This window comes from Sorex fumeus, unplaced genomic scaffold, assembly GCF_029834395.1.
Source record: "Sorex fumeus unplaced genomic scaffold, SorFum_2.1 ptg000008l, whole genome shotgun sequence".
Taxonomy (NCBI): Eukaryota; Metazoa; Chordata; class Mammalia; order Eulipotyphla; family Soricidae; genus Sorex; species Sorex fumeus.
In genome coordinates this window covers 8,876,661-9,165,018 of record NW_026606065.1, presented here as the reverse complement: position 1 = coordinate 9,165,018, position 288,358 = coordinate 8,876,661, and the positions used below count along the sequence as shown (strand labels likewise).

The following is a 288,358-nucleotide window of genomic DNA, read 5'->3' as shown; positions in this document are numbered from 1 at the left end:
TCTCGGCATGGGGTCGGAGAGATCTCTGGCGAGATGCTATCTTCCGGGATTCACTGCTACATCCTTACAATGCTTCTATAGGTCCTGACATATGGTTTAATTTTATTTCTTCTAAAATCATGAGAAAACGGAACATAACAATTATTATGCACTAATAATTCAGTCTGCAATATTTTCTATATCAAATCAATTATAAAATTAACTTATCAAAACTCTAACTCAATAAAAAGGATTTTGTCTGACTTTTAAAAATCTTTAAGCTGGGGAATAGTTCAGTGGGCTGATTTGCATGCAGTTTCCTTCATGCAAGTCCTGGTTTTGATTCCTCGTACTTCATAGTACCCAGCACTGCCAGAAATCAGCCCTGAGCACCAAGCCTGGAGTAGCCCCTGAACACTGCTAGATGTGGTAAAAAAAAAAAAAGAAAGAAATAATAAATAAGATGAACATCTCTGTTTATTACAGTGCGAATTACAATCTCCAAGATGTAATAGCCAAGTGCCTAACAATAGATGGAGACATGGTAAATATACAAAACTGAATTGTGGTAACACACAATTGGATACTACTCAGCTATAGGAAAAGATAAAATCTTGCCTTTTGCCAGGAGAGAGAGAACAAAAGGGAATGCCCTGCCACAGAGGCAGGGTGGGATGGGGGGGGATGGGGGGTGGGAGGGATACTGGGACCCATGGTGGTGGAAAATGGGCACTGGTGGAGGGATGGGTACTTGATCATTGTACAACTGAAACCCAAACATGAAAGTTTGTAAGTCTACAACTGTACCTCATGGTGTTTCACTAATAAAAATTTTTTAAAAAATCTTGCCTTTTGCCACAACATAGATACTCACAAAAGATGTCAGAGACAGAAAGACAAATAGCAGATTACTACTGATGTAGGATATAAAGAAACAAAGGAAGGGAATAGGCCAAGTCTGACACAAACAAACCTTTAATTTAAGTACAGAACTTAGGTTACCTAAGGGAGGAAGGTGCAAAGAGTGGAACAAGTCCCAATGGACTTGCGGAGGAGGGATCTAGACATTTTGGTGGTGAGCCCAGTGTGGTAATAATATACCCCTATGTGGGAAATCATCTCCCAGCTTGAGATAGCCCAAGGTTGAGATAGCCCCCAAGGGTAACGCAGCTTAGGTCTTACAAAATAAATGAGCAGCAAGAAAGAATGGAATAGGGGCTGGAGAGATAGCACAACAGGTAGGGCGTTTGCCTTGCAAGCGGCCGACCCGGGTTCGATTCCCAGCATCCCATATGGTCCCCTGAGCATGCCCAGGAGTAACTCCTGATGCAGAGCCAGGAGTAACCCCTGTGCATCGCCAGGTGTGACCCAAAAAGAAAAAAAAAAGAGAAAAGAAAGAAAGAATGGAATAAAAATAGTTTATGGTTTTCTAAAAGTAGATGGCAACATGTGCAAAAATAGAACTGGAAACTGTTATGACCTTTTCCTAAACTTTAAGGGTGTCTGCTGGTTGGCAATATGAACATCACAGTCTCTGCGCTTAAAGTACCCATTGCATTTTGATGTACTGACACATTGTACTTAATGTCTCTAGCAACTTAAACACCAAGTCTGGGGCTGGAAACCAGAGTGGGAGAGGAGCAACATTGTACCCATAAATAGCTCTCCTGTGTCCTCTGGGGCTGCCCAGGCATCCCAGATGCTTGAACACCCCGGGTGGTGTAGCAGATAGGGAGATTAACCTTTCATACTACAGACCTGGGTTCAACCCGGGAATTCCAAATGGTCCAGGCAGGCAGAGTCCACCAGGAGTGATTTCTTCAGCACAGAGCCAGTAGTTACCCTGAATACCATCGGGTATGGCCCCCAAACCAAACCAAACCAAACAAAAAGGGCAGTCCGTCTGTGTTTGTCTCATTCTCTATAACTGACAACCACTGGATAGAGGCAAAGATACCAGTTTGATTGGCACTGGACACCATAAAATATAAACACATTTAGGGCTAAAACATAAACAATACAGACCAGAGTGATAGTACAGCAGGTAGGGCGTTTGCCTGCACAAAGCCAAACCTGGGTTCGATCCCCAGCATCCCATATGGTCCTCCCAGCACCACCAGGAGTAATTCTTGAGTGTAGAGCTAGGAGTAATCCCTGAGCAGTGCCGGGTGTGACCCAAGGCGGAGAAAAAGCCAAAATCCAATAAACATATATTGTTCCAGAGTGATACACTATTGGGCAGGATGCTTACCTGGCTGGTGGCAGCCCCAGGTTCAATCCCTGGTACCCCATATGGTTCCTGGAGCCCTGGTGGGAGTAATCCTTGAGCATGGAGCCAGGAGTAAGCCCTGTGAAAAGCTGGGTGTGGCCCCCAAACAAAATAAAACCCCAAAAGCTGTAAACACATATAGGTTCTTATGAAGAATCAATTTTTAAAATATCTGAAATATGCAAATTTTTAAAAAGATGTTTATTATTCTGAAGATACATTAACTTATAAATTTAAAAATACTATGAGTTTCATTTAAATACTTTTTTTCTTGTTTGTTTATTTATTTATTTTTTGCTTTTTGGGTAACACCTGGCGATGCACAGGGGTTCCTCCTGGCTCTGCACTCAGGAGTTACTCCTGGCAGTGTTCAGGGGACCATATGGGATGCTGGGAATCGAACTCGGGTCAGCCGCGTGCAAGGCAAACGCCCTACCCGCTGTGCTATCTCTCCGGCCCCTCTTGTTTGCTTTTGGGTCACACCCGGCGATGCTCAGGGGTTGCATATGGCTCTGCACTCAGGACTCACTCCCGCGGTGCTCGAGGAACTAAACGGGATGCTGCACCTTGGATGGGCCGCATGCAAGGAAAAACACTGTACCTGCTGTACTGTTACTCTTGTCCCTCATTTAAATATTTAACATCTTAAGCGTTCATTACATTTTTGAGTCCTGGGTCAGAGTGATGGTCCAGTGGTTAGGGCACTTGCCCTGCCTGGGGCCAATTTAGGATTGATCCCTGGGATTGCAAAAGGTTCTCCCCCCACCACCCCCAACCCAATCAGGGGTAATAGTAATCCCTGAGTATCTCTGGATGTGGCCCAAGATCAAAACAAATAAACAAAAATTGCTTGCTGAATTCTTAGAAAAGAGAGTCTTTAAAAAAATAAATAAAACACTTAAAAGAAACAGAGAGACATTAGAAAGGGCCTACGATGAATGACTAAAAGAAGAGCTGCATGGAACTGGAGAGCTAGTACAGCAGATAGGACATTTGTTCTTGCACGTGGTCACCTGAGTTCAATCCCTGGTATCTTACTCAGTCCCTGAACACTGCCAGGACTGATTTCTGAGTGTAGAGCCAGGAGTAACCCCTGAGCACAGCGGATATGACCCAAAAGAAAAAAAAAAATAAGAGGAAGAAGAACTGGAAATAAAAAGGGAACATTAAAAGAGAGCAAAAATAAACAAGTTGAAAGTAAATAAGAATACAGACCTTGTGTAAAAATAAACATATAAGAGAACCTTTCTCATGTAACACTCATTATAAGTATTTTGACTCAAACGCCCCTCAAAAACTATTAGCAGAGATGAACTGACCTCAAATACCAATACTTTTCAAGCTGCGTTACATTTTGGTTAAAAAAAAATTTAGAAAGATAGCTAAAGGGGCTGAGTGCATGTTTTGCATGCAGGAAGCCTGGGTTAAATCCTGCCGGTCCCCCCCAAACACACACCATCATGCAAAAATCAGTCAGATATAATAATATACGCATGTTGTTTTTGTTTTCTAAAGCTTGTGTTTAATAGTGGATTGACCATATGCTACACTTCTAAGTGTAGTGTTAACAGTTCAAGATTGATAATTTTATCTAAATAAATATATAAACATCTATATGCATGCATATATAAAATATGTGTATGCATTATGTATATATAAAGTTTTAAATCTGCCAGCATAGCCTCCTCAAGTAGTTTATATTCAGCATTTTAAATCTGGCTACAATAGAGACAAATACCAGCTGTGAACAAAAGAAGTGTTTGTACTTATATACCAAGATGAAACTTTGATTTTTATGTATGTTATTAACTCATATCTTCCTTCTGGCCTCCTCACAACAGCTCAACTTATTTTAGCATATTTTTCAAAATCTACACCTAGATTTATACCTGGTTTGCAGATTACTTCCTGGCTATGTTTTTCAGTTTTCTATACAATGTTATTTAAAGTAGACATTTTCTTGACCTCCGTGAAGATTGTATTAGATGATCTTTATTTATTTATTTATCTATTTATTTATTTATGCTTTTTGGGTCACACCCGGAGATGCACAGGGGTTACCCCTGGTTCTGCGCTCAGGAATTACCCCTGGCGGTGCTTGGTGGACCATATGGGATGCTGGGAATCGAACCCCAGTCAATTGCTTGCAAGGCAAACACCCTACCTGCTGTGCTATCGCTCCAGCCCCTTAGATGGTCTTTAAGGAGTGTGGATTGTAAAATTGTTAGATTCTAAATTTTCCTTGGAAAAGATAAATTTAACTGTGTTATAGTATTCTTCAACAGATTAGGTATTAACCTATTGGTGAAAGCATCTATTGCTATTTATATATTTATGTCAGAGCTTCCCAAATTTATTTAATCTACTGACCCTTATTCAGAAAAAAATTATCTAGGGTTCCTGGAAATCTACCTTTTTAGAATGAACAATCAGTTTTGTACCCAAGGCTACTACTCAATATTCTAGTTTCCCCCCCACCACTGGTGTTGAGGTGGTATCACCAACTTTGGGAAAAATTGATCTGGATAAAAGGAACAATTTGTTCAGACTCTATAGTAGAAAAGATCTGAGGAAGAGAAAGAAATATGAACTAGTTAGAGCTTAATGAAGCAGGAGAAAATGCTCCACGAGGCTAGAGAAGTAAGTAGTTAGGCAGGGTCCATAGATCAATGAATAAATCAGGGTTTTATTCTAAGAGCAAGGGGAAATCTTTGAATAATCTTAAGGAAGGTGCTTTGACCAGATTTACACTTAAAAGTATTATTGTGGTTTTGTGTGCGTAAGGGGTTTTAAAGGAGGGATTCAATGAATAAGGAATAACTGTATGACAAATAATAGAGGCAATAGATTAAGGTCACAAGAATTGGGAAAAAATTGACAGATTGGAGAAATAGAGGTTTAATTTTTTAAATGTTATTATTTTTCTCATCTGTTTCTTTTTTTTTCAGAAATAAAAATCTTTATAGAAAGGGGAGACAAGATTGATTTTCAGATTTTTGGTTTGTGAAACTGAGTCGTAGCAATACTATTTACTCAGTGAAGAATTTCAGAAAGAAGACCTCATGCCCTTAATTCTTCCAGTGAACTTTGTAGATTTTCTCAGTCCTGTTTTCCTTTGAATTGTTTACATAGGTTGATTGTGCAGTCTTGGGAATGCTGGTTCTTTGATCGTTATCACTGATAATTATTTCATAGATAATTCTTTCATATAAGATTGGGGCTGCACAGAAAACTGATGGAATTCTTTTTTTCTTCTTTTTGAGTCATACCTGGTGATGCTCAGGGGTTACTACTGGCTCTGCACTCAGGAATCATTCCTGGTGGTGCTCAGGAGACCATATGGGATGCTGGGAATCGAAACTGGGTCAGCCGTGTGCAAAGTAAACGCCCTACACTCTGGGCTATCGCTTCAGCCCCCTAAGGGAATTCTTGATACGGGGATTCCTGAATAAGTATGCACCAAGACAGAGGTTGCAGCTACGTTGGTGAATTGCCTGCAAAACTTTCAAATGTATGATATGATCAACACATTCTAAAGGTTATAAAGTTAAGCTCTGGGTTCAGAGGTACAGAAGGTAGGGCATTTGTCTTGCATGTGACAGACCTGAGTTCCAGTCCCAGCACCTCAGATAATTCCCCATGCCTGCCTGATCCCTGAGCACAGAGCCAGGAGTAATGTCTGAGCACTGTCAGGTGTGGACCACTTTGCCCCCAAAAAATAAGAGGAAAGAGATTAAGCTCAGTACTTTCTGCTTCAATGAAGTTAGATTCTAGTGGATTGTTGGGAGTGGGGCTCTTGAGAAGGCTTAATAATGGCATGGGACTTTTAGGATATCTGCAGGGACGAAGTTAAAGAATAACTCTGCCTCTATTTTAAGAGTAGGAAACAAAAATTACAATGTAGGCAGTTAAAACCAAAAAGGAAACTGCCTCAAGATCTGTATTAATTCTGAACTTGAAAGCAAGGAATTTTGACTAAGGAAGGGTCAACGAAGTTTGATATTATGGTGATGAACATAGTAATTTGAAAATAGAGTAGTAAACCTTAGATGGTAAAATGAAAGTTCTCTGTGAGGTAATGATGTTATCAATCTTTTCTGTAGGTGACTTTCTTCAGTAATGTTCACCCTGTCATGTCCAATAAGGAAAGGAGGGTAACAAAACTTATTCCCAGGTGAGGGTTTTAGGAGGGGAGAACAAGGAAAAAGCAGAGAGGAAAGGGAATCAAGCAAATTATCAAGAAAAGATAAATGAAATAATGTGTCATAGTATTCGATATGCCAGAAACAGTAACAAGAAGTCTCTCAATGGAGACGTTACTGGTGCCCGCTCTAGCAAATCGATGAACAATGGGAGGACAGTACTATAGTGATACAGAATATAAACTAGATGAGATGAAAGTAGAGTGAAAACGGAGGCATCAAAGGATTTAGGAATCACAATGTGATGAAAAATTATCATAGTAGTTGTAGGAGATGAGATTTCTAAATTACTGAGTGTGAAAAAAAAGTAAGTCTAGGGTTTGACTTTGGAATTAGATAACCAGAGTGATTGAAAGAAAAAAAAATGACGAAGAAGACTTGGCATTGTATTTATTTATTTATTTATTTTTTGCTTTTTGGGTCACATCCAGCAATGCACAGGGTTTCCTCCTGGCTCTACGCTCAGAAATTACCCCTGGTGGTGCTCAGGGGACCATATAGGATGCTGGGAATCGAACCCGGTTGACCGCGTGCAAGGCAAATGCCCTACCCACTGTGCTATTGCTCCAGCCCTGGCATTGGATTTTGAGTTTTGGGTGCCAAGAACCTGTTTTTTTTTCTTTTTTTCAATTTTCTTTGACGGAATAATTAGGGGGGAAAAGAAAGCTTTTTATGTCCACTCAAGTACTCATTCATTAAGATCTAAATTTTTCTCCATTATAATTATTTTTTATATCAGAATTAATTTTTATTAACATGACAACTAGCATATTGCCTGACAGCTAAGTAAAATTTGCTAAGCTTAAATAATAAAGACAGGCTAGGTTCTTAATAAAAATTGAATGAATAAATCAGAAAACTTGTCTTATAATTAGCCCTATTACTAATATTCAAAAGCATTATCAGTAATATCCCTTAGGCACAAAAATGTACATAAAAAGGCTACTAATTATTTGCAAATTTACTGAATATATATTTGTATATATACTGAATACACGGGCTGGAGCAATAGCACAGCGGGTGAGGCATTTGCCTTGCATGCAGCCGACATGGCCAACCTGGGTTCAATTCCTCCGAGCCCTGCAAGCTACCGAGAGTATCTCGCCTGCACAGCAAAGCCTGGCATATTCACTATGTCAAAAACAGTAACAAGAAGTCTCACAATTTGTTGTGAGACGTGACTGGTGCCCGCTCGAGCAAATCGATGAACAATGGGAGGACAGTGCTACTACTGGATGCATTTACTTTTTAGGGGATAGGTCCTAAAATCTGATGTTTTGTGGACCCTGAATGTTGGATAAAGCAATGCATAAAATGATCAATTCTCATGATCATATTCATAGAGAAGAAATTAATTTCTAAAAATATCTTCAGTCAAACTTTAATATGGAAGTATCTTCATCTTATACTTGACCATTTCTCTAATAATTGTAGGTTCGCACAAAAAGAATTGAACAGAAAAGGACTTAGAAACTACTTAATCTAGTGATACTCATAGCGTAGTTCCTCCTGATTTGAGAAACATCAATATAACCTGGGACACTGTTTTTTTTTTTTTTTTGAGGGACCCAGTGGGGAAGAAAGGGGTGGAGTTTGACCCCAAACTGAGTGGTGCAGGTGAGTGAGTAGGTAGAGGGGACTAGCTTGCTGTGAGTATACCACAGGTGAACAAGCACCTTAACCTCTGTACTATGGCTCACGACCTGAGAATTTGTCAAAGCAAAGAAACTCTTAGAAATGTGGTAGGTGAATCCGTTTCAACTCTATTAGATGGTTTTGACGTAAAACTAGAGAGTGAGAACCTTTGGTTTAATCCATGAGATCTCTTTCAAAAGTTGGAATTCTGTAGAAGTTAGCTGAAATGAATAACACTTGAAAAATAAAACGTTGGAAAGCATTTGAATGATTGATGTTTTAACTTAGGAGTTGGTTTGGCTTTTTTTTTTTCCTTTTTTGCTCCTGGCAGGAGCAATGTGGGGATCCAGGTGGAGGTGGAACTGGAGTCCGCTGCACAAAGACCAAGGATTGACTTCTGTACTGTCTCTCTGTTCACAGGTTTTGAAAGACATCTTTGATAGAAGTCCATCTTGTTCGCCACCTATATGAATCAGTTTCCTATGGATGCTGCAATTAGGATTAGGATTAGGATTAGGATTAGGCCCTCCCGCTGATCGTCCATTTGCTCGAGCGGGCCCAGTAACGTCTCCATTGGAGACTTTGTTGTTACTGTGTCTGGCATATCGAATACTCTCGGTAGCTTGCCGGGCTCTCCGAGAGGGGCGGAGGAATTAATTATCAGAAACTCAGCAAGGAAACACAATTTTATTACTTTACAGCTCTGCAAGGTCCAGTGATCCCAAGGGCTGTCTGGGTGGGTTGAAGATGGTGTTGCAACCCTCCAGGCAGAAAGGCAGAATCAGATCCCTTAATCCTTCTTGCTTCTAGAGGCCTCTCAGATTTCTCGACTTCTGGCACTTCTGTCCATTTTCAAAGCTGCATGTTAGGTATGTTAAAAACATTCACATTTTCTAGAACGACGTTTTCAGTAGCACAAACAAGTCCAATCACTCCCCTCTACCTACTCACAGACCTCAGGACCACACTGTCTGGGGCACAGAAGCCACTAGTCAGAGGGCCAGAAGGCCACCCATTGCAACAGCCTCGAGTAAGAAAGGAGATTAGGTTTATTCCATCCTCCTGACTAAATCAAGACCAATCGAGGGAGAGTGTGAGGGCGCTCATTTGTGGGAAAGAATTTAAAGTTTTAAACGAAGATATTTCTACTTCTGCCTTGTTTAACAGGGCCATTTCAAGAAGCTAGAGACTCCCTAAAGAGAGGACTTAATCATGGGTTTTCTGCATCATTTGAATGGCCGCTAAACATTCATTGACACACAGCTCGTATCTTTATTTTCCAAAGAGGTCTGAAAAGGGATGTTTGATCAGAGCACAGTTTCTGATCTGCGCGCCAATCATTCACATCGTCTTCTCTATTTTCCACCTTTTCATTGACGAGAGTCCCCATTTTTTCTTTAAATTAAAAAAAAAAAGCGAGCAGAAAAGGGACGGAGACATCTCATGGGCTGAGGAATTAGAAGTCACTGACACAAATGGGCAGGGTTTCTTTTTCAAGTCCGGCCACCCAAAAAACCGCGACAGTTCACACTTCCCAAAGGAACTCATTTTTGCAAACTTGACGAATGAATGAATGAAAGAATGAATGAATGAAGCCGCCCCCTCCCGGCTGCACTAAGGTTCATTTTTTTTTTTTTTTTTTGCTTTTTGGGTCACACCCGGCAATGCACTGGGGCTACTTCTGCTCATGCACTCAGGAATTACACCTGGCGGTGCCCAGGGTACCCTATGAGAGGCTGGGAATCGATCCCGGGTAGGGCGTTTGCCTTGCACGTTTCCCCTGCACTAACATTCTATACCATGGGATCTGCCAGTCCCACGTGCGGGGGTGGGGGGGGGGCCTTTCCCCGTGGGGGGACTCCCTGTTTTCAACTCCCCGGCCTGGGGCTGGAGTGATAGCACAGCGGGGCAGGGCGTTTGCCTTGCACGTTGCCTACCCGGGATCGATTCCCAGCCTCCCATAGGGTCCCCCAGGCACCGCCAGGGATAATTCCTGAGTGCATGAGCCAGGAGTTAAACCCCTGTGCATTGCCGGGTGTGACCCAAAAAGCAAAATAAATAAATAAAAATAAAAATAAAGGTTAGGGGTTGGAGTGATAGCACAGCGGGTAGGACGTTTGCCTTGCACGTGTCCAACCCGGGTTCGACTCCCAGCATCCCACAGGGTCCCCCGGGCACTGCCAGGGGTATTTCCTGAGTGCGTGAGCCAGGCGTTAAACCCCTCTGCATTGCCGGGTGTGACCCAAAAAGCAACATAAATAAATAAAAATAAAAATAAAGGTTAGGGGTTGGAGTGGTAGCACAGCGGGTAGGACGTTTGCCTTGCACGCCTCCAACCCGGGTTCGATTTCCAGCTTCCCATATGGTCCCCTGAGCACCGCCAGGAGTAATTCCTGAGTGCAGAGCCAGGAGTAGCCGCTGTGCATTGCGGGGTGTTACCCAAAAAGCAATAAATAAATAAATAAATGAATAAAAATAAAAATAAAGGTTAGGGGTTGGCGTGATAGTACAGGGGGTAGGGCGTTTGCCTTGCACGCAGCTGACCCAGGATGGATTCCCAGACTCCCATAGGGTCTTCTGGGCACCGCCAGGGGTAATTCCTGAGTGCGTGAGCCAGGAGGAACCCCTGTGCATTGCGGGGTGTGACCCAAAAAGTAAATAAATAAATAAATTAAAAAAAAAAAAGGTTAGGAGTTGGAGTGATAATACAGCGGGTAAGGCGTTTGCCTTGCACGCGGCCAAGCCGGGATCGATTCCCAGCCTCCCATAGGGTCCCCTGAGCACCGCCAGGGGTAATTCCTGAGTGCATGAGCCAGGAGTAACCCCTGTGCATCGCTGGGCGTGACCCAAAAAGCAAAAAATAAATAAATAAATAAAAAATAAAAAAAAAAACCCTCTCTGGCCTCCTCCTCCGCCCAGCCAGGCCCTGGAGCATCAATTTCCCGGGTCGTCCGGTCGCCAACGCCCCCCCCCCCCCCCCCCCCAGTCCTCCCGGGGGTGGGGGGGGGGGATATTTTTCCACCCGACGGCGTCGAGGCCGAGAGCCAGCAACGCGGTCCGACTCGGCCGGCTGGGCCGAAGCGGCAGAGCCTGGTCTCCCCGGGTGGGCTGCGAGGGCGCCGCCCGCTCGGGCCGGGCTGCGGCTCGGGCGTCCGTGGGGGGAGGAGCAGCAGCTGCGGCTGGGGCTGGGGCTGGGGCTGGGGCGCTGCCGTGGCGACGGCCGCGAGGCGGGTGGCCGCGGAGTCGACCCAGCCCTGCCCACCCGGCCCAGCCGCGTCGGCCGGGGCTGCTGCAGCAGCGACTCCTGGGCTGGGGGTGGGGGCGCACGGCCGCAGCAGCGGCGACGGCGACGGGAGCGAGAGGGGGGCCTGAGGGGGGGCGCTGACGGCCGCGGCACGACCTCGCCGGCCCCTTCTGCGGCGGCCATTTTTGCCGAGCCGAGCCGAGCCGAGCCGAGGAGCCGAGCCGAGGAGCCGAGCCGAGCCGAGGAGCCGAGCCGAGCCGAGCCGAGCCGAGGAGCCGAGCCGAGCCGAGCCGAGGAGCCGAGCCGAGCCGAGCCGAGCCGAGCCGAGGGGGAGGCGTGTCCCTGCGCCCGCCCGCCCGCCCGGCTGCCGCCTCTTCCTGGGGGCCCGCGCTTGCAGGAAGCGTCTCTGGCGGCGGCCGCCGCGGGGTGGGGGCGGGGCGGGCGGTGAATGGGGCGTCCGGGGCCCGCTGGAGCCGCCGGGCCCGGGAAGCAGCAGCAGCCGCAGCCGCAGCCGCAGGAGCAGCAGCAGCCGCAGCAGCAGCAGCAGCGCCCGGGAGGCCCTTGAAGGCCGCCGCGGCCCGTCCCCGTCCCCGTCCCCGTCGCCTCAGCGCCCGGCCGGCCTTTGTGGTGTGGGCCCCGCTCGGCCGGCGCCCCCCCGCCCACGCGACCCCCACCCCCACCCCCCTCTCAGGCCCGCGTGCCGCGAGGCCCCTCAGCCCGGCGCGCGCGGGGGGCCATGGACTAAGGCGGCGGCGGCGGCGGCGGCGGCGGCGTGGGAGGACGAAGATGGCGGCCGGCAAGAGCGGCGGCAGCAGCAGCAGCAGCGGCGGCGGCGGCGGCGGCACCGGCAGCGGCAGCAGCACCAGCAGCAGCAGCAGCAGCAGCAGCGGCAGCAGCAGCGGGAGCAGCGGCAGCAGCGCCGGGGAGGTGACTTTTCTGGCAGGTAGCGCTTCGGTGGCCACTCGGGGTGGGGGGTGGGGGAAGGGCCGGGAAACGTCGACCCCCAGCACCCACCCCCACCAGCACCCACAACACCCGTGCTCCGGCCCCCTCCCCCCGCCCCCTCCAGGTCTCCCCCTCCCTCCCCCGCATCTTCATCTAGCCTTGGGACGTGGAGGGGGCCGAGGGGAGGGTTGCGGAGGTCCAGGGCAGCGGGGGTCGGTGGTGGGGGGGCGGGGAAGAAGACCTCGGGGCGTCCCCGGGTTCGAGCCCCGCCTGCCCGCCCGTCCCGGGTGCCCCGGGCGAGGGGCTTGGAGGGGCGGCCCGGCGCCGCTGGATCGGGCTGGACTGCAGGGGAACGGGGCTGGGGGTGGGGGAAAGGGTGGTCTTTGAGGGCACCCGTGCGAGTCCTTGGACGACGTGGTGTGGGTCTGGATCTGCCCCCCCCCCCCACACCACCAAAAAAAAAGAAAAAAAATTTGCTGGTCGGTGGAAAAAAAAAACCCCTTTGGAGCTGGAGCTGCAGCGGCGCTGGCGACGGGTTGCAAATCCTCCGGGTGACGCCAAGTCCGGGTGTTGGGGGCGGGGAAGGGGAGCAGCGAGAAGAGGGTCCTCCCTTGCCCCGGAGGGTGTGAACCCTCTCCGAGACCCCGGTTTCCACAAGGCGGTTTTTTTTTTTTTTTGCAAAGTCCGCAGTTGCAGGAGGAGGTTCTGGGCCTGGCCTGAAATTTTTTAAATTTTGTTTATTTATTAATTTTTTTTTTTTTTTTGCAAGAGTGTTGGGTGAAAGAGCATGAAAAAAATCAGTCCCGGGGGTGGGGGTGGGGGTGGGGGAAACGGAGCAAGAGGTTCCGGACGGCAGTTCTTGGTGCAGGGGTTTCTCAAAGGGGGCCCGGGGAAAAGTTTTCGGCCGGTCCCCGGGAGGGATCTTGGCAGCGGGGGGACGGAGCCGGCCCGAGGCAGGGCCCCTTAGGGCTGTCCGGGATGGCGCTGGCGCTTGGGCGGGCGACACTGGCCCCTCGCCCACACCAAGGAGGGCTCCAGCCCAATTTGCAGGCCAGGAACACACCATTTTCCACGTTGCTTCGTTCAGCTCCGGATTCCGCGTTTGCGCCCGTCCCTGATTGAGATTGTAGGGACGGTGGATTGTTCTAAGACACGGGGCTGTCGGCTGGTGCAGCTTTTTGGTTTTCCGAGGATTCGCTGCACTTGGATGACTAGAGAGGTTTGTTCTCGACGTTTTGTGCAAGCTCAGCGTGATGAAACACTCAGAAGCGGTCCTGAATTTAAGGAAGCCCAGTTGGAGTCGGGTCAGAATTCTGGAGGATGGATGGGCATGCCTCGTTTTCCTGTTGCTATCTGTGCCCCGAACCCATTAATCATCTTCTTATTTTTGGCTTTTTGGGCCACACCTGGCGATGCACAGGGGTGACTCCTTGCTCTGCACTCAGGAATTATTCCTGGCGGTGCTCAGGGGACCATATGGGATGCTGGGAATTGAACCCGGGTTGGCCTCGTGCAAGGCAAACGCCCTACCCGCTGTGCTATTGCTCCAGCCCCCCAATATTCTTCTAATGAGCTGTAATACCGGGGTGTCTTTTGGGGGAAAAATATCTTAATCTTCTTAGTTTTGCTTTCTTGCATATAGCAAGGTGAGGGGGCAAGAATCGTATTCTGCTATGCAAGCCAGTTCTTACTGAAAAATGGTGAGAGGTGTTATGATCGTCTGGTTTAAAAAGAAAGTGAAAAGCTTGTACATTTTTCTGTTTTTTTTTTTTCTTTTTCCATATTGCCGACCTCTATGCTAGTTTGAACAGAATAGATGCTTGTCATAGACTGAAGGTTTGGTATTTGCATTCTTTTTTGTTGTTGTTTTGAAAAGGAAATCTCAAAAGATGGCTTCTGAGGATGCTTATTCAGAATGCAGATGGTTAAACCTTTCTGCCTGTAAATTTGAGAGCTTTGAGTTTGGTTTTGACTAGATGAACATAAGGCTAGAACGTGTAAATCAAGCCAGTAGGCACAGGGCTGATACAGATCTCAAACTTGGTTTGAGTTTGAGGATCTCTTGAGTGTGCAGGTGTGATAAATGGAACTTTATGTCTTCAGCAGTTGTCCAAAAAGTGAGTAGTAACTTAATTAGAACATGATCTTGATAAGGTCAAGCAGATTTTAGTTCTCATATGGAATATGCTCGAAGTCTTGGGCCCAAGACATAGTACAAAGGTTAAGGTGATAGCTTTGCATACAGCTGACTAGGATTCAGTCCCTGGGCCGACATATGGTTTCTTGAGCACTGTGAAGAGTGGTCTCTGAGCTCAGCCAGTAGTAGGTCCTGAGCACTGCTGGGTATGACCCCCTTCACTTCCCTCGGGGGGGAAAAACCCCAGGCAACAAAAACTTCCTTAGTAAATGGAATGTAATTAGTACTACTTGTATTTTTGTGTTTTCTTTTTCCATGATTCTTTGGGTTCACGACACACTTTAAAGTACTCTACAACTTGAATTACATTTTTATTACCATATTTTCAAATTGTTTTCTAGTAGGGGCCTAAGAATTTAATATTTAAAACATCTGCATTGCCTATTTGCCGTACTCTACAGTAACACTGTGGCACTGCCCTGTTGGCACTGCCCTCACATTGTTTTGCTCCAGTGGGCACCAGTATTGGCTCCGTTGTGAGACTTCTTGTTACTGTTTTTGGCATATCGGATGGGCCATGGGGAGCTTGCCAGGCTCTGCCTTGCTGGAGGGATACAGAGGAATCTATATCCGGGTCAGCCGCCTGCAAGGCAAATGCCCTACCGCAAAATAAAACTTAGGCGGGTTTTCATTCATTCATCAATATTTTTAAGAACCTTACTCTGGTATACACTGTATCAAGATGACTATACAAGACTGAACCTATAGTTTAGTGGGAGCGACTTTTAAATTATAAAGTAAAAGTCCATTTAGAACAGTCTTATTTCGTGTTTTTTTTTTTTCTTTCACTTTTTCTTTATTCATTTTATTCAGGCCTGCTCAGCTATGACAACCTACTTTTTTTGTTTGGTTTTTGTCCACACTCACTCATACTCAGGGATCACTTCTGGTGCTTGGCAGACTGATTATGGTGCTGGGGATTGAACTAGGGTTGGCTGTGCGCAAGACAAACTGTGTTAAAAGTCCTGTTCTCTCTTTGGCCCCCTGACAACCTACTTGAAAAGTGAACACTGTCATCCTCTTCCTCATGTTTGTACATACAATATTCCCTATTACTGTTGTTGTTTTTTTTAAATAATACCAGTTAATGTTTGTCTTTATATATTTGAATATTAAAAAATAGAGTAAAGTATAATGAATGCCATAGAAGAAATACACAGTAATGAAACAAAGGGAAAGTCATTTTACATAATGTTGAAGCAGTAAAAGCCCCTCTTTACCCACTGGTGATAGTTCAGAGGTAGCACCAGACCTGTGGCCAGTCTGGCAGAGAATGAGACCTGTAAAGGTGGAGGCGAGAAGGAGATCCCGGTGACTGAGCAAGGAGAGGGTGATAGAAAGGCAGCAGTCCTTGCATGCAAGGTATTGAAGGCCATTGCAATTTACTTCTGCCTTAAATGTGTTACATCCTGGCTTCATTCAGTGGAATTAATATATTTCATTTATAAATCACTTGATTCATGTTCATGCATTGATCAGAATAAACGTTTTTCGTTACGTTAGAAATTCACTGAGAGTGTAAAGCCAGAAGCCACAATACCAGGGTTCAACATGTAGAGTCTACTGTTTTGTGATTTTTGGATCGATCACATAACCTCGTTGTGTTTGTATGTCTGTAAAACTAGAGTCACAATCGGCAGGATGGGAGATGTGTGCCACAGTAGAGAAGGAACCAAACATGATAACCTCTCAATATCTGTATTGCAAACCATAATGCCCGAAAGTAGAGAGAGAATATGGGGAATATTGTCTGCCATGGAGGCAGCGGGACGGTCGGAAAGGGGGGGGTATACCAGAGATATGGGTGGTGGGGAATGTGCACTGGCGGAGGGATGGGTGTTTGATCATTGTGTGTTTGTAACCCAAACATGAAAGCTTGTAATTATATCTCACAGTGAATCAATAAAATTTAAAAAAAAACTAGAGTCACAATTACAGTTTTATTTCTTGAGGTTAATATGTTTATATGTACATATGTATATACTTACATGTGGTATATATTACATGCACACATATGCACACACACATATATATATACACACATGTACTGGAAATGTTTTAAAATATGTAGTCAATTTTTAAAATAATTCCAGGCACATAAAAAAGCACTTATTGTGGGGCCTGATAGATTGTATAGAGGGTAAGGCACTTGCCTTGCACGTGGCTGACCTGGGTTTGATTTCCAGCATCCCAGATGGTCACCTGAGCAGTGCTAGAAGTAATTCCTGAGCACAGAGCTAGGAGTAACCCCTGAGCATCGCTGGACGTGGCCCCCTTCCCCTTCCAAAATAAGCACTGTTTGTTGCTGTTTTTTCCTTAGCAGGTGGAAGAGAACTTTTTCTGATTTCTGTCTTGTCCTCTTATTTGAATTCTAGTTACTTTTCTTTGATTTATTGCCTTTTTCTACGTACTAGCTGATTGTTCTTTATGTTTTAGGATGGCGTTCTGAGAGAAGAGAGTGGAGTTATGCATTTTGTGTCTAGATTTCTATAAGTTGATCATTCCTGTTGACTTTCCAAACTTACATGAAATATTTGAGGGAATCAAGAGTAGAACGAGTTTTTGTGACCAAGAGTTGGTGAGGAAATCAGAATTGCATTTTGAATTCTAATCTAGCTTTAAGTCGGTTTCAACATTGCCTTTCATCCTTTCCCTGTCTTTCCTTGCCCCTTTACTATTTTATTCTTTTCCTTACCCAGTTTTTCTATTAGTATAGGGGCTAGAAATAAATGGGGAGGGGGGAGGGAAATGCTGAAAGTAGCGAAGAATTAACCATTAATCGAAACATCCCTTTAACATATTGACAGGAGGCTTCATTAAGTCTCACTCTCTTAAAAAAAAAAATTATAGATTCTGTTTGTTTTTCTGGTTTTTTTTTTTGGGGGGGGGGGGGCGCTACACCTGGCAGTACTCAGGGCTTACTCCTGGTGGTGTTGGTGACCTTATATGGTGCTGGGGGTTGAGCCAGGTTTTCTGCATGCATAGCAAGCACCTGACCCACTCTACTGTCATGCCCTAGTTTTGAAATAAGTAAATAAAGTTTCAGCGCTATCACAGTTTTATTCTGTTTTTCCAGCCAATGAAACTGTTGTTCATGCTTGGTGGTATAGGCTGTCAGATGTGACATAAAGTGTCAACCATCTGTGGTATGTGGTGTCTGATAGGGAGAGATCCAACTGCAAGTCACTGGTGTTGCGGGCCACTGTCAAGATCTCTTACGGGCTAGTTTCAGAAATTGCAGTGTTACTTTGTCCACACTCTGTTGACTAGAACTAGAGCTAGCCCAGCCCAGAGGTAGAGCTCACTGGCTCAGAGGTCCTGCATATGGTTATTAGTTAAAATGTGACCCACACATGTGCTGAGCACAGTCCCGTCTACTCCACTGTCTGGGGTCACTGGTGCCACAGCGTTTTCTAGCTGCACCACAGCCAGGAATATGTATGTGAGCAGTTCAAGAAAGATGAGTGATTTCTACCCATGCCAGTGTCCACTCCATGCAGATCACCAGAGGTCACACTTCCACGGCTAGGAAGTTTGACCCCTGGCGAGCAACATGAGCACTACAATGTCTCAGTAAGTCATAAGTCAATCCTGACTGTATGCCTCAACTAGGAGTGCAAGTTCTGGTGAGAATAAGTGCAAGTATGTAACTCTACGAGAGAAACCTCAGTGAACAATGTGGCTACAAAGCACCGGAGCCTTGTGCGTGTAAACCTTCCCATCCATGCAACAACACAGTTAACAACAACTGAGCAGTGTGTGTAGTGGGATTAAAGTGACGATAAAAATAATTAGCCACCCCAGATTTAAGAGGAGGGGGTGACATGTCATCATTCAATAGGAACAGTGGCAAAGTCAGGGCCATCTTTGCACAGCCATCTTTTCCACCTGTTATATGTGGTTTTTTTTTTAACAGTTATAGTTTGGAAAAGCTAAAAAAAAGAAAGAGTAGGTCATAGACCAAGAAAGAAATGTTTATTGTTGATTATCAGAAATGCAAATCAAATAAAAGATGTGAGTCTACTTTATACCTGTAGAAATTCCTATGTCGAAATTTACATAAAGTAGTGTTGGTTGGGGTTATGGAGAAATGGGAACCCTCTTACACTATCGGTGGGAATGGAAATTGGTCTAGCATCTCTGGAGATGGATGAATCTACTGTTGAGTCAGCAGTTTCATGCCAAGGTATCCAAAGAACTAACAACGCTAACTTGAAAAGATGCATGCACACTTAATGTTCATTATAGTACTGTATACTAGAGCTCCTATGATATGAAAATAACAAATGCTCAATGACAGAAAAATGAAAATATATGCACACTGGGGTATAACTCAGTCATGAGGGCAAAAATGGGTTGTTCTGTTTCTTGACAATTATGCTAAATGAAATAGAAGGAAAAAGACACACCACGAGATCTCTCATGCAGGATGTACAGAAGAAACAAGGTAAAGAAACAGACAAATCTAATGAAAAAGCTGTGGTTATAGAAGGGAAGGAGCGAGGGAGTTGAACAGGGGAAAGGGGCTGCAGTGTCCTGTGGTGGGGAGATTTTGGTGGTTGTGTGTGATGGGGTAACGTTGAAAAGTCATGACATTTTACCCCTAAAGCCCATCTGTGTGAAGCAGTGTTTTGTTAGTTTCAATAAAGTAATTGCAGGGTAGAGGAGGTAGACAGGAGTTAAGGTGCTTAACTTTCATTTCACCCTGCTGACCCTGGTTTGATTTCCCAGCACCCAGATTGCCCCCTGAGAACCATGAGGAATTACTCCTGAGCACCTCTGGTGTGGCCCCACCCCCACACACCAGTAAAATGAGTAATCAGAGCAGCTTGTACTTTATTTCAAAGGTGTACGTAGCAACATGAACATTGATTTGACTTCTTTGGTAAGAAATGGAATCAAAAATTTCTGGGCAAGTAGAAAAATTTTATTTGGTGGTGTCTAATCTTTCTGAATTTGTTATTCTTCCTCATTTTTATTTCCTGAAGTCTTAGAAAACATGTTCACTATTTTCAATATTAAAAAGCAAACATAAGAAAACTAAGTCAGAGACAGACTTAATGATCCTAGTTGCAACCCATTTAACGTGTACACTCAAGTCACTCTATTTTGAGTGATGCAACACTAGGTGATTCATTATTGTGAACAGCAAGTTATAGTTGCCAACCGCAGCCAAAAATGACAGCGAGTAGGGCCGGTGAGATCACTTAGTAGGCTGGATTACAAATGTTGGTTCAAGGGATCTGAGTTTCTTACCCAGCTCTACATGGTCCCCTGTGTACCCCTGAGGTTTGGGGAGTAGTTCCCCAAATCAAACAACAACAACATCAACAAAAAGATCACTTGTAGAAGGTAGATTATCTAGGTGGGGTGCCCTGTGTACCCCTGAGGTTTGGCGAGTAGTTCCCCAAATCAAACAACAACAACATCAACAAAAAGATCACTTGTAGAAGGTAGATTATCTAGGTAGGGTGCCCTGTGTACCCCTGAGGTTTGGCGAGTAGCTCCCCAAATCAAACAACAGCATCAACGAAAAGATCACTTGTAGAGGTAGATTATTTAGGTGATACCCATCTGACACTAAAAGGTGTTGCTCATCAGCTACTTTTTGGACTACCTTATAGTTTTGTATGTTCCTATATTCATCTTCTTTAAAATGACCTTTGTGTCCTGAGGACACAGACTTGTAGTGCTAAAATTGGACTGCCCATGCGATCTGGGATGTTTGCACACTTGTCCCAGGTTACCAGTGGCTACCTTGGTCGTATGAAAAGAGACCATTTGGAAAGTTATAGTAAGTGGTAAGTGAATATTAAGGGAATTACAGTGAATAGTAAAAGATAAGTCAATATTCTGATTTTATCTATGGAGCTGTTTTTGCTATTTCAAATATGTCTAGTGCTTGATTTTCAATAGGGTTATTTGCCTACCCGCATTTATTCTTTAAAATAGAGCAGGGAGAAAAAACAAACTGCTTCTGTACAGTAAAAAAAAAATTTATCTAGGGCTGGAGAGGTAGCACAGCAGGTAGGGCGTTTGCCTTGCACGCGGCCGACCCGGGTTCGATTCCCAGCATCCCATATGGTCCCCTGAGCACCGCCAGGAGTAACTCCTGAGTGCAGAGCCAGGAGTAACCCCTGTGCATGGCCAGGTGTGACCCAAAAAGCAAAAAAAAATAAATTATCTAATCATGGAGGACATTTTTTTCCTGGACAGTGAAGAGCAATAGCAATAGATTCCCTTAGACCCACAGCAAATTGCTGTCTTTTTTTGTTTGTTTGTTTTTGGGCCACACCTGACTTACTCCTGGCTCTGAACTCAAGGGATCACGGCCTTTGAGGTGCCGGGGACCAAATCCGTGACAGCTGCATGCAAGGCAAGCAGTCTTCCCACAGTACTCTCACTCCAGTTCCTGTAACTTTTTCTTTATTACATTAAAACATTTGCAAACATTTTGTACCCTCACAGTCTGCTATATTTTAATCTGCCATAAATTCTGGAGACAGGTTATAGCTCATTGCTCTTCGACCTTTTTATACCTATCAGGGAAAATAGAATTTATCTGTAGACTAATCGCCTAGACAAAAAATAACGTAGGTAGTATTTCATGCACTAGTTCCAGTGTAATAAAATTGTAATTTCTAGCCAGTGCAATATCTGCTGCTGCTCTGCCACTTCTTGATGGGATGGGAAATACTTGGTGAACTGCCAGGAGATTTCCACAGGCTAATGCTGCTCCTTAAGTCTACAGGTTGAACAGGGGTGTAACTATTACCTCTTTATCACCATAACCTTTGTTAATTCTGCCTTCATGAAAGTCAGTGTCTTCTGTCTTCTTTCAAATACAGTGTGCATGAAATAGGATCCCAAATATTTTGGCATTTACTCTCCTTTAGTCCAAGTTAGTCTTTTTTCTCTGTTATCAAAGGAAAAATCAGTTTTGCCATTAAGTCAGAAGTCTGAGAATCTTTGTCAGCAGTAATTTACTAGCCTCTTAATTTCCCTTTCCTTAACGTACACGGGGTTTGCTTGTTTCTCATTTATCTTGTGTTTGATTTATAAAGCTTTGCTAGCTTTTGCCTTGTTGAATCGCTTGCACATTTGCTCTTTTATGATTGATTGGCCCATCCCACTGAGTTCTCCTGCTACATTGAAATCCTCTTGTTTGGGAAACATTTATATCAGAATCGTTTCTGAGTTGTTCCTTTCCTGACACTTTAGAACTTGGTGTGCATCAGTTTGAAATAATTGCTTTTGGAGATTATGTGCTTTAAAGTTACTACTTAGGGGATGCTTTTCAATTTCATTTTCACCGAATGTTGGGAATTTTCAGTAATTCTAACAAACACCATCATGCTATTTGCTGACTAACAGTGACAGACTATATTTAGACTGAGATGTTTATTTTTCTAATACCATAAATTTGCTAAAATGTGCACTAATCTAAATATTAATGTTCTGGTTGCTGTCTAGTAAACAGAAAAGTGACCTTTTCCTAATTAACTTTTTTTTTAATTGAATCATTGTGAGATACACAGTTACAAGGTTGATCATGATTGGGTTTCAGCCATACAGTGTTTCAATACCCATCTTCAACAGTGCACGTTTCCCACCAGCCTCTCAGTTCCCAGAGCCCCCAGCCTCCCCCGCTGCTCTGGCTGTCACTTCTCCTCTTTCTCTCTTGACCGAGGTATCTATTAACTGATTTCTCTTTTGTTTTCTGAAAGAGCTTGCCCTTCGACAAGAAAATGTGATAGATAACGTAGAAGTAAATGAGTGTGGCTATTCCAGTTGGATACTGATGTTTGAATTTCATGTAATCACCTTTCATAACTCCTTTTGCTCTCTCTCCTCCCACCCCCACCCATTCTTAACCTGTCAACCTTATAAAAAGAGAACACACTAGATTTATTTGGCTATACTTTGCTGACACCTAACCTGGTATAACCCTTAGCGATAAAATTGACAAATTGTAGGGCACATGCAGTTTCAGCTTCTCTTAAGTATTACTAAATTGATCTCTCAAATGACTTCACTTACTTTTTTTTTTTTTTTGCTTTTTTTGGGTCACACCTGGTGATGCACAGGTGTTACTCCTGGCTCTGCACTCAGGAGTTACTCCTGGAGGTGCTTGGGGGACCATATGGGATGCTGGGAATCGAACCTCGGTCGGCTGTGTGCGAGGCAAACGCCCTACCCTCTGTGCTATCTCTCCAGCCCCACACTCACAGTTTTAAAGTTCCTGTTTATGCACATCATTCTCTGTTTGGTGTCAGATTTTAGAGTTTCCAGTTCCAGGAGGTGTTAACCAGACAGTGATTTTAATTTATAATACCATTTTACAGTGAGGTTGAGTATTTTTATAACTCCATTAAGTTATTCAATGTTTATTAAGCATTAAAAAATACTGAGTGCCAACCTATTTAATTCCTATTTGGGATGCATGAGAAAACTAAATAAAAATACCCCATTAGTATGTGGTTATGTTACCATGTTGTTCAGTGCCAGGGACTGAATCCAGATCTTATACATGCAAGACATGCACTTTTACTATTGAATCACAAACTCATTGGGTACTTTTGTGTTTTTGTTTTGTGGCCACACCTGGCTGTCTCAGGACTTACTTTAGGGCCTTCTTAGGGATCACTCTTGGTGGGACTCCGGGGACCATATGTGGTCCCGGCTATCAAACCTGGGTGGGTTCCATACGAGGCAAGAGCCTTACCCACTTATATCTTCTGCCCCTTTGGTGAGTTAGTGTATATGTTTCTTGTTCACATTATCTACTCTGTTGTGTTTTTTTCTGTTGGAATGTTAGGGTTCTTTGTGAATGGTGGGGGACGGGTGTTGGGTTCTTGGGCCACAGTTGGTGGTAGTCTGGGAACTGAATGTGCTTTATTGCCTGTGAGCCCACCTTCTCCTTAAGGAAGAATATTTGTTGTAAATAGTATCTTAATTTTATTGCCGCTATTTTGTGATTCTGTTCTGAACTTTCTCTTCTGTTAATATTTGTTGATTCTTTTGACAATACTATAGTGATTGGATTATTACGGCTTTTCAGTTGATCTAAAGGCAGGTATCATCCTTCCAGATTTTTCTATTCTCAAGTATTATCTGGTGATTTTTTGTCTTTTTTTTTTTTCTTTTAAACTTTAGAGACTGTGTTTTGGCATCAATAAAATAACTTGCTGAGAACTTGGCTGCAGCTGTGTTGACTCTACAAGAACTGGTATCTTCACATTTTGACAATACTGAACCTTTTTAATCATGAGTATGGAATATCTCTCCATTTATTTAAGCTTTTGGTTTCATTTATCAGAGTTTTATGGTTTTTCCCACATAGATGTTGTGCATATGTTTGCTTTTTGACAATGTGTTTCATTTGGAGGGTTGTTACTTTAAGTGGTATTGTATTTTTAATTGAGAATAAATTCCACTTGTATATAGAAAATGGGAAAGCAATTGACTTGTATTCTGTATCTTACTCTCATTGCTTATTTGTACTTGGAATTTATTTCTAATTTTTTTGTGTAGATTTATATCATAGATGATAGGATAAAAGTTTGATTCTTCTTATTTGGGATAGCTTTCTTATTGTGTTACTGACATTTTAGTGCTGTGTTTAGAAGGAGCAATGAGGAGTCATTTTGGTTTTGTACCTGATCTCAGTGACAGAGCTTTGATTTTTCATAATTACAATGTTAGCTATGGTTTATAGGTACTCTTTATCATGTTAACGGAGTTCTTTGTATTTCTAGTTGACTTTTTTTCCCCCTTGGAGGGGGCTGTTCCTGGCTTTTTCATTGGGGTTTCCTCCCTGTCCTTCTGGTACTCAGATGATTCTAATGTTGTTCCTCTTGAAATCATCTCCTAGGTCTCTAATTCGCCCTAGACAATTTTGAGATCCTTTCCCATTGTATGTTATTGCCTGTAAGCTTCCTGAAGCCCATCTTCAAGCCCTCTGATTATGTCTTTGGCTGTAGCCATTCTACTGTTGAGGGCACCCACTGAGTTTTTTATTTCATCTACCGAATCCTTTAATTGTGACATTTCTGTGCGAAGCTTTCCAGTTTCTTCCAGTATGTTCTTGGCTGCCCATTCCATTATTTCTTTCATGTCCTCCTTTAATTTACTGAATGTCTGTTCCACTGTTTGAGTTCATTGAACATCTTCAACATTTCATTTCTGAGTTATATTTGTGGGTGACACCTGTTGAGGCTTCTGGACTCTTTTCATCATACTCTCCTCGTGGGTGGGAATTTTCGCTGTTTCTTCATTTTGTTGTGGTTGTATGGAGGTGTGGCCTTCTAGTTTACTGTCACTGTTCCCTCTTGTGGCAAGAGAGGAATCTGGATGAGCTCGATCATGGTCACGGTCACCTTTTTTTTTTGTCTGTGTTCCTCTGTGCCTTAGGATGTGATCTTTTATATTGGGCTTTGTTCAGCTTCTTATGTTCACTAGTATTTTGGTGCAACTGGAATAGACTAGTGAACTGTTGTGTTTGAGATAGCTAGGATGTTACTTACAGTTTTAAGTGATGAAGATTGAGAGGTGATTCCAGATTGCCGGGAGTGGGGGGGAAAATAACTTCGGCCGATTGGCCACAGACCCAGTCGAGGCCACGCCCCCTACTGTAGAAGACCCGCCCCTGCTGTGGAGGCCACGCCCCCTGCCCTGCTGTAAGGCGGGGTTGTGGGGGGGGGGGGGTCGCGCACATCCAGGTAAACTTGCGGCCGGGATGGTGATCCAGGGGCAGCAGGAGAAGCAGGGGTCCGGGTCCGAGGGCGCAGGCGCAGGGATAGCAGGTCCAAGACCTCGGGAGGGGGTCAAAGCAGCAGCGTTGGCGAACGGGTTGCGCCTGCGGGCAGGATGCTGGTCCGGGTGGTCCGGGCTGGTCCTGGCGGCCGCATGGCAGGTCCGAGATGTTCAGAGCCCTGGGGCCGGAGGGGAAGGCAGCGGCTTTGGTGAACCGCGTGCACCAGCGGGCAGGATGGTCTATAATCTTTTTTAATTTTTTTTAGTGTAGGACTACTGATGACTTATTTAGCCGTTGATTAAGCTGACTGAATTGGGCATGAACTCCACATTATTTTTTTTTCAAGTTTTTAATTGAATATCCGTGAGATAGACCATTACAAACTGTTCACAATTGGGTCTCAGTGATACAGTGATCCAGCACCCATCCCTCCACCAGTGTGCATTTCCTACCAACAGCGTCCACTGTTTCCCTTCCGCCATCCCCCAACGCCCCACTGTGGGAGGCACTTTCCTTCTTGCTGGCTCTCTCCTTTTCCTTTTGGGCACTATGGTTTGCAGTACAGGTGCTAAGAGGTCAGGGTGTTTGCTCAGGGCATTCGGTATTTTTATTATTTAAGTAATTAAGTATTTAAGGCTGGAGTAGCTTTTCAGTTGGGTGGAGGCTTTGGGGTGTGGATGTGACTGCTGAGGCTTTGGAAAGTACAGGGAGGTGTGGGAGGTAGCCTCTCCCAGCCACAGAAAGCCTGGAGGTTTCAGCCACAAAACCCCACCTACCCCCGAATTTTCAGCAGATTCTACTTGATGAGGCCCATTATGAAATATTGGAGTCAGGCTTTGGGGGTGTGGTGGCGATTTTGGATTGTGGAAGCAACCCACTGCTGGGGGGGCTGTGCTTGGGGCGGGCCTCTGGCCAACCTGGGACCCGCTACAGTTCTTAAATGTTTGGATTTAATTGACTTAATTTTGAGAATTGTGGAATACTTTTCATTTTTCTTTTTGTTATTATAATGCACCAGGAATCTCGTGTTTATTTGTGATTTGCCAGGGTGAGACGTTTTCACACACACTTGGATGTGATACATGCATCCTCTGGTTGTTATATTCTGGAGTTCAGCTTAGTTGGGATGCACTAGGCTGCGCATACTGGTAGTGTCAAGGATCACACTAGCAGAGTTGGGAGATAGGATTTGGTGGCAGTGCTTTTGACCTTGATTCATGCAAGGCAGACACTCTGCCACCTAGGCACGTCCTGTGTCTTGAAATTTATTTTTTTTGATAATAGGTTAATGCTGCTTTTATCTTCTGAAAGACATAAGTAATTGATTTGGTTTCTTCATGTTTGCCTGAAATCAACAGTGAACACCTCTGGGCCTATACTTTTTCTCTTTTGGAAGGCAGTTACTGATTGAATGTATTCGATATAGACATTATTTAGGTTGTTTCATCTTGTGTATTTTTAATGTACAAAGGAGCTGTAGTGATTACCCAGTTTTATTTTTAATTAATACTTTGTAAGATGATTTATATTTTAATAATTTGTGGTTTTTCCCCTGTCTCTTGCTAGAGACTTTTTGGGTCACACCTGGCAATGCACAGTGGTTACTCCTGACTCATGTACTCAGGAGTTACTCCTGGTGGTGCTCGGGGGACCATATGGAATGCTGGGAATCGAGCCTGGGTTGCCATGTGCAAGGCAAATGCCCTGCCTGCTGTGCTATCGCTCCAGCCCCAACTAGAGACTTATTTTTGTAGGCTTTATTAGCTTTTTTCTTTTCAGTCTTTTCAAAGAAATGACTTTAGGTTCTATTGCTCCCCATTTCTCAATTCTTTCGACTTTGCTATGCTTATTATGCTTTTTTTTTGTTTACTCTAGAATTAGCTATTAAAGGTTAACCTTAGGTTATTTACTTTAGATTTTTCTTTCCTAATACCTGCATTCAGTATTACGAATTTCCCTAGAACACTGCTGTGAAGGACTTCTCAAATTCAGAACTTGGTTTTCATTTCCCTTTTTCTCAAAGTGCTATCACATATCTCAAATTTCTTCCTTTATCCATATGTTGTAGAGAACGATCTTTAACCTCCTGTTAACTGGTGAATAACGCCTATTAACTGATTCCTAGTTTATGTTGTGATCAAGAATTGTGTATGATCTGTTTCTTTACCTTTGCTAAGGTGTGTTTTGTGACTAATGTGATGTGTCTGATGATTATATAATCATATGACCATGTGCACTTGAGAAAAAATGTATTGTGGCATAAAACAGTCCATGTTGTCAGTTATCTTGAGGGGATCATGTGTAATAAAGTTAATCTATGTGTATATTATTTATTGATAGAGGTGTGTTCAAGTCTACTATTAGAGTGGATTCACTTATTTCACCTTGCAGTTATCTTCTGCTTCCTTGTAGATTGGCACTCAGGTTCTCGTATGTTAAGGATTGTTATCTTCTTGGTACCCCTTTTATGTTGTTTTTAAATTAATCTTTATACATTTATTATTTGGGGGGAGGGTTGAGCCACACCCACTTAAGGGGTTATTCCTGTCTCTGCACCAGGAATTAGTGCTGGCAATGTTCGAGGATTCCATATGGAATGCTTGGGATTGAACCTGTGTCAGCTGCATGCAAGGCAAGCACTCTGGCCCCACCACTTTTATAATGTGCCCTGTTGATCCCTAACAACATTCCTTACCTTGACATCTACTTTTTGGCTATTGTTAACATGTGTATCTTTCTCTTTGAGTTTTTCAGTGGGACCTTACCCAGTAGGGCTGAGTATGGAGTTGGGACCACTCCCAGCAGTAGTGCTCTTGCCTGGCGATGTGTGGGACATCTTGCAGAACCAGGGATTAAACTCAGGGCCATGCATGTACTAGTCATGTACACTACCACTTGAGCCAGATTATCTGCCCTACCCTTTACTTTTAATCTGTCTCTTTTCAGGGTGAGTTGGGGTTGGGGAGCTACACCCATACACCTATGGATTTTGGGACTTACTCAGACTGTATGTTCAGAGGTCACTCTGAACATAGTTGGATTGGGACCATATAGGGTGCTGGGAATTGAGCCCAGGTCAGCTGCACGCAAGGCAGGTACTTTACCCTATGTACTGCCTCTCTGGCTCCAGTGTCTTTTAATTAAAAGTAGGCTTCTTAGAGATAGCACACAGTTGTATTTTCCTTTTTGATCACTAGTAAGCAATTAATAAATACCTTAATTTATGCATTTTGACTTGCTGTATATTGAGTGATTATTGATATAGGTAGAGTTAATAGACCATATGGGGGTGGGCCATACCCAGGTGTACTTAGGGCTGTTCTGTTCACAGGGATTACCCAGTGGTAATCCAGGACTTAATGTGATGCCAGGCAAGGCTCTGTTGTAAACCTTATCCTTGTATACCTGTTGGGCCCAGTGGATCATATTTGTTACTATTTTTTATTTCGCACATTTTTTTCTCCATTGATTTTGTTTCTTTTGGAGTACACATACTCTCCCGCTGGCTCTGTCCTCAAGGATCGCTTCTAGCAGTGCTCGGGGTACCATATATGTAGAGGATCAAACCCTGGTTGTCCAAGTGCAAGGCAAGCACTTTAACTCCAGTACTGTCTTTTCAAACCTGGTCCTCCTTTCTTTTTCCTGTCCCTACCCCCCTTTTGAAATTTTAAAATTGTGCATTTTATATGTTTACAGTTTTTTGTTTTGGAACCAGAGCCCTCTGGCTCTGCTCTGGAATCACTCCTGGAGGTACTAGAGGGGCCCCTATGTGATGCTTGGGATTAGCCCCCTATTGTATATTCCAAGAATTAAAATTATTTACTACCCTGTACCGCCGTGGCTACAGTTAAACTGCAGTTCACAGCCCACAGTAGGGTGCTTTGGACTAGGTTGGTGTTTACTATAGATTTTACTGTCATTCCACCTCGCCTACTTCTGAACCGATACACCTCCTTTCCCCTCCCTGGCAGTCAGACTGGTGGTGGGAGAGTTAAGGATAGCCTTCCTTATAGGGATTTTTGATACTGTGACATGATAAGGGGGAGCACAGTCATTTACATCTGATCCAGCCACATTACTTTCAGAGACGGTAATATTGGCTGTTACTCAACAGATTGGTGTGGCACCTGGCCTCAAAACAATTTGACTGCTTTTCTTATTCACTTGTTTTCTTCTAAGAAAAGTGGATTCCCCCTCCCCCTAAGTTTCTCTCTTCAATTTTGACTTCACTGAATTTCTCAGTCTCAGCAATGCCACGTTGCATTGTGCTGGAGATTGCATACTTTGTTGTAGTGCTGAGAATCCTAAATAGCACAATTTGTACTTCCTGGTCCACACTTGGGCATTTATGGTGGAGCCAGGGATCAAATTTATAGCTTTGTGGCTGCAACACAGATACTCCACCACTTATTCAGCCCTGAGCCTTATAATGTGTTTGTAGATTGGTTTTGTTGAGTGTTATCTAGGCTTGCTAAATCTATGGTTTGGTGTATGACTTTGATTTGGGGAAAAATGATCAATTAGGTATTTTCTGTTTCAAGTATTTCTTTTGTGACCCCCCCCTCCTTTCATTCTTCTAATATTTTTTACACCTTTTTAAGTTGCTCCAAGTTATTGGAATTTTTTTTTCCAGTCTTTGTTCTCTTTGCTGATCAAGTTTTGGAGGTTTCTGTAACTAAAGCTCAGATTCTTTCCTCAGGTATGTTCAGTCAAACAAGCTTATCAAAGGCATTCTTCATTTCTGCTCTGGCGTTTTTGATTTCTGGAATTTATCTTTGGCCCTTGGGACTTCTATGTTTGCTCGTCTTTTCTTGAATGCTGTCTGTTTTATCCACTACAGACCTCAGGAGTAATTACAGTTGTTTTAAATTCCCTTTCAAATGATTTCCAGCATCCGTGCCATGTCTGGTTCTTATGCTTGCACACTTCACAGATTGCACTGTAAAATCCTTATTACGAATTCAAATTTTTTTCCTTGTCGTTTGACATAATGTATATAAGGTTTTACTACTGTAATATTGCTGTGAATTAAAGGGAAGTGCTTCATAGTGCTATGATTTGGCACAGCCTCTTAGAGAATTCTTATGCCTCTGAACTTGTGTTTGTCCTTTCTGTGGGACATGAAAGCTAGAGTGGACCCGTGTCAGGTCTGTATTTTTTCTCACATAAGAAATGCTAGAAACATCTGGGGTTAGATGTTTTACTTACTCTTGATCGGTTAGGATTTGATAAAACATCCATAGGTTAGGCTAGGTAACTTATTTTCCTTGATAGCAGGTCTTGTTATGAAGAGAGTGCTCTGGTACATATCAGAATGGACCCAGTTCTGCTTCTGGATTGGTAAAAGTCACATAAGCGTGGGACCCCTTGTTATGACTTGGTGAGAGTTATGAGTCTGCGAGTTAAAACTCAATCACTTGTTTACACTGAACTTCAAGTGATTAGTTTCTTCTAAGTCAGCACTACTTCTTACAATAGTTTTTGGTTCATGAGGTTTTTCTCTAATAAACTGTGGATCTTTGACATTTAAATTTTTTTACTTTCAAATAGTTTTACATCTTACATGGTTATAAATAATATTAGCACAATAAATTCTCATTGTATTCATCAGTTATTTCTCTAGATGTTGACATATACCGTATGAAAAAATCATTCTCTCTTCCTCATTTTTCTGTATGCACTTAACACACACCCTTATTTTGTCCAGGCCAGATTTAAAAGCAAAATTTAGGCAAGCTCCCCATTTATTCCTAAATACTCCATTGTCTAACTTCTTTTTTTGAGAAACTGTACATACTATCTAAAATCGTATAGAAAAATCATCAAATTAAGAAAATCAACATTGATAGAATAGTGCTACCTAATTATCATTTTCAATTTTGCAAAAGGCCTTTATAAATAATCTCAAATTAGACCTTAAACTTAAAAAATTCTGGATCAAGATCTGATCGGAGCTTGTTTTTCCTAGTCATGATCTTTAGCTTTTTTCTGCTTTTACCTCCATATATTTTGAAGATTACTGGAAAGTTACTTTTTGATTTGGGTTTCTCTAATGACATTACCTTGTAATTAGGTTCAGACTATTGTTTTTTTTTTTTTTATAAGGAATGCCATGATCTCCTGTTGTCTTACTGGTAAATTAACTTTGATCACTTAAGATAGGATTTTCCAGGTTTCTCCTTCCCCCCCCCCCCATAATTTCATTTATTTATTTTTCTTCTTATATTTATTTATTGAATCACTGTGGGAAAAGTTACAAAACTTTCAGGTTTAAGTCTCGGTCATACAATGATCAAACCCCTTTCCCTTCACCAGTACTCATTCTTCACCACCAAGAACCCCAATACACCCCCTCCCACCCCTCCCAATGCCTGTGAGGCAGATGATTTCCACTTCACTCTTCTCTACATTGATTACATTCATTATTTCGACAAAAGATGCACCATTATTGTTCAGAATTTCCCCCCAACAGTCAGAATTGCTGAAAAGCCATTGTGAAATGCTTTGTTTTCTATAGCTGGTTATGAGAATCATACAATGTTGTGTGGCTGCTATTGTGGCCACGCAATTTTGGATTTCTGCAAAGATCCAGATAATTTAGAGATTGGTTTCTGTGCATCTGATGTTATGGTTGTGCCAGAGAGCTGCTTGTGGGGGCCAATTTGTGACCTCCGTAGGGCGTGAAGGATGAGCCGGTACCGCCCCCCCCCCCCCCCCCTTCCCATGAGACTGCAATTGCCCAGTCACCGCTGGCTTATACCTGGCTTTCCTATAAGCTCTGAGGTGGCAGCCACCTTGCTGCAGGAGGTGGGGGGGGGGGGGGGGCGGAAGGGAGCAACACCCTTTCCCTCCTGGGGAGGCTTTAATGCATGGCCCATTCACTTTTCTGCTGCAGGCTTTTGGGCTTTGGATTAAGTCCTTTTGCCTCTGGAGCCATGGCCATGTATGCAATCCAGATACATTTCTGCCAAGAGTCGCTGGGTTTCGATATTTGTTTCTGAGTCTCTGGGATCATGGCCATCAATCAGCTTGATCAGGAGCCAGAGAGGCCGTTGTAGGCGGCAAATTGGGCTCTCGCTGGGATGGAAAGGAAAGGGTTGGTTTCACCCCCATCTGGTGAGGACCTGCGTGTCTCTTCACTGCAGGCCCAAACCTGACTGTCCAGTGGCCTCCGGAGGATGGTGGTCACCGGGCCGCCAAGGGGAACAGGCCAAGGCACAAAACCTGTTCCCACCTGGAGTGGCCCAGCGCCAGTAACCTACTGCAGGAACAGGACGCATTTCTGCCAAAAGCCGAGATTCGTTTCTGAGTCTCTGGGATCGTTGCCATTAAGCAGTTCAATCAGGAACCAGAGAGGCCATGCCTCCAATTATATAGCTGAGCCGGAGGTGGTTTGTGGGTGTGTCTCCCACATGCCTGACTTTTGGCCGTTTACTTTCTTGGTAAACTTTGCCCCAAATTTTTGGGGTCTGGCCAAAGGCATAGCAGCAATTTTGGGGTATCTGGAAGCCTGAAGGCACCATGAGGCTGCTGATGCACTTGCCTCACAGGTATAGATTGACCTGCTGGGGACACCATACCCCCTCAATTGAGATTTTAATTTAATTCCCATTTGCTTCAAAGGAAGCAAGATGTTTTCTAATAGTCAAAAGGCAATCTAGAGCAAGCAGAGCCTGTGCAGTTTCGATTTTTGTTTTATCTTAAAGTTTATTAAAAATACTCATCTCAGTTTGTTTTTATTTCAGCTTTGTCTAGATCAGAGTCTAAGAGAGATGGAGGTTTTAAAAATAATTGGAGCTTTGATCATGGAGAAGAAAGTGAAGGAGATACAGAAAAAGAGTAAGATATTTTTTCCCTTCAATTATGAGAGTGAAGATTTTCTCAGGACAGTTTATAGTTAATGGAAATAGTTTTTTTAAAGTATATACTTAAGGTACTGCACTCAGAAAAGATTAGTATTGAGAACAGAAATAGCAATTCTTTATATTGCTAAATGATTTCACTGTTATTTCAACTTTGAAATGTGTAATGTGTACATGTAATACATGCAACTTTAGATTGAAAATCAGCCAAACTACAATTAAAGAAGTTCTACTATGAAACAAAAAATCCTGGGCTGGAGTGATAGTACAGGAGGTTGGGTGTTTGCCTTGCATGCTGCTGACCCAGGTTCGTTTCCTGGAATCCCATTTGGTCCCTCAAGCACTGCCAGGAGTGCAGAGCTAGAAGTAATCCCTGAGCATTGCCAGATGAGGATCTGCACCCCCCGCCCCTCCCCCAGTCTATCGAGACAGTGATTTTTGAAGAACCACTATTTATCCTGAATTAAGTGAGTCTAGATCAAGATTTCACTTGCGGTAGGGGGTGGGGGAAAGATGGTGGATGGCGGATGGAGGATAGGGGTGGGTGGGGGTTGTGGTTACCCCCAGTGGTGCTTAGGGTTTATTCCTGATTAGTTTAGAGATCATATGGGATGCCAGGGGTCGGATTTGGCTTGGCTGTGTGTGAGGCGAGCACCCTACCTGCTGTGCTATGTATTCTTGCTCCCAAATTCTGAGTTTTACATCATGAAAGTTTACAACATTCCATAGTATCTTTCTTCTCCTATTGCTAGTGTTTCAATTACCACCAGTAAATAGTAGGTTAGAGTCCCACCAAAGAGAGATAAACATAGTTGTCCACCCAGACAGAAGTTAAGCAAAGTGTTTATTACACTTTGTTAGTGTATTTGGAATGACTCTTGTGTAAAAAAATTTAATAATAGTTCTGACATATTTGCATATTGTGGTTTGTATTTCAAATTCAACCTGGCTTTTAATTTCTTAACTTATCTGGTTTTCCACTGGCCAGAGTAAATACAAGAAAACAGACAAACACACTGTGTTCTACCTAAACTATAAATACATTTAGAAATTTTATATGAGAAGTCATTCAGAATATATTGGCTGAATATTGTAGGTGCTTCACTTCTGTCTGGGCACTAGCTCCGCTGATCATTACCAGTTTATGTACCTTCACGTATCAGATGTTGAACTGAAGTTTATTTGAAGGAGAAATTTGAACTGGTAAGTTTCTCACAAAATCAGTGTATTACAGTCTTTTAAAAAAAATTCTGATTACTTTAAAATGAAGTATATTTTTGTTAGTCATTTAGTACCTGCATATACATATATGTATGTAATTTTTTTTTAAGTAAAATTGTCTCATGTAGAAAATCATTAAGGAGAGTCAGAGAAAGTATATCACAGGTGGACAGTAAAGAATTCAATCAATCTGTCATTTTTAAATTTTGAAATCTAAAGTTGACCAGAAAGTATGTCTCCTTTTGAGCATTTGCTATAGCAGTGTTGGTTTAACATTGATGTTGGGATAGTATAAATAATGAAATACGAATATTTTACTAATCAGTGTAGCAGTGTTATCTTCAGAGAGATGTACTTTTACTTTCATTGTTAGATTGGTGCTTCTGTTTAAGCACATGCTTGTGTGAAAGTTTTCTCTTTGGAGGTATTATGTGTCTTGTATCATTAATGAATTACACTCTTTGGAACATGAATGTGGATTCTTAGGGACTTTGACCTTTTTCAACATGTTGAGATTAACACACTTTTTTTATATTAGGTCTTTTAGAATATCAGAGCAACCGTTTTCAGTGAGTTTATTTTCACAGAGGTTTAGTGTGATTAAAACCATGAGAATTACTTATTTTTATTAGCTAATATTGTCATTTTTTTCTCTCCCCTCACCCCTTCCCCCATTTCTTTCTGATTTGGGGGCCACGCCTGGTGATGCTCAGGGTTTACTCCTGGCTCTGAGCTCAGGGGTCAGTCCTGGTAGCCTTGGAAGACTATCTAGGGTACCTGGAATTGAACCCAAATTTCCTGCGTGCAAGGCAAATACCCTGCCCACTGTATTATCACTCCAGCCCCCTAGAAATGCTTTCGTCTGTTTGTTTTGTGTTGTGTTGCATCAGTTCCTTGTTCTGTGCTCAGGAGTGACCTCTGGTAGTGGTTTGGGGGACTAAGCACATTACCTTATTATACTATGTCTATGGCCGAAAGATTAAGATTTGGGGGGACAGGGTTTGAACCACATCCAACAGTGCCAAGGATTTAATCCTGGCTCTGTCCTCTCAGGGGTCCCCTAGAAGGCCTCAGGGGACCATATGCAGTGCAGAGGTTCAGCTGTGTGCAAGGCAAGTGTCTTAACTACTACTGTACTATCTTGTCAGCCTTGCTGAGATTTCCTTACCAGTTTTCTTTTTCCTTTTGTGGTGAAGTCAGAGATCTCAGGCCTAAGTATCACTGAGCTACAATACCTGGTTCTTCTCTCTGTCTTGTTTCTCTTTTCTTATCATTTCAAATCCAAGACAGAGAAGCATATGTTCTTTTTTGTCAGTAATCAACAAACTTTAGCCCAGCGGTCTATTTCTATGAGTAGGGTATTCTTTTTTTTTTCTTAAAGTGACACTTAACAGTCTATGTCTGGTATCTTACTTGTGCAAAGTTAAGTTGCTGCCAAGCAGACCGTTGGGTCTGCAAGGCTGAAAAATAGTGCTGCAGAAAAAGTTTCCTAGGATTTTGATTTTGATGAGCAAAGATAACGTTTCTTAATTTGATGCATATGTAATGTAGTTGTTACTTAAGCTTTTCACCCTTATTTTTTATGTAGTGAGGCAAATCTACTCAGTGTAGATGAAGATGAAGATTCTGAAACTTCAAGGGGTAAAAAGGCAAGTATTGCTCTCTAAATTTTTAGGTGATAAAAACCAGTACTTGACAACAAGATATTTATGTTTTTGCTGTATATTGTATACTCTACCCTCCGACCTTTAATCACCTATCATATCCAGTGCTGTTCCCTCTGTCTTCTTTATTTTTTCACAGGCATCTTATGCTTTATATAATAAATACATATTGTGACCTTTTTAGTCAATTTGTATCTTTGTACATAGGTTTTTTTTTTTTTTTTTTTTTTTTTTTTTTTTTTGCTTTTTGAGTCACACCCAGCCACACTTAGGGGTTATTCCTGGCTCTGCACTCAGGAATTACTCCTGGCGGTGCTTGGGGGACCATATAGGATGCCAGGGATCGAACCCAGGTCAGCTGCGTGCAAGGCAAACACCCTACCCACTATGCTATCACTCCGGCCCCTGTACATAGTTTTTTTTAAAAATAAACTATTAACTAAAATGTATCCTTTTTAGTGCATAAATAGTATTCCTTTGTGTCTGATAAACTGATAACCACCTATTTAATGAAGGATATTTGTGGTGCTATGAACCTTTTCTCTTCCTAAAATAAATAGTGAATTAGCCTATTATGTAGTTTATTTTACATATATGTATAGGGTAAATTTTTAGAAGTAGAGCTGCTGTGTCAATTTTTTTTACATTTCTAATGTTAGTCTTGATTTACAATTGCGTCAGCAGTATCTTGAGAATGCCTATTATGCAGTATTTTGTCAATGTTAACCTTTTGATCTGTGCCAGTGAATGAAAAGTATCTCAGTATAGTCTCAATTTGCATTTCTTTCATTGTGAAACTGAACTTTTTTTTTTTTTTCACTGCAGCTGTGGTGGGGTTTGGGCCACATCGGGTGGTGCACAGTGGGTGTTCCTGGATCTGTGCTCAAAAGTGACCTGTGGTCAAAGAGATCTGAACTAGGGTTGTGGCAGCTGTAGCCAAATGCAAGCTGAATGCCTTACCTCCTATGCAGTCTCTCTGGCCTTAACTAGCTTCTCTTACTCGTATCCACTTCATTTTATTTTTTTTTTTAGAATATTACTGAACCACATGAATTCTATTTATATTGAGTCTGAAACTCCCGCCCCCCCCCCTCACGTTTTGATATTTCCAGAACTCTGGATGTATCTTACAGTGATGTCATGCATGGTTTAGTTCTTTTTTTTTAAATTGTGTGTTAAGTGTGTATATTAAAGCATCTTAAATATTTTCTTAGGTTTCTGAATTGTGGTGTTTTTGAGAAATGGGCCTATTGCTGTCATACTGATTTCCTCTCTTACCCCAAAGTAGCGGTTTTTTAATTGATAAGGTTTGGTAGGTAACTTTGGGAGTTCTGGGAAAGCCATTACCATTCACTTATATGGAAAAAAAAATTAAGCATTCCCAGACTTCAGAAGTAAACTACCACATGTCATCAAATAGGAAAATTCAAAAAATTTAATTGAATCGCTGTGAGATACAGTTACAAAGTTGTTCATGATTGAGTTTCAGTCATACAGTGTTCCAACACCTATCCTTTGACCAGGGCTGAATTCCTGCCACCAGTGTTCCCAGTTTCCCTACCCCTACCCCAAGCTGCCTCTATGGCAGAACCCCCCCCCCCCCCAAACTCTTATTTTCCTTTCAGGCACTATAGTTTGCAATACTGTCACCACTTTCCTTCCTTTCAGCACTCAGTTCTTGTCCAGAGTGACCATTTCCAACTCTCATTGTCATGTTGGTCCCCTCTCTGTCCTAACTGCACTTCCCTTCCCCCTAGTTGCCTACTGTGGATCATTCTTCCTGGTCCTGGGTTTGTACTGTCTCTGGCATCATTCTGTTTGACTCATTTCACACAGCATGCTACTCCATGTCCATCCATGTATAAGCAGATTTCGTGACTACGTTTTTCTGAACAGCTGTGTCGTGTTTTATTATATAGATGTACCATGGTGACGTCTTTATTCACTTATCTGTTCTCTTGAGTTGGGCACTTGGGTTGCTTCCGATTCTGGCTGTTGTGAACCCTGCTACAATAAAAAATTGGCGTACAGATGGCTTTTCTGCATTGTGCTTTGGGTTACTGGGGTATATTCTCAAGAGCTGTATTGCTGGCCTATGTTACGGAAGCTCCGTTTCCAGTGTTTTGAGGACTGTCCATATTGCTTTCCGTATTGGGCCAATGGGCAGACTCACCAGCAGTGAGAGAGTTCCTTTTTATCTGCATCCACACCAGCACTGGTTGTTCTTTTTGGATGTGCGTGAGTGTCCGTTACGTGGGATCATATTTCATTGTTGCTTTATGTCTCCCTGATAATGACATAAAGCACTTTTTCATGTGACCTTTTGGCCATTTGGATTTTCTTCTTTGAGGACTTTTTTGTTCATCTCTTCTCCCCATTTTTTGATGGAGATGCATATTTTTTTCCTGTAAAGTTCTATTAGTACATTATATATCTTGTATACTAACCCCTTATCACACGAATGTTGGGTAAACACTTTTTCCCATTCGTGGACTGTCTTTGTATTCTGGTCATTGTTCCCTTCGAAGTGCAGAAGGCTCTCAGTTTAATATAGTCCCATTTGTTTATCTTTCTTCCGTTTTCTTGGCCACTGGTTTTTCATCCTTGAAGATAAAATCCCTTAGCTTCAGTGTCATGGAAAGTTCTGCCTGTGTTTTCCTCTGTGTCCGTTATGGGTTCAGGTCTGCTATCAAGGTCCTTAATCTCTTTTGATTTTATTTTTGTGCATGGTATTAGAAAGAGGTCTGAGTTTACTTTTCTTGGATGCAGCTGACCAGTTTTCCCAGCACGCCTTATTAAAGAGACTTTTCTTGATCCACTTCATGTTTTTTGCTCCTTTATCGAAGATAAATTGATCCTATACCTCAGGGTTTCTCTCAGGATATTCAAGTCTATGCCACCAATCTGAGGGTCTGTATTTATTTCAGTACCATGCTGTTTTGTTTTTGTTTTGGCTCTTTGAATACCATGCTGTTTTAATCATTACTGCTTTATAGTACAGTTTGAAGTTGGGGAAAGTCATACTTCCCATCTTCTTTTTCCTTAGAACTGCTTTAGCTGTTCATGGTGGGTGGGTGGGGGTGGGGTTTCGTACGAATTTCAGGAATGTTTGATATATTTCTTTAAAAACTGTCATGGGTATCCTTTCAGGGGCTGCATTGAATCTGTACAGTGCTTGAGTAGTACTGCCATTTTGCTGGCATTAATCTTCCTGATCCATGAACAAGAAATGTGTGTGTTTCCATTTCTTTGGTGTCCTTTTTTATTTATTGAAGTAACGTTTTTTTAACATTCTACTTTGAGATAGTAGGGGAAACCTGGACTGTTTCTTACTTTCTCCCTTTCCTTAGTTGCCGTTGTTGTGGTAACAGGGCACTCGGGGTACCTTATATTGCTGGGGACTCAAACACAGGTTGACTGTAAACAAGGCAAACTTACTCCCTGGTCCCTGGTCCCTGATTCCTGAGCTAATTCTTAATTTTTGAATTTTCTGCCTGATAGCTGCCTTAGATTTTTCTAAAAAAAGTATACTTTGTTCAGCTTTCCTAGTTTTCAGAGAATAGAGGGAAGACTGATGTTACTTAACCTGCAGTTGTTAGAAATACAGGTGTCTAAAGTCTCTAAAAAGTTAGGAAGTTGAATTGGAGCAATAGCTAGGGCACTTGTCTTGCATACAGCCGATCCGGATTCAATCCCTAGGACCCCAGGTGATCTCCCAAGCCCTCCAGGAGTGATCTCTGAGTGCAGAGCCAGGAGTTAGCCCTGTGCTTGCTGGGCATGACCACAAAACAAAACCAACAAAAAGTGCAGAAGTAAAAAAAAAAAAGAATGGCTCAAGGTGAAGAAAATGATAAACTGCATGTCAAATTTTTTGCCATTTTCCGCCAGGGGTGGAAAAAGTGCTCAGGTGGTCATGAGGTGCTGGGGATTGCACTCAGGGCATTGTCTATGCTAGGTATGTGCTTTATCCTTGATTTATCTCCTTTTGTAAGGTAACTTCCTAAAAATAAGAATGTTGCTGGCACATTGAACTCTTCTCGGGGATTTATCTTGGGGAGTGGGTAAGGCGTTTTCCTTGCACGCAGCCAACATGGGCCACCAGAGTTCGATTCTTCCGCCCCTCTCGGAAAGCCTGGCAAGCTACCCGTGACATATTTGATACGCCAAACACAGAAATAAGGCCCACAATGTTACTGGGCCCGCTCGAGCAAATTGATGAATGTCGGGAGGACAGTGACATAGTTTTAAACCTTTCGCTTCCTTTATTGTTGTTGCAGTGCTCCATGTTTGCACCCTTGGTTGTCTGTATTCCAGAGATAGAAGTTGTTCTGGGAACCACGACAGCTGTTAGGGAGATTGGATTCTGGGCATTAATCCCTGCAAGGCAGGTGCTCTGCCACTGAGCCACACATCCTGGAGCTCCTAGGAGATGACTTTTTTTTTTTTTTTAGCCAATTGTTTGTTTCATATTCAGATAGTTGGGATAGGGTGGCGTCTTTTTTTTTTTTAAAAACAAATGGTTGTTTTAGACTGTTATTTCAAAAATAAGCTGATTTTTAACCGTTACTTTGAGGTAAATTATTTCTAAGAACAGAGAACCTTTTCTTTCTTGAGGTTCTAACTGAGGTGCACAGGCACATATGTGGTGCTGGGGTGTTAATAGGGGTTGTTGTGCAGTGCAGACTTGTGTTAACCCCTTCACTCTCTCTGACCTCAGGATCTTTACAAGTCTGGGAGTAGATTTTAAATTCCCTGTGGAATGAATATAACAATATAGATTCTTTTTTGTTTAAAATAACTACCCAAGAAGTAGTGTTGTCATACTATGTATGATCTCCTCAAAGTGACCTCCTGTTTATTCTGTTTGTTTTAGCATTTGCAATAATGCAGTATGAAGGCATTTCGTTCTCTGTGGGAACTTGCTGGGATTCTTATTTTTAGGTGCTGATGATCAAATTCATGGCCTTATACGTGGGAGGCAGTTGTTCTTCCTCTAATGTTCCATTTCAAACTTACATGGAAGTTTTGATGCTAAGGCTGAGTCGTTGTACAAGTTGAAATTATAATGTCATATTTGACTGAACTGTCCTATAAATAGCATAAGACATAATAAGCAGGGAAAGTGTTTCTATTTTTACTCTCATCAAAGAACTGCCCTGTGATTTTCTACCCTTATCATCTCTTTTTTTCCCCTCTTAAATTTTCACAAATATCTTTTGACATACTTTTATGAAAATATCATAAGCATCTGTGCTTTTATGTCCTTGTGTTATCCTTGGAGGAAAATTCTTACAGTAGAATTACTCTAAGATGCGTGGCCTTGTCACTCAGAACTGGTGTGTTGGGCAGTTTAAATATGTGGGCTTCCAAATAGTTGTTGATGGATGATTATATTATTGTGGTTTTTGACTAATGTTTCTGGATTCTCTTTATAGCCGATTCATCAATCTGAAATTGTTACTACTGGTTCTGATGATCCCTGGAAGACAAGACGAAACAAGGCTGACAGTACAAAATCTTTAAAAGGCAACTCAGTTGGACTTAACATGTTGAACAACAATAAGAAATTGAGGTATTGGTGCTTCAACTATACATTTCTACAGAAAAGTTAAAAGGATTTGATGCCAAAAACTTACTGCCAGAAGACTCAACCTGTACTTTTTTCTAGTTTTTCAGTAGGGCTAAGGGATAGGGAGAGCTTAGTGTATTCTTTGAATTGAATTTTGGGAATAGGGTTGATTTCAGTGATAAATTGGTTTTGGATAAAAATATCACAAGAAAAATTTAAGGAGATTTGGATTTCATAAAATGACTTTGCTTTCTTGTAATTAGTAAAGTTCTTTTTTTGTTTGTTTTGGGCCCATACTCAGATGTTCTCAGCTTGAGAGGTGTTTAAGGATTCTGGGGACTGAAACCTGCAAGGCCACTGTACTGTCTGTTACCTATGGCTGTTACCTATGGTACTATCTTGCAGCCTCTTACAGTTAGTAAAATCTTGAGAGTGGTCATGTCTTTGGGGAATGTTTATCAAGACTAGGGTCTTAAAATGTGTGTTTCTTTTGATTCCTCTTGATAGAGCTCATTTTCTTAGTGGTTGTTGTAGTGAAGTACTGTTTTCCTTAAGGGATTTTCTTTCCAGGACCTGTTAGTCTTGTGCTTTTGATCACTTGAACACTTGACATCCCGTTACTCATCAATTTGCTCGAGCAGGTGCCAGTAATGTCTCCATTCGTCCCTGTAGCGTGCTAGTGTAGCCCAACGGCGTTTGCTCGTTCTAGGAACATGAACAGCCTCAAACCGATCATTCAGGGTCTTGATGAAAAAATTCTGACCATCTCAGAGGTGAGCGGGCACACAATCTTCAGATGTCCCGTGGAATCCAGTCAGTAATGGCTCTAGTCCAGCGGTTGTCTCCAAATCTCATTACGTGTTCAGCCCATCAGCGTCCCTGATTCTTGATCATCGTTGGAGGTCAGAACTCCAGATTCTTTCTCTCACTTGAGAGAAGTGTGATACTTCAAGAATAGCTCTTTCGATTCCTCTTTGGGAGACCCGAATAGCGTTCTCATCCTGTTTAGGTAGGGCCCAGGTCTCTGAGGCGTATGTTAATGCAGGAAGAACAGTGGATTCGAAGAGATGTGCCCAGAGCGGCAGGTTCTTTGTCCTCTTAACTATTTCTTTGGCGCTCTTGAAGGCATTCCAAGCCGCTCTCTTCCTCCTGTGCAACTCAGGTGCCAGGTCATTCGTGATGTTGACTTCTCGACCTAGGTACATATAACTCTTGCATTTGGAGATAGTCGTTCTGTTGAGAGTGAATGGAACGTCAGGAGAAAGACTGTTTCTCATGAATATTGTCTTTGTGAGATTCAGCTGTAATCTGACCTTTCCACACTCACCATTGAAGTCAGTCAGCATTTGTGCCGCTTGGCTGATGTTTGGTGTTATTAGAACGATGTCATCAGCAAAGCGGAGGTGGTGTAGTTGCCGACCATCTATCTTCACTCCCATTCCTTCCCATTCCAGTCGTCGCATGATGTTCTCGAGGGTGGCACTGAAGAGTTTTGGTGAAATGGTATCACCCTGCCGCACCCCTCTCTTGACATCAACGATCACTTCTTTGTAGAATGGTGAGATCCTGGTAGTGAATCCGCAATACAGCTCACGGAGGATCCTGATGTATTGGGCTTGAATGCCCTGATTGGCTAGGGCTTCAATGACCGCTTCCGTCTCAACAGAATCAAAGACCTTTAAATCAATGAACATTAGACAGAGCGGCATCTTGAACTCCTGAGAAACCTCAATGAGATTGGTTATCTTGTGGATATGGTCGATGGTGCTGAATCCTTTGCGGAACCCGGCTTGCTCGCATGGTTGTTCTTCATCCAGTGTTCTGGCAATCCTATTCAGGATGACTCGAGTGAACAACTTGTAGATGACAGACAATAGGCAGATCGGGCGATAGTTGCCAATGGATGTCTCCCTTCTTGAACAGTAGTACGGTCCTGCTGGTTTTCCACTGGGACGGAACCTTGCATTCAGACAGGTAGCGTGTGAAGAGCCGAGCCAGTGTATTGATGAGTACTGACGACAGGTTGTTCAGGAGTTCAGGTCTGACCTTGTCTGGGCCGGGTGCTGTTCGTTTCTTTACTGACGAAATGGCATGTGGGATTTCGGAAGGGAGGACATCGGGAACGACATCCATCCTGCGGAATTTGGTATGTGGGCAGGTGAACATGGCTATCGAAGAGATCCGAGTAGAAGTCATGGATAATCTCCATTGCCCTTCTGAAAGATGTGAGAGATCCACCTGGACGACGGAGGACAGTCATCTTGGTCTTGTAGTTGGTGAAGGACAGGCGGGCGTTGTAAATGCTTTTCCCGGCTTCGGCCGCATCTGCCAGCACTGCTGCTCTTCTCTCTTTGAGGTCTTCTTTGATCGCTTCTCTGCACTGCTTTGGGAGCTCGGACGTTCGCTTGCGGTTGCCCAAGGCTTGCACCAAGCTAAGTTGGCGAATGAGCTCAAGAGTTTTCGAAGACAGGCGGTTTTTTGTGGCTATCTCTCTTTCGGTGTTTTTCACACAGTCATGGAGGTGCTGAACCAGTCAATCGTATTCCTTGTCAATGTTGTCAACGACGATGGCATCTTCCCATGTTGCCTCAATAGTGCCAAAGAGCTCCCAGTTGGTGGTCGTTCTGGGAGTTCTCTTCTTAAACTTTGCAGGCTTGTTCTTTTAGAGAGCTAATTCCCTGGCTTTTGAATTACTTACTGTTCCTGATGTGATTGGGTTGTTTTATCTCCAAGAAATAAAATTGGAAATAATTTGATTTTTACTTTGTCAATATATTAATATATCTTTTATGTTTTGGGAACTAAAGTTTCTAAAACTAACTATAGTCAGTGGCAAAGACTGAAGTAGAATTTAGGACACGTGACTTTTGGCTTAGAAGAGAGCCTTGTAATACTTATTTTTTTATTTATGTTTATTTTGGTTGGGGGGGCCTTGGTGCTCAGGGGCTTCTCATGGGTCTGTACTCAGGAGTCATTCTGGGCAGTGCTCAAAAGTGAATTCTGCTTGACCATCTCAAGGCAAGTTCATTAACCCCTATATTCCTTTATAGATAGCTCTGGTTTTGGCACTTGTAATTTTAAAACTAACCTCGAATTGGAAAATGGAAGGAAAAGTATATCAGGATTTATAGGAGAATGTATAATGCAGTACATTGATTTTTGGTTTTCTGTTTATTTGGTTTAGTGTTTGGGGCTACACCGGGTGGTGCTTTAGGTCTTCCAGGGACAGTACAGGTGATGTTCAGTGACTGTGCAGTAGTAGGAATCCTGTTCTCTTTCTCTGCCATAAATTTTGGATTCTTGATTTCTATTCTGTTCTTCTGTTCTTTTTCTTCTTTTACAAATTAGAAACTTTTGCAAAGATGAATTCAGGAAGTAGGAAACTCCCCCAAGAGGACAATTTAACTTAATTAATTGGTTTATCTGTAGATTGATTTACTTATCTCTTTTAAGTGTTTAAAATTTTGTATAAACACAGATTTTACATATGTATATGCAATTCTCCTAATCCTATTATTCTTTGTTTCTTGACTCTGCAGTGAAAACACACAAAATGCGTCATTATGTTCTGGAACTGTAGTTCATGGTAGACGTTTTCAACATGCTAATGCACAGACAGTAAAAACAGCAGCCCAAAGGTAAGGGTTCTTATTGTCTTGTTTTGTATAGTTATACTGTCTTTAATAGATTTTCAGTGTATTTTTTAAACCACTTTTTTCCTCTTGGGTCTGGGCTTTATTTCTGCTGACTCCAAGAAGGTATTATATCTGAAAGAATTAATGTCATAGAACTTTAGATTTTCAATAAATCACATTCTGTAACGACTTAATGTATTCTTTTATATCATTGCACTTAAATTAATATGATTTTGTAATATTGAGCTTTAAAAAACATTTGACATCATCAGCTGGCAGTTGAGTTACGATGAGTGAAACTATCTTTAATTTTTTTCTAAGGTTCACAGAATTTAAAAATTGAAATTTTGATGAATTTTATTTCTCAGTTTATTTCAATATTTAGATTTTAATTCAGTAATTTTGCGTATGAGTGTTTGCATAAAATTATGAAGTGTAGTACATATGTTAGATGGTATTCTGAAGTTTTTTTTCAAAAATTTATGCAGAGGTATCCAACCTTATTTGGCCTTACCCCCCATTTTAGTGGGGGGCAAAATCACTCAACTCTTCACCTGAAAAATCTACGTTCTTTGAGTGAACAGAGTTCCTCTCCTCTCTGGCCCCGTTGCACCCAAGGGTGCTGCCACCCTTCTGGATCCTGGAACACTCCAGGGACCCAAAGTAGAGAAACACTGATCTAGACTACTATTTCTTTGGAAAGTGTCCTGGCTTTTAGAAATCTTTGTTAAATTTGCTATTTACATAGATTTTTCTATAACATAGACCTTCTTAAAAACATAAAATCTTTCTTATGTTTTAGAATAATGAAATTGTTTTTGCCTAGATATATTTTGTTACTTTTTACTTAAGATACCTGAGCAATCCAATGAAAAGACAACTCTCTTTCCAAAATACTTGCTCTGCCCTACTCTAAAGTACACAAATCAAGCTCCCCGGCTTCCTCAATGGCACAAACACAAAAAATATATAAGAAAAGGGAAGCAGTTGGGAGAAGATAAAATTGTTTCTCACATACTGATTACATTAATAGACTTCATTTCTGATTCAGATGTCTTCATGTTTAAAAAATGTCATCTCTCTAAATACTGATTTAAAATTTATAATCAAAGTGATACGTCCTGCAATCCAGCTTGCTGTTGCTGTTGAAGTTGTTAATTGGAATTATTTGCATTCTAGTTGTTCTCTTCACTCCTCACTGGCAACATAAAAAAAAACTTTTTCCAGTCCAGAAATTGTTTTTTATTTTTAATTTAATGACCTGATACCTTGCAGGTGTATCATTGCTCATCTGTATAAAACATTAGACTCTGTTCATAGGAAATGCTATTTAATGGTAAAATACTGTATCTTACCAAAAAAGAACCTGGGTTAACTTGTCTTTAAAGAAACAAGGGATTTGACTCTTTGGTATAATACTTACACGTATACCTTGTGTGTATGAGACTTTGATTCAGTATCTGGCGGGGGCTGGGGGTGGGGGAAGAATTGAAGAAAAAGGGCAAGCAGAGGAAAAAGGACAATTCTGAGAGGTCAGGAATGTGGCAACTCATAAACAGAAATATGCCTTACATCGGTACGGCCCTTGATATGATCACAAGACTAAGAGGAAGGGAGGTAGGGAGGCAGAGAGAAGGAAGGAGAGAGACAGAAAGGAGGGAAGAAGAAAGGGAGGGAAGAAAGGAGAACGAGATAGAAAATACTCCATGCAGTACAAGAAACATACCTTCCACAATTTAAGGAAGGTTAAGATGCCTGCTACCACACTTGGTTTGATTAATACTAGTGTTGACAAATTGCTTGGTTGAATATATTGACTTTTACAGCTTTCCTCCAGGTTTTTTTTCCCCTCTCAACTCTGCTTTCTTCCCTTCCCGGCCCCTCCCTCCCTCCCTCCCTTCCTCCTTTCTTCCCTTCCTTTCGGTCACACCCGTCAGTGCACAGGGGTTACTTCTTACTCCTGGCTCTGCACGCAGGAGTTACTCCAGGCTGTGCTCAGGGGACCATATGGGATGCTGGGAATCAAACCCGGGGTGGTTGCATGCAAGCCAAATGCCCTACCCGTTGTGCGATCTCTCCAGCTCCCTCACTAGTCGGTAATTCACACATATAGTTTTGTTTTTTTTTTTGGTGGGGGGAGAGAGGACGTGGTTTTGAATAATTAGTAATTTTTGCTTAAGATGACAGCACATACTTCAGATTTTTAGAATTAAAGAACTAAAGAATGTTAAAAGATCATATTAGCTACAATTTGGGAAATAATTAAAATTCCATTCCATTTTTTTATTGTTATTCCAAATGTTAATTAATGTTAAAAAAAATAGAGGGTTCATTTACCAGACAGGGTAGTAATAGTATGGAAAAAATAATGAAAAAAATTTAAACTTTTTTTAAACAATTTAAAATTTCATAACACATTCATCCCTAATTTTAATTAGATTTGCTTTAAAAAACACACATTGATTTTTATTTTATTTATATTTGAACTTTGATTTTATTTTTTTATTAAAGATAGACTAAGAGACTAGTAAGGGCCATAAGGGAAATGAATGTTTGCAAAAGCTTATGTAATCCATAAATTCAAAAATGGGCTCCTGGAGTAACCAAGGTTTAATTATTAGTGAAAAGCACCACTTTGAAACAATTTTTCAAGGCCTAAGTCAGTTCATGGATACCAGAATCAATCTTTTTTACTTCCTTTAAATTTTTAAATTTTTAAAAAGAAGTTTAGTATAGCACTAGTTCAAGAATGAAATAGTTCAACAAGAATATAAGTTTACAGTTTTACAAAGTTCTACATTACTAATCTAATAATAGTTTACCTCCCAGTTTTTAAGCTTTAAAAGAAAAAATGCAAGCTTTTCTTGGGGAGAATTCAGTATAAATTAATATAGAAGAATCTAAAGAAAGTGCCATGACTTGTAAATTAGGTTTGTCATAATGAATCTTTTTATGATGGTAAGAAAAATAAGCATGAGTACAGACGTGTATTTGTGTATTCTTATGTGTAGATGTTTGTGTTTGTTTTGTTTTCTCTCTAATTCCCTTGGTTTGTTAGAGAACACCAAATCTGTTTCTTCTGTTAGTCTGTCTTCCACCATTTTCTTTACTCTGTACAGGTGAGTTTACAAAAACAAAACACAAACAAGAGTACTAAACTTCACTTTTGGGTTACAATGATACAGAGCTGGAAATTACTGTATTTATGTTCTGATGCATTGTTTTTAGTTTTCATTTTACATTTCCCAGAAATAAATATTTTGTAAAAGACTACATTTAATCTTTCATGTTACATTTTAATTTCAATGTAATACTAAATTTTACCATTTATTCAGCATCAATTCTTTAGATTCTATTTTTGTTTTCTTTTTTTCTTGAAAATCGCAATACGGTCCCTAGATTCTTATTTTTCTAATAGCAAAGGTAAAGTTTCAAATATAGTATTTGTTTAAGTCCGTCATGTTCATTACTTTTGAAAAATTTTTTAAAAGTTTCTAGTATTATTTGTATGAAACCAAGTGATCATTAAAAGCTTTGCTAGGATATTTTCTTGGGTATTGCATGTGAAAGGGCATGTTTCAGTATGAATCTTGGGATTTTATAAATTATGATCTGCTTATTGTTCTGAATATTTTTTTCATTAATAGTTTTAGAATATGAATTTTATTCTAAACTGATAGGTTTTTTTGGTAATTGTACTCTTAGGCAATCGGTATTAAAAACATTTTAGATTACGTGTGAACTTTGGAGAAGGCTTTTATACATTGGACTTTGTTAGAGCCAGGATTTTATATCCCAGGCCTTTCCATGTATCCCAGTCAATCAATATGCTGCCTAAGACTGGTGCAGATGTTTCAGTCTTACAAACTCTTCTTAGCTGGAGAAGAGTAATCTACGCAGAATTGGAGTCTATAAAAATACTATACACTTTTAGGAAATCGTGACTGTTTCTTGGAAGACTTTATATAACTACTACAAAATAGCTCTTTAAATGTTGGATGGTTAAGTAAAGTTTTTTTTAAAATGTCTTTTTCTTTGTACTTCTTTTTCTTTCTTAAGTATATTTGGTGGTAAATTTTGTTGACAGTTGGAAAAGCAATATACATCTTTGACCAGATTAAGAACATGTAACAAATACAATGTATTAAAAGCAGATATAATCGCATTAAGTATTTGCTTATTGACTAATTACTAGACTACAATTATATATTCAAAATGAGGTCTTGCCTCTTACATTTTTTTTCTTTTTTTATGTTTTAAGCACTGTGGACCAAAAGGAAAGGTAAGCTTAATATTAATGAAATTAGAGCATGGATATAGCACTACAATGACAGATTGTATGCTTTGACACACAACCATTGAATTAGTGTTTCTTATTAAGGCTTTTTATTTTAATTAAGGAAGACAATAGCATGGCATGACATAGTTGGCTTTGAGTTGTGTTTTAGGATAATTCTTAATGTAAACTTTTAAAATAATTATACATTAATACCTATATGTTTTCCTTATTTGTTTTCCTTTTAAAGATAGAATATTTCAGTCCTTACTAGTGAAGTTGATTTCAGTTACATAAAAATTTTTTTATTCTTATGTTTATTAGTGATAATTTATAAACGTCAGAAAGAAATGGAGTTAGAAAAATATAATTGTTGGGTAAAGTTAAAATTCTTAACTTTGACTATGTTCCTATTCTGTTTCTATTCTGATCCGGAAGTTTGTAACTTGTAACAGAATTTTATGATCACCATTTGTTTGTTCCCTTTGTAATGATACTGACTAAACACATAGTCCTCGAGTAGAAATGTGTAAATATGGAAACAAGTCTCAGGAACACGTGTTTATTTGTAATTGTTTTAAACCTAATATCCGCAAAAAAAGCTTATCCCCTTGATGTGTGTATGTAGAAATTTTGTGCGTGTGCTTTTCTTGATTTTTTTGAACTTCTCAAAAACCTCAAGTGAGCCCTCCTATTACAAATCATCTTACCAGTACTTTATGAGAACAGTGCTTTAATAAAATTGTAAGTAAAGGTAAAGGTCAAAATTTTGCTTAATTATAAAATTTTAAGTGCACAATTGTAATACATAGAAGAATCAAAGAAGACAACTTGTGATATTTTACAATATGTATCTATTCCATCTTTATGAACACCAATTTCTGAAGTCTACTTAAAGATAATTCCAGCAAAAAGTTTAGCCATATTTTGTAATTTGAAGTAAGTCACAAGTCTTTCCTGTATTAAATGAATCAAGCAAATAATCTGCTACCCGACTCTTAGGAAATAAAAAAATTTCATCATTGGTTTTTCTTTAAATAATTACTTGTCTGATTGAGATTATTTTGTACCAACTTTTTAGACATAAATGACCATTTTGGAGAAAGCCATTAATCTGATGTTTTTAGTAAAATTGAATTTAGACTATAGAATATATATTTGTACATCTGAAATACTTCTGCTTTATCCAAGTTATCCAGGTCTTTAGTATATGTGATAGTAGATAAAATACACGGTTCTATAACCATAATACTACTACTACTAATAATAATAGTAAGGATCTTAGTCTTTTTAGCTTTATCTTTTTAATGCATATTTCTGTAATAGAAAAATTTCCATTGATACATTCAGCAAAAATTTCAGTTATCTCTGTGTACCGAGCACTCTTTGAGGATAATACAGAACTCCTATCCTGGAAACATAGCATTCTCATTAGAATTATACTGGAATCAAGAGTCTGAAGATAAAAAAAATCAAGTACTTAGATTACTCCTCATTCCCTCCATGGCTCCCTTTTCTTCTTCCTCCTTTTTCTCCCTCCCTTTTTTGGGCCACAACCTGTGGTGCTTAGGGCTTACTCCTGGCTCAGCAGTCAGGGATCAGTCCTAGTAATGATGGGGACCCTGTGGCTTGCTGAGGATCAAACCCAGGTAGCTGCATGGAAGGGCAAGTGTCCTGTCCACTGTCTTACTCTGGCCCATGTAACTTAATTTAAAATGGGGTTAATCCTGGGTGAAATAAAACAATCCTCATACTCCTCTAAGGAAAGATCTTTGGAGCATTTTCAGTGGCTTATTTATAATAAATACTACAAAATAAATTATTTGGATTCTGCTTTGGGGCAGGGTTTGGGGTTCGGAATGGAAACATCCAAATGTGGTGGTGGGAAGGTATAACGGTGGTGGGATTGGTGTTTGAATATTAAATGTAGTCAAATATTGTGAACTACTTTATAAAATCATAAATTTTTTTTTTTCAGAAATTTTATTTTTATTTATTTATTTTGCTTTTTGGGTCACACCTGGCGATGCACAGGGGTTCCTCCTGGCTCTGCACTCAGGAGCTACTCCTGGCGGTGCTCAGGGGACCATATGGGATTCTGGGAATTGAACCCGGGTTGGCCGCCTGCAAGGCAAACGCCCTACCCGCTGTGCTATATCTCTCCAGCCCCATAATTTTTGAAAATTAAAAATAAAATGGGGTTAATGCCACCTTTTAAGAGATTTGAGGAACAAATATATATATTACACAAAACTCATTTTTTTATGGTAACACCTTTTTCATGACACATTTTATTCTTTTTAGTTTATTTTTGGGCTACGCCCTGAATTACTCAGGAGAGTCCTGGCTCTGTGCTCAGGGATTACTACTGGCTGTACTTGTTGGACCCTGTGTGGTTCGGGGACTCAAACCTGGGTTGGCCATATAAATGGCAATTGCCCTAGCCACTATACTCTCTCACCAGCCCTCTTGAGGTGCTTTTTATATTTAAAATTATTGAAATTAGAGACTAGGGCATGTGACTCATTGGTATAAAGTATATGTCTTGCACACATGACATCTGGGTTGAATCCCCCCAGCACCAGAAAATTAAATGTTGAAATAATAAATAACAGTGATTTAGTTTTGCCAGCTGAAATATATATATTCACATATATATATATATATATATATATATATATATTCCTATTCTCTTTGTTGTGGGTTACCTGGACAGTTTGAATGATTTCTTTCTGTCCCATGAACAGAGAGGTTGTGAATACATACATAAATGTAGCATACATTCACCTAGAATGCTTAAATTGTTACTAGAATTGACTCCCCTCCCATTTCTCAATCTGTTGACCTATTTTGAGTCATCGGACTTTTGAAAGAATGCTGTTCAAGTATGCATTTTATAGAGATCTATTAAAATAGCAAAAACGGTAAGGCACATAGGTGTAATGAAAGGGTATAAATGAATACTAGGTATAATCAATATTCGAGAAGAGCAACGGACTTAACTTTTTTACCGTAAAAAGGGGCTCAACCAGTGGAGCATACTTTTAGCGTGCGTGCCGTTTAAATCTGTCCCCCACTATCACGTTTCTCCGTTCTCCCCCTAGCACTGTTGTGTATAACAGCAGCTTTGGAGCAGAGCAGTGCTGAGCATCTCACGAGTTTGGCCCTGGCCCCTCAGCACGTCTAGCTGTAGAAAATAATGAATATAGAAACAACTTTAAAAGGACATAGATCAAAGATCTGGAACTGCTCTCATGGTGACTCAATAAGTTATTAAAAAAAAATAAAAAGGACACAGATCAGAGGAGTCACATGTATTCCACTTCCATACTGTCCAATCAGGTTTAAATTGCCTTTAAAATGCTGGTGATATTTGTAAATGAACAGAGAGTCCATATTTTAAATTATACAGTATCTTTACGTGGTAACCAAAGGTTTGGTCTTGACCACATTAATATTCTTGAACAAATTTCAGGTATAATTTTGCCTGATACATTCCTAATTTTGTGCTTGATTTTTATATATACATGTTTATTCATTTCGGTACTTATCAAGTGCCTATCTTCTATTACAGTGATTAGCCAAATACAAGATTCCAGCATTTCCTTTCTTACATTTTGTTGGGCGAAAACTAGAAATAAATATAGCATGGAATAATAAATTCTTCTGAGTGACAGCATAGTGTCCACTATGAAACTAATTATGAAACACATCATAAGACACTTCTTACCCATTTTCCATAGTTACCACACCATGTTTGATGGAGTTCATACAGAAGGCAACAAATCTTAGAGAGAAACATATATATATATATATGCCTCTTGGAGAGCCTGTCAAGCTACCGAGAGTATCCCACCCGCATGGGCAGAACCTGGCAAGCTCACCGTGCTGTCTTTAATATGCCAAAACCAGTAGCTATAATGGGTCTCATTCCCCTGACCCTGAAAGAGCCTCCAATTGTCGGGAGCGATGAGTAAGGAGAGGCTGCTGAAATCTCGGGGTGGGGACGAATAGAGACGTTACTGCTGCCTGCTCGAGTAAATCGATGAACAGCGGGATGACAGTGATACAGTGATGAAACTAATTTTAAACTAAGGACAAAATGAAGAGTAAGTAATGTTGTGATAGTATAGATGGCTTTTCGGCTAGAGGAGAGAAAAAATTCTAGATACATTCAGGCAAGAATGAGTTTGGCACGCTCAAAGAACAAGAGTAGAGGTTAGGGAGCAAAGCGGAAAATGTTACAAGGTGGATTTTGTGAGGCAGGTTTAGATGTAGATGTTTTAAAAGCTTTGTTTGGATCGTAGAGCTGTGTCCATGAACTGGCAGTTAGAAACGGCGCAGTCCATTTAAACTTTCTTGAACCTTTCTACACCTATGGATTGGTGCTAGTCCACTGACTGGTGGTTACAGACCACTGTCCTAAAGTGGGAATTTTATGAGTGCTCTAGTAAACTTAAGGACATTTTAGTTAAGCCTTTGGAATTTGTAAGATCTTTGTGTATTGTTCGTATCAGTGGCATTTGGTTAAGGCTAATAAACTTGTTCCATTATGCAAAATGAGATGTCTTGCCATGTCTTTGACTGTTAAAAACTGAGCAAGATCTCAGAATTGGAAGGATTAAAAGTGAGTGATAGGGCTGGGAGTTAGTACAGCAATTATGACACCTGCCTCGCATGTGCCTCCAATAAAGATTCAACCCCTGGCATCATGTGGTCCCCTGAGCATCACCAGGTACATCCCTGGAGGCCCCGAGTATTGCTGGTTGTGATCCTAGAGGATACTGGACATGGCTAGCGTGGCAGTGTAATTCATAGCACCGCAGAGCCTGAGTCCTTGCATCGAACCGCCATTCCCGTTGTTTGAGAACCTCCGGTGGAACTCCTGGGCCTTTTGATTACCGCTTGAGTGTTTCCGCCATCTCCTGTTTCTCTTTCCCAGCAGAAATAAAAAGACTAAAGTTTTACATTTATCCTTTGGGGGAGGGTGTATGAAAATGGACTTATTTCATCAGGGAAGCTACAGAACATCTTGAGGATATAGAACCTTGATAACATGATAATAAATAGAAATATTGCATTGGAATAAAAATTGTGAAAGGTAACTAATCGTGTTTTAAATTGACTAGGAAAAAAGTAAAGAAGGATGGAAGAAATCAGTAAAAAATAGGGAGAAAGGAAAGAAATAATGTAAATATAAAGCTAAAACACATTTTGACCAAATTGATTACATTTAATAGAAGTCTGGTTGGGTTAGATTCTACAGTTCTATTTACAAGAATAAGACCTAAACAGTTTATCAGTGAGGAGTGAGCATCAGTTTTCGACCTGTCTGCCAGTGCTGCTCTGCAGAGGAACAGAGGTTGAAAATCACTGCTTTATTTAAAGCCACAAAGAAGAGAAACAGGAAAGCATGAGTAGAATTTGAGTAAAAAGTGAAGTAGGAATTAGAAATCCAAATCTTTAGAGCACATTTTGTCAGGGCTCAGTATTTAATCGTTTGCTGACTGTATAAGCTCTGATACGAGGTCTTGGTTAGAGTACATTTGTATGACTTTGAAATTTTGACTGATTTGTGTGTTCAGAGTAATGAAATTTAAGCATGGACTGAACCAATTGTATTTTCTATTACATTGTAAAATTTAATGAAAACGTTAAATTGAAGGGAAATAAATGGTACCAAGAACCTAAATTTTCAGGACCACTTTAAGGAAATAGATGCAGAGAAAAGGCTGATTATAGGATTTGTTTAGGAAGAACACAAGATGGAACACCAAATTTTAAGAGTTTTAGAAGTCTTAGAAACTGAGCAACTATACAAAAAGGTACTTGTTTCAGTAACACATACAGTAAAATTGGAACAAGAGGAGATTTTCATGTTTCTCCTTCCCAAAAGTCAGAGTGACTTGGTAGTTAAGTGAAGCATTCTGAATTTTAAGTTTTGTGAATTTCATGGCAGTAAAAGGCAAAAAGTAAGAGTAGGATCACTTAAAAAGGAGCCAACTGAAAGATAGGGTTTTCTGTAGACATGGTATACATAGCCCTCGGGACATGGATAACTTGGTGATGGGGCACTGCTATGGTTCCTAGCACATATAATTTAATATTTTAATTTATTGAGATTCTGTGGCTTTTGATCCTGTTAGTGGAGTGATGTTGCATGCATATAATTCGAATACCACAACCTTTCACCAGTGTGCCCACATACCTCAAGAACTCCACCCAGTGTTCCTTTTTTTAAACTCTCCCCCTCCTTCCCTCCCCCCCCAACCAATCAATCAACTCAAGTGTGTGGATCAGTTTGTCCCAATACACACACATTTTTTTCCCTTCTTTTTTCTTTTGTTTTTGTTTTGGGGCCATGCCCAACGGTACTTAGGGCTAATTCCTGACTCTCCCTTAGATGAGTTATCTGGGAAGCTTCTCAATTTAATATTCAGGGTGAGAAAGAATTAGCCACACAGAAAGCTAGGTTTGCGTTTTAGGCCAAACTGGAACTTCAGACTTTAGCATTTGTAGAATAATGAAGTAGTCAGACATAAAAATTAGCATCAGGTTTGGTTATTGATCATTTACGCAAAATTCTTGACTGTGTATGTACCTCAGCTGTAGAGCTGCATGCTTTGCTCTCTGTGAGACCTTGGTGTCCTGGCTCTGACACTGAAAATAATAGCAAAAGTAGAAATTGTATTTATTTTAGAGACCTCTCGAATGGTACTCAGAGGTCTTGCGAGTTCACTTCTAGTGATACTCAGGCAACTAGTCCAGCAGTTCAGTGGTAAGGCTCAAGTATAGAGTGGTGCCAGAGACTGCCAAGGCTCTACCTTGTGAACCCATGGACTTTCCCTAGTCCCTAAATGACATTTTAATGAACATAAAACAGTTGATGATTGGAAGGTTCTTTTAATTTTCTTATGAAGTTAATACTGCTTTCATTCTGTGAAATTCTTTAATGTGTGCTTTTATTTTTGTAGTTTGTTGTAAAATTAATTTTGCAATAATTTTAGATAGAGAAACAACAAATACTGGATACAGATGGCCATAAGTTACAGAGGATTTGGCATATATATCATAGTCTGTTAAATGATAATGTTCAATAGGGACATGAATATTTCGTGATATCTTTGATGATGTTTGTTCTTCCTTGGCAGTGCGTGGGTCAGTGTGTGCTATGTTAAACTGCAAAGAGCACAGTCCACTAACGTAGGATTTTTATCATAAATGTCTTGGTATTTTAGATCTGACTTTTGTCAGATATTGCTGAGTAAGACTGTACTTGTAACATACTCCATATAAGTAGTCATGCAGGTTTAAACGGACAAATCCAAAATATTTGTATTTGCATATTTTGTGATCAACCTCTGACAACTTTTTCCTGTTAATTTTTAGTACTTGAGGCTATCCGTGTTACCTACCATGTAAAATACATATAAAGCCTAAGTTTTGGGACTTTACCATAGGAGTATCTTCATATTTTGCTATAGATTTGTTGCTTCTGTTGAATTTTAAAATTGGTATCTTTTTCTGGAGTTATAGACATGAGAATTTTAAATAATTGATTGCTTGAGCTGTTATGTATGTAGTCTGTTTTTAAGCTAAGGTCAGATTTTATTTAGGTTGAAATACTGATTTTCTTCACCAAAACAGTAGCAAAATTTTCATGTTATTACTGGGAAACCCATATAATTCTTGTAGGTTTTCTAAACTTATAAATCAAAATGAGGCAGAAGATACAATGATGGTGGTAAAACAAGAAAACAAATCAGTTTTCAGTATTCATGGCCTCTGATCCTATCTTGACCGTGAAACAAAAGTGTTCAATATCTACCTGCTGAAAGCTTATGTAGCATCAACAAGGAATGGAAACAGCAACAACCAGATATGGAGCAACAGTGGCAGCCTCATCCATTCAAACTCATTTTTTTTCTTTAAATTGAAGTGTATATTGTCTTTAGTGTGAAGTTATATCAACTATTAAAACACGTGCATTTTATTTTGAACTCATTGTAGTGTAGTTAGGAACTGAAGTCCTTGATTCTTTTAAAAGCATTAGTACAATAGTATTTTAAAGCAGTTATTATCTTCATAACATCTTGAAGTTTTGGCACATGGAAGTTGCCCAGTTATACCAAGAACTGAGCAGATATGATACCATGCATCAATATTGATTCAGTATCCCAGCATTAAGATTCTGAGAGTTTTCTCCCCCTAGTCGTGTGACCATGGGCAAATGAATAGACGTTACTGTGCCTCAGTTTCCCAATCCATTATGTGCTAATAAAATAGTACATGATTTATAAGATTATTGTGATAGCTGAAAGAATTAGCACTTAAGAATAGTACTTGACACAGGATAGTCTCTCTTTGTTAACTTTGTGGGGACCAACATCCTGTTGTACTCTGGGGCTGCTCCTAGCTTTGTAAGCAGGGCTTAACTACTGGTGATGCTCCGGGGACCATGCAATGCTGCACTTGAACCTGGCCCTTTTGCATAGAAAGCTTTTGGTCACTGATCTTTTGGGCATCTCTTTGACTCTACTTTTCATTTCTGCTCTCATTTTATTTTCTCATTTAAGTTTTTTTTGGGGGGGGGTTACACCTGGCGACGCAGGGGGTTACCCCTGGCAATGTACCCCTGGCGATGCAAGGGGTTATTCGTGGCGGTGCTCAGGGGACCATATGGGATGCTGGGAATCGAACCCGGGTCGGCCGCGTGCAAGGCAAACGCCCTCCCCGCTGTGTTATCTCTCCAGCCCCCTCATTTAAGTTTTTTTTTAGTTTTAATTTCTACAATATAAGACTACAAAATCTGGAGCCAGAGCAATAACACAGTGGATAGGGTGTCGGCTTTGCATGTGGCCAACATGGGTTCTATCCCTGGCACCACATACAGTCCCTTGGCACTGCTGGAAATGACCCGTGAGCACAGAGCCAGGAGTAAGCGCTGAACATAGCTGGGTGTGTGGTCCAGCCTCTTTCTGCCTCCCGCATGAAAATCCTTACAGGAAAATTTCTTCGGAGTTAATGTGTCAAAGTGATAGCTAGTGATTTGCAGTAAAATCAGGCGAATTGTGTTATTATAGGCAAGTTTTTTTTTTTTAATAAAAAAAGTAAGACTTTTTTGTAAACTGAATATGAAGACAGTTCTGAAAGATCACTAGTGTGAATGGATTCACAAATAACAGAGTAATGTCTTTTATTTCCTATTTAAATAAAATGGGCATATTTTTCAATTTGCCCATTTCTGTTTGTTGGGAAAACACTGCTAGAGCTCCATGTTTATTGTACCTTTTCTTTACCGCTTTATTTTTACTGATTTTGTTTTGGGGCCACACTTGGTGGTACCCATGTCGGCCACATGAATGGCAAGCACCTGCCTGCCTTTCTGTTTCTCCAGCCCATGTACCTCCTTATTTAATGTGTTTGTTTATCATCATGTTAGCCTTAGGATTTTGCTTTTTCCAAAACTGAGGTTTTGAATTTGCAGTATTTTAGGAGACTTATTCACTAGCATTGCAATTAAAATTCCGAAAAATCAATTGTTAAGTCTAATAGTAAAATAATTAAAGCAACCGTTTATATCCCTTTAATGTAATCATAGTTGAAGACTAATAATACTTGTGTGCTCCTGATTGCTGGTTTTCTACATAACGCTTTTAGTAATTTTGGACTTGTCTTCAAGGCTTGTATCTTATTAACTTCTCTCTCTCTCTCTCTCTTTTTTTTAAATTAGCTTTTGTTTTGGGGCCATCCCTGGTGATACTCAGGGACTACTCCCAGTGTGCTTGAGAGTTGCTCCCAGCAGTTCTCAGGTGACCCTGGGGTCTCAGGGATCAAACTCAGACCAAGCATGCTTTCAACCCTGTCAGTGGTCTTGCTCTGGCCCCAAATTTTGATCTCGGGGATTACTCCTGGCGGTACTCAAGGGACCTCCACGGATCAAAACTTCAAAACTGCGTATAACATATGCAAGGAAAGCATCTTATTTGCTGTGCAATCTCTTTGGCCCCTTTTGAGTTTTTTACAATAGCCATATATTTGCAGTAAAATCAGGCGAATTGTGTTATTATAGGCAAGTTTTTTTTAAATAAAGTAAGACTTTTTTGTAAACTGAATATGAAGGCAGTTCTGAAAGATAAAGCAGTTTTGTAAATCAACGATGTAGGCAATTCAAAAAGAAAAATACCAGAATTTTGTGCATTTGGGAATAATGCAAGTTTCCAAAGTAACCTCTTCAAAAGAACATTCGTTTGGATTAATTCATTAATGTTTAAAAATGTTTGCTATAGGCATTGTGATTGGCAGTCTTAATAAAATACACTTGCTGCCCATAGAATATCATAGTGTTATGTATAATTTTAGTAAAAGTGTAAGTATCCCTTTTTCCTTCAGAAAACTTTTTCTGTTAGAATAAACAATCTCAAATTTCATTTTCTAGGAAGGAATACCCACCTCATTTCCAAAAATTTGGAAATAATCCTGTAAGGTTAAGTCGGCCCCAAGGAGTTGGTAAGTGTGTCATTTTTATTTGATTCAACTAAAAGGATTTTGAATAGTTATATGTGAATTAGATATAGTTACGGCAGCAGCTTTAGACTAGTTCCAGGTATAATTGAAATATCTAAAAGACCATTTTCATCATTGATATGAGACTTAATTGAGTTTGACCTAAAATCAAAAAATGATAGCACCTTTATGTGATTCTAGCTTGAAGTGGGTTTTTTTGGGGGGGAGGAGCAGAGGAGGTCTTTTTTAAAGCATTCTTGATGAATTCAGCACCCATTTATTAAATATTGATGGGTTTTTATGACTTCAAGGTTTATTTTTGCTGTATTGTCATAATACTCTATCATGTAACTTTTGACATACTAAGCAACCTCTGAGTAAGAGAGATAATTGATTTACCTATGTTAAGAGTAGATTTGGGAAACAGTTGTGAGTAGATATTTGTATTTGCCTTGAAATAATTTTTTTTTTTCCGTACTGTTACTGTGGGCTGGAGCGATAGCTAAGCGGGTAGGGTGTTTGCTTTGCACATGCCCGACCTGGGTTCGATTCCTCCGCCCCTCTCAGAGAGCCTGGCAAGCTACCAGAGTATCTTGCCCACAGGGCAAAGCCTGGCAGGCTTCCCATACTGTATTCCCATATTGTATTCCATATGCCAAAAAGAGTAACAACAAGTCTCACAATTTGTTGTGAGATGTTACTGGTGCCTGCTGAAGCAAATCTCTGAACAGTGGGAGGACAGTGCTACAGTGCTACTGTTACTGTGTTGCAAAACTCCAGGGGCCAAGGTATGGTTCAGCAGAATAGGATACTTGCCACTTGTGAAGACTTTGGTCATTGCCATGGGGGGGCGGAGGGGAGGGATGGAGAGAGGAGGGGACACACGAATAGCACTTATTAAACAATGTCTTGCTGTTAAATTGATTTTCATTACCCAGAGCGGAGATTCTCGACTTGTTTGACCTTCTGCTTCCTTTCCAGAAAAAAATTTAAGCGTCAGGGCCCTTCTGGAACTCTTCCTTCTTGAAGGAAGCTGAAAATGCCATCTAAGGCTATAAATTCAGCACTGCCTCCCTCACCTCCCAGGCAGAAGTATTGCCCACTTTGGAAAACACTGATTAATCTAGAGCACTGATTCCCTCCCGTCTCCTCCCCGGGGGAGAAAGGCGTTTGGGCCAGTTGGCAGTGCTTAAGGGATCACTGACAGAAGTGCTCAGGTGATCAAATAGGTCAGCTACATGCAAGACAAATGTCCAGCATTCTTCAGTCTTTGCACACCCATAGACCGGCACCATACCAATCTGCAGACAAATCAGAGGAGCTCTATTGGTCTGGAGCAGAGATTCTTAATACTAGTAGTTTCCATCTTGTTCATTCCAGGTCTTTGAATGTTCAAAAATCACTAATTCTTACCCAGAATGTCTTGAATATAATTCTGTTTCACTCACGGAGGCCTCAAAATTAATACTCTTAGGCCGTCAGTCTCTATTTAGCTTTAAAATAATTACTAGAGTCTAAATCAAGTGCCTTATATTCATTATTTGCTTTTATCCTAGTTCATTATTCAAGATCCCTATAAATTCAACTTTACCTACATTTCCTGTGATACAGTAAGAAGACAGACACTACAGAGGAATCAATATAATTTGCTAAGGATGCAGAATGGCATTTTATTTGATCTTATTTTTAGAACTGGTATTTAAGTTTGGGTCTTCTTTTTTTTTTTTTTTTTTTAATGTCAATGCCCATACTCTTTAGCACTGTATTCTTGCTAGATCGGAGTAAATTCTAATTCTTTGAGAAGAACAGCATAATAGGTTTTATTACCATTCTACAGATTGATTTCAGAAAGATGCAATGATTTCATTAGGTCATGTGTTTTTAGGTATGTCAGCCTGCCTTGTTACAAATACTTTTGAATTTATTCAACAACTTATAATAGTAGATGAGAGAGCTTTTTTGTTAAGCCTTTAAAAAAAATTTCGAGGGGAGGGGTAGGGAATTGAGACCATACCTGACTGTGTGCTCAGGGCTTACTCCTGACAGTGCTCAGGAATCACTCCTGGTGGGTTTGTTGACCATATGGGATGCCACAGGTCAAACCCAGGTTGGCTGCATACACGGCAAGCACCCTACCCACTGTAGTGTCTCCCCGGCCCCTCATGGATTATTCTTACTTCCCATATATGAGTTGTCATACTTGGTTGGGTTTCAAAGGTGTCATCTTAAATTTCTAATTATCTTGTTCTTTGTCTTTCTTTTCTTTTTTTTTTCCTTCAGCACATAATAGATTGCCTTGTTTAGGTATCAAGTTCTTAAAATGATTTTCCTTTTTCATAAAAATTCTCATTTTCTCTCAGGTTGGACTACTTGTCTCCTCATTTGTTAATTTTGATGTGATTAGAAACATGAACGGATTTGATGAGCTAGTTGTTGTGGAGAGGAGTGATTGTAGAATTAGGAAGTAATGACCTTCTCTAAAAGGTCAGTTTCTGGAGCTGGAAAGAGAGCTCCCAGTGCAGAAGTTCAGTCTCTGACACCAAATGTTCTGAGTACCACTGGAGTGACCCCTGAGTATCCCAGGGTGTGGTCCAAAAAACGAACCCCAAAAAGTCACTTTTTAGTGTCCGACAAAAATCAATGTAAATTTGTATTTTAATGAAAATGATATTTTTTAAAGATTAAAGTGTACATGTATATAGATTGATCCATATATATAATTTATCCATATATATGGATAAGTCTCAGGTATGTACAATAATTGGCAGAAAACATGAAAAACTGGAAAAATTAGAGGGGGTTTGGGGTCTTCACACACTCAGCCAGGCTGCTTGTTATAAGTTTTTCACTGCAGTTGCAGTGCTGAGCATATGCTTGTAGGAGTCTGGGTGAGAAAGGGTTTCACACTTAGAGTTGTCATGCTCACACACATTCTGATCGTAGAGCTGGGGCTCGCTGATTCTCACATGCTTGCCAAGCTAGGGATTGTACTCCTGACCGTGGTGCTCACCCGTCTTTTAGTTGCAGTGTGTGATGAGTGTTGTGCACACCAGCTGGTGCTGCTGGGTGGCAGAACCATAAGATTCATGCTTGGCTTGTGTAGGCAACACCAAGGATAGAGCTTAAAACCATCACACTTACAAAGCAGGTACCTTTTAATGATAAAACAGACCCTTTTTTTGGTATTACTGGAATGTGAAAGACAAGTAGGTTTAGCATTTGTTCATTTTCCTCTAAATAGTTCTATACAACTTTGTACTACTATTTTTCGAAAAATAAAATTTTCTGATTGCTATTAAGCCTGTTTATACTTGTGTGATTTGGTGCAGGAATTGCTTCTGTTGACTTGAGTAGCCAGAGAAAATGAAAGGAATATTGATAACATTTGATGAAGTGGCCCACATTGTAGAGCTCCTGTTGAGTGAAAAATAGAAACAGTTAGGAAATGACTACTTTATCTTAAAGTTCTTGTTATGGGGTTGTTGATTAAGGATTGGGGGAAGGATACTCTCGCAGAGGGTGTGGTGTTGGAACATTATTTGTAACTCTGTCATTAACGATATTGTAAATTACAGTAATCAGAAACTAACTTGAATAAAAGTAATTTTTCATAGCAACAAGATATAAGGAATTCTTAAATGGAATTTCAGTTTTCAGGTGTTTTGTTTTTCTTCTTTTAGATCGTATAATGAAGAAAACAGAGGAGTCAGATTCACATGTGGAGTCTGAAACTAAAAGGAAAACACCTCAGAAACGTCATAGTAATGTCTATCAGTCCACACCTTCTACTCTCTCTCCTGCTTCAAAAAAATGCTTAAGCGATTTAGAGGTTGGTACTAAAATTATTTGTTGCAAATCAGGTGGCAATTTTATTGTTTTAGTTTTAGTACTCATTCTAGGGGTCCTTTTCTCAGAACTAGAGGAATACTAGAATCTTTCGGCAAACTTTGCTGCCATTATGAGATAATTTCTCAGCTCTCCAAAATGTGTATTTCTGAAAACAATTTCTTAATTCCTCTTTATACCACATTCCAATTGTTGCTGTCAACCATAATAGTTCTCAAAGGATTTTAAATTTATAGGTGCTCTTTAAAAAAAAAAAAAGAATGCCTGTCCGTGTGTCTGTTAAGTTTTCCTAGCTTTTTGTATTTGTGGTGTTCTCTCTTCTTATCCCTACCCTCAGATGTAGGGCGGGTGTGTGTGTGTGTGTGTGTGTGTGTGTGTGTGTGTGTGTGTGTGTGTTTCTGCATTTGTTACAACTGCCACAGTTGCCCACTTACACTTAATATTTTAGTGTATGTTACTTTCTCCTATTTTTTTTTTTTTTGGCTTTTTGGGGTCACAGCCAGCGATGCTCAGGGGCTACCCCTGGCTCTGCACTCGGGAATTACTACTGGCAGTGCTTAGGTGACCACATGGGATGCGGGGGATCAAACCCAGGTTGGGTGCGTGAAAGGCAAAGACCCTGTTATGTTTCACTCCCAGCAGACTTTGGGGGGACCACATAGAGTGCTGGTACTTGAACCTGGGTTGGTCACATGGAAGACAAAAACCTGTGCACTGTGCTAGATGTCTGACCCTATTTTTTGGCTCTTTACTCCCCTGCCAGTGGTTCTTAATTTCTTTTTAGTGCATGCCCAGAATAGATTTTATATCTCCTCTGTGTGGTTGCCTGCCTGCCCAGCCGCCCTCCCTCCTTCCCTGCCTCCTGCCCTCCTTTCCTGCCAGAGCTCTCTCCCGCCCCACTCAGTCTAGCAATGTGTGTGTCTGAGGGTTAGATGTTTGGCCCTGGCAGTTTGGGTGCATTGCAGTGGCAGGGATTAAAATTGGTGCTTCTGCATGCAAGGCGTGCATGGCTCCACCCCTTTGAATTATTTCCTAGGCGGCTCTGGGATCACGTCTCATGGTGCTTGGGTGAACATATGTGTTGCTAAAGATTGAGCCAGGATTGCTCACATGTAAGATAGGCTCGTTCTCCCCATTCACTCACTACCTGGCTCGCTCTTTGCTAGTTTTTTTTTGAGAAAGCACTATTCTGTTATACATAGTAACTGCACAAATTTGCGTTCCTACCAAAACTGTATGATAGTTTCTTTTTCTCAACATCTTTGCCAGCACATTCTATTCCTGCCATTTTTATAATGCAAACTCTTTTGGTGTATATGGTTGGTTGTTAGGTATAGAAACTAGCAGATCATATGTAGTATGTGGTATGTGATGGGATTTATTTTATCTCCTCTTTCCTTTGTATTATTGGCAGTGACTGATGATTAGTGTCACACACACTCAACTGTGGAATTCACAGAAAGGTTGCACTTCTTTAGTTCTGTTTAAGCATATTCTGGTTGTGGCATTCCCTGTGGGGGGATGAGGGGTGATCATTGTGGTGCTCACCCATCTTAGTTTCAGTTGTGGGACTTACATACCTCTGTGTGCAGTGGTCATAAATCACTTGTAGCGCAACAGAGTTGATGGGTACATGAAGACTGCTCTTAGTTCATGTGGCAGCACCACATGAATTGTCAGCCTGAACGCTTGAAAGGCAGGTACTCTGAGACGTTGTATTCTCCTCCACGCCTCTAGATTTACTATGTTTTATTAAAGCCTTCTACTGTGGCACTGTCCTCCCGTTGTTCAACAATTTGCTCGAGCAGGCCCAGCAACGTCTCCATTGTGAGACTTGTTACTGTGTGTAATCCAAAACTGTTCACGTTTTACTTTAAGACTGATAGCTAATTAAATAGAATTCTTAATCTTTATTTATTTGGATTTTCGTCCATACCAGTCTGTGCTCAGGGTTTACTCCTGACTGTGTGCTCAGGGGTCACTGTGGGTTAAGGGCACACTATGGTGTGCCAGGGATCAAACCTGGATCACCTGTCTGCAAGGCAAGTCCATTTTATCTGCTGTGTTTTACAGCCACATCCGTCATTGCTTAGGGGGTTCTCCTGGCTCTGCGTTCAGTAATCACTCCTGCTTGTGCTCTGGGAGCCTATAGGATGCAATCGGACCTGCATCCACTGCACGTAAGGCCTGCGCCCTACTGCTGTACTGTGGCCCCAACCCCTGAGGCACTAACAGTGATTGACTCTCCAATACTGGCTCTGTGGACCCTTAGTTTCTAGTTTTTAACATAAAAATGTTCAGATAGCAATGCCTTTTCTTTGCTCTCCATGAAAATGAGGTTTCACAGTGGAATTTAGATATTCTTATTGGATAAAACATTTTTATATTGGTAGTAATATTTGTTTATGGGTTTTCTTTTGTAAGTGGAATGAGACATAGGCAGACATTTGCATTGTTTGTAATTTATTTAAATATACTATTTTCTTCCTTATTGTCAGTAAGCAAAAATGAATTAGCAAATCTGTCCTGTTTTTGCCTCCAACCAGTTTCTGTTGTTTACCTATTAGCTCTGCATTTTTAACACCTAAGGACTCTATTAAAAATTGTAAGAACAAAGTAAAATTTGTACCTAGATTCTACAAATGGCGTAACTTAGTTCTTTATATTCACAGACTTTTAAAAAATTAACTCCTGCTGAGTGAGCGAACAGATGTTCTGAGTTCACTTTTGTCCCGTTGGTTTACAGCTTGGTATTCATTCCTTTGTGTTACCTGGGATACTTCTTGGTTATGTAACTTGGTATAATATAAAGGCTTCGTTATGGTCATATCAAGGAAGGGAAATAATTTGTCAGTTTCTACTTTCTACAAAGGAATAACATGTAGAGCAGTGATACCTTCTCATATTGTACATTTACTACAAATTTGAGTTAGAAATTTACATAGGGTAAAATTTAAGAGTGCTCAGTTCAGTGGATTTTGACATTGATGTGCATGCATTTAATTACAAATAACTATCATCTACCTACTAGTCAGTCCTACTACTAGCATTAAAAACACAATAGTACATGATAACTGTATTTACATTTGGCATTTCATCGTATCAGCAAATATTCACTTATTTTCCTATAAGACTGAAAACGTTAAATCACTCTTTGAGTTATTTTGATTATTAATTTATTTGATTTGAAGCTCTTGATATAAGTTGAAACAAATATATGACATAAAATTTAAAATTGCAAATGTATCTTTTGTCTTAGAGTCTTTAACTTTTTTCTCAGTTACCATGTGTCTTTGTGTAAACATACTTACATAATAAGATAGAACTGAATATTTATATTTTTTTGTGTATAGATGTGAAGAACCTTGTTCATAAACATGAATCTGACAAGTTTTATTAAAACCACTCAATTAACACCTTGAACTCCTTCTGAATTATAGTCTCCAAGTCACATGATAATTTACTATGAAAAAGCCTTTCTTTCCTTTTTTGGGGGGTAATGGAGACTGAGCCCAGAGCTTCACACATGCAAGACAAGCTTTCTACTATTGATATTTTTATGGTATTTTAATTATAATTTAAAAATTTAAATATTTTATGCACTAAAAATGTATTATAACAGTTTTTGTTAACTATTTCTTAGATTAAATTTATTTTTCTAATGTTCAAAGTTATTCTTGGTTCTGTGACTTTTATAACTTTAAGCAGTGCACTGTTACATATTTTGGGGGTGGCCAGAGCCAGTGATGTGTAGACTCTGTCCTTAGAAATTACTCCAGGTGGTGTGCGGGGACCAGTGGAATCTCGGGTCTCTGGGGCAAGTACGTCATCTGCTCTACTATCTCTCAAGCCTCAGCATTTTTTGTATAAAACAGAGTAACAGTTATGACACCAGGTGTCTTATGTAAACTAAGTCGGTTCAGAAAGATTTTTTTATAGAAATTAAGTATCCAGAGCATTGTTTCCCCAGGTGTATAATTTCAATGGGAGGGGAGTGCTGGAAGGAGTCTGATGGTGGTAGCCTCAGGTGAAATTGGGAGCTTTCTCTTTGTTTGCTTAAAGGTAGATTTCCGGTTGGGTGTGCTGAGTAATTTTCTTTTCCTGAGCTGGGGACAGTAGGACAAATAAATATGAAACTCTGATTCAGGTACCGATTTTCTTAGACTGTGGCCGTCCCCCCTCCATGCACCCCTACACCCAAGGACTTTTTTAATAAAGCCTTGGGTGCTTTAGGAAATGAGGCACTCAGAATGTCCCATGAGGGGTTTAAAGAGTTTGTTTGAAGGTTGCTGGACTAGCTAGTTTTACTTTTTTTTTTCCTCAGCAAATTCAATACTAAATCTCAGTTAACATGTTTGGAATCTTAGGTAGCTATCATGATAATGAGGGGACATGAGAGACTTAATCTTGAATTTGTTTTTGTTCCTTTCATGCTATGATGTTTAACTGGAATACCTAAGTTTTCTGTTTCTTTAATTCTTTTGGAACTTACGGGTGACGGTTGTGCAAAGTGTGGAAAAGGAGAAAAATCAGACCAAATACCAAAGTTGTGGTATTCTTTTTCCTAAGGACTTGCAAAAAAACTGCAAGCAAGCTGTAACTTTGAATGAATCCTCTGGAGCATTGTTGAGAGCATCAATTCATCAAAATTGCGGAGGACAGAAGTCACAAAGCACAGGATTACTACCCAGAAAGTTTTATGGCAACAGTGTGGGAAATGTTCCACTTGATATCATTGTGGATTGTGATAATGGTAGACAAAACTATTTACAGCCGAATGGAAGAGTACTTTTACCTAGGGCAAAAGTAGCCAGAATCGCAAACTTGAAAGAAAGGAAAACAAGCCTGTCTGATCTAAATGATCCAAGTAAGTATTTTATTCTTTTAGATTGTTTATGTTGTCACTGTCACTGTCCTCCCGTTGTTCGTGGATTTGCTCGAGCGGGGACCACTAACGTCTCCATTGTGAGACTTGTTGTTACCGTTTCTAGCATATCGAAAACGCCACAGGGAGCTTGCCAGGCACTGCCAGGTGGGCGGGATACTCTTGGTAGCTTGCTGGGCTCTCCGAGAGGGAGGAGGAATCGAACCTGGGTTGCCGTCATGCAAGGCAAATGCCCTACCCGCTTAGCTATTGCTCCGGCCCACAATAACAGTACAGGAAAAAAAAAATTTTCAAGGCAGATATTCTCATCTTTATGACTTTAAGGGGGTTACTTTTCCTATTTTCTAAATGTTTCTAAATAGCAAAGAACTGTTTCTGAGGAAGTAAGTTAACACAATGTCTGGCATACTCTAAAGGTTTACATACAAAGTATTCAGTGGAAATTGAATTCCTCTACTAAATCTTTTCCTCTCTTTACACCTGTATGTGGGGTACTCTTTGTATACGGTACTCTTTATAGCCGATCTCTTGCTCTTTGTTACATTCAAGGTCTAATTCTAACTAAAGTCATGGTGTGTGTAGCAGTAAAAAGGGAGAACGATGAGATTCAATAATATGTAGAATAAAAATGGTGCAAAGTGTATATAGTAGGCTACTTCTAGGAAGGGGGATTATGGGATAGTATTTTGGTTTGTTTTAAATAAATAGAAAATGTACCAAAAGTTAAATTGAAAAGGTTGTTAGGGCTGGAGATACAGTACAAGGCTTGCGTTGCCAGTTTGATTTCCCAGTCTGTTGTAAAATCTGGGCACTGCCAAGTGTCACCCAAATTCCAAGAAAAAAATAAATAAAATTAAAACATTAAAAATTGTCACATGGAAGTGGAAGGAACCACATAGAAGTTAGCAGTAGTTGCTGCACTTCTCCAAATGTGTTTGCTATGTAGATTCGACAGTGGAGTTATATAATTGTTTTTTAAGTGAATAGAAAGCATAATTAAATAAAAAATGTTAAAAAATATAACCAAAGTTAAACAAGTGAACCTAGCTGTATCTAGTTGGTGACTTATACACACTAATTTCAGATGAACTGAAGATAATCATAGGGCTGTAAATTCGTAGTTTTCGTTCCATAAAGTGAGACTCTTGTGAAAGAGAATAGAAATATGAAAATAAAATAAAAGGAAATAAGATCTTCAAATTTACATTTAAATTGAAGATAAAACTATGAACTCTGATATTGTTTTTTATCTTAAATAGAAAAGGTTTTCTAACTTTTGCTCGTGAACATGGCTTAGAAACTACAGGCAAACCTAGAATAGAAATAATGTCTAGCTCCTATATTTGTCTTTTTGGGGAGGCGCGGCAGTCCAAGATGTGCTCTCTGGAGATCAGGGTTATTTCTGGGATACTCACCAGTCAGTTTCAGTTCTTGGTCATGAGGAAGCAGTGGTCATGGCGTGCAGTGTTTGGAGGCCTTCTGTGTCAACCCGGTAGTGGTTGGGGAACCACGTGGTGCTGGGAGTAAAACCCTAGTCAGGTGCATTTGTGCATTAACTTCAGGACTGTCTTATTAAAATTCTACTCATTTTAATAGAATTTCCCATTGAGTAATAGAGATCCTCTGAGAAATTACTGACTCCTAGTCTGGAGCATGACTATAAAAAGATAACCGTTAGTTCTATCAGGGAGTATGGGAGCAGTCAAAAACCACTGTGGACATGTCAGAAGGACTTGCGACCTAAAATAAAATGTTTTGCTGGCAAGTAAGTATTGTAAGTTGAATCACGAAAGGACGTAAAAATAGTATTTATTTAAATATACTAAAATAAAATCACTTAGAATTTTAGAAGCTCCATAAAGAAAAATATCACCATTGCTTGATTTTGCAGTTTTCAAATTGTTCCTCTACAAACTGATAAACAGGGGGACACAGTTAAGGGGTGTTAGTAACATTTTTTTCTTTTGATTAAAATCACTAAAAGTATTACTCCATAGCAGTACATTAGCTTATTTTTCAAAAGCTCATTAAAAAATGGTACCAGCTAATACCTCTCTCACCAGTATTCTCTTAAGATACTGATACTTGATAAATTTTTAATACCTTTTAGTGTTTTAACACAGAGATACTTTAATAGCATAAGGATCTTTCTTTTCTTTTTTGGGTTACGACTGGCAGTGCTCAGGCATTCCTCCTGGCTTTGCACTCAGGAGTTACTCCTGGCGGTGCTTGGGGCACTATACGGAGTCCCAGGGAATCGAACCCGGGTTGGCTGTGTGCAAGGCAAACACTCTACTTGCTGCACTGTCTATCACTCAGGCCCCAACATTTGAATCTTTCTTAATGGCTGCTTTTCTGGACTTAATGGATAACTTAATGGATACTTCAGTGGTAACATGGAAAAAACTCAATTATTTATTCAGTTATTAGGCAGTTACTGGAAGTGATTGTTGAGTTTCATATCATGGAGGTCTCTGGGATGAGGGAAACTAGAAGTTGGTAAGAACTAATTTTATAAGCACTAACTTTATTAGTGATCACGTATTTCTGGCCTTGCTTTGTGGTAGATGCTTATACACTATGTTCATTTAGTTTTCAATTGTAAGAGTTAACATACCCTGTTTTATAAATTAGGTAACTGATACTTGAGATATGTAACTTCTCAGTATCATATGAACTTATTGGAACTTAGATTTTTCAAAGATTTTTCTGGTTTTCCTGTCTTTTTCTTGATTTAATTATTCTTTAATTTGTATTATTATTAATGTAGTTTTTGTTTTGATTTTATTGTAGATGACCAAATGATAAAATGTGTATAGTATCCCACGTGGTCATTCTATAATAGAAAATTGAAGCGCAGCTTGTTTTTTTATTGCAGCACTGTTTACAATAGCTAGAATCGGGAAAAAAACCTGAGTGCCCGAGAACAGATAGCTGATTTAAGAAACTTTGGTACATCTATACTATAGAGTACCATGTAGCTGTTAGAAAAGATGAAGTCATGAAACTTACATACAAGTGGTACAACATGGAAAGTATCGTGCTAAGCGAAATGAGTCAGAAAGAAAGGAACAGACATATAAAGACTGCATTCATCTGTGGAACATAAAGTAACAAAATAGGAGACTAACACCCAAGAATAGCTGAGATAAGTAACAGGAGGTTCACTCCATGGCTTGGAGGCCAGCCGCACCTGCTAGGGGAAAAGGCAGCTCAGATAGAGAAGGGAGCACCAAATAAAGGGTGTTGGGAGGATCCTCCCAGGATGGGAGATGCATGCTGAAAGTAGACTATAGACCGAACAGGATTGCCACTCAATGCCTCTTTTGCAAACCACAGCACCCAAAAGGAGAGAGAGAACAAAAGGAAATGCCCTGCCACAGAGGCAGGGTGGGACCAGGAGATGAAGGGTGGGAGAGATACTGGGATCCATGGTAGTGGAAAATGGGCACTGGTGGAGGGATGGGTACTCGATCACTGTATAACTGAAACACAAGCACAAAAAAATTGTAAGTCTACAGCTGTACCTCATGGTGTTTCACTAATAAAAATTTTAAAAATAAATAAAAAAAGACAATTGAAGTGCAGGTTTCTGGAGTAGGGTGATAATTTGTCACTTGTTTGGATGAAGAAGGGTGCTAGTATGTTACAAAGAGTTGTGCACCTTTGTTGGAATATAAGAACAAAGCCTTGTATTCTGCTCAGTACCCCAGACTGAGTGACTTGAGCAACAGAATTTATTTTCTTACAATCTTAGGACTAGAAGTCTAAGTTCAAGGTGCCATCAGAGTGGACATGTAAGGAATTTTCTCTTTTCTGGCTTCCAGATGACTGCCTCATAATGATCATTCTCTTGTTTATGGATAGGGCAGGCAAGGGGAGAGAGAATTCACTACTTTGGGGGACACTATTCCTGTCAGATTAATCATTGTTGCTTGAAATGTTACACTAAGGACCTGGGGATGAAGGACTTTAACATATGACTTTTGAGGGGACCCAATTCATTGCATTACACCCCGACTTCAATATATTTATATGAGATATATTGTTTCATGTAGAATTAATGCTCCTATGATAATGGAGTTGTTTTGTTTGGCTGCCACACCTGGTGATGCTTAAGGATTACTCCTGACTCTGCACTTGGGAATTAATCCCACTGGTGTTCACAGGACCATATGGCATGCTGGGGCTCGACCCCAGGTCAGCTGTGTGCAGGGCAAGTGCCTTATATCTTGTACTCTCTGTCCAGCTCCTATGATAATGGTTTCTTAAGTACATAACTGCCCTCATTTGCTTTACAATTAAGTTTACGTTGAGTTCATTAATTTTATGATACTCAATAATGGCTACATATAATAGAATTCTACCCTTTATAGTATTGGCACTTTATAATGTTTTGTTATGTATAAAATAAGTTTTATAATAAAACCTATAAAGTAAATTTTGTTGTCCTTGGAGAATACATATAGAATACTTGACTTCTCTTTATATGTATATATATATATATATATACACACTTTTTTTCTTAAATAACAGCTAGTTTAGAGACACTGGAAAGTTTATTATTAGAAAATGAGCTAATTAATAAACATTTTATATATTATTTGTATGAGTCTTTCAAGTAAGTTGTCGATAGTCACAGTTTCTGATAGAGGAGAATTTCGTGTAGGTGTTAATGATTAGCCAAACTCCAATTTTCAAATACGTGGGACATGAATATTTCTCAAAAAAATTTTATATGTGATATACTGTAGCACTATCATCCCATTGTTCATCGATTTGCTTGAGCCGGCACCAGTAATATCTCCATTGTGAGACTTGTTACTCTTTTTGGCATATTAAATACGTCATGGGTAGCTTGCCAGGCTCTCCAAGAGGGGTGGAGTAATTGAACCCGGGTTGGCCGCATGCAAGGCAAACGCCCTACCCACTTAGCTATCGCTCCAGCTCATATGATAGACTACAAAAGAAATTTTTCCTATAAATCTATATACTCTCTAATGCATGTTTTAATTTTTTTCTATGCAAATACTGTTAAATTCAGGGGATTCCTTAACAAGTCAACATTTCTGCTCTCTTAAAGTTTTCATAAATGAGAAAAAAACAGATAAGTATCCCATATTAAAAAGCAAGAAGCTTAATCAAGCTTATGCCTGTATGCTTTCTTGGTTACATTATCAAGAGGTGATATTTAAGCTAATATTACATGACAAAATGCAAAGTGTTCAGGAAATTGTAATCTAGACTAGACTGCTTGTCTTTGCCTGGAGCATGGTAGAAGTGTGAGAAAGTTGTCAAATACTAGTGTAAGATTATGTACATTTATAAACCAGATTACAAGGTAGTAGCACTGTAGCACTGTCCTCCCGTTCATCAATCTGCTCCAGCAGCCCAGTAATGTCTTAATTGTGAGACTTGTTACTGTTTTTGGCATATTGAATACGTCACAGGGAGCTTGCCAGACTTTGCCATGCGGGTGAGATACTCTTCGGTAGTTTGCTGGGCTCTCCTAGAGTGGTGGAGGAAGCGAACCCGGGTATGCCCGGCTGGCAGTGTGTAAGGCAGATGCCCTACACACTGTGCTGTCTCTCCAGCCCAGTCGAATACAAGGTAGCATTTGACTCAATTACAGTGTGGCTAACTTTAGGGAATTATGTTATAACAACGTTTTATAAAATTCACTGAGTGAGTACAAGATATCAGAAGTAAATATAAGACTAACTTTTCCTGGGGAACAATTAGGAATTTCAGTTATTTTTATATGAATTAAGTTATTTGGCTACATGGAGTTTCAGGGATGCTTAAAATGTCTGCTATTTTATAAATAATTTGTATCTATTATCATCTATTATCTAGGTACTTTTAATTTTCTTGAGCTCTGTCTGAACCAGGCATGCAGATACTTAATTCTTGCTGTAACTTGAGTATGTTTCTGTGGGTGATAAGTAGTAATGGTCTCTAAATTCAGTTTCATGTTGTATATTATGTTAAAAATTCTTTATTTTTAATTTTCCAAATTTAACTCACCATCAGATACAAAGTATCGTTTTCATGTAAACAGTTAGATTATATATGTCCATGTAGTCTGTTCACTTTTCATTTCAGATCTGGATGAGATCTGAGGCAGATTGGTCATCAACATTATCAACTGACGGAAGTGAAAAACCTTAAGTATTTAACCTTTTCTTTGTAGTTATTTTGTCCAGTGATGACGATGATGACAATGACAGGAATAACCGAAGAGAGAGCATATCTCCTCAACCTGCCGATTCAGCGTGTTCTTCTCCAGCACCGTCCACTGGAAAAGTAGAAGCAGCACTGAACGAAAACACCTGTAGAGCAGAGCATGAAGTAAGAAGTTTTCCAACAGATTCAGAATTAAGTACAGTGACATTGCCAAGAAAAGCAAGAATGAAAGACCAGGTACCTTTCACATTTATTCAGATAAAGTCTCCCATCTGGTATGTAATTTTATTTGGGAGGGTAATGTGGCAGTTGTCAATTTGAGAAAATAATTATCAAATCGGGCATAAAAACAGCGCTGTATATGCTATGTATATAGTGAACAGACTGTATGAACACATACAATCTAATTGTTCATATAAGTTTTATAATAAAACAATTTTTTGTGTCCTTGGGAGAGAATACATATAGAATACTGGATTTCCCTTTTAACATGTATGTGTGTACTTCTTTTTTTCAAAACATAAGGTCAGGGAGAACTGTCTGCTCAAGTAGTTCGAATACATGCCTGGCATATACAGTGACCTGAATGTGATTTCTGGCACCGAATGACTTCCTAGCAGTGCTAGGTACGGCGATGATGTCCCTTCTTCTTGATTCCCCTGCCTGGAGGAATCGTGGCACAGCACAACCCTTTAGTCGGGCCTAGAGCCCCCTCTTAACTTTGCCCCGGGTGGACAGCTTCATTTCTGGGAGTCACTCTAATATATTTCACATACAGAAAGAAATTTTGATTAATAATTGTTGAAAGTATCCCCCAAAAAGTTGAAGAAGCAACCTCGAGCAAAACTGTGCAAGCTTTTACGTGTACTTGCATAATCTAAGGACAAGGAGAAATCACCTTGGGTGCATTTTACTATCACATGTTTTATATTTCCGTTTTATATTTCAGTACATGGAAACTTCCAAGTGTTCACAGGATAAGTTTTTATATGGCCATAGCATGTCAGTACACAATAGATATGGAGAGGAATATTGTATGATATGGAGGACTGTCTTAGGACTAAGATCTCTAAAAATTTGGAACAGAGAATACGAATAGACAAGATTCAGATAACCAAATGAGAAGTGCAAATTAAATAAAAATTAATTGAATACTAACAGACAGTGTATACCAAATCATTTGATTTGACCACTGGCAAGGTGCTAAGAGAAGTAGCCCTGCACTGTAGCACTGTCCACCCGTTGTTCATCGATTTGCTGGAGCGGGCACCAATAACGTCTCACAACAACCTGTGAGACTTGCTACTGTATTTGGCATATCAAATCCGTCGCAGGTAGCTTGACAGGCTTTGCTGTGTGGCTGAGATACTCTCGGTAGCTTGCCGGGCTCTCCAAGAGGGGCGGAGGAATCAAACCCCGGTCGACTGCATGCAAGGTAAACGCCCTACCCGCTATGCTGTCCCTCCAGCCCGCTAAGAGGAGTACTTTGCTTATTTGCTGTTAGAAAATAGTAGCTTATTATTATGACCAACTTCTTTAAATGTATATATCAGATGACCAAAGATTTCATTTCCTAAAGGAATCTTCCCCTTTGCAATATTTATAAGCTTTATACATATAAAAATGTGTCATGCGGGTGATGTGGGCCAGTGTTAGAGCACTTGCCTTTTATGTGTGAGGCCCAAGTTTAATTCTTAGCATTGCCCAAAAAACACACGAAAAATCCAGTATGTATGACTATGACTATTGACAATCAACTGTAAACAAAGTCGTTGCCCATTAATGTGGAAATGGCTGAAGAAATTGTGGTGTGTCAGTACCATAGATTTTTCCTGCAGGCCAGACTAAATTCTAGGGCTTTTTATGAAGAATTTCAGATATTTTAACAGTGCTATTTTGTGGCAGTATTGGCCAATAGAATTGAGTATTTACTTTTGTTAAAAGGACTTTTTGTTTTATTTTTTTAATTTCTTCTTTGTTTTTTGAGCCACACTCCGCTATACTCAAGGCTTACTACTGCTCCGTGCCCAGGGATCACTCCTGACAGGGTTCATGGGTCATATGTGGTGCCAGGGATTAAATCTGGGGTCACTGTGTGCAAGACAAGCGCCCACCAAACCATGCTCTCTTGGGCCTGTAAAAAGAACTTTTTTTTTCTTTTTGCTTCTTTTGGGGGTCACACCCGGCGATGCTCAGGGGGCACTCCTGGCTCTGCACTCAGGAATTACTCACACCTGGTCACACCCGGTGGTGCTTCGGGAACCATATGGAATGCCAGAGATCGAACCAGGTTGGCTGTGTGCAAGGCAAACGCCCTACTCGCTGTGCTATTGCTCCGGCTCCTGGAAAAAGAACTTTAAAAAAAAAAATAATCATACCTTATCATCGCAGTAGTACCTTATATGTGTGCGTCCCAGGTTTAATTCTTAGTAGTACCCATTTTTATAATAGAATGTATACATGTTTTGTTATAAAATATGGAAATATGCATATATATTTTGAGATGGGGAAATGAAAATCAAAAAAATGCTGTAAGATTTATTTGAATGAATATTTAAAGTTTACGTTGTCTTGGGCTTCCCAGAAAGTACTGAGGGTCCCTGGAGGCTGCCTTTGGTGATACTCAGCGATGTATGGTTCATTTGTAAGGTCCGACACCACACCACTGCTTGGGACTACCAGTGCTACCTGCAGGTCTCCGGGGTGGAGAGGCATCCAGTGCAGTAGATAAAACTGGAGTCCTTGCCACATGGATGAATTTCTGAGTTCTGAGCTCTCCCTGTGACCTTGAATTGTATATTTAGTACGATGTTGAAGATGTTTTCCCAGGCATTTTAGCACAGAAATTGGAAATAAGCAGATTCATGTATTGGGTTAAGTATATTGTGAGTAAAATATGGGTAAATGCAAAATAGGGAAAATAAATTGCGTGACAGAGTTTTTCTTCTATCAGTATTTTAATTAAAAGCCAAGAAATTAATGCCAACCTTAGAAAAAAATAAAGTGGGAGTATCTGAAAGGTATTGAGGTAGGGTTGGGGCAGTAATTCGCACCTGCAGTGTGTATCTTTCATACATGAGAACCTGGGTTTAGTTTCCAGCAAGAGTGGTTAACTGGCTACTTACTAAGTAACCCCATACTGCTGAACGTGAGCCAGTGCCATTCACTCACCCCGAGGGTTACATCATCTGGGCTTAGTACTTCCTGGACTCTCCTGTGGCCCCTCTGATTCCTGCAGGTTTTAGGTGTGTGGCGTTCCCCCCCCCCCCATAGAAATATATTGATCTGTAAATTAAAACACATCTGTTAACTATCAGATGGCTGAAAAATTAAAAGTATTTTATCCTGATCAGTGTTTGTAGGAATGGAATGCTTTTTGTGTTGATTTGTTATAATTGTGCTAGAGGATAATTTGATTGTAAATACAACGTTCTAAGATTTAATGGCAAAAGTACTCATTAGAGATTAGTGTATCATGGGGAATGGTCAGAAAGGAGCTCAAGATACCTGTCATAGATCACTGTCACTGTATCACTGTCCTCCCATTGTTCATCAGTTTTCTCGAGCGGGCCCAGTAACGTCTCCATTGGAGATTTTGTTGTTACTGTGTTTGGCATATCGAATACATACATCACGGGGGGGGGGGGGGCTTGCCAAGGCTCTGCCGTGTGGGCGAGATACTCTCGGTAGCTTGCCGGGCTCTCCGAGAGGGGCGGAGGAATTGAACCCGATTCGGCCATTGTAGCTGTGTGCAAGGCAAACGCCCTACCGCTGTGCTATCCCTCCAGCCCCCCATCTGTTATAGATATGTTCAGTTAAATAATTATTTTTATATGTTAGAATTTGTTGGCGAGCAGTTTCCAGATAGACAGGCACTCTGCAACAGTATTTAAGAGGCATTTTTGAGAGGACTACCCAGTTTCTAGGCTTAATTCTTCTACTATGGATTTAGTTGGAGTTGTCATTAAATTATTTGATTACTATGCTAAGTTTTTTTTTTTGAGAATTTTTTTAAAAGTTGTTTGTTTTTGGACCATATGCCTGATACTGTCCAGGGTTTACCCTGTCTCATTGCTCACAGATCCTGGCAGTGTGAAAGTCCAGACCATATGAGTTGCCAGGGATCTATCTGGCATTGCCTACGTGTGAGGCAGTTGCTTTAAAATCTGTACTATCTTTATACCACATTTTGAAAGTTTTAAAACTTCTAGTAGGTTTTATTCATAAATAAAAGATTGGTTAAATCTAAAAGCAGTGTACGGACATATATATGTATACATTATATTTTATTTAGATTTTTGTTTTTACTGACAGTTACAAAAATGTCTGTCGAGGGATAACGGACAGTCTATGGCATGATTTTTTTTTTCTCTTGTTATCTGTGAAGATAATTTTATTCTTGTGATGATAAAGCTTTTAGCAACAGTTTTAATTACTTCGATTGAAATTAAATGCTTATATAAATTATTTTATTCTGTGATTAAGTTGCTCTTTGGAAGTGATTAAAATCTGAATTTAGTGCAAGTTAAAATTTTTAGAGAGGTGTGTAACCTGGAATGTAGCTTAAGTAGAGGTAGTCATATGTGTAAGGCCTAAAGTTTACACTGTATTTCTTCAATCCTCCCCCTTCCTCCTCACTCCAGCAAAACCTGACATAGGCCCAGCTTTGGACATGATCCTCACAACTGACAGATTCTTAAAAAAAAAAAATGGGGTGTAGAAGGAGCACAGGGCAGTGCACAGGGTTTAATCCTTTGCTCTGCACTCGGGGATCACCCTTGGTGAGTGCTGGGGATCAAACTCCAGTCAGCCATGTGTAAGGCAAATATTTTACCTGCTGTATTATCTTTCCCGATCCTAATTTTTTTTAATCTAAAAGATTTACGATATAAGTAACCATTCTCTTATTGTACCTTTTTTTAAATGATTTAATCCAAGAACTTGCACCATTACCACTTTTCATCCACAATTATACTTTACATGAAATTTAGTTATTTGTATTAACTTTTTATAGTAGATACTCAGTTGTACAGTTTTGAAAACCAAACCTTGAAGGGATTATTAATATAGCCTTGTTAGATTATTAAAAGTGATAACAGCTCTGATTTGAACCAAGGTAGTCTGATTCCCAGAGTACTATCCCTGACTTATTAAAGAAATAACTAGAGTAATATGATTATAAAGTTTTTATCGTTGTATGCACTGAGTATATTTTTAAGTCACTTTATACTGTTAAAACTAACTTTATGTTTTGATCATTTTATTATTTTGGATCTTGCAAGTTTGTAGTTTTGTTTACACCCTTGCTTTAGTAACTTACTAAGTCAAACTTTTTCTCTGCCTTTTCAGTTTGGTAATTCTGTTATCAGCACACCTCTAAAACGTCGCAAAGTGATTTCTCAAGAACCTGTAGTTGATCCTGTATCTTTAAGCTGCCAAAGTAAATTTGGCAGTGTCATTTTGAACTGTCGAAGTATACGAGTAGGAACTCTTTTCAGGCTATTAATAGAGCCTGTAATTGTAAGTACATTTTTTTAGCCCTTTGCTATACCAGTTACATGATTCAAAGTAGAATTGCTATTGCTAATAGTAATATTGTTAATTTTTAAAATTAAAATAAGAAATAAAATATTAGAATTATTTCAGAGTTTTCTATTAGGAGTATAAGCAACTATTAATAATTTCTCATAAAATTAATGAGTAAAAAATTATGCTGAAGATATTGACATTCTTTATAAGATACTTCTTACTCTTTGTAAATTAATAATGCCTTCAGCATATTTATGTTTTTTCTCATGCCAGCTTATTGCAAGAAAGAATATTTAAACTGTAATGAGGCATAAAGTAGTCCAATAGTTGGGGAATCTGCCGAAAAATGTCTTGAAACAATAGGACTCTCCATAACACAATATTGACATTAATTAATGATTGCTCTAGAAGTGCTGCTTTTGAATTGGTTATGTAACTAAATGACAAAAGCGCTTTCTTTAGTTCCTTTATTGCACTGGTCATATCTGTCTGCTTGTCATTCTACTGCCGAAGTCCACTTCATATTCCCCCCCTCGTTCTCTCATTCTGTCTGTCTGTCTGTCTGTCTCTCTCTGTCTCTCTGTCTCTCTGTCTCTCTGTCTCTCTCTCTCTCTCTGGTTTTTGGGCCTCACTGGCTATGCTCAGGCTCTGTACTCAGGAATTACACCTGGCAGTGCTTGAGGAACTGTACGAGTTGCCAACTTGGGTTGACCAAGTGCAAGGCAAATGCCTACCTCCTGTAATATTCACTCTGGCTCACAAATCTTTTTGATTTGAACTTTTAGTAAAATCTCATTTTCACAGTATTCATTTTTTTTCTTGCCATGCATTTTTCTATCCATTTTTGGTAGATTTATAGGACTTTATTTTATACTACCTGAAGTTAGCTGTTGTTGATTAGCTTGCCTATTGGGTATTTTTCCTGGCTAATGTCTTAAACTAGGTTTTCACTTTGGTTTTTCTAGTATGTGCCTATCTATGTAAGTTCATATCTTTAAGAATGTACACTTTGGTCTGGAGTGCAGTTAGTTAGTTATATTAACAGTTAATTAATCTAGGTAAGGAGTATTCAAATGCTCATTGTAATATTTCGTAAACTTTTTGACAATGTGAAGTCTTTTTCTTTCTTTTTAACTCGTGTGTGTGTGTGTATGTGTGTGTGTGTATGTGTATACCCCCTCTCCCCTTTGCCAAGGGATCATAATCCTGATCACCTGTCCCTGATCTCGGGACTGTTTTGATCACCTTGGCACAAGGGTCAGGCAAGGGGGGAATCTCACAGCCTGTGCTTGCCATGCAAGCCAGCACCTTAAGCCGTTGGACCATCCTTCAGCTACTAAAGCTGCCTTTCTCCATGAGAAGGGGCGTGATCTCATTTTATGTTTAAGTACTTTGTAGATGGTTCCGTTTCTCCTCCCTCCATAGTTTAGATCCCAGAAAACATGTCATTTAGAATATTTGTAGCACAGTCTTTATGAACCTATGCTTGGTACTAATTTATCATACTTTTCAGCTTTGTTTAGATTTTATCAAGATACAGCTAGAAGGTAAGCTATTTTAATGTCTTTATCTAAGCATTGTTTATACTAAAGTACATATAGAGATAAATGGCTAAATGATAATTATAAAGATCAATGCAGCATATATCTATTAAACAAGGGTGTATGTATCTTGATGGTATAAGTTCATTTTGTAATTGTCAGAACACCCAACTGTAGTCTCTTTTTATTCATAAAGAAAATGTAGAAGTTCATTTAAGATGTTTTTAAAGATTTTTCTATCTTTGGGAAAAATCTCACTGTTCACAGAGAGCATTGTAAATATATGTTTAACTTGAAATAGTATTTACTTACAGTGTTCCCCACTTAGTTTGCTTTCTTTAAGAATCGATTCCTTTTCTGTTTCCTGTTTTTTCCAGAACCAGAAAATGATCCTGTAGGGATTACTTTATATACCTCTGATTTAACTAAATGTGAATGGTGTAATGTTCGAAAATTACCAGTAGTGTTTCTTCAGACAGTACCAGCAGTTTATGAAAAACTGAGCATGCAGCTGCAAATGAATGCGGAGAATAAAGTTTGGAATGATTGCAAAGGAACAAATAAATTAAAAAGTAAGTTATGTAGACCAGAGTACAATTAATTGAACAGAAGAATGTATGTGTATGTTGATATATGCCTTAGAATAGAGTATATTATCTAGGATCCTTAAGGTGACTTTGTAAGATAAGTACTAAATTCCCCATTTTACAGATAAGGCCACAGAAAATGATAGGTCTGAAGGTAAATCCAGGTTAACTCATTTAAAAAGTTTTTAAAGTATGTTCAAACTCAAGATGATTGTATTAATATTGTTTATTCTGAATAAAGTGAATTTTCTTAATGCACCTATAAGCGGGTTTTTTTTTTTTTTGTCTTTTTTTTTGCTTTTGAGGTCACACCCAGCAATGCTCAGGGGTTGTTATTCCTGTCTCTGCACTCAGGAATTACTCCTGGAAGTGCTTGGGGCACCATATGGCATGCTGTTGATCGAACCTGGGTCAGTTTCGTTCAAGGCAAATGCCCTACCCTCTGTACTATTGCTCTGGCCCCCAGCCATATAAATTTTGAGTCCATAAATGTTTGGAATAGGAAGGCTCATAGACTGGGTTCTCATCTCTTTCCACAGATAGATGTGGTCCTCTAGTTTGTACCTCATCACCTCTTTTATGGCATAGCATGACTGATTATAACCTAAAACTGTTCAACAATCTTTGCTGTTTCAGCTTAATTATGAGTAAGTGATAGCTTTATTAAAGCAATAAGAATTGATACAGGACTGGAGCAATAGCACAGCGGGTAGGGCGTTTGCCTTGCACTTGGCCAGCCTGGGTTCAATTTCCAGCATCCCATATGGTCCCCCGAGCACCACCAGGAGTAATTCCTGAGTACATGACCCAGGAATAAGCCCTGTGCAACGTTGGGTGTGACCCAAAAAGGGAAAAAAAAATTTTGACACATTAGTAATAGTTTTTGCAGTAAAATCTCTAGTGTTCCTACTATTACATTTGGCATTTACTTATGTTTGACAAAGAAAATATTCATTGAAAATATTGAAAATTAAGCATCTTCAGATTCCATCAGATGAAGTAAGTAGCACCATTCATCTGTAGATTTGTTATATAGATTTGTTGCGGAGCTGCTGCTCAGGTAATGTATTCTGGTTCCTTTTTCTTTAACTTATGTGAATTTTCAAAGAACACTTTCACTGCTCTTTATTCTAGGATTTATTGTGTATTTATTGTATGCCAAATGCTGTTTTGAACATTTATACCAGGATTTATGCTGATACTGGTTAGCTGTTACTATTGTTAACATCTACGTAAGTTTTAAGAGTCTAACATTTATGTTTTTTTTTTCAGATTTGGAAGAAAAGTACATAATTTTAATTTTTCAAAATGGCCTCGATCCTCAGGCAAACACAATATTTGAAAATATCATTAACGACATTGGTATAAAAAATAATGTGTCCAATTTTTTTGCAAAAATTCCCTTTGAAGAAGCCAACAGCAGACTTGTTGCTTGTACAAAAACTTATGAAGAAAGCATCAAAGGAACTTGTGTGCAAAAAGAAAGCAAAATAAAAAATGTAATTATTATTTTAAATGTTATAATTAAAATAACAGTTTTAAAGGGAAATTTGTTTCATTATGTTGCTTATTTCAGAGTTCAATCTTTTTTCGTTTGCATGTTTTTTTATGATGATTTGTCAATAGTCCAACACGAATATCACCACCATTGCACCTTTTCTCTACCATTATTTCCAATTTTCCCAAACTATCTCAAGCCTTCCCTTATAGCAGACCCTGAATAATTTATATTGCTTGCTATAAATAATTAACAAATAATGATCAAAACTTGATAGTTTGGGAAGATTGTTGTGTCTCACCATGGAGTCTGAAAGACCTTGTGTAAAGAGATTACTAACATGTTGTTATAGGTTAAGCCATGTGTGTTTATATTTTCTCAGTCAAGATTGGTTGGTTCTACTTTACATTTCATCCAATGTGGTATGCTACTCCTGGTTTATCACTGATGTAGAGTTTGAGATGTTACTCCAGGAAGACCAAAATTTTTAATGTGGTAACAGCTGGAGTTGAATTTTTAATTAGATGGTGACATTGGGTGCTCCGAATGATTATCCTAGCCCTGAGTCAGGAAGCATTTCTGCAACTTCTTGACCTCTTTTGAGATCTTACAAGTCTCTGGATGATGGCCAGTTAATGAGCTTCCTTGGGGTCAGAGGTGGTTCATGGGCATCACTGCCAAAGCTTCTGGAAGTAAATGGAGATGGGGGGAGGTAGCCCATCCCTGACTCCATGAAAGTTTAGAGATTTCAGTCACAAAATCCACATACTTGAGTTTTCAACAGTTTAATTTTTGCATGAGACTTGTTCAGAGCAATGAAGTCTGGCCTTGAACATGGCAGTAATTGTGAGTGTGGAGGTTTTTGGCTGCTCGAGCTTTATTTGAGTGGGTGGGTGGTGGGCTCATCCCTTCCCCTCCCCGCCAGCCCTCCCACCCCCAGGTGCCCCAGATGACTTAGCCTGGCTCAGGTTCTGAAGCATCTCAGCAACTTGTTCATCTCTTTCGAGATTTATTTATGAGTGTCTGGATCATGGCTGGTTACTAGCTTACTTGGGACCAGAGGTGGTTCTTGGGTATGATTGCTGAGGCTTCCAGAAGTACAGGGATATGGGGGGAGGTAACCTATCTCTGTAAGTATGGAGATTTCAGTTACAAAACCTGTATACCTGAATTTTTCAACAGATAAGTTTCAGGATGCAGCTTGTCCCAAACAGTGGAGTCTGGCAGTGATCATGGCAGTGATTGTGGAGTGTGGAAGTTTTCAGCTGCCTGTGCTCTTGTTTGGGCGGGTTCTGGATTCACCCGATGACGCAGTCTGGTGTGGGGTCTAGAAGCATCTTCAATTCAATCTTTTTTTATTTAATTTCATAATTTTATATATACATATATATATTTTTAGCTAATTTGTATCAAAACATTAATGGTAGGTGAATGACTTGTGACAAATAGTACTTGATTATAAAATCTTGGAAGCCTTTTAAGATCCTTCCAAACTCCGTTTTTCTCTTTACTTCTCATCTGCTTTTCTTTTTCTTTCGTCCTGTTTTCTGTTTCCCCAACATTGAATGTACATGTACCTATATGACTACATTCAAACAGATTGTTCCTCCTTCTTAAATTTGCTAGTGCTTGTCAGTGATGCCTTTGGCTCCAATACAGATAATGAGCTTTAGGAGGTTAGGGAGATAGCTTAGATGGCTGGAGTACGTATTTGGCAGGAATGAAACCCAGCATTTAATCCCTGGTATTGTATGTACCCACTACCACCAAGTGTGACTCAGCTCTGTGGGTGTGTTCACCCCTTCCTCCCCCCACCCCCCACCCACCCAGCGCCATTGGACCCTAGCTGCACTGAAGTGCGTTGCTTGGCCCAAGCACTGATCTATCAGGTGTGTACTTTGTAAAGCTGAAAGTAGATCCTGGACCCTTCAGTGCTGTTAGGTAGGCTTCCCTTCAAGGAAAAATAATAGTATCTGGGTCCTTTATAGTGTTGTACATTTATATATGTGTTGTTGAAAACTTACACCTTTGATCTTGATGGTGATCATTTGAGTTCAATTCTTGTAACACTGGATTCAAGATAACTTTGGAGTCGCCTGAGCCAAAGCCAAAGTGCTGTGGTAAACATGGTGTAATTTTAACTTGCAATATTAGTTACAGATAACTTACTCTAAATTTATTCCTACTAAAGCGAACGAATTTTGCTAACTTAATTTATTGGGAATGTTTAAATGTTTTCCATATAAATATACCATATTTCAACCTGGCGACAGTTTTAAAATGAGTTACAAGGCACAGTCTTGGTTAAGTTGAGCAAGACCTTCTTTTCCAAAACTGACTCTAGAGCAGGAAAAGATCAAACAGTGGATCTTTTAACTGGAGTCGAATAGATGGACTCAAGTTTCACTAGACTTTTCCTTTATCACATTGAAACTGTGATGTGATTTTTGTTAATTAAGTCACATCCTGGAGTGATCTACCAGGAGTAGGTGCCAGCATCCGCTTGCTTAAAGTTCCCTTTATTTTGGAGAATTGAAGCTCATTACACCTTACCTGAGCCTCTCGTATCCACTGATTTAGAGAGACTTCTGCTACTAGAAGAAAAACGCTCCAGTATCTGATCCTGGGAGTTACTGGTCCTCTATTCTAATATGGGTAGCAGAGATTTAGTACTAGAAAGACGCTATTGTACATATGGCAGTTAGAGAAGATAATGGAAGACCGTCGCTTTTGCATACCTATCTTTGCCTTCTTTGTTGTTGCAAGGACTTGGTAATATTTGGTATTGATGCTTCCATCTTTGATACTGGTACTCTCAGCTGTCCACACACTTCGTGTTGTGCCAATACAAACATTTGGTTGCATTGTACTAGAGACTGCACAGTATTATGACATTAGGGATTTTAAACGGTGCCATTAGGATTGTGTTTGGCGTGTGGAACTTGCTGGCGATCCAGCTCAAAATCTCATGCCTTCAAGAGAGGCACCACTTCTGAACCATGATTGTCCATGTTACATGATTGGGGGGGTAGGGAGGGGCTTGTTTTGTTTCTTTTTTTTTTTTAATTGAGACGCGGTCTTGACTTCTTGCTCTTTAAAAACAAAAAATGGGGTATTGTTGATTCTGGCCTGTCTGTGTGAACCTGATGATTCAGTCTGGCATGGATGCTTAAGGGTACAAGGGTGCAAAACATTTCCTGGACCAGAGCAGTAGTACAAGAGGGTGCTTGCCCTGCATGTGGTTTACCCAGGTGATGATCCTAGCACTATATATGGTTCCTGAGTCCTGCCAGGAGTGATTCCTGAGTATAGAGCCAGGAGTAAGCCTCGAGCATTGCTGGGTGTGTCCCTGAAACAGAAACATACACAATTCCCAGTTTATAAATTTATGTTAATTTCCTTTATCAGGTGCCCCTTGAATCTAAAATACAGATGAAGAATAAACAAGAATTCCAGTTTTTTGATGATGATGAAGAAACTGGAGAGAACCATACCATCTTCATTGGCCCAGTAGAAAAGTGAGACAATTCCTTTATGTTTGTGACACTTTTAAATTTCATGTGTTAGTCCGACTAAATTATATGCCTAAGTATGAATTTGTTTACTTAATTTTTACATTTTGTTCCAGATTGATAGTATATCCAGCACCACCAGCTAAGGGAGGCATCTCTGTTACTAATGAGGACCTGCACTGTCTGAATGAGGGAGAATTTTTAAATGATGTTATTATAGACTTTTATTTGAAGTAAGTTAATTTTCTTCTAATCTTTAAGCAAATGCTTATCAATGTAATATGTATCTTGGTTTCCTAGTGTCAAAACTGATTTTGACTTTTAGCACTGCCATTTTGTATGAAGCACTGAAAAATTTACTACTCTCTTTCCATGATTCCTCACTTTTAAAATGGCAATAATCATATAAAAGGGATTGTGAGAATTGAATATTAGATACCAAGTGGTAGGAAAAATTTTTGGCACATGCAAAATATTATTAAATGATAGTTGTTATAATGTGTGAAGTCTGTAAAGTACTATTCTAAGTTAGGAAATAATATTTTGAGCAAGCCAAGTGTATGATTTTGTTCTATTCAGTAAAAGGTTACCAGGTACCAACTTAGTGCCAAGCACTATTTTAGAAATTCATGATCTTACGGACAACACAAGTTCGGGAGTGGGTTCAAAGAGAAAGAAGCCTTAACATGGCACAGACAAAACACAAAATGAATGCTTTATTCTCTTCTGGGATTGGAAAATACAAAGGAATAATAAGCTTTCCTGAAAGAGATTATATCTTGATTAATAATAGAGATGCGTATAAATGTTTGTGCAATGTTTACACCTTAATAAATTTTTGTGTTTTCTAATTGGTAATTTTAAAATGTTATATATGTAAATATAAAATATATGAAATTAACTATTGGAATAGTCCATTAATTTTTAGTTTTTAATTTTTTTTTAGATTTATGGTTATGATTTATAGTTTAGGAACAAAACATTAAAAAGTTAAATATTTTGATTAGAAAAGTAGTATTGAGTTTACAAATTCATTTTGACACACATGTTCACTATGCATGAAGATTGGTGGTTTTCAGTAAAGGACCTGCTATTTTTTTTTTTTTTTATAATTTATTTCTTTATTGAATCACTGTGGGAAAAATTACAGAGCTTTCGGGTTTAGGTCTCAGTCATGTAAGTATCAAACACATTTCCCTTTACCAATACTTATTTTTAACCGTGAACCCCAATAGAACCCCACCTCCCACCCCTCCCAATTCCTGTGTGGCAGATGAGTTCTAGTTAATACTCTATCTACTTTGACTAGATACATTGTTTCGATAGAAGATACACAATTATTGTTTAGAGTTTATGACACCCCCCTCCCCTCCCCCCCCCCCCGCCCCCGCCCCAATCAGATATGCTGAAACAGTGTTGTGAAATGATTTGCTTTCTACAGCTTGGTTTAAGAATAAAATGATGTTTTGGATTTCTGCTGTTTTAGTTATTAACCCTGGAAGTATTTCTATTAAAAGTTAGATAGTTAAGAGATTGGTTTCTGTGCTCTGGAGTCGTGGCCGTGCCGGAGAGCCGCTCGTGGGGGGCAGCTGGCGACCTCGGTCGGGCGTGGAGGACGGTCCATTATGCCCCCCTTCCCATGAGGCCCCTGCCGCCCCCCGCCCCCGGATCAAACCTGCTGTCCACAAGGCTCCCGTGCGACCGCCATCTTTCTTTCCAGAGAGGAGCAGGCGAGTGGGTCAACACCCTTTCCCCTCTGGGCAGGCATGGTGGCACGGTTTAACACATAGTCCATTTGTGACCTGCTACTTTTTATATAACACATGTAATTCCTAAATTATGGAGTGGAAACAAAACATTTTATACTGCCTGCTATGACCAGTGTAAGTGGCAGTGTATATAAACATTGTATATAAACATTGATTTTCTATTTTTACCCATTCACAGTTGAAAAGCTTACAGTTTCACATTGGAGAATAGATATAAATTCTTATGTTGTCAATTTTTATTAGGCAAGCTTGATTTTTAAGATGATGAAATTTAACAAAACAGTTTTATACTTCCAAATGTATGTTGTCATATCTAGCATGTAACACAAGTTATACTGTCTACCACTGTCCATTAAAACCCTTGTGTCCTCCCTGGGGCATCCACCATGGCTACCGCCAGCAATGATACCGGAGTTAGAACTGCATGGTCTCCGGTGTTCTAACTGGGGTCAGGCATGTGAACCCAGGCATGCTTTTTAACAAACCCTGTTTAATCTCTCAGTTCTTTCCTCCCTCACTCTTTTAATATTCTGGTCTCTTTCAGCCCTTTGATAGTTTGCAGTTAGGTCAAGGGTTTGATTTCCTTTGCTGTTGTCTTTTCCATTGCTTTGTTGAGGAGAGGATCTCAGGGTAAGATTTGTCTTTTTGTTTTTCTTGTTGTTTTGTTTTTGTTTTGGGGCCACACCTAGTGGTGTCCCCAGGTGTCCATTAAACCCCAGGCTCTGCTCAGGACTTACTCCCCGGGGGCATAAGGAATCATATGGGATGTGGGTGAATGAACCTGGGTGGCCAGATACAGGGCACTACCCGCTCTACTCTCTCTCAGGCCCCAAGCTTTATTTTTCTTCTTGATTTTTGTTTAGTATCCCTTCTATTGGCATAATTATTATTAGAACACAGAACACAGAACTTCATCTTTTTTTACATCTGAGTATAAACCACTTCTTTACATGTTCTTCTGTCATCGGTCATTTGAGTTGTTTTTGTGTTTCAGTTGCTAAAAGTAGCATGGCAGGGAATAGAGTGTGCCTATGTCCTTTCAGATTAGTGTTTCTGTGTTTTGTAGATAGGTGCCTAGGAGTGGAATTGCTGGTGATACGGTAGGCCCAATTTTTAATATTTCAAGAGATTGCTGTACTATTTTCTATTGAGGCTGAACCGATTAACCTTCCTACCAATATTGCATGACAATTTATTTTTCTGTATTCTCCAGGTATCACTACTCATTTCTTATTTCTTATGACAATTTATTTTTATTGCCTTTCTGTGATAATCAGTGATAATGAGCTTTTTTTTTTTTAAATAAGTTCATCTGTATGTCTTCTTTGGGGAGTGTTTAACTGGCCTTTTTTTTAATTAGAGTTTTATTGTTGGATTTATGAGTTCTTTATATATTTTTTTAAATACTAGTGCTTTTTCAGATATATAGTGTGCAGATATTTTCTCATTTAATAGAATATATTTTTGTGTAAATGAAGTTTTTTGTTATGCAGAGGCATCTAGTTGATATAATCCCATTTATTTTTTACCTTTTTTCCTTGCCATTTTCTCTTATGTTAACATCATTAAAAATTGCCTTTCTTACGGTTTCTGGTACCTTCTATCCTGTGTCCAGGTATCTTAAATTGTGGGTCACGATCCCATGATTATTCAACTGACTGGGGGAGTCACGAAAAATTAGCAATAGTAAGAGGTTTCCGTATGTGCAATGACCAAAACGTAATTCAGAATCGAGTACATGATGAATACGAGATGTTTCTGGCAGTGCTTATCTGTATTGCATTTCACAGGCAAAAGCTGAAGTACAGAAAAGTTTAAGAAGCTCTGTCCCAGGACCAGTAGTGACAGTTCTTTGCGTAGGGTGCTTGCCACGCACAAGGCCAACCCAGGTTTGATGGCTGGCACCATCTGTGAATACCCAAGCTCCTTCGAAAGTGACCCCTGAGCACAGAGCTAGGAGGAAGCCCAGACCTCTGCTGTGCGTGGCCCTCAAAACCAAGAAAAATCGAAAAGAAACCTGGTTCTGTTTCACTAATTTGATTTCCAGCTTCTGCCGTTCAGCTGCTGAGCACCTTTATAGAATTTTTAGCTTTCTGACTCTGTTTTTCACTTTGAGTTGTTTGAATTTTCTTTATACTGATTTGTTCAGGTCCTTGCAGGAGTTATTTTCCATTGATTTCCACATTATAGTAAGCGTCATTTGGATTGTTGCTTTGGTCTTCAAGTGATTTAAATAGCTCTGTTACCATGGGAGTTTTTACCAGACTTTTGTCTAGATCAGTCTTTCTTCTTTTCTCTTAAGTGGACCATGCTACTTATCTGGAGTGAACTGGTTTAACCCGGAACGGGGGTGTTGCTAGTGACCTCTGGTGCATTTGTTAAGCATTAGTAGATTTGGGTTTGTTTTTTTTTTTTTCTAAATTCTGTTTACTTATAAAAGATAGATTTCCAAGAGATGATTGACATTTATTTTCCCCCTAGGAGGGTGATGGTAGAACAGATAAGTTTGGGACCTTACAGTTACAAATCCATCGATTCAAGTTCCTGTTTCTTTATTATGTGGTCAGTGAGAGCCTGGATCCAGGTATGAGCAGGCTGGTCTTCTGGTGACCAGGAGTTCGAAGTCCTTACGTGACCGGCAATGGCTTGACGGGTTCAGTTTGAGCTGGATCAGTGACTGGTTCAGTTTGAGCAGATTTGTGTGCGTTGGGGGGAGGTTTGCTCTAGTAATGTCTTGCATCAGCTGTAGCACCAAGGTTGATTGGGCCTGGGTATCAGCTGGTTCTTACTACTGCAAATGTTTGTGGCATTGACTATGGCATCAAGGTCAAGAAGCCTTGGACGTAGAATATGGGTTTGCAGTGTCAAGTGCCTGTCACCTACAGGGGTATCATGATCACCCAGACCTTGGCAGCAATCAGGGTTTCATAGTCTCCAATGGCTGGCGCCAGTTGTGGTGCTTACATTGACTGAGCCCCATTGGCAACATGGGACATGTTCTCCAGTTCCTGGCACTACCTGTGCTGTTGCAGTCCAACAGCTTTGCGCATCTGTGGGAGCTGGTGGGGAATATTTCCAGTCACAGCTCAGCTCTCATGCTGACCCCAAGCTGGCCATGGTGGCAGTCAAGGAATTTAAAGTCACAAGTGCCTGAAGATTGCTAAGGGTTACATCATGCACACCTGGCTAGCTAGTGGAAGACCCTTGCCTGGGCATGACTGAAAGGAACCACAGCTTCAGTCCTGTGGATTGGCATGGAGTCAAGACTAGCTTGAAGAGGGATAACGGAAACAGAAGGAGGTGGGATCTCCTTGTACACTTTACTATGCTCTGTGGGGGCAGTGAAGTGCTGGATAACTGCAGGGATGCCACTGGTTTGCTACCAGATGGGGACAGGTAGGGCCCTTGTTTATGAAGAATAAATTCTCACTTTTAAAATACTGTCCTTTGCCCTTGTTACGTTAAATATTGGCCACAACACACATGTTCCGGTGCTTAACACATATTTGTTGAGGTGTCCAAGAGTTGATGGTTCAGTTTATGACGCTCATACACTCAGTTGTGGTGCTTGCTGGCGGGGGGATTCATTCTGCTTGCATATTCATTTTTTAGTTGGCAGTGTTTGCTGTAAGTCACACCCCTTAGGTTGCAGTTTATGCTCATATCTGGCTATAATGTGATCAGAAATTGTCCTTGGTGTCAGGGATCGTAGATAGCACACTACCAGACACAAACGGTAGGGCTATTGGAACCATCCTCACAGTCAATGAGGCAGTAATAATGAGGTTATTATATAATGCTTTCAAAGCAAGCACTCCAAAGCATTGGGAATCACAAGGGCCCCAGAAGTCACAAGGATCCCAGGAATCACATGATAACTGGCTCCTTACTTTCAGTCTGTTAACATGGGTAGTGGTTCACATATTGGGTCGTCCACCAGTTGTTTTGCTTTCAACAACATTGATAGAGGTCACCAAAATGATAATGACAATCTTATATCTGGAGTTTCATTTTCAAAACTTTTCATATATACAGAATGTGGGGGTCCTTTGTGATGATCTTTTATTTAGCCTAATGTTTTAAAGTTCTGTGTTTTAGCTTGTGTCTGTTATTTCTTTTCATTTCTGAATAATCTCTTGTGTGAATATAGCACGTTATTTTTTCATTGATAATTTTTCAGCATTTTGTCATTCCCAGACATGCGATTCAGTGGTAGAAATGCCTCACTGTATGAGGTCTTGGATTTAACCTTCTGTACCACACACACAATAATGACAAATTTTTAATAAATAAACTTGCAGTTGAATACTCATAATGCTTCACTTTTTGAAAGGTTAGACCTTTTCAAGTCAGTTTTACTTGTATATCTCACTTGATTACTTGAGAATAACCAGTTATTGTTTAGAATGTGAAGTAAACTTAAAATGTTTGCATGCTAAGGGATATTGATTGAATTGATCTCATCACTCTTCCACTTTAATACCAACTTAATTTACCTCTTAAAAATTTCTTACTAGATATTTAGTGCTTGAAAAACTGAAGAAAGAAGAAGCTGACCGAATTCATATATTCAGTTCCTTTTTCTATAAACGTCTTAATCAGAGAGAGAGAAGAAATGTACATGAAACAACTAATCTATCGTAAGTTAAGCCCTTTGAAAATATTGATGATTGTACTAAATCACATAAGAGTAGTGAAAATCACTACTTGCATAAAGACAATACAGTTTTTATAAAATTTATGATCTAAAGATTTTTAAATACTTGGAATTAAAATGTAGATCTAATATCTAAATGAGTATTTATCTGATTTCTTTAATGGTTAAAAAAATTACATGGATACTTTTAAATCAAGACGCTCAGTTTATCTTGTATGTTGCCATTCATATTTAAGACTATCTGAAGCTTAGGCAGAAAGTACAGCAGGTAAGGGCCTTGCAAGTGACTAACATAACATCTGTTTTTGATCCCAGGACCATATTTGGTCTCCTGAGCCCTGACAGGAGTGACCCCTAAGTGCAGAGCCAGGAATAAGCCCCGGTCACTGTCAGATGTGGCCCCGAAACAAAATCGCAATAATAAAAATTTTGATTCTTTACTTTGAATGTGTTCTTTGTGTAACTCTTCAACAAGTTAAGGAAATACTGCTATACATATTAGACCTGAGTGATTTTTATTTTAATTCCTCTCCCTGTGGGAATATCACTGGCTCCTGGTTTTGACCAGTGCATAGTTTATCCAACGTAAACAATGTTCGCTTTCCTTGATCTTATTTATCATAGTTAATGGTCTGTTCTCATTGTGGTTGCTAGAACTATTTCTGCATTGCTAAAAATAGATCTATTGCACCCTAGTTTGTGAATAACCAAAACTCGATATTTCGGCCCTCTGTATTTAGTACTGGGCATTTTCATATCTTTCCAGCTTCACTGTTGATGTTGTTTTCTTTCCCCAAACAGCTCAATCCTTTATTTCAACTGTTTGATCTTTCATTACGTTCATCTGGTTTTCATGTCTGAGGCTCTGGATTCAGTTCCCAAAGCTTGGGGTGGGTGGAGAGTTAACAAATAATCTTCTAGTTTGAACATTGCTACATATAAACTGAATTGTAAACATTGAAGAAACTTGATGGTTTGTTGCTTGTATTACAGGATACAGCAAAAGCGACATGGGAGAGTAAAAACATGGACACGACATGTAGATATTTTCGAGAAGGATTTTATTTTTGTACCCCTCAATGAAGCGTGAGTAGAAATTATCTTTAAATGTGGAAGCAGTATTTCAAACATGTACTCAAGAAGTGAAGAACATACACTTCCAAAACTATTTTCTGAAGTGTTTTACATTTACTTATAATTACTGTTTATTTTATGAGAACTCGATTTTCTTTTGAGATACATGAAAACATTAAATTTTATAAACTGATTAATGCTTTTTGTTTTATTGGTCAGTGTGAAATGGCATTTTTTTTTTTTTGAAAAAAATGCTTACTGTCTAGCAAATGTTCTGTAGCAAAAAATATACTCTAATGGGGGCCAGAGAGATAGTACAGTGACTAGGGTACATGCCGGAGTTTAATCCCCAGCATTCCATGGAGTCACTCAATCACTACCTGGAGTAATTCTTGAGTGGGGAGTCGGGAGTAACTCCTGAGCATTGCAGGGTGTACACCCCTCCCCTCAAAAGTATACTTTAATCGAAAGATGATTAGGACACCGAATTTGAGTTTTTAATTTTAAAACATGCTTTGGCTGTTAATCAGAAAGAAAGACACCTGAATTTATGCCTCATTTGTTTCTAGTGAAAATTAGAGCTATTTTCTAGTGTTACTTTCGTCCAGTGTCTAGATAGACGCTGAAGCGCAGAGCTCCATTAGTATGCTGTTAAACTGAGGGGATTTTGCTCCCCTCAATTAAAGTCACATTGCATTCTAACATTATATATGTTGCAGACATCCGAATGATTTGTTTAAAACCATCGTGTATATAGGCATATATACTACATTAAGCACATCAGCTAAAGAATCTGTCTTTTGCTGTGTTTTACTTGCTCTCCAGATAAGACTCTCTCCCTCTTCCCTTGCCCCTACTCCCCCACCCCCATGCAGTGCAGTTGAACAAACTAGGTTTATTAAGTACATCTTGGGAAAACACAGTTAACGGCCCACCATGAAGCATCTCAGTAAGTGAGTGTTTGAAAGAACTTGAGTTTGGGCTTTGGTTTGGTGATTTAGGGAACGAACTCAAGGGAGCAGGGTTTTGCTTTCATTAAGAAATAGCAGTCATTTAGCAAATGGGCTATTCGGTATTTTGTGGGTTGCATTGTGCCCTTATGTTTGTCTCTGCTTGGACAAATTATACAACGGCCTTGCTTTGTCTCTTTTTATCACGATCGTAGAGTAACCTTGTCTGAGGTTGATAATTTTGTGAGATTGTATGTCGTATAATCCTAGCTCTGCCAGATTATCTTCTAAATGTACTCTTTTCTCTTTTTCCCCGCTTATTCCCTTTTTTGAAAAAAAAAATCATATGATATAAACAAATTCTATATAAAACCATGTTTTAGTCACAGATAGCATACTCTATTTGCCTAGCCGAAAAGGTAGGGAGGCTAGACCAAAATATTGCTATGGACATAAGTACAGATTCTTCATAATAAAATATAAATATAATAAAATACGTATTTTATCATGAGAAGCTAGCTTTAAGCTTCGCTAAGGTTAAAACCTCACCTTCGGAGTGGTAGTACAGCACAGCAGGTAAGGATATTTGCCTTGCGTGTGGCCAATCCAGATTCAATCCCTGGCACCCCATAAGGTCCCCCGAGCCAGCCAGGAATAAGATCTGAGTGCAGAGCCAGAACTGACCCCTGAGCACCACTGGGTATCGTACTCAAACCAGCCACACCCCACATCCCTCCTCCCTTAGGTGGGGGTTCCTTTCTGCCTCTTGAAAATAAGGTTTCTTGATACTAGTTTGTCATCGAACTCGTGTGAACTGCATAGTAGGTGAAGGGGGGGGCTCTACAGAAAGCTGACATGGGTAAATTAAAAGTTTGTAAAAGGAAATGTAATTTTAGGAAAACATGTGGCACCAGATTCACATACCTCTTTATCATGAGATCCCGTGTGGACGGAAGCTCTTATTATTAGTTCCAGCCATCTTGATATGGTTGGAAGAGGAATGAATATGTAGAGTAAGGGAAGTATTTTGTAAGAGGCATAATGTTGTTCTGACATAGAAGGAAGATTAGCTTCCCAATTGATCATGATCAAGAGTGTGCTTGAGCTATTTTCTGGTCTATGTTTTTTTAATGATAAGTAGCCATATACTTTTTCGGTGTGTTTGTTTTTTTTTAAGTTTTTTCTAGTGGTTTTAGGGGTTTTTTTTTAACCCTTAAATGTTTATAAGTGGGGCAAATAGATACTATGTAGTAAGACACAAGTCTTGCATGCAGCCATGTGGGTTTGATTCCTGCATCACCTACGATATCTCAAGCATCCCCAGGTGATTCCTAAACACAGAGCCAGTTGATAGCCCTGAGCACAGCTGGATGTGACTCAAAACACAAAAACGAATTAGTAAAAATTAAAAACTTTTTGTTAAAAATTGTCTCAGGAGTTGACAGGAATTTGACAGTGAATCTAATTCATATTAAGTCAAATTAACTTGTTTTTTTTTAGCCTTTTTCACCACTGCTTTTTAATATAACTACTGTTTAGTCAGAAGTTTAAAGTGATCACATATATGTATCTGATTCAGTTTTCTTCTTTCAGCTTGATGAAAAATTCTCTAAAAAATTTTTTAGGTGAATGAAATTAGTGTAACTTTATACTGTCTCAGCTTAAAATAAAACTTAAAATGCAGGATTTCTAAAGTCACATCCCCTATTTGTGGGAGAAATTTTTATGCAACCCTGAGTGCATAAGAGTAAAAATTAAATCATTACTGTTAATCGTAAATTTATTTTAAAATGATCCCCATATTCAGTTCTGTGACCTCCAGGACTTAATGACCCACAGTAAAGATACTAGGGTTGGTTGATAGTTGTAGGTTGAAAATCACTATATTACATTGTATTTTATAATTTTTAAAATACTATTGACATTTAACTTTCTAAAATTGAGGTGACCAACAATCAGCGTGGACTCTCGGAGTTGATGAAATGATGAAATTGATGTGCTGCTGTTTACTCTCTTAACGTGACCTAAGTCTTTAAGATGACTGAGGATTAATAAGGAAAGAAGGGAGGGCTGGAGGAAGAGTGCAACAGTCTCGAGTACATGCTGGGCATGCAAAGGCCTACATTAAATCCCTGGCATCAAATGGTCCACTGTCACTGTGGAGTACCAGGGGCGTCCAAGTCAAACATTCCATACAAGAGTAGAGAAATGGTTCTCCATCTGGCTTTCATAGTACCAAGGGTGAAGCCAACCTTATGTGACTTTTTACTTATGCTGTTCAGCAAAGAGATAGTACTGTTAAACTTGGTATTCTTGTTATTCGACATTTTGCATAAATGAGAATAAAATATTCTTTGTGTCAAGATACTCATTTTTCATGTGAAATTATATTTTGATCACTTTCTGTATGAAAAATTCTGTTTAATTAGTAAATTCTCTTTACATTTATAGCCTTACACATAGCATTGTAGCTTGCAAATAGTAAGGCTTTAATAAAATTCTTTGTCGGATTTATATTCTCCTGTTGGGAACTGCACTACTATTATCATGAGTATCCACCTAAAATTTTATTTATTTTGTGGTTACAATTAGACTATATACATTTTTTCATTTTGGTGTACTTAACATTCCATTGTAATATGAGACAAAAGATTATTTAATATTTTAACTTTGATTTCTATCTTACTAACAAGAAAAACAAAGTAAAAAACGTATCAGTGTATTTACAATATTTAAAATGTGTTCAAAATTATATGACCTAATTAGCCTTCAGGAGGCGTTTTAATTCTGAGGTTAGGTAGTTTTTTATCTTTTGACATAAATACTGCAATGAGAAATTGAATGAAAATGATGGATTACAGTGATGTAATTTACATTTTATTAAACTGTCTGTAAAGATAAGAAATTTTTCAAATGCTGGAAAAGGTGCAAAGGATTGTTTGCAGATTGAACATAGGCTACGTGATGACGACAGAAATCAATGTTATTTTTGAGTAGCCATTATATTCTGTTAATGAATCAGTGATCATATAAATAAATGGATTAATCTGAGAACTGAAAAATGGGCATTTTTATTAAATTTGTTCACAGAAGCTCAGAAAACATTTCAACTGATAATCTATTGCCAAATATAATACATTTTTCTAACGTATTCAGTAGTTTCATTTGTTTTTTACAGTGCACACTGGTTTTTGGCTGTTGTTTGTTTCCCTGGTTTGGAAAAACCAAAGTATGAGCCTAATCCTCATTACCATGAAAATACAGTCATGCAAAAGTGTTCCGCTGTAGAGGACAGTTGTATTTCTTCTCCTTCAGCCAGTGACATGGACAGTTGCTCACAAAACTCTTCTACCAAGCCTGTAATTAAGAAGATGTTAAGCAGAAAGCATTGCATAGCGGTGATTGACTCAAGTGCTGAACAGGAAGAAAGTGACTCTCGTTATCGGAGAAACATATGCAGTGTGAAATGTAGTCTGAAAAAAATAAATCATACTGCCAGTGAAAATGAAGAATCGAATAAAGGAGACTCTGCATGCCAGAAAGTTGTTGATAGGACTAAAAATGAGAATGGCCTACAGAGCGAATATTTAAGTTCTGTGCACCATACAGGTATGTTTCTAAATGTGTTGAAAGAATCAAGGAATTCAGAGTAAGTTGGATTTGTTTAAATAGGATTAAGATTTCAGAGTTCATCTTTTAAAAGCCAGGTGGTTGAGGTACGACTTAAATATACTTCGTTGTTTTACAAGAATAGCTTCGATCCATATATACATTCATGTCATCGTTACCGCAGGCAAGGCCTAGAACTTTTTAATCAGTCAAAAAAATATTCCCTGTGTCCCCTTTGCAATAAGTTTCCCCCCTGACCTCTGCAAAGAGGGCATTTTAAAAAAATTACAGTAAAAAATATATTTTTTTCTGTTTATAAGAATTTTGGTTTATTTTATTTCATAGGAAAATGACTGTACTCAGCGTAGCAGTAGTTGCAGTCTTAGACTTGTAAGGTGAATTAGTTCAATCTTCTCAATTTACAGATGGGCAAATAAAGATCAAGTGGCCAGAGGCAGAAATTAAAGCTTTTTCCTCCAAAATAGTTGTTGACATTCAGATTCAAGGTTAGTTCCTTATTCGTCATTGTTCTCAAAGGAAAGTGGATCATCCTGATCCAATCACTGTTTTTTAATTTCTTTTCAATGCTAATAAATTGTTATTTATCCCTTCTGGAATCAGTTATATATTTCTAGCACTTGTAATAAAAATCTAAGGTCTCTGTTTAAATACTTAAATGTCATATCAAATAAGTACATGTATTTTTTCCAACCCTAGAGTAAAATACTCAATAAAACCCATAGCTTATTGATAGTGTATACCTCCAAATTTATTAAAATAACTACAATTAGGTGTAATACATTTTATCTGGAGGAAGAAGTCAATATAAGGAATATACGAAATAGTGAATTTAGAAAGAACCTGCCAAAACTTACGAATACTTAATGTAACTCGATAATTTCACGAGCTTCTATTTTAATCAGAAACTGCTGCTTAGCTCTTTTAAAAATATTTGCCACATGAAGCTACGTAAAGCTGAAATTCACCTGAATTATTGATTCTTGTGCCCCTTAGGAAGCAGTAGTGGGGAAAATTAGGAGATCTAGGAGATTCAGAGTAAGAACAAATAAATACACCACAAGTAAACAGTACCTTTTTTGCTGTTTATAGTCCAGTTATCTAGAAGATGGAATAAAGGTAGTCAAAGTAGGCAACTTTTTCTCACTGTCTAATTTTTTTTCCCTCCTGGTTTTATTATTTTAAAGCTTGAGCAGGGGAGGGGAGAGTAAAAAAATGCGAAGAGCCATTTCTCTAGATTAAATACCATTTCTGGGACTCTGCTGACTTAAATCTCCATATCATTGTGTATTTCTCATTTTTTTAAATCAAAGTCCCATCAGTAAAGCATGTGAAAAATACTGGACATTATTAATAGTGAAGTATAAGACAGCAGTGAGCTATCACATCAACATGGCTTGAATCAAAAACTTGGCAAGTGCTACCACGGATATGGAGAAATTGGTTGGAACGTAAAATGGTACAGTTTGATAATGCAGCATAGTTAAACATAGTTTTATCTTATGACCTAGCAGTTCCACTCCTAGAAAGATACCAGGAGGAGCAGCTGGAGTGTCAGTATTTATAGCAGCATTATACATAATAGCAAAAGATAAAAGCAACTCATTTCCGTGTTTAACTGACAAATGAATAATCAAAATATGCTGTATACACCAAAGGAATGTAAAAACTATTGTCTTTACAAAGAAACCCTCTACATACCACAGTATTGATGATTCTTGGAAACATAAGTGAAAGTAATCACAGAAAAACCACACGTATCTGATTCCATTTGTATGAAAATGTCCTAAAGAGAAATAACTAGTGTCTTCTTAGAGCGAACGGTGGTGAATGAAGTTCAAGGAATGTATGCAAAGGGAAGTGAAAATAAATGAAAGAATTCAGGATCCGTATTTTTGGTGCCTGGAATCAAACCCAGTAACACATAAGTACAAATCATGTGCTCTACCACTGAGATACTTCTCCCACCCCAGTCAGTAGTCAGGTTTCTTTTTCCCCTTTTAAAGAAGTCTTCTAAGCTGTATTGAAGTGTAACTGATGCATAAAGATATAAGTCTATGGTTCACAAACATTCCATTTTAAAAAGGCTTAAAAGCAGGGCCCGAGCAGTAGTACAGTTGGTAGGGCGTTTGCCTTGCACGTGGCCAACCCATGTTCGATTCCCAGCATCCCATATGGTCCACTGAACACCTCCAAGAGTAATTCCTGAGTGCAGGCAGCTTGGAGTAACCCCTGAGCATTGCAGGGTGTGACACAAAGGAAAAAAAGCAGTTGGGGGACTGATTTCAAGTTGACACTTTGACATTGGTGATAGTAGTATTTATATGTAAATATGCTAAGAACCTCTGAATCGTATGCTTCAAATAGGTAAATTATTATCTCCATAGAATTTCTTAGGTTTCTTTTTTGTCTGTGATTTCATACAACTTAAAGAGAATTCAAATTGAAAATGAATCAAAGTGCGTGATTTAAATCAAAGCAATGAAATGGAGCCTAGGGATTCATATACAAATTCAAAATTCCTACTATTCTAGTCAAATGATAGCCAATCAAGTTTAATATCCCCACAAGTATTGTGGAAACCAAAAAAATAATGTTTCATGTGGTTTGTCATATCTGTTTCTTTGTGCACTTGTTTTTTGTTGGTTTTATTGTGTGTCTCATCTATACCAATTGTATCTTCCTTAAGGGAACTTTTTTGGCATGCCTTATTTTATTGTGCTTCACTTTAGTACACTTCACAGATTTTGTATTTTTTACAAATAGTAGTTTTAGTGCAACCCAGCATTGAGCAAATCCACTTCCTCCATTTTTCTCATAGCTTTAATATTTGTTAGAAGTTTTAGCAATAATTTTTTTCAATTATGGCTTGTTCGCATTTTAGACATGGTGCTTATACACCTTAGGCTGCAGTATAGTATAGACATAATCTTCAATGCACTAGAAAGCAAAAATTCATATCATGCACATTGTTGATCTGTTAGCTTAATTATAGTGGTCTGGAACCAACCCCACTCTATCTTTATTGTGCATATTACACTATTTTCTGTTCTTGGCTGGAGCAATAGCACAGCGGGTAGGGCGTTTGCCTTGTACGCGGCCAACCCGGATTCGATTTCTCCGCTCCTCTCGGAGAGCCCAGCAAGCTGCCGAGAGTATCTCACCCACATGGCAGAGCTTGGCAAGCTCCCTGTGGTGTATTTGATATGCCAGAAACAGTAACAAGTCTCGCAACTTGTGAGATGTTACTGGTGCCCACTCGAGCAAATCGATGAATAATGGGAGAACAGTGCTATAGTGCTAATAAATATTTAAATCAACTGATGATAGTGTTACACAGTTTGAAAAATGCTACTTTTGAGAGGATATGGGGATTTTTCAGAACATCCCATTCTTTTTGTTTTCAAGTACATCAGAGTACTCTGTGGAGATATTTTCGCTGCAGAGAAGATGGTTACATGTCCTGTCTTATCTAAATGATAACATTAAAATTAGGAAAAGACTAAAAAAATTTTGATATGATCCCAGTAATTAACTTCTCTTTGTTCTAGGAATATAGTTTACAGGGTTTAAATGAAGCATTTTAGTCATTTAAAGCTAATTTTGCGTGTGCAACACAAGTTTTCACTACTGATGTCAGATAATTTGCTGTAGCAAATATGTGGAATTATGTATTATCACGGAGATTAGGCTTAAGATCACCTGTAAGAAAATAATGTGTAGTATTACTACTTTATTTGCTGTGTTTTCAGTTGGACACCATATGGAATAGTTGCCTCACTTTGGTACAAGGAAGATGTGTGTATTTAAAACCTAAATTCACACATAAGCATCTTTAGACTTTTTCATGGCATTGAAAGCTTTCAGGACTGGGACTGATGAAGAAAATATCTGATTTAGTTTTAAACCTTTAAAATTACATGGACCTTTGTTTACTGAATGAGTAATTGAAGGACTTAATTTACTTTCTGCCTTTTTGGAGAATATATTGGGTACATTCTATAGATAGGAATTATTTGAAAATACAGTAAGGTCTAATGATTCTAATGACCCAATTCTAAATTGCCTTAGTTTGGTCAAATTATATTCAAAAAGGTAGTTTTATTTCAAGCAGAACAAAATACAATTTTCTGAAAGATAAACAGCAATTACCATTATTTGTGTAACAAAAGTGTTAACTAGTGCTTTATTTTCGTTTTTATCATGTGTATGTATGTATGTGTATGTTCATGTATGTATATCTATTTCAGAGAGCATTTTTTTTCTCTTGTCTTGCAAATATAAGTAGTGTTCATTTCTTTTACTTATGCAAAAATACATTTATCCCTCTGTCTACCACAGTGGGTCTTAATCCCTGATCTAGGGACTGTTGATGACCTATAGATATATAAACGTTGGAAATCACTGGCCTGAAATAGTTTGGAACCACTCTTAAAAAGTGGCTTCAAAATACTTTAGTCTATAAACATGTCAAATATTGGATATGACACGCTCTATAATAAACCGTAAAGTTGTTATTAAAATTTCTCGGCAAAGCTTTTCTTTTTCCATGGGAATCTTAAGTTTCTTTAGATGTTTTCTTAGCTTCTTTTAGCAAAATAATTCTTTTTTTTGAAATTTTATTTTTATAAAGTAGTTCACAATATTTGATTACATTTAATATTCAAACAGTAAAATAATTCTTAAGGAATTTAGACATTATATATTGTAACATTTCAAAATACTCATTTCTCCCTTTTCTTATGTTTCTTATTTTCATACCATCAGCACCAACATTTGGTTTGTGTTGTTTTATAAATACGTCTAGTTATGAACAAAATCTGAACAAAATTAGGGAAATCATTCATAACTGCTACTTTTACTTGATTATTTTAGTTTTGTGATTTTATTTGTTCAAAAGCATTTTTGATTTCATTTGTGTTTAGTTTTTATTTGTATATGCTTAGAATTTTGTATCCTTAGCCACTATTATTAGTCGCTAAAACTAATGTTAATATCACACTATTATGCATATACTATATTACTATACTATATTACTTAATGTTTCTTACTGATACAGATGGCTTAAGCAAAATCAGACTAGACTATAGTGATGAATCAACTGATGGTAGTAAAATGCTTGAAGAGGAACACATTGACTTCTCAGAAGATCAAGATAATCAGGTGAAACGTATTATTTAATCAAAAGTTTTTCTCTAAAATCCTGTAGGCAGCTTCTTTTGTGATTTATTATGTCTTGTGGATTTATATCTTACCTCAAAATATCAATTTAGTTTCAGTTCCCAAGTTGCCAGTATGTTTAGTTCTGTTTTAGTTTGTTTTTGGTACTGTGGAATATTAACCACCTTAGAAAGTTTTAGTATAAAATGCTCTTTTATACTAATTCATACAAAATGAATTTTCCTGACCTAGCTATCCCTTCTATTCCTCTGGTCTAATTTAATATTCCAAAGGAAGATGTGGGAAAAATTATGTAGTGTTCAGGGTTTTTGTCTTTAATGTATTGTATCAGGGAAGGATATTTAATATATAGATAAAACTAACATAATAACAATTCTAATTTCTTAAGGGTTTCACTTAGTCTTATCATCAAGAATGAAGTAATATTTTTGAAAATATTTTATGACTTCACTTTAAGAGGACTTCATATTGAGGGGAAAATGTCTTTATAAAATATAAGAATCTTGAGCAAACCATTTAATCCTCTGATCTTTCTTGTTATTAAGACAAACTGAGTTTATCTAGTAGTGAAGATAGGTTTGTATTGCACCTTTCTTCCTTGTTGATTAATCCATTTGACAGTAAAACCCTTCTTTTTTTTTTTGTGATCTCCTTAAGTTTGTGAGTGTGATATCAACATACACAGCCAAACATAGATTACGTTCAGAGTGTATAATGAGTACTTATTCCTTTGCTCCTTTGAATAATAGTTGCATGAACTAGCTAATTTAGCTGTGTTGTTATTATTAGAATACTCCTCTATTGATTATATCATAGATAGGATTTGTTCTTTTCTTAAAGAACAAATTTTAAAGCTTTGTTTATTTTACATCCAAGTTTATCTGCAGTATAAGACATAATTTCATTGGGGCTGGACGTTTAGCAGGTAGGACGTTTTTTTCCTTGAATGCAACTCACTTGGGTCGATCCCAGGCATTGGTCTCCCAAGCACTGCCAGAACTAATTTCTGAGTGCCAGGAGTAACCCCTGAGCATTTTCAGCTGTGTCCCTGGTCAAAAAGAAAAGAAAAAGAAGGCATAATGTTATTGTAAGTTATCTCGAGTGAAGTGGATATTTGGTGTAGTCAAACTATTTCCAATAAATTGCTTAAATATCTTTTTTTGTGTTTTGAGTTTTTGTTTTGTTTTTGGAGGGGTTGTTTTGTTTTCTTGGGTTTTTTGTTTGTTTTACACCACTCATGGCAGGGTCTGGGGAACCATAACCTGGGTCTGCCTCATCTAAGACAAGAATCCTAAATGCTCAGGCCCCAAATCCTTTAACTATTTCTGATTTGCAATCCATCATTAGCTCTTCACAACACAACTGAGGTACAGATATCTAAATCTCAGGAGAATCTAGTAGAACGTTTAACAAAGCACTTACGCTTCCAGAGAGATTTAATATGGAAATGCACGTTCTTTTTTTGTGTATGGAGGGGGATTGAACCCATGACCTCAAAATTGCAAGGCAAGTAATCAGCTTAGTTGAGCTACATCCTTACTCACAAATAATGGTTTTTTTTTTGTTTGTTTTCCTGTTTTTGGATCACACTCAGCAGTTCTCACAGGGGACCATATAAAGCTGAGGATCAAACCTGGTTTGCATGCTTCTGCATTCAAAATAGGTGCTCCAGTCCTTTGAGCCATCTCTCTGGCCCAGTAGTCACATTTATGTAACTATTGGTTTCATTTTGGATGCTTGTTTTGTGTTTTTGCTCTTCTTGGATTAAACACAGAGACTCAGACATAGCAGGCGGGCTCTCTATGACTGAAATTGGCAGCCCTAAAATTTGGGAGACTCAAAGTCACTGTCACTGTCACTGTCCTCCCGTTGTTCATCGATTTGCTAGAGCGGGCCCAGTAACGTCTCCATTGGAGACTTTTGTTGTTACTGTGTTTGGCATATCGAATACATATCATGGGTAGCTTGCCAGGCTCTGCCGTACTCAAAATCACAGTGAAATTATTTTTCTGTAAGCTAGAAACCAAAGTGATGAACTATTATACAATAATTACAGCAAAATAGGAATTATTTATCTTTCAGGGCTTTGTTTCCATTAGTGTTAATGGAAGCGCAAGTTGCTAAGCTAAGAAATAGAAAGCTATGATAGGTAGAAAATGTTCTAAAAGGTACATATTTCTATGATTTTCTGTCACCTAACAAAGGAATTTCTTAATGTCTAAGAAAAAATGAACTAAATAAAAACCTTCTGATTTGAAAAAAATTACTTATGTAAAGAATAAGAAGTACATCTTCATCAAGCCCTGGGGGAGTACTGCCTCAGCAGAGAGCCCTGGGCACCACTGGGTATGACCCCGAAAACAAACAAAAGACCCCCTAAAAACAGTTGTGCTAGCCAACAAACTAATTTAAAAAAAAAAACAAAATCACCAGTAAAGTCATGGGGCTGGAGCTATAGTACATTGGGTAGAATACTTTGCCTGGCCCTTGGCCAACCCAGGTTTGATCCTGTCTGCTCCTCTGACCCCATGAGGAGTCACTTCTAAACACAGAACCGGGAGTAAGCCCTGAGCACTGTTGGATGTCTACCCCCAATAAAATAAAGAATAGTGGTATTTTACTAGAGAGGAATTAATGATTATACTAGGGCTGGAGCAAGAGCACAGCAGGTAGGGCGTTTCCCTTGCCCTCGGCCGACCCGTGTTCGATTCCTCTATCCGTCTTGGAGAGTCCAGCAAGCTACCAAGATATCCCGCCCACGCAGGATTGCTTGGCAGAGCCTGGCAAGCTCCCCATGGTATATTCAGTTTGCCAAACCCAGTAACAAGTCTCACAATGGAGACGTTACTGGTGCCCGCTCAAGCAAATCGATGAACAATGGGAGGACAGTGCTACAGTGCTACGTTTATTCTAGATTGAGAACATGTAAGTTTTTAATAATTGAGACTTCTATTGAATTTGAATCAAGAGATACATAGATTTTCTAGTATATGATTGTCTAAGTCGAAAAAATTTTAATGTATTTGTTATAAAGATTTTTGTCCTTGTAGTTTTATTTTGGGTTATTTTCAGTACTGACAGGAGGTTGTTTTTGATAGGATGATAGCAGTGATGATGGATTCCTCGCCGATGACAACTGCAATTCAGAAATAGGACAATGGCACTTAAAGCCTAATATTTGTAAACAGTAAGTATTAACTACTTTGTAAACTCTATGTTTTTGTTTTAGTACTGTCATAGAATATTTAAACATGAAAGTTTGGTTTAAACAAGTTCTTCGTATCAAAAGACTTCTTGTTACAAAAACTGTCGTGAAAGGAATATTGTTTGTCTACTGTCCATGTATTAAGTTGCAGAAAATAGTCGTTTTTAATCCTCTGTCTGTTACTTGCATCACGTACAAACACATCTCCTTAGAGAACCCTATTCCTTGACTTCTTGATAGCTATAATAAGAGGCTATAGAATGACTCGGAGGCTGTCCCCAGGAGCAGGCCAGATGGGAACTGCAAATAACAATCTGTTCGGCTCACTGAAGTATGAATTCCAAGATACCTTTGCTCTGGATTTCGTAAATGAACAAGTAGTATCTATTTTCACTCCAGACTTCATCTCTTTTGCCCCTTTTTTGGTAGAAAATTAGAGTGGAACTAAGTAGTAGCAATAGTACTTCGCTTCTGGTTCATTTTATTTATTTCATATGTTGAGAATCAAGCCTAGGTCCTATGGATACAGAGCATGAGCATCACGGTTTAAACACCTCCTCGGCTCTAAATATCAAACTGAAAAGTAAATTTATTTTGTTTCTTGTTGGGCCACACCCGGTTTTGCTCAGTGCTCAGGATAGACGGGCTCTGAGGTCAGGGGTCATTCCTGGAGGGCCTGGGGAACGTATAGGTTGCCAGGGGTCAAACCTAGTCGGCCACATGCAAGGCAAGTGCCCTGCCTGCTGTACTGATGTTCTGGTCCCCTGAGTCGTGCATTTCATTTACAAGCGGAGATTTAGAGACTTTGAATAGTTTTAAGAGATCTATTTCAAATCCTCCTAAAATTTTAAACAGGAGACGCTGGAAAGTAAATCTTCCAGGTCCTTTGCAATAAATTAGACTTTCCCAGTCTTTTAGTGTTGTCACAGTATTTGAAGGTTGAGTATTAGATTGGGCTTTCTCTAGTGGGATATTTGGGAGAAAAGCTCCACTGGACTTAAAATGAATTCATTTATGTTTTGATTGTTGTTTAAAATATGTAAAGCAGGACTATTTTTTTCTACTTTTGGTATTATGAAATATGAGGATGTACAAGTCTTTGAAATTTCTTGGACTTTTTTCTGAATTTTGAAGTATGTTTAGGAACCAACTGTGGAGCTTTAATGATACATTTATAGCTGGGTTATGGTTAAATGAATGTATTTTAATTTTGTATTTAACCATGGATTAAGAATTATTGGGTGTGTCCTTATGTGTCTTATGTGTCCTTAAGACTTTACTAAGACATACAGAGGATGCTGAAATAAAAAGTTCATTCTCTTGATATGCCAGACTTTCTTAAATACATTTGTATAACGTATACAACTTGGCAGTCTTTTCTATTTTGTGTGATTATGGGGAAGTCATCTATCTATCACAGATAGAAATGTTAATTGGTAAAAGAATTTTGTAGGGAGTATAAATGTGACCATGGGTTTTTTGGTTGGTTGATTGGTTGATTTTTGGGCTACACCTGCTAGTACTTAGGGTTTATTCCTACCTCTGCATTCAGGAATCACTCTGGGAAGGCTTGGGGAACCATACTTGGTACCAGAGGTGAATCTGTGTAGATCCCATGCAAGGCAAGAGCCTCCTTGCCCATATTATCATCCTCGCCCGCCCCATAAATGTTACTGTTAACGCACATCTTTTTACGCCGCCTTAGCATTACAAAGTACTAACATTTGGTCATTCCTACCCTGCAGACCTTGTATCCTACTAATGGATTCACTCAGAGGCCCTTCTCGGTCAAATGTTGTAAAAATCCTAAGAGAGTAAGTAAAAAATCATGCCTAGTACTTGGTCTTCTTGTTCCTTTTCTACAATATTCATATTTTGGTTTTGAGGTCACACCGGGTGGTGCTCAGGGGTTGTTCCGAATTATGTTCCTGGGTGGGCTTGAGGGAACTATATGGGATGTCAGAGGAATGCCCAGGTTGGCTGCATACGAGGCAAGTACCCTGCCCCTTGTGCTATCACTTTAGTGACTACTTTTGTCATCTTGTGGAATGAGGGACTGTGTGTATTTACTTATGCATGTGTATATGTAAACATATATGTTCTTAATATACACGTATTATTGCAGGTATTTGGAGGTGGAATGGGAAGTTAAAAAAGGAAGCAAAAGAAGTTTTTCCAAAGATGTTATGAAAGGCTCTAATCCAAAAGTACCCCAGCAGAACAACTTCAGTGATTGTGGTGTTTACGTGTTGCAGTATGTAGAGAGCTTTTTTGAGGTGGGTTTCAGTTTGTTGATCTAGTTTAATAGTGAATGAATATTTGACTTAAAAATACATGATCTAGTATAATAGTGAATGAATATTTGACTTAAAAATACAAACATACGCATATTTCTAAGAGTGCACAAACATCCATTTTGGAAATTATTCCAGGAAGAAAAATCTTCCAAATTGGAGAAATTTTAAGATATAAAAAGACTATACTTCATCAGATCTAAGGCTTGTTGATCTCATTTCTTCACCATTAATCAATTCTTCCTCTCATATCATCTCCTCGTCTTTTAGGATATTTCCCTCATGATTTGAAATGAGAACAGTTTGCTTATTGTATGTACTCTCTGTTTTATTTACTGCTTCAATTCCAAAAAACCTGTTTTTCTTAACTATAATCTGGCTTCATTCTCACTATTATATTCAGATGGTTCCTAATTTACTAGCGTCATTTGATAATATTGATCATCCCTTCCTCAACACTCTCTTTGACTTCAGAGGTCCAAAAACACGTATAACTCCCACTTGAATTTCCTTTATAGTTATCTTGGCTGCTATTTTTTTAAACAAGTTTTTATTGAATATTCCTGAGATTGACCATTACAAAGTTGTTCATTGACTATTACTTCTCCATCCAGTATAACACAGAGTCGCTGAATTCTTATGATGTCATTGTTTGACTATCTCCACAGCTTCTACATCTGTCACTAGATTGTTTCAAACTGCTGCAACAATCTTTACGCTTCCTCTGCCTTCTCTTGAAAACTGAAATGTGATTTTATTTTGTGCTTTAAATCTTACCGTGACTTCCTATTGCTGTTGAATTAAAAACCAAAACCTTTCACAGTCTCTGCATGACTCTACTCTTATACAAGCATTTAGCCTCATCTCCTGTCTCTTACTCTAGCAGTTTGTATACTAGCCACCTGAATGTCACAAAGTTTCTCATGCCCTGTCCTGTTCTTTCTTGTTCTGTGCCTTGATTCATATTTTCTTACCTAGAATTTCCTTCCTTGATATTTCTATCGTTCATTCCTTATTTGGCAAATTCATACGAGTTTGCAGGTCTTAACTTTATTATCAGTCTTTAAAATATCCTGAGATACACTACTCTGCTTTTCATGTCATGCTTGTATATTCATTGTTTCAATTGATTAGGTTACCTATTTAGAACCTCGGTCACCAAAACAATTTTCTTTAAATTAAAGACTAGGTAGCAAATATTTGAATCTTTGCAGCCTTAAGGGTGGGAGCTCTCGATCAGTGCTCACAGGGATCTGGGGTCAACTCAGAACAATAACGTGGCTGTGCTTAGCCCAACAGTATGATGCTGCTTAGGCCCAGTAGAACTCACTGGCCACCAGGACTACACCCACAGTATTTCGAGGGTTCAAGGGGTGCTAAGTCAGTGAAGGCCATGAAGGGTCCTGAATGCTATCAGACCTCAGGACTCCTACACATGCAAAGCTTTCAACAAGCTTCCCATGTTACTGTAGCATGAAAGCATACACAGATGATGTAAATAAGCTAATATGCTATGTTCTAATGAGACATTAAGTGAGTTAGCTGATTTGTGTTCTTAATTCGGGAATGTTTTTGGAATTGAAAGTAGCGTATTTATAATTTTCGATTGTGTATAATATGTTTTATTTTCAGAATCCAATCCTGAATTTTGAACTACCTATGAATTTGACAAACTGGTTTCCTCCCCCAAGAATGAAAACTAAAAGAGAAGAAATTCGAAACATAATTCTGAAGCTGCAGGAAGAACAGAGCAAAGAGAAGAAGAAACCTAAGGACACTCCCTCAGCAGAAACATCTTTAGGTGAAAGAACAGACCAGTGTGTCAACAATATCTCGGATTGACCATTTCTGATGCGTGTCAGTATTGCCTTCAGAAACTGTGACTTTCAATTTGGTTATAGACAGTAGAGAACTGAAATGCTCACTTCTCAGTGATTTGAAATGTTAATGCTTGTATAAATGTCATATAATTAATTTTCAATGGAGTATGTATTAAGTAAAAGTTTGTAAATATGTTAATGAAGCCAATTTTTCCAGCATTTATAATTATTTTTTTCACTTGTTAGGAAGCTTTTGTTTTGTATTTTCTGTTAATAGTACTTAAAACTGCTCTCTAAACACAAAATAAATAAAAAGAAAATATTTATAGGAGGAAATGATTAATTGATATTCTTTAGTACTTCTGTATCAAATCCCTGTTGGTTGTGTTGCACATTTCATAGGAATATTCAGTTCTATAAATGATGATAATCTTGGTGATGAAATGAGATTAAATGTGAAGTATTTTAAAGGAGAAAGACATCTTCATATGCTTACATGGCTCAGATTAAATTTTTACATTCCCTCATATTGAGAGAACCCCCAAATTTATAAATACGTGTAACATTACAACACAATTATCTAAGAAGAAGCAGTATTATGAGCAACTCAGAGAAAAACAGTCTGAATCAGAGTACCAAATATGTTTATTTATAACATTATTGTTGACTACATTTCTGAAGACATCAAAATCTCAGGTTTAAACTATTTTGGTAAGTGCAGCTTGAACTCCAAATATCCCGTGTTAACTTTCTATGTTATATCTTAAAAGTATACTATAATCTGTGTGGTATAATTAAATGGTGAAAATTTTTAATCTGTGAGCACAGAAATTTAAATAGGAAATTTACTATTTTTGGTAATGGTTTTTTGCTATTTTTTCATTGCTTGTTTTCTTGTTATTTTGATAAAATTTCAGACTGTGCTTGAATTTTCAGTGTAAATTATTTTTACATGTAAAAAAGTCTTTAAGTGATAGTTTTGATGACAGATTTACGACTCATGTAGGGATCACGCATATATCTGTTGAAACTTATTTTTCAAATGAAATGTTATACATTTCTTTCCAGTTAACTTTGAAACTTGAAATATATATTTTATAAGTTATCATTTGCTTAGTAATGAATTTAAGTGCACATTTAACAAAGTAATTGAGAATAAAAGGTAGTTTATTTTATCAACAGCAATTTATCTGGCCATCTGTGGCATTGCCACCAACATTTTTATATTGTTTTTCTTGACTTGATCAGAATCCGTAGTTGTGTTGGGAGTTGATCTAGGGTTTGTTAACAACAACCAAAAATAACTTTTGAGACACTCATTAGGGAAATGTTTAGGTATCAGTTGTAGATTTGTTACTTTGAACTATCTTAGCATTTTGTTTCTGAGTACTTTTGAGGGCATGTGAGTAGGTTGTGCTTTGAGCCGCACCTGGCAATGCTCAGAGGCTACTCCTGGCCCTGTAATCAGAGGGTTACACCTTTCAGTGTTCAGAACTGTATGGTATACCAGGGATCAAATCAGGCTTGGCTGCATGCAAGGCAAGCACCTACTCTCTCTCCCTTATGTGCTGATTGCATTTTTTGTTTTGGGGAATACTCTACTGCTATTAGTTCAGATGTGAAAACGAATTTAATTTTATTATTCACAGAATATGGAAAGATGGTTTTGGTGTTCTGATCAAACTAAGACTAAAAATGTGGGGCGGGGGAGTGTAGCAGTAAGTAAAATTCACATATTTAATTTTTTAATGTCCTGTTTTACTGATGAAAGGTACTGAAAAATTCTGAAATGCTTTTTAAATTTTAAATTCTAATGGTTAAATTTATTTCATTAAATTTTTCATAAGATAAAAATATGCCATTCCTTAGGCCAACTCAAGTCAATCAAATTTTGACAGATGTCTGTGAACTTTTTGAGGTACGGTATCCAGCTATTTGGTTGTAATCTCCGACCATGTGTACAGTTCCAGTTTTCAGAAGTTACGCTGATGACTTGAAGAAAAAAATTTTACATACGTAAAATCTTTAGAGACTGCCAGGTTTATTTCCGAAGCTAAATTTGAGAATCTCCAATGTATATGCCCATTCACCTGATAAAATCATGTACTCTAGTGCTTCTCATATGTAGTTTAAAATGATTATCAGCGTTTTGTGAATGTTATTAGTTCTTACGAGTGGTGAAACAATTTTAAATTTAGAGGTTTGTTATTAGACACTGGAACTGCATGATGAGTATCTGGTGTCTTAACTAATTAGATAGAGCTGTTGTCTTTGTTTTCTTGTTGGATAGAATAACAGTTGATCATTTTTAGAAGAGTTTTAGATTACCGGCTATAAAACTTGTATGCCTTTTAGCTCTGGGTAGTTTAAGAGAAAGGTGGCAGTTAGCTCGGTTTTTTTCCCTTCGATAATTCTAAAAGAGCTGAACACTTAATATTATTCCAAGTTCACATAGACCTAATTCAGCTAAGCATGGTAATCTGTGCATAAGCTGTTAGTCAATTAAATATGGGTTGTTACATTTGCTGGGGCAAAATAATCGTCTAAATTATATTTCAGTCATGAAAGTGAATTTACTATTTTCTTTAAAAAAATACTCACTCTTGTGGCCCAGAGAAATAGTATGGCAGGTAAGATACTTGCCTTTAAGAGCTGACTGAATTTGATCCCTGGCCATGCATGTGGTCCCATGAGCACTGCTGGACATGGCCCCAAAACAAAACAAAAGAACAACAAAAAAAAACCCTGATTTCTGACAACTCAAGTTTAATATAAAAATGATTTAATTTATAGAAGTCCAATTAACATCTCAGACAATAATAAAGAATATTTTGACATATAAGAGTTGGAGAGCAAAGCTATTGGAATATAACAGTTGACTTAAAGGAAACAAAACCCTTGAGATGAACTGATAGTGTAGTGCTTTAAGTCTCGAAGGGATAGAAATAACAAGGTTGCTTTAAAGATCACTTTGAAGACAAAAGGAAAGGTAAGAGATTACATAGTACAATTGGCGCCATGGGTTATTTAGTCAAGTGAATATAAAAAGATAATAAGTGAATATAAAAATTTAATAAGACAAAGTCACAGCGACCAAATTATTGTATTAAGGAAAAGTAATCTAAAGAATACTGAAGCTGTATGTTACGGTATATTTAAGATTATCCTACACTTTGGAAGAAGGTCAGGAAAACTGCTATTTAAAACTATTTAAAACTGAGATGTAATTACAGAGAAAATTGGTTGATGGGTTAGAAGAAATTTGCGCTTTGGGAAGAAAAGTCTTTCTCTTCAGGGGTGTGTACCAGTAGTAGATTCCTTGCCTGTGACACCATCTTTTTTTGCTGGGGGTGGGGATGGGAACCTCCTCAGAGATGCTCAGATTGCCCACTAGTGTGGATCTTAGGATTCTTGGCTTGGACCTGGGTTTGGGTTTAGCAGTGCTTGGAGGTAGTGACAGAACTATACCCAGCAGCCCTTTCTGGGGCCACATGTGTCTGGAAATTGGGACCTTACGCATACACTCCCCTAGTCTTGAGATATTTGCCCTGTCGTTCATAACACCTCAATTCTGATAAAGTCAGATCAAAGAATACGATAGAGTACCCTAAGCCTTTTCTCAACCATTTTGTGGTCATGACCTCCTCCTGACCTTATTTCCTTTTCGTGACTCCTCCTTCTGGTTGGTTCCCTAGTATCCTGGTGTTACCCGTTATATTACCTGTTACCTACTGGTATATCCTGGTGTGTCACCGAAGGGTGGTGAGGGGTGGGGGGGTGGGGAGACATATAGCTCCCTGTTGAAAAACATTGACCTAAACTACTATTTAGAGAGTACTCAGAAAAAAATGCTCTGTCAACTTCCTGGCCTAAAACTTTAGAACATGTTAAAAGCCTAGAGATTTTTATTAACATTATTACAACAGTTAATTTTAACTTGATTGAAAATGGTGATAGTGAGGAAGATTCTCCCAAAAGATTTTATTTGTAAAATGTGCATCAAAATTACCGGGGAGCATTTAAAAATACCTTTGGTATCAACCCTAGTGGTTGCATGTGTTTTTTAAATTTTCTGAATTTGGTATGCAACTCCTAATACAAGCTGCTATTTTGAGGGAATTAATACGTGTCCTTGCTAGCTTTTAAAAGTCAGTGGTGCCAAAGGTAATGAGGCTTTTGTGCATTTTCTTACCTCAAATGCTTTTATATGCCCACTCCCTCTTACACCCATTGCATTCTTGTTAATTACTAAAATGTTGTTACTGCTTTGAGAAGTTATAAGGAAAATTATTAAGTTAAAGACTTCTGTTCCCAGTTAGACTGGTGTCTTAATTTCAAAAGAAAGATCCTTCACACTACTAGATAAAGCATCAACTATTGATAAGCTTCTAAAATGAATTATTAATTGAATGGTTTGTGAACTCTTAACAAGAAGTGGTTATCAGGAGGTATGTGACTACTGTGATCAAAGTTGTTTTATATCTTGAATAAGAGTCTAGAAATTTTAGTAGGATTTTCCCATTATATTTGAAAGCTCTCCTTTTAAAGACTGTTTAGAAATTCTTTGGCCAAATGTGTTTGGAAACATAAACTGAATTAAGCAGGTTGCTTGTACCATTACTATGTACATGTGCAGCATGATTCAGAGAAAAATACAGGATGGAATACAAGCTGTAAAATATTGCTATTTTCTTTTCAGACTGGCTTGCACATTTATAGGAAGAAAGGGTAAGCTATTTGGAAAATTTTTGAAGTCAATCTTACTAGATTTTGTTTTGAAAGTTGTATATGATCATATTTTTACATTTTTTAAGTGTAAAAACGTTGGGTATATGACTTGGGAACTTGAAAACAACATCTTTGCAATGGAAACGCTACAGTTCTAAATTCTTGTGTACAATTAGGTCCTTCTGGGGAAAATTGATGATACTAATTTTGTTACCAAAAGTTATCCCCCTTAAAGTCATACACAGGTATAAAATGTATAAAAATACGAAATTCAGTTGAAAGAGTATATGGAGGCTTTTCTTTACTTCTGAATCACTAATTGCTACTTCATACATCCCTAACTTTTCACTTCATAATCTACTTTAGAATTAAGCTGCAACAGACAACTTTTATACCTAGAAAAACTATCTTCTGGCAGAGCCTGCAAATGTATACTAAAAGCTAGTAAGTATTTTTTATTCACTTAATGTACTTGTATTTTTATTCCCAAGTAAGTGAAAGCAAGTTGTTTAACCATGTTATAGGACTTAGTAGGTGAAATGAAATTGATCTTTAAATAATATTAAATGTTTTGAATAGCTACTTCATATTAAGTGTTGGGGGTCTAACACAAGGAGCTAGATACCATGTTCTTTCGTAGAGTTTCTTTATAATATAATATGAGGGACATCTAGTATATCAACCTCACAAAGGAATCATTACAAATAAGATGCAAGAAAAGCATAAAGTATATCTACACAATACAGTTTAATCTGTAATATTGGGGAACTTTTCCCTGAACTGTTGACTGATTATGGGTTGACATAACAAGGGTAAAATTAACAGTGCTTATAGTCTGTGCAAAGTCCCTGAAAGTAGAGAGGTTTGATTGTTCTAAGTGGTAATAGCCTCAGCTAATAAGTGTGTACTATGTGCCAGACACTGCTGTTCTTTGAATGTTCTGAATCAGTCTTTACAATGGTCTTATGATAGACATAATACTGTTAAAGCTCCAATTTATAGGACAAACAGATCCAAAGAGAGTTTCCTCAGCAAGGCTGGACTCCTAGAAACTAACGTGACTCAATTAAAAAAGATGGAAATAAATAAGATGCCCATATTTTTTTAGTAATGCAGTGTGTCTATGGAATCTGGGAGGGGGGTACTGAACTATGTTATATTTTAGTACATTTCAAGATATTCATGATTTTTATAATAAAATTAGAGACCCGATTAACAAGCACAGATTTAAGGTGGAAAGTAGACTGGGAACTGATCTTGAAGTGCCTTAAAGCTGTGTTCATTATTTGTATGTTACCCTAAAAATTCACTGAAGCATCTAAACTGAGGAATAAAATGACTATAATTGTTGAAAAGATTATAGTGATGATAACTAAAACACTAGAAGAGAAAGAATACGTGCAAACTAATTATGTAGGGTAAAGGATATGAAGAAGCCTGTGAGCATAGGAATGCTGAAATAAAACAATTTGGATATTTGAAAAAATAAATTTACTGAAAGAGAAGGGGGAAAATAAAAAAAACCCGTAGTTAATACTCAATTGTTTTTATTATGAACAAAGAATTAACAAAAAGAAATACAACTGAAATTGGACAAGGTAACTGGAAACATTGACCTGTCTTTTTAAAGAATTATAAGGTACTTGAAACTATCAATAATTTTTAACCATATTACATCTTAAAAATATTTTTTAAAAGCATAAAAATAACATAAAAGCTGCTGGTGATGTAACACATTGGTAGAGCATATAAGAGACCCTGGATTCAGTGTCTAGCGCAGTTTCTTTTAATTTAATTTTTTTTATTGAATCACAATAAACACAGTTACAAAGTTGTTCATGATGGGGTTTCATATCATGTTTCAACACCTTTCCCTTCACCATTGTACTTTTCCCACCACCGAAGGTCTCAGCTTCCCTCCTGCTTGCTTCTATAGAAGGTGCTTTCCTTCTCTGTCGCTCTGGCTCTCTCCCTCTCCCACTCTCTCTTTCCCTCCCTCCCTCCCTCCCACCCCACCTCTCCCTCCTTTTTTTGAGGGGGGGCTGATGGTTTGCAATACAGATAATGAAAGGTTATCAGGTATATCCCTTTACCGACTTTGAACACTCAGTTTCTGTCCAAAATGACAATTTTCAACTATTATTGTCATGTTGGTTTCTTCTCTACCGTAGCTAACTACCCTTAGCGCCCCGCACATACTTGTGGCAAGTTTCCAACCATTGACCAGTCCTTCTGATCCCTGTTTACTGTGGCCTTGCGTATTAGTCTCAGGCTGTTATTTTATATCCCACAAATGAATGCAGTCATTCTATACCTGTCCCTCTTCTGACTCATTTCACTTAGCATGATACTCTCTCTGTCCACCCATTTATAAGCACATTTCATGATTTCACTCTTCCTCATGGCTACATAGTATTCCATTGCGTAGATGTGCAATAGTTTCTTGTATCTAGTCATCTGTTCTCGGGCACTAGGATTGTTTCCATATTCTGGCTATTGTGAATAGTGTTGCAGTGAACCTAGAAGTGCAGATGACATTTCTGCTGTGGGTTTTGGGGCATGCAGAGTATTCCCAGAAGTGGTGTTGCTGGGTCAAATGGGAGCCTAATTTCTAGGTTTTTTGAGGAATGTCCATATTGTTTTCCAAAGGGGCTCGACCAGTCTGTGTTCCCACCAACAGTTGTGAGCCTCTTTCTCCCTGCATCCACACATGCACTGGTTGCCCTTGTTCTTTGGGATGTGTGCCAGTCTCTGGTGTGACATGTGATCTCGTTGTTTGGACTTGCATTCCCTGATGATTAGTGATGAAGAGCATTTTTCACGTGCCTTTTGACCATTTGAATTTCTTTTGAGGAAGTTTTTGTTCATTTCTTCTCCCTATTTTTTGATGGGGTTGGAGGTTTTTTTCTTGTAAAGTTTTACTAGTTTCATGTCGTCACATTTGTTTATCTTCGTTTCCACTTACTTGCTCAGTGGTGTTTCATCTTTGAAGATAGCACAATTTTTTTTAAAATGTTATGTTACTACAAAATAGCTTAAAATTTCAACTTTACAGGAAAATTACACTATCCGTATAAATTTAAGGTAGTTATACTATTTTTATATTTTTATTTTTATACTCTAAAATTTCCTAATATGCTCCTTAGGGAAATTACTGAAAGCATCCATAATGTAGTTATGTTTTAATTTATTGCTTTCTCATTATAGGATTCAGTCACAGCTAACTGAATTTGGGGTGGACACCTGATCTCAAAGAAAGTTTTTAGTGAGGCGACTTAATATTTTTTTTAAAGGCCAATCAGATCTTCAGAATATAAAAGTATTCTAGAATTATTCTAAGTAAGGAAAGAATTTGTAAATTGAAAATACATCAGCATTGGGACCAGACCTATAGTACAGTAGGTAGGGTGCCTGCCTTACACAGCAGACACGGCTTTAATTCCCAACATCCCATATGGTCCTCTGAGTACTGCCAGTGATAATTACTGAGTGCAGAGCCAGGAGCAACCCCTAAGCATTGCTGGGTGTGGCACAAAAAACAGAAAAGAGATAAGTGTTGAATTATTTTTAAAATGTCTTTTTCTTTCTTTATTTTTTCAGTATTGGGCCACTCCTGGCAGTGCACCAGGGCTACTCCTGACTGTTCAGGGATCACCCCGTAGCAATGCCGGGAGACCATGTGCTGTACCAGGACTGAAGCAGGTTGGTTGCTGCAAAGCCAGTTCCTTCCCCTTGCACTATTTAGGGCACGATAAACAAGATGACTTTAAAAACTTGAACCTCTGAATTAAGACCTCATTTTAATCAAGAAACAAGGGTTTGCTTTTTTCAGTCACATGGAAGACTCGGTTAGAAACGCTTTTATTACTGGACACGTTCCCAGTTTCTGATTTGAGGATTGTCTTCGGTGAGGCCTGCAGTTTAAATTTCTAACAAGTTCCAACGCAAGACCATACACCATCTTCTATTTTGTTTCTTTTAGGTATCTGTGAAAATCAAATGAGTATAATGAAAGTCAGTTAAACTCTGAGCCATTTTGTTACTCTTTGATCATTCCTGATTAATTTAAATTGGACTAATAGTAATCCAAAGTCTCAGTGGTCCTGCTCAATCCAGTGAGTTGTTTGCTTGTTGTTTTGGGAGTGTTTGGTCATGTAACATGTCGAAAAGAGGAAAGGAGGGGAGCTCGGCTCATCTGTTAACTTTGTTAACCAAAAATGAAGCTATAGGATGTGATAGGAGCTTCCAAAATGACTACCTGGTGAGCTGCACATTGATTCAAAGCTTCTGCTCAGAGGTGGCAAATCAGTTCAACCCACACTGCACTGTTATAAACTAGTGAAGCAACACTCCTACTTTTGGGAAGGACACAGAAATGTACTTTTACCTTATTTCCAGAAGAAGTCTTTAGCAACCTAAGTCTGTACACTACTAATGATCACTAAAATTTATTCCAGTTTATTGAATTGTTTATTGAAACAACAGTTTCCCTATTGTTTATGTTAATACTTTTATTTATTTTTATTATATTCCCGGGAATCGCAGGATCAAGTTTATATATTTTTTTGAGTTTGATATATGCTACCTGCTTGTTTTGCAATAATAGTTCGTACACACTTCCACAATTTATTACATGGCAGTATTTCCTGCATCCAAGTAGCAAGTATTATAGCTCTTTATTTTGTAAGTTTTGTGTGTACAAGTTTTTTATTATCACTTTGGTTTATTGCTGACTGAACAGTAGTTGTCCTTTTTTCTGTATATAAATATATACTTCAGTTGTGCTCCCGGGACTATATTTGATGCTAGAGATTGAACCAGGGTATCTCTCTGACCACTTTTCTTCATTATATTTGTTATATTGTCTGTTAACCTATCTTCTTAATCTGTTTGTAGACTTTGCATATGAGGTATTTTACGTATCAAAGGCTTTATGTATTGTTTTTTATCTTTTGGTTTAGAAGGTACTACTTTTTTTTGTTTGGAACCACACCTGGTGGTGCTCAGGGGCTACTCCTGGTTGTATTTGGGTGACCATGTGGTACTACAGATCAGACCTGGATCTTCAGCATACAAAGCATATGCTCCAACCCTTTGAGCTATCTTCCCAGCCAAGAAGCTAATTCTTCACTCATGATAGTTAGATGTGATCACATTCTTTCCACGACATATTTAAAATGTTAATAAAGATGCTAATAGAAGTGAAATTTCTGTATATGGGAGTTGAAATTTTTATTTTAAAAATGTATTTGAATTCTTTAAAAATTAAAATTTCAGCTTACATCATGAAGATATTTTGTTATGCCACTTTATTCCTTTCACAATGCCAAATTGTTTTATGTACTCATCATTATATCTGCTACTGAAAGCTGTAGCCAAATGAAGTTTATAGACTATTAAATCCCCAAATTAAAAGAATCAAAAGCCTCCTGTTATAAGTTTAGACGCAGCCAGCTGGGGAGATAGCTGAAAGGTCTACGTGAGTCCCTGAGCTCCGTTCCCCACACAGCACCTTCCCCCGCCCATCCCCCTCCACTGCCAGGGGTCTCCTTGCTGGCACCCAGGCAGCAGGCATCTCAGGATCTGAGCACCAAAACGATCAGGATTTTTTGCCACAAAAAGTTAGGAATAGAAGAAGATACTTCCAGCAAGCTACCGAGAGTATCTCGCACGCACGGCAGAGCCTGGCAAGCTACCCATGACGTATTCGATATGCCAAACACAGTGACAACAAAGTCTCACGATGGAGCCGTTACTGGGCCCGCTCGAGCAAATCGATGAACAACGGGAAGACAGGAAAGGAAACTAAGAAACAATAAAATTAACGTGTTAGAATTTATATCACCACATTACCATATTTTGTCCAAAACAGCCCTTACATAATCTGGGTTTTTGTTTGTTTTTTTAAGGTAACATGTTAGGTAAACGTAGGATCACATTTTCGAAAGCTTAAAGGAAATATGTTATTACTTAGGAAGTTAAAACATAACTTTTAACAAGACAAGGAACTGAAATGCCTTGTGTAACTATCTGTTTTATTTCGTGGTCACCAGGCACTGCTCAGGAGGCACTGCACGGGGGACCACAGACTGCCAGGGTTTTCCTAGCCACGTGCTATGCAAGCACCTTAAACTCTTAGAACACAACCGTATCACACAACTGTTTTTTAACAAGTAGATTGTACAGTTGGTCTGAAGTTCTTTAAATTATTTCAGGGGACAGAAATAAGTAAGACTTTCAGGTCTGTGGAAGGACAGCCTAACTTTCATTTTAAAAGAATCTTGAGGAAGGCTCAACTAATAGAACACATAATCTGACGTGTTCTTTTTTTTTTTTATTAGTGAAACACCATGAGGTACAGTTGTAGATTTACAATTTTTTGTGCTTGGGTTTTGATTATACAATGATCAGATACCCATCCCTCTACCAGTGCCCATTTTCCACCACCATGGATAATATCCCCCCACACCCATCCCCCCCATCTCCCCCGTCTCTGTGGCAGGGCAATCCCCTGTGTTCTCTCTCTCCTTTTGGGTGTTGTGGTCTGCAGAAGAGGCATTGAGTGGAAAACATGTTCAGTCCATAGTCTACTTTCGACATGCATCTCCCATCCTGGGAGCATCTTCCCAACACCCTTTATTTGGTGCTCCCTTCTCTATCTGAGCTGCCTTTACCCCTGGAGTGTACAGCAGGTCTCCAAGCCATGGAGTGAACCTCCTGGTACTTATCTCGACTATTCTGGGGTGTTAGTCTCCTATTTTGTTACTTTATGTTCCCCAGATGAATGCAATCTTTCAATGTCTGTCCTTCTCTTTCTGACTCATTTCCCTTAGCATGATACATTCCATGTAGTACCATTTGTTCGTAAATTTCATGACTTCATCCTTTCTAACAGCTACATAGTACACCATTGTGTAGATGTACCAAAGTTTCTATAACCAGTCATCTGTTCTCGGGCACTCAGGTTTCTTCCAGTTTCTGGCTATTGTAAAGAGTGCTGCAATGAACAAACAAGTGCAGATGTCACTTTGACTATACATTTTTGCCTCTCTGGGATATATTCCCAGGAGTGGTATCGCTGGGTCAAATGGGAGCTCAATTTCTAATTTCTTGAGAATCGACCCTGGCGTGTTCTTGAACCTGAATCCCATGCCATTCCCCGCGCATACACATGCACTAGATGCGGACCTGGTCCCTTCCACTCCAGAACTTCTGGACTGAGATCATCACTGGGTTCAGATTTGCCAGGAATTGTCAGGATCAGGTCTTCTAGAACCACTCTAGGTGATCTTGATTTTAGACACCTAATAAAGATGGTGTCAAAAAGGAAAACCGAGTAATTAATGTAATTTATGATTTTAAATACAATTGAAATAAAATACAAGGATCAAATGGGGTGCTGGGGATTGAACCCCAGTCAGCTGGGGAGTACAAGGCAAGCACCCCACCCTCCATCTCTCTGGCCCTGAGAGGGGTTGATAGTATAGCATGTGACACAGTCTTTACTCTGTTTAAGAAAAGGCCAGTTAAGGGGATGCTCGCTCCGCATACACGGGGCTAGTAATAACAAGTGATACCTTATGGAGAGGTTTAAGAATATTCCACATCAGAAACTATAATTATTAAATTGTCAAGAATTAAAGGAAATTTAAATGATCATAAATTCAGTTATGGCATTATTTAAAAAATTATTTAGGCACCTCAACTTACAGTAATGTTAGTAGTGTTTCCAGCAAGCCAGGTATGAGCCGGCGGTGATGGGGCAACTGCAGCCTCATAGGAAGGGGGCGAAACCGGCTCATCCTTCACGCCCTACCGAGGCCACGAGTTGCCCCCCACAAGTGGGTCTCTGGCACGGCCATGGCTCCAGAGGCACAAGGACTTGATTCAGAGCCTGGCAGCTTGCCGCAGAAATGTGAATGGACTATGCGTTAAACTACGATGCCATGCCCTCCCCCCACCCCCAGGGAAAGGGTGTTGCTCCCTTCCGCCCTTTTCCTCCCCCGGCAGCAAGGTGGCCACCGCCTCAGAGCTTATTGGAAAGCCAGGTATGAGGTGGCAGTGACAGGGCAACTGCAGCCTCATGGGAAGTGGGGCGTTCCCGGCTCATCCTTCACGCCCTACTGAGGCCACGAGTTGCCCCCCACGAGCCGCTCTCCGGCATGCCCATGACTCCAGAGGCACAGAAACCAATCTCGTAATTATCCAGCTCTTGGTAGAAATCCCTCCAGACTTAATTAGTAAAATATCAGAACTCCAAAATCGCGCAGCCGCTATCGCCACTGTGCAACATCATATGATTTTCAAAACCAGCAATAGAAAACAAAGTATTTCACAATGCCTTTTCAGCAGTTGTGATTGTTGGGGGGAGATTCCAAACAATAATGGTGCACCTTTTGTCAAAATAATGAAAGTAATCAAAGTAGAGGGTTAGGTAGAAATCATCTGCCTTAGAGGCATCTGGAGGGGTAGGAGGGGGGTATATTGGGGTTCTTGGTGGTGAAAAATAATTACTGGTGAAGGGAGGGGTGTTCGATCATTGTATGACTGAGACTTAAACTTGAACGCTTTGTAACTTTTTTCACGGGGATTCAATAAATAAGTTAAAAAATGATAATATGTTTCCAGCATATAATGTTGCTTTACTCACCAATATAATACATTCTTAAATAAGAACAGAGGCATTTGCCATGCGTTAGTATAGGTCATAACTTGTTATACATTAAAGAGTGAAATGCTTAAACTAATATAAAGATCTAAATAACCTAAACAGTTTTTGCACTATTATTGGAAAATGAAACGTCTAAACTTTTTCTGTTTTATTTTGTGCTGACGAGGCACTGCTCAGGGTTTACTCCTGGCTTTGCTTGGGGGACCATAGACCATGCCAGGATTTGACAGGGGGGCTGCAGTCACAGCTGCACGCTAGGCAAGTGAGGTTTATCATATTATCTTTCTGGCCCTGGCATAAACTTTTGAAAATAAGAAACTAATTTCTCTTGATTAGGTGATTATTCAGAAAATTCGGGAAACATTGTGTTGGGGGGTTGGCAGAACGTGGTACAGTGTGTGGATGCAATGAACCTAGAGATGAAATTGGAAGAATATTATAATGACCATTAAACAATAATAAACTTCAAAATAATGTAACAAGGAAAACATGTTAGGTGAAGAAAAAAATGCTTAATTTGCCAAAGAATAAGACCTGCAGGAATAGAAAGATACAAATAATCATTTTATATGGGAAAGTATAATACTGAAAAAAGTTCTTTTCTAGTATTGTAAAACTATAATTTTAATTTTATACAAAACCATTAGTATTGATATTTTAGATTTAAAAGCTTCAAAGTTGGAAAAATGCCTAAGAGGAACCAGGGAAAGAGATGTAGACATCCTTAGAATGTATGACAAAGACACTGTAAAGTCAATATGGAATCTGGAGAAGAATTGGAAAAGTGAGGTCAGAAAAACAGATTGAGGGGCTGGAGCAGTAGCACAGCGGGTAAGGCATTTGCCTTGCATAGCGGCCAACCCGGGTTCGATTCCCAGCATCCCATAGGGTCCCCTGAGCACCGCCAGGAGTAATTCCTGAGTGCAGAGCCAGGAGGAACCCCTGTGCATTGCCGAGTGTGACCCAAAAAGCAAAAGAAAAACAGACTGAGGCAGACTGGAGAGATCACATGTGAACAAGATATCAGAAACACACAAAAGATAAAAACAACGGCAAATACTGGAATAAAACAATTCTAATTGTTCAGTTTTTGCCATTCTCTACATACAGTTCATTTTCAGAGGTTCCCAAATAATTTTGGCCTATCACCCCCTGCTCAGGAAAAAAGTTACTCAGCACCTCCCAGGAAATTTGAGGTGAATAAATTGCTCCTGAAAGCACTACTGCTACCCTGGATTATTCCTGCAGTGTCTTCCCATTCCCTTCAACACACAAGCCTCCGGCCTATGGGTGGTATTGTGCACACAATCCTCCCATCTATGGGTATTATTATACAAACCCGCACACAGACACCTCCCGCCTACTCGTAGGAGGTATTGCCTGCCTTGGGAAAGGCTGCTTTAGATTCATAGACTTCAGAAGAAATTACACCTTGTCATCAGCAGTATTTGAGATGCAGTTAACCTATGATGACGACAGTCCTTCCGTTGTTTTTATGTTTAAACCACTAGAGCCTTTGCTATAAATAAGATAACCATAGGACTCCTGGGACGAAATGATTCTCTAGACAAAAGCATTGGTCACGATTTCCTCAAGTTGCCAAGTAACCTAATAGGCCCAGCTCATGACAAAAGTTAATAAAATGAAGGTTTTATCCTTTATGGGATAGGTAATGGATGCAACAACTGTAAGACTTTTTCTTTGTCAGACTTTACAGCAGTGACATTGATAAATATATTTTAGATGGTGTGAAGCTTCTCAATGAGTCTGGAGATAATAGCACAGTGGGTAGGGTGTTTGCTTTGCACACAGCCTGCCTAAATTCAATCCCCAGCATTACATATGGTCCCCTTGGGCACTGCCAGGAGTGATCCCTGAGCACAGGACCAGGAGTAAGCCTTGAGCACAGTGGATGTGTCCCAACCCCCACGCCCTCCCACCCACCCCCCAAAAAAGAGAAAACAAACTTCCTAAATTCACTACATTGGGGTTGGAGCAATAGCACAGCGGGTAGGGCGTTTGCCTTGCACATGGCCAACCCGGGTTCAATTCCCAGCATCCCATATGGTCCCCTGAGCACCGCCAAGAGTAATTCCTGAGCGCAGAGCCAGGAGTGCATTGCCAGGTGTGACCCAAAAAGCAAACAAACAAAATCAATTCAGTACATTATTATTACCATCTGCAGGTCGAATAACCTGTGATTTCAATCAAATTACAACACTATATATAAATCCCTATTGGTTTATCTCTTGCAATAATTATGTAAACTTTCGCTTAAAAATTTCTATTTTTGGCTAAAAATTTTTTTGAGGATAATTTTGGACCTCACATAATTTGGGGGTATTGAGGCACCTTGTTTTCTAATCTCATTATCATTGTTTGGAATGAGCAATAAACTCCTCCACAAATCTTGTAGTATATTCCAAAGTGTGTAGTCCTAGCAGCCGAGCTATATGTGTCTCTGTGCTGCAGAGTGACTTCTGGCCACGCCATAGCCACAGTGTTTATAAGCACCAAGAAGGCCTGTGAACCCTGCTGAGCACTGCAGAGATGGTTTAATGAGCTGGAGTGTAGGCTTTGCATGTAGATGGCCCAGGCTCAACCCCCAACACTTCACGGTTCCTGAATATGGCTGGGTGTGGCCTCCATTTTTGCGTTCTGTTTTGAGCTGTGTTCAGGGCTTAACTGCTGGCTCTGGGCACAGGCATCACTCCTGGCAATGTTCTGGAGGACTGTACGGAGTGTCAGGGATTGAACTGGGTTAACCACATGCAAGGCAGGTGCCTTACCCGCTGTATGTTCTCTCCAACCCCACCCCACTCATTTTTTTTTTTAATTGCAAGCACCAAGACCAGGAACATCTGACCCCCGTGAGCACAGCAGCAACCAGTGAGCCATGTGCATCTCAACTGAAGAGTGTTGCCCTCAGCAAGGATGGGTGCAAGATGGGTGCAAGCGCTGCCGCTACAGGAGTGCAACCTTTGGTGAGCACCTTGGCTCCCCACCGAATGTACAAGCACCAAAAACAGTTGCAGAACCCTCAGAGAGTGCCAGCAGCTCAAAGTGTGCATGACCAGTCAGGAGTGTTTGTGGGTTCTGCTCACTGCAGCAGTGTCACAAGAATGAGGACAACAAAAGGAAGGGGATGATGGGGAGGGGGGCAGAGAGGAGGTTAGAAAGATAACAAAAAGTAGAACCATGACACATTTTCTGAAAAATTATTAAGAATTCACTATAAAAATTTTCCCAAGAGCTGGTTGTGGAAATAGCAGTGGAGCGCATATATGCATTAATTAGCATGTATGAGCTCCTGGGTTCAATCCCTGGGACCCTCCTCTGCAAATCCAAAGCAATATATAAAAGTCTTGGGGCTGGAGCAATAGCACAGCGGGTAGGGCGTTTGCCTTGCACGTGGCTGACCCGGGTTCGATTCTCAGCATCCCATATGGTCCCCTGAACACCGCCAGGGGTAATTCCTGAGTGCAGAACCAGGAGTAACCCCTGTGCTTTGCCAGGTTGTGACCCAAAAAGAAAAAAATAAAAATAAAAGTCTTGTTATGTTCATAAATGATCATGAACATTTTGATAAATTCTCCTGAGTAAATGAACTAATATTCACAATAAATGTGCAAATTCAGCAGTCTTCTTAGGAACATATTTATACGGAAAGACATGTTTTTCTCTGAGAAATTCCAGGATTTCATTGAGCTTGGAAGAAGAGCCAAGTGGCTTGAAGCAGTGCTGCTCAACCTTTATTCTGACTGCCAACCTTCCTTCACCTTGTTACCTTCCTGTGACCCTCCGGTGTACTGTTTGCCCCTAGTCTTGTGCTGTGGCCCCCTTTTATGTGATTTTTCACCTGTGGCTGGCTTGGAGTATACCCTGGGGCCCAGAGTGTGCTGTGTGGCAACAGGATGAGAAATTCTAGGTTAAAGCACCTGCCTTGTAAACATGGTCACTCAGATTATGCGCTGAGCATAATGCTGGCAGTTCTTTTGTGATCTGGCTATGCCACAACTGGGTAGATGTGAGACTCCCCAAAGGATCCCCAAATGGATCCCCAAATGGCACCCAAAGGGGTGCCATTTCTGGCATGTCCAGTAACTACAAAGATGTGTGAGCTCCATGGCCAGGAAAAGTGACCTCAGGCAAGAACATATGAATGCCGCAACCACCCCCTGGCAAGCATCCCTACCAAGGGTGTGTGTTTTAGCTAAGTGTGTGGGTCCCAGTGAGCCTGTGTGCGAACACTACAACTAACAGAGCCCACACCTCAGTGTGCACCTAGGCCCTCAGCTGAGTGTACAAACATGCAACCTGGCTACAGTTAAAACTGTGGGAGCACCTTAGGAGTGCGTATAACCTTAGTCATCACAATATCGTCAACAACAATAAGGATACAAAAACCTGATTTTCTTATTAAATGTGCTATTCATCTCTTCATCATTTTAATTGGAATAATATTATAGTATGACATCCTACATGTTTCAGATGTGTATCAACATAGTTTTGAAATTTTTTAGGGGTAACACCTAACAAATTAGGTGCTCAGGGTTCACAGCCAGCTGTGATGGGCGACCTTGTGTAGAGCTGGGATTAGAACCAAGGTCATAGCACAGGCCTGTGTTGGGCAAGCGCTTTACCTTTCGTTCTACCTCTTCAGCCTGTCATGCTGGAGTCATTTTAACGAAATTTTTCTAAGGGAAAGTAAGTGAAGATTCAAAAACTAAATATTAAAAATGTTTTGACAAGAGATTTCTTTAAAAATCTAAACTTCTATTTAGATTATAAAATACTTTTATAGGGCCAGTAATATAGTTTGGTGATAGAACAATTGACTTGCTTGTGAGAACGAGAGCATAGATTGATCCTTGGTACCACACACACAAAAAAATAGATCTAATATACCTACAGCAAAATACTCAGATCATAAATGAATATATAGGTCCATGAACTATCACCAAGTAAAACCACATTTGAACCATCATTCAGGTGGAAGAACATTACCAGTAACATATTTTAAAGCCAAGTCACAGGAATCAGGGCGGGGAGGTGGTGGGTGCCACTCTTGAGATAGGCAGCTCCCAGCATTGTGGGGCTCCATCCGGTGGTGGAGACCAGCTGGACCATGACTGGTGGTAAAGCCCCTCCAGTGGGCATATGCTGCTGGAATTGAACTCGGGGCCTCACACAAGCCAGTCATGTGCATAATCTTGACTCCTTCATATGTTCTCTTCTACCAGCTCTTGTTATGTCATCTTGAACAACTGATGTAATAGACTAGATTATTAAACAATTACTCATCAAACAATCACTACCCAAATATTCCTGTGAAGCCTATTTATCCTCGACTAGAAAGAGAGCACAGGGGTTAAGATGCTTTCCTGATATGTGACCAACACTGGTTCAATCTCCAGCACTTCATATGGCCTGAATGTCACTGGGAACAATCCCCAAACACAGATCTGGGAGTAGTCTATTTTGGGGGGTAGGGGTGCATACTCAGTGGTGCTCAGGGATGACTTCTGGCTCTGTGCTGAAGGATCACTCCTGGCAGACTTGGGGGATCATATGTGGTGTTGGAGATCAAACTCAAGGCAAGTTCTATCATTCCAGCCCCGTCCAGGAGTAGTCTCTGAGCAACACCACGTGTACCCAAACACTTCTCCACACAAAATAAAAGACTATTCCTTCTGCCCATTGATCTTGGTCACCTGAATGAAACAGAAAGTGGGAAGAAACTACAGTGTTCCAATTCTGTATCTAGCTTTGTTTGGGTTTTTTTTTGGGGGGGGGGGACGGTCACACCTGGCGATGCACAGGAGTTACTCCTGGCTCTGCATTCAGGAGTTACTCCTGGCGGTGCTCAGGGGACCATATGGGATGCTGGGAATCGAACCCGGGTTGGCCATGTGCAAGGCAAACGCCCTACCCGTTGTGCTATCTCTCCAGCCCCTGTATCTAGCTTTAAAAGATTGTTCTGGAGCTGGAGAGATAGCACAGCGGGTAGGGCATTTGCCTTGCATGCAGCCGACCCGGGTTCGATTCCCAGCATCCCATATGGTGCCCTGAGCACCGCCAGGAGTGATTCCTGAGTGCAGAGCCAGGAGTAACCCCTGTGCATCGCCGGGTGTGACCCAAAAAGCAAATAAATAAGTAAATAAATAAATAAAAGACTGTTCTTGACATGTGAGACCATGAACACTCCCCTGTCACTGAGTTGACTGCAGGCTGAGCCTAAAATGAGACACATAAAACAGACCTGAATTTACTAGCAGCTTATATTGAGTTGCTGCAGGTGACCTGTCTGCTTGCCAGCGAGAAAAATGAAACCTTTTTTGTTATATCCCAGGGAAACTGTGTTGGCCTGCCCAGCAAAGGTTGACGAACAGTCATTTGATAAACCTCAGTAAAAGCCTAAGTGAAGGAACTGAGGTTATTACTCTCTGAACCCATCTAACGCTTTGTCACCTCAAACTTAAGTTTATCCTTAACTGTTTAACTCTGACAGATGCGATTAGATACCTCCTGGTCAGTGATTATTTGATTTCTTCACGGTCTATTTCGTGATACTACTATTTTGAAGGCAGGGAATTCTCCCACTACTACTATTCTTTTAACTTTTATTCTTATTTTTTTCTTGCTTTTTGGGTCACACCCGGCGATGTTCAGGGGTTACTCCTGGCTCATGCACTCAGGAATCACTCCTGGCGGTACTCGGGGGACCCTATGGGATGCTGGGAATCGAACCTGTGTCGGCCATGTTGGCTGCATGCAAGGCAAACGCCCTACCCACTGTGCTATTGCTCCAGCCCCTTAACTTTTATTCTTATTGAATTTTGGGCTACACCTGGCAGTGCTCAGTCCTTGGGAGTTGCTTCTGTTGTTTCTTCAGTGCTCAGGGACTATGCAGTGCCAGGGTTGGAACATGCGTCTCTGACATGCAAAGCATGTTCTTCAGCCTTTTGAACAATCACCTTGGATCTATTTATCTAATAAGCTTTTTTTCCCAGAAGAATATTGTGTATTTATGATTTCTTCAAACAACCCAACACACACCAAGGCTTTTTGTATTACTAACCCTACATACATAAAGCCATAAATATTTACATAATTACATAAATATTAAGTGTTTACATAAAAGTGCATGCTTTGCATGTCAGAGTCCTGAGTTTGATTTTTCTCGGCCTTACATATGTTTTCCCTAAGCAATTCATGGACACAAACAGCTCCTGAGTGCTGCTGGATGTGATTCAAGAATCAGGAGAGTGTAATAAAGTGGGAATTTTTTTTCTTTTTCTTTTTCTTTTTTATCAGTGAAACACCATGAAGTACAGTTGTAGACTTACAAATTTTTGTGCTTGGGTTTCAGTTATACAATGATCAAACACCCCTCCCTCCACCAGTGCCCATTTCCCACCACCACGGGTCCCAGTATCCCTCTCACCCCCCCATCCCCCTCCTCATCCCCCTCTGCCTCTGTGGCAGGGCATTCCCTTTTGTTCTCTCTCTCCTTTTGGGTGTTGTGGTTTGCAAAAGAGGCATTGAGTGGCCATCATGTTCCGTCTATAGTCTACTTTCAGCATGCTTCTCCCATCCTGGGAGGATCCTCCCAACACCCTTTACTTGGTGCTCCCTTCTCTATCTGAGCTTAAAGTGGGAAATTTTTTAGAATTAATATAAATTTCATTTAACTTTCAAATTTCATAAAAACTATAAAAATCAATTCTATAATGATGCATCAGATTAATTTGTTTAAGAAGGGTTTGGGACGGGCCCGCAGCCATAGTCCAGCAGGGAGGGCGATTGCCTTGCATGCGGCCAACCAGTGTTTGATCCCTGGCATCCCACATGATCCCCCAGCACTGCCAGGGGTAATTCCTGAGTGCAGAGCCAGGAATCAGCCCTGAGAATCGCTGGGTGTGACACAAGAAGCCAAAAAAAAAAAAAAGGGTGGATGGGTAGGAGGGGTTCTTGGCACACTGGCCGAGGGACGTGGACACTGGTGGTGGGTTTGGTATTGGAATAGTGTGTGCATGGAACTATTGTGAACAGTATTGTAAATCATGGTAATTCAATAAAGGTGGGTGAAAAACATTAATTTTCAATACATTTTAGCATTGGTTTTACTTTCAAAGATTTTCTTCAAAAACATTTAGATATGTTTCTAGCATGTAACAATTGTAATACAAATGAATGTATTCAGTGTTATTTATCTTAAATTGATACTGTCCTGTTTGTAAGCCTCTATGTGTTTGCAAAAAGTTCTGGTTTTTGTATTATCTTACTTAACCTCGTTTTTGTGGAGGAGGGATTTCATCACTGCTGTTTTACTGATGAGTAAACTGAGTCTCAGATTAAATGACTTATATAGGTCAGAGACCTGGACAGCCAGGCCTGAAGCATGGCTTCTGCTCAGACTTCATGTCAAATATATTTAGTATGATCCTGCCATAATAGCCTTGACTCATTTGCTTTCTTCTAATTTCCACAGTGAAGCTAGATTATATTTGACCCATTAAATTAAAAAAAAAAAAGTGACTCTTCAGCCTTTCTTCAAATTAGTATACTTGAGCTGAAGATCACAGCGTTGGGCAGGTGAGATGAAAGATGAAAGACATAATTCAATTAAAGTGTTTGAGATGATGAATTTATGCTCTGGTTTTAGTTTCAGTTATAAAGCCACTAGAACAATTCAGGAAAAACTAGGAGTTTCTATACAAGAAACTACAGTCCCAGAAAGTTTAAGAAGCTAGAATATTAAAAGATGTGTGGTAGTATTTTTTTTTAAAAAAACTATGTATTCATAATAACATTTCAGCTTTAATTCTAGTTATAGATTTTAAAATATGTTGAAAGTGTATTATACTGTTTTGTAGTCAGAATGGTAAAAACATAGAAGTATTGATGTTTTCTGTGTAGGAACTAAGATATAGTCTATGAAAAAATGATAAGATTATTTTTTATCCTAGTTGTTACTAGTAATCAATCTTCCTATAAAATCCACATGATTCCCATTTCTGCAACATTTCTAATAATTGATACAATGATCAAAACTTTTAGAAGTTACAGTACAAAATATCTCGTTAGACAAGTACTAGAGCACCTGTGCCCTCCCCACCTTTTTTTATATGGGGATAGTGAGAGAAACACACTTTTTTTCTTTGTTTTGTTTTTTTTGGGTCACACTCGCCAATGCACAGCGGTTAGTCGCACTCAGGAATCACTCCTGGCGGTGCTCGGGGGACCATATGGGATGCTGGGAATCGAACCCGGGTTGGCCGTGTGCAAGGCAAATGCCCTACCCTCTGTACTATAGCTCCAGCCCCAGAAACACACCTTATTAATTTAGATTCTTGGTTGGAGGTAACGCAAAAAGACTCTGTAATTTATCTAGGAAAATAATGGAGTGTCATAAACTTTAGATTCAGAGGGATGGTGGAGAAGTGGCTGGGTAGCAGAGGCATCCGTATGGGGCATTCCTGCTGGCATTGTCATGATCAGATCTTAGCTGCCACATCTCTATTACTGTGAATACTCCCCACTTGGCATCTTTGCATCACTTTGTCCAGATTCCAAGTTTCAGGTGAGAGCATCCAAGTGACTTAAGCCCCTGCCATCTATCTGGCCTATTTGCCAGGTACCTGGGGAACTTTGGCCAAACTCAGTTTATAAAGTATGAGGTGGGGGATATTTCTACCAAAACACAAAATGATAGATTCCCCCCCCCCACCCCACCCCCCAAAAAAAGAAATGATGTTCAGATGCAAGGCAGGCAAGTAGCAAAGGATCACCACAGTATCTCAGGGTTGTGAATTTTAAATAGATCATCTGTATAAGAAGCTTAGCAGGCACATAATGAGCATTCAAAAATATTTCAGTGTCATTATTTCAAATTTAGTGAGCAGGCAATAAGCTATAGTTCATGCACAAAAAAAATAGGGACGGGGGGCCAGAGTGATAGCACAGCGTGTAGGGCGTTTGCTTTGCATGTGGCTGACCCGGGCTCAATCCCCAGCATCCCATTGGATCCCCAGAGTACCACCAGGAGTAATTCCTGAGTACAGAGCAAGGAGTAACCCCTGAGCATTGGTGGGTGTGCCCCCCCCCCAAAAAATAAAAAATAGGGATGGGCCACAGCAAAAATGTAGTGGATATAGCACTTGTCTTGAAAATCGCTGACCTGAGTTTGATCCCCAGGACCCCATATGACCTCCTGAGCCCTGAGCACAGAGCCAGGAGTCAGCCCTGAGCACTGCCAGGGATGACCCCTGTAAACAAAAAAAAATAGGGAATAATTTTTAGTTTAAAAATCTCAGTATTTTGAAAAGTATTAGAGAAATAAATATAAAAAAACATGATTTTTTTTTTTTGGGTCACACCTGGCAATGCACAGTGGTCACTCCTGGCTCTGCACTCAGGAATTACCCCTGGCGGTGCTCAGGGGACCATGTGGGATGCTGGGAATTGAACCCGGGTCGGCCGCGTGCAAGGCAAACGTCCTACCCGCTGTGCTATCGCTCCAGCCCCATGGGGCTGACCTTTTTAAATAATTATGATTAGGGTAGTTTTTTAGGATTGTGAAGAACTCCAAATACCATACATGTGAATTCTATGTGATCTTAAATTTACCCTACTTTGTAAAGGGGGTGTGTTGTCAGATTTGGGCAGTGATAACTTTCCAGGAGTGGTGGGGGAATGCACTAGAATGTTCAGAGACCGTGCCAAGAGTTCAGATAACAGAAAATGATGGCCTAAGAGAGACAAGAGAGTAAGACATCAACGCAGAAATAATTTATGAATTGAATTCAGTGACTGCAAGACGAGGGCACGAGAGGGAAAGAGTCTTGGGTGACTTAAAAACCACTTCATGAGAATAGTGGCTGGCGGTCCTACAATTATAATAGGGCCTTTTGGCAAGAGAATCTGAGACAGTTGGGAGAGGAGAGCGTATTCCTTGCAATGTTCAGCCAGCCTTACTTTGAGAGTTGGCAATACAGATGCAGTTGAAGCGGATAAGGTGGCTATCAGCTAGGAAAGGTGCAGAGATGCTTTAAACACCTCTGATATAAAGTACCTGGAAAAACAAAGAAACAAATATCACAAAAATTTACAGAGGATTTCCAAGTGGCGTTTTGGGGCCTCACATTTAAGATAGGGTCCACATGGGTTTCTGAGGTAGAATAAGAAGACTCTCAGAAAAATCTTACAAATATTTAATAGAAAATTGATATTCAATGTAAATACAGAATAAGTTGTTAGATTTGGTTCTCATATGACACAGTTGCAGTCACCATGCTTTTAGGACAATATATTCAGTTTCCTAGAATTGTCAATTCTCCACATTTGCTCACTCATCTGCCCCATTTATTGTTAATAATGACGGATAATAATGATGATGATAATGGTGCTGCTTAATGAGTGTCTTCCATGTGAAAGCCACTATAATTGTAATTGGGTGCACAAAACAAGTCATCTCCTCTACCCTCAAGTTGCAGTATAGTTGAGGGATTCTTACATCGCCTGATGTAGCGACATGAGAAGTGTTAGTCAAGATTTGCTCAATGGGGACCAATTAAAATATGTTTTGAAAAGAACACTCAGTTTGCATGGAAGTTTTGGAATGAGGGGATTAGGGAGACTTCCTGGAGGAGACAAAAAGTTCTGTTCTAAAGGATTAACTGAATTAAACAGACAATACTTGGAGGTAATAAATAACATAGGTAAAGGAAATACTTTGGAAGGGCTTGAATGTAAAGCAAAAGACATGGAGAAAGGCAGTGCGTGGAAATCAGTTTGGACAGTCAATCAAAACTAGAATAGAGGTCCAAGATACCAGTTAAATGCCAAAACAGACAGGAAATATGTGGAAAAACCTGGTTGAGGGCAAGGATTTAGCACAGTGATGAGCTAGAGAACATTGTTCAAATTCAATAAAAATGCGTTCAAATTCAAGTTAAAAAGAGCCAAGCGAAAACAAAGGATCTTAAAAGTCATCTTATCATGCCCTCAACCCGCCCCTGGTGCCATCTTGCTGCACACAGAAGTGAAGAGTCCCAGTGGGCACCACAACACTGGAGAATTCTCTGGGCCCCATACAGAGACAATATCACCAGGGAGCCCCAGATGGAGCGGGTGCAGTCTCCCAACCTTCTCCAGATGGAATCCCGACGACCATGAGCTCCTACAAGCATGGTTCCGGTATGTGGGGATCAGGACTGTATCTCCAAACCACGTTGGAATAGCTTTCTACAGAGAGGACGGCGGAACTGAACTATTTATAATTTAGAATCTCAGAAGTGCACGACCACATAAGCGGCCACACAACCTTTCCTATTATGCAAAGTGAGCAATGGAAAATAAATAATCTAGTATCTTCCTCTGGCAGGTAGGCTTGAATAGTGGTGGAAAAACCTGAGTAAAATCAGATTTTACTGTCACTGTCACTGTCCTCCCGTTGTTCATCAATTTGCTCGAGCGGGCCCAGTAACATTGCGAAACTTGTTGTTACTGTGTTTGGCATATCGAATACGTCACGGGGAGCTTGCCAGGCTTTGCTGTTCGAGCTAGATACTCTCAGCAGCTTGCCGGGCTCTCTGAGAGGGGCGGAGGAATCGAACTCCAGTCGACCAGGTTGGCCGCGTACAAGGCAAACACCCTACCCGCTGTGCTATCGCTCCAGCCCATGAGTAAAATATAATGCCCAAAAGTAGAGAGAGAGTATCTGGGCAATTGTCTGCCATAGAGGCAGGGTAAGGACTGGGATAGTAGTTGGGGTGGGGTGCGGGGTGGGGAGGGATAATGGGGATATTGGTGGTGGAAAGTTTGCACTGTTGGAGGGATGGGTGATTGATCATTGTATAGCTGAATATCAAACATGAAAGCTTTGTAACTATCTCAGGGTGACTCAATAAAAAATTTAAAAAAACAAAAAATGAAGTCATCTTAATGAATTTAGGCTTTCTAGGAAAGATAGTAGCTGTGTCATTTTAGGAGTTTGAAAGGACATTTCTCCCAATACGGTCCCCCTGGCCCAGTCAGGAGTGATTCCCTAACACCGAGCCAGAAGTAAGCCTTGAGCACTGCAGTGTGGTCCCCAAACAAAGACAAAAACAAAACAGTATGAAGAAAGTTTCTAATCAGACTTTTTTTTTTAAATAAAATCCAGAGTCTGTGGCACAGTAGGGATTGGGTGAGGAGGGACATGACTGCACCCTGGGAAACTTGGTAGGTGGGTAATTTAGTATGCCAGATCTGAAAAGATGTTGGCCTGAAACAAGATAATGGTAGGGTCTATGGAGAGGAACCGGATACATTCGTGAGATAGGGCGCTAGAAGCATAAGAACTCAGTAATGGATTAGAAGTTGGGGGCAGGATAAGGGCTCACAGGGCCAAGCCTTATGCTGTGCATGCCGCTAGGGCTTGACCTCTGGAACAGTAAAGGGTCACCAACCCCAGGACTGGGCCAGGAATAGTCCCTAAGCACCTCGGGGTGTAGCCTCTGCTAAACAAAAACCTAAGAGCAAAAGGCTGGACAAAGGATAGAGAGATTCACAAATCATACAAACTCTTAGGTTCTTGTTGATTAAACGCATTTAATCCCAAATCCAAAGGATGTCAAGGCAGTTATCTGAAACCATCCTTTCTTCGTTCTTTTCGTTTTTATTTTCCAGTTCGTTTGGAAATCCATTTCTAGGTGCTTAATGACTTATCTATCCCCTTCACGGAAGTCATATTTTTGAGATTTCTATTAATTATTTCCGTTCTTGGTTCCTCTTTGTCTTTTGACTTCCCTATTTTACTCTTAATCGAATTAGTTACACGCTGAGATGTCTCCTCCTAACCACGAAGAGAACCGTGCAATGTGAACAGCTGAGACTGTCCAACCCGAATTTTCTAGTTTCTCTCCCAGTTGCTAAACGATGAATAAAAAAAAAGTGTTAATATGGCCACGTTTAGGGGCGCTGGCTTTTTCCAGATAAACTGACTTTGCGCGTTCTAGTTTGTTAGTGCGCATTCTTAAGAGTGATCCCGGAGCACAAAGCTAGGAGGAAGTCCCGAGCACCGCTGTGTGCGACCCCCGCCCCAAAGAGGAAAACCAAACCCAAACCAAACCAAACAAAAAGTTGTTTTAAAAAGAAACTTCCTCGGGGTTGGAGCGATAGCACAGCCGGTAGGGCTGCACGCGGCCAACCTGGGTTCCATTCCCAGCACCCCATAGGGTCCCCTGAGCACCGCCAGGAGTAATTCCTGAGTGCAAAGCCAGGAGTAACTACCCCTGAGCATCACCGGGTGTGACCCAAAAAGCAAAAATAAATAAATAAATAATAAATAAATAAAAAGAAGCTTCCTGGGGGCTGGAGAGATAGCACAGCGGGTAGGGCGTTTGCCTTGCAGGCGGCCGACCCTGGTTCGATTCCCAGCATCCCATATGGTCCCCTGAGCACCGCCAGGAGTAATTCCTGAGTGTAGAGCCAGGAGTAACCCCTGTGCATCGCCGGGTGTGACCCAAAAAAGCAAAAAAAAAAAAGGAAAGAAAAAAAAGAAGCTTCCTTTCGTCCGTTCACATCATGGAACTCAACTCTTGCAAAGCTGTCTAACCAATGTGCAACTATGTTAGTTAGTTAGTTAGATGCACGTTATCTAACTCATGTGCAACGATGCCTTTCCGAGCTCGGCGTGTGCAACTCTTGCAAAGCTACTTCCTACCTACTGTGCAACGATGCCTTCCCGAGCTTGACATTTGCATGGAACAGTCCAACCAGGCCCAACAGGACTAACAACCCTTCCCCCTCCACAAACCGGGGTCCCGGGGCTCTCCCCGGTGCAACCACTCTCTGCCTCCTTTCACGGAAGATTCCCGCGGTCCCCCAATCCGCGCGCCCGCCGCGCGCCCTCCCCGCCCCCCCAGATCCGGAGCGTCCTCGCCACGACGGGCTGGACGCGACAGGCTACCGCGGCGCGGGTTCTAGGAGCGGCTTAGGACTCGCGGGCCCGGCGGCCCCGGGAACCGTGTCCAGGCCGGCGCCGCCGCGCCCGTCCGAGCAGCAGCAGCAGCGCAGCCGCGCGCCCGCCCGCCCGCCCGCGCTCCCGGCGGCGCCTCCTCCCGGCGCGCGTCCCCGCCGCGCCCCGGTCCGCCCCGGTCCGCCCCGGCTGGCCGCGCCCCCGCCCCCTCGGGCGCGCCGTCGCCGTGACGTGCGCGCGCCTGGGGCCGGGAGCTCGGGGCGCGGGCGGCGGGCGGAGACGGACCCGGGATCGGCCGGAGCAGGAAGCGAGCGCGCAAGTCCCGGGAGTCGCCGCCGCCCCGTCCCGGTGCCGCGAAGTCGGCGTCGTCGTCGCCTTCGGCCCGCGCCGCCGCTCACCGCGCCCTCCCGCGTCCCGGGCGACCGGGGGGTCGGGGGAGAGCCTGGTCGCCGCGCACCTGCCTTCGTGCCCACCCCAGTGAGTGTCCGGAGTCGCCCCCCTGCCCCACCCCCGTCCCGCGCGCGCGTCGGGGGCCGCCGCGTTTCCAACCTCCCAGGACGCGGTCGAGCAGGTGATGGGTGGGCCCGGGGTGGGAGTCCAAGCTCCTGCGCACCCCAACTTGGAGCTCTCCTTCCCTGGACTGGTCAGCGCCCTCAGACCCCTGCGTGCCCCCCCCCCCACCCCCCGGTGGGGCCCAGGTGGAGTCGGAGCGCTCGGGTGTCCCTCTCCCCGCCGTGGACACCCGGCGATGCTGGGCTGTGCTTGCTAGCTCACTCGCTCGTAAACAAGTTCACGGTCAGCACTGGACCCGGGCAGTTTGTTCTGGGGTCGGAGGGTCCGCGTCTGGCGCCGGGGGACGAATCCTGATCGCCGATCCGGGGTCTTTGCAAAACTCTTATTTTCTTCCTTTCTTTTTCTTTCTTTGTTTGTTTAGCAGATCTGGTACTTGGAGTTTGTTATTTTCTATATGCTACATGAAAAGTAAGCTTAGGTGAGGTAATGCCCCTCCAACCGCTCTTTAAACACTTGAAAGGCTCAAAATTTAAGGGATTTCCATTGCATTCCTGGAACGGACCTTTGGAAATAGTTCCTTAAAGTTTGAGAAACGGTGCGTTTTTGTGCGGCGTGAAATAGATGGGGGTGAACGTTTCCAATTGGACTTTAACACAAGAAGCGAGAACTGGGAAGTCTGACCCTATTAAAAGTACACTCGAGATGAACATTCAGTTGCTGATATGCTCGTAGGCGAGGCGGGGTGTTAAGAAAATCTGTCCATTTTAAAATAGAGTCGTGAGTTGAGAGTTTCAAAAATAAGCTCAGCCCGACTTTCCAGGCCATAAAATGTGAATCTTGAACTTGGGTTGGTAGTGGTCATGGTACAAAGGTTGGCAGCAAAAAAGGAGTTTCTGTACAAATTAACTCAACTTCATAGATGTCTTGGGTTGTGGTTAGCCCATTGGAAATTGTTTAGAGAAAAAATTACCTTGGTGTCTTTCATCATTAATTTCAGCAATACCACAATTGGGACTGTAGCCAGAGCCTGAGACAATGCAACTGTTCAATATAAACTCATTGACTTTTAAATATCCACCTCATTTGGTCGATTTTCAGTTGTGCGGGACTCAGGACATCCCTGTATGTTCTTCCAGCTCTTTCATTGACAGTTTTGCTTTCAGAAATAATTGAAAATGGCTGTAACAGAAGTGGTAAACGACATTAAGAAAAGATTATCATGATTTAAAACTATAAGTCATATGCATATTCATCGGTGGCTAGAATGATAAGAATACTTTAGTGACACATGGCAACATGTAATGGAAGTTAATCAAGCTGTTAAAATGGATCAGAAATAATAACCCATGGGGCTTATCTGCAATGGATTTCCCCTTCTGTTTATGTTTATGTGATCAGGTTTTAAAATAACAGTGGCCAGGAAATCTGAGAGAGACTGAAGGCTCTTTTCTCATCCTGTTGTGACTTTGCCTGGAGACCGTGTGTATCATGTAGCCCATTGTTTAGATAACTGGGCTGTCTGGGGGTTCGAAAATACAGCTTTTTACAGAAAGGTTTCAAGTTTTTGGCCAGGGGAGGTTTGAATAAGTACCCCAACTATTTAAAAAAAAAGTAACCAATTCTCACTGTTACAATTAGAGCTCCATTTTTTCTACTTAAAGTGTCAGTTTTGAAAAGATACCTTGTGCATTTCCGTTTGATTTTTTTCTTCTATTATTTGAAGTAAAAGATTGAAAAATGTATTACAACTTTAATAAACTTAACGCAGTTTAATTGCGATCCTCATAAGGAGTCACTACTAATAATTTGTGCACTTGTCCTGGCTTTGTCTGCAGCACCACATAAATAAATAAATAGGTACATTTGTGAACTGGCCTTTTAGTGGTGTCCGACTGTTGATCATTTGTTATGCATTTTCCAAATCCAGAACACTGACAGAAGGACTTGCTCTGCAAAATAATTTTCAAGGTTGGTGGTTTTTATCTTCTATGTATGAGGAAATTGAGGCTCACATCAAGGTAACCCAGTGTATCACCTCAGAGACAAAGTCTCTTTCACACCCAAGTCTTTGTTTTTGGAACACACCCAGTGGTGCTCTTAAGAGACCATTTGTGGTGCTGGTGCAAACAGGGGATTAAAGTAGAATCAGCACCTGCAAGGCAAGCACCATAACTCCTAGAGTATCTCTCCAGCCCCAGGTCTTAGGAGGGTGAAACGTCTCTCCTTTCCACACCAGACCAGGGTGCCTTGATCTGGGTCCATTTAGTAACAGTTTCAATCAGCCTGCAGAACGATGTGTTCAAGAATGCCCTTTGAGGTTTGAAGAATGCACACATCAGTGGAGATAAGTAATGTCATGGCTGTGGTTTTGGAACTGCTTTTGAATTCTGTTTGTTTCTTTATTCTTAAATGGACAGCCTTGAATGCTGACATGATACCGCCCCATCTTTTCTGGTGTCAGTTCCACAGTATTACATGTACTGTACACTTTCAATTTTTCTGAGTTTGTAAGAGGGAGAATTAGACTGTACTGTGACACTGGTTTTCATTGTAACTAAGATAAATAGCATAATGTTTCTGATTGGGAATTGTCAAATTTCCCTCAAAGAGATAGATTGTTAACCATAACGGCGGGAGCTATCTTTTAAATATTACATAATTGGTAATTTCTAGGAGGGAAAAAGTTTCATTATTAAATTCTCATCATTATAATTAGGACTGTGTGTGAGTGTGTGTTTATTTCATGTGTGTTTATTTTGTATGTGTTTATTCCAGGAAATGTCCCTCGGGCTGAAATAGACATAAAGGACAAAAATGAGCACACAGTTAATCTTTTGTAATGAACTAGGAGTACTCCGGGGAGTGAATGTTGTTGAGAAAAGAGCAGAGAAATCTTAGGAAGACTGAATTGGGTCTTTCACTTCTAGATCCGAGCTATTAAGAATTTACATTTTAAGGATACCCATATTCAGCTGTAAATACAAAACCACCATCCAAGGGCTCATTATAAATTTTTAATGGATGATCTGTAACATATCTGCTAGTATGTGTGTGTCAGGACCTTACTAAAGGTAAATAAGATTAAATTCTGTTTCTGGGGGCCAAACAGATAGTCACTGGCCAGAGTGCTTACTAACATGAGACCCCAGGAATGCATATGGTACCCTGAGCACAGGGCCAGGTGTGCGCCTCGCTCTAAATTCTATTACTGAGGCATTTTAGAATGTTCAGAGGAAATAGTGTTTTGCACCAAAGATTGTCATGCTTTTGTTTTTTACGACATTGTCTGAACTGTTAATAGTCTTCCTTAAGTACTAGAATATCTGTCTCTGGCTTTCAAAAATGAAGTTGTCTTCCTGAGTAGTTGGAGAAGAGTTGAGGAATGACTGTAGTCTGCCAGACGTTCACCCGGTTTGTGCTGAAGCATGGGAAGTCAAATTAGAATCAACACGGGACATTTCCTGGAATAAACACATCCTGCTGGTGTCCAAGAGAAGGGGAATCCTATTTATGTAGAAAGTGTGTCTCCAGTGAAACTACCATGCTGGAACGCATTCCTTTTATTGGTAGTCACGGCCACATTGAATAGGTTGCACAAAGCAAGGTGGTGTTCTGCCAAAACCACAAGAATCTTTATTTATGTCACCTACTTGTTATTATTCTTGGGAGTGACCTGCTGCTTCGCCTTTACAAGGTAAGGTATATTACATGTAGCAGAATTAAACATTTTCTGTGATCATCTTTTACAGCAAATATTTACTGAAGGCCTTTCGTGTTTGAAATACAACTATAACAGGATCTTACCCGTCCTGATCTTTGAATTTAGAAAATTGAAAGAGTGGTAAAGACGTAAATGGAAATACCTGTTTAAAAAAATCATATGATGTGTCAGAAGTTTGTCATAACTGCTCCAAAATATGGTGCAGCTATTATCCAAATTATTAGAACATAGAGTCTAAGAAGGAAACTATTTATTTTTGCTCAATCAGTGCTCATGACCTGGAGCCACTCCCAGGAATACTGGTCCAACTGGGCCTGATGGTTGAATGCTAGGGCCCAAGTATTTGGCTCAAGAAAGAGCATCGTGCATTGCAGTGTGAAGGCCTGTGTTTGATCTCTGTCATTACAGAAAACCCAAAACAAGAAGTTTAAACACTCTACCTTTTTCCTGTAAACACTTGTCTATAGGAAAAATATATTTTCTTTCCATCGGTCATAAGCAATTCTAAATATAGGGGGGAAATGCCAATTTGGGGAACAGAATCTGAAACTATATAGGAAAACAAAACACTGAAGTCTTTAAGACATTGTCTTTTGAACTTTGGTACATCTACACAATGGAATACTATGCAGCTGTTAGAAAAAATAAATTACTACAGAAAAACTACATTTGTAAGTTACTTTCTTGTTTGGGAAGTTCAGGTTCTACCTACTTTTGACACTTTTTCGAGTCAATGGAACTGAGTTCAGTAATCAGCTATTCTTCTTCTTTTTTTTTTTTTTAGCTTTTTTTGGGTCACACCTGGCGATGCACAGGGGTTATTCCTGGCTCTGCACTCAGGAATTACCACTGGCAGTGCTCAGGGGACCATGTGGGACACCGGGAATCGAACCTGGGTCGGCCACGTGCATTTGATTCTTAGAACACCTTGTCGAAGTAGATGTCATACATATATCCCTCAAACAGGTGAGGAGATGGAGACCAAAAAAAAAGTACCGTATTTAAGATCATGTACATGGTTGCTTAGAAGTCTAGCTGAAAATCGAACAAAGACTCCTACGTTTCCATAATGTTGCTCCCCATCTCCATAATTCCTGATATTTTTAGTCTCTGAGCCGTGGTCTGTTTCACTTTATGGCTTGAAGTCCAGTGGTTCAGGAAAGTGAAAAACCAAGGTCACTAAGATGATGGTTTTTATACTTTTTTTCAGTTGAAGGTGAAAGATGGTCATGATGCATTATTATGGGACCAATTTAACTTTTTTTAGGGTGTTGTTGTCAATACACAATCATCCTCAGAGCTTGATGCTCAGGGATGGCTCCTAGTGACAGTTTGGTAAATGGGGTGACAACAGTGTACTGTTGGGGATTGAACCTGTTCCTCCTGCATACAGATCATGTGTTTGACTTGTTTTTATCAACCTACCTACTTTTGACACTTTTTCGAGTCAATGGAACTGAGTTCAGTAATCAGCTATTCTTTTTTTTTTTTTTTTAGCTTTTTTTGGGTCACACCTGGCGATGCACAGGGGTTATTCCTGGCTCTGCACTCAGGAATTACCACTGGCAGTGCTCAGGGGACCATATGGGACACCGGGAATCGAACCTGGGTCGGCCACGTGCAAGGCAAACGCCCTACCCGCTGTGATACGCTCCAGCCCCCTGTACCATAATTTTTTTATCCAGTCATCTGTTTTTGGACTCTGGTTTGCTTCCAAATTTTGGCTATCGTGAATAGTGCTGCAATGCACACAAGAGTGTAAATCTCTTTTCTGAATTTAGAGTTTTTGGGTCCTTGGGATAGATATCAAGAAGTGGATTTGCTGTGTCATATGGAAACTAAGTTCTTGGTTTATTTATTTATTTATTTTTTTTTGAGAAATGTCTATATGTAGGGCATTTGCCTTGCGCACAGCCAGCCCGGCTGAGCCGGGTTCGATTCCTCTGCCCCTCTTGGAGAGCCTGGCAAGCTACCAAGAGTATTCAATATGCCAAACACAGTAACGAGAAGTCTCACAATGGAGACGTTACTGGGCCTGCTCGAGCAAATCGATGAACAATGGGAGGACAGTGTGACCATGTTTTGAGAAATGTCTATATTGTTTTCCAAGTACACTGAACCAGTTGACATTCCCACCAGCAGTGAATGAGGGTCTACTTTTTTCCTTATATTCACACCAGCACTGATTTTTTTTTTTATCTTTTTGATGTGTTTCATTCTCACTGATGTGAGGTAATATCACATTGTTGTTTTGATGTGCACATCTCTAATGATTAGTGATGCCAGCATTTTTTTAATAAGCTCTGTGACCATCTATATTCCTGCTTTGAGCAGGTTTCTGTTCACCTCTTTCCACTGTTTTCATGGGTATATATTTTTTCTTATGAAGTTCTACTAGTGTTTTATATTTTTTGAATATCAATCTTTTATCCAATGAAAGGTGGTAAATGTCTTCTCCCAGTCCGTGGGAATAAGCAGCGTTCTTAGTTAGATTTGAAGGAAAAGTTAATAGTTAACAAAGGTGGAACATGGAGGTAGTACCGAGGTTATGGTGTGCTAGCCCCTGATTTGAGTCTCCAGCACCACGTGGCTTCCTGAGAATCTCTAGGGGTCATCCTGGAGGACTCTGAGCACCTCTGGGTTGATCTCAGTGGAGATCACAGGGTGGTAACACATGGTCTAGGCCACACTGCGTCGGCACTAGGGCCCCGGCACTAAACCACAGCATTGGCCAAGCATTGGGCAAGTATCATAGAGTGTCCCCTGGCTTCTCAGAGTACTGCTTGGATGGGTCCCCACCTTAGAGGAGAAGAGTTTTCCGGGGAATTTTAGAAGTAGCTTTTGCGCTTGGCACTGTGGTATTGATCTGGTTACTAAATCTGCTTTGGTGACTCACTAGTGAGTTATGGTATATTTGTGGCGGCGGCATTATGTCTTCATTCGTTTTGAGTGTCTACAGTGGCCCAGACACTGTTCTAATTGCCAACAACATAGTGATAATTTAAGACCACATCCCTGTACTGAGTGACATATCATTGTTGTTTTGAATTAAGGTAATTATAGACTCTTCATACTGTGTAATCAGCAGACTGACCCTGAACTTGGGTTAAGCAACATGGTGCTATTTAAGGATCACCGAAAAACTCATTGGCTCTCAAAGAATCCCCATCTGGCCTTCGGCCCCCTGAGTTACAGCACTCTTCCAGTGGCCTGTTTCTGATAAATGGGTCCTTTCTGTCTTTTTATCTCCAGAAAAAAATATAATGAGCTCTGGGACGTATGTTGGCCTTTATAAGAGGTGGTTGGCCAATAAAATTTTAATAGGCACTGTTGTTTATTATACTCATGGTATGTGTCAGGAACTGTAGCAAGTAAGTACTTGATGTCCATTACATAGTCACTTAGTCACCATGTCACACTAGGGCACTTAGCATGAGGACTCTTACTTTGCTAAACATTAGGAAACTGAGACACAGAGATGCTAAATTTACACACGCTCCTGGCCAGGATGGGGTGGCACTGGAATTTGGATTCCTTGTAGTGCTTCGAACTTGCTATGTGTCCCTTTGGAAGGAGCACTCATAAGCCTCCAGATTTGTGCCAATCTCCTGAATGAGCATGTGGATGAAGACCGGGGAGAGTGAGAGGTGGGCGGGGAGAGTCATTACAGCTTCTTGGGGGCGTAGTGGCACTTGGGTGGGGAGAAAAGGGAGGATGGGTATTTGCTTACACAACTGCTTGTGACCACCCTCATTGATTCCTCCTTTGTAAAGAGTATTGATATAGCTATGAGGTGATCCTGTTTCTTACCTTGGTCAGATCACCAGGTTTCTCTGCACTTTGGGTTTTTGATGGATTGATCTACCTGGTGTGATTCTTCTTACGACGGAGTTGTATAATATATGTGAAGCACACGTCACAATGCCTCGCACATAATTCGTATTTATTTTTACTATGTTTAAAAAAGTTCTTTCTGGCCACATTTAATATAGGAGATGAATTCCTATGGAGCGGCGTATGTAGAAATTTGATTGGATTCTGGAAAGGTGGACATTTTAAAAGTAGTTTTGAAATTTAGGGATGCATCAGAATTTCCCAGGCAACTAGTGAAAATTCATGTCAGGGCAGTGTGGGTGAGACCCAGGCATTCACATTTTCATAGGCTTTCTGGTTAATTGACCTGTGCGCCAAAATTTGGCAGCGACTGGAACTTTAAATTATCCCTTCGTCCTCTTCAACAACAGAAAACAGCAACAACAAATTGCTTGGAATTACCAGGCAATGTATGGTAGAAGGAAGTAAAAGATCAGTTACCAGAATTCTTTCGTTGATTTTTTTTTTTTTTGTAAGCTTATTTGAGGCATGGATCTTAAGAGGACAGATCGGTTTTAAATATCACACCTAAAACTCAATTGTAGTGAGTGTTTCAGCTTTGTTTGGAAGGGAGGTGTGTTTTTTTGCTGTCGTTTGAAAGCAGTTATGCAATAGTAATGCTCCTTGCATACCTCCAAAGATCTTTAGATGGTTCCTTAGAATTGCTGTTGAATAGCTTTGCTTGGGATTTTTCACTGCATTAGGCAGGGTCCCAGCAGGAAAGCCCAGCGCCTACCGAGGTTAGGGAACAAACAAGGGGTCACCCAGGGAGGAGCAATGGCAAAAAGCCCTGAATTCGCCTGAGGTTCTGAGAGGAGACCCATGGGAGTTGAGGCAGGCAGGGGAAAGCTCCCCCCCCCCCCCCCCTCTGGCTTTAGGGAGCCTGGGTGATGATCAGTGCTGGCTCGTCCTCCCAAGGCAGGAGTAGAGCAGACGCTTGTGGTTGTGGTGGCCCAAGTGGAGAGTAACTAGGGCGTTGATTAGAACCTTGGGGAATGCGAAGCATTTCTCTGATGCGTTTAAAATAACTTTTCGCATTGCGATACGTCTCCCGAATGCCTGAAACTGCTTGTTTTTAGCCATGCTTTAAGGAAATAGTTTCTTTGCTGTTGCTGTGAACAGTTATTTCAGTAACCAGTAACGATCTGTATCATCGAGTGAAGAACATAATCGAAGTCTGTTCGCTTATAGTGCTTTAATTAACACACTGCTGAGCTTTAATGAGGTTTTCTGAGGATAGCTTTATTAGGTAGCCTTGATTTGTTAGAATAAATGTTTTTCAGTAAAATTATTTAATGGCTTCAGTTTGGAAAATTTTGTCATGGGAAGTCCCTTGCTTTCTGGAATTTACAACCCCTATTCCTTGGAACCGCTTATTAGCACCACACCACAGCATACAATCCTGTCGAACAGTAGAAACTAGGCTTCGGTGAAGTGATTGTTATTCCTCTCCAAATATTTTAAGACAGGTTAAATTTCTGTATTATATATAGCAGTTTTCTGTTGCTCAGCTGTATTGTGTGACTGCAATTTTCACTTTGTTAAACCAATGCTTTTCATTTTGGATATATTTCTGAGGATTACTAAAGAAGCGGATTCCGCCCCCCCCCCCACCCCACCCATTGAAGTGATGATAGCGCTCCCCTGAATATGAGCAGCAGTTCTCCAAAGACAGGTTACAGTTTATACTCCTCTAAAGGGTTTCAGGAAAAAGAAGTAGATTTTTTTTTCCATTTCTGTTTTTTTTTTTTTAATTTTTATTAGTGAGGCATCATGAGGTACAGTTGCAGACTTACAAATTTTTGTGCTTGGGTTTCAATTATACAATGATCAAATACCCATCCTGCCACCAATGCCCATTTCCCACCACCACGAATCCCAGTATCCCTCCCACCCCCTATCCCCCCCCCACCCTACCCTGCCTCTGTGGCAGGGCATTCCCTTTTGTTCTCTCTCTCTTATTGGGTATTGTGGTTTGCAAAAGAGGCAATGGGTGACAATCATGTCTGGTCTATAGTCTACTTTCAGCATGCTTCTCCCATCCTGGGAGGAGCCTCCCAACACCCTTTATTTGGTGCTCCCTTCTCTATCTGAGCTCCCTTTTCCCCTAGCATGTGTGGTTGGTCTCCAAAATTCCTGGTACTAATCTCGGCCTTTCTTGGGTGTTAGTCTCCTATTTTGTTCATTTATGTTCCCCAGATGAATGCAACAAAGAAGTAGATTTTATTTAGATTAAGTTGCAGCTGGATTTTGTTGATAACTTCCAGAAAAGGTAGAACTAGATCTCCTAGATCAGCTAATTAAAGAAATGACAGACACCTGGATGTGAGACTTTATTGTTTATGGATGTCTTTCAGTATATATAATTGAGTCATACATAAGGTTTTAGGTTTTTTTCTTCTTTTTTTTAGCTTGTTTTTAGAAACTATTGAGAAAAAGAAATGGGGTTGGAGTAAACCAAATATCAGCCGTACAGGGAGATTATACATTTTGATATTTTGTCTGTCAACTTTATTCTTTGAAAAAAAATCCAGCTTTTATGGAATATTGTAAAGGCATATTGTTTGTTTTGATATGACACTCATAGAATTATATCCCACAGGAGACAATTGAGCTGTTGGCTTTTCCAAGTTAAGCTCTTCCAATTTCCTTGATTTAAGGATTGAGTTATTCTAGAGAGAATTTTTCTCTTGTTTTCTTGTTTTCTTATTTTCTAAAATTAGATGAACCAGCTGTGTTTTGGTTTGTGGGCATGATATTCCATTTGTTATCCTTTTGGTATTTTGAGGGAAAACAAAGTATGCATGTAAATCTTATTTTGAAGAGGAGTGCATTTCTCTTCTTTTACTATTCATCATTGTGAAGTTGAAGATGTGGAGATCCAGAGGATTTGTGACTATTATTTTTGTGCTTGAGGTTTCAAACCAAACTCTCTCCTGAAATGAGATGTAGAGAAAATGGACGAGTGGAAAGTAGAAAGCAAGTCACTGTTGACTCATTGGCTGCTTGGGGGATTTATATTGAGTGAAGAAAAACTTTCTGTTGTGTTTGTTGGAGAGAAAAGATGACAAGAGTGGAGTAAGTTCATAATGACCAAGTTTCACTACAGTATTGAAGTCTAAGTTGGTGATATTAGTTATAAAAATGGAGATAGTCTGACATGTTAAATTCAGTAATGTTAGTGTCTCTCAAGATGAACTGTTTAGTAAAGGTGTGCTCCTGGAACTGGTTTAAACTTTCATCGACTTTGGGTCTTTAGGATCCTGTGTTTGACAGAGATTAGTAGTTTTAGGACATACAGGTAGCCAAGTGGATCAGCTTGTTGAATAGATCAGTATATAATGATGAACCGTGTGATTTGAAGTGACTTTAGAACAGTATTGTTTGACTCATTCTAGCGGGTCATTAATATTTTGTGAAAAGTGTTTTGTGGTCCTTTGCACACTTAATGCTAACGTCGAACCAATCTTGTGGTTATTTATTTATTCTTCATTTGGGGGGCCACACTCTGCAGTGCTCAGGGATTCCTCTGAATGAGCTCTGTGCTCAGGGATTGTTCTTGGTGGGGGAGAGAAAATCACATGCATTGCTGGGAGTCCAACCGAGGTTGGCTGCATGTGCGGCAAGCACCTAACCCACTCTGCACCCTCCTGGGCAGCTGAAGTGGTTTTTCTTAGCCTGTTTTGCAGATCAGGGAGCCGAGGTCTATGTAATTTACTAAGATAGAACTATTGAGAAGCAGAGCTCCGAGAGATCTTCAGATTTAGAAGTCTAAATTATCTTTTGTGTGACTGTAGCCTTCCAGGAATAATTTGAAGACCTTGCAGGACTAATCTGTTTTGTTTCTGTAGATAAACAGGGAATCACAGAATAATGACATGCATACAATTGTTGCCTCCCACTGGGTCTAAGAGATAGCGGCTCTCTGAAAGCCTCTTCTGGCCTTCCTGAGAGATCCCTGCTCCATGCAGTGTCTCTGCCAGTGATGAGTGGAAAACTTGTTCTTTTTTTTTAAATTTAGGGGGGTGGTGTGCATTCCTGCCAGAGCTCTATGGTGCTTAGTTCATTAGTGCTCTATGGCCCCCAGGGCTACCCATGGCAGTGCTGAAGGGGTCATGCAGTGCCCAAGATGGAACACAGTGCACATGCTTGACCCATACTCTGCCACCGGGGCCACATCCTGGCCCTAGTAATTCCCCATTTTAAAACAAGTAATTCTGTTGGGGGAAAAATGGGCTGAAGATTTGACTAGACACCTGTCCAAAGAAGACAGTTGGCCAGCGGACACATGTAAAATTCTCAACTTCATTAAATATTAAAGAAATGCAAATCAGGGTCTCCGTGAGCTGTCAGCCTCACACCTTGAAGAATGGTCTATTTGAAAGAGATTGGAAACGACACATGTTGGCTGTGGTGTGGAGAAAGAGGAGCTCTCACCTGCTGTGGGTGGGAGTATAAATTGGTAGAGCCCTAATAGGAAACAGTATGAAGACTCTTTCAAGAATGGAAAATGGAGATATTCTATAAGATAATGATATTGGATACTTACTTGAAGGATATGAAAGCATTGACTTGAGAAGATATATGTATTCATAGCGGCATTATTCTCCATAGCCAGGACATTGAAAAGCCTAAATGCCCACCAGCAGAGGATGACATGAAGAAGCTCTGGATATACTACTAGGATATACAGCAGATGAAATGTGGCTTTTTCCAACAATATGGGTGGAACTTGGGGTGACTGTGCCAAGTGAAATGTCAGAAAGTGAATGACAATTCCAGCTTTCTCTCAGGAAGAATACAAACACCACGACCATCAGCCAAAACAACTAATAATCACAACTGAAGTCACAGCTTAGACTGAAAAATAATAGTGGTTACCTGAGGAAGAACTTGGAAGAGGGAGTGGAAGGTAAGGGCAGACAGAGGTGGTCAGCCTGGTTATAGGAATGACACAGGCACTTGAAAGGTGGGTGTGGTGGTACTTATGCGCAAGTAGAGGTTTGGAGCTATACTTCTTCAATACATAATATTAGAAACCAGTGATAAATCTATAACATTTTAATTGTAAGAGAAATTACTCATTATAATCACATAGTTTACGAACTGTCTTTAAACAGATGTGTCCCTCCAAAGTTTTATGTAAACTGCAGTGAGAATTGAACTGTATAATTATTTTTGTTTGTTTTTGGGCCCCACTTAGACATGCCTAAGGCTGACTCCTAACTCTGAACTCAGGGATCACTCACTGCAGTGCTCAGCGGACCACTTGCAATGCCAGGGTTGGCCACATGCAAGGCAAATGCCCTACCTGCTGTAGTCTACTCAAGTAGTAATAGTTTGCTTAAGTCCCTTCAACTGTAATTTTTTACTGTCTAAACTAAAGTGCTTCCACTTGTAAGGGGAAGAATCATTTTGTAAAACAAATAGTAGTTTTTAAAAAATTTTTCTAATCTATATGAACCATTTTACATGTTGTCTTTGTATAAACATGTTGAGTGAAATACACACTTTATATAAATATAGCTAAATTGTTTGGCCACATATTGTTATTTTTTCATATTATTTTTAATATAAAGTGATAGACAACTTTTCACTGATTTGTACTTTAGTAGTGTATAAAATAAGAATAATACTCTTTTTTAAAGAGTGGGATGTAAGTTCAATATGTAGAAAAATGGTTAAACTCTTTGTGCCATAAGTTTTTTTTAGATAAAATTAGTTTTTTGTTGTTGAAATGATAAAACCAGTGATTTGCCTGACTAAAACACCTTTGCTGAAAATAACATTTTTGACATTTTTATTAAATAATTTTCATGTGTCATTTATTGCTACAAGTGTTATAGTTGTTACAAGTATTATTTATTAAATAATTAAAATCAACAAAGCTATAGGCTATATTCTGCTTTGATGTAGTCCTGAGTAAAGGCTATGCTAATAAGACCATGAGCTCAGATGCATTGTAACCTGTTTTTTCCCCAAACACTCAATAGAGACTGCTTTGTAACTTTCTAATTAATAGATTCAGTGGCCTACTTAAGATCTTTATTCTTTTCTAGCCTCATTAACTATAGACTAACAAATTTTCTTTGAATTATTTTTTTTCCTAGTTCCTGTGGTCCTTCACTTTCAGATCTGTTTCTCTATTTTGTTTTTGGTTCTTATATTTTATTTGGTCCATCCTTTTATGCCCATGTCTCATAAAATCCTAAAACAGGATGTCTTGTTCACTTGGGGCAGTTTCATTGAGTTATGTGCATATTTAAAATCAATGTAATGTCAAAAATTATATTTTGATTGCTTAAAAATATATGTGGTGTTTAAGCCAGGGCTCACAACATGCAAGCGTGCACGCCTATGGAACTGTGTCCCAGGCCAAGTCTTGAAATATTTAAATGTCAACAGCAGAGCTTGCTATGCTCACTGTGTTAAAGTTTTTGAAAGGTAAAGTGTTAAAGATAAAAGTTTTCCCAGTTCCTATTTTTCACTTGAATTTGATCATTGCTAACAAACACTCTCAGGCACTTTCCTTGAAGTGAAACGTCTTACTCAAACAAAAAACAACTCCACCCCCATAAGAATGTTATCAAACTTTGAATATCATTTCTTGATAGTCATTCTTCACTGGAAAAATGATACTGCATGAAAAGAGAAGAAAAAGGTTCTTGAAGATTGTAACTCACTAGTATTTTCCTTGTGGCTGTCATCATACTTTGATTACTTTATGCTTGATTCCTGCCTTAACTATAAAATGTTTAAAAAAGATGGATATTTGAGGATCTCAAGATAAAATAAAAATTGTTAAATTTTACTGCTTTATTTTAATTTTAAGTAATGCAGCATTCTTGACTCTGGGGCCTTGATTACTCAGTAGTGTTTTATCCATTATTGTTTCTGCTTCTTTAGGGCAGAAGTAATCACATTGAGAAAATTCTGCTAGAAAAATCATGTTGACCTGGTTGATTCTGGGGAGCTATCCTGGGAGAGCTGGTCTCAGTTATTGAACTGTGAATGTGTTTGGTTGTCCTGCACACTCGCTATGTAGGAGCCTCCAGTGTTAGAATTAGACTTTATCCCAGAGTTAATTTCATTGCAGTTCCTTATTGAGAAGTTGTGAAACAGGTTTAGAGAGGATAAGAGACTGTTGAAGGTCGTACAGCTTAAAAATTACTGGCAGAGCTGAACAGTAATTTATGTGGCTCTTAATTTAGAGAATTTCTCTGTCCATATCGTGTTAGGAAATATAGAAACCCTTTCAGACACGTTTTGTATAAAGCTCTGACTAGAAAAAAGCATTTCTGTTTATGCTATAAGGATACAGTCAAGTTCAGTACAGTCAAGTTCAAATCCTTCAGAGATTTATTTTGAACTGTGTTCCAGCACACGAGGATCAGCTTCCATTTATTTTTTTACCTGTTTAAAAAAAACCACTTTAATTAGATGGAAATTTAAGTGAGAAATTGAGGTTATTTAGCATTGACTATAATCATTGCTAAGAAAACCCTCAAAATAGACCTGAGTGAAATCAATATAACTGTTTTGATGTTTCAGAGAATAGCAGATGATTATAAATAAAAATGAAAATGATCACCTTTTTGGAGAGTATTTCTTATCAAAATAATTTTAGTTGGGAAGCATTTTCCAAAAATATGGGAATAGCATGGGAGCTATTAGGTTCCAGTCACTCAGATTCAGCAGTTGACAAATCATAGCTAATATTACTTTACCTTTTAGGACAAGCAAACACATTCACAGTTCAATAACTGAGACCAGCTCTCCCAGTATGGTTCCCCAGAATCAACCAGGTCAACACGATTTTTCTAGCAGAATTTTCTCAATGTGATTACTTTTGCCCTAAAGAAGCAGGAACAATAATGGATAATCCTCTCCCTCCCTATATATTTTTAAGCTTTAATTGACATTAGATTCAGGTGTACAACAGAAATGATCGCAAAACATCTAAGACTAGTTCATATCCTTCCTATTTTCATAGTTGCTTATTTTCTCTTGTGATGAGGATGCCATTAGAATTTTTTGATTTGGGGGCCACACCCAAGAGTGCGCAGGGGACCATATGGGATGCTGGGAAACAAACCTGGGTTGGCCATATGCCAGGCAAATGCCCTACCCGCTGTACTGTCTCTCTGGCCCCACCATTAGATTATTTTGAATCAAATTCCAGAGAGCACATGATTTCATCACCTAGAAATGTTCCAGTTTTCTGGAGAGAGTAGTTCTTAAAATTGTAATTTGGCATTTGTAATGAAGTGTCTGGACATGGTAGCTAGAATAAATGAAAGAAATCAGAAGTCATTTGTAAACTGACTTCTAACCATTTGTTCCTCTGATCCTCCCTATTTGTCTTATTTCACTTTTCTTTAAACTCACTTTTTTTTTTTGCTTTTTTGGGTCACACTCGGTGATGCACAGGGGTTACTCGTGGTTCTGCACTCAGGAGTTACTCCTGGCGGTGCTCAGGGGACCATATGGGATGCTGAGAATCGAACCTGGGTCGGCCGTGTGCAAGGCAAACGCCCTGCCCGCTGTGCTATCTCTCCAGCCCCTAAACTCACTTCTTTTATATTTTGGTATTTGGGCTTCACCTGGTGATGCTCAGCAGTGACTTTCGGTAGTGCTCATGGATTATATGCAGTCCTGGGGATCAAACCTAGGTCTCTTTCATGTAAAGCATGTTTTTGCGCTCATTCAGCTATGTCTCTGGCCTTCCCTCTAAACTTCTAAGAGAAGACACTTTTAGCTCTTTTCTCCCCCGTTTACACCATTACTCATTGTGTTATTATTTCTACCTCCTTACTATATTGAAACTGTTCAAAGACCTAGCATTCCCATTTTCAAATACATTTGCTGTATAGTTGGCATAATTTGTTATTTGACTCATCTGACTCACTTTCAATGTTGACAACACATTCTTATTGAAACTTCTCTCTCCTTTAGTCCAGGTGGAAAAGCAGTGAAGCACTTTTCCTCTAAGGAAACTTTTTTGGATCATTTTTAGCAGATTATTCACAACTGCACTGTCGCACTGTCCTCCCGCCGTTCATCGATTTGCTCAAGCGGGCCCAGTAACGTCTCCATCGTGAGACTTGTTGTTACTGTGTTTTGGCATATCGAATACATCACGGGGAACTTGCCAGGCTTTGCCGTGCGGGCGAGATCCTCTCGGTAGCTTGCCGGGCTCTCCGAGAGGTGCAGAGGAATCGAACCCGGCTCAGCCGGGCGGGCCGCTTGCAAGGTAAACGCCCTACCGCAAGCAATACAAAACAGTTTAGGGGCAGGCTTTGGAGGAGGTAGGAATACTCGAAATAATGGTGGGAGGGTGTAATGGTGGAGGAATTGGTGTTGTAATGTTGAATGTAATATGTTATTGTGAACAACTTTATAAAAAAAAATTTAAAAAAGAAGAAAAACAGTGAAGAATGCTGACTACATGGCTTTGCTCCCCAAAACATACAGAAGTCTAAATTTAAAACACATACAGAGAATAGCGATTCTAAAGAGAAAAATTCCTCTATTTAGAAGAATTCCCTCAATGGCTCTTTACTAGTCAAACTTAAAAGTGAGGATATATTTCCAGAAAATTTGTTAATGACCAAAAAGAAAATAAATGGGTAAGAGCCTATAGAAGAGAGTACAAGCAGAAGAGCACATGTCTGGTGAGGCCCTGGGCTCTGTCCCTGACTCTGTTGGGCTCAGTGATCCTGGTGGGCACTGTACACTGCTGGCTGTGGTCCCTGTTTACCAAAACGATTGGTGGGGGCAGAAAGAGACAGAGACAGAGACAGAAAGGGGAGGCAGAGAAAGAGAGAAAGAGTACATTGAGAAATTTAAGCTCTCTAGAGATACCATTAATGCCCTAAAATTATTTGGTAGTGTAATAAAGTCTACTCTGCAGATAAGTGAAAATTTGGGGCATCTTTTGAAGCAGTTACGGTTGCAACATAAAAAGTGGTTGAATTTCCACAGTGACTGTTACAATTGAGAATATACATTTCTAGGGTTCTCAGATGACAGAACCAGAAGTCAGTACTTTTTCAGAGGTTCCTGGAGATTCCAGTCAGTAGTTTGTCTTGAAAGAAAAAAAAAACCACTATCTTTTCATCAAACATATATACACACATATGTTATTGGGGAAAGTACTTAGAATTGAATGGAGGGATCCACACATTACAGGTTTCTGTCAAACGTTGAAGAAAATGGAGGTGACTGAAAAGAATAAAAACAATTTAGTTTTTGTATGCTAAATATTAAAATGCTTATTTTCTCATGGGGGAGATTAAAAAGTGAGCATATTCTATGGTGAAGACTCTTAAAAATATTAAGTCATTAAATTATATGCTATGTGCCAGGGCGAAAACTCAGAGGGCTCTGTGAGGCTCAGGTTTTGCATGCCTGAGTCCTGGGTTTAAGTCCCAGCACCACATGGTTCCAAGGAGGTAGTGGTAGCCCCAGCATTAGTAGTGTTGGCCACTAACTTCCCAAAGAAGAAAAAAAAATATGCTTGTAAATCATTATTAAATATGGAAATAAAAGACTAAGGCTATTAAATCAGTTTTCTGTTTACTAGCAGAATGTTTTTTTTTTTTAAAACGCAAAGCAGGTTACTCACTATTTTATCTTTATTTCAAAAAGCTCCTGAGATGATATTTCTGTAACCACTTTTGCCTCTGTTCTTCCTGAAGATTCTTCATATACGACCTAACTCTCTCTATTTTTATGTTCTGTCTTTCGGAGCTGTAGTTCATTTAATCGCTGTTGTGTTTATTTATCCCTTGTACCCACCCCCTATCCCAAACATTTTTTTTAATTTCTTTTTTTAAAAATTTTATTATATATTTATTTTTTTATTAGACATATGAGGTACAGTTGTAGACTTACAAATTTTTGTGCTTGGGTTTCAATTACACAATGATCAAACGCCCATCCCTCCACCAGTGCCCACTTCCCACCACCACGGATCCCAGCATCCCTCCCACCCCCCAACTCCTTATCCCACCCTTCCTTTGTGGCAGGGCATTCCCTTTTATCCTTATCATTCACATAATTGAAGACCAAAAAATTTCATTTGAGTCTAATTTAAGATAAACCTTGTGAATGGGCCATTTAGAAAATTCTTGGACCAGAGTTCAGTAGTACAGTGGGTAGGGCATTTGCCTTGCATGCAGCTGACTCCGGTTCGATCCCCGATCCTTGTCCTCCCGTAGGATTCTTATCCCCTGAGCACTGCCAGTAGTCACTACTGAGTGCAGAGCCATTAAGTAATGCCTGAGCATCACCAAGTATGGCCCTAAAACAAAAAAGGAATGCTCCTTTTGGACTACTGTTTGGTTTGAATATAAAGAAAGCGTTTTCTTCAAGCAGTCGTTATCTTGTCATCTTGATGATAAAGCAGAAGTAGTGGTGAGGAAATGATCAGCTCCAGTTTAGAAAACAGTGTAGCGTGGAGCAGCTAGGCTCGAAGTTGGGTCCTTTAATGAATGTTAAAGCTGTAGACAGTTTTGTAGACTGTATTAATAACCTCATCATTATAGTATCCTGCTCTTTACTAAAACATGCTGTTTAATTGCAGTGTTGAAAGATTTCAATTTTACACTTTTTAGAAAGACACACTTAAATTGATTTTGTGAGTAGACAAAGTCATTGTGTTTATATGTGCTCCGTTACTGATTTTGTCTGGTTTGATAGTCACTTAAAAATGTGTTATGTCATTGTCTCAACTATGATAGTTTATCACAAGTAGAACAGTACAGTTTGTACTCTAGAGTTTGGAAATATTATATATGTAGAGAATGTTGAAAATGAAATGTTATTAGCAATTTGATGTTTCATATTCTGGGAAAGCAGGCTTTTTACAAATAAAGGTACCGGAGAACACTTGATGAAATTTCCCAAGTTTTAAAACAGATTCACATAAATAGTAAAAATGACTTGGAATATCTGGTTTAATATTAAATTATATTACAAGCCATTGTAATCAAACTAGGGTTCACAGTGAGAGCCTCATAGAGGAGTATTAAGGAATTAAAATTTGTTTACTTAAAACCATTTGCCTGTCTCTTGCCTGCCTACTAGTAGAGGCTCTGTGCCAAGTTCTGCAGGTGGAATGGTGATCAGTAGACATACGAAGTCCCATCATTCAGCTTATGTTCTGGTAGATAGACATTAAACACCTGTTTGTCTTATGGCTGTACTTCAAAGAAGTTCAGTGTGTGCTTTTGTGAGCACACGATAGGGGGTAAGGGAAGGAGACAAGAAGAGCGTGGGGTGGAGGTGAGACGTTAGGCTGGTTATAGAATACCCTGTCACCCTATTTTAAGCACCCTGTACACAGAGAAAATTCATTCTTCATTTGTTCACTGTGGGAAATACTTAGAGGAAGTCATTAAGGATCCTTGAGGGGGACAGGAAGAGAGTTGAAAGGGCTTGAGTGCATGCTTTGCAGATAGAGCCTTGGGTTTGATCCTGACATTCCAGAGTTCTTCAGGCTTTCCGGCCCCCCCCCCCCCCCCAACTCCCCTGGGGGTTACTCCCAAACTACAAGTTGGGAATAATCATCTCTCAGCACTGATGGGTGTGGTCCAGGCTTTCGCTCTCCAAAATATTTGATACTTCCTCCATGTAGAGATAATCTCTGTTGTTGGCACTTGGGTCTATATTTTAATATTTTTTTATGTGTCTGTTTGCACCTGTATATTTTCAGGAATGAAATTGAAAGTAAAATGAATCTCCTTCCCTTCTAGGAAGGTAAAGGTAAAGGTAAAGGTAAAGGCCCTCCCGTTGATGATCGTCGATTTGCTCGAGCGGGCCCAGTGACGTCTCCATTGGAGACTTTGTTGTTACTGTGTTTGGCATATCGAATACTCACGGTAGCTTGCTGGGCTCTCCGAGAGGGGCGGAGGAATAGCACAGCGGTAGGGCGTTCGCCTTACAAGCGGCCAACATGGCCGACCCAAGTTCGATTCCCTTCTAGGAAGGCCTTAAAAATGAAATGCCTTGGATTCTCTGTAAGATGATTCAGTAAATGTCATTTCTTTAGAATGAATGATTCTTAGATTCCCTGTATGCTATATCAGGATCACCAATTTTCTTTAGATAAATCAACACTATGCCGTAGCACCACTTAGTAACCGCCTTATGATTATGTAGGTGGATACCCATTAATGGTTTAGTTTGTTCTTTTGGGCCATACCTGGGCCAATTATGAATTTGTGATAAACGATGAACAATATTTTGAATCATAATATTTTTGAACCAGATGGGAGTAATTTATATTTATTATAGGCCTTTACTAAAAAGTGAAAAATGACTAGATTTCTCTCCTATAATCCAATTTTTTATAATCCAATATTTTAATAGATTTATCTTTTATACTTGATCCATTCTTTTTGTATATCTCATTGTCTTTTTACCACTTAACTGCCGTTACCTTCTTAATGGTCATTGTGGGGTTTTTATAGCCACTATTACAGAATGAATATATTTAGTTTGTTGAGATCTTTTGTTCTGAAAATATACTGAAGCAACAAGTTTTTTTGGGGGGGGGTGGGTCATACATGGGACTATTCCTAGCTCAGTGCTTGGGTGTCATTTCTGGTGGTGCTCAGATGATTGTTTAGTGCTGGGGATCAAACCTGGGGTTCCCACATACAAACATAGATTCTAGGCTTTGAGCCATTTCCTTGCTCCAGTATGGGTATTTTTATTTTGCATGTGCTATCTTCTGACTTAAAAAAAAAGCTTTTTAAGAATAATTATGCCGCTTGCTGAAAGGAGGCTGTAGACCAAACATGATTGCCACTCAATGCCTCTTTTGCAAAACACAACACCCAAAAGGAGAGAGAGAACAAAAGGGAATGCCCTGCCACAGAGGCAGGGTGGCATGGGAGGGGTGGGGGTGGGAGGGATACTGGGACCCGTGGTGGTGGGAAATGGGCACTGGTGGAGGGATGGGTATTTGATCATTGTATGACTGAAACCCAAGCACAAAAATTTGTAAGTCTACAACTGTACCTCATGGTGTTTCACTAATAAAAATTTTAAAAAAAAGAATAATTATGCTGCTGCTTAGAGATTTTTTTTTTTGTGATGATGAGGGAGATTCGAAGAAACTAAGCTTGCTTTTTAGATTTTATTTCCTTCCCTCCATCCTTTATTATTATATGCTCCTTAAAAACTATGGGTGGTTTTAGCGGGGATGATTATTTTATTGTAAGCTATACACGATTTTCCTTTCATCCTGCATTGTAAAGAAGGTGCTGTTTTTACAGTTTATAGCTATGTCCCAATAGACCAGTGTGCTTTCCCCAGTAAATATAATCCCTGTAGGACTTAGAATGTGCTGTTGCTGGGTTGCGGGTGGTAAGGCTAGAGTCTGCTTAGTAACTGGGCTTGGCTTTTAGCAAGCACGGAAGATTGTGTGCAGGTCAGCTCTGGGTTGAGACTATGTACAGAAGATCCTGCTGCTTTAGCTGCTGGCACTGGGGGCTGGGCTGGCCCCTGTCCCTGGATACTTCGAATGAGACATTTTGGCAACTCTCCAGTTTGGAAATATATCTTCTCAGGTTCCAGGCCTCCCTTCGCTGGTCTGAGGGCAGAGCCTGGGGAGAGTAGCAGCCTCAGGTGGACTCGTAGCTTTGCCAAAGTTTGGTCTCCTGCCTGGAGAGCGGTGCTGTTTATCTGAGGACTGTTTGGGAGCAGATTGGCAAATACAGGTCAGGAAGTGTTTATGATCTGCACAACAATCTTCTCCTTTTCCATTTAGGCAGTTGTAGGTTTGAGTTTGGTATTCAGTTATTATTTCTCTCTCTCTATTTTTTTTTCTTTTTCTTTCTGGGTCACACTGGCGTTGCACAGGGGTTACTCCTGGCTCTTCACTCAGGAATTACTCCTGGCGGTGCTCTGGGGACCCTATGGGATGCTGGGAATCGAACCCGGGTTGGCCGCGTGCAAGGCAAATGCCCTACCCGCTGTGCTATTGTTTAAGCCCAGTTATTATTTCTCTAATGTTTTTTTCTTGAACAATTTTTTTTGATATCTTCAAGGGAAAAATAGGAAAACTTCAACTGAGGAAATATGGTTTGTCTCAAATTTATAGAGGCTCATAAAAGAAAGGAAAGTGACTTTCTGGTGATGTTGCCCAGTGCCTTCCCACTAACGGGAATTAGTAATGTTTGGAAGGTGACCATTGATATGGGGAACAAGTGGGTGGTCTTTTTTCCTGGAATGTCCAACCCAGTATTACTTTAAAATTTTATTCTACTCACCTTTTAAATATGCTTCATTCAAAATGAACCTTTTTTTAAATTGCAGCCCTGATCCTTTGCTGCCTCTTTGCTATCTCTTCATGCCTGAGACTTCGGGTCAGTTCTCTTAAATGTTGTTCTACAGTTAACATGGGGGTATCTCCTTCAGTAGCTTGTCACCGCTTTAGTTTTATTTGTGTGAGTGCAGGACCTAATATTTTATTTGTTATAACAGATGCTTACCACATATCTATTTTTATTTATCATAATTTTATAATTATATATAATTTATTTATAACATGATATATAATAAATTATATATAATTTTTATTATAATTTCATTTAAACTGAGTGTGTTGGTTATATTTTTAAGTTCTTTTAAAATATATTTTCTTCAAATGTAAATTCTGTGTTATCTCATTGACATAAAATATCTTAGAGATGGTGAGATTAGGATGGTTAAAGACTCAGTGAACCCGGGACCTAGCCTATTTCTTAAAAAAAAAAAAATGAGTTACAGTGGTAAGAAAGGAATTTTTAGGGGCAATGAAGCTATAACTTATAATGCCTTCCTTACGAGGATAGAGGAATGTGATACAATAGATAAGTGGCTGAGATGAGATCATTTCTACCTGTGAAGAGAAAATTCTGCTTCTTCGCATGATTTATCAGGACCTGAATATTTGGAAAAATTGCAAAGTTAATTTTAGTTATTTGTGCACTTTCTTCTCATTCTTTGAAACTCCCATTTTGGATTTTGTACACTTCGCTTTGGCTTTTGTGTACTCTTTATTTTTTGCCCTTGAATAAGTTTGTCAGAAAGGTTGATAACACTTGTCAACATAAGCCCTTGTAGTTTCCAGTTTGAGTTTTTGTGGAATTTATGTTTTCGGACAGAAGTTTCTTTTGAGATAGGGTTTTTTTTTGTTTGTTTCACTTTTCTGATCATACAAGCAATAGTTAGCCTTGGAGTTTTACCCTTTGTAAAAACTTGGTTTATTAATTATTAGTACCATGGTCAGATGTGTTCTACTTCAGAGTTGGTGGTCGTGTGTGGGTCTGCTACAGGTTTTGTGCTTGGGGCTTGCTCCTGATAGAGCTTAGAGCATCATGTGGTCCTAGGAATTGAACCCAGGACTTTTTTTTTTTTTTTTACTGTGAACTTTAGTTTAATACGTCTTTTTTTTAAATTAATTTTTATCAGTGAGACACCATGAGGTACAGTTGTAGATTTACAAATTTTAGTGCTTGGGGTTTGATTATAGAATGATCAAATACCCATCCCTCCACCAGTGCCCATTTTCCACCACCATGGATCCTAGTATCCCTCCCACCCCCATCTCCCCCATCCCACCTTACCTCTGTGTCAGGGCATTCCCCATTGTTCTCTCTCTCCTTTTGGGTGCTTGGTTTGCAAAAGAGGCACTGAGTGGCAATCATGTTCGGTCTATAGTCTACTTTCAGCATGCATCTCCCATCCTGGGAGGATCCTCCCAACACCCTTTATTTGCTGCTCCCTTCTCTGTCTGAGCTGCCTTTTCCCCTAGAATGCCCGGCTGGCCTCTAAACCATGGAGTAATCCTTCTGGTGCTGATCTCGGCTATTCTTGAACCCAGGACTTCTTCCTGCAGAACACACACTGAAATCTTTTGAGCTAGCTCTCCCTCCCTACTTCCAAGTTTCTGAAGCATTTTGTCAACTCATTTTAAATTATAATATTCAGTCATTTTTTGTTTTGTTCAAAGAAAAATAATGGTCCTGGAGACTATTTCTATGAGAGGTTTTATTTTGATATCTCATTTATTATAGCCCCATAACTGTATTTTTTGACCTCTCACTTATTATAGCCCCATATTGTTAAATAATAGCTTTTATATTGTGCTCATTTAAACTGAAATCAATTAATAAATATATTCTTTGGTAAGTTAGGCAAGGCAGATAGACTTGACATCTTGATATTCTTTGTCTAAGTGGTTTTTAATTTTGGTTTGCATTCTTCTGTGTCTTTTACAGTTTAGAATGACTTCTGAAGTATTTTAGCTTTATGGTTTTTTACATAAAAGTTTTTGTACTCTATAAAATGTTTGCACCTATTTTGTTTTTCACTGAACAGCAACAATAGATGTCCAGGTTGAAAGGTATTGTCATTTTACTGCGTTAAGCATCTGCCTGGCTGAGGCTGGAGAGGTAGTACCGAGGGTAAAGTGCTTGTCTTGCACACGGCTGAACCAGGGTCCATCTCCAGTGCTCCCTCTGGTTTCCCGAGCCTTCCATAAATGATCCCTGAGTGTGGAGCCAGGAGTAAACACTGGGCACTGCTGGTGTGGCCCCCAAACCGAAACCAATACATAAGTAAATGAATGGCTGCATGGCTTTCTGAGGTTCAGATCTAGCATAGTTTATTAAACCATTTGTTCATTGATAGGCATTTAGGTTATTTGCATTCTTCCGTGTCTTTTACAGTTCATTCTCTTAGAGTTTTGTAATAAATATTCTTGGGAATATATTAAGAAGTACTGATGTGGGGAGAAGCATGCTGAAAGTAGACTCTAGACCGAACATGATCGCCACTCAATGCCTCTTTTGCAAACCACAGCACCCAAGAGGAGAGAGAGAACAAAAGGGAATGTCCTGCCACAGAGGCAGGGTGAGATGGGGGGATGAGGGGGATGGGAGGGATACTGGGATCCGTGGTGGTGGGAAATGGGCACCGGTGGAGGGATGGGTATTTGATCATTGTATAATTGAAACCCAAGCACAAAAATTTATAATTCTGCAACTGTACCTCATGATGTCTCACTAATAAAAATTTAAAATAAAAGAAAGAAATGTGTACAAATTACAAAAAAAAAAAAGTACTGGTGTGCTGGTTCTGAAGATTTGAAGATTTACCAACTTACAGTCTTTTGAATTTTTTTTTTTCTTTTTGGGTCACACCCGGCAATGCACAGGGGTTACTCCTGGCTCTGCACTCAGGAATTACCTCTGGCGGTACTCAGGGGACCATATGGGATGCTGGGAATCGAACCCGGGTTGACCGCGTGCAAGGCAAATGCCCTACCCGTTGTGCTATTGCTCCAGCCCTAATTTTTTTTTTTAAATCTTCCCGGCAATGCTCAGGAGATCCAGGGCCCCTTTTGGCAATGCTTGGCTCTGTGCTGAAGTGCAAGGGTTTGAGGAAGTGGGACATCTTGGGCCCTGTGGTGCTGGGGATACCCAGGCCATCAGTGCTTGAAGGCCTGCAGGTCCACACTCAGTGATGCTCAGAGACCTCCAGGGCTTTACCTAGTCATGCTCGGGGGACCGTGTGGTGCAGGTTTGAACCACAGTCTCTTGATGCAAAGCATTGCACCTCAAACTCTTTTTAGGCCATAGAACTTACTATTATTAGTGCTTTCACATTTTATCGTTGTGATAGATTAAGAACGTAATTCATTGTGTTTTAATATTTACAGCTTTGTTAAGAGGAAGAAGAATTTAATGATAAAGCTGGGTAGACTATGGTTTCCTGGCATAAATTCTTTATAGAGACATTGTTATTGTTTGAAACAAAAGACTGTATAAAAGGTAAAAAAAAAGTGGATTTGTAATTTTATATAACCAAACACTTAATTTCCTCTTCCTGGTTCATTTTAGCTAATTTAGTTTTTGACTACAGCTTTAACTTTGGTGAAAAAGTACTTATGTTTTATATTCTAGAATCAGAAATTAAAAAAAAAAATCTAAGATCTTAGGAAACACCCCCAAATAAAATAGCTTAATACTATACGGCACCAAGTTACTATATTCTATTCTGACTTAGAGAACTGGAGAAATAAATTGAACGTAGTTTAGAAGTTCCAGAGTGATAATGCAGTCGATAGGGCAGTTGTTATTGTCTGGGGCTAATCCAGGTTTGACCCTTGGTACCATATATGGTTACCAAACCCCTCCAGGAGTAGGTCCTGAGAATTGCGGGGTATGGACCCAAAACAACAGTACCTTGGAATATAGGCAAATAAAAAACAAAACAAAACTATTTTTGAGTGTAATTTTTGTGTTGTTAAATTTAAAGTATTTTGTGATGAATCGTAAAACAGTCAAGTTTTTAATTTTTCTCTGACATTTTCATTATTGTTCTTTCCTGTTTTCCTTTTTTAGAAAAAGATTTAAGAGATTAGGCAGAAGGAGAAGGCAGGAAGTCTCCATGGTATGAGAGGGCCGCTCCTAAGCAAGATTCCTACTATTTTTGTTTTGAATGTAATTTTTTTTAATGACCAACTTCTCACGCACATTGTAATACTGTGGGATGTAGTGCATTCTGTATTTCATGGTTTTGTGCAATTAATGAACAGTTTTGTTTTTATCATACTTGGTTTTATGTCTTGCAGTGGTTTTATTAAATGAAAGTAATAGAAATAGTTCTGCCTTCACCTATTTCCTGTAGGGAAAAATTGCTTTGAAATGGAACCAAAGGATCCTTTGGCTTGAGTGGCCGTGGAAACAAGGGAAGAGGCAGCAGCCAGCTGCTCTCTGACCCCTCCTAGGGACTTCGGCCTCCCCTGGGGTCAGTGAAAGGCTCCTTGGACAACGAGTGGGCTCCTGTTATCCCTAGACTCTCCCTGGGGTGCAGGCACCACCAGGGCCCGACCCACAGCTGTCTCAGCCATGTCCCGGAGGAGGAGTTTTTTTTTTTTTTTTTGACTTAAACTTGATTTATTTTCTGGACTTTAAACTTTAATTGAACAAAGAACTACTTAGATTTGATCATAACCTATACAACACTAATGATCCTGCTATCACGCATTGAAGAAAGGAAGGCAATCATTGGATTATACAATTACGCTCATGAAATGACCCATGGAACAAGGTAGTCCTGCACTCTTTTGACTTGTGCTCTGACTCTGACCATAACAGAGGACAGACAAAAGGGTCCCTGTGGGACAGGACAGGTTCGACATTTTTTTTTTTTTTTTTTTTTGCGTTTTGATAAACACCGAAGAAGCTGAGGCTGTTAGACTTGATTTTGGGTTAAATATCACAATTGGTTCTTTGAGCGTCATAGAATCTCTTAACTGCTTCCACTATGTAACAAGTAATTAGAAATTTTGAAAATGAAACTGTGGGACAGCGAATGTAACTCAATGGTTGAAGGTATATTTTGTGTATAGGAGGCTTTGGATTAGACCCGCTCCCCCCCCCAAAAAAAAGAAAAAAACCACAAAGAGGGAACACAGTGAACCAGAAAATAAAATAGTTATTCTCTAATTTCTCAAAACATTTCTTGCCTCCACGAATTAAAATTCTTAATTAAAATGCTTTTACGTTGTGTAAAAACTTTATATGAATATTTTAATCCACAAGGTTGCTTTTATTTGTGATACTTTTTTTGTCAAGTGTCAGTTTATGGCAAAACTCTGGTGTGCTCATCAGTATTCTGGATAATGTCCAAGAATCATTGTCATATGGGTCATTTTAAATATGTGCTGTTAAAATTCTATGTGAACATAATATTTCTTTGTATTTTGTAGAAATAAACTATGTACTCGCTTTGAAGTGCTGTGGAAATGGACTAATAATAGTACACATTCATTTTCTCAGAATCTTTTATCTTTCATCTGACTCTATTTGTACAGACTCTAACATAGTCTTGTTTGGCCATTTCGGTTGAAGAGAGCACTCAGGATGTATCCGTTTTATTAACATATTTAATAATTATATTATTATATTTAATAATTCCCTGTAAATGTTGTTTTTGTATCATTGATGACAAGTACAGTGTAAGACTTGATTCCCATTCTTTAACTCTAAATTCAAACTTAAATTCAAAATTAAACATTAATTTAAATTTAACCACAGAGTACAAAATAAAGCAGAAACAAAATACTGCAGTATAAAGTTAGCAGCAGATACAGACGCAGAAGCACTTAGTTCCAAGAAGAGTCACCATGAAATTCATTGGGGGTAGAGGAGATTTTTGATTAATTTTGGAAACAGTAGAAAGGCTATAAATATAAAGTAGTGGAAGAAGAGTGCCCATATTCCCAGGGAATAGTTAACTCGTCGTCATGCTTGGGGCACAAAAGATACACTAAAATCAACTTGGGCAACAGGACCCACAGTCAGTATAGAAAGAGATGGATGCAGTGAATGGCTTCGTCTCCCAAAAGGCGTTGATCTGAGCTAGGTGATACTCAGCTTTCCAGGTTTCCAACATTGCATGCGTTTGCTCCAGTGTCTCTTGGAGAAACAGTTTCAGTTCAAGATCAGATCAGACAAACGGATGGGGAAAATGGGATGTCACCTACACCTCACAAGAACAGATGAGCTGTGCTGAAGTTCAGGGTGGAACTAATTATTCCGACTAACCTTACTCCAAATAGTAAAGTCAGGGGAGGTCTGGAGGATGGAGCTGACTTTGGAATGGGCTTCGTAGATCTTTGGCTTAACCCAACTCTCACAAACACGTTATCTTTGCATTCCAGATCCAAATTTGTGTGGGGTATTTCATTTTTTATTTATTTACTTATTTTAATTTTTTATTTTTATTAGTGAGACATCGTGAGGTACAGTTGCAGACTTACAAATTTTTGTGCTTGGGTTTCAATTATACAATGATCAAATACCCATCCCTCCACCAGTGCCCATTCTCCACCACTACCAGTCCCAGTATCCCTCCCACCCACCATCCACCCCATCCCACCCTGCCTCTGTGGCAGGGCATTCCCTTTTGTTCTCTCTCTCTCTCTCTCTCTCTCTCTCTCTCTCTTTCTCTCTCTCTCATTGGGTGTTGTGGTTTGCAAAAGAGGCAACGGGTGGCAATCATGTTTGGTCTAGAGTCAACTTTCAGCATGCTTCTCCCATCCTGGGAGGATCCTCCCAACACCCTTTATTTGGTGCTCCCTTCTCTATCTGAGCTCCCTTTTCCCCTGGCATGTGTAGCTGGCCTCCAAGCCATGGAGCAAAATTCCTGGTACTAATCTTGGCCATTCTTGGGTGTTAGTCTCCTATTTTGTTTGTGTGGGGTATTTTAAAGGTTGTTTTGGTAGGCTTAAATGCAAAATGACCTTAGTTCCTATCCGTTTAAAATAAGAATCTTTTGCTGTAGACCAGCTTTGTTCCTGTTCCTTATAGTTAAGTAGCATCTTATTGCTACTTCTGCTGCAGAATCTCGCTTTTTTCTTTTCTCCATAGTTGATTAAGTAGACTAGCATAAAGGAAAAAAAAAACCACGAAGGCTTAAGATTTAGTAATTTAATATGGCTGTCCTTACAGTTTGCACTTTGTCCCCTCTGCGATTTCATTTGCCATGTTAAGTGAATTACTTTTTTCCTTTTTCCTCTCCTTCCCTTACATTTGTTGTGGTTGCTGCAGTGACCTGGGTCATACACACTTGGTTGTTATGTCCACAGACTCAGTCATTTTGCTTATTAGGGTTGTGTGTCTCCTACTTAACACAGGTATTCACTGGGGTAACTAGTGTTGGGGCTCAAACACATTCTGGGGGTTGCCCTTGCTGATGACAACGCTCTCGGCTGCCAGACTCTTTCTGTCGTGATTGCTTGTCTTTTTAGTTTCTGTGTTCTTGCGCACGTGGCTCACACTTTTTAATTGTGTTGCTAGCATGTACCAGAACCTGCTGGGCCAGGAATTCCACACTCCATGGTAGTTTCAGCATAACTTCTGGAATTTGTGGGGTGCTCTGGGCTTTGAACCCATGTCCTCACCTTTGCAGGTCAGGTGCTTTTAACCACTGAGTCATTCCTGGGATTCTGAATTACTTTTTTGTTGGTTTGGGGGCCACACCCAATAGTGCTCAGGGCTTATTACTGTCTCTGAGCTCAATGATCAGTCCTTGCGAGTGCTTACAGGACTATTTGAGTTTTGGGGATTTTTTGCAGGCAAGCACTCTATCCACTGTGCTATCTTTCCTGGGCTCCTGAATTGCTGATTTCTTTTCTTCTTTTTTTTAATTCTTAATATATATATAAAAAGTCCCTCCCGTTGATCGTCGATTTGCTCGAGCGGGCCCAGTAACGTCTCCATTGGAGACTTTGTTGTTACTGTGTTTGGCATATCGAATACTCTCGGTAGCTTGCCGGGCACTGTGAGGTACAGTTACAGACTTACAAACTTTCGTGTTGATGTTTCAGTCATACAATGATTGAGTACCCATCCCTCCACCAGTGCCCATTCTCCACCACCAGTGATCATGGTATCCCTCCCACTACCCCTTCCCCCCCCTCGGCCCCCGTGGTAGGCATTTCCTTTTACTCTTTCTCTCTCCTTTAGGGTGTTGTGGTCTGCAATGCAGGTATTAAGTGGTTTGGTCTATAGTTTGGTTGTCTGTAGTCTACTTTCATGTTTGGTCTGTAGTCTACTTTCAACTGCTGATTTCTTTATTTTTATTTATTTTTTAATTTTTATTAGTGAAACACCATGAGGTACAGTTGTAGACTTACAAATTTTCGTGCTTGGGTTTCAGTTATACAATGATCAAGTACCCATCCTTTCACCAGTGCCCATTTTCCACCACCACGGGTCCCAGTATTCCTCCCACCCCCCATCCCCCCAGTCCTATCCCGCCTCTGTGGCAGGGCATTCCCTTTTGTTCTCTCTCTCCTTTTGGATGTTGGAACAAAGGCAGAGCTGTAGACCAATGGAACAGGGTTGAATATACTGACATCTCCCCCCAAGCATATGATCATCTAATCTTCGATAAGGGGGCAAGAAAAGTGAAGTGGAGCAAGGAAAGCCTCTTTAACAAACTGTGCTGGCAAAACTGGACGGCTCCATGCAAAAAAGTGGGCTCAACTGCTGATTGCTTAAGCAGCTTGTGATTCTGGTTGTTACACCTTTCATCTTGCTCTGATATCCCATCCTTGGATTCATGTTTCCTCTCTCCTTTCCCTCTTCCTTTTAGGTGCGTTTCCCATCTGTCCTTGTTTCTTTGGCCCCTATCTGTTTTGTGGCTGTGCTTACTATCTCTTAAGTTGAAAACAGATTCTTGCTTTGTCTCATCAAGGTTCCGGCATATCTCTCTGAAGCTCTCTGAAATCCACTTGTTTCAAATTGAGCTTTTCACGAAACAACAAGCAGCAGTCATTAGTATCCCCCAGATATCTTTTCAGGCTCTTTCCTCAGAGAGTGTCTAGTTTTTCTCCCATCGTTTTCATTTCCCCTGCCTCACTGGCACAAGCTTTTCTTTCGATTTTGAATGACAAAAATTCATGGAGTCATAATTGGGGTCACTGAACTGACAGTGCCACTTGTGAAATTATGACTTTGAAATAGCCTTGTTAAGATGGACTTTGAGCACTCCTCCCTTCTTCTCTTCCTGTGTTTCGGTCACAGCTCACAGGGTGGAGCTCATCACTTTCATGAAATATTGGACAGACATAGTAGGTTATTTCTACCTCGGGATGGCATTTGCTTTTTTCTTTGTTTTGAAAATTCTGCTTGCTTCAGTAATACTGATTCATCCCATAATTAGACAATAAGGCCTTGGACTATGTCAACAGGTAAACAAATGATTGTTCTGACAGTTGAGGCAACACTTCTCTCTCTACTAACATCTACTCTTCATCCATTTCTGTTTTTTTTTTTATAATTCACGCTTAGTTTTTGTTTGCAGTCTTGAAAGAGTTAGAGATGAACCATCTAGACCGAAGCGCAGGTGTATACGTTTTACTTATATCTGTGAGTATTCTAAGTGAGGGATAGCAAAAGAGAAGCCTGTGGTTTTAGAAGTAAGATTTCTATCTTGGGGCTGGAGCGATAGCACAGCAGGTAGGGCATTTGCCTTGCACGCAGCCAAGCTGGCCGACCCGGGTTCGATTCCCAGCATCCCATATGGTCCCCTGAGCACCGCCAGGAGTAATTCCTGAGTGCATGAGCCAGAAGTAACCCCTGAGCATCGCCGGGTGTGACCCAAAAAGCAAAAAAGAAAAAAAAATTGAGAATAACCTTGTGGCTGTAACAATAAATATCAAACAATTGAAAAAAAAAAGATTTCTCTCTTACTTACAGAAGGAGGCAGTTTGATTACAGTTCATCAGAGTTCGGCTTCAGTGAAGCCATGGGAAAACCTTCCATGTCATGGACTGCAAGATTCTAAATGCAGTGATTTCATTTTGAAAGGATTGGGGAGACTGGAGGGAAGTTTGAAATAGCTACAGTTGGAACAAGAGAATGGAGGTTCAGTGGAAAACAAGAATTAGAAGTGAAATAGAATCCGGCTGGGGAAAAATCAGCAGATAATAATAAGACATAGCAATAAGGAACAGAACAGAGTGAAAGGGAAGTGTGTTTAGTACAGTTAAAAAAGAAAAGGATGGAGCAGAGGAATAAAATATTGGCTCGCTTGAGATGGAAGAGTGTTGGGTAGTTTACAGTCATCATAAGAGCCAGAGGGAGAGTAAGTAGGTAAGGAACTTGTGCCTGGCCGACCTGGGATCAGTCTCCAACACCACGTGTGGTTCACATATGGTTCCCACCACTGCCAGGAGATATCCTTGAGCAGATAGCCAGGAGTAATTCCTGGCACCACTGGGTGTCTGGGTGTCCCCTCCTCCGGCCCCAAGGAAAATCATAGAGAAACAGAAAGCCATCTACAGTTTAGTTCGTTAATCCTTGGAACTGGTAGAGGAAGAACATGTGTAATGAAGTAAGGAATCACTTTGTAATCCATTGTATATTAGTATTCACACACTTTTATTATCTCTACAAAGGTTTGTCATATGGGTAACATTTTTTATTAACTCAGTTTTCATTTACTAATTAGTCATTTACTCAATTTTTTAAATTGAGTATCAAGTGATTTTTCCCCCTAAGCTAATTGTTTGAAGTGCCATATAAAAGATATGCCATATAGAAGAAGGAGGTCATCGCAACATTAAAACAGAAATCATAAGAGCTGAAAACTTTTATAATGTGACTTCTTTGGGGGGAAACGTTATAGTGAGGTAAAGAACATAAATTCTTAATTGGGTCAGGTTTATGAATATTTATCTTTGTGGCTAATTTTTTCATGTTGTTTTAAGCTCTCCATTATGAGCTCATGAAGGTAATTTATATAAATTTGTAGAAGCTTTATTGTTTGTCTCTCATACATATATTTATGACCCATCTGTGTATAATTTGTGTGTGGTATGAGATAGGTCTCAAATTTCATTTTTCTCCAAATTTTTATCCAGTTTTCTTATTAGCATTTTTTTTGAAATTTAATATTTCCAATGCTTTGCTACTTCTGCTGTAAATCACATTTATATGTATAAATCTATATGCCAAAACATTTTATATTTGTTTTGCTGTTCCACGTCTATTCAGAACCATACATTTTTTATTGTAAATCTTGTCTTTCCATGTGTTTTTTTTGAGAACGTCTTGGCTCTTTTGAGTCCTTCCTTATATTTTAATAGAAATGTTAGAGTCAGTTTGTCAGTTCTGTGAAAACCCCTGCTCTATATTATTGTGTCTTCTCATTTGTTACTATAGAGTAGTGCTGAATTATTTTTGTTGTTGTTAATTTTTCTGAATTCATTTTATAATGTTCCTCGGTAGTCTTAGAGTTTTCAATTTTCAATTTTTACTTTAGTCTAATTACATCCTTCGAGAAGAGCTACAAGAACAGTACATTTCAAGATTTCTACACACCCTTCATTACCCCAGTTCCTTAAATAAAGACTCTGTTATGTTTTTTTTTTTCTTCTTGGGTCACACCCGGCGATGCACAGGGGTTATTCCTGGCTCATGCACTCAGGAATTACTCCTGGCGGTGCTCGGGGGACCATATGGGATGCTGGGAATCGAACCTGGGTCGTCTGCATGAAAGGCAAACACCCTACCCGCTGTGCTATCACTCCAGCCCCATCTGTTATGTTTTTGAGGCCCTAATAGTGCAGAGGAAGTTCTGAGGGCCCCTCCTAGCAGTGCTCAACCTGGCAGAGGGCCATTAGAATGCCATTGGGTGCTGGGAAGCAAACTCAGGGTCCCACATAGGCGAGGCATGTGTTCTACCACTTGACTATCTCCTTGGCCCACAACTGTATGCTTTATAAACATTAGTTAAGCTCTCATGGATCTCCAAGGGCAGATGGAGATGCTGCAGACATTTTGGTGTGTAATTATATTTAATTAAATAAGGCTGTATTAAAGTTTTTTTTTAATACTAGAATTTATTTCATTGCTCTTTGCTTAGTCATGATAGAGTGGCACAATTTTTTAATAGGCTATTTATGATCCCGTTTAGTACTTATAAGAAATTTTGAGAATGCATAAATTAAATTTTTTTTGGGGGGGCACACGAGGCAGTGCTCAGGGCTTACTCTTAGCTCTACACTCAGGGATCACTTTTGGTGGGATTTGGGGACCCTAGGGGATGCCAAAGATCAAACCCAGGTGGGTTGCATGCAAGGCAGGTGTCCTCCCCACTGTACTGTTGCTCTGATTCCTGTAGACATTTTATTTTTTAAATTTTTTATTTCATAACAAAATGATTCAAGCTACGTTAGAAGAGATACTTAGTGAAATTCTCCAGAGGAACAAGTGCTATGCCTGTGAGGTGTGCAGGTTAGTTGGGGCTTTAGAAGAAGGATGAATGGAGCACTGGGATGGTGAGAAGGGATTAGGGGAGCATAAACTGGTTCTGGGCTGGAGCGATAGCACAGTGGGTAGGGTGTTTGCCTTGCACTCGGCCGACCCAGGTTCGATTCCTCCATTCCTCTCGAAGAGCCCAACAAGCCGCTAAGGGTATATATATATAACAACCCGCCCGTACAGCAGAGCCTGGCAAGCTCCCCGCGGCGTATTTGATATGCCAAAAAACGGTAACAAGAGTCTCACAATGGAGACGTTACTGGTGCCCTTTCGAGCTAATCGATGACCAATGGGAGGACAGTGCTACGGTGCTACAGAATTGGTTCTGGATACCAGAAGAGACAGGAAGTATGTTCGGTGATGCGTGAGAGTGTGAGAAGAGAGGTTTGGTACAATGAATCTTTAATGTAGGTATACAAGTCACAGGAGGCATGGCTTGTGACTCAAGAATTTGAGCTCTAATTTTAAGGTTTTCTTGTTTTACTCCTGAACCCAGCGTAGGAGCTGTTGCTGAGCATGGGTGAGGAGGCCAGGATTCCACTCAGGATTCCCGAACAGCGTCATAGACAGTAACTTTTCCTCTCTGGATCGTTTGCCTTCTGGATGGGTCCTTTTGGATTTAATTCAAGGATGGTTTGGTTTGGTCTTTAAAAGCTTGTTTGGCAATTATGTGAATGGTGGGGAATCTTGTGAGAGATTTTCCCCTGGGTGCTGACTTAAACCCAGCCTTTATCTCTGTGAGGCAGGAACTCTATCCCGGTCCCATCCTTAGAGAGATTCTAAATCAGATAATTACGTGGTCTGATTGGCAAATCAGAAAAGTTGTGACTGAAATGTCATTTTTATAATTTTGGGGGGAAAGGTAATTTTTGGAATAACTTTTGTAATTTTAGTAGAGAACTGAAATTGTCAGATGCCTCTTTTCGCAAACTCTTGATTATATAGTTTTAAAGCAGTTAATTAAGTTGTATTTTACAAACTAAGGAGTTCAACATTCACAGTGAAGTGCAGTCTAGAAGCTACACCGAGAAAGACATTTTACAACTTAGTAACTACAGGAAATGACTTGGAATCTGACCTTTGGTAAATACTATATTCCTCATAGCTCTGCTTGGTAAAATGCTCTGGAAATTCTGGAAACTTGTATCACCCATGAAAGAGGTAATTTGTTTATGAAAAAAATGAGTTTTCTTATTTCTCCCACTTTACTGACTCCATATTTGGACTTAGGTATTTCTAAGAAATTATAAGATAGTTTAGTATTTACTTAAATAAATTTGTTATTCTATTATTCATTCACAACCTCAGAAGTCCTCTTAGTATTATTTTGTAATGATAGTTTCTTTTAGAAATAAAAAGATAATTATAACAGATTTGAGAAAAACTCGTTTTCTGATTATACAAAATAAAAAGGATACCAGTAGTATTTTCTCAAGCATTTTATTTTGAGGAATGATTGGATAAAACAAACATATAAATTGAACTATGTTCACATTTTGTGGCATAAGTATATAGTACTCAAATTTTGCTTCTGGTGCCTTTCGAATATTTACGGCATATCCATAATTGGTTTTGTTCTCCTGGTTATCTGTGATTTTTTTTTTTTCACTTTTTGGGCCACACCTGGCGATGCTTAGGGCTTACTCTTGGCTCTCCAGTCAGGAATTATTCTGGGTTGTGCTCAAGGGACCATGTGGGATGCTGTCGATTGAAACAGGGTTGGCTGAGTACAAGGCAAATGCCCTCCCCACTGTACTATTGCTCTGGCTTCTGTGATGTATTACTTTATGCAACATTTATAGAAGGTCTACTGTGTCTGTGGCTTATGAAACAGATAGTATCTTCATCATGAGGACATTCTAGTTTAGTGGAAAGAGGTAAGTGCCAGTAGTTTTTCTGCCTCCCTTCCTCCCTCCCTCCCTCTGTCCTTCTCTACTTTCTTTCCTTCTTCCTTTCATTCCCCTTCTTCCCCTTTCCTTTCCTTTTTCATTCTCCATCCCACACCTGACTGTGCTCAGGGCTTACTCCTGACTCTGCTCTCAGGGATCACTTCTGTTCAGGCTCAGGGAAACATACAGGGTGCTAGGAATCAAACCCAGTAGACCGCGTACAGGGCAAGTACCTTACCGGCTGTACCATCTCTCCAGACCCAGTGGTAATATTTTCTTGAACTCTGTTGAAACGATGTATGCAGGAGGAAGTGAGAGCAAAGATGAGAGTATGGGCAGAGATCAACTGAGTAGTGGAAAAGGCGATTCCAGAATTAGTTCTGGAAAGATATTTTTCCAAAGGAAGGTATTTGAAGGAAGTGTGGAAAGGACATCAGCCTGGAGTCCTTGTCGGTTTTGGAGCAAAGGAGAATGGTTGGAGAGAGTGGGCCACAGGAAGTGGTGTAAATAGCTACCAGTAGAAATAAGCATTTGCCTTACTATTAAACAAGCTACGCAAAAAGACGATGTTATTTTCTCCTGTGCAATGTCTACTTTAACTTGAATGAGAGTTATCCTGTATGTCACCTCTAGGTATCACTGATGCTGAGGTCTGTGGAATCACTTGCTACGCAGATGACAAGTTTTAGGTCATCAGATTCAAACTGTATTCATTCCTGTCAGATCTGTTCAAGGCTTCTCAGTCCGTTAGTAGGATTTGTTGATTCTAAATGTGTTCTAAATAACCACTGATTCTGGGGAGGAGAATTATTTTATATAATTTTGGCAAAGGAAAAAAAGAAGACTGCCATTTAAGTAATTACACCATTCAATGCTCATTGTCAATCGAACATGTCAAACAACAAACACACACGGTCCTCCGGTTGTTCATTGATTTGCTCGAGCGGGCCCAGTAACGTCTCCATTTTGAGACTTGTTGTTACTGTGTTTGTCACGGGGAGCTTGCCAGGCCTTTGCCGTGCGGGCGAGATACTTTCTCTGGTAGCTTGTCAGGCTCTCCTAGAGGAGCGGAGGAATCGAACTCGGCTCTGCCAGGCTGACTGCACGCAAGGCAAACGCCCTACCGCTGTGCTATGCTGCTGGAGTTACTGAGATGAATGGTACTTCATTTCATTTTGACAGTAACAGCCCTGGGTGGTACAGCCCTCCCCTCATGCCATGGCTTTTCAAATTTGCTATCATTGAGTAATCAAATCTGTGTTTGTTGGCTCCTGAAATGCTGACTTACCCATGACTATAACTTGGGTAAGATACTTCTATTACTAGACATTTAGCTTATTTTTTAATTAATTAATTTATTTTTTGCTTTTTGGGTCACACCTGGCGACGCACAGGGGTTCCTCCTGGCTCTGCACTCAGGAGTTACTCCTGGCGGTGCTCAGGGAACCAGATGGGATGCTGGGAATCGAACCCGGGTTGGCCTCGTGCAAGGCAAATGTCCTACCTGCTGTGCTATCTCTCCAGCACCCATTTAGCTTATTTGTAAGATTTTCATTTTGCCATTTCTTTATTTCCTTTTACTCCTGCCGTAGCTTATTTTTTTCTTGGCAAGTACCATTTCAGAGAATATAGACAACTTGATTTTCAGAGACCGTTCCCAGTGGTGCTTAGGAACCAATGGAGCCACTGACGTGACTTGGTGGGGCATGTGTGTTGGGACAGGTGGTGCAGGATTGAGTTCAGGTCCTGGAACATTAGAACTAGCACCCTCATGTGCTGCCCTATAAGGATCTGTTTGAATGCTTGTGGAGCAGGTGGATGTTTACTGAGTATTTTTATTTTATTTTATTAGATACATTACTCTGCTGACTATTAAGGCTGGAGCAATAGCACAGAGGTAGGGCATTTACCTTGAGTGCAGCCAGCCAGCCTGGCCGAGCCGAGTTTGATTCCTCTGCCCCTCTCTGAGATCCCGGCAAGCTACCAAGAGTATCTCGCCCACATGGTAAAGCCTGGCAAGCTCCCTGTGACGTATTGGATATGCCAAACACAGGAACAACAAAGTCTCACAATGGAGACGTTACTGGGCCCACTCGAGAAAACCGATGAACAACGGGAGGACAGAGACAGTGATTATTATTTTTTCAGTTTGTTGATATTGCATATTTTACATTGCCAAGTATATGAGTATAATAACAATGTAATTATTTGACTAATTCTGTATTCATAATTAATAATATGAGTTTTTCTTAACACGGCTGTGTAACTCATAAAAATCCAATTGGCCTATGTAAAAACTGACAGTGGAAAATTAATTGAAGTCATTTTTCATTGTGCTTGTATCTGGTTTAAATTATTTGCCATACATAAAGTGTTTAAAATAGTACAAGGCACACAGTCAGTATTATATGAATTTTGTTGTAATAGAATTATTATTTAGCTTATAACACATACTTTTATAGAATAAATTTTCTTCATATTGTAAAGCTCAAAGATTTTATTTCATTTTTAAAAACTTTTTAGAAATTAAATCACCCTGGTATGTAGTTACGAAAACTTTCATGATTGAGTTTCAGTCATACAGTGATCAAACACCTAACCCTCCACCAGTGTACATTTCCCACCACCAGTGTCCCCAGTGTCCCTCCTGCCATCCTCACGCCACCCTACTCTCTGTGGCAGGCGCTTTCCTTTTTATCACTGAGCTTTTGAAAACAATTTCTTGACCTGGAGTAGGTAGTACAGAGGGTAGGGCATTTATTTGTACTGCAGGAGACAGCCTGGATAAGATCCCTGACATGATTATGTGGTCCCCCAAGCCCAGCAAGAGTGATCCCTAAGGGCAGAGCTAAGAGCGAGCCCTGAAGATAGCTAAGTAGGGAATTCTAGGTCACATCCAGCTATACTTAAGGCTTACTCCTGGCTCTGAACTCAGGAATCACTTCTGAAGGGATTCGGGAAACTATGTGAGGTACCAGTGATCTAACGCAGGTCTGACTGTGGATGGCTGTGTACAAGGCAAGCGTCCTACCTGCTGTACTATCTCTCCGACCCCAATATATTTCTTTGGCTCACATTGACTGCTCTGTGGGTCTCAGCACTGTAGATTGCAGTGCAATCTACACTAAAAAAAAAAAAATTTTTTTAACAACAAAACAAGTGGATGTAAAGTAATAGATATTAAACTACAGAATTTGGTGGGTATGAAGAAATGGGTAGAGAAGGTTCATTTGATGCCGTGAATGGCACTTGAGTTTTTGCAGCATAAACTTTAAGACTTCTACACACAGATGTGAAGCTGTATTCCTGAAATTCCTATTGCTTTGTAAACCAGTGATAAATCAATACAACTTTATTTTTAATAACAAGCACTAAAACACAAACATTACATTTTTATATTAATGCATATAAGATATGTTTGTAGAAGTATGATTTATAGTTAAATTACAAATATAAAAGCTGTATGCATTTAATTGGTAGGGTTTGGTAAGTTTTAGCGTAAGTATATGCCAGAGAAACCATTACTGTAATAAAAGTAATGAACACATCCAGGTCACCTAAGTACTTCCTCAACCTTCTTCATAACTTTGTCTTGAACTCTTCTACATTATGTGTTTTCAACTCAGAGTTTGAAGTAGCCATTGATCTGTTGTTTTCCAAATAAATTATGTTCAGAATTTTGTATAAATGGAACTTACCTAGTGTATATTCATTGGTTTTTCATTCATTAGGATCGTCTTCAGATGCATTCATGTTGTTGTTTTATTACCATGTTTTATTATATGGATAAACCACCATTAAAAACATAAATGCAAAACAGTCTAGCGACAAATATTTCTACCAGTGTGGTATCTGGTAGAAGCCCATTAAAATAAAAGAAAGGAGAAAGGTTGGCACAGTTACTCGAAAGCAAATGGATAGACAAAGGGAGACTTTGTCTTAGTGCTCTGTTATGGATGAGTCATTTAACTTTGCATTTGTTTTTTCTCTACATTTTTCATGCTCTGTTGTGGATGAGTCTAAGGTTTCTCTGCACTTGTTTTGTCTCTGTGTTTCTCTGTTGCTTTTCTAATTTGAAAATGAGGACTATAGTGCTGGTCTTGATCATATTGTAAAAACAATCAAATCGAATATTCTTAGTTTATGCATAGCATATATATTCTATAACATGTAGCTAACAATAGTGTTATGTGTGTACATATACAACATAATTATATAACACATTATATAATTATATATTGCATACCTGTGTGCATATATAATACTATTGATATTTGAATCTGTTTTGCATTGCAGTTGATTTATTTCAAAGTTTGATTCAATCCTGCATGTTTCAAATCATTTTTTCTTATTGATATTAGAGAATTATCATGGGTGATGACATGGCTTATCAATATCTTTTTCAGAAAATATGTTATTAGATTATTTTCCAGAATATAGGTTAGGCTGTATAATCTTTTCTGCAAAGTTTAAAAAAGGTAAATTTGTCCCATAAATATTAAGATTCCAAACTTGTACTTTTTTTTATTATGTCAAAAAAAGAAGTTTTTTTTTCTAAAACTTAGAGTGGTAGAGGGTTTTTTTGAATACACCTGAATATTTTTCCATGTTTTTTCTTTTATAATTTTTAAAGAACTGTTTTTTTACAAAGATATTGACAACTGGGTTTTAGGCATATAAGTTTTCAGCAACTAGTTCCACCACCAGTATGAAACTTACCTCCACCAGCGTTCCCATAGTCCATCCCCGAGCACCTGCCCCTACTCTGCCTGTCACCTTGACAGGCACAAAGTTCAGGTGGTTGCAGCTTCGAGCTCATGTTTTCAGTGTTGTTGAGTCTGTGTTTGGATACAGCTATGATGCCATTCTCCTCTATCACCAGTATAACTGAAGCCCTGACCCTTGTTCGCCCATTACCGCCTTTTTCTTCCTTCACCCCTCCCCCTCCCCCCCTCCCCCCCCATCCTGCACTTGATTTCTTTATTTCTCCTCTCTAAAGTCTGAGGTCAAGGGTGATCTTGGCATTCTCCTTTTATTACAATACATTTCCTGACCCAGCTATTCTATATTCCACAGATAAGATCATCCTGTGTTTATCTTTCTTCTCTGGCTTGTTATGTCATTTAACATGTTGCCTTCCAGTTCCAACCACATTGCAGAAAATTGCATGATTTTATTGTTTCTTGCAGTGTAGTATTCCATTGTGTGTGTGCACATATATACACACACATACACACACAAACACACACACATACCGTTTTTATACAACCGTTAGATCCTTCCTTTAGGCTTAGCTTTTGAGAAATATTTAAATAAAAGAAAAAAATACTATATGTCTTCTGTGGAATTGTTACCATGTGATGGCCATATGAAGAATGATAAGCAGTGCTACTGGTTCTTCTAGCTATGGATACTTCATAGCTAAATGTATATATGTGAGCTTTATTTGAACATTTCTGTGAAACTTGTAATTTCACTGGGTAGATTTGGGTCATGCCAGGCAGTGTCAGGGTCTGCTGCTAGCTCTGCTCTGGGACCACTCCGGACCATGCGCAGGGGACATGCAGTGCCAGGAACTGAACTGAGGTCAGCTGCGTGCAAGACAAGCTCCTTATGTCCTGTGCTAGCTCTCTGCCTCTCCCCCAATAATTAAAAAGTTTTTAAGACCTTAAATGATTTACTTTACCCTGGAATTCAACCTCTTTCCCCTCAGAGAATACATTTCTAATCTTATAATGAAAGAATGCAAATCCATGAGAATATAATTCACTTACCTAAAATGCATCTTATGTTCAACTTTGAAAAATTAAAATACTTACAGTAAGGAATGATTACAATAATAAAACAATAGGACATAGAAAATAGATTAACCCTTGGAGTCTTTGTTGCATATTCATGATGTAATAATATAATTTTATTCTATAAACATGTTTGTCCTTATTTTTGTTGTGAGTATTTCACAATCACAACCATCCTGTTATTCGTCAATTGCTTTGAGCAGGCCCCAGTAACGTCTCCTTCATCCTAGATGAATATTTATTCATTTTTATCCTGATCTTTCATTACAGTAATACCACAGTAAGTTTTTTTAAAAAAGGTCTTAATCTGAAAGACCAAAAAAAGATTAGAAAAAGGAGCAATAGTAGGTGAAGGACTTCAGCAAATCTGGAATATTACCTGATTTAGTTAAATGTAGGAATTAATAGTGTAAGTTATTACAGAAGGGAAACCAAGGGGGATAAATCAAAGTGAAGAATCTTGAAAGGTTAGAGTCTGAGGAAGTTAGACTGTTAGCTTGTAGCTCTCTTGCCAGTGGCCTTGTTCTTTGAAAAAAAAAATTGTTGATTGGATGGGTCTTCTATGCGATGCTCAGAAGATCCTAGAGTTCCAGTGAATATTCTTAGCCAAATAGGTCACCTATTCAGCACATGGGCCTGAGGATGCGGTGCTGAGTGGGTCCTGTGGTGCTGGGGATACTCTGGGCCACCCTGGTGGTGCTGGGCTCCTCCAGGGTTGCACTGAGTGAGGCTCCGGGGATCATGTGATCATGTAACGATGCCAGGAATTGAACCAGTGTCAATTGCATGTACCCTCTTGCCTGTACCGTCTCCCAACCCCTGGACAACAGAATTTTATCAGAGGAAGATGAAGATACAAGCAGTGGGAATATTCCTACAGAAAAGTTAACAGTACTTCTCAGTTACATTAGAATGAAATCTTTGAGGTAATGACCTTGATTTACTGAAACAGAAACCACCGAGTCACATTCCCAGTTCTTTGGAATACAGCGGTAGAGAACTGAGAATGTGACTTAGTGGTTCCTGGTTCTTGGGAATGTGGTTCAGTGGTTCCTGATTCTTTTGTGGTTCCATCAGCGGCACTGCAGAAAGAGTAAAAAAGAAATGGATAATAGAAGATTGTAGAAAATGGGAGTAGAGATATCATTAAGATTCATTGTTCAATTTACAGCACATTCAGAAGGAGAACAAAATATGGGAAGATACTGATAGAGATTTTTTTTAAAAAAAGAAAAAAATATAGAAACAATATCAGCATTTTCTAGGACATTTCTCAGCATCGTGTGACTTGTGTTTCCAGATAAATGTATTGTCAGAATGTGTAGCGGTTGAGAATTCAGGTCTTGCACACTTTGCTCTGTCATCATGGATGCTGAGGGCAGTCATTAAGATAAGATTCTTCTGACTCATTTCGCTTGATAGACATAGAAAGATTGCATTCATCTGGGGAACATGAAGTAACAAAATAGGAGACTAACACCCAAGAATGGCCAAGATTAGTACCAGGAATTTTGCTCCATGATTTGGATGCCAGCCACACGTGCTAGGGGAAAAGGGAGCTCAGATAGAGAAGGGAGCACCAAATAAAGGGTGTTGGGAGGATCCTCCCAGGGTGGGAGAAGCATGCGGAAAGTAGACTATAGACCAAGCATGATTGCCACTCAATGCCTCTTTTGCAAACCACAACACCCAAAAAGAGAGCGAGAACAGAGAGGAATGCCCTGCCACAGAGGCAGGGTGGGATGAAGGGAATGGGGGGTGGGAGGGATACTGGGATTCGTGGTGGTGGAGGATGGATGCTGGTAGAGGGATGGGTACTTGATCATTGTATAATTGAAACCCAAGCACAAAAATTTGTAAGTCTACAACTGTACCTCATGATGTCTCGCTAATAAAAATTAAAAAAAAAAAGATCCTTGCAATTCAGAGCTTAAAGGACAAACACAGAGGAAGTATAAAATGGTCAACAACCTGAAAGGCATGGCAGTTTTGAATGTTGAAAATACATGCTATCCCTTTAAAATCTTGAAGAAAAAGGTTTTTTTTTAAACCTAAAATTAAATTCAGTTGCATGTACGTGCTCTTGTTTAAGCATAAAACGTTTTGTACGTGAATGAATTCTGGTGAATGCCAGAGTGAGCAGTTGCTGCAGTTCTATGTCGGCTCGTCCATGGACAGAAATATATTTAAATGTCCTTTTGTCTCTAATGGAAATATTAGAGACAGTCTGCATGACACGTGACCCGTACTGAATGGAACTTGTGAGAAGATTGTAATCAAGGTAAACAACTGCAGGCAAAAGGTGGGCCCATTCTCGGAGCTTGGAGAAATCCTTCCTTCCTGAGGAGGACTCAATGCTTCTAACAGATTCTCTTCTAGGACGCTACCGCTCTTGAATTGAAACTAAATTGTAGCCGAGTTGAATTTTAATGGTTGCATAATCACTATATAATTAAGCCCAGGAAATGGGTAAGGTTTGTGAAAACAGTAACCCAGTGCTGGAGCTACTAGGGTTTAAGGTTTTGGGACCCAATTGGCCTTGATTACTAGGGAATTTATAAGTAAGTTGATACTGTAAAAACTTGAGGATTACATTTTTGTGTGGGCGGAAAGCAGCAGAATTAAAGGAAACCATTCACAGCTAGGAGTAAAGGCAGACTGCCCAAAAGTACACTTGAGAGAGTTTCCTTTGTGAGATCTACTTAAAACACAAAACAAAACAAGCTGGCTTACTTTCTAAACTCTGTTTAGGGAAACTGAAGCCCTTTAACCCTTTAACTGGATTCCACTGAGATGTTGTCATGCTTTGAGTGGGAAGATGTTTGTGGGTTTGGATCTTCTTATAATCACTATTGCAATTTTAAAGTGATTAGTTCTTTTCGTTTGTCAGAGGTTATCAGATTAATTTCTCAAGTGACTCAACAAAACATCTTGGCTTCAAAAAACGTTTTTTATGAACTGTAGTAATACAAAAAATTTTTGTATTTATCTTTATGTGGGCTGGAGCGATAGCACAGCAGTAGGGTGTTTGCCAGCCCGGCCAGCCGGGTTCGATTCCTCTGCCCCCTCGGAGAGTCCGGCAAGCTACCGAGAGTGTCTCGCCTGCACGGCAAAGCCTGGCAAGCTCCCCGTGACGTGTTCGATATGCCAAACACAGTAACAAGTCTCACAATGTTACTAGGCCCGCTCGAGCAAATCGATGAACAACGGGAGCACAGTGACAGTGACAGTCATCTTTTTGTATTTATCTCCAAATGTAGTTAGGAAGTTAGAAAAACTAAAATGAGAAAGTTAGAAAAACGGCAGATTTCTCTTTTCAGGGGCTGTTGTGTTTGATTATTTGGCTACTTACAATATAATTTTTGCTTCTTTTTTTTTCCCCAAAAATCTTTCACATAGAACACTGCTGGCTTTTGAGCAAAGCTTTGTGCTTTTACTCATGTTTTGAGAGTCTGTTATTTTACAATGTTTGCGTATTTTCATTTATCCAACATTTTATGTTGGATACAAGACAACTAATGAATACATCTCGTTTGACAGATATTTGCAGCTCAAAAGTCTGTGAAAATCAGAAATATCCAATTTCTGAAGAATCTTAAACTATGATTATCCTTCTGAGTTTAATATTTAGAGAATTTATGTGACAGTAAAATTTTTACCGGTAGCTATTTTTTTTTCTTTTTCATGGGGTCAAGAGAAGGGAGGTTGGATGGGAGGAATAGCCCCAAATGGTACTCAGGAGACCGATGACTCCTCTGCTGTTCTCTACAGTAGTTTAGTATGAGGGCTTGAGCCGGCAGTGCTGCCTGGGCCCTGCAGTGCCTGGATTATCTGGGGCTATTCCTGCTGGCACTTACTTCCAGGGCCACACCTGATGGACGTTTGAGGCCTCCAGTAATGCACCTGGTGATGCTTGAGAGGCTTTGCTGTTATTGTACAGAACCCAGTATCCGAGACTTGTGCCTTTATAACCTCAGTACTAGCTCCCAGCCTTGACCATTATTAAGTCTTTTGTTTAAAAGGGATGATGTGCCTCAATTATTTGTTCTTTTAACGTTGAAATGTCCAATCAACCTGTCTAGTTCAGTTGTTAATTTATCGATTCACTAATGATTTCCTGCTGTCTAGTATTTCTCCAATTTATCATCTTTTCTGAATGTGCCCTGATTTTGTTGTGGTGGTGTTTCCCTATCATACTGGATTTATGGAGTACCTTCTACTAGATCACAGTGAACTTTCTCATATGCATATCTAATTAGATGGCTCTTCTGTGCTTCCAGAATAATTAGGTAAGAGCTATCATGGAACTTTCCAATTTCTTCTTCAGCTGAGTTTTTTTTTCCTCCTCAGTACACCCCTATTTTTTTTTTCTTTTTATGTCACACCCAGCTATGCACAGGGGCTACTCCTGGCTCATGGACTCAGGAATCACTCCTGGTGGTGCTCGGGGGACCATATGGGATGCTGGGGATTGAACCCAGGTCGGCCGCGTGCAAGGCAAACACCCTACCCACCGTGCTATCGCTCCAGCCCCAGTACACCTCTATTTTAAATCTTTGAATTTTGTTTCTCCTATTTTGTTTTTCTAAACTATCCCCCACTGATGCTGTTTTTTCTTTGTTTTTGAGGAAAAGTCCTTGGACCATTAAGACCCAGCATAAATTGTTCTCTCTCTACAGCCTAAATTCTCCTTGGATGATTAAGTCAGACAATGAAAGTGATCTCTTGATGTTCCCACATGAAAGAATTTATTTCACTTAGAACTCTTATTTAAGGGAACACTACCTTGGCCAAGGAAGAACAAATAAGTTTGTTAATGAGAGAGACACAAGAGCAAAAGGTGGGTCTAGAAAAAACAGTGTCTCCATAGTGAATACCATCAGTGTTTGAAAAATGCAAATTAAATATTTTAAATAGTATTAGCTCATGGGAATTAATAGGGCAAGCAAAGTCTAAACTTATATATAAAGCAAAAAAAGATTGACTCTCTTCTCCCATTATTATCCTTCAGGGGGTGGGGTGGGAAATGTAAAGTAATAAATCGTGGCTACAGGACTTCCACCCATAAATTCTAGAACACTTGGTAGAAGACAATTTTTTTAAGTTGGTTTTATTTAACTTGAAAAAATTCAAGTAGCTAAAGAAGTGAAGTATTTACTTTTATGACATTAGTTATAAGTTATGAACAGGGCCAGAAAGATAGTACAGTGGGTAGAGTCCTTGCCTTGCACACATACTGAGTCCTGCCAAGATTGATTCCTGACTGCAGAGCCAAGAGTAAGTCCTGAGCCCTGCTAGGTATGGCTCAAAAACCAAAACCAAATAAAAAGTTAAGAACAAAAGGTTTTGCTTCTTATTTTGCTCTGAGCCATCCATCTCAGTAAGTATTGAGACACTGGTAAAGTTTCCTGTTAAAAGCGTACCCCATTAGCAGTGAATGCTGACCTTCCTTTCTGTGGATTCTTGTATATTATACTTTGAGTCACATGCGACATAAGACATTGGCACTTTTTTACCACAGAAAATTCAGAATCGATATGAGACTAAATAATGTGAGTATCTCTGAGTTCAGAGTCAGGAGATATACCTGAGTACCACCAGGTATGGCCCCAAAACACCCCCAAAATGAAGAAAATAGAATTCTTTATTCAGCTTGATTTCTTTTTAAAAGATCCTCCAAATTAATTCCAGTAGCTGAGGGTGGGATAGTTTGATAATTTAGGTTGACTAAAACGTGATGATACTCCTAGAGATTCTTAATATTTACAGGACTTGAAGTAGTTGGAGCCAATAGAATGCCTGGTAGGTGGGTTGTAATCAGTTTTGTCTTGTCATAATAATGTGTGTGTGTGTGGGGGGGGTAACGATGGGGAGCGCCCTACATGCATTTTAATATTAATGTCCTCTAAGACTCTTACAAACCAACTTGATTATTGATCCCACAAGACTTTGATATACTCTTCATTGCTAGATGATATGTGATTTAAACAAAAAGCAATTTTTCCAATAATATGACTTAATTGTTTTACACAATAGAGGTCACAATTGTGACTAAACGTGTTAGCTATAATGGAAGAAATGGGATAAATGGAAAAAGACTTGGACTGTCATTAAATTCACACTAACAATCATCAGCTTTCACTTTAGACTTGACCCCAAGTAGTTGATCAATGTATTCTCTATTATTTTTTGACTCCAATCTTCTTGTTTTTAATGTTGAGAAATGTTGAGGCTCATGGTCTCTAGCATATAAATGTATCTTTCATTCTTCAAGTTCCTATCAGGGACCCATTATCTGAACATGTTTGTTCTTTATTACTTGAGATTAAAATGTGAATTTTGAAAAAAATAAAAATAAAAAAAAACATGTGAATAGATCCATAATGTCATTCAGAAGGATGCATCTGTGAAGTGTTTTTTTCCTAGAAAACTGTGGGGATCTCGGACCTAGAGCTGCTGAAAAGTACTGAGGTCCCCATCTTAAGACGTTCAGGTACAAGTGGATCTCCTTACTCTGGTTTTAGTATTTCAAAAGTCTGATGGAAGGTTTTATTTGCTGTGCTGGGAGTGGAGTAGCCTAACTAGAGTGTCATATTTCTGTGCTTTGGGTTTCTTATTTCTGCTGGTTAACTGGCTGTTTTATGGGTAGGAGGACTATAAAATAATTTTCCAATTTAGCAAATACCCCCCTCTTTTTTTTTAAAAAAAAAAAGAAAAGTGTGTACCTGACATTGTTCTGAGTGTACTTGGATTCCTACTAGTGAAGAAGACAAAACTCCTATAGTGAAGAAAGTAAGTGAAATATATGTTTATCATACGTATTTTAGACAAAAGAGTAGTGAAGAGTGTTAGGGTTTGTTGATTTGTGTTGGATGGGTGGTGATGGTATTGTAAAGAAGTCTTCCCTACAAGGAATTTTACTCCATGGCTTGGAGGCCAGCCACACATGCTAGGGGAAAAGGGAGCTCAGATAGAGAAGGGAGCACCAAATAAAGAGTGTTGGGAGGATCCTCCCAGGAAGGGAGAAGCATGCTGAAAGTAGACTATAGACCGAACATGATTGTCACCCATTGCCTCTTTTGCAAACCAGAGCACCCAAAAGGAGAGAGAGAACAAAAGGGAATGCCCTGCCACAGAGGCAGCGTGGGATGGAGGGATGGTTGGTGGGAGGGATACTGGGACCCGCGGTGGTGGAAAATGGGCACTGGTGGAGGGATGGGTGTTTGATCATTGTATAACTGAAACCCAAGCACAAAAATTTGTAAGTCTACAACTGTACCTCATGATGTCTCACTAATAAAAAAAGATGACAGTGGGATGAAGGCCCAGCCAAGATAGGATACAGAGCACACTGAGATATTTCAGGCAGAGAAACTGAAACACCCAAAGCTAGAATCTTGACCTGCAAGTTTGCCTGGTGAGTTTAGAGAAAAGCAAGGGGAATTTCATGGATCAGGTATAGTGTGGGAGAAGGAGAGAGTAGTAGGTGGAAGCATCCGAACAGTGATGACACGGGAGGAAGAAGTTTTTAACGTCAGTATGATGGAAGGTGCTTGGAGTGTGTGGGACATAAATGGGATACAACTTGTTATTAGGATCAAGTAGACTGCTGTCCTGAAAACAAATTCTCCAAAGGCAAGCAAGGAAGCAGGGAAATTATCCAGGATTAACTCTGGTGAGCATGATGTTGACTAGGACTTGGAGATGGTAATCACACTGGCATGACCTATTTGGGTTCTGAATATAATTTGAAGATCTGAGATATAAAGTTGAGTTTGGTGAAGGATTGATTGTCAAATGTGAGGTGGGAGAACAGTTGTAGATGACATCAAAGCTTTGGGCCTGTGCAAGCATAAACGTGAAATTGCCATATAGATGAAGACCAAGAGCAGAATATATTTGGAAGAGGAGATAGAAGGACATTTTATTTTATTTTTAATAGTGAGACACCATGAGGTACAGTTGTAGACTTACAAATTTTTATGCTTGGTTTTCAATTATACAATGATTGAGTACCCATCCCTCCACCAGTGCCCATTTCCCACCACCACGGATCCCAGTATCCCTCCCAACCCCTATTCCCCCCATCCCACCCTGCCTCTGTGGCAGGGCATTCCCTTTTATTCTCTTATTCTCTTATTCTCTCTCTCTCTCTCTCTCTCTCTCTCTCTCTCTCTCTCTCTCTCATTGGGTGTTGTGGTTTGCAAAAGAGGCAATGGGTGACAATCAGTTTTGGTCTATGGTCTACTTTCAGCATGCTTCTCCCATCCTGGGAGGATCCTCCCAGCACCCTTTATTTGGTGCTCCCTAGAAGGACATTTTAGGGTATGGATTTGAGATAGCTTGTTGACTTGGAGTTGGCTATAAACAGTAGATAATCTGGAGATTCAAGATATGTATCAGTTGCAGAGATGTGTCTGGACCCCAAGTCAGGCTGAGTTGTCTGGGGCGACCCGGAGTTGGGCAGGTGAGCCCAGCACCCACCCAAACAGTCCCGGCAGCAGAAAACCTTTACACTCCACAGTCTCCGCCAGGCTCACAGCCAGACTTCACTGCTCAAGATGAATTTCATCCTGGGGCTGGAGAGAGAGCACAGTGGGTAGGGCGTTTGCCTTGCATGTGGCCGACCCGGGTTTGATTCCCAGCATCCCATATGGTCCCCTGAGCACCGCCAGGAATAACTCCTGAGTGCAGAGCCAGGAGTTACTGTGCATCTCCAGGTGTGACCCAAAAAAGAAAAAAAAAAAGACAAAACTCATCCAGAAATAGATCTGTTGAAAACCTTAGGTATGTGGGTTTTGTGACTGAATTCTTCAGGTCCTCACAGAGTGGGGGGTGGGCTATCTTCTCCTATCTCCCTGTTCTTCCAAAAGCCTGGCAGTCACACCCATGAACTGCTTCTGGGCCTCATAAACTCATCTTGAAAGTCACCGTCTAGTTAAAATTTAACTCCAGCTGAATTTCCACATTCAAAATTTTTGAATTCCTGGAGCAACATCTCAAAATTATATCACTGATCAACCAGGAGTAGCACATAACATTGGAAGGATGTAAAGTAGAAGGCAACTAATCTTGATTAAGGAAATATAAACACACAAGGCTTAACCAGTAACAACATGTCAGTAATCTCTTCTATAAGGGCTTAATAGCTCCATGGTGAAAAACAACAATATTCAGACACCTTCTTCTAAGGAACTATGTTTGCATCATTTTTAGTGAATTATAACACTGTCTGTCTGTCACCGTCCTCCCGTTGTTCATCGATTTGCTCGAGCGGGCCTAGTAACGTCTCCATCATGAGACTTGTTGTTACTGTGTTTGGCATATCGAGCACGTCACGGGTAGCTTGCCAGGCTTTGCTCTGCGGGTGAGATACTCTCGGTGGCTTGCTGTGTTCTCCGAGAGGGGCGGAGGAATCGAACCCGGCTCAGCCAGGCTGACTGCACGCAAGGCAAATGCCCTACCGCTGTGCTATCGCACCAGCCAGTGAATTATAACAAGCAACACAAAATATTCAGGGCCTCTAAAGGGGCAGGCTTGAGGGATGGTTGAGAAAATTGCAAATAATGGTGTTGGGAAGGTGCAATGATGGTGGGATTGGAGTTGGAATATTGAATAATAAATTGTGAACAACTTCATAAAATTTTTTTTTAGGAAAGCTGTAGCAGGAGAATTTAAATCTGAGAATTTATATTTGAGAATGTTAATAAATGGGTCATATGTGGTGTGTGTGTGTGTGTGTGTGTGTGTGTGTGTGTTTGAGCCACACCCAGTGTTACTCCTAGCTAGCTCTGCACTCAGGAATTACTCCTGGTAGTGCTTGGGGGATCATTTGAAGATCAGTACAGGAATGGCCATGTGCAAGGCAAGTGACCTACTTGCTATTCTATCACTCTGGCCCCATCTTTATATTCTTGAGACCAGGTGAACTGAGGAACATATAGATAAAAAGTCCAAGGATGAATTCCCTCAGAGCTTCTGATGCTGAAAATAAAAGAAGGACCCAACCAAAGGACACTCAATAGTATGTTATGTTATGTTATGTCACCACATCTAATGGTGCTCAAAGCTTACACCTGGCTCCATGCTCAAGAATCGCTCCTTTTGGTGCTGGGGGACCAAATTAAGTTGCCAGGAATGAAACTAGGGCTAGCTGAGTGTCTTGACTTCAGTATTATCTCTCTAATCCCCAATTCCAAGAATTAGAAAATTGATAAATTAAATTTCAAGATTCTTCTTTTTTTCCAATACTATGTTATAGAAAAGGAAAAAAAAAACCCTTTACTGACATAGGGGTCAGATGCAGGAGTAACATTAGATGTGTACCTTTAAATTGTTGTCTTAATTATGAAGCTGTAGCAAATAATTCAAAAATGGAAAAGTTGTTCAGATTGTTCAAGAAAACTTACCATTTTATTTTGTACTTTGGGGGTTTCACTTTGCTGTTATTTTTTTTTTTTACAGTTCATTAGTTTTTAATGAACCTATATGATATGATTGTCACTTCTTTTGTATTTTATCACAAGATTACTTTTTCTTTCTTTGTAATTTACCGGTAGCTTTATACGAGGAATGTGAGCAGATATAAGGTCAGGAATGTGTCTAGCACCTGTTGGATTCCCTTAGAATGTTGCTCTCAGTTTTATGTCATTTAATCCTCATAGCAATTCTGTATGAGTGAAGATCAAGATAATGATCAGAGAGATTAAGTAACTTGCTTAAAAGCCAGTCAGATGGTGTTGGAGCTTAGTGTCAAGCTAGGTTGCAATGCCTTCCAACATAGTCTAGACTCCTATTTTCTTTCACTCTTTCCAAGCTGTGTCAACAGTTCATTCACTTGGTGAATATTGAATTGTCTCAATGCTGGGCTTTTGCAACAAACAGAACCTATCCAGTGCCCTGATGGAATAGAAACAACATCATCAGATTATCTTTTTTTGTAGGATTTCAGTAATTTGTGTAGAATAGCAAGAGTAGAAACAGGCAGCAAACTTAAAGATATCCTGGTAATGGGACGTGTCATTTCTGATGAGACTAACAAGAGTGGATAGAGGAAAAAAATGAGTTAGGTTTGAGATACTCATTAAGAGATGGTATACCTCATAGATTAATGAGTAGTGATGTGGATTTGGAGGGAGAATTGAGGATGAGTTCAGTATTGATCAGGTAGTTCCGTCTTCATGGTTTATGAGGAAGAATAGGCAGAGTTGTAGAAAAGATAATGTAATATTAATGTTGCATTTGTTACATATATTCATTGGAGATCTTCAGTAGGCAAATTTTTTTGGCGGGGGGGGGGGAAGGGCGGCAGCACCTGGTGCTGTTCAGGGTTTCCTCCTGCTCTGAACTCAGGAATCACTCCTGGGGGGCTCAGGGAACTATATGGAATTGCGAAAATCAAACCCATTCGGCTGCATGCAAGTGGCCTACCCACTGTACTATCATTCTGGTCCCCTAGTAGCACTGTAGCACTGTCGTCCCATTGGTCATCAATTTGCTCGAGCGGGCACCAGTAACGTCTCCATTGTGAGACTTGCTCTTACTGTTTTTGGTATATCGAATATGCCACGGGGAGCTTGCCAGGCTCTGCCATGTGGGCGGGATACTCTTTAGCTTGCCGGGCTCTCCGAGAGGGACGGAGGAATTGAACCTGGGTTGGCCGCGTGCAAGGCAAACGCCCTACGTGCTGTGCTATCCCTCCAGCCCACTGTACTATCATTCTGTTCCCCCAGTAGACAGGAAATAAATGTGGGCATCGCTCACACATCGGTGCCACTTACAGCACTGAGAACTCATGGAGGTGTAGTATTATCATTCTGGAGCAGTGTTAGTGGTTTACTTCAATGGGGGAATCTTTAATTTCTTTTTTTTTTTACAATTCATAAATAATTCTTTAATGAAGGGTAAATTTCAGTCATCATTTATATTTCTTTGCTTCAAATTCAGTGTTGTATGTTATTACATTACTTCTTCAAAAGTTATGTTTTATGATTACCTAATTATATTCTATTTCCCAAACATTCTATTTTTATTCTTTTTTGGGTGTCTTTTATTTATTTATTTATTTATTTATTTTATTAGTGAAACACCATGAGGTACAGTTATAGACTTACAAATTTTTGTGCTTGGGTTTCAGTTATGCAATGATCAAGTACCCATCCCTCCACCAGTGCCCATCCTCCACCACCACGGGTCCCAGCATCCCTCCCACCCCCATTCCCCCATCCCACCCTGCCTCTGTGGCAGGGCATTCCCCCTTGTTCTCTCTCTCTTCTTTTGGGTATTTAATTTCTTAACTCAGAATTACACTTCAACAGAATAGCATTTGCTTGATGGAGGAAAACAAGCCTTGTCATATAATCAAAACCTGATAGATATTGAACAAGTACTCTGCAAATGTTCCAGTTAGCTCCATTAATTAGGGGAATGGATGTCTCTTAAGTAGTTCTCCAGAGGTTCAGGGTCCCCTTCTGGAGCCCTTTCGGGAGCCCCTTCTGGAGATTCTTGGCCATGCAGGTTCATGGCCACATGGCCATGCAGGTTCAATTCAGAGCTCCCTGTGGGACCTGGGGCCAGAGATTACCTGAGCCACTCAGGTGGTGCATGGATGTCTTCTGGTCTGTACCTGGTGGTGTTTGGGGGACCGTGTGATGCCGGGGATCCATCAGAATCAGCTGCATGTGAGGAAAGGACTGTTGAGCCCTCTATTCTCCTCTCTCTCCACTATTTCCTCTCTCTCCTGCTTTTGAATCAACTAGATGCCAGACTTTAACGAGAGAATAGAACCGAGAGACTCCTCTTAGGTATCCCCAAACCGGAGGACTGCATAGAGTGAGCAGTGGCACAGTGTCAGCACATGTTTAAGTGCAGATAAGGAATGGAGAATAGGTTCCCATCCAGCTGCCAAAGCTACAGTATGAGAGACCACTCAACAAGCTGATTGGCTCTTGGTGCACCTAAGTTCATTGAAATTACCCACAAACCTTTTGGGTTACTCTCAGTAGAATTGTAATTGACAGTTACAGACGATTCATATGTAAATAGTAAATCTGAGACTGTCCATAATGAAAGAATACTTGAAAATTAAGGAGCCCTTGAAAAATTAGAATTCCTGGTGGTTAAAACAGTGTGTCGCAAGACAGCAGGTAAAAAATTGTGGTATAGTCAGAGGACTATTACGTACAACTGTGTGGTGAACATGTTAAATAAAAGAAGTGGGTGACAAAAATAAATACATTTTAGTATGCTTATATACTCGTATATTTGTATATATGCGTACAAAACATAGATATATTCATATGTTGATATAAAGATATATTCATATGTTGAATGCTCTTGACTTTTATATTATTAGGATTGTACAGTTCACTGTATGAAGGTTTTACCTGAATGAAACTAGAACTATTTTATGTTGAGAATTGTTGTGAGGATAAATATTGGGAGTACGTGAGTGGGGCATCCCGGTTAACTCAGATTTCAAGAATAATGTAGATGGCATGGGAGAGATTATAGATTGGGTCGGGCTTTTGCCTTGTATATGGCTGACCGGGGTTCAATCCCAGCATCCCATATGACTATCTGAGCACTGCCAAGAGTGTGGTTCCTGAGAGTAGAGCCAGGAGTAACCCCGGAGCACTGCCGGGTGTGCCTCCCCTTCTTCAAAACTATCCTAGAGAAAGTAATTCCCTTTTTTTACTTATAATCTTTAGACATGGAAAGATTTATTATTCATTCCTACTATCACTTGTAGTTTTTTTTTCTTTTTGGGTCATACCCAGCGATACACAGGGGTCTCTCCTGGCTCTGCACTCAGGAATTACTCCTGGTGGTGCTTGGAGGACCATATGGGATGCCGGGGATTGAACCCAGGTCGGCCGCATGCAAGGCATAGGCCCTCCCCGCTGTACTATCGCTCCAGCTCCTGACTTCTAATTTTTATTGCTGTTCTAAAATTTATTGGGGTGACATTGGTTTTCAAGTCAGTAAATGTTTATGTGTTTGGGGGGTACTGTGTTACCACAGATAAGCCCACTGACAAGGTGCTGGTATTCTTATGTCAGAGTCCTAGGCTGGCTTTTCATTATATTGTGCAATCCAGAGTACTTGAAGAAGTCGAAGGAAGTGCTCTTATAAATTACACAGAGACAGCAGGTTAAAAAAAAATCACCATTTGTTTTTCTGGTTGCTTGAAGTACAATCTGTGCAATCACAGCTGAAGGAAGGCATTTGACAGCAGGTATTAGCGCAGGGTGGATCAGCTCTGCTGCTCCTTATCTAAATAGAGGTAGATAAAGGGAAGAGCTTGCAACACAGGAGGTTCAGTGAGGATTAACCTGCACCAGGGGTAGATAAGTTTTTGGGAGCTGCTGTGTACTGTTGACTTTGTAAAAGGATGTTGTTTTTGCTTCCGGAGTCACTCATGGTGCTTTTCAAATTTCTCTTTGACACAGAAAAGAGCCGATAACCTCATTTGAAAAATGGAGGATGGAAAGCCCGTGTGGGCACCACACCCTACAGATGGATTTCAGATGGGCAATATTGTGGATATTGGCCCTGATAGCTTAACAATTGAACCTTTGAACCAAAAAGGCAAGGTGAGTTTCCCAGAAAGACGAAATAGTCTAACTTCTTTTGTAGCTGTCTTCTTCCTTAATGCGGTGGATATTCTTAGAACAGTATACGGGAAGATAATATTCTGATAAGTGGATTTTGGTTTCCTGCTGCTGTTGGGTTAATTCAGAAGTATGGCCTAGGGAAATCATGATATTCTATGATTATTCATGAATTTGACTTTTGTGATTATGTTTTTAGGGAATAGCTATATGATGAAATGTATATAACAACATTAAAAAATTTCTGCTACTGAAGTTATTAATGTAGTTATATTGTAGTCAACAGGTTATAAAGTAAAAACATGAAGAATAGAATTAAGTTAGCAAATTATGCCTCTTTATCTTCCTGATAATTCCATTTAAAAAGTTTTTAATTCATATGTATTAGCATGGGATCAGAAAAAAATTTATTAATTGTGGTATTAAGTATACCTGTAATTATTATTTTTTGTTGTAACAATAGTTTTTAAACCAGAAAGTACACTTTATTTTTTTATATATGTTATCTGTTTTATTTTATGCCTATATGTAGATTAAACATTATTTTAAAATGTGAGTTTTAAGTCTGTTTCTTTGTGGGAAGCTTCACAACTTTCAGTTAAAGAAATATTTCTGTTAAACAAGTCTTGTGACTAAAATTTGTTGAGGTCTTTTCTGTTTACTTTAGACTCTGAATGTTCATGAATAATTTATATTCGAGTGATACATGGATAACTAAGGCCATATGACTGCCGTCCTTCTGGGAACCTTAGAAAAACAAGGTGGATCTCTCTTGAGGTCTTTTCACATAGAAAACTAGTCTTGTTATGGTAAACAACCCAGTAATCTAAATACATAATATATAATGTGCCATGTTAGTGGAGACCAATTAAAGTTACTCTCAGGAAAGAAAAGATAAAAATGTTTTAGTTTTTCCTCTTATTATCAAGTACCAATTTGTACTTACAGTGCAGGACATGCTTAAAAAATGAAAAAAAAATATGAAAAATAAACTTATTTTTATATATTCGAAGTAGTAGGGGAAGAAATATTTTTCTGTATGAGAAAGTACAAGTCTTTAACTGGGCATAATAATCAAACAGAAGATAAATTAATAGCATAAAAGCATAAAGTTTAGTTATTAATGATCTTTGTCTATATACATGAGTCTCCAAAAGAGAATGATGACTCAAAGATGTGACTGAAGTGAAATATCCTTTTTTATACTTTAGACAAAGAGATGAATTGTGAAAGGGGCCAGAGATAGTACAGCGGGTAAGATGTTTGCCTTGTATCCACCAACCCGGGTTCAGTTCCCAGTACCCCATATTATCTCTCGAGCCCTTCAGGACTAACTCCTGAGTGCAAAAAAAGGAGCACTTCTGGGTATGCCCCCAAACCAAAACCAGAATCCCCCCCAAAAAAAACATACAAAAATCAAAAAACCAAACAACCACAAAAAGAAGTGAGTTGTGAAGCATTGATGAAGCAGATGAGTGTGAGTTAGAAGCAGTAAACTGTAGGAAAGCGATTAGGAAGATAGGGTCCTTTTATCAAGGTCTGTTTGTAGAGATTTCTCCCTGCCTCATTTCCCCTCTCTAGTGATAAGATCTTCCTTCCTCCTGGCATGGGGCAGGCATCTTCACATGGGAGGGCTGTCTCTGACTTTTGGGACTGGAAGAGAGGTCAGGGGTAAAGTGCTTCCTTGCGTTTGCTGTTTCTCAAGTGTCTTTTGAGTCAGAATAATCAAAATGCCAGAGTAGCTTCTTTGGAGTTTTCAGCTCTGTTAGTCTTTTACTATATATATATATATATATACATATATATATATACATATATTTATGTTTATATATTATAAGCACATTAAATCAGAATAACAAAATAAAAACAGATTTACTAAAAACCAAACAAACAGACCTAAAGGATTATCTTAAGCATTTTCTATTAAGTCTGCAGATAGCAAAGTAGTTCATTCCGTTCAAGAATAGAAAAAAAAATTGATTTATGTGTGTATGCTTTTTATATTTTAATACTTTTATGTGCTTTCAACTTTCTCAATTTTAGTTATATGTATAGAATAATAAAGCACTTAACATTTAAGTTGTGAGCTTTTGAAATTTCTATGGATCTTTCAGTAGTTTGATGAAAGTAGCTTTTTTAGGTACACATTTTGTTAGTTTTTGAACCACACCCAACGGTGCTCAGAGTTTATTCCTGACTCTGCACTCAGAGATTGCCTGGTGGGGGAGGGGACCTTATAGGGTACTAGGGGTTGTTTCTGGTTTGGCTATATGCAAGTCAAGTGCCTTGCCCTGTGCTATCTCTCTGACCTACCCTCAAAGTTAAAAAAAAAAGAAAACATTTCCCCCCACTTTAGTTAAACACCTTAGTTTACTAAGTTGTTGATGATTTGTTACAGGCAGTCAATATTTTAAGACCAGTCTCTCCATCATGGTTAACTTCCCTCCACCATTGCTTTCATTTTCCCAACCAGCCCTTAAGCCTGTCCCTGTAGCAGGACCATAGTATTTATTTTATCTTGCTGTTACCACTAAATGGCCAAGAGAATGGTCAAATTTTTTTTTTTTACAGTTAAAGGAAATTTGTGAAATATGTTTTATCCACCAGAGGGTCCTTAAATCATTGTCTGAGGGTTTGCTAGATGATGTTAAAAGGCAAGCTTTCTGTGTTCATGTTTTTGTTAGTCGAGACTAGTTGGATGCTGTGTTACATTCCCATCCAGTGTGGTGTGTTCTTGCTGTGATGTTAGTACTGTAGAGTTTGGAGATGTGGCTCGGCAGTCTGGTTAGAGGTGTGGTGGCAGCTAATGAATGGGACATGGGTGCAGCTGCTGGGGCTTTGGTAGGGTGGGAACCTTCCCCTTCTCCTTCCCGAGTTCATCCGGGAGATCTCAGCTGGGAATGGGCAGCCGAGAAACTTTTCATCTAGTTGATCTCTTTCGAGATTTATTTATGAGTCTCTAGGACAGGGCCAGTAGATGAGCTTACACGGTGGTGGTGGTGGGGGTGGGGGTGACTGCTGGGGCTTCAGGAAGTCTGGGCATAAGGGAGGAAATTGCCCATCCTGACTCCGAGAAGACCCAGAGCTTTCAGCTAACAAAAACAAAACCAAACAAAAACCCATTCTCTACCTGAAAGTTTTGGCAGGTTAGCATCTCTGTTGGAGCTCCATTGTGAGGTGGTAGAGTCTGGCCATAGGCATGGTGGTCTGTTTTTTATTTTTATTTATTTATTTATTTATTTATTTATTTATTTTTGCCTTTTGGGTCACACCCGGCGATGCACAGGGGTTATTCCTGGCTCATGCACTCAGGAATCACTCCTGGAGGTGCTCGGGGGACCATATGGGATGCTGGGAATCGAACCCGGGTCGGCTGCGTGCAAGGCAAACACCCTGCCCGCTGTGCTATCTCTCCAGCCCCTGGTTTGTTTTTTAAAATCTTATTTTGCTTTTGTGTTTTTGGTCACACCTGATGGTAGTTCTCAGGAGACCATAAAGTGCCAGGGATCAAACCTGGGCGAATAATGTGCTCCCCCCAGCTAAACTGTCTCAGGTCACACGAAAACGTTTTTTTCTTTGCAGTTCATTTCTCAGAAATTCCTTTCAATCTTTCCCTTTTCATTTCCTTTTTAAATTCTTGGGTTGGGGGTCTTAATAATATTTAAGGTACAATAATAACTATCTGGTTTAAAACAGCTTTGAGAATTGCACATACTTTTCTTGTGCCTCAATAATTCATAGTCTGGCGATTATGAACTTGCAAATAATAAGGAGTTAAATGCATAAAACAGTGGATGAGTAAGTTGATCTCTATGACGGTTCATAATTCTCTTGATTTCATAAGCTTTTGTTTTGTTTGTTAGACATTTTTGGCTCTCATAAACCAAGTGTTCCCTGCAGAAGAGGACAGTAAAAAGGATGTGGAAGATAACTGTAAGTATCAGTGAGGAATTACTTCTCAGCACAGGAAAACTTTTGTTAAAAAAAAAAGTATATTATGATAAATGCAAAATATTTAAGAGTGGAAACTTTTTTTGTTTTAAATAATTATTAAATCAGCATTAAATAATTTGGGACTTTATGTATCTAAATGTGGTTAAATATAAAATGGCTTTGAATTATGCTTAATCATTTCATAAATTAATATTCTGAAACATAAAAATTAATATTCTGGTTTTTCTCTTGATGTACTTGACTAGTCTTTAAATTTTGTTGGTCTTGGTGTGATTTATTTGCCTCTTCCAGGCATTATATTTGTTGCTTCTTGATGGAAGTAATATTAATTGCATGGCTGTTAACTGTCCTTATCATATATTAGTCAACCCTAACTTGAATACATTTTCTAAAATGACATTAACCTAGATTTGGTCATTGAGTGTAGGATGTAGGTTTGCCAGCTGAAGTGATTCCATTTCTTAGACTTTTTTTTGGTCAAAGGATTGCCATGGTACCATTGTCATCTGCCAAATGACATGGGAGGGGGGTCTGGGTGTGGAGGGTGTCTCGTATGTGACTAAAATACATTCCTTTTCTCTAGAATGAGAGTATTACACTTAGATATGTTGTATAGTGAATAAGTATAAAGAAGATGTTACATAAATTTACAAAGATATCTTTCAGAGGTATTACACATGGAATAATACAGGATTTCTCATTCTGCTGTTAATTAGCTGTATATCCTAGATTAAGGCATTTTGTTCTCTTCTTCCATTTTTGTCATTGCGCTGATGAGGGTCACATACTTGGTTGAGATTTTTGCACACTTGTTTGTAGTGTTCTTTGGTGGTGGGGAGAGACACAGTCTTTTTTTTGGGGGGGGGGAGTCACACCCAGCAACACTCAGGGGTGACTCCTGGCTCTGCACTCAGGAATTATACTTGGCAAGGTTCAGAGGTCCATATGGGATGCTGGGGATCGAACCTGGGTCGGCCGTGTGCAGGGAAAATGCCCTACCTGCTGTACTATCGCTCCGGCCTGAGAGACGCAGTCTTTAGTTGTGTTCGCACACACTTCGGCTACAATGCCGCTAGAGATGGTCCCTTTGTTTCAGTGTGCGGTGGAAGTTGTACGTTTTTCATTGTGATGTTCACACAGACTTGCCTGCAGTGTGTGCCTGGTTTGCACAGTCCTTAGCATTCCAGGATTGCACATAGATCGTGTCCTGAGGCTCCGGGGATGCCTCCCTAGAGGTGGCGCCATGCCAGGGATCAAGCTCTGGCTTCGGATTTACTCGGTAGTTGCTTTGTCATGGAATCACAACCCTGTTTTCTACTTTTTCATTGCTTTCTATAGTTTTTAATTTGTTATATTGATAAACTACGGTGCTGATGCAGGGCACTGTTGGTCCCTTCCCATTCTACAATGTATCCTTTCTTGTTCTGTAAAAATGAACATGTCCATGTTCTGATCTTCAGACCAGGATTGGTGTCATTACTTTTGTTTGAAAGTTTATTAAAAGCAGTACTACCCACCCTAGCGTATCCCTTTGAGTTTCTTAACCTTTTTAACCACGTTTCATTAACGCATACTCACCTGGTGCTCATCTGGTTGGACATTTATTGTTTTAAAATACCTCTATAAAGGGACCAGAGAGAGATAAGTGAGTCAAGGTGCTTGCCTTGCATGCATTCCATCTCACTTCAATCCCCAGCATTGCATCATCTTCCAGAATCACTGGGAGTGACCCTAAAGTACAGAGGCTGGGACTAGCCTCAGGCACTTCCAGATGTGGCCTCAGTTCATCTCCCCCCAATAATTATACTGTAGTAAGTAGGTCATTTAAAATCAGCATTTGGGTTTATAGTAATTCAGTCTGATGCACAGGTGAATTTTAGCTTGGGTCAGAATAAATCTGGCTAAGATAATATTGGTTAATTTTTTTTCTTCAAACGTCTAATGATTTACAAATCTATTTCTCAGGTTCACTTATGTATTTAAATGAAGCCACACTCCTCCATAATGTTAAAGTTCGGTACAGTAAAGACAGAATTTATGTAAGTATTTTACTGGTGGTTTAAGAGTTCGTGGGGAGAGGCCTTCATGTCTGGTTCTTTACCTACTTCAAGCATACATCTCCCATTATACCCATAAGTCGACAGAGAGAAAGAGGGAAATTGTCGGGCGTAGAGGAAGAGGGAGGGGTGCGATGGGGGATTGGGGAGGGATACTGGGGACATTGGTGGTGGAAAATGTATACTGGTGGAGAGATGGGTGTTCGATCATTGTCTGAAACTCAAACATAAAAGTTTTGTAACTGTAGCTCAAGGTGATTCAATTAAAAAAAAAAAGAAATACCCATGTTAAAATTTTGTTGGAATAAATTAATCCACAGTAGAGTTTTTTTTTAAAAAAAGATTATATGGGGATAGTTATTTTGTCTGTCACCATTTGATGTTGAGTTTGAAATTTTCTAACACTGAATTACACATGGCAGTCGTGGAGAGCACTCAGGGCTCAGAGTCGCATGCCTTATGTGCGCATGGATCTGACTTTGGGGCCTGATCCCCAGCCCTGCTGGACCGGAACCATACAGCATTATCGGAGCATGGCAGTATGTGTCTCGGTTGCCTTCCATCTCTCACCCACTCCTGAGCACTGCTTAGGAGGATAGAATCCCAAAGAAGAGAAATCATATATGAGCCTGGATAGATTGTGTATATGTTTCATTAGAAATAAATATATTTTGCTGATGTATTTAACTCCATATTAAAACATATGTTGGTGCAACATAGGCCCAAGTATTTATTGAATGAAATGAGTCTAAAGCACCATCTAATATCTTTCAGACTTTGGGCCGGAGTGATAGTACAGCGGGTAGGGCGTTTGCCTTGCACACGCCGACCTGGGTTCGATCCCCACGTCCCATATATTCCCCAAGCAGCTACAGGAGTAATTCCTGAGTGCAGAGCCAGGAGTAACCCCTGAGCATTGCTGGATGTGACCCAAAATGCAAAAGAAAAAGAAAAAGAAAAAAAAATATCTTTCAGACTTTAAAATGTTCAATTTGATTATTTTAAAGAAACACTGTTGTAGAGGATTTACTTTCTTATTTATGGTTTATCTTTTTTTTTTAATTTTTATTAGTGAAACACCACGAGTTACAGTTGTAGACTTACAACTTTTTGTGCTTGGGTTTGAGTTATACAATGATCGAGTACCCATCCCTCCACCAGCGCCCATCCTCCACCACCACGGGTCCCAGCATCCCTTCCACCCTCCATACCCCCATCCCACCCTGCCTCTGTGACAGGGCATTCCCTTTTGTTCTCTCTCACCTTTTGGGTGCTGTGGTTTGCGGAAGAGGCATTGAGTGGCAATCGTGTTTGGTCTATAGTCTACTTACAGCATGCATCTCCCATCTTGGGAGGATCCTCCTAACACCCTTTACTTGGTGCTCCCTTCTCTATCTGAGCTGCCTTTTCCCGTAGCATGTGCAGCTGGCCTTCAAGCCATGGAGTGAACCTCCAGATAACTATTCTCGACTATTCTTGGTGTTAGTCTCCTATTTTGTTACTTTATATTCTACAGATGAATGCAATCTTTCTATGTCTATTCCTCTCTTTCTGACTCATTTCACTTAGCATGATACTTCCGTGTAGTACCACTTGTATGTAAATTTCATGACTTCTTCTTTTCTAACAGCTGCATAGTACTCCATTATATAGATGTACCAAGGGTTTGTCTTTCATTAACTTTTGACACACTGTTCTGCAAAGAATTTCAGGGATTCTTAACTCTAAGGCATTCCTTATAAGAAATGCATATTGAAATAAAAAACTTGCATGAGAGGTAAATACATTTGAATATAAGGCATTATCTGAGGAACTACCGAGACACTGAACTGCTGGCCGTAGAGCCTAAATAGTTGGCAAAATTTCCTTAAGCACCAAGGACATTTTTTATGCTACAAATCTGGAATTATAGATAATGAAGTACATTTGTTGTCTCACTTGTCTTGTAATCTTTTAAATTATTTTATGTTGTATAGAAACAATTCTTTTTTTTTTGCTTTTTTTTGGGGTCACACCTGGCGATGCACAGGGGTTACTCCTGGCTCTGCACTCAGGAATTACTCCTGGAGGTGCTCAGGGGACCATATGGGATGCTGGGAATCGAACTCAGGTCGGCCGCGTGCAAGGCAAACGCCCTGCCCGCTGTGCTATCTCTCCAGCCCCTAGAAACAATTCTTAGAGTGAGGAATGTGTAGGTTTAAAAGCTGAAGCAGACCTGTTGCCTGTCTTGAAGCTCTTGTGCCCTTACACTTCAGAAAGACCCTCTCCTTGGGCCTGCCTGGCTTGTCTTCTTGGTGCCCCCTACAATTTTCAGGGTCTAGGAGTTAGGTTGTTTTCTTTTTTCCCATTTCTTTTGGTTTTCATTCCACATGTGAGTGAAGCCATTTGGTAAATTGCCTTTGACTTCCTAATTTCATTTTGGGAAATCCTCAAGTTTCATCCATTTTGCTCCCAAAGACACAATTTTATGGTTTTTTTTTTTCTTCCATGGTAGAGTAATATTCTGTCAGCATATAGACTATAACTTCTTTTTCTAGTTATTTATTCATGGTGTTCAGGTCAATTCCATGTTTCAACTACAGAAAATAAATGCTACATTCATAGGGGTGCAGATACCTCTTGGTTTTCTTTCTTTCTTTTTTTTTTATGCTGCCGGGTTCATCAAATCCAGGTCCACATACCTAGGAAACATATGTGCTACCATCAGGTCATGTCCCCAACCCTGCAATACCTTTATGAAGAGTGTTTTTATGCCCTGTGGATAAATGCCTAGGAGTGGTATCGCTGGCTCATCTGGTAATTCCATATTTAATTTTTTTTAGAATCACTGTTTTGTTTCCCATAGCGACTGCACATAGGGGACCAAATGAGGATCCTTTTTCTCCTCATCCTTGCTCACACTTGTTTCCAGTCTTTTTCATATATGCCATTATCACAGGTGTTTTGTGATGGTTCTTCAATTGGCACTTCCCAATATAAGTGGTGCTGAGTACTTTCTCTTCGAGTCCGTGAGCCATTTGTATATCTTCTTTGAAGAAGTACATGTCTTTTGCTCATTAAAAAAATCACTTACTCTTTAGAAGTCATGTGAGTTTTGTGTATAGTATATATATCAGCTTCTTATTAACATGTGATATGAAAATCATTTCTCCTGATCACTCAGTTGTAGCTCTCTTTGTAGTAGTTTCCTTTGCTGTATAAAAAGCATTTTTTTTTTGATCCAGTACTGTTTGTTCTTGCCTTTGTTTCTTTTGCTAATGGAGTTGAGCTTTTAGAAATAGCTCTGCTTCTTAAGGTCCTGAGTAATTATTCATTTTTTCCTTTAATGAATTTTATGGTTTCAGGTCTTTAATCTGTTTTGAGTGCATTTTTTGCATATAGCGTTAGTGATCAAATTTTATTTACTTTTTTTTCCCAGATGCTACATTCAGCTTTTCTAACTTCATTTTCATAAGAGAAATCTTATTTATCATTGTGTGTTATTGACTTCTTACTGTAAATTAGATGTTTATCTGTGTCTGGGTTTATTTCTTGCATTTCTATTCCTTTGGTTGTTTGGTGTGCTTGTTTTTGTTCCTGAACCATCCATACTACTTTAATTGCTGTTGCTTTGTAATATAGCTGCAAGTCAGGGAACATGCTACCTCCATTTTATTTTTCCCCTTAATAGTTGCTTTGGCAAGTTAGGGTCTTTGGTGGCTTCGTGTTTTATGAACATATTTTTTTTATTAGTGAAACACCATGAGGTACAGTTGTAGACTTATAGATTTTTGTGCCTGGGTTTCGATTATACAATGATCAAATACCCATCCCTCCACCAGTGCCCATTTTCCACCACCACGGGTTCCAGTATCCCTCCCACCCCCATTCCCCCCCCGTCCCACCCTGCCTCTGTGACAGGGCATTCCCTTTTGTTCTCTCTCTCCTTTTGGGTGTTGTGGTCTGCAAAAGAGGCATTGAGTGGCAATCATGTTCGGTCCATAGTCTACTTTATGAACATATTTTATCATTTTTATCTCAAAAAGTACCATGATAATTTTGATGGGGATTGCGTTAAGTCTATGACTTACTCTAGGTAAGATGGCAGCTTTGATGTTTATTCTTCCATTTCATGATCATGTGATGTCTTTTCTTTGTGTCCTCCATGACTTTTTCAAGGTGCTTGGGGACTCCCAGTGTCTTGAGAACTGAGAGTTCAGCACTAGGGCCTAGCTATTCAGTGCCTCTGACCTACCAGGAGTGCTGAGGTCTACCAGGGCTCTCCTGGTATAGGGGCCATGCACTTGGCATTGCATAGGAACCTTGTGTGCCGGTGATTGAATTTGGGCTGTGAGCCTGAAAAGTCTATGCTCCAGCCCTTTGAGCTGTCTTCTAGACCACTTTTTCTCTTTTAGTAATGCCTCATAATCAAAAGACAGTACTTTCACTACGTGTAGAATTTGCACAAAACCACTCAGATGGATACTTGGCTTGTATGTTTTAACAATAATTATTCACTGGGCATGTGTGAGGCTTTTATCAAATAGGACCTTTGATTCCTTTGTTGGCTGGAGATAAATTACCCACTGTACTTCTCCTGTTATAAAGATGGGACTCTTCATTATTTTTGAACGAAGAAAACACATGGCGTCTTTGATACTTCCTAGATCAAATGACAGCCTAAATCTTTTATATCACTATCAGTTTGCCTAATTGTACTTACTTAATTCTGTCTAAGTTACCTTCAGTCTTTGCCATCTGTCCAAGTAGTGACAGCTGGGAAGCAGAGTGAATTTAGTCTATTCTAAAGAAGTTTACTTGCCATCTCTTGGTTATATGCTTTCATGCTTTTCTCTTCCACCATGAACCTCCTAGCCCAACGAATAAACTTGAGCATATATTAGATATAAAATATAGCTATTATTGATTGTAAATATATTTATAATCATGTTTATAAGCAAGATTTCAAATACCAAGCATTTAATGGATACTAAATACTATTTTTGGTGCCTTAATGCAGTTTGTTTAGTACTAAATTGATAAAACTTGATTTAGATATAGAGGAAACATCATCTTTCAGTAAAATGGCCACTTTTTATCTTCTTCCTTTATTTTATTGAATTGATACTGTTTTATAACACCATATAAGTTTCAGGTGTACAGATTTTTATCTGATGCTTTACTCCCAAATGGAGAACTACTATGCAGAGTCAAGTAAACCCATTATTGGTATTTCCTCTCAAGCCAGTTATGCCTTTTAGCTCTAAGACCATTAAAAGATAGAACTAAATATAGTTCATCTTACCATGTTATATATAAGGAAGAAAACGATTGGAATGAATTTAAATTTTCTATTTCATACTTCTCATGATTCATAATATATCAGTATTCTCCCTTAAAACTGAGTAGAACAGTTGCTAACTTGCATTTAACATTTTCATCATTCATTCATTCATTCATCATCCTGTTAATCGTCGATTGCCTCGAGCAGGCCCCAGTAACGTCTCTTTCATCCTAGCCCTGAGATTATATTCACGGCTCTTTAGGAGAATGAGACCCATCATTGTTACTGGTATTTGGCATATTTGGTACACCACGGGGAGTTTGCCAGACTCTGCCCTGTGGGCAGGCTACATTCGATAGCCTGCAAGTTTGTCCAAAGTAGGAATGAGATAATAAGATGTTATAAAGAAAAGTTCCGATAAGATGTCGCGCGGCCGCATTCGCCAACATTTTCATCAATTAGTAAGAATCTCTTACTTGCATTTTGCTTCTAAGAGATTCATGTTAATCTCTCTCTCTCTCTCTAATCACACTTCAGGAAGCATTTTTAGAAGTATTTTTAGAAGTATTTTTAGAAGCATTTTTAGAAGCATTTTTAGAAGTATTCCTTGAGCTTTGGGTAGTAGTTTGAGAGTTTAGTGTTTCTACATCATTTCCCTTCCACATCTAGAGGCATAAAAAGGAAAAAATATGTTTCTCCGTGTCCTGGTTTGACCAGTAAACCACAACTAATTGCTAAACCACAGCTCATTTTCTCCCCACAAAGAATTTTATAAATCCTGTTGGTACATTTTTCTGGCATTTTAGAGCCACAGTTAAACCCCAAATTTAAAACTGAGCTTAAGTTGCTTATTTAAAGTTTCGCTAAGCGTGTTCAAGCAATGGTTTCCACATGTTGCTTGCAAAAACTTGGGACAAAGTGATCATCTTGGAGCTTAAATCAGTTGTGAAGGGAACAGGCCTAGAGAGTCCTATGAGCTGTATTAAATTCTTCATTAAAATTTTGTGGATAAAGTAGTCTAGGTGAGGAATATGGATGACCAGAACGCATACAGTAGGAATTGAAATAGGAGAGTAGATTAGTGTTTTCAGCAGAGGGTTGGTGATTGAGATAGGGGCTGAGAGACTTAGCTTTCTGTTTGTGACGACTTGGTGGTGATGCCAGGAAAAGTATCGCGGAGTTGGTTTTTTTATTTTTTATTTTTTTTTATTTCTGAGCAAAGGAACATCAGAAAAAGATAATTGTGCTGAATTTGAGTTGCCTATGCAATTGAGAAGCAAATACTGATTAAATTAGAGAAATATGAATCCTGTAGAGATCAGGAATATTTAAAGCTAGGAATGCAAATTTCAAAATCCTGGTAACAAAAGGAATAGAAGGTATCTAGTATATTTTTTATTTTGTGAAGCATGTTAAAATATCTGGATGGGCTGGAGGGATAGTACAGTGGGGTAAGGACTTTGCTTTGTGTGCTGCAGACCTGATTTGATTCCTGGCATCCTTCATGGTTCCCTGGGCACTACCATAAGTAATTGCTGACTGCAGAGCCAGAACTGACACCCGAGCATTGGCCAGATGTGGCCCCAAAACAAAATAGTAACTGAAAATTTTTATGTTTATGCTTTTCCACTATAGACATATGTCGCCAACATTCTGATTGCAGTGAATCCTTACTTTGACATTCCTAAAATATATACTTCAGATACAATCAAGTCCTACCAAGGAAAATCTCTTGGGACAATGCCACCTCATGTCTTTGCAATTGGTAAGCAATTAAATTTCATCTTACTCTTTTTTCCAATATTTTTCACCTATTTTAAAAAAGTTTTCTTTTAGCTGAATAAAAATGTCATTAGTTGAATATATATATTTTTGAGGTCCTATGTAAGTTTTGACTGTATCATTATTGTTAGGAGCATACACCTTTCGTAGGCTGGGAAATACAGTGTTTGCAGCCAATTCATGTAGTATTTTATATATCAGTATCTTCTTTAAATGGTTGTATCTTTTTATATCTGTTCCTCGGATGAGGGAGGACTTTGGTATCTATAGGCTCCTCATTCCTATCAACTCACTCATTGCTCTGACTCCCAATCTTTCTACTTTTAGCTTGATCCTCTTATTATCTTGATAAGAACTAGTAAGAGCAGACTTTTTTCTTGCTTGATCTTGCATTAGGCATTTCAAATCTAAGGAAATGTAAATTGTAATTGGTATATGTCTTTTGTCTTTGAAAATTGATGTAGAAAGATAGTTGCCACATCCCTACCTTTCTCAAGGTTCAAAGGAGCAAAGAAAAGGCATTTCTACACACACACACACACACATACACACATACACACACACACACACACACACACACTCACTCCTCACCGCTGCTGGCTACCACTGTCATTCATTTTCAGAAGTTAGCCAACTCTTTAGATTGACCATTATCAGAAGTTAAGTGATAACATGTTTAGTATACTGCTGTGTAATGTAACTAGTTTCTCTTTGAATTTTCTCTTCATGCCTGTATTTTGGCCTGACCAAGGTTCACCTTCAGAACTGACTGGTCTGTTTGCTAAGTACTGTTAAGTCCAGTGCCACGCAGATGTACTCTTAGTTCTAAGAAGCTCTGACGGACATAAGCTTGTTTTCTGTCAACTAGAAAAATAGTGCGAAATCTTTTAAACCTAAATGATAGCATCTTCAACACTGAAGAGATGCTGAATATTTAAAAGCCTACTTTAATACTCAGTTACGTAGTGCTAAAAAAAAAAGTATCAACAAGATTCTGCAAATGTGGGTGGAACAGATTGATGATAAATTGGTTCAAAGGATGGCTATGTACTCTTGCATGTTTTGTATTTCTTAAAAATAAAAGCCAGACTTTAAAGATTTCTTCATTTTGTATGGTTGGTTTATAGCATATGACTGTGGTAAAAAAATAGTCTTAAGATTAGATTTAACTGATAAAAAAAGATTAGATTAAATTGATTAGGATCTAATTTTGAATTAAAATGTTTTAAGTTCAATGTCTCTTTAACATAATTAATTTTATTTAACTTTTCTATATACTAATATTTAAAACATTTTATAGCTCAAACGAATGGATATGATGAAAACCATTAAAAATTATATACATGAACATAAACTATAAATTTAGGAAACTTAAAAAGCAATTAGTGTTGCCCATCTTTGAAATGCTGAAATATTCCATATTATTTAAATTTAATAGTAGGATAACAGAGAAAAGCACACATTTATTTGCAATTATGTATTTCTCTAGTGAAGTAAAATGGTTTTGTTTAGAGAAATAGGAGTAGAGTGGACTTAAAAGAGGGAAACTACGCATCCAGATTGAGATGTGGGTGAATTTGTTGCATTTTTGTCTATTTTTCCCCAGCATAATTTTTGGTTGCCAGATTTTTAAATTGGTAGTTCATTAATTCTTGCTTTGCTCTGGGGACTTCATTAGTTAGTACAGAGAGCATTTTAAAAATCCCTCAAGATTTGCTCTAATACTAGGAAGAACTGAGCCACCATTCCTAATATGGAGACATTCTAGTATATTCTAGTACAGAAGTGAGAGTTGTTTTTTAGTGTTTCATATTATTTAGCTGTCAGGATACTTTTAAGAGAGATTTTTAAGGATACTTTTTTTTTTCTTTTTGAGTCACACCCAGCCGAAGTTCAGGGGTTACTCCTGGCTCTGCACTCAGGAATCACTCCTGGAGGTGCTTGGGGGACCGTACGGGATGCTGGGAATCGAACCTGGGTCGGCCACGTGCAAGGCAAACGCCCTACCCGCTGTGCTATTGCTCCAGCCCCTTAAGGATACTTTTGAATACTTTAGGTTTATATACTCTATTTATATGTTTAATGAATTTTATTAATGTGTCATTTTGATCCTAGCTGATAAAGCTTTTCGAGACATGAAGGTGCTGAAGATGAGTCAATCGATCATTGTATCTGGAGAATCAGGAGCTGGCAAAACAGAAAATACAAAATTTGTTCTCAGGTCAGTAGTATTCAGGTAACCTGGAGTTATTTGAGCAGATTGATTTTGTAATGTGTTAATCATGCACTTGAAAAATTGTATCCAACGCTTTTAGATTACTTGGTCTGTTTTCACATTCTAGATGTCACCTGTAATCTCCTATTGCATTAAGAGTAAGCATATTAAAAAGTTGATCTTGGGCCGGAGTGGTAGTTCAGCTGGTAGGGCATCATTGTCTTGCATGTGGTCAAACAAGGTTTGATTCCCAGTATCCCATATGGTCCCCAAGCACCACCAGAAATAATTCCCGAGTGCAGAGCCAAGCATAGCCTCTGAGCATTGCTGGGTGCAATGCCCGCCCCCCCCAAAGAAAAAGGTTGATCTTTAGTAAAAGCCCTTCTGATGTTGAATTCTAGCTAATAGTAAGGTGTGCATGTCTGTGAAGATATGGGTATTTCAGAGCAGATACCCTGTTAAAATATTATTTCAGCTTCTTCCTTTGCAGTTAGTTTCGGTGTTTAATAACCTCTGTGGGAATCTTCTTAAGGAATAAGAACTTAATGTTCCTGAATATAAACATCTGTTTCCACAGATCCTTATTTAGTTTTGGTTCAGTGAACCAGTCAATGAACAAATGAACGGGTGTGGTGACTAAGTGTACTTAAATTCTAAACATTAAAAATTGTGTCACAAAATAGACCGTTTGAACGCTTGGTTCATTAGTCTTAAGTATTTTCACATTGTTGTAGAGCCCATCTTCAGATTTTTTACTTGAAACTCTGCACCCATTAGACTCTGTTCCTCTGTATTCTCAGCCCTGCAATTCCTATTTCTACTTTCTGCTTCTCTGAATACCTTATAGAATTGAACCGTACAGTATTTGTCTTTCTCTTACTGACTTACTAGCACAATATGCCTTGGCATAATGTCTTCAAATTTTGTATTTGTTAGTAGTATGTAGGCTCCGTTACACGTATAGGTCACATGTTTTTTGTTTTGTTTTTTGTTTTGTTTTGTTTTGGGGCCACACACAGTTGTACCAGAAATCACTCCTGGTACTGCTTGAACTCTGGTTGGCTGCCTGCTGTACTATTGTTCCAGCCCCACTTTTTGTTTTTTCAATGGAATCACTGTGAGATACAGACTTACAAAGCTGTTCACGATTGGGTTTCAGTCATGCAGGGTTCCAACACCCGTTCCTCCACCAGGGAACATTTCCCTCCACCAGTGTTCCAGTTTCCCTCCCGCCACCCTTCCCCCAGCCTGTCTTCCCCCCTCCTCTCTCTCTCTCTCTCTCTCTCTCTCTCTGCAGTACCCTAGATGTCGTCATGCTTGCTCCCTCACCCACTTTCAGCACGCAATTCTTAGCCAGAGCGATCATTTCCGATTATCTTTGTCATAGTGATCCCTTCTCTATCCCAACTGCCTTCTCCCCCAACACATGAGGCTGGCTTCCAACCATGGACACATCCTCCTGGCTCTTCATTCTACTGTTCTTGTGTGTTAGGCTCATAGTACCATTTTAAAAATATTTTTATTAGCAAAACACCATGAGGTACGGTTGTAGATTTACAGATTTTTGTGCTTGGGTTTCAATTATACAATGATCAAACACCCATCCCTCCACCAGTGCCCATTTTCTACCACCATGGATCCCAGTATCCCTCCCACCCCCATTTCCCCCATCCCACTCTGCCTCTGTGGCAGGGCATTCCCCTTTGTTCTCTCTCTCCTTTTGGGTGCTGTGGTTTGCAAAAGAGGCATTGAGTGGCAATCATGTTGGGTCTATAGTCTACTTTCAGCATGCTCCTCCCATCCTGGGTGGATCCTCCCACTTTACTTGGTGCTCCCTTCTCTATCTGAGCTGCCTTTTCCCTTAGCATGTATGGTTGGCCTCCAAGCCATGGAGCAAACCTCCTGCTACTAATCTCGGCCACTCTTGGGTGTTAGTCTCCTCTTTTGTTACTTTATGTTCCCCAGATGAATGCAATCTTTCTATATCTGTCCCTCTCTTTCGAACTCATTTCACTTAGCATGATAATTTCCATGTAGGATCACTTGTATGTAAACTTCATGAAATGATACACTTAGAATTAAGCATATGATTGAGCCAAAGATTGCCCTTTATTTTGAAATGTGCCGAGCAAGTAGTTGCCCATCATGTTCTGTCTTTGCCTGTAACACTATGATGAATGGGATACCTGGGGATTTGGTGACAATCACATTTTTTTTCTCTAGCCTTACAGTTAACAATTATGAATTGTCACTTAAGACTTTGGAGTCCAATGTAGAAGGTGACTATTTCTGAGTAAAATATGTGGAATATTTCAACTAAATAATCAGAACAATCATAGAAATTAAAGAAATAATTCTGAATTAGGTGCTGAAGAGATAGTGCAGTTGGTAAAGTTCCTTGCCTTACATGCAGCTGAACTAACTGGGTTCCATCCCTGGCATTCCACATGGTCCTCAGAACTTTCCAGGAGTGATCCTTGAGCTCAGAGCAGGAGTAAATCCTAAGCGCAACTGGTTGTGCTCCCAACGCACCCCCGTTTCCCCCATACCACCAATCTGACTTAAATCAAAAAGTCAATCTGTATAGAATTTTAAATATTTGATGCTATTATAAACATAATGCATGCAGTATTGTCATCTAAAAATCTTATCCTGTTTTTCAACACAGATATCTGACTGAATCTTATGGAACAGGTCAAGATATTGATGATAGAATTGTTGAAGGTATTGTTAATTTTATTTATTTATTTATTTGTTTATTTCAAAATTCCAGGTCGCTAAAATATGGAACGCTTTACGAATTTGCATGTCATCCTTGCACAGGGATCATGCTTATCTCCTCTGTATCGTTCCAATTTTACTATATGTGCTGCTGAAGCGAGCCCGGGTATTGTTAATTTTAAAACTTCATATTTTTCAATGTTGGGTATGTGCAGATGCGAGATTAGGAGAATCCTCTTGGTTGTCTGGAATGTTCTCCCAGAAGTATCAAAGTGTCTCCTGTGTCCTACAAATCTTTGCTCAGATATTACCCACTTGTTGATTTAATATCTCTAGTCTCCAAATTTATCTGGGGTGTAATTAAAGAGCCAAAGGATCCTCCATGGTCTTGTCATGTTTTTCTAAAGAAGGAGGGAGGGAGAGGCTTATTTGGAATGGAGGTGCCTTTTAGGGGAAATTATTAGAACAAAAGAATGCAGAATATTAGTAGATTTTTTTCTAAGAAAAGTCCAATTGGGGAGTATTTTATATATATATATATATATATATATATATATATAAAACTATTCAGCAAAAACTAGTAGATCAGGGGCAGGGGATGTGACTCAAGTGGTCGAGCATAAGACCCCTGTGTACAGCCCTGAGTCTGGTCAATAGTACCATGTACCCCTCTTGTCCCAGCACAGCCTGGGGATACCTAAACATGGCTCAGAGTGATCCCCACTGTAATACAAAGCAAAACAAATCCAATTGATCACTAGTGATAGAATAGGGGAGACCCCGTAGTTGAGTTTCGCTTTTTCACCTGTGGCCAGTCCTGTGGTATTCACAGATCAGGCCCCTTCTGAAAGATGGTCTGGAGATGGTAGCAATTTCTCAGTCTTCAATGCCCTTAGTTTTGTAAATGACAGTAATGGGGGATGATCATTTAAAGGGTTTAGGACTAGTTTTCTACCGTGGATAAAATTTAAAAAAATAAGAAAAATGGACTTCTAAAGGACATAAGGAATACGGTATCAGTAAACATTATTAAGCAATTTAGGAGACTTCGCATGAAGATAAAGTACAATGAAGACCCTATGCTAGTTTGCATCTCCTTGGGATCATAGTAGGTGGAAAAATACAGTTTAATAAACTTTTTCCAGTCATGTGACATGTGCGATTATAAAAATATAACAAGTACAAGTCTACATTTGTTAATTGGACTTCATTTTTATTTTTATTTTTTGCTGGTTCTGGGGCCACTCCCTGTGATGTTCACAGATGTACCAAGGTGTTGCATGAAATGAGCACATCCACTGAGCACATCCTCAGCTGAAAGGGATTTGATTTAAGAATTTTTTTTTACTCTGGGTCAGAGCAATAGTACAGCAGGTAGTATATTTGCTTTTTATGTGGCCAACCTGGATTCGATCCCTGGCATCCCATGTGATCCCCTGAGCACCACCAAGGAAGCAGTTCCTAAATGCATAGCCAGGAGTAACCCCTAACCATTTTTGGATGTGGTCCAAAAACAAACAAAAACCAATTTTTAAAATTTTTCTCGGTTGATTTTCAACACCCTTGTGCTAAGAATCTATTCTGGATAATTCTGTGTACTCAGATTTATATTGGATACACATATGAAAATAGATATTTCAGAAAAGTAAGTTAGCTAATAATGTTCTTGCCTGTATTTTTATCACAGGATACATTGCTGTACCATGTATCATAATCACCTCTTGTAGGGCTGATGTGCTTGTGTAAATATTAAAATTTTTAGAAAGTGGGGCTGGAGAGATAGCACAGCAGGTAGGGCTTTTGCCTTGCACGCGGCCGACCTAGGTTCGATTCCCAGCATCCCCTATGGTCCCCTGAGCACCGCCAGGAGTAACTCCTGAGTGCAGAGCCAGGAGTGACCCCTGTGTGTTGCCGGGTGTGACCCAAAAAGCAAAAAAAAAAAAATTTTTTTTTAGAAAGTAACCTTTTTGGGTTTTAAAAAAATTTTTTTTTGAGGGGAGCCACATCAAGCGATGTACAGAGCTTACTCCTGGCTCTTTGCTCAGGGATTACACCTGGTGGTGCTCAGAGGACCATATGGGATGCTGTGGACGGAACCTGGGTTGGCCGCGTGCAAGACAAGCACCCCAACTGTTTTACTATTGCTCCAGCCCTAGAAGTTACTTTTTTTTTTGAAGTTACTTCTAAAAGTTGAGTTAGACATTTTGTAAGTTGGTGATGATTTAAAAATCTTGTTTCTTGAAAAACATTTATATTATCTTTATATATTTTTATTTTTTTAAAAAAATTTTTATTAGTGAGACACCATGAGGTACAGTTGTATATCTTCATATATTTTTAAAGTAAGTTTTTTTTTTTTAAAATCTCCTGCAGTTTTTAGAGCCTGAACACAATGAGCCTGAATTTATAAGGAACTGATCATAAATATTTGCAAGATTTGACAGAATGTGGAATTCTCTAAGTCTTTTTTTTCAGTGTTTTTGAGAATTTAAAAAAAAACCAAATGGAAACAATATATATCTTGTAATTATTATTTATGCCATGTTTTCTGAAATATTCGCGTTTATTTCTCATTAGCTAACCCACTCCTAGAAGCCTTTGGAAATGCAAAAACGGTTCGAAACAATAATAGCAGTCGATTTGGAAAATTTGTAGAAATACATTTCAACGAAAAGGTAGGTGGAATCTTTGGGAAGTGTTGTTGAAAAATACAAGAGTCTTTATAAAATTGGTTCAGTATTTGATGAAACTTCTGGTAGTTCTGTTAACTTTCTATTACTTCTGATGTTTAGGGAAATGTTTAGGTGTTTACCATCACCTCAAGATACTCTTAAGCTTCAGAGAGTATCTGAAATAAAGATTCCCCCTTTTATTTAATTAATAGAGCAACCTCTTTGATAAATGTTTATTGCAAAATATAAATAATTTAGCATTTTTATATTATGTTTAGACCTTAAATGTAGCATTGTACTTTTCTTTGTGGTGCTGGGGAATCACTGAGCCTCATACATATTAATCAAGCCCTAGATGACACTGACCGATATTCCCAAACCCAGTAACAATGTACCCTAAATGTAACACTGCATTTTCTCTCTGTTTTGTTTCCTAGAGTTCAGTTGTCGGAGGATTTGTATCCCATTATCTTCTCGAGAAATCTAGGATCTGTGTTCAAGGCAAAGAGGAAAGAAATTATCACATCTTCTATAGGTTGTGTGCAGGTGCTTCTGAAGATATTAGGGAAAAACTTCATTTGAGCTCCCCAGATAATTTTCGGGTAGGTGAAATGAAAGCAGCTTTTCACAACTTTTGTAATTTGAATTTCTTTTAGTTCTGGAACTTGATTTTAGTTCTGTATGACTTTCAATCAAGGATAGAACAATTGCTGTTCTAAATAAAGGTCTATTGAGGTTTACTGCTGAGTTATATGAAATAGTGTAGGAGAAGATACATTATAATACAGGTAAAATATATATTAAATCCACTATCAATTTAAACTTACAATAGTTCTTTAATATTAGCTTTAAATTTTGATCACTAAATTAACATAAAGGCACCATGGCAATCTTTTAAAGTGTATTAAACACCAAATACTTATTGATTGCTCATTGGGTGCCAGACATTTTCCCAGTGTTAAACAGATCAGTGAGACACAGGTTTTCCTCCTGAGTGGCTTAGATTTTTCTAAGAACACATTGGATTCAGTGTGTTGAAAATAGAGTGATTTACTTATGCAGGGGTAGCCTGAGGACTTTGGGAAAGTTCAGGACACCTAGAGAAAGACAAAGGATGTACCCTTCGTTCACAGTCAGAAGAAAGACATTTATATTTGATAAGGGTTTTTATTTGGGGGGGCAGCTAGGAATTTTATTAACATTAGTAAATGTGGGAAGCTATTTTTGAGTCGATTCTAGACCCCAAAATAATCTGCTAAATTGTACAGTTGTATTTGGTATTATTTGAGTTATATCAAATGGGAATATTTCATTCTCAGATGGTGAGGGATAGCTGTATTCTTGGTAGTCACAGAATAATGAACTAGTAAAGGCAAGAAACAAATGGTAAAACAGGAAGCAGTGGGAAGTTAGGATAATTTGTCTTTATGTGATGAATAAAGAGCTGCTGAAGGGCTCTAACTAGAAAACTAGTTTGATACTTCTGGCTTTAACATGGAGAATGGTTTTAAGGAGTGATCAAATGAATAGAAGTTGAAGTTGTTGGTACAGTGGTTAAAAACATAACTATAGTTTGTGTAACAGTTATTTAGTACCTGAATTTGGGTAGCAGTAGTTGGGTTTCAGAGGAGAAGGTATGTGGAACATTTGGAGGTCATATTATAAGACTGAGGTAGAGAATGAAGAATCTAAGATGATTTCTCTTAATTTACCACAGGGTAACTCGGTGGACATAAATACCATTATTTGAGCTAGATAGAAGGTTTATGGAATATAGGATGAGTTGTGTTTTGGAGGGGATGAGTCATGTAAGTGTGGCTGTTTGGAGAATGGTTGAGTGTAATAACCTGAGCATTAGGCTGAAAAGAGAGAGAGGTTTGTCAGGTATCAGAGTACTTGGTGATGTTTACTCTCCACAGTGAGCAGATGAGATTGTTGAAAATGATTTGCACAATATCGAAAGTATATTCTAGGATCCAAACTTTGAAGTCAAAGGGGGATAAGCAGATAAAAAGTTGTTGACCCAGAAAGGAAGCAGAGGAGGGACTGTAATTAGAATTATTTCTAATTTACATGAAGTTTCAAAGGGTAGTGAGTGGGGGAGATAGCATAATTTACAAATTCTCAGTTAAACAATAGCATCTGTATGTAGGATATATGGGAGAATGGACAGGGTTCAGGTGTGTGCCGTTAAAATTGTGTTATAGTTAAAGACTGTATGTGTGATATAGTTAACACTCTATGTGTTTGCACATTACAATTATGCACACTTTGTGTGTTTACTTTTATAGACGCTTCTGTTTGCTACTTCAAGCAGTTAGTTTTGATGTGTATTTGGAAAATTTTGACCTTTAAAGTGTTTTGAATACTTAAAAACTGAATTGTTTTTTTAAAAAAAAATTTTGAAAGTGGTCAATCTTCTCTTGAACTCCCCAAATGGAATTTAAAGTGAATTACCTCTATTATCATAAAAGAATAGAGGCATGTTTCTAAGATACTCTGAGTAATGTAAAATTTAGTATTGTGACTTTTTTTTTTAAACAGTGAGTTAATGATAAAGGGATGTAACTAGTCTTATCTTACTAGACCATCTGTTTTTCCTTGGAAACTTGAGTGCATAGGATACTGTGTGTGTCATGTTGCACAGTCTTTTTCTGACACAGTGCTAGGAATCGTAAGAGAGCAACTACTGAAAATTTTTTTATCAGCTCAGAGTTTCCTGCCTTTGTAGTTCAGTGGGGAGGTCTGCATCCTCTTACATAGGTCCTTTTACTAGAGGGACCAGGGAATAGCATTACATTTCACCCAAATACATCTGTGATCTTGGATACTGCACTTACAGTGAGTGGAGTATCCTTACACCACTGTATCTCTGTTCCCGAGTGATTCTATCTTAAAGTTACTTGAAGGAAGAGACAATAGTGTTATGTTTTTCCGTAGTTCAGTTTAAGTGCCTGGGATAATTTATAGATATGGTTGTAAAGACAGAGGAGAACCCTCCAGTAGGGTAAACTCTTAAATTTATTTGTTTCTTTATTTATTTTGTGGGTCCAGAGAGGACTCAGCAGATCTGAACATATTCTTTGCACCCTGCAGAATCCCCCGAGCATCACCATTAGCTCCCCATGAGCACAAAGGTGGACGTAGCCTTCAAGCGCTTGTGAGGAGTGGCCTCAAAACAACAACAAAAACTTTTGTCATTATATTCAAATTAGTATGTGAAAATTATAGAGCTGTATTTTTTTTTTAAAATTTTTATTAGTGAGACACCATGAGGTACAGTTGTAGACTTACAAATTTTTGTGCTTGGGTTTCAGTTATACAATGATCAAACACCCATCCCTCCACCAGTGCCCATTTCCCACCACCACGGATCCCAGTATCCCTCCCATCCCCCCCATCCCCCCATCCCCCCATCCCACCCTGCCTCTGTGGCAGGGCCATTCCCTTTTGTTCTCTCTCTCCTCTTGGGTGTTGTGGTTTGCAAGAGAAGCATTGAGTGGCAATCATGTTTGGTCTATAGTCTACTTTCAGCATGCTTCTCCCATCCTGGGAGGATCCTCCCAACACCCTTTATTTGGTGCTCCCTTCTCTATCTGAGCTGCCTTTTCCCCTAGCATGTGTGGCTGGCCTCCAAGCCATGGAGCAAACCTCCTGGTACTAATCCCGACCACTCTTGGGTGCTAGTCTCCTCTTTTGTTACTTTATGTTCCCCAGATGAATGCAGTCTTTCTATGTCTATCCCTCTCTTTCTGACTCATTTCACTTAACATGATACTTTTCATGTAGTACCACTTGTATGTAAATTTCATGACTTCATCTTTTCTAACAGCTACAGAGTACTCCAGAGCTGTATCTTATCCGAAAACATTCACATTAACTGCACATATAGTTAAAAGCTTGTGTTATTCAAAAAATTGGAATATTTTCGATTTTATTTATATTTTGTTGAGGACCCCCAAGTTGTGCTTGGAGGCTTGGAGCCTTCAGGTGGGCTGGAGATACAAAGCAAGGGTGTAAGGATGATACTGGCACCCTGTGGTTCTGGGGATTACCCAGCCACCCCAGCAGTTTTCGGGGCCTACAGAAGTGTACCCAAGATACTCAGAATTGAATCTGGGTCAGGCGTATGTCAGGCCTGATCCTTGGTGGTCGTACTAACTCTGGAGCCCCAAACCTCAAACATTTCTACATGTTTTATAAAAGCGCTCATTACAGTCATGCAGAAATCTTTAATATAAATAGAAGGTTGGGTAGGATGGGAATGGATGGCACAAATAGATAGGAGCTTTCTAGTAATAGAAAAATATTAGAAGAAACAAGTGTTTTTCTTAGGTTTAATTATAGGTCCACCCACCTACAAACCAACTATTTGACAAAGTAGCTGTTGGCAGCATGATAAAAATTCTGCTAGCAAAGAAAACATTTCTTTTTTTGTTATTTATGTCTAAAGTTACTGTTACAAAGTAAAATCGTTCTTTTTGAAAATGCCCTTTGAAAATGCTTGCAGTGTTATTGCTCCTTCGTCTTTTATATTTTCCCCCCAAAGATTATGGGAAAGAAAGTGAAACATATTTGCAGTTTATTTTTTGATTTTAATTGTCTTTTAATGTCTCATTATGATGGAATGGGAAAGATGCATCCATCATGTGAAACATTAATGTATCTTCAAATCACTGAAAATTGAATAAACCTTTTTCTTAATAAAAGTCTCACAATGGACACGTGACTGGTGCCCGCTTGAGCAAATCAATGAACAATGGGAGGACAGTGCTACAGTGCCGTGCTTAATACTTGTATGATTAATCAGTGCTTGAGCTTAGAATTCATGCCATGATATAGTGAGTGAAATATTGAAGTGATTTAAAAGAAGTTGAGATGTTTAGAAAATTTACTGACCTGTCGCATTGTGCTTTCTTTCCGATTCCCTCCCCCATACTTTTTGAAATATGAGTAATAGATTGTATTTGAGTTCTATGTAATATTTTCTTCTCAACTGTTTCTCTTGTTCATATTTGGAAGACAAATTAGCCTTTCAAAGATTCTGGGCAGCAAAGAATAACATTGAGATAAAAGTTGAAATTGATGTTTGACAATTTATGAAATAAGTTATATGCTTTATATATGATGTGTTATCAGTAAAAATATAGAAGTCATATTTTGAAGAACTGATTGTAAGAATTTTTAAATGAAGAAAACAATTGAAAATATTAAATCAAAATATGTAGATTCTTATTTTGTATTATGTATTTATTTTGTAGGAAGGTAGTTTTATTTAAATTATATTTTAAATAAGTACTTTTAAATATGCTTAATTTTAAATAAGTCTATTTTAACTAGATAGTTGAGAATAAGATTTAAATAGGAAAATATTTGTGGTATTGATTTTTATGTTAATAATTTCACCTACTTTCAGGAATTAGGGTTTTAATATAACTTGTTTAAATAGTAGGAGTAAATGTCTATAGTACATAGTATCCACAACAAAAATTGTAACTGCATGTTGGGATGAATTAAGTAACTACATTTATTGTGATCACTTTGCAGTACCTATGAAATCATGTTGTACACTTGAAACTAATGATAAATGTCAACTCTATCTCTAATAAAAAAGAAAAATTCTAAAAAACATACAATGCCAATTTTAATTAATTGAATGATACATAATTTTTAGAAATTAAGGTTTTAATGTCTTTTTAAGTTTAGTATTTTTGATAAATTATATTTTTGCTTTTGTATTGTTTTCTCATAGATTGTTTTTGCTAATTGCATTTGAATTTCTCTGTCATAGTATTTAAATCGAGGCTGCACTAGATACTTTGCTAACAAAGAAACTGACAAGCAGATTTTACAGAACCGGAAAAGTCCTGAGGTATAGTATTTTTTAAAATTAAACTCTTTAATATAAAAAATCATGTCAAAGATGCAAGATTTTGGAGATCAAATAAGATTTATTACTTGAAGGCTTAGACTTTAAAATGCTACTCATCTCTTACAGTAACACTTGACTACTTTTGTTGGTTTCTGTAGAATCAATAGGTTCAAGTTCTTGGTGAGACTTAAGCGCACTGCTTTCTTCTTGTTTTTGCCAACGTAAAGTTATCAAATGATCTAAGAATTATTCTTTTGCTAGGATTTTAGAAATTTATTCTCAAAGGGATGAAGTTTAATACATCTTTTATAATCTGTTGTCTACTTAAAGATAGAGACAAGAAATAGAGGAAGCTTTTGTGGGAATGATTCTTAATGTATTGTGCTTGTCTTTAAAGTCATCAAAGTTCTAGAACTGGCAGCTGACTCCAAGGGGTGGTGTGCTTTTCTTGGGTGAACCCTGGATTCTGCTCAAGGGAATGACCCTTGAGCACTAAAAATAGCCTTTAAATAACACTGAGTATAGCCCCCAAACTGAAAAACAAGCAAATAAAAACCTTAGACTTTATCACATTTCTATATTATGGTAAATTTCTTTGTCGCTCTTCAAATTATTAGATTTCTAAGAATAATGACAGATAGTTCTATTAACTGTTATTTAAAAGATATTAAAATATGTAATATGTAATAATTTAAAAAATTTTAACATGTATTTTAATTATTCATTGTATAAATTTGCATTTTCCTTAGGAACTTAGATTAAAAATACTATGTCAGGATGATAGATACTAATTCTTATTTTCTATTAATTTTACTAAATACCTGTTAATTGAATAATTGTTACTACAGTTTTTAATGTTCCTGATTTGTGAGCCATATCTCTTGATTGCTTCAAAATGGATGAGATGAATTATGTGTCTAATACATTATTAGAAAAGAACAGAAAACAAGTAAAATTATCATTATTTTGAATACTTAAATCGATGAGCCTACAGTTAATATTTTTTGAGGCTAACACTTATCATCTTCAATACAAATATCTAAATTATAAACCATAAACTTTGCATTAGATAATGGATGAGACTTTACAAAGCAGCATTAATATTTATTATAAGACATCATCGAAATATAAAAGTTGTGTTTTCTCCAGTAAGATAACAGATATGTATCCTAGTGAGACATTGCTGCCGTCCCAAAGGAAGATATTAGATGTCACTTTTGGAATCTCGTGAAAATCATGGAGAGGAAAATACATTAGATTTTATTCTCCCAAGAGAAACGTGTATTTTTGGTACTCTCTATGAAGAAAATAAACGTATTTTTTTCTGATTATAGAGCTAACATACCTAGCCAGGAATCTTGTTTATGTTATTGAGTGCATATGTAAAACTATGTAAGTGAACAATGGATTAATATGTTTAAATTGCTTTTTGTGTCCTTATCAGGAGGATGAGGTGATCATTTTGACTAATTAGAATCCTTTGCATAGTTCCCATTGGAGTGTCTTTTAGCTATGTGTCAATTTAGAAGAATGCAGTATTTTTAGTCTGCCATAATAGCAGTATGTTCATTAATATTGGATTAGAATGATAAATGGATTAACCGAGGCTAAAAATTACAAGACTAAAAATTCTGCATGACATGCATTTTCTGCAAGTTTTGGCTGCATGTGATTGTTGGCTTATTTTAAGAAGAAAATTACATCTCTTTAGACATTTTCCAGAACTTTCACACAAGCATAATTGAACATTTTAAAGAATCGTGTGGTAAAACAAATCATAATTTTAGTTGGGACACAATTGACAATTTTGGGGGAATAAAGACAGGTAAATCCTCTCATAAAGGTGTCTGTAACGGCCAGTTAATTCTGATACACTGTGGCCTAATGTTGAATTTTACTTACTGATTCCCAAGTTCTGGAAAATTTTTAATCAAACTCTTTTCTTTTATCCAGTAACTTTTAAATTTATAGTTTCTGCAGGCCTGATTAATTCTTCCCATTTAATGAATTTATTTTAATTGTAACAGATGAATACTTTAGGTGGAATTTATTTTTTTTAGAAGATAAAGCAAATTTTTTGCCTTATTTTTGCTGAAGTATTTTCAGTCATTTCATAAGTTACTGTAGTAAGGAAACTAATACATTTTCTCATGCTTGCTTACACAGAAAGCTGTATTTCCACATAAGTAAAGTTTATATATTTACAGAAATAAAGGCTTAAAAAATAATTCATAGGCAATGAAAAATTGCTTTTAGGTTTTGTTGTTTTTTTTTTACTAATTATTACTTTGAATCTTGATTCAATTAAAGCAATTTACCCAAAGGAATATAATGACAAATTTAAATTATTTTTTTCTTGGTTGTTTTTGATTTATGGATTCAATTTATTCATTTCAGCCAATGATAATCCATTTCCCCCTATATTTGAAATTTTATCTAATATCCTAGTATTATAGCATCATTATTACCTTAACTTGGAATTTAATCAGAAAATATTTTACTGTATTTTTCATTGTACTTTTTATTGAGATCATTGTAGATTATGTGTAGTAGAAAGAAAGTCAGAGAGATTCTGTGCCATTTAGCCCAGTTTTTGAATGTGTTAGAATATTAAAGTTTTTCCATTGGCAATTTTTTTTTGCATGCTATGTAGTGCATTAATAGACTTTGTGTAGGTGGCTTGGTATACTTAAATACTACAAAGATCACTTTAAAGGTCTTCTTGTCTTGTAGTATCTTAAGGCAGGTTCCTTGAAAGATCCTCTGTTAGATGACCACGGAGATTTTATTAGAATGTGTACAGCCATGAAAAAGATTGGTTTGGGTGATGAAGAAAAGCTTGATCTGTTCCGTGTAGTGGCTGGAGTTCTGCACCTTGGAAATATTGATTTTGAGGAAGCCGGCAGCACCTCAGGTTTATTTCTTTTTGTTTCTTGGTTTTGTTTCACTTTGATTTGCTTCAACAAGGAATATAAATAGAAGTTCTTTCATTTAATTATCAAATACAAACTGAATCTTATTTAGTACAAGTGCGATAATACCCTGAAATTTGGGAACATCCTGTTTTACGTGTGACTCTTGCAAGATAGAGAAGTTGCCGTTACCGATTATGATGAGCTCTGTTTTGAGAGAGTAAACCACTCATTTTTTGATTAATAAAAAGTGACTATTAGGATTTTTTGTTGATCAGTTGGGATAGAGACTCTCACTGTCACTGTCATTGTCCTCCCGTTCATCAATTTGCTCAAGCGGGCCCAGTAACGTCTCCATTTTGAGACTTGTTACTGTGTTTGGCATATTGAATACATCACGGGTAGCTTGCCAGGCTTTGCATGCAAGCGAGATGCTCTCAGTAGCTTGCCAGGCTCTCTAGAGGGGTGGAGGAATCGAATCCCGCTCGGCCGGGGTGGTTGCACACAAGGCAAACGCCCTACCACTGTGCTATCGCTCCCAGCCCAGGATAGAGACTATATGTCTATAAAACCTAAAATAAGGCCCTTTATGGCATAAAATTGCCAACAATGAGTTTTTTTTTGTTTTAATAGCATCATTTTATATAGTCTTCAATGTCAAGGATTTTAGCTCAGATCTCAGAAACTCTGAGAGTTGGCTTATAAAAAAAGTAAAATGAAGAAATTATTCATGAAAACGCATTTGAAGTTAAAACAACATTCAGAAATGTGTCTGCTATGTGCAAGACCCCTCATGCACTGTATTTTGTCACATGCATCATACAAATAACTTTTTAAACATTAATAAAGATGATTTAAGGACTATTATCACCATTTAAGAAAAGTGGAACTTGGCAGAAAGGAAGTAATATGAATATTAGTGAGTTTGTGAATGTGAGAGCTGGGTACTAGTCTTGTCTGACGAGGTACTCGTGATACCTGTCTGTCTGTGCCATCAGACACTGAACCTGCCTTAGAGCCATGGTCTGCAGTGAACAGATTGAAATAGACATTCTATATTTTTTTCTGTTGGAGGGTCTCCCCACACCAGCTGTACTCAGGAGATCTGGGGGGGCTCCCTCTTCAGTTCTTGGCCCACCAGACTGGCAGCTCAAGTAGGTTTACGTTTCTAGGATGTGGTGCTCCACTTGGCTGTTCCCACAGGACCCTGTGGTTCTGAGATGTAACCCAGGTAGCGTGTGCCCCAACCACTGTACAGGCTTCTGCTTCAGTCATAGGCATCCAAAGTGACTCTCAGACTTAAAGCCTCATAAGGCAGTGTGTCAGACAAGTGCTCTTGAGCCATCCTGCTTCACTGGGTGCTGCCAGGGACTTAATTTTCCTCCTTAGATCTTGTTTCTACACAACTGTAAACTGTGGACAATAACATTCCTTACCTCATGTTATAAAGAGGAATAAGTCACTTAAATGTTTGTAAAATGGTTATGTTCAGATACTCAACATCTGACACACTGTGAATATTGTTCATTCTGTTTTTGGTTTTTGGGCCACATCTGGTGGTATTTAGGGCTTACCTCTGGCTCTGCTCTCACTCCTGGCAGGGTTGGGGGGGACCATATGGGGTGTTGGGGATTGTACCCGGCTCAGGCAGGCGTAAGGCAAGCATCCAACCTGCTGTCTTATCACTCTGGACCTGTAAGCTTTGTGTTTACAATGAATAAAACAGAATTTAAAATTGCTCTATTTAAAATGAAAATGAAAAGGGCCAGAGAGCCCTGTGGCTAACTCCTGTTTGAATCCCTAGTACCACATATGGTCCCTAAGTACCACCAGGGTATATTCCAGAGTACAAAGCCAGGAGTAGCTCCTGAACAAATCCCAGTGTGGGTCAGCCCCACCCACCACCAAAAGCAATTATGTTCTCACTGTGAATAAAGATTTTTAATCCGTTTTTCTGAGGGGATTTGAAATTTTATTTTGAAAACATAATGAATGAATACACATTTGTTCCAGAATATTTTAAAATAAGGTAGCTTACAGAGATTCTCTGTAATATAAAGAAGTTTAGAAAATTAATATACATTTTCATTATGTAACTAGGAATGGAATTGTTGGTCATTTGGGAACTTATGTTTTAACTTTTGAAGAACTTTCAGACTGTTTTCAGTGTTGTTATATTTTTATCAGTGGTGTAAGAAACCTCAGTTTCTCTGCACCCTCATCAACACTGTCTAGTTTTATCCACTCTAGCCTTTTTCTTCTTTTTGACCATACCTGACAGTGTTTACGAGCCATTTACTGTGGTTTGCCTGGGATTCAGGCAAGGCCTCCAACACGTAAACCATGCAGTCTATTCCTGTGAGCTAGCCAGGGCCTAATATAGTTGTCCCAATGTACTTTTATGCATTAATCTTTAAAAATATTAGCAAATTCTATATTCTTTAAAATATTAATGATAATAATGTCAACCATAGCAATGGTTAGTCTTTATGTAGTATACTGTGTATGAGATCTCTTCATCTTCATCTCCTAATCCCAAGTAACAGGAATATATTGCTTGCACACACACACACCCCAATCCCCCCAACACACACACACATACACACACACACACACACACACACACACACACAGAGAAACAAGTACCCTATTAACCTATTCAGGTCCCCTTTTTGAAGTTTTTTGAAATCATGTGAATCTAAATTATAAGATACTGTATTTTATTAACTGTGATTATAATCTATCAGTACATTTTTGTAGGTTTATAAAAAATGAAATATTGGTAGGTTAATATTAGGAGGTTGAAAGCATCCTAATCTGGACTGCCTCAGACAAGGGTCTTTTGAGTATTAGTGTCTACCAAAGGTGATAAAATAGTCTGTTATTTCATAGTTTTATGTGTGTCTTGTAAGAAGTGAATTTTGAGAATCTAGTTTACATTATATTTATTTCGAATTTTAAAAAACGTTTTTGTTAGGTGGTTGTAATCTGAAGAATAAATCTGCTCAGTCACTGGAATATTGTGCTGAATTACTGGGCTTGGATCAAGATGACCTTCGTGTAAGTTTAACCACGAGAGTCATGCTGACCACAGCAGGAGGCACCAAAGGAACAGTTATAAAGTAAGTTCATAATTCATTGCTGCCCTGTGTTGTGTGCCTGTCAAGTTGACACATGGGGATAGGGTAGGGGTTGGGGGTGGGGACTGAATATGGGAACACTGTCGGAGGGAAGTTGACACTGGTGGTGGAATTGGTGTTGAAATATTATATGCCTAAAATCAACTATCAACAACTTTGTAAAGTAAAGTAAAGTAAAGGCCCTCCCGTTGATCATCGATTTGCTCGAGCAGGCCCAGTAACGTCTCCATTGGAGACTTTGTTGTTACTGTGTCTGGCATAGGAAGCTCTCCAGGCTCTGCTGTGCGGGCGAGATACTTTGTAAATCACAATTTTTTTCTTTTTGCTCTTTTGGGTCACACCCAGCAATGCACAAGAGTTACTCCTGGCTCTGCACTCAGGAATTACTCCCTGTACTGCTATGGGACAATATGGGATGCTAGGAATCAAACCCCGGTTGGCCATGTGCAAGGCAAATACCCTACCCACTATACTTTCTCTCCAGCCCCCATCACAATTCTTTTGCCTTCAAAAAAACTTTAGAAAAGAAAAAAAAATTTCTTGTGATATGTCAGGGAAAAACTGTTTTGAGAACACTGATATTTAAATTTGATCTTTATACATGATTCTTGCTTATTTAAAATGTGCTTGATCAAATTTCTGTACGTCTTGAGTTTGTGGATGCAAAAAATTCTGCTCTGTACACGTTACCCACCAAATAAATAGCCTCTTATTTCTTTAACATTTGTAATAATATCTTGAAGATACACTGCAGGGTACAGATTTGGAATTTATAAGCTTTAAAAAGGGTTGGATACCCGGCTGGCCTCTAAGTTATGGAGTAATCCTCCTGGTGCTGATCTCAGCTATTCTTGGGTATTAATCTCATACTTTGTTACTTTAATCCCCCAGATGAATGCAATCTTTCTATGTCTATCCCTCTCTTTCTGACTCATTTCGCTTAGCATGATACTTTCCATATTGTACCACTTGTATGTAAATTTCATGACTTCATCTTTTCTAACAGCTACATAGTACTCCATTGTGTAGATGTACCAAAGTTTCTTTAACCAGTCATCTGTTCTTGGGCATTCAGGTTTCTTCCAGTTTCTGGCTATTGTAAAGAGTGCTGCAATGAACAAACAAGTGCAGATGTCACTTCGACTATACATTTTTGCCTCTCTGGGATATATTCCCAGGAGTGGTATTGCTGGGTCAAATGGGAGCTCAATTTCTAATTTTTTGAGAATCGTCCATACTGTTTTCCAGAAGGGCTGAACCAGTTGACATTCCCACCAACAGTGAAGGAGTGTCCCTTTCTCGCCACATCCACGCCAGCTTTTGTTCTTTTGAATGTGGGCCAGTCTCTGAGGTGTGAGATGGTATCTCATTGTGGTTTTGATCTGCATCTCCCTGATGATTAATGATGTAGAGCATTTTCTCATGTGCTTTTTTGCCATTCGGATTTCTTCTTTGAGAAAGTTTCTGTTCATTTCATTGCCCCATTTTTGGATGAACATGTTTGCCACTCAATGCCTCTTTTGCAGACCGTGGCACCCAAAAGGAGAGAGAGAACACAGGGGATTGCCCTGCCACAGAGACAGGGGGGATGGGGGGATGGGGGTGGGAGGGATATTATCCATGGTGGTGGAAAATGGGCACTGGTGGAGGGATGGGTATCTGATCATTGTGTGGTTGAAACCAAAGCACAGAGAATTGTAAATCTACAACTGTAAAAATAAAATAAAATAAAGGGAAAAAAAAAAGGGTTGGTACCGGAGTGATAGTATAGCAAGTTGGGCATTTGCCTTACATGCATCTGAGTTCAATCCTTGATATTCCATGTAGTTCCCCAAGCACTGCCAGGAGTAATCCTGAATGCAGAGCTAGGAGTAACCTTTAGATATCATTGGGTGTGACCCAAGTAGCCTAAATAAATAAATGAGGGACTTTTGTATAGTGCTGAAAATAGCAACTGATTGTGTTAATCATTACTTGACTGTTTATATGTGACAGATTTTTTTTTCTGAAGCTACACTGCACTTCAGAAATGCAGTTTTTAGATAAAATTTTAATAATTAGATATAATTCATCCCCTCTCGGAGAGCCAGGCAAGCTACCGAGAGTATCTCGCCTGCATGGCAAAGCCTGGCAAGCTCCCTATGATGTATTCAGTATACCAAAAACAGTAACAAGAAGTCTCACAATTTGTTGTGAGATGTGACTGGTGCCCGCTCGAGCAAATTGATGAACAACGGGAGGACAGTGACAGTGATATAATTCATATACATTTTGTAGTTTTAAGTGCACAGTAGAGTTTTTGAGCTAAGAACAAATGTTTTACTCAACAGTCAATTTTAAAAATATAATCTTAGTTTCTTCTCTTGTAGTTCAGGTTTCATTTTTATGTGTCTCTTCACAAATGACCTTTTGTAACTATTTTGATCTCCACTGTGAATACATTTAGATGTACTTTGATCTGGGTGTTTGGTTTAGTTTCACACTATATTACTATAAGTAAATTTTCATTGCTATAATATTTGTTTTTACAGAGTACCCCTGAAAGTGGAGCAGGCAAACAGTGCTCGTGATGCCTTGGCGAAGACTGTCTATAGTCATCTTTTTGATCATGTCGTCAACAGAGTAAATCAGTGCTTTCCATTTGAAGCCTCATCCTATTTTATTGGAGTCCTCGATATTGCTGGTTTTGGTAAGTAGTTTTGTTTGTGAATCTTTGTTATATTTTTTCCATCCATTCTCTTCATGCACGTTGAAAAAAAAACCCTTCTCTTGATTTCCTTTTATCTGATGTATTTTCAGTTATCTGTCTGTACTTGGATTTTATTTCATAATATGACTTAAGTAGAAAGGTAATGGTTAGGATAAAAAATGGAAAGACTTTTCAGTTTTGGTCACGAAAATATCAAAAGATGTTGATTGCAACACTGTAATTTGGAGAGGTCTATATACACTTAAATACAACCCACTGAAAGTAAAGTCTCAGTTGCTAATAATAAAGAGAATTACGTCATTGAAAACAATTGATTTCAGCATAGGGCTGAATACAGGTTGATGCAGCACTATGGTTTTCAGCCTTTTTTTATACCTGAAGGCCAGAACCAGTCTGGTGGTTCAGATCCAGCATTTAAATCGCAGTACTTTCTCATGGACTGGCCAGAAATTTCTTAGGATCACTACCAGATTACCATTCAGAGGCTGATAGAAAATCTTATTTATTTGGTAAAAATAAAATGACTAGTATTAAATATTCACAGCTATTTCCACTTAATCTTAAAAAAATACGATTTTAAGATAAAGTACTTGAGAACAGATAGAAAACTGTACAGCTAGAATTGGGTGGGTTCACAAAAGTCTGAATTCTGCTCCGTTTCAATGGCAGGTTATGAAAGTCTTAGAGTAAATCTGATTTTTTTTTGGGGGGGTTTGATATATTTTTTTTAAATAATTTTTATTAGTGAAACACCATGAGGTAGAGCTTTATTAGCATTGTGGCCGAGTTCCTCCTCTGTGGGAAAGTATGAGTGTCCGCATTTTGGGAGGGACAAAATGCTTGTTTTGATCTAATATATGCATAAAAATATTGTGATAAATCATTACCTTTTGTTCAGAGGGAGAGAAAAGCATCAGTATTTAAAATGTCAAAGTCCAGCTGCACATGCTAGGGAAAAAGGCAGCTCAGATAGAGAAGGGAGCACCAAATAAAGGGTGTTGGGAGGATCCTCCCAGGATGGGAGATGCATGCTGCAAGTAGACTCTAGACTGAACATGATTGCCACTCAGTGCCTCTTTTGCAAACCACAGCACCCAAAAGGAGAGAGAGAACAAGGGGGAATGCCCTGCCACAGAGGCAGGGTGGGATGGAGGGATGGGGGGTGGGAGGGGTACTGGGACTGGTGGTGGTGGAGAATGGGCACTGGTGGAGGGATGGGTGTTTGATCATTGTATAATTGAAACCCAAGCACAAAAATTTGTAAGTCTACAACTGTACCTCACGGTGTTTCACTAATAAAAGTTTAAGAGAAAAAAAAATAAAATAAAATGTCAAAGTCTTCAAATGTTAGTTTCTTGCCCTATACCACCCAGTTTAGCAGAACGCAGATCAGGAAATCATAGTGTTTTAGAGCTATAGGAATCTTAATATAATCTCTTAATATTATTTGTTATTTAGTATTATTAATTACTTAATAATTATTGTTTAGTATTTATTTAGTATTTCTAACCACTGTTTTTTTTTTGTTTTCACTTTAAGCACTGTGGTCTAAAAGTTGTTTATAATACAGTTGTGATGAGCATTCAGTGTTCCAACACCAGTCTCACCACCAGAGTGACCGTCTTTCACATTGTCCCCATTTTCTCCCCCTCCCCCCAAGTATGCCTTCTTAGAAACACGAACTCATTTATTCTGTGTTGCTTGTTACAACTAAATGGCTAATGGAATTATCAAAAAACCCTTCAGTCAAAGAATATTTATGAAAATTGCTGTGACTCACTGTGGGGTCTTTAAGTCCTGGTCTGAGGATTTCCTAAGCTGTCTGTTGCTAATTGACCCTCCTGTGGTATTGTTTTTGCTGATTGAGCTTAGTTAGCTTCTATATTATAACTTTCCCATCTAATTGGGCGTGCTCCTGCCGGGGATCTCAGTCCTGTGGAATTTGGTGGTGTTTCGTGGCCACAGAATGTGGCAGCGCTCTAATAAACTTTATGATCTGTAGAACTGGGCCAGTGAGTTTACAGGGCAGTGGCTGTGGGATGAGGGTGTGGCCGAAGCTTCCAGAAGGACCGGTTTGGCAGAGGCTGCCCGCCCCCACTCCAAGAAGACCCCAGAGTTCTTAGCCTGCAAACTGGTCTACCGGGAATCTTGTCCGTTTGGTGTCTCTGAAGGGAATAATCATGAAGAAGAGGAGTTGGACCATTGGCATGGTGGCAGCTGTGGGGTGCAGGTGTGGCTGCCAGGGTTCCAGCAGCGTGGGAACTTGGCATTGCCCTCCCCAAGGTGCAGGTGCCCCACAGCTGAGGAATATATATATATATATATATTTTTTTTTTTTTTTTTTGCTTTTTGGGTCACACCCGGCAATGCACAGGGGTCACTCCTGGCTCTGCACTCAGGAATTACTCCTGGCAATGCTCAGGGGACCCTATGGGATGCTGAGAATCGAACCCGGGTCAGCCACGTGCAAGGCAAACGCCCTACCTGCTGTGCTATCGCTTCAGCCCCTGAGGAATATTTTTATGTACTGTCACATTTCTTTTACAGACAAAGCCAGTGCCTGTCCCTGTGGAGGGGGCCAAGGGCTGCCATCCTCTTTGTGATCTATCTTTGCTGACATGTCATTCAGTAGCTCACAACTGTGCTTTTCTGGACACCAGGTCCTGTCCTAAGCACACTGTGTCCCCCTTTAATGCATTTTACTGTTTCTTTGGGTCTTCATTTCCTTATGAAGACTCTTGGGTCACATGCAGCTTAAAAGTACATTTTGAAGCTTTTCTCTTGCAAGTCTACCTTTTTTTTTTTTTTTAAAAAAAAACATCTCAGCTGAGGATGTAAAAGAGAAGAAACAGGGTGTTCCTCCTTCGCAGGGATTTGAAAATTCTGGATGGCATCTTTACCAATGACTGAGCCTTTAACCACTTTTTCATAGCTAATTTTATACAGAAGAGTATCTTTTAAAACACTTGCGTTTTTAGCCATTTTTATTTTTTGATTAATCACTTTCACACCTGTGCTTCAACATTGTTTTAAAATACGTGGTTTATGTTTTGTATCTTTAACTATATTATACTTACTCATCTGACAAATACTTTTTTTCATTAAGGGAATCCAAGGTTTTTTTCAGTAGTTCATTTTAATGCTTAACAAAATCAAAGTCTTGAGAGGAGAGTATTTAGGGAATAGGGAACAGTTATATGTATTTTTAACCTAATCTTAAAATAACCACCGAAGCAGTAAGATTTTATCCTAAAGGAAATTTTGTTAACAAAGGTGATTTGATGGTGACGCTTAATTCTGGTTTTATGTTTTCAGAGTACTTTGAACATAACAGTTTTGAACAATTTTGCATCAACTATTGCAATGAAAAGCTTCAACAATTTTTTAATGAGAGGATTCTCAAGGAGGTAATTGCCTTTATAGACTTAATACAAGTACTCCATGAAATGATTTAAATTTCAAAGAGCCAAGGCATGTCACAGTTGCCCTGATTGATGGGATATGTAATATAAGATTATCCAGGGAATCAAAGATGCCTGGCATAAGCCCCAATACCTTTTAATTGCTGTTCATGCACACCAGGCCTATTCATGAAACAGTTGACGATTAGGGATAAAATTAATAGGTACCTCCTTAGGAGTGAACATCTGTTGCTTTCTTACTAGTGCCTTTCATTAGATTTAAAGTTCTGCTTGTTTCTTTTTCGGATTCCTTTTGTCTCCATTCATGCTACTGCCAAACAACTTTCTACTCTCATCCCAGTTCTTGGTATCTCCCATCCTTCCTCTTTGTACTTTGGTGCCTTGCTACCTCCTTATCCTTTCTCTCTTTATGGCAGGAAAGCCACTGCATTGGGAGATTTTGAGGGGACATCATTGCCTTTGGGCAGGGCTTTTCCTGCGCACTGTCAGGTGCATTCCCAGTCTCCCCGGGATGTGCCGTTGGCCTGACACACTTCTGGTCCTGGCAGTAAGAAACTTTCTGCCTCTACTAATAACTGTGGGCACTACCATGTTGCCACCATGTCTAGGAAAGTTTATCATTTTTGGGGTGGTGGTGGGAAACCTCCCAAGTGCTCAAGTGAAATGTACCCTCCTAGTGATTCATGGCCAGTGGAACTGGGGGTTCATGCTCAGACCCTGTGGCCACCCTAGCCCTAGTGGAGCTCAGGGGCCTTCATGTCTGCAGCTCCCAGAGCTTGGGGGCTCTTAGGGCTGTATCTGGTGATGCTGAAGGACCATATAGTGCAGGGATGCACCTTTGCCCCTGAACTGCCATGTGCTATCCGATCCTTCTCTTTATTTTTTTTGGCGCTGTTGATGCAACACAGAGCATATATACAAGCCATGAATTTTACCCCTGAGATGCATCCTAGGTCCTTATAATTTCTTAGCGTGAGGTAAAGAGGTTCTGTATGATTTGATTTGTAAACAAGCTCATCTTTTATCCAACCATGAATTTAAATTTCACAGTATTTTCTTACTAAAACCTCCCCTTTTCTTTTCTTTGATCTCTTTGAAATTTTTTAGCAAATGAAGATAGTGAAGTTAAAAGAAAATTAAAAGGGCTTAGATTACATATTTGCTATAACTGTCTTTGAAAAATAACATAGGACTATTGAAATTGAAGTTTCAGAGCAAAATTTTAACTCAGAAGGAAGCTTATTTCTTTAGCTGATCTATAAACTTTCTTACAAACTATGGCCCTGGGCCTTGGAACGAATGTTTTATGTCATTTATTTTGCAAATAAAATTTCTTGGAAGATAGCCATGCCTGCCCTTCACTGTTAATCTGTGGCAGCCTTTGTGCTGCATGGGCATAATTGAGTAGTTGTGACAGATAGATATGACTCATGCCGATTATATTGTTAGGCCCATTAGAGGAAAAAAGTTTGCTGAACTTTGCTTAGTTTTCTGAGGAAGTTTGAGTTTAAAATTGCTAAAAAGTTTTGAAAAACCCTGACCTTTTCCTTGGATCTCTGAATGCTTATGAGTAAGTTTCTGCAGTTACTTACATAAAGCTGCACCGTGTGTTTTAAGAACAGTAGAAGACTGAGTCCCGGAAATAATTGGTATGAATATCTGCACACTGACTTATCAGTGATGTTATGACAAGAAATGGTACAAACAATGAATAGGATTCATATCACAGAGTCTTCAGGACTTAAGAGAGTGATTATTTTGTTTTAGGAGCAAGAACTCTATCAAAAAGAAGGTCTGGGTGTCAACGAAGTGCACTATGTGGATAATCAGGACTGCATAGGTAGGTATGCTTTTCCCTCTGGTATAGGGAAATGCAGAAATGCAGATGCTTCTACTAGTGATTTTTCTTTGCTTAGTGTTTGATCTTTTCTAGCACTGCTTGGAAATTGTTTTTTTTTTACCAAGACATCCAATTCAGTTCTGCTGAAAGTTATCTTAAAACTCGACTGTTTCAGGGGTTGGAGCCATAGCACAGCGGGTAGGGCATTTGCCTTGCACGCAGCCAACCCGGGTTCAATTCCCAGCATCCCATATGGTCCCCCGAGCACTGCCAGGAGTAATTCCAGAGTGCATGAGCCAGGAGTAACCCCTGTGCTTCTCTGGCTGTCACCCAAACAGCAAAAATAAATAAATAAATAAATAAATAAATAAAAACCCCAAAGTCTACTGTTTTGTTTGAGATTATCTTAAGCATCAAATGTGTGAATAAGAAGGAAAATAAGTAGCTTCAGTAGTAAAAGGATTTATTATCTGATATGAGGAAGTTCATTCTTCACCAGGATTCCAGGTGACATTGGGTTTTGTCTCTGTTGATCCGAAATTCTCTTGGTTCTGTTCTCCTGGCTGCTTGCAAGTTAGCTTCAGAATAGTGGAGGGCAGTCTGTTTTTAATTAATAAAGAAACATTTCTCCTTACCATCCAGCTAGTCTTCAGCGTTCCTTTTCTTTTCTGTCTGTAAAATCAACTGTTGGGTAAGTCTTATTTTGGAAACCCATTTAACTGTCAAATCAGTACCTGATGTACTAGAATCGAACAAGAGAGGATTATAATAGTAATGTTACTTCACCTTTGCCTAACCTTTGAGGGTACTTGGACTTTCTGCTCTGTTCAGCATTCCACACACATCTTGCCTTCTTTTTCAGAATTCACCTGTGCATTCCACTGTATGATCCTGGTTATAATTCTTTCTCCTTTCACATTTTTTTCAGCGCAGTTCCACATCCTTTGACAGCACAGTTCACTTATAATTTAGATCAGCCTGCCCTACTTCACCACCTGTAATTTCCCAAAAGGCATCGTTTTCTGGCTAATGCAGTTAGAATCTTGATACATTTTCACATGTCTAGCTTTTAAAATCTGTCCTAGTGAACAGTTCCTATATATTATATGTAAGAAGTTTATGTTTTACTGTTATTTTTGAATAGGGAGAAATTTCAAATAACATGAATTGAAGGAAAAAATGCTCCGTTATTGAAAAATTTTACTAGAGACTATTTGAATTAATTTCTATAGGCAGTAATAAAATCTATGCATGCAAAAGTTTCTGCAGGTTTATTTCCTTTCAGATAAGGAGAACCAGCTTGGCACAGTAGAACTTTGTAATTCCTTAGTGTCCTTTCTGACTTAGAAATGGAATACTTCTTACAGTAGATACTTTGTTATTGAACTGTTTTCCTAAAACCTGTTGATACCCTAAATCCCAGTTCTCTAATCCATTGCCAGATTTGAAATAAAAGTCATCTTTCTGTCGAGATTTTGAGAGAATATTTACGAAATACATTGCTTTTACCCTGTCCTTGAAATGTGGTATCAGTAACTGCTCACATATCGTTCAAATGATACATATTTACCTTTTCATTTTTAAAAAATTATTTTCAACCCTCTCATCTTTTAATTTTTCGGGAAATAGATTTAATTGAAGCAAAGTTAGTAGGAATACTGGATATTTTGGATGAAGAAAATCGCCTTCCCCAGTCAAGTGATCAGCACTTTACATCTGTCGTTCACCAGAAGCACAAAGATCATTTCCGACTTACTGTGAGTTTGCTGTTTCAAAATTGAAACTTTCAGGCTGGAGCGGTAGCACAGCGGGTTGGGCATTTGCTTTGCAGGCAGCCCACCTGGGTTCAATCCCTGTCATCCGATATGGTTCCCTGAGCACTGCCAGGAGTAATTCATGAATGCAGAGCCAGGGGTAACGCCTGAGCATTGCCAGATGTGACCCAAAAAGGGAAAAAAAAAAAAAAGAAATTGAAACTCTTGGGGGAGAAGACAGACCTTTCAAAAAATTTATCAGAGGGCTGGAGCGATAGCACAGCGGTAGGGCGTTTGCCTTGTGCGCAGCCAGCCCAGCCGAGCCGGGTTCGATTCCTCCGCCCCTCTCAGAGAGCCCGGCAAGCTACCGAGAGTATCTCGCCCACACGGCAAAGCCTGGCAAGCTACCCGGGATGTATTCAATATGCCAAACACAGTAACAACAAGTCTCAAAATGGAGACGTTACTGGGCCCGCTCGAGCAAATTGATGAATAACGGGAGGGCAGTGCAAAAAGATAATGTAGGAAAAACTAGAAACTAATAAAAAAAAACTTATCAGAAGCAGAGAGATAGTGCAGAGAGAATGAGACACAATCCTTGGCACTTTGGAGCCTCCCTGTGCTGTCAGGTGTAGCCCTGGTGGGCGCAGCATTGTTGGCAGTTTTAGGGTGAACCTGGTGGTGCTCAGGATTTTTTTCCTGCTCTGTGCTAAGAGGTCACTCCTGAAGTGCTCGGAGCCCAGCCACGTTTGGCTGTGAGTGAGGCAAGTGCCAAAACCCCCTCACACTATTTTCCTGGCCCCTTCATTTGCATGTTGAAATCTTAAAAGGAGAATGATTGTGAAAAGTATAAAAGTTACCCTTATAGTTCTTACAGTTTTAAGTCTTTTACATTTCATGCCTCCTAAAGGAAATTAGGTATTTTACTGTAATTTAACAAACATACTCATTTTCTTTCAGATTCCCCGGAAGTCGAAGCTGGCAATTCATAGGAACATCAGAGATGATGAAGGCTTCGTTATCAGGCATTTTGCAGGGGCTGTGTGCTATGAAACAGTGAGTATAGCTTTTACCAGGAGAAAACCATTTGATGTCGAAGTTGTTCTGTGAAGTACGGTCAACCTCCAAACACAGCTAGCTATTTGTATTTAAATGGAATAAAACAGTTATATAAAAGTAATACTTCATACACACCCCAAAAAATGAAATAACGATCACGATCACTATCATCCTGTTGTTTGTCAATTGCCTCGAGCAGGCCCCAGTAACGTTTCCTTCATCCTAGCCCTGAGATTTTAAAAAGTGCCATAAATGAAGGCTCTTTCAGGGTTAGGAGAATGGGACCCATCATTGTTACTGGTATTTGGCATATTGGGTATGCCATGGGGAGTTTGCTGGACTCTGCCCTGTGGGCAGGTTACATTCGGTGGCCTGCCAGATTGTCCAAAGTAAGGAGCTGGGTTTTATAGTCTCTGGGTCTTGGCCATTGATGGGATTACACGACACCAGGGGTCCAGTTGGTGGGTGTGACCTCTGCCTACTGGAAGATGGAGAATCTGGGTGGAGGATGCTCAGCCCAGATCCAAGCAGGCTTGGAGATCTCAGCCCCGGGACCCGCATGCCTTTGTTCCTCTGCCGGTAATGATCTCAGAATGGTTGTGGCTCGTTCTGGAGGTCTTTGGCTTCCGGGGCTCTGCTCAGGGTGGGGAGGGAAACTCAACCCGCCCCCTTCCAAGGGTCCCCGGCGAGGACAGCCAGGCGTGGGGGCAAGAGAAATAAAATGGGAAAGTTGGTTCCTCTCTTCCTCAATGTTAAATGTTCTTCGTGTTCACGTTGGCTGGTGGGGACTTTTCTGGGCAACACATCTGTGGCCAATTTCGCTTATCCCAGAATATTTGACTGGATATTGCTGGGTCCAGGGAAATTCTCACCAGATTGTCCAAGCGATTTCTCTTTGCTTATCTTTTCAGACCCAGTTTGTGGAGAAAAATAATGATGCTTTACACATGTCTCTTGAATCCCTAATATGTGAATCCAGGGATAAGTTTATTCGGGAATTATTTGAATCATCCACAAATAACAACAAAGATACTAAACAAAAAGCAGGAAAACTTAGCTTCATCAGCGTGGGAAACAAGTTCAAGGTATTCGTATTAAACTAGTAATAATTTTAGCTGTGTTTAAAACGAACTGTTCTATAGTTGATCGTGAACGATGTAGCAATCCCACAACTGAAGTGCAGTAGCAAACTCTATAGATTGTTAATGTTTATATGCGAAATAACATTACGTAGGCAAGAGTAATTGAACATACCAAAATGTTCCTCTTTTTATGAATGTGTTCTTTCTTGGTGCTTAACATACCTGATTGCTTCTCCGAATGTTCTGACTTCTGCTTACTGCCTGGTTGACCTTCCAACTTTTTCTTTCCCCTGTGTTTTCTGTTTCCTTCCTCATTCAGCAGTTTTGTTTTGGCTGGAGTAGTCCAGCTCGGAGTGTCTAGAGAGGACTAGTTGAGTTGAGAGAGGAAAAGCAGGCACAGCCAGGGCCTTCAGGTAAATGATCAGCTTCGTGGACTCCTTTTTATCAAGTGGCTGCCATGTTCCAAAGAGCCATCACTCACGGTGCTTTCTGGGTGTGCTTACTACACTAAAATGTGCTTAATGCTTTTTGTAAAAGACAAAGTGCTCTGTATGGCAAATCCTTTAATTTGCTGACTTTTCCTTGAACTTTTTAAAACATTAATTTGGGGCCAGGAATTTACTCTTTGAGCTGTAATAAGGAATGTTCACATGATAGGTCTAAGAAATCAAACACAGCTAATTGTTGAATATTTACGATAGAAAGAGCTTTTTAAAAACTATTGTGTCAGGACAGTACTGGAGGGTCTTGGGCCTTTTAGTGGTGGTGAAGGTGTGTTAACTTTGTACATCAGTAGTATAAACATTAATACATTAAAACTCTTGTAAGCATGTTACATAAATGACAATAAATGTTTTTTCAAAAGCTTCAAAAGTTTAGTGATTAAAACTTCTGTCAAATAATACAAAGAACTAGGATTAATTTTTCTTATACATTTTCACAATATCATTTATAAAAACTTATTTGGTTTTTATCATTTTTATTACATGTAAAATAGAGAAGTATTTTACGATCAGAATAATAGCAATATAATCATTCTGAAATTCCTTGGAAATTGAAATGGACCATAATTAATTTAATAAGCCATGCTTATAAATAATTTATGTATTTTAAAAGATTAAACATAGAGGAGAGGGCCTGTTTTCAGGTAATTGAATAAAAAGTCTTTAACTTTATCATCCACTTTGTTAATTAGTTATGAGTTCCTAATTGTCTTGAGAAATGCTTTTCTTTCTTTTTTTTTCCCTTTTTTGATAGTCTCAAGTTCCTCAATAGACATTATAAGAGTTTGGTTAGAAAAAGTGCATTGATCTTTGTGAAGTGGGTATTATTAATTATTTTCCTCCTATATAATATTGTAGTAGTCTTGCTGACAAGAGCATGTTGCAGTTATAGACAATACAAATAAAAACAATTATTCTTGCAATACTTTGGTTAAAATTTGTGTGTGTGGGGGGAGGGGGGCACAACCAGTAATGCGCAGAGATTCCCTCAAGCTCTGAACTAAGTTATCAGAGTTCTTGGTAGACCATATTTAGATGCTGGGGATCAAACCCTGGTCAGTCACATGCAGGGCAAATGCCTACAGCTATGCTATCTCCTCAGCCCTAGTTAAAATATTTTATGTTTTCTTAAATTTAGATGCAAAAGAGGTATTTTGCATATTCAACAGAAAGCTGTGACATTATTCATAATAAAATATTTCTAAGATTTTTCTAAGATTTTTTTTTTTTTTTGCTTTTTGGGTCACACCCGGTGATGCACAGGGGTTACTCCTGGCTCTGCACTCAGGAATTACTCCTGGCGGTGCTCAGGGGACCATATGGGATGCTGGAAATTGAACCCAGGTTGGCCACGTACAAGGCAGATGCCCTGTCTGCTGTGCTATCACTCCAGCCCCTCTACGATTTTTTTTTTAAATAAAATAAGTTAATCTTTATTTTAAATGTTGCAGGAACATCTGATTAGACTCTGTGTATATGAGACATAAAAACCAAATAGATTTGGGGCTTGGAGAGATAGAATGGAAGTAAGGTGATTGCCTAAAATGTGGCCGAGCCCGTTTGATCTCTAGCACGACACATTGTTCCCTGAGTGCTTGAGTGCTTCAGGGAGTGAGCTCTGAGCACAGAGCCAAAAGTAAGCCCTTGGCAACCATGGATGTGGTCTTAGAACCTCCAAAAAAAAAGGGCTAGATTAGCATATAGAATATGACTTTGATTATCCAACATTCCTGAGAAACAAATGTTTTCTACTTAAAAGTGACTTTTTTTAGATTATGAAATCTAATCCTTTTATTGCTAGACTTTTAGCAAAAGTGAGTCTTCTGGACAGAAATTTAGTCCTGTCAATATACGCATGAATAATTGTATGCTAAAAAATAAACTGCAAGGGGCTGGAGTGATAGCACAGCGGGTAGGGCGTTTGCCTTGCACGCAGCCGGCCTGGGTTCGATTCCCAGCATCCCATATGGTCCCCTGAGAACCGCCAGGAGTAATTCCTGAGTGCAGAGCCAGGAGTAGCCCCTGTGCATTGCCGGGTGTGACCCAAAAAGCAAAAAAAAAAAAAAAAAGTCCCAAAACCAAAAAACAAAAAAACCCCTGCAAAACATGAGTTGCCAAAGCAGTTTAGTTTAGCTTGGTGCCCTGTGTTCCTTGACTGCTGTTATTGGAATGTTGACATTCTTGCCTCCTCTTTCAGATGTTCTTAGTTTATTTTTGCTGCTTCTACTCTTCTGATTTACCTTTGCTCTGCTTTAGGGGAGAATACAATGCTTATTGGTCTATGAATTAAGACTGGTGTTTGTGACAGTTTTTTCTTTGCACGTTGGTAGATCTTTTACTTGCTTTCAGTTGGGTGGTGGTCCAGTTTAATTAGCATTGTTAGAACTCTGCCAAGCAGATAAGTAGATGCAGCTGAATATATATTTTTTATCCAGTGACATGTTCACTCTATTTTTATATGTTATTTGAAGTCTACTGTGGTGTGGGGGGTAAAACAGTGAACATTGATGTCAGACCTATGTTGGAATCTTTGTTTTGCCATTACTAACTCTGTGATCTGGGGCAAATTAGTTGTTTTTCTGGATCTCAGTGATTTCACCTGTAAAATGAAGCTGGTAATATATCCCTAATCAGAATTGTGCACTTTAAATACGGTAACGCCATGAAAAGCTTGAAGTGGTATCTGACTCGTGGAATCAGTAAAGTATTGCTTTTGATTAATATTTACTAGTATAGTTACACTGATATATAATATTGTTATAGCTGTGATTGCTCCAATAAGTTAGATAATTTGGCATATTTATATAATTTCTAAGTAGTACAATGAACATTTTGTTATAGTACTAATAAACAGGATTTTGCATACTTAATTTGAGAAGCAGTAAACATGTGATCTTAAAGTACTGAACCAGTGGAAATTAGTGGAAATTATCTGGGTTTAAGGGGTATGAGCATGCTACTTGGGACCCTCCTTAATCTCCTGTAGCACAAGTTCCCCTCAGCATTGCCAGCTCACCCTGGGGTCCCAGCCCATCAGGCTTGACTGTCTGACTGTCTCTGAGCCTGGTCCCCAAACCTCCTGAGCACTGTTTGGAAGTCCCTCCCACAAAAAATAAAATAAAAACACCAAAAATCACCAAAAATACATAAATAAATAAATAAAATCCACGACAAGAGGGCCTAGCAACCTGAAGTGTTCACTGTCAGTTTATTTTTTTGAGAAAACTGCCCAAGTTAAAAAAAATAATAATAATTGACATTTAAAAAGTTTTATAACAGTAGAAAAAGTTTCTCTAGCTAGGCGGGCTAATTTTATACTAAGAAGAAAAATTCGCATAATATATCATATTTTTAAACTTGTCTTCATTCTTAATGGGGAGAGGCGCGGACTGCACCTGGCTTGCATGTGTTTAAATCCGACCTGCCTGTGTCTTCAGATTCCACTCTGTTGTCTCTAACTGAGTCAGCCCTGCCATGTCTATTATGTGCTTCCTTGCCTGTGTTCTTTTCCCTCATTCAGCTCATTTGCAAGTGTGCATGTATATTTTTTTTAGTGTTGCTAATTTTCAGTCTTTTATACAGGTTCTGTATAAGTGTAATAAGTTATTGTCTGTGGCATTACATACATTTTTGCATGATACTTGTTAAATTTTGTATACCCAAACTGTCCAGTCGTGATGTGTAACATGTCAAGATCATTGCATGTTGTTTTCACCTAATGTTGGAGAGCTAATATGAATTTATGATAGTTTACTTTTCCTCTTTGAAACAATCAACTGATTTTTTTTTTAATTCACAGACACAATTAAATTTACTTCTGGATAAACTTCGAAGCACTGTGAGTATACAAACATTGAAAAATATTCTCTCAAATTATCATTAACGATTGCTTAAGGAAGCCCAGTAAACCTAGAATAATTAGAAATGCAGTTAAGCTTAGTATCCTTCACTTAAAATCAGTCTCAGGGCTGGAGAGGTAGTACAGAAATAAGAGTACTTCCCTTGCGCATGGCTGACTTTGGTTCTGTCCTCATCAGCATATATGCTTAGTAGACAGGAGCACCCTAAGCACTGAGCCAGGAGAAATCCCTGAGCACTCTTGAATGTGATCCTGAACACCACACCCTCCCAACCCCTTTGGTTAGTTTTGAATAACAGGAAAATATATATATATATATATATATATATGTGATGTTTAATTATTTTACAACTATCAAATTCCCTGAATTCAACCAAGTTAAGATTTCTTGAGGTTTTGGGAAAGTGAAAATAACTATAAGGAAAAAATTAAGGTGGAAAAATAAAGATTAATATTCTACCTTTATTGTGGAGGCAGGGTTTCCTAGAATCCTGCTTTTTGACTGGACGTTTTAGTGCTTCATTCTATTTCTTAGTGAAAATTTTACCATATGAAGAATTTTTCCATGTGGATTCTTTAAATGAGGCACAGTTTTGAGATATGACTTTTAAAAAAACAATCCACAGAATTGAAATGTTTTCTTTTTCAAATGGTCATTTTGAAAAGACATTTATTCAGTTGGTGAAAAATTAACGGTTTGACATACTTTAGTAACCAGTACGAAGTTCTTTTTAATATTCTCACTATTCGCAAATATTTGTCTTTTGAAGACCAAGCATCTTTAAAAACCAAGTCTGCTGGTTGGTTTGGAAGAGGATATTTTATTTTTATTTCCCAAATATAGCACTGCTTCAAAATCTGGGCTTCTTGTATGAATTATGAAACGAAGAATTTCCTAAATATTTTGATACTTTGAAATTAAATTCTTGTTGAAGTGAGTGTTCAACTTTGTGATGCTACTGCTTTGAAGGAATTTTTTCAGCCTCATTCAGAATGATCCAATGATGATTCCAAATGAATGTGTTTTAAATTTTTAAAAAAGGCTTGACTTGAGTTTGATTCCTCCGCCCCTCTGGGAGAGCCCGGCAAGCTACCGAGAGTGTCTCGCCCGCACGGCAAAGTCTGGCAAGCCACCCGTGACGTATTCGATATGCCAGACACAGTAACAACAAAGTCTCCAATGGAGGCGTTACTGGGTCCGCTCAAGCAAAAAAGGCTTAACCAACAAAACTTTAAATTGTATAATAGTGCATGTAAGACCTAATATATATATATATATATATATATATATATATATATATATAGTTTGTTTGTTTGTTTTTAGTTTTGGGTGAGGAGTTTGGGGACCACACCCAGCAGTGCTTAGATCTTAGGTTGAACCTCAGCCCATATCCCCTGGGGCAATTTCACAAACTGCCTTTGTGAACTTTCTTAAGAGTTAATTTATTTAATTCTCTTTCTGTGGAGTAGTTTTGGATGTTTTGTTGTTGTTATTTAGGCCACACATTAGAGGTTATTCTTTTTCTTTTTCTTTTTTCCTTTTTTGGGTCACACCCCGAGATGCACAGAGGATACTCCTGGCTCATGCAGCCAGGAATTACTCCTGGCAGTTCTGTGGGGACCATATATATGGGGTGCTAGGAATCGAACCCAGGGTTGGCCACGTGCAAGGCAAACTCCCTATCCACTGTGCTACCGCTCCAGCCCCCAAGGTGTTACTCTTTACTCTGCAGTCTAGAATTACTCCCAGCAGTGCTTGGCAGACCTTAAGGGATGCCGGAATGAAAACCAGGTCAGCCGCGTGCAAGGCAAGTGCCCTACCTACTGTACTATCTTTCAGCAGCTTTCTTGTCATAAAAATGAAGCATGTAAACACTCTTAGATATAGAATAACGACCACATAAGAAATGCATTGCTTAAATATGTTGAAGCATTTTATAATACAGAATTTTCTTCCTAAAAAGCAGTTTTTGATGCTCAGATTTGAAACACTGTATTTCTAACATGATTAACATAAATGATAGATATTTATTCAAAACTTTAAGTCACAAATATATGGTAAAAAAATCTTAACATTGTTTGCTTCTTTATTTGTGTACTGATGAATGAACCCAGGTCTCATTCTTGTACCCTACCAGTGAGCCGTGTCCACAACCAGCCTCATTAGTGATTACTTTAAAAGAAGTTCATATATTCATGATAATATGCATGGAAACCTAGTGGATATGAATACAAATAAGATTTTTATGTTTTTATAGAAGTTGTATGTAAAAGCATTTTTATTCTCCTAGGGGTCCAGCTTTATTCGCTGTATCAAACCGAATTTAAAGATGACAAGTCACCAGTTTGAAGGTGCTCAGATTTTGTCTCAACTTCAATGTTCAGGTATTTCCATGCTTTTATAATCTCGCGATAGCACAGCGGGTAGGGCGTTCGCCTTACAAGCGGCCAACATGGCCGACCCGAGTTCGATTCCTCCGCCCCTCTCGGAGAGCCCGGCAAGCTACCGAGAGTATTCGATATGCCAGACACAGTAACAACAAAGTCTCCAATGGAGACGTTACTGGGCCCGCTCGAGCAAATCGACGATCAACGGGAGGGCCTTTACCTTACCTTACCTTATCTGTGTGTCAGGCAGGAGTTGGAGCCCAAATACAGCAAGGCTATTGTTTTCAAGTAATTCACACTTTTTTTTATTTTTTAAGCCCAATAAGATTTTCGGTATAGTTCCTTTATTTATAAGACAGCATCACTGGAAAATTATGTGAGCAATATTGGAGTATGACTTATTCTGAAATACAATCAAAATTTTACCATTGATATAAAATTGCATGAAGCCGTCATTAATTGTCAACCTAAATCTCAAGTGAGCCGACTTCCTTAGGTCTCCTCAGTCCAGCTGTTTTTTCCTCATTCACACATCACTTGGTCAGGAGATAGTGTTTGATGTCCTTCTGATGTCGGTGGACCCCACGGGTGACTCATGTGAAGCAGGAAGGAGAAAGATGGTCACTTTCTCCCCATCCACCTCTGCCACCCGGGATCCAGGGTTACTGGGTTCTTGTCTCGCCTCGAAGAAAAGAATTTCAGGAGTAGACAAACAGTGAAATAAATAGATTTTATTTGGAGGGTGTGACCCGTGCCTACTGGAAGATGGAGGATCTGGGTGGAGGATGCTCAGCCCCGATCCGAGCAGGCTTGGAACTCTCAGCCCCAGCCCTGGACTGAATCTCCGGACTGAATCACTAAAGTTAATTGGATTCAGGGAGAGGTCCATGGGTTTAAGGAACTTCATGGGGAGGGTTCCAGTCTCCTCAGGGTCTGCTGCTAAAGGTCTTACACAGTTTCTGTTTTCCTGCATCCACAGGTGGATCAGCCTTAGAATTTTCCTCCTAGAAGTTTTGTGAACCTGAATTTCATTGAGGAGGGCCTTTCCCTATCTACCTACCTACATCACTTCCTTTTCCTGAAGGAAGCACAGTGCCCTGGGCATCTTTATATATTGATTAAACTCTCCCTTCCTAACCCTCACCCTGCCAGACTGGCGCAGGTGAGACAGAAGCAGTGGCAGCCCGTCTCTGTTCCTTCGCAATTCCCAGGTTCCTCACTATTTTCAAGAAAGAAAATATTGAGGGGGCTGGAGCAGTAGCACAGTGGGTAGAGCATTTGCCTTGTATGTGGTGGACCTGGGTTTGATTCCCAGCATCCCCTATGGTCCCCTGAGCACCACCAGGGGTGATTCCTGAGTGCAGAACCAGGAGGAACCCTTGTGTATCTCTGGGTTTGATGCAAAAAAAAAAAAAGAAAATATTGAATAATAAAGATGCTTAGACACAGAGGTGAGAGTAGAAAAGTTTATGGGAAAGTGGAAGAGAAGAGAAAAGAAGCTCCCAAAGTGGGTGTTAAGTGGCCACAAGCCTGAGCCCAGCTGCCAATGGAGACACACACAGACAGGACAGATATATCAAGGTTTTACTCACACACCGAAACACACTCAGACAAAGGACTCAGCTCTGAGGGCACTCTATACAAGGGATTCAGCGCTGACGATTCTCAAGCTGGGATCACTCCCTGGGCTTGGAACCCTGAGTGCCTTAAGTCTTATGCCCTTCTGCCTCTGTGCCTGGGTGTTCCCAGCCATTCTCATGGCCCTGGGCAAGCAAGTAGAGGACAGAAGTGAAAAAGGGGGTTAACACAACTTCTTACTTGAACCATCCCTGTTATCTGTGGTCAGATGTCCGGACCTTTATGTTCGTGCCCTTGGGGATTGGCATGTTTTTCTTACTAGGTTGTAAACTCATGACCCTGAGGCACAAAGCGGAGTCTGGTTTTCTGTCTCACTGGGAAGGGGAAACTGAGGCTTCCTCTTTCAAGACATTGATGTGATGCCATCTGGATCTTTTTTTTTTTTTTTTTTTTTTTTTTTTTGCCATCTGGATCTTAAGCTTCCTGTTCTCCATGAGTATTCTCTGTTCCTACCCACCTTTCTACCTATAACAGTCCCCAACACATCTGTCAACCACTTTTTCTTGAGCCAGCTCGGGCGTATAATACCTCTTTAACTGTTAATTTTCTGATTCCTTGATATATTCCTCTCAATTTATTGTAAAATTAAGACCACATAAACTTCAGAATTCCGATTTGAATGGATTCATTTCAAAGTACCCTTCATCTAATTTTGTATTGAGGAGGTAATTTTTTAAAAAAAGATTATATTAACTACATGCCACCAAGCCTTCTGCCACCTCCCCACTTCTAACCTGTCTGGATTTACCCTTTAACATATTTACAAAACCTTAACTACTGATTTTTGTTTGTTTTGTTTTTGGACCACATCTGGCTGTGCCCAGAGATTACTCCAGGCACTGCACTCTGAATTACTGAATTACTCCTGGTGGTGCTGGGATTGCTGGGATTGCTGGAAATTGAACCCGCTTGCATGCAAGGCAGATGCCTTACCCACTGTACAATCTTTGTGGCCCTGATTCAAACACTGTCCTCCCGTTGTTCATCGATTTGCTCAAGTGGGCCCAGTAACGTCTCCATTTTGAGACTTATTGTTACCGTGTTTGGCATATTGAATATGTCACAGGTAGCTTGCCAGGCTTTGCTATGCGGGCGAGATACTCTCGGTAGCTTGCTGGGCTCTCCGAGAGGGGAGGAATCGAACCCGGCTCGGCCAGGCTGGCTGTGCGCAAGGTAAATGCCCTACCACTGTGCTATCGCTCCAGCCCTGATTAGTTTATTTTTTTTCCTTTCTCCTCATCTTGATAGTCAATGACAGATTGACTCTCTTAAACATTGATTATAATTATCTCTTGCAAGAACTCCCACACGATGTAGTCCTTAGGGGTTACTCCTGGCTGTATGATCAGGAATCACTCCTGGCCGGACTAGGAGGACCATATAGGATGCTGCGAATTAAGCCTAGGTAGCAAGACCAATGCTCTACCTGAACTTCTCTCTCTCTCTCTCTCTCTCTCTCTCTCTCTCTTTCTCTCTCTCTCTCTCTCTCTCTCTGATCTCTTCTCTGAGATTATTTTAAAAATCTTAAAATCCATTTTTAAAATATCCTCGTTTTGTTAAAGTTTTGACCAACAGAAATTAATTCCACTATAAGGAATCAGATAAGAATCCAGTGTTGTTTCTGTTTTCCAAATGGCTAATCATTTGTCCTTATTAAAAAAATTATTAAATACTTTTTTTTTTACTTAAGGCACCATGAGTCACAAAATTGTTCATAATAGAGCTTTTTAAAATTTTTTTTGAACCACCATGAGATAGTTACAAGCTTTCATTTTTGGGTTATAATCACACAATGATCAAACACCCATCCCTCTACCAGTGCACATTCCCCACCTCGAATATCCCCCTTTTCCCACCCTCCCCCTGCCTCCTTGGCAGACAATAGTCCCCATACTCTCTCTCTACTTTTTGGGCTTTATGGTTTGCAATGCACATACTGAGAAGTTATCATGTTTGGTCCATTATCTACTTTCAGCACACATCTCCCATCCCGACCGGTTCCTCAGACCATCATTTTCTTAGTGATCCCTTCTCCATTCCAGCTGCCTTCACCCTTTGCTCATGAAGCAGGCTTCCAGCTATGGAGCAATCTTCCTGTCCCATGTATCTACTGTCTTTAGGTGTCAACTTCATGTTATGTTGTCGTATACTCCACAAATAAGTGCAGTCCTTCTATGTCTGTCCCTCTCTTTCTGACTCATTTCACTTAGCATAATACTCTCCATGTCTATCCATTTATAAGCAAAGTTCATGACTTCATGTTTCCTGACAGCTGCATAGTACTCCATTGTGTAGATGTACCAAAGTTTCTTTAACCAGTCGTCAGTTCTAGGGCACTTGGGTTGTTTCCAGATTTTGGCTATTGTGAATAGTGCTGCAATGAACATATAGGTACAGATGTCATTTCTACTATGCTTTTTTGCATCCTCGGGATATATCCTGAGAAGTGGTGTTGCAGGGTCATATGGAAACTCAATTTCTAGTTTTTGAAGGACTGTCCATATTATTTTCCAGAAAGGCTGGATTAGTGGGCATTCCCACCAACAGTGAAAGAGCATCCCCTTTTCCCCACATCCACACCAGCACAGGTTGCTTTTGTTCTTTTGAATGTGTGCCAGTCTCTGTGGTGTGAGATGATATCTCATTGTTGTTTTGATTTGCATCTCCCTGATGATTAGCGAAGTGGAGCATTTTTTCACGTGCCTTTTGGCCTTTTGTATTATCTTTTTGGAGGAAACTTCTGTTCATTTCTTCTCCCCATTTTTTGATGGGGTTGGAGGTTTTTTTCTTGTACAGTTCTACTAATGTTTTCAATATCCTGGATATTAAGCCCTTATCAGATGGGTATTGGATAAATATTCTTTCCCATTCTGTGGGCTCTTTCTGTATTTTGGTCACTGTTTCTTTTGAAGTGTAGAAGCTTTTTAGTTTGATATAGTCCCATTTGTTTATGTTTGCTTCCACTTGCATGGTCAGTGCTGTTTCATCCTTAAAGATGCTTTTAGCTTCAGTGTCGTGGAGAGTTCTGCCTACATTTTCCTCTATGTACCTTATAGATTCATGTCTGATATTGAGGTCTTTAAACCACTTTGATCTGACTTTTGTGCCTGGCTTTAGACAGGGGTCAGAGTTCATTTTTTTGCAGGTAGCTACCTAGTTTTCCCAGCACCACGTGTTGAAGAGGCTTTCTTTGTTCCACTTCACATTTCTTGCTCATTTGTCAAAGATTAAGTGGTCATATATTTGGGGGTCTGTGACAGAGTATTCAACTCTGTTCCATTGGTTTGTGGGTCTGTTTCTAGCCCAGTACCATGCTGTTTTAATTACTACTGCTTTGGAGTACAGTTTAACACAATAGAGTTTTAATTATAAAACGTTCCAACACCAATCCCACCAATCACACCCATGTCAGTTTCCTTCTACCCTGTGTTCCCTCCCACCCCAAAATTCAGGAGTAAGTCCTGAGCACAGTCAGGACTGTGTTGAAAAAAAAAAACCAAGAAAAAGTGCCTCTTTGTTTTGTTTTGAATCACACCTGACTGTGCTCAGGACTTACCCCTGGCTCTATCCTCAGGGATCAGTATTGGCAGGACTCTGGGAACCATGTGCAGTTCTGGGGACCACACCAGGGGCAGCTGCATGCAAGTCAAAAGACCTATCCTCTCTACTATTTTCTTTTTCTTTTTGGGTCAGTCATACCCAGCAGTGCTCAGGGGTTACTCCTAACTCTGCATTTGGGAATTACTCCTAACCTACCCTCTCTGCTATTATTCTGGCCCTTAACAGGCCCATTGAAGTTTGGTTATTGTAGTTTCAGACCCACTTTTGCAGTATTGATGGCTCTGTGGTTCAGATGCAGATATCAGACCGTCCTAACATTAGTTTTTGTTTTATTTTTCATTGATTTGATTAGGCCCAGAGACTGAAATCCAGGTCTTTCTGTAAACAGCAGTTCTAGACATCACTTCTGTAATTGTTCAGACTTTCCCTAACAGTTTTGCACTTTTCTGAACATGAAAACTCACCTTAGTGCTCAAATTAAAGACTTTCTCAAGATGTACTGAAAATAGCTAGCAATCCTTTAACTATCTACCTCGGTCTAGTTTCATTGAGAGTTAAGTAAAGGAGGATAATGAAAGTGAGTTCTCTTATTTATCAGTTGCCTGGATTAGTGAGAACTCAGGAATACAGGAGATTACTTCATTGAGAAACTGTTAGGCATTTTTGCCTGAAATTAAATTCAGTACTTGGAAAGTGGCATGCGTTGGGGTTTTGTTTTATGTACTGTGACTGTGACTTGGGTTTCTAGCAGAAAATAATGATATAAATTAGATGGAGACTTTCTGGAAACTTAATAGCTTTTTTCTAGAAATGGTTAATTAAGCTGATTTTAAGTGAACGTTAGCTATAGTAGTTATGGTGAGTAAATGGCATATTCTGAGTTTATAAAAAAGATAATTTATTTGTCATATTTGCTGCTGATTTTTTGTCTTACCCATTCTGAACATTAAGTTGTAAAACTGAGCATCTACAGTTTTTTAAAATTTTTCTTTACAGTGACTGGCAGTAACTTTCTTTTCTTTCTGAATCCAGGGATGGTGTCCGTTTTGGATTTGATGCAGGGTGGTTTCCCATCACGAGCTTCCTTTCACGAACTTTACAACATGTATAAAAAATATATGCCCGATAAACTTTCAAGACTGGATCCAAGATTATTTTGTAAGGTATGTACGAATGCCACTTAAATTGAAATTTCTTTTCTATGAACTGTGTTCTTATTAATTGACATTTAACCTTTGAATATTTTTTTATTTTTCAGGCTCTTTTTAAAGCTTTGGGCTTAAATGAAGTTGACTACAAGTTTGGGTTAACAAAAGTATTTTTTAGACCTGGCAAGGTAATTATATATTTATCTTAAATTTTAACAGGATGAATATGGCTAGTGGAGGCAAGTGAATATTTTTAAACTTTTAGGATGTTATTCTTGAATTATATGAGCATAATATGCATATATGTGAGTGTGAGGGGCACACGGTTTTCCATTCGTAAGCAGTTAACAACATGAAATAGTTTTTAAAATTTCTTTTCAGTAGGGAAGAATTGGAATAGGAATGTTATTGTTTTAGTGGATTTTTAGTTTAAATAAGGTTAAGTAGGAAATACTTCTGTTTTAAATAAGTTAAAGGCACTTATAAAACAAGAACTCAGTTTATAATAAATTTCACACTACTTTTGAGTTTTCTCTGAGAGAATACATTCTGTTAGAATATGATAGATGTATAAGGTATAGAAAATTGGTCTGGAGTGTATAACAAACCCTACAATGAATGTATAATTACCTTTGTACATGAAATAATTTTTGTAGGCTAACTCAGAATTTTAGTTTTCATATTTTTAGATTTTTGTGCTCAATTATAAGTTGATGTTACTGATTTTTTTGTTTGTTTTTGAGTCATACCTGCCAATGCTCAGAAGTTACTACTGGCTCTGTGCTCCTAGCGTACTACGTCTAGTGGTGCTCAGGGGACCATATGGGATGCTAGGGAAGTAACTTGGGTTAGCATCATGCAAGGCAAATGCCCACCTTCTGTACTATTGCTCTGGTCCCTACAGATTTTTTTTTTGTAAGTGATGTGTACAGTGAATAAATAAATATTATTTATCATGTTAGTAATATTGTCACTATTTCAATCCTGTTAGGAGATTCTTTTTTATTTTATTTATTTATTTGTCCTTAACCAGGACCAATGCTTATTGGATGCAAACCAATAAAATTGTCTTTCATCCACAAGGGCTGTTTAGTACCCTGGCATTTCAGTGCCTCAGTCCTAAACCAGCAGAAACCCTGGAGGGTAAATGGGGGTATGGCATAAGAATCTGAAGTATTTTGTTTAGACTCTGATGCCTCGGGAGTATTCTGCATGCTTGGAAAATTACGTATGCTACACTAGTTTGCAATCAACCTGCTCTGTAGTTTCTAAAGAAGTAATAGAGACTAGCAATGAAAAGGCTGTACAAAATACCCACGAAGAAGTAAAAAGAAAACTAAGAACTGTGTGAAGTGGATAGTGGTCTTGTAAATGTTGCAGGTAACTCCGTGAGGGAAGAGACAGACATACAGGTGAATAATAGTATAAATGGCTCCTTGGAGAAAGAGTCAAAGAGGAATAAAAGCCCTAAAAAGATCAGGACCGGGTTCCAGTACGTTGGCTCCTTTTATCAGAGTAACCTTAGAAAAATAAGAAATAAAAAAGCACAATAAAGAGGCTAAATTTATCCTGCTTTTGAACTCACCCGAAGGGAGAAAAGCAATTTTCTTTAGTCAAGTATGAATCTGAATTCGTTTTTAAAAGACTGCCACACACACAACATAAATGATTTATTTAGAATGCCATGAAATTACTGTACATTCCTGCAGTTCACGGGGCAGGTATTTAATATTGAATTTTGGGGTGCTAAAATTACAAAACTTATAGGTTGGAAAAATGCCAATAGATTAAAGTACCATTTTATTGTTACAGGAAAAAAAAAAAAACGAAGGGTTGGTTTTAACACCCAGGAGGAAAAACAAACGAAGTGCAAGTCAGTTTTTCAAAGATGTTTTTCTCTTGGACCCTCTAAGTGCACTTTTATTATAAACAAATGTGGCTATGTTGGTGACATTAGCAGTATACTGTTATAGGGTATTTGGTAAAGGATAGAAATCACGATGAATCTGCCAACAACAACAACAACCTAAAACAGTCTTACAGGAAAAAGTCTCTGTAGGGCCTTGCACAGAAGGCAAATCAGAGAGGCCAGGACCGCTGCAGTAATCTCTCCACAGGGCTTTGCAGTGAAAAAGTATGTGTGGGCAGTGTTGATCTCTGAGTCCTCCCAGCTCCAGGAGGAAGTCGGAGATTGGAGGAAGAGATCTAAGTCCAGGGCACTCCCTACTGCAGGAATGGGGTGGGACCCAGCTGAGCCCAGGTGGTTAGGCCTCGTCCAGCTGGTGACTCCCTGCAACCAGGTGGGAAGCTGGAAGCACACAGAGAATTAGACATCACCGGCACAACATCCTGAGGGTGGATGAACTCTTCGTGTGTGTGTGTGTGTGTGTGTGTGTGTGTGTGTGTGTGTGTTGCAACCTCTCCATTCTACTTCATCGTTATCTTTTTGATACTGATTTTTTTATTTCCTAGTTTGCAGAATTTGATCAGATTATGAAGTCTGACCCCGACCACTTGGCACAGTTGGTTAAAAGAGTCAACCACTGGCTTATCTGCAGTCGCTGGAAGAAAGTTCAGTGGTGTTCACTCTCAGTCATCAAATGTAGGTGTTTGTTTAGACCAAGATCTCTCAGTGCTGGTGGAGAAGTTGGTTGGCTTGTCGCATGTTATAAACGTGTCTCAGGAGTGAGCATCGGATAACTGTGCTATTTGTTTACACTTGTTTCCTCCAGCAGCACGTCACGTTTATTTAGTGTGTGATTTATGAACTTTCCTAAATGTTTTTTGAGTGTGCGATATTTATCTTTTAATCCAAGTGTGTCGTAGAATCATATGGAATTGATATTATCTTTTCATAAGAATCGAGACTCACTGCGTGGTTCTTTTCTCTCTCCCTGTCACACATATGCACACTGTATGTGTGCACACTCACAGACACACACACACACACACACAAACATGCCATCCTCCAAAATCAATATTAAGCCAGAATTTCTCTTTTTTCATCAGACATCATCAAAGATCATCATCGTGGCATTTGTTAGACAGTTTTAAAGAATAATTTTGGTTACGTAATCATGAATACTGATTTTTTTAGGAATTACATAAACAAAAGGCAACCAACTTCTTTCCGTATTACTTTTTCAAGTGAAGCGTAGATAGACTTGTCTGTACAGTCCTGTGCTTTCAGTTTTATACATTGTGTTATGATATAAAACACATTCCATTGAAATTATCTACACCACGCCATCCATTTATGGGCAGTGTGAGTACAGTGGTATTGATAGGAGACCTCTGGAAGAAATGTTTTAAGGTTATATCAGTATGGTTATCATGGGCAGCTGAAGTTCAGTAGATTTGTTTCCTCTGGGATTCTCAGAGGCCTCTCAGTATGTTTATAGTGATTCTCTGAAAGGAGTTAGCGCATATGATCTTTCCTGACCTCATTTGGCAGGTGGACTACTTTTTTCAAGATATACTTGTTAACATTTTGTAAACCAGTAATGACTTAGACAGTTATGTAAGCAATATTACAAAATTAAAGAAAATATTAAATATCCTGAGCTTGAACTCTGGCATAATCTGCTTATCAAGATTTCATGTTTCTTGAGAATTGCTTTTGGAAATAGTTATTTTTTAATGAAAATGTATGTGTGATTTTCAAACAGTCATATTTTCCTCTTACATGTAGTGAAAAACAAAATAAAATACCGAGCTGAAGCCTGCATTAAAATGCAAAAAACTATTAGAATGTGGCTTTGCAAAAGGAGACACAAACCTCGGTAAGCTGAATAATGTTTTAAAGAACTCTCTGATAGAAATGTCTATAAAGTCAAAATAAGAGCTTCTTGGATGTATCTAGAATGTTCTTTCTCTTTTTTCAGGGGGAGGGTTTTTGGGGGAGCTACCTCTGGCAATGCTCAGGTTACTCCTGCTCCTGCCCTCAGAAATTATTTCTGGGGGTTCTTGGCGGTGCCACCTGGGATGTGTACAAGGCTAAGGCCTTACCTGCTATATTGCTGCTCTGTCCCCAGAATGTTCTTTCATTCATGTTGATTTTTTTTTCCTTTTTGGGTTACATCTGGTGATGCACAGGGGTTACTCCTGGCTCTGCACTCAGGAATTATTCCTGGTGGTGCTCAAGGGACCATATAGGATGCTTGGAATCCAACCTGGTCGGCCTTGTGCAAGGCAGTTGCCCTTCCCGCTGTACTATCACTCCAGCCCCCATCCATGTTAATTTTTAAAAAGCTATGCTTGATTATTTATTCTCTCTCTTTAAAATTAATTACTTGATTAGTTACTTGCCTCAATTCTCTGAAAGGATAAAGTAAAGTAAAGTAAAGGCCCTCCCGTTGATCATCGATTTGCTCGAGCGGACCCAGTAACATCTCCGTTGGAGACTTTGTTGTTACTGTGTCTGGCATATCAAATACATCACGGGGAGCTTGCCAGGCCCTGCCGTGCGGGCGAGATACTCTCGGTAGCTTGCCGGGCTCTCCGAGAGGGGCGGAGGAATCGAACTCGGGTCGGCTATGTTGGCTGCGTGCAAGGCAAACGCCCTACCACTTAAAAATTATAAACTCTACAAAAGGTTGAAATAAATGGCTAAAAAAAGCGCTTCTGTTCTTACTATTTTAATTTAAATTTCTTGATAAATGTCATATTGACTTTATAAAAACATTATGTTTTGACCACATATAGCTTTTAAGATTATCTTTATATATTTCCACACTTTAAGGTTAGTTTTTATTTCTTACTTGAGCCTTTAATTGTTAATTTAGATATTTTAAACTTGGAAGTTTGAAGAACTATTGAACTTACTGATACGTCTTAATAAGCTAAGGTCATTTAAGTTTTATAATTTAAATTCCTATTTCTTTTCAGTGCCAAGAGATTTAAATTTTGTTAGTAGGCATTCATTCTTTTATACCAATATCAATTCTCTTTTACCCTTAACAAGGGATTAAAAGAGAATATTAAATAATAAGACACAGGTTGGAATCTTCTTTTCACAATATGTTTAGCAGTTTATTAAAATTAAAAATTTAACACGGCTGGTGTTAAAATAGTGAAATTTAAAGCTCTGACAAAACATTATCTTGACAGCATTGATGGCCTGGTTAAGGTGGGCACCCTGAAAAAACGACTGGATAAGTTTAATGCAGTAGTAAATGCACTGAAAGATGGAAAACCGGAAGTGAATAAACAGGTCAAGAACCTTGAAGTTTCTATTGATGCTCTAATGGCCAAAATTAAGGTATGTGATTTTAACTCAGACAACTTTGACTTCTGTTTGTAATGGATTATCTTTTGTTACTAGCATTCAAATTATAAAATGTCCTTACGGTTTTACATGGGCTGGAGCGATAGCACAGCAGGTAGGGTGTTGGCCTTGCATGGGGCTGATCCGTGTTCAGTTCCTCCGTCCTTCTTGGAGCACCTGGCAAGTTACCGAGAGTATCCTGCCCCCACGGCAGAGCCTGGCAAGCTCCCCGTGGCGAATTCGATATGCCAGAAACAGTAATAACAAGACTCAAGACTCACAATGGAGACATTACTGGTGCCCGCTGGAGCAAATCGATGAACAACAGCCTGGGGGGTCCTACACAAGCAAGGCAAATGTTCTATTGCTAGGCTAGATCCAGACTCTCAGCCTCATTTTTGAAGACTTAGGAAAACCACCCAACTGTTTTTGTTGAGTAATCATTTAAATATTCCATAGATCTATTTGAACATTGTTGTTAAAATGTGGAAAACACTGAACATATTAGCTAATTATTTTTTAAAAAATAATTCTGTAGGGGTGGAGAGATAGGGTGCCTTTTTTTGTGGGTTTAGAGTGATCGTACAGCAGGAGGGCGCTTCCCTTGAGTTCTGTTCCTAGGACACTGTGTGGTCCACAGAACACCACCACTAGTGATCCCTGACCCAGGCACTTGGTGTCTATGGGCCGTCGAATTGAAGTGCTGGCCAGTTGGTCGAGGGGCTCAGGTCCTCCTGAGGTCACTTGGGAGTCTCCCCCATCTATTTAAAAAAATTAATTGCGGTTATGTTTAATTGCTTCCAGTGCACACTTTTGATATTTGGTTACTTGATTTTTAGGACATAGAGTCAAATGATTGTATGTAGAAGTAATTTTTTAAGAATATGAACAGGGCTGGAGAGATAGCACCATGGGTAGGGTGTTTGCCTTGCACGCAATCGACCCAAGTTCGATTCCCAGCATCCCATATGGTCCCCTGAGCACTGCCAGGAGGAACTCCTGAGTGCATGAGCCAGGAGTAACTCCTGTGCATCACTGGGTGTGATCCAAAAAGCAAAAAACAAAAAAAAGAATTTGAATATTAATTATACAAATAGTATGGTAAAATACCGAACCAGTTGTTATTTGTTCTTTGCCATTGTTTCCTAATCTTTGCTGAGGTCCCCATGTTGGTTTTTTAAATTGTGGGGAAAGTACATAAACAAATTTACCTTATTGGTCATTTAAATTGAGCCATTTAGTTTTTTCAGTATTTTGACCTAGTTAAACTAAAGAGATAACTTTTTAAAGTCCATGTGTGTTATTTTGGTTTTTAAAGTCTACGATGATGACAAGGGAGCAAATACAAAAAGAATACGATGCGCTAGTTAAAAGCTCCGAGGACCTCCTCAGCGCATTGCAGAAAAAAAAACAGCAGGAAGAGGAAGCAGAAAGACTGAGGCGCATTCAAGAAGAAATGGAAAAAGAAAGGAAAAGACGTGAGGAAGACGAAAAACGCAGAAGAAAGGAAGAAGAGGAAAGGCGGATGTGAGTCCTTAATATTATGAGTCATATTGAATTCTTGGTGATTACAGTAGTTGGAGAGTATTTTTATTTTGAAAGCTTCACTATAATTTGAAAAAACATTTTTAGAATTTTTGAAAACAGAAAAACACATTTGTAATAATGATGTGAAATGCTTTTAATTATAATTTGAATTTTGACCAGAATTTTACACCTAAGAATTTTTAAACTTCTGGGCTGGAGTGATAGCACAGCGGGTAAGGAGTTTGCCTTGCACGCGGTCGACCCGGGTTCGATTCCCAGCATCTCATATGGTCCCCCGAGCACGGCCAGGAGTAATTCCTGAGTGCATAAACCAGAAGTAAGCCCTGTGCATCACTGGGTGTGACCCAAAAAAGAAAAAAAAATACCAAAAACCAAAAACAAACAAACAAACAAATTTTTAAACTTCTTTTTAAAAGTATGACTTAGATAGTATTTTGTAAATTAGAAAAAAAATTTATACTTTTTTTTGCAGTTTTAAAACTGGTAGCATTTAGAATATTGCTGTTATAACTTAGAAGGAAGTGTATAATTGAAGGAGTTATATAATTGAAGTCGTAGAGGGAAGCACATGTAATCAGAACCTTATTTTATTTCAGAAATACTTGCATTAGAGTTAAGAATTTTTTTTGAAAGTTGATAATATACATAGCCAGCAGGATAATTGATTCCCCATTCTGTAGACTTGTTTGTTAATGGTTAATTTTCATATGAAAACAAGGCAAATCTGTGCTTATTATTACATTTTTTAAAGTTTTCTTTTTTGGGGGGGGCATTTAGGAAACTTGAAATGGAAGCAAAGAGAAAACAAGAAGAAGAAGAGAGAAAGAAAAGAGAAGATGATGAAAAACGTATTCAAGTATGTACTTATTGGGCAATAAGTAGACTTTCTATGATGATAGACTTTAGATAATAGACAGGCTTTCTATAAAAATGTAATTTGTAAAGTTAAACCAGCAAAGAAATTCAGGGAGGTTCATGTCTTGTGATTTGCTCCTTATGCCTTTAGTGAAGAAAGGCGGTTTCTAAAGAAGTTATGGAAACGGTATTTGGCATTAGTGAAGTGAGCTCAAATCTGTTGCTCACAAAACTTGGAACGTTGTAAAAGGCATAACAAGTGACTGCGGACCTCAATTTTTTTTCTGTAGCATAGGGGTAAATGATAACTGTGAACATTAAATGAGTGAACACTCTTTAAAGTATCTAAAACAGTACCCAGTTGAGTAAATACTAGTTTTCTTGGTGGTGTTTTTAGTGCACCCGGGGATCAGTCAGGTCAGTGTCCATTAAAACATAATTGTAACGTTTTAAAATACTATTTAATTTAATTGCTATTTTTTAAATCGAATCATCGTGAGATATAGTTACAAAACTTTCATGTTTGAGTTTCAGTCATACAATGATCGAACACCCATCCCTTCACCAGTGCGCATTCTCCACCATCAATGTCCCCAGTACACCCTCCCTCTCTTTCCAACCCTCCCCCTGCCTCTATGGCAGACAATTTCCCCCATACTCTCACTACTTTTAGGCATTTTGGTTTGCAACTTAGATACTGAAAGGACGTTTGGTCCTTTATCTACTTTCAGCACACATCTCCCATCCCAAATGGTCTCTCCAACCATCAATGACTTAGCTATCCCTTCTCTATTCCAGCTGCCTTCTCCCCCAGCTCATGAGGCAGGCTTCCAACCATGGACCAGTATTCCTGGCCCTTGTGTCTACTGTCCTTGGGTGTCAGTCTCATATTATTTTAGAGTCCACAAATGAGTGCCGTCATAATTTAATTGCTATTCAATGACTTTGCTAGTACTTCGAGACTCAGATGAAAATCATTCTGCCTGTTTGCCATCCAGGAGTTGGTGTTTATGATGCTACTTGCATGGTGTTTAGGGTCCGCTCAGGATAGAAAGATGAAGTTCTCATTCCTTGACTGTGTCTTGGAAAGAGAGGAAGCATTAACATTAATGAAAGAGAACAGAGAGTAGAGAGATCGCAGTTTCTGCAGTTATACGTTCCTCCGTGCAAGAATTGTGCGGGACAGTTCACAGTGATAACAGGAGGTAATGAGGAAGTCCGTGAGTGGGAGAGCCCTGGGTTAATGGCTCCCTGGGCCTCTGTGTGCAGGTGGAAGTGGAGGCACAGCTGGCCCGTCAGCGGGAGGAGGAGTCCCAGCAGCAAGCGGTCTTGGAGCAGGAGCGGCGTGATCGGGAGTTGGCCCTGCGCATCGCTCAGAGTGAGGCCGAGCTCATCACCGAGGAGACCCAGGCAGACCCTGCTCTGCGGAGGTATGGCCCCATGGGGTATTGGGCTCTTTATCCTGCCTGTGTCTTGTTTCTGCGTGAACGCGAGCAGAGAAACAAATCCTATTCCTTAGGTCCTGTCGTGTTTTGTTTACAGCCATTAAAAATTATTTAGATCCAAGAAAAATGTATTTAGATCCGCTTTTATATTTAAGTGAATGAAGCAAATGTTACTTTTTTTTTTGTAGGAGTACTGCTATTTATTCAGCCACTCATGAGCTGATTGAATTGGGCATGAACTCCACCTTAATTTTTTTTTTATTTTTATATTTATTTATTGAATCACTGTGGGAAAAGTTACTAAGCTTTCAGGTGTAAGTGTCGGTCATTCAATGATCAAACCCCTTTCCCTTCACCAGTACTCATTCTTCACCACCAAGAACCCCAATACACCCCCTCCCACCCCTCCCAATGCCTGTGAGGCAGATGATTTCTACTTAACTCTTCTCTACATTGATTACATTCATTATTTCAACAAAAGATGCACCATTGTTGTTCAGAATTTCCCCCCCAACAATCAGAATTGCTGAAAAGGCATTGTGAAATATTTTGTTTTCTATAGCTGGTTATGGGAATCATATAATGTCACACAGCCACGATTTTGGATTTCTGCAAAGAGCCAGATAATTACGAGATTGGTTTCTGTGTGTCCGGTGTTATGGCCATGCTGGAGAGCTGCTCGCGGGGGGTAACTCCTGACCTCAGTGAAGCAAATGTTTCTTAACACTGTTAAAACTGTGAAAAAGATACAATTATGTGCATCCTACTTTGTTAAAAAAAAAAGTCCCAAGTTTCACTCTGAAATTACCAGCTTTGTATGAAAGGTCACCATCTATTTCCTAAACACCTATTATTAGATGCTTTCATTTAAGTTAGTTATATAATTCATTTTTGATATGCTTAAGGTTGGTATTATTTCTCATATAAATTAAAATATGTATCATCTGCCTTAACTATTGAAATCAGGAGAGATTTTCTGTCTCCCACAGTCCCCTTGCATTCGTGTTTTAGAATAAGTGAATTTCCTTTTCATTGAAGAAAGGTTAATCATTTTGAAATGTATTAGCTCCCTATATTTCTAAATTATGTCTAAGTGCTATATTTTATCGACATGAGACATATAGATATTCTTATTAAATATTTCAGGAAGGATATAATAGAATAGATTCATTTAAAAAAAATTTTAGAGCATAGAAATATTTTGACTGTTTCAAAAAGCAAAACTTATTTATGGATTAACCTTTCTATGGTGGGTTTATGTACAGTTTATATGCACATATAAACTGTAGTATATATACACATACATATATGTATGTACATATATACATGTGTGTATATGTGTATGTAATCATGCTTTCTAAAACATGGGAGAGCCTTTACTACAGAATATAAAATACAACCACTAGATGTAGCTATTTACTTGCAAAAGGAAAAATATCTGGATTTGAGGTGGTGAACAGACTCTGTTTAGTTGAAAACAAAGATAAGGAGTGGTAAGTTCTTGTACATTTCTAGTAATTGTATTGGCAAGCACTAGGGTCTGGGTTGTATATAATACTATGTCCCATCTAACTAGGCTGAAGAGGTCCTTAAAGCAGAGTTGCGTATAAAAATTGTTAAGCTCTTTAGATCGAGTCTAATATTTGGGTTCTCTACATTTAAGTACAATTAAAACATTATCGTCAACTATTGCTTGTTAGCTGTAGGTAGACAGACGGCTTGCTGCCTTCTGTTCCTTCCAACCTGGTGGGCTCTGCGTGACACTGACTAGTGGCTAAGCAAAGCTCTTAAAAGACCCAGAGAACCTAATATCTCTGCGGAAGTACTACAGTCGCCAAAACTATTATGGGTTAAGTTCATCTAAGAGACACTTTAATGGCGTCTTTCTTGGCCAAGCTTGAAGTTATAGCCGCTATTTTCCCATGTGATTTGTGTATGATACTGATCTAGACTTTCCTGTCTTCTGAAAGGGGTACTTCTTCCCACGTGTGAGATGTTACCTGTGATTTAAGTTAAGCAGAATGAAGTAGGTTAATGGGATTATTACAAAGTAATTAGGAGATAGACAGACATATCAGTTATGGCTCAAAAGATGGGATAGGTACTCAAGCATTTATAATTCAGTAGATGGAGTAGATACTCAAGCATTTATGATTGGATGGAATTAATTTTAGTTCTCCTGTGGGATCAGCCCTACGCAGATGTTTCCACCTCTGAAAGGCTCTTTACGCGCTCAGAAACTTTGCCCAGTACTTTCCGAGGTCCTCGTGGGCTCCTTTTTCCCAAACCTACTTTACTGCTCAATAAGCAGTAGCACTTCCTACTGGTTGATTCTTTTTATAAGTATTTTGTGTTTGATTTTTTTTATCTTACTCTATAGGTTGTAACTGAATATTTTTATTAGTACCCAGTTTTTCCTGGGATATGTGTAAGAAGTTTCTCAGTAAATATGTTCTTAATGTAGAGCATGAAACCATTATTCCTGGATTCTAGGATGCATTAAAAAATATAGAATAATTCTTCTATAATCACTGTATCACTGTCATCCCATTGATCTTCGATTTACTCGAGTGGGTACTAGTAACATCTCTATTCCTAAGATTTTAGCAGCCTCTTCTTACTCATCTTTTCCCAAGGATTGGAGGCTCCTTCAGGGTCGGGGGAATGAGACCTATTGTCGTTACTGTATTTGGCATATTGAATACGCCATGGGGAGCTTGCCAGGGTCTGCCCATGCGGGTGGGATACTCTCGGTAGCTTGCTGGGCTCTCCCAGAGGCATAAATGGGTAGGAAGTGTCTTATAATGTGTCACGGTTGTGTGGTCCAGAAAGCGGCCTGGAGCGTGGTGATAATTGGGTAGTGGAGGTCCACTGCCAGGGCTGGATCCCTTGGGGTGAGGAGGGCTGTCACCTGCCCCACAGCCTGACGCGGAGTCCAGGATTAATTCTTTTATAATAAACAATTTCAAGTTATCTTTCTAGCATGGATTCCCATCCAGTGACTTCTACGTAAGAAATATTTTCTACATATATATATATGTAGTTGCATATATATATATATACACACACACGTATAATCAACTTCACATTTGTTATTTAGTGTTAAGTGATGATTTCACATGACATAAAATTATGAAATACTAAGATTTATTAAAAACAAGTAAACTCACAGTATATGGATTTTCTAATCTAGATATATTTAATCTTTAATTTTAATTTAGTTTAATTTAATTTATTCACGCATACTCTTGATTTATTCACTCCTAATCATTTAAAATAAATATTTAAAAATATTAAAATTATAAGTGATCTAGTATTTAGATGAAAGATAATGGAGTTTTAAAAATCATTGTATCAGATCATTGGTACACAATTAAGAATTGGTTACTATATTAACGAGATTATATTCTTTTCTCAGAATTGGTGACTCAAGACACAAAATGACACCGTATGTCATTTTTTTTAAACTAAATTTAGTCATATAACTTTTATAATAGGTTTTGGGTACATTTTAGGATAGTTTTCTCATTGAAACAAATTTTACATTATTTTCTTTTATTAAAGATAATAAATAGATTCTCATCTTTCCTCCCCCCCCCCCCACATCCCCAATCCCCCCATTCTCCTTAATTTCCTCTGTCCCTTCTGCCAGGACAGATATTTACTGCTCCTCTTAGGTGGTCAGTCACAGTGGTTATGATGTAGTTTTCTTCTCTATGTTTTCTATTTTATGTCTTCTAATTATCTCATACTTGTGCCTTCATGGAAGATATGGAAAAGTTATTTAAAAATTGCAGTAACTTGAGACACAACAGCTTAGTTTTGGTATACCTGACATTTTGTTGTACTAATATCTAAAATATCACATAACCTGGAGTTTTATATGTAATGTCAATTTCGATGCTAGTATTTTTTTTTTGTTATAAGAATCTCTATATATGGAGAGGATCTGAATACTGTTGCAATATACAATGAAATGTGTGTAAAAGTACACTATTAATTTTTGAAATATGCTTTTATTAGTGTAGAAGTACACTAAAATTTTTGAAATATGCTTTTTTTTTTTTTTTTTTTTTTGCTTTTTGGGTCACACCCGACATTGCACAGGGGTTACTCCTTTACTCCTGGTTCATGAACTCAGGAGTTACTCCTGGCGGTGCTTGGGAGACCATCTGGGATGCTGGGAATCGAACCCGGGTCAGCCACGTGCAAGGCAAATACCCTACCCACTGTGCTATTGCTCCAGCCCCCTGAAATATGCTTTAAACCTGAATTAAAATTCAAACTTTAAGGATCTCAACTGTAATCTCTAGATCAATGGTTTCTAACTCTGTCATAAAACACTACCAAGAATAAATGTTTTATAAATAAGGCCTTAATTCTAAAAAGTAAATTTAAAGAAAAGTTAAGAAAATAATTAAAATAAATTCAAGTACATATCCATTCTTACTCCTACATTAGAATTACCACAAATGTTTTATCTACAAACATAAAACAGTATAGAAATGCTGTATCAATTAAATGGCACAAAAACAGCGAACGATTCTTTGTAAAGTTCTGAATAGAGTGAAGTACAGTTTCCTCTCGGTGATAGTCACTGCATTCCTAGAAAATTGTGAAGATTAAATCATACAAAGTATGCATAAATATATGTGCATTTTGCATCTCTAATTCTTTTGTACATGTTAATCTTATGGGATAGGCAGTTTTTTGAGAAGGATATTTTGCATCTCTGACTGCTTACTTCATCAAATGCACTTCCTTACACCATTGTAACTGCAACAAAGTATTTAGAAAGTATCTTGAAATGGTTGCTACTTCCCTCATTTAGCACAGCTGGTTTAAAGTTACCATTTGAGCTTGAATTAAATAGACACTGTAACTGATGTCTAAAGTGAAATTTCCGTATAGTTAGGAAAATGGGAAGGAAAAAGGCACCTGGATGCAAGTACTATTTCTAAGTAGTATATTTGATACGAGAAGTAACATATATGGGACACATATCCAGAGATTCCTATCTCTACTGGGGCATCAAGAGAAAAATTTCTGTGTGATCATTGGATCATGTAGTAAAGAGTTTTGAATGACCACAGATTTCCTTGAAACCTGTTAAGGGAAAGGAAGAGGAAACTTTAGGAAAAATACACACACACACACACACACACACACACGTGCGCACACTCGCACGCACACACGCTCATGAAGACTAAGGAACCTTGAGGTTTAGAATAAAAATAAGCATCCAGGAAACTGCTCTATAGCAAATTTACCTATCTATAAAACAATTTTTTACTGATTGAGGGTTGCCAGAGTCTGGTAAATAGAATGAGAAAATGATTAATTATGAAGGCAGAGAGCAAAGGCAGGAAAATGAGAAGCAAAGTCAGAGCTGGGAGATGATCTAAAGGGCTGAGCCCAGGTTCTGTTCCTGGCACTGCATGATCCCCAGAGCACCACTGTGCCATCTCCAAGAGTACTTTGCTGAGTATAGCACCTGACCATTACCCAGTGTGGCACAAAGAGAACCAGAAATATCCAAAAAGAGTTAATAATAAAGTTGATGAACAAGATGAAACGTCTGTTTCATAGCATTAAACAAATTTGAGAAAACTTACTGTCCTGGGTAGAAAAAGAATTTGTCTTTGGGAAGTCTTTATCCTTGTGAGGGTAAAGCGCTTCAGAGCTTTGACAAGTATTTGATATATTCTGATTATTTCCCAAGAAGGCGTTGCTTTAAAGTTTTATGATTATAATTATGACTGATGGTAGTTTTTGTTTTTGTTTTTGTTTTTGTGCCACATTGGCTCAGCCTACTTTTGGCTCTGTGCTCAAGGAATCATTCCACATGGTGCTTGGGGAACCATTTGTAACTGAACCTGGGTCAGCTGTGTGCAAGTCAAGTGCTGACTTGCAGTGCTATTTCTGCAACCTCAAATTTATTTGTTTGGGGACCATACCCAACGGTGCTCAGGGCTTACTCTAGGTTCAGTGCTCAAGGATCTCTCTTGCCAGGACTCCGGGGATCATATGGGGTGCTAGGGATTGATTCCGGGTCAGCCATATGCAAGACAGGTCCCCTACCTGCTGCCCTAGCTCTCCAATCCCAGTCCTAAAACTTTTATAGCTTTAAATATGTCAAACTATCAGCTGCCTTTCCTGCTCTGTCAGTAAATCTTGAGACTTTTAAATATGTTAGACTTTTATCAGCAATTGCTCCTGCATGTGTGTGTTGGAGGGGAGGGGGAGAAGGAGGGAGATTACACAGAAAATCTTTATATAGAATCTATAGCCTTCCAAGCTTTTGACATTTATCTAGCACTATGTTTGTATATAAGATACAAAATTTTATTTCATATTGTATATCTATGTTTGTATATAAAAACACCAGGGGGCCAGAGTGATAGTACAGCAATTAGGTCGCTTGCCTTGCACGCTGGGGACCCAGATTCCATCCTCAGCATCCCCTACGTTTCCTGAGTGCAGAGTCAAGAGTAACCCCTGAGCATTGCCCGGTGTGACCCAAAAACATAAAAATAAAAATACCATCAGAAGCATTATTCTCATAAGATTTTATTGAAAATTTCAACTACAAAAATAGAGGTATTGGGGCTGGAGCGATAGCATATCCTGGAGGGCGTTTGCCTTGCATGCGGCCGACCTGGGTTCGATTCCCAGCATTCCTTTATGGTCTCCTGAGCACTGCCAGGAGTGATTCCTGAGTGCAGAGCCAGGAGTCAGCCCTGAGCATCACCGGGTGTGACCCGAGGCAAAAAAAAAAAAATAGAGGTATGTCCAAATAACTGTACTTAGACAGAATGTGTCTTATGGCTATATATATTGAAAAGTACGTTAAAACTTTTATGAAGTGAACTATAATCGTTGGTTAATGTGTCAATGATATAAATTTTAATTATGCTCTTAGATCTTTGAAATAATTTATTTAGTTGTCTTTATTACATAATATTCTGCCTTACTGTTTCTCTTATAGGGAACAAATGGCAAAAGAAATGTCAGATATTTTGAGTAGGTTAGTGTGTTGTATAATTGGGTAAATTAGTATCATCTCAATATCACATTTATAAATTGCTTTTCACTGTTTGGACTAGAATCGCTTACATGAATCCCCCACTTTATCTGTAAGATGTCTTCACGTATCACTTCAGTTCTTCATATATCACTTCACTCTTCGTCCTAACATAGGAAAAGATTCTTAAAACCGGCTAACACACCAGTGTTCCTCTAAATCAGTGTTTCAGTGGTAATTATCATTGGCACTTTGGATGGTACTGTTCTCTTGGTAGTAGTGTCCTACAGTCACTGGGGCTCCGTAGCTGTAGCAAACCCCATTTCCTTATTGTGACTTAAAATGAATATATTAAAATGAATATATTAAAATCTCGCCACACTGCAGGTACTGTTCTTGTTTAGGAATGACTGTTGAGGAGAAGGTAGTACCAAGGACCTCCTCAGCCTCAATACCACTCAGGGTCTCTGAACCACATAAATTTCAGGCCATTGATGTAAAAATTGAGACACCAAAGACTGTAACTTCTTTTTGAAATCTAGTGTATCCATTTTGTAAGTGATCAGTACATGAATCAGTACCATTCTCACTGTCAATTTTGAAGTTGTAATTGATATATTTTTAAGAATCAAAGGTAAATTTTGCTCTACAAAGTCATTGACATGATTACCTTGATAGCAAATCTAATATTTCTTTACTATTTATGTATAATTGTTTATTATTTATTATTAATTCGTTATTATTTGGTATACTTCTCTTACTCTTTTATATATTAAAAATGCATAACTTCAAGGATGGAGGAAAATTTTAAAGCATTTTATTTTTATGCTTTGCAGAGTGTATTTTTAAAAGTAATATTTTTGCTTAGGGTAATATACATGAAAAGTTAATGATATTAAAACCATACTTGGAGCAATACTAATTTGAATGCAGTTATTTTAAAAATATCAAAGCATTCCTTATCTAATGTTTTTATACCACATATATGCTATCTCATTATGTAAATTTGCTTCTCTTTCAGAATGAAAACATCAACAAAAACCCATAATTTTTTAGCTGCTATTTTTGAGTACTAGTGAAAGCTAGGAAGTTTTTTCCTTGCTAGCTTACTGGATGTTGGATTAGAGATATGATACACAAGAAATAATTTGAATGAATGTTAAAGCATACTTTATTATAAAGAGTAATACACCTTGCTGACACGTAGCTAGTTCATTTTTAGGAAAGCGGTTAAGAAAAAGTCACATGGAAAATTAGCAATGACAACGCTTAAGATAGGTATAGATTCTGCATTGTACTTAAAACAGATTTTAACCATAAAACTATAAGAAAGACTAACTGACTACACACTATTTTTAGCCAAATTTACATAAAATTTAAAAGTAATAATTTTTAATTATGCAGGGTGAAGTTTACTGTATCTGTTCTTTAAAATAAAAGCATTTTTTAAAAATGAGAGCCTTTTAAAAAGTATATTTAATTCTTAAGTTTAAAATTGAAGGAAATATCCTTTATTTTAGAAAAAAGGATACATATTTCCAAACACTTTTTTCTGTATCATTTCACGAGTCTGTCTTTTGACCTCCAAGATTTTTGTTATCTTTGAAAGTGTAAAAAAATAGCTATGAGGTCATTTTTGGATATTGCATTTTGAGTGTTTCTCCTCAAGAGGGAAAAAATTTAATAAAAGACTAAGGATAAACCATGATACCTGAGAAGCAGTACTTTTATATTTAGTTCTTTTAACATTCATGTCATCTTTTTGTGTCTTAAAATGAGGTGTGCATAAATTATTTTGTTACATATATAAAAGTCTTCTTGCAACTACTTCTGAGAATCTATGTGGAGAGTGTAATATTTTGTTGAAAAAAATATTCATTACTACATAAAATAAACTTCTTATAGTAGTTATTTCAAATTGTATAGTGTGTATTAAGCCATGAGTAGCACCGAGTTTAAACATACATGTATAGATGTATTATATAACCATATATGATACATACAGAGGAAACCTATATAACCTAATATGGCTTTGAAATTACATGCTGAAAGATTTCTATTTACCGGGGTGGTCTTTCAGTAACAGTATTAGTTTGATTTGTCAAAGATAAAAAAAAATTACTTTTTTTCTAGTAATTTCTTTTTTTTTTGTAGCTTTTTCTTTTTTGTCAGACTTATTCTCACTTTCTTGCCTCTTTTGTAAACATTTAACTCATGTTTATCGCTTAAATACTGAAATAAATATGATAATTACAGAGGTCCTGCTGTTCAGGCCACCAAGGCAGCTGCTGGTTCCAAGAAACATGATCTTAGTAAGTGGAAATATGCAGAACTACGTGATACCATCAATACTTCCTGTGGTAAGTGTCTAGCAAGGATAAAAAGTAGTAAGGGTGAAGAAGCCTCCATCTCTGATTGGTAACAAAATACATACTGACACTGAAGTGAGATTTTATTTTGAGGGCATATGTATAAGTGTAAACTATTTTCTTTTTCTTCTTTTTTTTTGTTAAAGACTCACCGTGAGGTACAGTTACAGACTTACAAACTTTGCATGTTTCAGTCATACAATGATCGAGTACCCATCCCTCCACCAGTGCCCATTCTCCACCACCAATGTTCCCAGTATCTCACCCACCACTCCCTTTCTTTTCATTCTTATTTTGAAAAGATAATGTGGTTTACCCACAAGGCTAAAGGAAAGGCATGTTTATTACATGCCTCATGCCTATTTCTTGCCCAGACTGGGAAGAGAAACAAATTATGGTTAGAATGGTATTTGTATCTGACCCTTTAATGTTATTCATGATATTTAAATAGCTCTGTATTTAATTCTGGATTTCCATGAATGCAAAATAGGAAATGGTGTTGGAATCCTTTCCTTTTTTATTGTTTATGCTTTTGAAAGTTAATTTTTTTCTCCCCACAGAACAAAGAAAAATTCTATATGCAGGGGATCCCAAGTTGTGTTCTTGCTCACATTACAGTATGAATTCAGAATACTGTGACTAGGCAAATAAGTGTCAGAAATTCATACATTTCCTCATACTTTGTGAGGAAATCGTTCTTCACTAAGTGTATTTGCATAATTAAAAGTATAAAAAGGTGTGACATGTAAATCTGACTCGTATGTGAGCATGGTAACTTTTTTTTTTTTTTTAGGGAGGAAAGAAAATATTTTATAATCAGGGTAAGGGTTAGCCTGCAGAAAAGCTGTTTGGCAGGGGAGGTATTCTGTCCAGCTGTTTGCCCTGTATACTCAGGCCAGGCGCTGCTCATGTGCCCTTGCAACAGGCAGGTGATTCCTAATGGAGAAAACAAACTTATCAGGGCAGTTCTTTCGTTCTTTTTTTTTTATTAAAATTATTTTTAATAGTGAGACATCACGAGCTACAGTTACAGACTTACACATTTTTGTGCTTGGGTTTCTATTATACAATGATCAAATGCCCATCCCTCCACCAGTGCCCATTTCCCACCACCACAGATCCCAGTATCCCTCCCACCCCCTATCCCCGCCATCCCACCCTGTCTCTGTGGCAGGGCATTTCCTTTTGTTCTCTCTCCTTTTGGGTGCTGTGGTTTGCAAAAGAGGATTTGAGTGGCAATCATGTTCGGTCCGTAGTCTACTTTCAGCATGCATCTCCCATCCTGGGAGGATCCTCCCAACACCCTTTATTTGGTGCTCCCTTCTCTATCTGAGCTCTATCAGGGCATTTCTAAGGCTTCATTTAAAGGTGACCAACCCCAAAGACTTCATTTTGCTGTGATGGCCTGAGGCCGTGGACAAGTGACTTAACCTCTAATTCAATTTCTTCATCTAAAATGAAGGGTTCTTATTTGGAGCAAATGATGTAAGACAATAATCATATATAAGAAAATGCTATATAGATATAAAAGGTAATTTTATTGTAAAACACCATTTAAACTCAAAATGTATGTATCTATATTCTCGTGTATGCCAAAAATAATTATGCTAGATAAAAAGATGAAGATGTTATGAGATCAGCACCAGGAGGATTACTCCATAGCTTAGAAGCTGGCAGGGCATTCTAGGGGAAAGGGCAGCTCAGATAGAGAAGGGAGCACCAAATAAAGGGTGTTTGGAGGATCCTCCCAGGAGGGGAGATGCATGTTGAAAGTAGACTATGGACTGAACATGTTTGCCACTCAATGCCTCTTTTGCAGACCACAACACCCAAAAGGAGAGAGGGGATACTGGGATCTGTGGTAGTGGAAAATGGGCACTGGTGGAGGGATGAGTACTTGATCATTGTATAACTGAAACCCAAGCACAAAAATTTGTAAGTCTACAACTGTACCTCATGGTGTTTCACTAATAAAAATAAAAAAAAACAAACAAAAAAATGATGAAAATGTTAATCCTTTTTTGGGGGCCTGGGGGGCTCATTCTTTGTTATCCATAGATATCGAGCTGCTGGCAGCTTGCAGAGAAGAATTCCATAGGAGACTAAAAGTGTATCATGCTTGGAAATCCAAGAACAAGAAGAGAAATACTGAAACAGAGCAGCGTGCTCCGAAGTCTGTTACTGATTATGGTAAACAACAGATTTTACTTTTAAGCTTTTTACAAAAGTATGTACATAGATGAATGTAATTATATATAAGACATTTGGATAAATGGTCTCATGTAAATTTTCTCTGGCTCTGGAACTGCCATCCACAAAAGCTAGTGCAACAATGATGGTTTATCTCGCATAGCGTTGTTTCGATTAACTGCATTCTTAAAGTCACAGTTTTAAAGAACTGCATTCTTTAAATTCTTTTTTTATTTTTTGAAATTTTTTAAATTTTTTGCTTCTTGGGTCACACCCGGCGATGCACAGGGGTTACTCCTCACTCTGCACACAGGAATTACTCCTGGCAGTGCTGGGGGACCATATAGGATGCTGAGAATCGAGCCCAGGTCGGCCGCATGCAGGGCAAATGCCCTACCCGCTGTGCTATCGCTCCAGCCCCATCACTGTCACTGTCACTGTCCTCCCGTTGTTCATCGATTTGCTCGAGTGGGCCCAGTAATGTCTCCATTGTGACAATTGTTACTGTGTTTGGCATATTGAATACGTCATGGGGAGGTTGCAAGGCTTTGCCATGTGGTCAAGATACTCTCAGTAGCTTGCTGGGCTCTCTGAGAGGGGCGGAGGAGTCGAACCTGGGTCAGCCGTGAGCAAGGCAGACACACCTACCTGCTGTGCTAGAGCTTCGGCCCGAGGGGAAAATATTCTTCAAAAAAAAATTTTTTTTTAGTGAATCGCCATGAAATATGTGGTTACAAAGATGTTCGTGATTGAGTTTCAGTCAAACATGTTCTATCACCAATTCCTTTACCACAGTACATTTAACACCACCGAAGTCCCTGGTTTGTCCTCCTGCTGGCCCTCCCCATGTCCTGCCTCCACAGTCTGACTCTCTGTTCTATGGCAGACACTCTCCCCAATGATCTCTCTCTCTCTCTCTCTCTCTCTCTCTCTCTCTGTTTCTCTCTTATATTCCCTTTAGGCACTGTGTTTGCAGTGCTGTTACTGAAAGGCTGTTATGCATCTGACTCCACCTCCTTTCAGCACTCAGTTTTTATCTAGACCGATCTTTTCCAAGTATCTTCGTTTTAGTTGTCCCTTCTCTGTCCCAACTGCACTCCTTCTCCTTCTTGGTGGCAAGGTCCCTACCATGGACCAATCCTCCTGGCAAAGAGGGGAGAATATTCTTTTCTGTGTTGAAGAGGTTATAAAATAATTTATGAAAATCATATTTTGCCCCCATATAATACATGTAACTACCTAAAGATCGCATGTGAAAATATAAATTACTATTAAAAAATGTTTACTGAAAATTTTTTTTTGACTCTGTTGAAAAATATGAATATGATAATATGACTTTCAGGTTAGGGTTTTTCCTAGACCAGTTTTGATTTTGCTGACTGAGATCCTAAGAATGAATTCTGTTCTTTTGTTATGCAAAGAGCAAAGTTACATGGAACAGAAATTGGAAAATAGAGCTGGGTGGACAGAAGCTAGTAAAAGCTTTAGCAGCATTAACAATAACTGAGTATACCCATGACACTGGAGTTGTAACTTCAGTTTTAAAAGCAGTAATCAGAATTTCTTTTGTTCACTTTTCTACTTTTAGACTGGCTCTAATGATTAGTTTAATTTTAGTCAATATCAGAGTGACAACATCGTCAATATTCCCCCCTTTTGGGGGGATATCTGTTACAATATTTGATACTATAGTTTATCAGTACATGAATCAAGTTCACTATGAAAATGAACTCCGGGTTATAATATTTTGTTTCCATATCACACTCCTGGAAATTGCAGTAAATAAAAGCACTATTGTAATAAAATTAAGTGGTGAAAATTTAGCACCTCTAGCGATAGTTAGGGGCTGAGCCCTTCTTGTCTTGTAAGTGTCCGGCCCTGGCTCCATCCCATTACTGTATCCAGGCCCCCTGAACATTGCCAGGTGTGGCCCAATTATCTCCCCTCTCTCCTGAAAGTGGATTGATGGAAGCAGTATTAATCATTGGTTGGAATATAACTCTTTAGGACAGAGAAAGAGAGATCACCCTGACTAAGAACTGGCAAGTGGAATCTCTTTATCCATTGGCCCTGTGAATGTCACTTTTTCTTCCATAATAAAATGTCTCTGTGGATTGAAAATGTTAGGATTATTCCATTACCTGGTCATTGTTTGCAACCTGATTACATTCATTTTGTGAAATTGCAGAGGACTATTCTTTTGAGTTGTAATTTTCCAATCATGACTGTTAGTTGCTATTCATTCTGTTTTATTGTATTTTTTCTCGATAAATGCATTTATTAAAACAAAAAGAAATAAGTGTTATTCTATTTGGTACACATATTTTTAATAACTATTCAATAAATGAGCTTTTCTATATATGTGTGTTTGCCAGGAATTAAACCAAGGCCTTATACATGGCGAGGCATGTGTTCTACTGCTCAGCTACATTTCCAGTCCTCAAATATTTCTTGTATATGTAAATTAAATTTTTAGACCTTACCCAGTTTTCCTCAAAGGAGTAAATTAGATGTGGCTTACTGAGTTGGATCTTAACACTGTTTCCATTTGTAATCTTGAAAACTATCAGATAATTTCCCCAAAGTCCACTCTAGGTATATGAGCAAACAGAAGTTTTATGTGATCATACTTCATCAATTAATTTAGCCTTCACGAATTTGATTATAGACCTTGTTTTTAGGATAATATATAATTATTGTGTGAAAGCACTTTTTTTGTTTTATTTTTCTCTGGTGTAAAATTTGTCCTGACATAGAGTACATTTAAAAGGAAAGGTGAAGGACCCTAGTGTGGTTAACAGCTCAACAAAAAAAATTCTGTGCTTAAGTAACTTCCTAATAGACTGCTAGTAGCCTTTCAAAGGAATTGCTGTATATCTCAATGTTTATAAGGATTAGCATTCACTAATTTGAGAAAATGATGAGAACTTAAGACTGTTAACAGAAACATCATATTATTGCCATTAAAGACAAAAACATTGTTAAATAGTGGTAAAAGTTTTTGAAAGTTTGGCAAATTCATTTTAATTCTTCTACTCTGGTAGAATTCAGGAGCCTCCATCCTGCTCTTGAAAGCAGTGGTTTTGGAGAGTAGTGTATATTTTATAGTTTTTAAAATCAAGCTGCTAAGAGTTTCAGACTTAAACAATTTTAAGGAATTAAAATATATATACATATCGAATATAGGGACGCATGAGCAATGCTTTTTCTCTAATGCAAATAATACTCCAGTGAATTGAGAAGCTAGTCTCTTTCTATAGACATTTTTGTAATTAATTTTTGTAATTTGCAAATACAGCTTTGCTTTAAGAGATCCTGTTTTGGGAGCCAGAGCAATATTACAGTAGGTAGTCATTTTCCTTGCACACGGCCAACCCAAATCTGATTCCCAGCATCCCATATTTTTGTTCAGCACCCTGAACACTACCAGCCAGGAGTGATTCCTGTCCACAGGCAGGAGTGAGCCCTGAGTACTGCTGGGTGTAGCCCCCAGCAAAGAAAACAAAAAGTACTATTATGTGGATTATTAAGTCATGATGTTGAATATTTGTTTAGATAGTGCTATTTCCCCAGGTTGCACAATGAGCTTTTTCATTTTCTTAATATGTCCTGTAATCAGACTTTTCTAAAACATGGAATTGGAAAGCAGTATCTTCCTAGGTAGTTCTGATGGTATTTGACTGTGACTAAGACATTCACTTGTTGACAGTTGCCCCTCCAATGTGGAAGCTTTATGAATTTACAATGCTCATTTAAGAGTTTGGAATTTTTATCTTCAATATAAAATATTTGTTCACAGATTTTGCACCATTTTTGAACAATTCACGTAAGTCAATGGCTAACTCATGACTCATGAGCTAACTGGTTGATGGGTTTAAAAAATACCTCATAAGTACTAACTTCTGTTAAACGTTGTTTTGCTGCAATTTTAAGTGGTATTGTACATTGATGTTGGTTTATCCATACTAAAATATTTAATTTGAGATGACATTTTTGTTTGGCTCATTCCACCAAAATATGCAGAAAATTTTTTTTTAAATTTTTGTTAATCAAATTATTTTAAAAACCAACTCTCAGTTTTTTAAACTGTGAGTATATACAATTCTTATTGTAGCAAAACTCTTTCTTATTAAGCAACTATTCTTTAAGAATAAAGACTAACTTGAGGTGATGGTTTCACAGACTGTTCGCAAATGCTATGATGGTGTAAATATTTCTGTCCAAAGAGACTTTGTATGATAATATGTACAGGTTTTAATAGGCTACCTCCTAGTGGGAAGAGGAAATTACTTTTATAGCTCTCAGTGATGTACATTCATTGATAATTTAAAGCCTTGAGGTCATATTATTGTACAATAATTTTTTTCTAAAATCAGCTGAGTGATAATTTGGATAGGATGCTATATTTATTGGTTAGACCCCATTTATTAAGTACTTTTATTGAGGCTTACATTTGATAAACTACGTTTGAAACTCATTTCACACTTTTGAAGACATCACAAATTGATATGAAAGAAATAGTTTGAAGATTTTTTTTCAAATTTTAACACATATTTTAAGGTTTCCAGATGGACATTAATTGCTAGATTTTCTAATACAAATAACATCAGTAGAAAAAATTATCAACACTTTTCTTTCAGATTCTTAATTTCACTCAATATATTATATTATTGGAGGTTTACTTTAAAAGAACAAATATAGCAAATGGTTGACTGTGAGTGTCACGGAGAATTTGCTACTAACTGAACATTGAATTATTCACTAGTGAGTATAAAGGGAAGGATTTTGTTGTTGCTGCTCTTTTAAAATTTCTTCTATTTGATTTAGTTTTTTTTTTTGCAAAGTAGGTAAATTTTCTTTAGATGACCAGATTGTTTCCTTGCTTTTTTTTTTTTCCAAGTAGATCATTTAAGAAATTTGAAATGGAAACAAAAGTACTATAAGTGATTTAGGGGAAATAGGAACAAAAGTAAATAAATAAGCTGATCTCTGTTATTATACTAAAGGTGGAGCAGTATTTCAAAGTCACTAACAAAACTGGGTCTCTGTTTTATTCCTTCATGGGCATCTATAGATATATATATATAACTTTGCTAACTGCTTATTGCTTTCTCTGGTTTGCACAAAAATCAGCTACTCTAAGGCTTTTGCTCTGTCTTGGTGTAAAAATACTAGAATATTTTTATCCTTCTAGTATTTGGAAATTCTTACAGTAGCCCTGTGTGGCTGTTCTTGACATTTACATACCTTTACCTAATTTTTCAAGCTTTTCGGTGAGATTCTTAATAAGCTGCAGTAAAAGGTTGGTCCACTTTTAAATTTGTGAGTATAAGCAGGTTGAATGGACTTAGAAAGATTTCCTACTAAATATGTAAAGTAATTGCCCAAGGGAAATGTTTATATTTTCAGGTAAAAAAAAAGTACAGGCTCTTAATAATAAAAATGAGCAAAAAAATTTTTAAAAAATGAGATGAGTGCAGTATCTGTTACTATCTGAGAAGCAAGAGTTTTTTAAAATTTTTTTTTTATTATTTGGTGACGGGAACTAAATACTGTACATATTTTATGTATAACTCGGTGAATTTTATTATAAAAATTCTGATTTCAGAGTAAGTCGATATCTCTGAGGAAAAGTTATTTGTTTCCTGTTACAGGTATTTTGTTCCAAAGAAGTAGCCAAATACTATTAGTTAAAATATCTGTATCTTGATTATTTAAAATCCCCAAACCAGAAGAGAAATCTTTTGTGTCTTTTACTCTTTGGAGGAAGTTGTAATTCAGATAACAGATACCTAGAATTCTTCAGTTTTATGAAATTATGGCGATTTTTATCATAAATAATAAAGTAAAATTAATTCTGCAGATTTCATTGAACTTTTAAAAGAAAAATAAAAAGATATTAAATAGTATTAGTTTGCTTTCCTGTCATTTAGGTTTATTTGGATTTAAATTGATACCATTATTTGGGAAGAATCTACTCGCCAGTGTGTGTGTGTGTGTGTGTGTGTGTGTGTGTGTGTGTGTGTGTGTGTGTGATGATAGGGAATATCTCGAGGGAAAGAAAATTCTAAACCATTACTGAATTGGGATCTTTGTAAGCAGTTAATGTTTACATTTGCTTTAAATTTCCTGTGAGGAAAACAAATTTTTTTTTTTTTTGTCGTGTGTTTCAGGTCTAAAAGCGGTTTTTGCTATCCCTTGGGCTTCTGGTCTAACTTTCTTTGTTCTGTGATTCAGCTCAGCAGAACTCAGCAACTCAGCTTCCTGCCCGGCAGCAGGAGGTTGAAATGAATCGACAGCAGCGTTTTTTCCGCATCCCATTCATCCGCCCTGCTGACCAGTACAAAGACCCGCAGAACAAGAAAAAAGGCTGGTGGTATGCCCACTTTGATGGCCCGTGGATTGCTCGGCAAATGGAGCTCCATCCTGACAAGACACCCATCCTTCTTGTGGCTGGTGTGTATGAATCACTGGGGGTGGAAAAAAAAGATAAAACTAAAAAGAGTTCTCAACTCTCTGAATAAAACAACACAGTAAGTCATGAAGTCTCCAGGTTGACAGATGGAAATTTTCAGTTAAACATTTCCAGTTGATTGGGGATTAACAATCAGGATGTGTCATTGCTACGGGTATGTAGAGCAAAGGGTCTTCTCACTGGTGTCTATTGATTTGCTCTAGTTTGTATAAATAGAAGCATTCTTTTTAACCTAAGAAACGGTTCGATCGGCTGGTATTAATATATTCCACCTGGGTGAGAACAGGTTTCTTTCAGGTGAATTCATTAGGCAGGTTTCCAAGTTAGTGGGAGAGAAAATTTTTAAAGTTCTTCCATCTGTGAGAATTGACAGGTACTTCAGGAAGAAGGTTTTGTGTTAAATGGTTCAGCAAAGAGAAATGGTCATTCTCTGACGTCCTGTCTGTTCAGGTAAAGACGACATGGAGATGTGTGAGCTGAATCTTGAAGAGACGGGCCTGACTCGAAAGCGTGGTGCCGAGATTTTGCCAAGGCAGTTTGAAGAAGTGTGGGAGCGCTGTGGTGGTATCCAGTACCTGCAGAAAGCCATCGAGAGCAGACAGGCGAGACCCACCTATGCCACGGCAATGCTGCAGAATCTGCTCAAGTAGATACTGCACACCAGCTTCTGGGGGGGGCGCCCTAACTCTGCGACCAGGCAGTGGGTGTGCTCCTGAAATGTAAACCGTTCTGAAATTATGTTAGAATTACTTAACACAAAGTGAACAGGTCTTACTAATCGTGGCTTTTTGAAAATTTAAGATTAAATCAATAGTAGTGAATTTGGGACTGAAAACTCACCTTCCTGATTCCATCTATAACTCCGAAGCCTTTCTGTTCTAATATTTGTTACATTTGGACAGATTCTGACATTTCTCATCCTTAAGTCTATCGTAATGGTTCCCTAGAAAAAGGAATTTCGAAAAATCTGAAATGCTTGCTTTCTAAGGTTAACGCTGTACTATATAGAACTGGAATGATAAAAAGTCTTAAGTTTCTTACAAAAATTAAGGTACTTAAAATGAGCATGGCACTGATCTGAAATACATTGTACTTTCTGTATTCACTTTGTTCAGCAGTTCATGGACATTCCACCAAAGGTGAATTTCACCCCCTCCAACTTCCTTTATAGTGCTTTTTAGTTTTGGGTAAAGCAATTTTCCTGAAGTTCTATAATTCTAGAAGGAACTTTAATATAGTTGATGTGCTCTGTGATAAAGAAGGTACTTTGTAATATCCTGCACAGATTTTTTTCTATCATGTTGTCTGTCGTTCTAAAAACATTACTCACAGATTCTAGGGATGAAAAAAAAGAAATTCAGAGAGTCGAAAGCTTCAAGATAGTTTTCGTTTCATTTACAATGGAAAATAGATGTTTGGTAGCACTGTGGCTTTAACTGGATTGATCCAAATACTCAGTTTCATCTCAAGATTTTTATATCAGAATCTTGTCCAAGTTGTTTCAATAATTTAAACAAATGATCTGTTTCATGCATCTTTCTCTTAAAAATATTTTCCAGATCCATTTTTGACCTTTGAGATTTTAGTAATTGTAGAGTCATTTACACTCTTTGTAATTCACAAAGTCTTGAGTAATTGCTTATTTCATGTAACTGATCATTTAAAGGAGAAAGTTTTCATTGTGTGCTGTTAGTTTTGAACAAGTGTCAGCAGCTTTAAACCTAATACTTATGGATTTTATATTAGGACTTTGGAGACAAAAATTCATCAAGGAATTTTGTTGACATAATCCTAAGGAGTCTTGTTTGTATTTTAGAATAAAATTAAATAATAAAATTGTTCTCTGCACCTTTATTCCTAACTCTTAAAGATCCTACTTTGGAATGAAATCTGGTAATTTTTTTTTCCTAGAAAGAATACCTCAGTATGGAAAATATTTCCCAGCTGATGATAGTAGTGCTTATGAACCACAGAGATAATTGCTTCTCTTACTATATGTGTCTTAGTATGGAAATATTTATTTATTACAATACTGTGCAAATGATTGTCTTCTGTGAAAGAAATTAAATGGCCCTGTCTGTGCATTGAGAATATGAATGTGATTACTTTTTGAAGGCTGTGCAACTGCATAGACTCAGTACTCATCTCTGGGTCATTTGGTCCCTGTGACTGATAACAGAAGATCTGGTTATGAAATAAATGACCTGTTCTCTCTCTTCATATCTCTTTCATTTAATTGGTGTTTTTATTTTGTATAGGACAGTGAATGTCAAGCTTTGTTTTTTAACTAGTTAGTAAAGGCCTTGTAGAAAATCTAAACATTAAAAGCATATTTTAATGAATCCCTTTTAATATTCTTTTCAGAAAATTTTATGTATTGTTTAGATATATATGTGACACTCGATGTTAAACTAATCAGATAAATTAAAATTATAATGAGAAAATATAAGACTTTGTAATAAATATAGCAGAAAAGATATTACAAATATTTAATATTTTTACCTTAGTAGGTAATAAAATTCTAGTCTGATTTTGTTTCTAGTAATGTCACATAGCTGTCCTAAAACGTACCTATTTAAAGTAGTCTCCTGAGTCAATTTTGGTTACCAGGAGAACTGCCCTAATTTAGATAGACTTACAGTAACCTACATAGCAATAGATGTACTTATACACAGAGGTCCACTTTAGTGGGAAAATTTAGGACCCCATCAGCCTTTTAAAGAAATAGAAGAAATGGTGTTCTATAAGATGTTGACATAGCTTCCTTGCTATTTTCATAATCAAACCCATAAACACTAAGTGAAGACTGTAGTAATCAAAAGTAAATTGATATTTTAATCATTCATCTTGAGATTTAAAATGAGAACTTTGTATCAGCATACTACAGATAGTTACTCATCTGTAATTGTGTAGTTTTGTGTGTGTGTGTATGTTATTTAAAAGTGGGCATACATAAAATGTTAAAAATGAGAAGGCAACATGTTTTTGCAGTCAGTTTGGTTTTAATTCCTAATTCCGCTAACACACTGGAAGTAGGCATTTTTATCTCTGGGTACATACTCAGAGAAGAAATTTTTCTCTAATACACCTATCTATATAAGCAGAAACACTTGCATTTTCTTGCTTGTAAAGTTTAGTAGATAGCACCTTCTCAGAGGATTATGTGAGCGGAAACATATTTAGGTGAACAAAACCTACACAAAAGACTATTGTTACATTCTGCTTCCTGCAAAGGTAATTATAGGCATTCTTTCCAGTAAAGTAGTGAATCCTTTTGTTTTATAAGCAACCAAGAAAAGAGCATCTTAATAGAAAATAATAGTCGTATTTGTGGAAGCTTGGAAAGTAGAAATTCACAGGAAAGAATAATCAGGAAGATTTCGTGTGTGTGTGTGTGTGTGTGTGTGTGTGTGTGTGTGTGTGTGTGTGTAGAGATTTTACTGGAATAAATTTTTTTTCATTCACAGGTTATTACTATGGTTCTCAGGGGATCCAGATATGTAGGTCTTGGTTTTTTTTTTTTTTAAAGTATCTTAAGAGTACTTTGGATGAGTAGAGTATTTATTGAATAAGTCAATTAATACAGTGTTAGTGGTAAATTGGTCTCTTTTTACAGAAGTGACAGAGATCAAGAGAGGTCCAGTACATTGGTTCTAGACACTGAAAGAGGTAGACTAAAAGAATCTGAACAAGAAAATTTGCCCACGGAGATATGACAAAGTGTTTCTTCTGACATTTCACATAAATTAAAAGATATGATAGATTTTCTTTATATTACCAGCCATAGCAAGCATCGAAAATTATAATTTCTAGCAGAAGATAATCTGGGTATGGATCAGTGCTGAAGCACATACCTTGCATGTGAGGGCCTGGATTTTGTATCTGACACAGAAAAAAATAGGAAGATTCACAGGATATCTAAGAATGAGAATAGGATAAATTGGTGTGTGGTGGGGGCGGAGAGGGGAATCCGTTTTAATATTAAGGAAAGAAGAGCCACAGTGAACGACAAAGAAAGGGAGTGTACCCACAAATACTCTATACCCCACATTGAAAAACAGTGATATGGTTTAAATAATAAAATACTCTTAGGTTTTCATTACATTTTGGAATATACTGTATATAACAGAAGAATCTATGTTGGTTAAAACTTGAACCAAGGTTGACTGATGTAAAAGTTCTTAACCTATAGAAAACGGCACTGCCATACCAGAGAAGGTCAATAATACGTGAACTTTCTTGTGGGCGGGAATGTGGAAGTCCTTCCGAGACAGGCCCTAACCATGCCAGGGCCATATACTTGTATCCAGTTACATTAAATTAATTCATATTGATATATTCTTCTTTCTCCACCACTAACCTAATATGTGAGATGTTTGGGTGTCATAGTTTTGAATAATCATGGAAAACATACTCATCAAGAACAGAATATTTAATCCTCATTTACTCCTTTGCAGAGTCTCACTTTCATACTAAAATAGACTTACTGATTGGCCATTTTCACATCTGAAAATTTGTCTAATTGCAATTGCTACTACGTATTTCTTCATTTCCTTCTAAGTGACTTATCTGATACCTGCCTAAAATTCCGATGTACTAGAAATCTTAATAAATGCTTTCTATTGTAGAACTTCCGTTTGCATCTTGTGTTTTTAATACTGTTATGGGGCTATAAAAGTCATGTTGGAATTGTTGCTTTGTGGCCTCCATGTCTCAAATGGAGTAAGTTCAAGTCTGAGATCTTCAGTCACTGGAGCTGGAAGTCTTGGAGGAAGAAGCAAGGAACTTAAAGTGATTTAGATATCCTAGAGCTTTGGTCCTGGCTCTGATGGAATCTCTGTCCAGGGAAGAAACTGTCACTGTCACTGTCACTGTCCTCCCGTTGTTCATTGATTTGCTCGAGTGGG

At 39.1% G+C, this 288,358-nt stretch overlaps 2 protein-coding genes and 1 non-coding gene across 4 annotated transcripts; 2 read left to right on the top strand and 1 right to left on the bottom strand.

The window, feature by feature from the left end:
- Positions 1–12,053: 12,053 nt before the first annotated feature.
- On the top strand, positions 12,054–113,296 carry SENP6 (SUMO specific peptidase 6). Its single transcript, XM_056109749.1, has 25 exons — positions 12,054–12,272; positions 32,973–33,066; positions 35,899–35,959; positions 41,410–41,546; positions 45,083–45,181; positions 49,440–49,460; positions 59,893–59,963; positions 63,641–63,789; positions 68,376–68,673; positions 74,885–75,114; positions 80,227–80,397; positions 81,920–81,953; positions 82,325–82,519; positions 83,807–84,033; positions 87,441–87,550; positions 87,661–87,777; positions 93,831–93,953; positions 94,964–95,056; positions 99,173–99,603; positions 100,029–100,109; positions 104,681–104,784; positions 107,901–107,989; positions 109,753–109,821; positions 110,133–110,283; positions 111,934–113,296. The coding sequence occupies exons 1-25, from the start codon at positions 12,116–12,118 to the stop codon at positions 112,141–112,143; spliced, it is 3,522 nt and encodes a 1,173-aa protein (XP_055965724.1). The 5' UTR covers positions 12,054–12,115; the 3' UTR covers positions 112,144–113,296.
- Positions 113,297–140,886: 27,590 nt separating this feature from the next.
- On the top strand, positions 140,887–288,085 carry MYO6 (myosin VI). 2 transcript variants are annotated; one of them, XM_056108660.1, is made up of 33 exons: positions 140,887–140,962; positions 198,566–198,709; positions 202,591–202,660; positions 204,647–204,720; positions 211,637–211,766; positions 213,899–214,004; positions 216,667–216,722; positions 219,297–219,394; positions 219,829–219,993; positions 225,183–225,263; positions 227,997–228,177; positions 231,153–231,297; positions 233,847–234,004; positions 237,341–237,432; positions 239,215–239,287; positions 240,917–241,044; positions 242,002–242,097; positions 243,012–243,185; positions 247,485–247,523; positions 249,836–249,929; positions 256,164–256,294; positions 256,390–256,467; positions 258,752–258,881; positions 259,971–260,061; positions 261,389–261,539; positions 262,864–263,072; positions 263,871–263,949; positions 265,218–265,378; positions 274,674–274,777; positions 276,845–276,976; positions 280,776–280,802; positions 283,214–283,432; positions 283,902–288,085. In XM_056108660.1, the coding sequence occupies exons 2-33, from the start codon at positions 198,593–198,595 to the stop codon at positions 284,099–284,101; spliced, it is 3,789 nt and encodes a 1,262-aa protein (XP_055964635.1). In that variant the 5' UTR covers positions 140,887–140,962; positions 198,566–198,592; the 3' UTR covers positions 284,102–288,085. The 2 variants fall into 2 exon arrangements, with proteins under 2 accessions (XP_055964635.1, XP_055964641.1); XM_056108666.1 differs by lacking the exon at positions 280,776–280,802.
- Positions 216,777–216,883, bottom strand: LOC130019473 (U6 spliceosomal RNA). The gene has a single exon (XR_008791801.1). It is a non-coding gene; the product is annotated as a U6 spliceosomal RNA (small nuclear RNA).
- Positions 288,086–288,358: the final 273 nt, after the last annotated feature.

What these genes read in the sequence shown, in the direction of transcription:
- SENP6 (XM_056109749.1), top strand. Translation starts at nt 12,116, where the DNA reads ATGGCGGCCGGCAAGAGCGGCGGCAGCAGCAGCAGCAGCGGCGGCGGC. An exon ending in AAGTCGGCCCCAAGGAGTTG is followed by an intron (nt 59,964 to 63,640) that starts GTAAGTGTGTCA and finishes TTCTTCTTTTAG; the next exon opens with ATCGTATAATGAAGAAAACA. An exon ending in AGGAACAAATAAATTAAAAA is followed by an intron (nt 82,520 to 83,806) that starts GTAAGTTATGTA and finishes TTTTTTTTTCAG; the next exon opens with ATTTGGAAGAAAAGTACATA.
- MYO6 (XM_056108660.1), top strand. Translation starts at nt 198,593, where the DNA reads ATGGAGGATGGAAAGCCCGTGTGGGCACCACACCCTACAGATGGATTT. An exon ending in AGAACCGGAAAAGTCCTGAG is followed by an intron (nt 225,264 to 227,996) that starts GTATAGTATTTT and finishes CTTGTCTTGTAG; the next exon opens with TATCTTAAGGCAGGTTCCTT. An exon ending in ACCAAAGGAACAGTTATAAA is followed by an intron (nt 231,298 to 233,846) that starts GTAAGTTCATAA and finishes TTGTTTTTACAG; the next exon opens with AGTACCCCTGAAAGTGGAGC.